Source organism: Homo sapiens, chromosome 8 (assembly GCF_000001405.40).
Source record: "Homo sapiens chromosome 8, GRCh38.p14 Primary Assembly".
NCBI lineage: Eukaryota > Metazoa > Chordata > Mammalia > Primates > Hominidae > Homo > Homo sapiens.
Window position 1 is genome coordinate 9,205,811 of NC_000008.11, and position 220,575 is coordinate 9,426,385.

Sequence of the window (220,575 nt, forward strand, 5' to 3'; positions counted from 1 at the left end):
CTGGACAACAAGAGTGAAACTCTGTCTCAAAAAAAAAAAAAAAATACCTGCAGTTATTAAAATTGAGAAAGGATAGATTGACAATTTTGTCAAAGATTTACTTCCAGATAGTGTTACAGGAGGATACTCTCAAATTTTAAAGGATCTGGTAATTCCCATGGTTTTTTGATGTTGTTTGTTTGTTTGTTTGTTTGTTTTGAGATGGAGTTTCGCTCTTGTTGCCCAGACTGGAGTGCAATGGCGCGATCTCGGCTTGTCGCAACCTCTGCCTCCCAGGTTCAAGCAGTTCTGCCTCAGCCTCCCGCGTAGCTGGGATTACAGGCATGTGCCACTCCACCCGGCTAATTTTTTGTATTTTTAGTAGACACGGGGTTTCTCCATGTTGGTCAGCTGGTCCCGAACTCCTGACCTCAGGCGATCTGCCCGCCTTGGACTCCCAAAGTGCTGGGATTACAGGTGTGAGCCACCATGCCAGGCCAATTCCCATGTTATCAAATTATGTCAGTATAAGAAAAGATGGACACTTGCCAATTCAATTTTTTAGGTTATCATAATCCAGATTTCAAACCCAATAAAACATCAAAAACTGTAGACCTAATACTTCATCAGTATAGATGTAAAGGTCCTAAAGAAAATATTAGCAATTTAATCCATCTGTTCATTAAAAACGTTATGATCAAGGAACTTTTGAGAATTTAAGAATAGTTCAAAATTAAGAACTGTGTTGATTATGTCATTTTTATAGTTGCCTGTAGGAAGCAACCTCTAAGATGGTCCCCAGTGATCTCTGCCTCCTGGTATTCACAACCTTGTGGAGTCTTCTACTCTTGAATAATTTTCTATTCACCAATAGAATTCAGCAACATTGAGGGGATAATATTTCCATGTTTAAATGACAAAAGATTTTGACTTCCATCTTCCCAGCAGACTCTCTTTTGCTGGCTGTGATGAAGCAAGTTGCTGCATCAGGAAGCTCTATTAAGCAAGGACCTAAAGGTAGCCTCTGATCAAGAGCCAGTTAGGAACTGAGAGCATCAGTTCAACAGTCCAAAAGGAACTGAATCTTCCAACAACCACATGAGGGAGCTTAGAAGCAGATCCTTCCCCAGTTGAGCATTCCCATGAGACTCCATCCTGGCCAACACCTTGATTGCAGCCTCATAAGAGATCCCAAAGCAGACAGCCCAGCTAAGCTATGATCAGGCTCCTGACCCACATAAACTGTGAGATAATAAGCATGTGTGAAGTTGCTATGTTGGTGGCAATTTGTTATGTTGTAATAGACATCTCATTCGGATGCCTAACAAGCTTTTGAGAAAACTGACTAGCCATTTATATAAGAAGCCTCTAATTCTGTGGGCCTCATCTTTCCATAAAGGGATTTCTAACAGTAATGTTTCTGTCCTCTCTCTGGATCTTCCTACCAGGGAGTGTCTGGTGAGTATTGGAGAATACACTGAAATTCCTTGGCTCTGCCCCTTGTGAGCTTCCCATTTTAGATGTGCTCGCCTGCAGACAGGGTCTTTTTCTGGAATGCCTTCCTTCGTGTGATATTAATTTTACCAGGGCAGCCATGGCTATGTGGAGGAGGCTTACCGTTTTGCACTTTCATCTAGGTGAGTTTATTTCTAGGGTGAAAAATTAGAAAGCCATCTGAGTCCCCACATCTGTGCCACATTCTTCAATTGTTCTCACCAATTAAGCTGGTGTTTTGATCTGTATCTGTCTGGTTCTTGTGTTCAGAATTGGTTCTAAACTCAAGGTGGGAAAAAGTTATTCATTAGTGCCCTAAAACTCTACCTAATGTTAGTTAAATTCTTAGGAGTCAAAGGAAGCTCCCTTAATATGGCAAAAAGTATATAAAGAAATCAACAGCAACTATCATATTCAATGATTGATTAATAAAGGAATTTCTATAAAAGTCAGAAACAAGGTAAGAATGCCCCATTACTATTAGCATCCAAACTTGCTAATAAGGGAGAAAATGGAATTAATATATACATAGGTTGGAAAGGAAGAGATAAGCATGATTATTTTGATGATATATTCTCATACATGGAAAATCCAAAAATATCAGCTGAAAAGTATTGAAACAAATAAGTATGGTCCGTAAAATATAGAGAAAAAATATGTACAAAAGCCAGTTGCTATTCTTTATACAGCAATTCTTTGTTGGAAAATATAATGGGCAAAAAAGTCCATTCACAATAGCAGCAAAATGATAAAATACTCAGAACATATCTAAAAGAAATGTGAAAAATCTTTCTGAAGAAATACGTAAAACTTCTCTGAAGGAAATAAAAAGAAGAAAGAAAGATCTAAAGAAGTGGAGAGACAACCAGCAGGGTTCAGTGACTTAAGCTATTCTGTTAGGACAATGTGTACTGTATTTCTCATGAGTTAAACATAAAAGCAAATAACAGTACTACAGGGTTCTTTAGGAGATGATCAGAAAATATCATTTACATAGTATCCAAGCTCCATATTAAACAGGTTTTTGAATTATTCAGTACCGTCCAACAACTTTTATAGTTCTGTGATTTGGACAAGGCGTGCAGCACACCTGGCTGCTTGACAATGTTGTCAGTCTTCAACAATCCTTCCTCAACCCTAAATGGTAGAACAGGCTCATCATCATGGAGACCCTAGCACACTGCAAAAATGATCTACTCTGCATTTTCTTCTGTTGGAAAATGGCTGCATAGAATTATATGTGCAGCAAACAGAGGGCTAGCAAAGTTCCGCAAACAGCATTTCACACAGAGCTGAAGAGTGGTTTCCTCATGGAGTCAAAAAGCTGATTAAGCATCTCTCCTCTGAGCTGCATGCCTATGTGAACCAACAGCAGCTTTGAACAGCACCAAATGGCTCCATAGAGCCTGTTCCTGTTACAATGTGAGACTCCAGAAAGATGCAAACAACATATTATTCCTCATTTTGTGGTTCTTTGGGCTCCAAGACCACAATCTCTACTTAATAAATTATCTTTTTTGGGGGAATGGGCAGGCTCTTGTTCTGTCACTCAGGATGGAGTAAAATGGTGGGATCATAGTTCATTGCAGCCTCCAACTCCTGGGCTAAAACAACCCTCCCACCTTAGCCTCCTAAGTAGCTGGAACTACACGTATGCACCACCTCGCCTGGCTAATTTTAAAATTTCTTGTAGATGGGGTCTCGCTATGTTGCCCAGGCTGGTCTCAAACTCCTGGGCCCAAGCCTCCTGGGCTCAAGTGATCTTCCTGCCTTGGCCTCTCAGAGCCCTGGGATTATAGGTGTAAGCCACTGCTGTTATTAAGCAAGGACAAAGGTCGTATGGCTAACAGTTTATTACACCCACAGTACTCTGTGTCTCTCAATTAGTCATGGAGTAAATCATAGTGGCTTTCTTGTGTGTGTCAGGTTGGTCTGAAACAGACAGGCCTCCATGGACCTGTAGGCATCCCCCTGTGGCAGTCCTAGTCTTCTGGCCTGTGAGACAGCCCATTCCAGAAACAGGAAAGATGGGGTTCATCATTATTTGCTTTTTAAATCTCTCATATATTGCCTTTATTTTTCTATTACCCCATTCCAACTTCCCCTCCTTTCTAAACTTCTCTTGCTGAACATTTTTGTAGGAATTGGGGTAAAATTGTCTTGAGAAAAGGCAGCTGTGGACTATACTATAAGTTTCCCAAAGGTGGGACTGTGTTTTATTCATTTTTGAATCCTCAAAACCTATTACACGATACATGCACTCTACATTGTTGAATAAGGTAACATAATTTTGAACTTGAAGCAAATAAGGAATTTCTATGAGAGTACTGACAAGTATACATAAATCATGTATACTTCTGGTGTATGCTGGCCTCAATTTTAAGCAAAGTTGAGAGCTTTGAGTCAGACACAAGAGTAGGAAATAAATGGTAGAATTAGCTACATACAGAGGGAAGTTTTAGAATCTCTTTTCCTATAACAAGTCAAAGGCAGTGGCTCTTTTGGAGTGTTTCTGTTTGTGTTATTGGTCTTGAGGTAGGACAGACCAGCTCATCCTATAAGGTTCTTCTAGATTTCTGTTGCTAACAAATTCGGTAAGAAAGAATGAATGAGACAAGATCCATTGCAAGTGGTCATTCAGTCTCTGCAGCATGTTTTTCTGTCTGAGAGCATGGCCTACATTCAGAAGCCTGATTCTGCTGCTGCTCTTCTTCTGGGAAAGGCCTTGACTGCAGAAAGCAGGGATGGAAGGTTCTCTTACTTACATCAAGTCCTTTTTTTTTTTTTTTTTTTTTTTTTTGCCGGGGACCCCACCTTCCTTTGTGCCCATGTCTGATGACTGGCATTTGCCATTTTTTTCTTTCTCTAAATCATTATGTTTCAAAACCGGGGGTTCTGCAGATTCTTTAGAATTAGGACCCTGTATTTCTCTCATCAGCCCATCCTGTCCTTGATTCAAGGGTTGGTCTGTGCTACATCCTGTGTTGCTTATCTAATGTCAGCTGCCTGCTTGGAACCAGAGAATTGCTACTTTTGAATCCCCCATGACTGGGGAGGGGATACCCATGCCTCCATGTCAATCACAGACAACCCCAGCACCGACATGCTGCTTGCCTGGGTTGGGCCTTGGCCTGGTGTTTTGCCTTCTCTCTACTACATATGCCTGTTTCTCCACACATGTAGCCATTCCCCTCCATTTCTCAGGGTCAAGTGCAGGCTGATTGTGGCCCATTCCAAACTACTCCTATGACCATGGTTCACTGGACTATACTTAACCATGTCTTGAGATGCAGCTGCAGCCAACAAATTCAGGAAACATGACATCAGCAAATTTTAAAAAATCTCAATTGAGAAAACGCACAGTCTACAAAAAAAAAAGGTGATGTGTCTTTGGCATTCACAGTGAGTTCTTACCATCTGCCACCATCTTTAACACCATTTAAATCTTCTCCATTTTTTGCTCAAAATATATTCCTCTTTCATTGTAGGTCTTCCAAAGAACATAAAAGTATAAACAATTTATTTTTTAATTTTACTTTTAATTTATGATTATTAATTTTTATTTTTAATTTTTTAATTTTTTTCAGACAGAGTCTTGCTCTGTCGCCCAGGCTGGAGTGCAGTGGCACGATCTTGGGTCACTGCAACCTCCGCTTCCCGGGTTCAAGCGATTCTCCTGCCTCAGCCTCCCAAGTAGCTGGGATTACAGGCACACACCAGCACGCCTGGCTAATTTTTGTATTTTTAGTAGAGACAGGGTTTTGCCATGTTGGCCAGGCTGGTCATGAACTCCTGACCTCAGGTGATCTGCCTGCTTCGGCCTCCCAAAGTGTTGAGATTATAGGCGTGAGCCACAGCACCTAGCCTATAAGCAATTTAAAATGTGTAAAAGATGCCAAATTTTGGTGAGGCAGAGGGAGATGAATGGCTCAGGCTGGCCTCTATGGTGGAGAAATCTCAAAGTAAGATTAATTGTTCCTAAGCTGGATGAAGCTGGTTCTGTTTGCCTGTGCACCTGTAATTGTTCATGCCCTTCAGCATTAGCAAACAACAAACTCTAGTTATTATAGGCAGAAAGGGAACCTACTGGTAGAATATGGAGTAGCTCAGACAATTAACAGGGAGGACAGAGAAGCAGGAAAATACCAAGAAAAGCTGGCTGTCCAGCACAGGGCAGGGCACCGCACAGTGGATACAGGCTGATTAGGGTGGCTGCCATCACTACTGCTGCATGGGTGCCACTGGACCCTGAATGCTGTCGGTGGTGCCACTAGGATAGGTTCTAAATTATCTCTGCTCCTAGGATTCCCTGCTCCAGACTCAAAGTTCTAGGCAAGAGTGGTTCCTGGCGATATCCTGGTGGCAACCCCATATCCTATCAGCTTCCTATGAAGGCTCACACAAAGGTGGAACTTGAGAAGGGAGTTCAGATGCTGAGCAGCCAAAAGTATGACAAGTGCTTGTTTCTCTCCTTTAACAACTTGCCCAAGAATACGCTTTATTGATTACCCTCCATGAGTGGGGGATAGCGGGATAGACTTACTCTCCCAAGGCAGGGAGCCAAGCTCCTGGGCTTGATCCCTGAGGGACTAATGCAGATTCTTACACTCCTTCTTGGAAGGAAACAGGAAGTAAAAACTCACTATGAGAAAAAGGTTGAGGTCTCGTAGGCTGTAAACACAGCTGTATTAGTCTGTCCTCATGCTGCTAATAAAGACATACTTGAGACTGGGTAATTTATAAAGAAAAAGATGTTTAATGGACTTACAGTTCTGCGTGGCTGGGGAGGCCTCACAATCACGGTGGAAGGCGGAGGAGGGGCAAAGTCACATCTTAGACGGCGGCAGGCAAGAGAGCTTGTGTAGGGAAACTCCCATTTATAAAACCATCAGATCTTATGAGACTTATTCACTACCATGAGAACAGTATGGAGGAAACTGCCCTCCATGATTCAATTATCTCCATCTGGCCCCACCCTTGACACATGGGGATTGTTACAATTCAAGGTGAGATTTGGGTAGGAACACAGAGCCAAACCATATCACCAACTCTGCCATTTAATTCCTTAGACAAGTTCCTTAATATCTCTGGGCCTCCATGTTCTCACCTGTGAAACGGGGAGAATTAAATGAGGCAATATATTTACAGTTCCTAATATGGAGCCCAGCATATACTAAGTGTTCAATCAGTGCACCATTATTATTATCGTTGTGATTTTGATTGCCTGAGTCCATTTCTCTGGGCCACAGTCCGGTCAACTTCACCCTCTCCTCACAGTGGTCTCTCTGCCTTGAGCTTCCAGGTGGCGGGTCAGGCTCAGGGCCTGATTTCTCCTTCCTGGAGGAGCTTCAGAATGTTGGCTTCTTTGTGGAGAAGAGGGATGATGTGTGAAGGGACAGAGTGTCATTGAGTGAACAAGTTTAAATAGAATCTTTCCATGAGAACTCTGGGATAATTTGGGGCTTGTGGTCAGAAAATGGTCAGTTATCGAATGGAGGAGTAAAGGCATTTTCTTCCTTCTCCCTCTTTTGAAACTCATCCAAAACATCAAAAAATAGACACAAAAACTCCATCTTAAATTTAAAAAAGAGAAAAAGAAAAGTCACACAATCTCAAGCCCACCTAGACCAAGTGTAAGTCATATGCTTGTGCAGTTAGTAACATTAATTATTAATACAATGATATTAATATAATAAAATATTAATCTTATATTAATACCAATATTAATATCAATTTTTAAAAACCACTTTATTGAGGTATGATCGACATACAAAAGTATATACATAATGTATGTAAAGTTCTAAATTTTTTTTGTTTTAAACAAAGTGCCAGATACAAGACAAGGTTATGGCTGAGAAAAACAGCTATTTCCACTAATTCCAGATTCTACCTAAATCAGCTGGCCCAAGGAGCGTCTCATTGTATTAAAAAAATTGTCTTTTGGCATACATAAGACTCAAGGTGGGAAACTGTTCATAAAATACACTGGAATCATCCTTCTCCAGATTATCCAAACTGCACCTTCTTCTTAATTTGAGATTTTCAAGGACGTTGTTAGGTTCCATGAACTTTTTAACCCACACAAGGAAGCTGCTTCTCTCTTCACAAGGATCAGAAAGCTAATGGAATAGAGTTGGAGGTGGCAATTCGCTGCAGCAGGGGGCATCCTGTGTGGATGTGTTTGGTGCAGAATGAGTTTAAATGAGGAAATTAATGTTTCACGTCAAGACAGGTGTCCCAAAAGCCGGGGAGATGCAATGAGCAGTCCTTTGGCTGCCTTGACTTGACTTCTTCCAGGGCAGCAGAAGAGCATCTGGGGCTATCAGGGTACTGGTTTGCTAGCTTTCTTTTGCTTTTGGGAATACTACATCAGTTGCCCAATTAACCTGATAGAACAACTCACACATTTACTTTGTTGTTCTTAGAGGATTCCTATGGGGCACAGTCTTGGCTAAGGCCACCTCACAGGGGAATGGCTGTTGGTTCTTTTAGCAGATTGATGGGCCGGGTATGCACACTGTCAAAGACTGCTGCAGTTTAATAAGGCTCTCAAGAGCATTTCCAACACCCGTCTAACCGGAAGACTGTGCCTCAATATGGCCATAGGACAGGGGAGTGAAGCGGTAAAGATGGAGGGATCCGCCTCACACTCACACTAGTGGACTCAGAGTCTGCCTTCTCCTCGATGGTTGGCCCCATGAGTTCAAAGTCCATGACTCTCTCAGTAGCAATATACAACGCAGCCTCACAAGAAGGGTTATGTGTTGAATTTTGTCCCCAAAAATTTATACATTGAAGTCCTAACCTGGGCTGGGCATGGTGGCTCATTCCTGTAGTCCCAGAGCTTTGGGAGGCTGAGGCGGGTGGATCACTTGAGCCTAGGAGTTCGAGACCAGCCTGGGCAATGTGGTGAAACCTTGTCTCTAGAAAAAATACAAAGATTAGCTGGGCTCGGTGGTGAATGCCTGTGATCCCAGTTATTTAGTAGGCTAAGATGGGAGGATCGCTTGAGCCCAGGAGGTTGAGGTTGCAGTGAGCTGAGATTGCGCCACTGCATTCCAGCCTGGGTGACAGAGAGACCCTATCTCAAAAAAAAAAAAAAAAAAAAAGTGCTAACCCCCGTGAATGTCACTTTATTTTGAAAGAGGATTATTGCAGACAGAATTAGTTAAGATGAGGTCATACCAGAGTAGGGTGGACCCCTAATATATTGTGTCCTTATAAATAGGGGAAATTTGGACACACCCACAGACAGGAAGAAAAACACTGTATGAAGATTGGAGGTATGCTGCCAGAAGCCAAGAAACTAGTAGAAACAAGTAGAGAGGCCCAGAACAGGTCCTTCTCTACCACCTTCAGAGGGAGCATGGCTCTGCCAACACCTCGATCTAGGACTTCTAGCCTTCAGAACTCCAGGACAATACATTTCTGTTGTGTAGGTCACCTGGTGTGTGGTACGTCGTTATGGCAGCCCTAGCAAACCAATACAAAGGGCTTGGCACAGGGAATGATGAACAATTGTTTCAATGAAAATCTAAGGAATCGTCGTGTCCCTTACTAAGCTGTGAGATCTCAATGAATGAATTTTGCTCCACAGTATGAGATGGAAGAAATGTCTCACTTATTTCTTTAAGTCAAATTTATTCTGCTCCCTGTGCAACTGGTTTGACAGGAACTTTAATGTTATGATGTTTCCGCTTCTGCCCCCACATCCCTGGGTTTGGGGAAGGTCCCTGCAGCCTCACACCATCTAAAACCTTTGGAGAGGGATTCTTTGGAGAGGCACATGGAGAACCAAGCCTGCACCCAGCTGAGCTTCTCATCGAGGTTGGCATTCTTGGCCTCTCCAGGAACACCTCAGAAGCATGCTTCTGTGAGGTCTGGCCATCCCTTGTGGTATAGCAAGGTTTAGCTGATTCTTGCAACTCTTGTGACATCCCCCACTGAAAAATCCTGTTTGTCTTTTAAGCTTGAGGAATAAAATCTTTCTCCTCTGTTCCTATAGCATTTCCCCTTCTTTTCTCCCCAGGGTACTCACCTCTTTTTTCACCCTCTCCAGAGACATCTCTAACTTAGGCTTTGCAAAACCAAAACCAGAAAACTCTGCCTTTATCTTGGCAACACAAACCCTTCTGAGGCTAGCAATGCAATAGTTGGATACCATCTTCCCTGGGGAAGGCAGAATTCAGTGTGAATGAAACACAAATTAACATCAGTGGTATATGGTGTTATTGTTCCCAATTATTCAATCCCTCTTTCTTCAAGGATTAGACATCCCTGCCCCCAAATTGCTATGTGACTTGCTGTGCTCTCCTGTGGGAGAAATATCTATTCCCTGCCCCAAATGATGTTGGACTTAGCCCTGCGACTTGCTTTGTTGATGGGATATGAGCAGATACAATGTAATGCCCTGTTTGAGCAGAAGCTTTAAAAGCCACCATGTTTCGACCAGTTCCTCTGACTCTTTTTCCTCTGCCATGAGAATAGTGTGTCCAAATAGAGCCTGCTCCTTCAGCCTGGATTCCAGAAGGAAGAGGACTTGTAGAACAGACCCACAGCCAACTTACTGTTGTGCAGAGCTGGCATCTGGAGCCAGTCCACAGCTGACATGTAACCAACACACATGAGAAACAAATCTTTGTTATTGTAAGCTACTGAGAGCTGGGGTCTAGTGTTGTTTGTAATCATAGTATAATCTAGTAAGCGCTTACTAGTAAAATGTCTAAATAATTATCTTTCCACTTAGAAAGATAATTCCCTTCTCTGAAGCTCATTTTTATTGCATGTGAAGTTGGCTTGGTTGGGCCGTGTGATACCTTAAGTCCTTTCCAGTTTGAATCGTCTAGGATTCTAAATCCATGTGCCCAGCTTCCTGCCTTATCCTGGATCCACATTGTTCAGTTGTGAAGCCATCTGCAAATCTCCTGCCCTTTCCTCGCCCTTGCAACCTTTTATTCTAACCCAAGTATCTGTGACAAAACAGGGGCCAATCATAGAGCGGAAAGAACAGTGGCTTAGGACACCTGCAGACTGAGTTCTAATTCTAGAAGCCAATTACTACCTGTTTGACCGCTGGCAATTTTACCTCATCTCCCTGAGCTGCTGTTTTCTTATTTGTAAAACAGGGATGCTAGGATTGTAAGGATGAAATAAGCTAATTCAAGTTTCGAATGCAGAACTTGTCACATACTATATATTTAACAAAAGTTAATTGCCTTCTTCCTTCCAAATGTAGTTTTTAGATTTATTTTTTTTGAAACTTTTAGGCTCGGAGTACATGTGCAGGTTTGTTATATAGGTAAACTAGTGTCTTGGGGGTTTGTTATACAGATTATTTCATCACCCAGGTACTAAGCCTAGCACCCAATAGTTATTTTTTCTGACTGACTCTCTCCTCCCACCCTCCACCCTCAAGTAGGCCCCAGTGTGTGTTGTTCCCCTCTTTGTGTCCATGTGCTCTCATCATTTAGTTCATGCTTATAAGTGAGAACATGCAGTATTTGGTTTTCTGTTCCTGCAATAGTTTGCTAAGCATAATGGCATCCAGCTCCATCCATGTTCCCCACAAAGGACACAATCTTGTTCTTTCTTATGGCTGCACAGTATTCCATGCTGTATATGTGCCACATTTTCTTCATCCAGTCTATCACAGATGGGCAGTTAGATTGATTCCATGTCTTTGTTATTGTGAATAGTGCTGCAGTGAACATCTGCATGACTGTATGTTTAAGGTAGAAAGATATATATTCCTATGGGTACATACCAGTAATGAGATTGCTAGGTCAAATGGTAGTTCTGTTTTTGGCTCTTTGAGGAATTGCCATATTGCTTTCCACAATGGGTGAACTAATTTACACTCCCACCAACAGTGTATAAGCATTTTCTTTTCTCTGCAACCTCGCCATCATCTGCTATATTTTGATATTTTTATAATAGCCATTCTGACTAGTGTGAGATGGTATCTCACTGTGGTTTTGATCTGCATTTCTGTAATGGTCAGTGATGTTGAGATTTTTTTCTTGTGCTTTTTGGTCGCATGTATGTCTTCTGAAAAGTGTCTCTTCATGTCCTTCTAAATGTCTTTAAGAGTTTCTGTATCCAAGAAGATTTTCAACCTAATGGGAACCAGTATCATAAGATAAAAGGAAAAAATTAAAACTTCCTTTCTGGTATCAGTGGTAGATGAGGAGGAGAATGTCAGGAATCTTGAGTCCTGTAAATTAAAACCATGGAGAGTTGCCTCTCTTTCTTGTTTGGAGGGATGTTTGGTCTTGTGTAGTGGTGCTTTGGAGTAGGGATTAGGCTTCTCAGAAAACTTCACCTTATTGACTTTTCTAATTACCCCCTGGATTCAGACTTTCCTTTCTAACAAAAGGCTACTATCCTGGTTGCCACACTGCTTTGCCCCACCCAGCTTACGTCTCACTTTGCTCCAAATAGAAGGAGTGTTTTCTTTGTCCATCAAAGCCACGTCCAGATTCTGGGGCTTCCATATCTTTTTCATAGCTCAAGCAACATCAGTACATCAATTGTCTAGGCCATAGAGACATGTAACTGGAATCTTGAAATGCAACTTCTAGGTTCTGAGATGGCTCCTCCAATGACAATGCCAGCTCTGATAGCTAAAGCAAAAGTGGACTGAGACCTGAATATCTGGGCCAGAAAAGGAAAGAAGTGTTGAAGAATGTTCTGTTTTACTTCACCAGTTTCAAATTTGTTGCAGAGGCAGCGAAGGACTCTCTGAAGATAGAACATATGAAGCAAGCCCTAATGCCATGAAGAAGCAGCCGAGTGAATGTCTAGGGGGGACTAATCCAGACAGAAGGAAAGAGCAAAGTCCCTGACCTGGGCACAGTCTTGGTGTGTTTGAGGGATGGAAAGTGGACCAGAGAGGCTCTAGGGTAGAGAATAGGTGGTGCATGCTAGGAGGTTTGGGTGGAGAGGCGGGGTGCCATGGGAAAACGGGAAGCCACTGAAGGTCATTTAGCAGCAAGTCATGGGGTCTCAGAGTCATCTCTGACAAATCAAGCTACTGTCATAAATAAGAATAAACGGGGTGGGGGAGCAGGAGCCCAAGTGAATCTTGTGGTTCCAGACAAGAGATGATGGCAGCCTGGACCAGGATTTTAAAGACCTTGAAAACTCAGACAGAGAAAGAGTGAGTTCAGTAAAGAACACTCACTCTTTCTCTGTCTTCCTCTCTAGCTCATCTCTCTGCCTGCATGAGCTCATGACTAGTCCTGGGATTTTAGGTCAATCTCTGTGCCCAAATGCATATTTCAATCCCTGCTTTTTCCACCAAGCTCCAAATTAGTGTTTGACAAACTACAGCCCAACTGTGGCCTGGCATCCATTTCCGTATGGCCCAAAAGCTAAGAAAGGTCTTTATACTTTTAAAAGATAGGGAAAAAATCAAAGAAGAGTGTATAACAGGGACTCTATGATCCCAAAAGAAAAAGTTTGATTACTTCTAGTCTAGACTCATATATAGCTCAAGTATAATGTGTCCCAACCAAAACTTTTGATGTCCCCCTGCCAAAATTTTTTCCTGCCTCACTCTTCTCCATTTCAGTAAATGGCATTTCTATGTGCCAGCTGCCTAAATTTAAAAATCTAGAAGTCAGACATTGATCCTATCTTGTATATTTTTTACTCAACCTATCAGCCCATTCTCTGGTTCCCCTCTGACATACGCTCTGCATCAGGTCACTGCTCACCACTTCCACTGTTAAAAGAACACTGAAGTTAGAGAATACTGGGGAGGGGGTGTGCATTATTCAAATTTTATTATGCAAGGCAACAAACAGTCCCTGTAGCTCAGTGCCTTCTGAGAAAAAAGGTCTATTTCTCACTCAAGTTACATGGTGGCTGCAGTCCTACTGTCAGTCTATTCTACATCTTCCTTCCAGACCCAGACTGAAAGATACACGCCCATCAGAGCAGCCTGCAGGGGAGGCCAAAGAGAGATGGTAGAACCAGGCAAGGACCCTAAAATATTCTCCCGGAATGCAGCATCTGTCACTTGCATTCACTTTCCATGATCAATCTGGTGGTTGAGGGGATGGGTAATTCTCTCACAGGGATACACCGTGAATCTTTGGGAACAAGAATACAACTATCACAAAGAATGTGGTGTTAAGGAAATCTACAGCACCTAATAATTCAAGAAATGGGATGTGGTCAGCTAGATCAAATGCCATTTAGAAGTTGAGTAAGATGAGATCAGAGCAGTGACAACTAGGGTTGGAAATATAGAGGTCTTTTGTTTAGTCAATAAGTCATTCTTCTAGGCTAGCCATATTAATGTGTACTTTCTGTGCTGGATGCCAATAGTAACAATACTGTTGTCAGCCTGCCTCTGTAAGAACAATCTCACCACTTCTGTACTCTGAAAATGGAGCTGATTCAGGATTGGTGACTTGTGGGCCCAATAATCCAATGTATTTAGCAACAAATTTAGAAGGAAACCTGATTTTTTATTTTTCCAATTGTAATTATGTGCATTCTTGGAGAGGAATCTGTGGCTACACAAACAGCAATGATTATAGCTTCTGACCAAATTAATTTAAAGGGTTTTCCAAAGAGGCATTGAACAGTAAGTTTGCACTTTGAGGAAGATTCTCTACACACCTTTTTTTTTTCCTATTAGTCAGATTTTCTGGGTCAACCCTAACACTTCCCCCAGATCTACCTCTTTCTTTGAGAGGAATGCGTGCACAAGTTTGCAAAGTCGGGTGTGGGGACTGTGCTGGTGAAGCAATAGCAATGGTGTTGAGCCGAAATGTGGATTCCCTGGGTGTTTTTCTCCTCTGTCTGCCCGGGGACGACTGCAGAAGTCATTTTGATATTTGGCAAGATACCTGAAAAACGTGAAATTTCTCCATGTGATCTGTATTTACTTTGACATTTTAAAAGAATTGTTCTTTTAAAATATAAATCCTAAATCTTTGATTTTTCTTTTTAAGTTTAGAATATCGAAGTTGGTAAGTTGGTTTCTAAACATTTTTTTTATGTTTTGAGATAGGGTCTCATTCTGTTGCCCAGGGTGAGTGTAGTGGTGCGATCTTGGCTCACTGCAGCCTCAACCTCCCAGGCTCAAGCAACTCTCCCACCTCTGTCTCCCAGGTAGCTGGGACTACAGGCATGCACAACCATGCCTGGCTGATTTTTGTATTTTTTGTAGAGACGAGTTTTTGCCATGTTGCCCAAGGTGGTCTTGAACTCCTGGGCTCAAACAGTCCACCTGCCTTGGCCTCCCAAAGTGCTAAGTTTACAGGCATGAGCCACCATACGCAGCTGGTAAAATCTTAAAGGTATTTGGATTCAACTTTTTTTTTTTTTTTTTTAAATGAGAATCTCTACAACCCTAATAAGCTTAGCCTCCCTCTGCTGTATCTGGAGAGCAGGGTGCTCATTGTCTTAGTACCCAGGGGACAACACCAACCTTCAACTGATGGGACTCTCTAATTTTGAGGGAATCCTTTCTCATGTTTAATTAAAACTTGCCTTCTTGTAACTTCCACTAGTAATCCATGCTAGGGATAATACAGATGTGGCATAATAAGAAATATATCTAGTCTTTGTCCCTAGTTCCTAGCACAGAGCTTCTAAAAACAAAACAAAACAAAACAAAAACCCTTGGAACTTCTTCCTGAGTGATAGGAGTGTCTTTTGTTATTTGTAATGAGAGCCCCTTTCTATCACACCTGAGTTCAGGCTAATGAGATGAACCCCCAGAGTGGGACTCCCAGATAGCTTCAGGATGGGGGCTGGTCAAACATGACGCCATTATTTGAGGGTTAGAAATTTCAGCTCTTGTCCCCAACCTATGGGGAGGAAAGAGGCAGTGGAGATTGAATTCAATCACCAATGGCCAATGAGTTAATCCATCAAGCCAACGTAATGAAACCTTCGTAAAATCTGAATGAGAGCTTCTGTGTTGGTGAACACATCCATGTGCCGGGAGGGAGGCATACCTCAACTCCAAAGAGGCAGAGGCTCTTGTGCTCAGGACATTTTTGGACCTCATCTTATGTACCTCTTCATCTGGCTGTTCATTCCCATCCTTTATAATAAAATATAGTTCCAAGTATGGCATTTTCCTGAGTTCTGAGTTGTTCTAGCAAATTAAGGAAATGTGGCGTGGGGCGAGGGCAGGTGGCGGGTGGCATGCTGCAAACCCTGGAACTTGTAGCAAAGTCAGACAAATTCAGGTGACCTGGGAACCCAGTACCTATAACTGATGTCTTAAGGGAGAGCAGTGTGTGGGACTGAGCCCCTTTAACTTGTGGGATCTGAGGCTAACTCCAGGTAGTGTCAGAATTAAACTGAATTGTTGGATACCCAGTTGATGTCCAGAGAATCAGAGATTAGGATAAATCTGCTCCACCATTTACATGAGAATCTTCTGAATATTCTTAGTCTTCTCTCTTAGGTTGCACGTCTGTAGTTCTTCAAACTCACATGGGAGGCAATTGACCATATACTCATCACTGCAATGAGCATATCAGGAGGTACCACATTGAACCAAGAATTCTGGTAAATGACATTTTCTCCCTCTCCTTACACATCCAGTGATATTGAACATCTTATAGTTTGGATCCCTGGACACCTTCATGGCAGACTCACTCCTTACTCCAGCTCTGGATCTCAACAGTTCCCTCATCCCTCTCAGCCTTCTCCCTCACTCCTCAGAAGCTAACATTTGCCAAAGTCAATCTTGAAATGTTATGTTTAAAATTCAGCTCACTTCTCTAGATATAGCCTGATGAGGACACTACGGGTACCCTAGGCAGTTAATAAATAATAGTCATTAGTTAATAATTTTAGGTTCCTTCAAATGGATATGCTCTCAATATTTGTCTAACTGTGACTTGGGGTCAAGCAAGGAAGACTGGCTCGCAGCAGCTCTGGTCCTCTTCTCTACTGCTCTAATCAGTTCAGCTCTGGCCCAGTCCTGCACACCCTACTAGCAAACGTTAGTCCTACTATAGATAACTGCACCCACCTCCTTGTAAGCCATTTAATGACTCTCAATTATAACTCAAACTGTCCTCAGAGAGCTCAGCCTTCACTGCAATGAGCGTATCACAAAGTATCACATTCAACCAAGAATTCAAGAAAATGACATTCTTTTTCCTCTCTTTACACATCCAATGACATGGAGCATCTTATAGTTTGGATTTCTGGACACTTGCATGGTAGAGACACCCCTAAATCCCGCTCTGGCTCTGACCGATTATTTCCTGTGTTCTGAGTTGCTACATCAATTGCATCTGTTTAAAAAAATCCTATCACAGTGCAGCTCTTAGAAGAGTGTGCTTAACTTAAAAACAGATTTTTTTCCCCCCGACAGGAACTCCCAAGCCAGTCTTCCTCATTCTGTATTTACGTGATTGACTTTTGTGAGTCTAAATATAGAATTTTTCATTTAGCCTAGTTGCCTTTGACTCTGTAAGAGTCAACGGACCATTTTAATTTGTTAAAAACATTTTTAATTTTTATTCAAATATGTAAGTATAGGATAGTCTAGGCACTATTGCATTATATGATTGACAAAGACCTGGAGGTGGGAATTTATTTTTCATTTTGTTTTTGCTTTTGTTTTTTTGAGACAGAGTCTCACTCTGTCACCCAGGCTGGAGTGCAATGGTGCAAACTCGGCTTACTGCAACCTCCACCTCCTGGGTTCAAGCGATTCTCCTACCTCAGTCTCCCGAGTAGCTGGGACTACAGGCACCCACCACCATGTCTGGCTAATTTTTCACATTTTTAGTAGAGATGGGATTTCACCATGTTGACCAAACTGGTCTCTAACTCATGACCTCAAGTGAACCACCCACCTCGGCCTCCCAAAGAGATGAGATTACAGGCATGAGCCACCATGCCCGGCCAGGAGGTGGGAATTTAATCACTATCCCACATTAAGGAAGTGTCTGTGCAATCCAAATAATAGTCACTAGCCACTTAACGACTGTGATCACCTTAAGTGTAGCTAGTTCAAATAGAGATGTGCCGTAAGTATAAAGTACACATTGGATTTTAAAGACTGAGTGCAAAGAAAAAAGAATGTAAAATATCACATTAATAATTTTTGAAAAATACCGATGGTGTATTGAAATGATAATATGTTGGGTATATTGAGTTAAATAAAATCTATTATTAAAAATAATTTTACTTTTTCTTTTTACTTATGAAATGTAACTAGTAGAAAATTTAAAATTACACCTGTAGCTTACATTTCTGGTTCACATAATGTTTCTATTGGACAGCATTTCTCTAGAAGTTGAAGTGAGCCCTACCTTCCCTCTATTGCAATTGGATAATTAGAGCAAGCTTGCATTGGGCCAGAGGCAGTGGAAATTTTGACACAGGCCGAGGGTATTGGTATGTGGATGAATGTGGGAGGAGAAGGTAGTCTTGGGCAGCCAGAGAGCAGCATGATGCCAAGTGTGTAGGAGGCTTGAAAAAAGGGCAGGAGACTGGAGAAAATGTCTAGCAAAGCAGAGAGAGAACACTGAAATGGAACAGTTTTCTATAATTCCCATGTAATATGTTATCCCTGCTGATGTCTGGGTTGAATGTGGGTTTTTCCATAAGGCTCACACCACACCTTACTCCCGAGTCTTCCCCATTAGGAAAAGCTAGCCTGGTACCTCATTAACTAAGCCTGCCCATCCTTCACCAGCAGACGGAGGAAAGAGGGGATGGAGATGTCTGCCCTGTCCTCCTTTTAGCTCTTCTCCACTGAGACCCTACTCTTCTTTCAGCATTAATAAAATATTTACCAGAAAGTCCTTTGCTGTGGTACTGCCAGTTCCACAATTCCTGGTCCTCAAATATCATTTATTATGCAAACACAAAAGTAACATTTTTTCAAGATTGTTTTTCTGCCTTAACAGTATCTTTGGCTTTGATTTTGGAGGAGAGACCTTTTCATTGGGAGGCAGCTGGAGTCAGTCCCAGGCAGAGTCACCATTCAGTATTTGTGTGATGAATGCGCGTCTGAGCATGCTGTCCTTCTTACAAACAAAGACAGCAAAAAACGTAGCTAACGACTGGGAATGGTGGCTTACACCTGCAATCCCAGCACTTTGGGAGGCCAAGGGAGGAGGATCACTTGAGGCCAGGAGTATGAGACTAGCCTGGGCAGCATAGCAAGACCCCATCTCTTCAAAAAATAAAAATAAAAGAGGTTTTACATTGGGAGCATGAGGATAACGGTGGCTTTCAGACATTGTTTGTTAGTTGGGTGTGGTGGCACATAGCTGTAGTCCTAGCTACTAGGGATGCTGAGGAGTGGGGATTGCTTGATCCCAGAAGGCCGAGGCTGCAGTGAGCTACAGTTGCACCACTGCACCCCAGCGTGGGTGACAGAGCAAGATCCTATTTCTAAAACAAAATGAAGCAAAACAAAACACATAGCTAGCCACCAGTATCCGTAACTCTGTATTGCAGTGTTTTTTAACTAGACACCAGGAAGAAGATATGTATTGCATTTTTAATGTATGAAAGCAACCAGGTAGGCATTCACATTCAATGGCATGTTAATTCCCATGCAAACAGGAGGTGTTAGTCCCTTTCAAGATGGCAGCCATGAGAGTGGCAGAGGTTTTACACTGGCAGCCTAAGGATAAAGGTGGCTTTCAGACATAGTTTGTTTGGCTCTTGCAATGTTTTAAGAAATTAAGCCAGCCTTGGAAAATCAGAACATCTCACATAAACCTTCAGAGTTTGAGCTTCCCTTGAAATCTCACAAGATAACCCTGGGTCTGTGTTCCCCAGGGAAACAGGCTGGTGTGGAATAACAATAGCTGCATTATACTGGGCCTACCATCTCTGCTGCCAGATCCCTTGGCATGTGCACAGATACCACTAAATTCACATATTGAAGTTGTCTAGCCAGTTGATGAGTCATCTGTTGCCACTACCCCTTGATCTTCCTGACTGGAAAGCCAGTATAGAGTATACCCTCAAAAATGTGGCACAACGCAGGTTTTTTCATGATGGTTTTATTGCCAGGGAGGTAAAACAGTTGGGTGAAGGTGGAGATTCTGGAAGGGAATATTCATTAGGGTCCTGGATGCTGCATCCAGCTGGATATGTTTCCAAGAGGAGGAACGGAAAGAGGAGGAGGACAAAGCATGGAGCTGGGTGAGGAGAAGTCTCACTCACATTTCGAGTTCACTGTCATTTCCTTCCACTGCCTACCCAGGAGAGCTATGAACAAGGAAAGCTAGTTAGCGACTCGCCCAAAGCCATGCAATTATCTCAGCTTACTTACAATAGTAGACTTAACCATTTACAAGGATGTATTTTCCCTCTTACTAACAACAACAACAACAACAACAACAACAAGACAGGGTAGTGACAGCCTGAGGTCTGTGTGAGAGCAAATGGGTTGCACAAAGGCTCGCTGGCCTACCAGGTAGATGAAGGGGCACGTGGGTCTCAGAGTGATAAAGGGAAATCAGATCATGTGATCACACATTCCCAGGCCCAAAGAGCAGGTTAGTATTGCGCCATGTGTATTGCAGCCTGGGGCAGGAGAGTGAGAAAAGTCTTCCTCGCTTAAGAAGTCATCTCCTATGGCATCCCATATTCTTGGCTTTTATTTTAAAGTGACTAAATTTTTAAAAAAATAGTAGAAAAGGGACAGTAACCCAAACATGACAGCAAATTCTTTTTCAAAAGCAAATTGGATAAAAAGATACTGCTTGAGAAAAGACTTAATGGCCGGGGACGGTGGCTCACCCTTGTAATCCCAGCACTTTGGGAGGCTAAGGCAGGTGGATCACTTGAGTCCAGGAGTTCGAGATCAGCCTGGCCAATATGGTGAAACTCCATCTCTAGAAAAGACACAAAAATTATCTGTGCATAGGTTGTGCTTGTCTGTGGTCCCGATTACTCAGGAGGCTGAGGTGGGAGGATCACCTGAGCCCAGGTGGTCAAGGTTGCAGTGAGTCAAGATCATGCCACTGTACTCAAGCCTGGGTGACAGAATGAGACCCTGTCTAGAAAAAAAAAAAAAAAAAAAAAAGAAAGAAAAAGAAAAGACCTAAGTTTCCTTCACATTCCTGTGGTAGAATCTAGATAGCTTTTATAAACTTGAGTCCACTCTGGTTGCTGTTTTTGGCCTAGTTTCCTTTTGGACCAAGAAAAGAGTTTTGAAAGTCCCTCAGCCCATGGTGTGTTTTCTCTCCTGAGCAATTTCTAATTCAGGAGGCCAATTTTAGCCACACTGGGCAGTTTCGTGAAGGAGGGTCAGGTCTCACATGTTCTGTAATGACCAGTTTTTATTGAGGGCCAAATTGAACCCTTTTAAATTTCCATGCCCCTAGCCAAGATCTAGTTTCCCACTGACAGTAATCATAGTGTGAGCTGGTCATGAAGTCATATGTTTGTTTGCCTTTTTGTTTAGAGTAGGAATGGGACTGAAAGAAAGACCTGTTCAAAACTGAGAGATTGACTCAAATTTGACTTACATTTTATTACAAATGTGTTCAGTGCTTTTCTCCTGAATTTGAAATCTGATAAGTGCAAATCAGTGAAAAACAAACAAATGAAAATGGTGGTGCCTGACTCATTATGAGAACTATCCCAGTCCTTTCATTCTCGAAGTTTCTCTTCCCTGTTTTCCTTGTCCTAAGTCCAGTCCACAGGGATGGCTCCGAATTCACATCTCTCACTGAAGCCTTTGGTTCTGAAAGGATTGAATTTTTTTCTTTTGGGGCACTACACGGGCATTTGTATACCATAACCCCATGATAGCCTTTGCATTGCTCTGTAAGTTTCACGGTGTTGTGTATCTTTGGACTTGTGTATTGACAAAGACTCTCTCTTTGACCACACCCTAACCAGGCTCTTCTGAGCCTTCTTCTCTACTAGGCCTCAACTTTGGCCTATAGACTTGAACAAGCACTAACATAATTTTTGACAGTTCAAAGCCTCGTCCCTAGGATGACCCCAGCTCCCTTAGTGTGACTACCTGAGAAAACTCAAGGCTGTCAAAAGAATTTACTGTTGGTTGCAGCCATCACTTGAAGGTAGGGCCCCTGTTTCCCAGGCTCTATGGGAGGATGAAAGCCTAACTTCAATCAGAGTCAGTGAGCAAACCCAGCTGGGTTCATGTCCCCTCTTCCACTTTTCGTAATTTTTCACTTCCTTGACTCTATTGAGAAACCCCCTTGTCTCCTTCCCCAGTCCTTCATTCTCTTTTTAAAATGTCTGGTTAACTTTGCACAAATCAAAATTGAGGTCACTTCATGCTGGACTCTTTTCCCTATTGCAATAGTATACGACTGCTAAAAGCTGTCCTTGCCACTTTCGTTAGTGTCCGGCTTTATCTCCGACAGTATACATTGTCTGTCCAACTAAACTCCAAGCTCACTGAGTATATCATGCACCTTTTTGTGTTGGCCATGGCTCTCTGCACAGTGCTATGCACATGTAAGGTTCTCAGAAACAATCTACTCTGCTAGAGGAATGGCACAGCGATTGATATGGGGCATAGAATCTGCACAAATGGTGATTATCTTTGTTCTTGTTGTAGGATAAGTCAAGGAACTGGGAGATTCATTCAAACTAACTCACACTCATGACAGGTCTAAATCCACAACCAGGTCAGATCACATCCTCCCTGAGCTTGTATTTTGCGTTTTCTGGTCCTATGCTCCCTTAACTGTGCACCCCATACATACACACACTCAACACATCCATGCACATACACACTTGTGTGCACACACATGTGCACACATACACAGGCACATACTCATACACACATGAACAATACACATACATGCATACACATATGTATGTGTGGACATACACATAATACATGCACTTGCACATGTGTATATGCACATGCACACATGTGCACATATATACACACATACACACGTGTATACACAGATACATGCTCACACATGCACATGCACACACATGTACACACATGCACACATGATACATATACATGTGTGCACACATGAACATACGCACATACACACATGAACATACGCACACACACAGATATTGTAATTTCTCCTTCTGTTTTGTTTCTATATTTGCTCTCATTCTCATTTCTGGAAATATGCAATGTTATAAAAGCTAAACTCAGCACTAAAGTTCAAACGCACTGAGGCGATATTTCCCAGGAACCACAATTTTAGGGAGTGGATTATTAAGGTGAAAAAAATTATTTTTCAGTGTTTTAACTAAACAGATGTCTACAATTCAAGAGCACCAAGACTTCACACATTGTACAGACTGCTTTACCTTTTCAATGAATATAAAATTTGCAAGCATTTGAGGAGCCAAGAAAGGAGAGATCTTTTGGGAAGGGAAGGCCTATTACGCCATGCTCTTAGAGCATCCTAGGCTGTCTGGTGCATTCTGAACAATGGAGGCAATTGAAGAATTCAAATGAGTAGGTGATTCTTTACGTCTTTACAAGGCATCTCCTGGAAACCCGCAGCACTAGAGTTTCAGTGGGTCCTAAGACTTCCTTCCTCTGGCACAATCTTCCCATCATGATGGGCCGTGGTTCAAGATCTTTACACATGCCCAGGCAACTTTTGAATCTATTCTCAGTGTCTTTTTTTAAAAAAATAAATTTGATTTAAAGAGGAATTTTCACCTTCCCAGCACCACCACCTGTATCAGGGTTCTCTAGAGGGCCAGAATAGGATAGATGTGTATATATGAAGGGGAGTTTATTAAGGAGCATTGACTCACACCATCACAAGTTGACGTCCCACAATAGTCTGTCTGCAAGCTGAGGAGCAAGGAAGCCATTCTGAGTCCCAAAACCTCAAAAGTAGGGAAGCCGATAGTGCAGCCTTCGGTCTGTGGCCAACGCCCCGAGAGGCTCTAGCAAACCACTGGTGTAAATCCAAGAGTCCAAAAGCTGAAGAATTTGGAGTCTGATGTTCGAGGGCAGGAAGCATCCAGCACAGGAGAAAGATGAAGCCTGGAAGACTCAGCACGTCGGCTCCTTCCACCTTCTTCTGCCTGCTTTATTCTAGCTGTGCTGGCAGCTGATTAGATGCTGCCCACCCAGATTGAGGGTGGGTGTGCCTCTCCCAGTCCACTGACTCAAATGTTAATCTCCTTTGGCAACACCCTCACAGACACACCCAGAAATAATACTTTGCACCCTTCCATCCAATCTAGTTGGCACTCAATCTTAACTGTCACTCTACCGCATCCACACACACACACACACACACACACACACACACACACACATAACATCCACTATCACTTCAAAATGCCTTTTATGTACTGAATTGTGCCCCCCACCTCCAAATTCATACGTTGGCATCTTAACTCTCAGTACTTCAGAATGTGACTGTTTGGTGATAGGGCCTTTATAAAGGTAATTAATGTAAAGTGAGGTCATAAGTGTGGATCAAATCCAAACATGACTGATATCCTTGAGACGAGATTGGGACACAGACACACACAGAAGAAAGAATCCGTGAAGAAGCAATAAGACATGGCCATCTACATGCCGAGGAGAGAGGCTTCAGAGAAAACAACCCTGCAAGCACCTTGACCTTGGACTTCTAGCCTTCAGAAGGGAGAAAATCAGTTTCTGTTGTTCAAACCACCTAGTCTATGGTACTCTGGTATAACTGCCCCAGCAAACTGATACAGCTCCTCATCATTTTCTCGACACCTCTGAGAAAAATATTAATTTTGCAGGTAAAACCTACTCCATGAATGAGTATCCAAAGCTATAAGGCTAAATAGGGATTGTAAATGATCAGGTTTTAAAATACCTTACACAACACTTTTTTTTTTCCCATTCTACATTTGTAAAAATCATTTGAAACAATAAACTTTATTCCTGTGGAACTGCAGTTCTCAATCCCACCTTCATATTGCAGTCAGCTAGGGAGACTGGGGAAAGGCAGGCACTGATGTCTGGGCTCCATCTTCAGAGTTTCTGAATGATTGGCCTCTGTTGGGCACCACTACCCGAACCCAGCTGATTCTCATATGCAGCTACGGGTGAGAAAAATGGCTCTAAACAATCAGTTGATTAGAAAAACCCTGACAATTTAAAGTTTGCAAAGAGCATCATTCTGTATTATCATTTAAAAGACCTGGATTTGATAAAGCATGGTCTATTGCCCCACTGATACGAAATATATTTCTTACTCCAATGAGCTCTTTACCCTGTTCAGTCCTGCCGTTGTTAGGGAGTGGGTATAGCGTTATGTAGTGAGAACAGATACTGCTTAGCAATTTCATCACCGCTAACTGATGCAAGTTACAAAATGGCAGGGAGAGTTTTAGGGGGCATTTAAATCTCCTGGAGTTTCAGGGAAGCATCTATGCTGAGAAGAAACTGCATTCGGTTAGGGGTGTTCTGTATCCCACGTTATCCTAATTAGCAACTTAGCAACACAAGCCCTGTAGAGAACTGGCCTTATTTGGTGGCGCAGCATTGAGAGCCAGTTCTCCGGAATTTGGCAGCAAGTGAAAGCGCTATGGCTGCCAATTAGTTGGAGTTGCCTTCAACCCCTTGCTACTTAGCGGTGGCTTTTTAATTTGTGTTGGGTTTTCATTAAAGATTGATCTGACTCTGTGGATTTCTAATGTCCTTTTATTTGGTAAGTCAATCCTAGCCTGGCAGTATCACTTAACACAAAATGTTAATTAAAAAAAAAAAGGCTTCGCTGAAACTGACTTTCAAAACTCAGCTCTCTAGTTCCAGAAGAGAAAGAAAAAAAAAAATCCAAAAAATAAAAATAAAAAAGAAGATGGTGGAGTGAGATGCAAGACCCTCCCTCCAGGCTGTGAAAGATCCGAGGAGAGGAGAGGCGTGGCCAGAGGAGGAAGAGAATGAAAGGGCAAAAATCTTTAATGCTATCTTTTTTTCTACAATAGCTTTGGGGTTACTTTCTTGGGTCTTTTAGAAAAGCCACGTAAGCAAGAGGATAGTCTGGCTGGTGAAAAAGAAAAGAGATGTTACAATAGTACATTCAGGCTCCATTTTAATCTTCCAGGGTGGACGAAATTGCTTAACTGGCCTCTTGAATATTCTGATTGGCTAGGTATATGACCTTCCCAGCCAATCAGGTGGAGCCTCTCTGGGGCCACTGCAGATGACTTGGAAACAGATGCTCTTGATTGGCAAGGTTCCTACCGCCGCTATTCCAAGTCACGAGGCATCCCGACTGTAATTTCTGGCAGAAGCTAATAAGGAAAGTTCCTGCTAACAACCTCATTGATAACTTGCCTCGAGTGGGACCGTTGTTCCATCTGTTAGGGCCAAGGTTGTTTCGGCTGTGGCAAACTGGACGGCTTGGGGTTGATGATTTAAGAGGAGTTGTACCACCTGCCAACGTGGCAAAAGGCACACAGAAGTCAAAGACCCACAGCCTAATCCTCTAAGGGCTGGGTAGTGTTTTGTTTAATGTGGCTTATGTGCTTAGAACTTGAAAAGTCCTGCTCCCAGTGGTTCTATAGTGTGTGTTAATGCCAGCCTTACTATGAATGTTATATATGTAATATATGTGTGAGATTATTTATATATGTGTATTATATCACACAAATATATTATATTATATATGTGTATATACTCTCCCAGCCACCTGAAGGAGAGTATTACAGTATTGTGGAAAAATCAACAATATCGTCTTTTAATGACAGCCTCACTATATAATATATGCTCAAGATTATGTATGTGTATTTGATCACAGTAATATATATATGTTTTTGAAAAATCAGCAATAGTGTCTGTTAATGCCAGCCTTATTACTTGTGTGCCTGTGTGTGTGTATATACATATATACAACTTTTCAAATATATATATATATATATATATATATATAAAACAACTTGAAAAGTCTTGTTCCCATGGGTTCAACAATAGTGTCTAGTAAATACCAGGACAACTGGGATTCTGGGGAGAGGGGGTTAAAGGTGTCATGGTTACATTTCCTGGCTAACTCTTAATTTACTAGAAAATGCCTGTTAATGTCATCCTTCCTATGTATATATTTACGTAATATATATTTTATGTATACAACTCTATCTGTATATCTGTATCTATCTATCTATCTATCTATCTATCTATCTATCTATCTATCTATCATCTACCTATCTACCTACCTACTACCTCCGCCTTCTAAAGCATAGCTCAGTGAATGAAACTGAACCTTTGTTTGCTTAGCCAAGACCTTGTGGCTTTTTAGGTTAACTCTACTCATCGGCTCTTAGAACAGGAATAAAGACTGTCAAAAGTTGAAGGATAGAGACTGGAAGTTACTTTTTGTCCTAAAATACTGATGAAACTTTGTTTTCTAGTTATTTTTCTCTTCCTTCCAAAATGAGAATGCCACAAAACAAACAAAATATAAAGCTCAACCACAACCACAGGCAGTTGAGCAGCACAGCTGGGTGAGCTGTAGTAACTGGAGGATTTGCTGCATTTGTTTCTCTCCATGGGTTCTGTCATTTAGCTGCTGGATTGTCTTCTCATTTCTCATTTCTGCATGCTCCAAAGTGTGGACTCACACATGCTTATCTTAAAACAGAATCAAATTCTTGAAGAATTAATTTTGCCACCAGCCTATGACTTTTTTTCCCCCTAAAACAGTTGGGGAAAGAGGAAGTAGGAGTCCTTGTATCTCTTTTCATCTCTATGAACACTCACCCCACTGGTGACCTTACACACACTCACGGTTTTAAATACCATCTCCATGAATGCTGATGCAAGATGGCAGCCACTGCAGGCTCAGGAATAAAAGTGCCTTGAAATCTCTGACTGTTGCAAGAACTCAAAGAAGACCAGAAAGGAAGAAGTGATGGCACAGTTAGCTTGGGGTCTAGAAGATAATGAGGATATAATACAAGATGGACAAGGATAATCATTGGGCCTCCAAGTACAATTTATAAAAACCGAATATACAACCTTAAAATGGAATGTGAACCTAAATCCCCAGAAGCACCCCCAGTTTGTAAGATTTGTAACAAAATCAATATGAATATAATAGTGCTAATAGAATAGTGGGCCCAAGAGCCACATATCAGTGCTAGCAAAGTGGTAGAATTCATATTGCATTAGAGTTGTTCTGTAAGAGCTTTGGTGCCTAATGATATCTAAAGAAAATATGAAACTCTCTCAGTCACCTGAACGACAATATTACAGAAATTAAAAAGAAAAAAATATAGGTCTTCCCCTTCCCTCATTTGATTTCATCGGTCTTTGTTCTCCACAGTAGTAAGTTTTCTAGCTATGTCTTGTAGACCTCAAACTATAGAGAAGAAAGCTCTCATTCAAAGGCAATTTATCTTAAGATACTGTAAATGATATTAATTTTTGTCTATTTGAAATATATAAATTATACTATAACAAAAATTAAAATATATACATATGTGCATACATATATACCATTATAAAATTACTTTAGACAAATTACATTTATTTTATTTATTTTTTATTTTTTTGAGAGATGGGGATTTGCTCTGTTGCCCAGGCTAGAATGCAGTGGTATGATCATAGCTCACTGCATCCTCTACTTCCTGGGCTCAAGCAGTCCTCCTGCTTTGGCCTCCCAAAGTGCTGGTATTATAAGCATGAGCCACCATGTCTTGTCACAGATTAAATTTAATAGAGTTTACTTCAGCAGAGAACAATTCATGTATTGTTCTGTCTATACAATATAGCTGTATTTGAGTATTATATAATGAGTTATTTGCATTATTTGGATATGGTCCTATGGGAGGTCCCTAATTGTATCTCCAATAACCTGGTTGGCTGTTTGTGATTGGCTGAGGCTTTCATTATTAAATTTTAATTGTGTGAGTCATGTGCCAGGTACAATAATATAAAGCTCATTCGTTTGTTAAAAAATCTGGATTTGAGCTGTATTTCTGGCCCGTGGAACAACATTACCGATCTAGATGGCTAAAGTTTTCAATGAGTATTTGTGGAAAAAATACTTAAAAGTTCTCATTTGCCTTTTGTAAAGAGTCTTTTGGAAAGGCAGTCTTTGATTCGTTTAGTTTTTTAGAAGCCTCAGCATGCCAATTAAAAATCCATCCCATTGTTTTTGAGGCACTTTGGAATCTGCTTTTTTCTTCTAATGTGCCTTGCCAGTTTAAACTTCCCTGTTGTTAACACTGTAATTATGTTATCTTTAGTAAGGTTAACCTATTTATCCAAAAATACACAGGTTTTTGAACCATAAGTTTTGTACATAAATGTAGCTAGTGTCTCACAAAATGAAGTCCCAGACTCCTGGAATCTTAAAAGAACCTGTTTTCAGAAGCCACCTACCCAAGGCTCCTAACTGGATTCAGTAAAGTTAATTATCAGATCCAATCTGATTTTGAATCCAATCTGGCTAAATAATTATTCAAATAGAGTTACAGAGAGAGCTCAAAATGTAAACTTGCAGAGTTGGAAGCTAAGAAGGAACTCACCCATGACCTTCAGTTGTAATGAAAGAGCAGTGGGCACAGTGAGCCTGGTGTGTACCTTTGCTTCATCACTCACTGCTCCTGAGAGTTGCATAAGGGTTCCTTCAGATCTCACTTATGACACCAAATTGTTAAAAGAAAAACTTTAGACAAATTTAACAGATTTTATTTGAGCAAAGAATGATTCATAAGTTGGGCAGTGATCAGAACTTAAAGAGATTCAGGGAGCTTCACTCCAGCAGCATGAGCAGCAAGCTTTTATAGACTGAACACAGAGGCAAAATTACCTGATTGGCTATAGATAAGTGTTTGCCTTATTTGAGTATGGTCTGATGTGAGGTCTCTAGTTATATAACCAATTGGCTAGTTGGCTGCTTGCAATTGGCTGAGGCTCATTTTGTTTTAAAGTCAATTACAAGAAATGTTTTCAAGTTAAGTTCTGGTTTGCTTATATAAGAGCTCTGGTTACCAAGACAACCTCCAGCTAATGGCTTCCTTCTTATTTGTTTTAACAATACATACACAACAAAATAAAACAGTTATGACAAGTGCCAAGTGAGTAATTTAGATAATCATATGAGCAGACTTAAGAAGGGGAAGACCAGGAAGGGCCAATGTGGTCATAAATGGCACTGTAAGATACAGCTTGAACTCAACCTTAAAAGAAGAGGAAGGTGTCAGATAAGTACAGAAAGAGTGGAAGAGCATATTAGGTGAGAGCTTTGCCTCCTTCACTAACTTTGCAGATAAGACTTCCAGCTCTGCAGATGCAGAAGCCACAGGCATGCTCTGACTCGTGCCTCAGCCTCTGCCTTTGGCTTATAGCCTTCACCTACCCTCAAGAAAAATGTTCCTCCATCTTCCAAGAGTCCTGGTCACCTCCAGACTATGGATTGTTTCTGTTGTCAACTTATAACCACAAGGAATGCTGACGTTTTCCTAGTGCTGGCCTCTTGGCATGAGTGTACATGAGGAAATGGGGAGTCTAATTTACACAACGAGTGTGCACAACACAGAACTATTAATCCAGAGGTTTTTATCTCTATAATGAGGTAACGATAGCTTGCTTATTTATTTATTTATTAATTTATTTATTTTGAGACAGGGTCTCGTTCTGTCATCCAGGCTAGAGTGCAGTGGCGCAATCACAGCTCATTACAACCTCCACCTCCGGGGCTCAGGCTGTCTTCCCACCTCAGCCTCCCAAGTAACTGGACTACAGGCGCATGCCACGACACTTGGCTAATTTTTGTATTTTCATAGAGATGGAGTTCCACCATGTTGCCCAGGCTGGCCTTGAACTCCTGAGCTCAAGCAGTCCACCTGCCTTGGCCTCCTAAAGTGCCTGGATTACAGGCGTGAGCCACTGCACCAGCATGATAGCTCATTTAAAGGCATTTCTGAATAGTGAGTACTTCAATTATATATTAAAATTTACAGACTGATGAAAGTCCAGTGTTTTTAAACACCAAAGCTCAAAAACCTATTGGGTGCATCACTTGTAAAACTGTGTTATAATACAGATGTATCCTCAGGGTAACTGAGGCTAGTCAGACAGTGAGTTGTTCACTCAATGCTCTGTGAGCCTTATGGGTTTCTTAGTTGTGTCTGTTTTAATATCTCTTTCTTTCTTTCTTTCTTTCTTTCTTTCTTTCTTTCTTTCTTTCTTTCTTTCTTTTCTTTCTTTCTTTTTCTCTCTTTCTTTCTTTCTTTCTTTCTTTCTCTCTCTCTCTTTCTTTCTTTCCTTTCTTCCTTTTTTTTTTTGTCTGCAACATCACTTTCAGCCAATGGGGTTTCATTTTTCATTCTCAGCTTTTGTTTCTGACTCTCTGTGGACTGGGAATCCAGATGAAGTTAACTTATTCTAATTGTTATTTTTAAAAAACAAAGGCTTCAATATACGGTCTTAGGAACTCTCCTCTGGGTTTTCCACTTTTCATCTTTGTTTTCCACTCTCCTCATGTATGCTAGCCACTTGGAGACCCTTTTTGTTACTTCCTGATATTTACCTGTATTCAAGATGAGTCAGGTTGTCAGGCTGCTAATTTCTGGACATGTGAGTTATTTCTGTAGTTTTGCTCCAATATACCACCAAAAATAAGATAGATCCTTTACTCTGCCAGTGCCATCTTCAGTGGCAGGTGTCAACTGACAGATTTGAATAGACAATTTATATGTGTATTATTTGAAACCTAGAGCATTTCCTGTAGTTAGCTCTCTCCTCTACAATGTTTTGCAAACATTACAAGAAGAACGGACCCATCTCAAAAGGTAACCGGAAGGTAACTTGAAGCTGTTATTTGCTTGTGGGGAGATGGGGCTGTGGTCAGGCAATGGAAGTGGTGGATAGCTGGATAGATGGATAGCTGGATGCTCAGGGCTTTCTGCAGCAGCACTGGGAGAAGCTCTAGCATTGAGGACGGAGTGGAGCCCAAGAGGGACATTGGAAAGCCCTCCATCAAAGGTAGATGAGACCTCCATGATAACAGGACATTAGTATAGAGACTGGTTTGGTGGAAGAAGTTGCCACTGCTGAGGTGCCAATTAAAAGAGGCTGTTGTGTCCTGGAGAAAGGACGAACAAGGGTACGCTTGTGCCCACTGTTGATTTTCTGTGGCACCCCAGCACAGAGAACAGCTGAGCTTAATGCCAGATTTCCCTCCTGCTGAATTCAGCCAGCTTTGAAAATGAGCAGGGGAGACAAAGAAGTGCAGACCTGCATCATAGAGATTCATGCTAGTCGTCTTCACCATTGTCACTATGGAGTATTACCTCCCAGTGATTTTTGGCCTTGCACACAGAAGCACTGTTTCTGTGCAAAGGGTAAGTAAGGGGGAGGCATGGTTTCTGCCTGCGTAGGGCTCACGTAAGGGGACAGTCACACTGCCATGGATTCTCTGCCAATACAGCAATCATAAGGTCGTTGACAAAAAGTCTATTGTTCATATGCTTTGTGATTTAATTGCTAAAGACCAACACCTAAATTATCAGTTAGCATCACAATAAACTATTGTAATGAGAAGACCCCAAAAATGCAATGACTCAGGTAAGATAGAAGTTGATTCCTTTCTTACCTAACAGTCCTGGGTGGTGCGCCTGATCAGCAGGAGGGTTTGTCCACGCAGTGACTCAGGGACCCAGGTTGCTTCCTGCTTGTTTATTCTCTATTCTCTAAACCATTTGTCTTGCCTGTCTAGGTGTCATGCCCAGATAGCCAGCCAGCAGGAAAAAAAAGGGAAGAACGTGAGGGGCATGCTTGCAAAGTGTGACAGACTTGTCTAGAAGTAGCACCCTTCTCATCCATTGGCCAGAATGTGGTCACGTGACCACCATCCACTCCATGGGGTCCTGGAGATGTGGTGCCTGCCTGGGCTGCACATCAGCCACACTTCTCTCACTGTGGAAGGTCAGTAGGTTTTGGTGAACTGGCATCATATGGGGCTTCACTTTACATTTTGATCTGGTGTCTTCTTCAGTTTTCCAGTTTTTTTAAAAAAATCTAACAATAAGTTTGTAGAATTCAATAATTTCCAATCCCTTTTTAGTAGTTGCATTGTTAACTTTGTTTAGTCTTCTGAAACCTCTTTTATTTGCTTCTTTAAGCCCCTCCCTCTGCCTCTAGTTTTTGAAAGAGAAAACATACTTTCTTCCTTTAGTTGGAATGAATGAGGATTCTTGGAAGAATTTTCCACCATTTCTTAAGAATGGTAGGTGTTGCAAATTCAGGTTTGAAAACTTGGATAAGAAAAGAGTAACCTATGGAAAGGGCAAGCATTTTAGAGGCTGGGGAGGAGGGAGATTGGGAGGGGAGAGGAGAGGACAGTGAAAATACACAAACCCTCCACAAAACAGGAGCGCTACAGGAATATGAGTTTTTAAATTCTTCATTGTTTCTTTTCGTCACATTGTAGCTGACTCTTCTTTTGCCCCAAAGACAGGGCACTGGCTGGTTAATTATAAAAAGTGGTTCCCAACACAAATCCAGCAGAAGGGCTGTGGGAAAAAACTGCTTTAGTTGAGGGTTAGACCCACCAGCTTCCACTAAACATCCATTAACATCATGACAGATGTTTAACAAGGATAAGATGAACCTGGGAGACTCCTTCCCTACAATCCAAATCTCCCCCAGCTTTGGAATTTCAGTCAGAGAAAATAGACTTAAAAAGACAGTTAACCAAAAATGTTTAAATTCTGAGGTGACAGAGGCTTTCTTACTCTTTTCCTTTTTTCTGAGCTCTGACCTTATGGGATGAAAGATATCACATTTGGAAACAATAAGTCCTGCATCCCTAAAGATTCTCTTTCTTCTCTGGTGGCTCTTAGAAACCTTTGGGCTATTTGAATCTTACAATTTCTCTCTCTCTCTCTCTCTCTCTCTCTCTCTCTCTCTCTCTCTCAGTCAGGGTCTTGCTCTGCCACCAGGTGAATTCCAAGGGATCCTCCCACCTAAGCCTCCTGAGTAGCTGGGACTACAGGCGCTTACCACCATGCCAGGCTTTCTTTTTTAAAAAAAAAAAAAAAAAAATGCTTCATAGAGACAGAGTCTTGTCATGTTGCCCAGATTGGTCTCGAACTCCTGGGTCAAGCAATCCACTTGCCTTGGCCTCCCAAATTGCTGGGATTACAGACATGAGGCACTGCACCTGGCCAACTGAATCTTCCAATTAACCCCTGTTAATTGTACTACTAATTAATTGTATAATTGTACAATTAAGAAATGTAGTTCTTCAGTTTAGGGATAGACCCACCAGCTTCCACGAAACATCCATTGTACAATTGTACAATTAAGAAATGGTGGAATATTAATGGGTTAATTGAACAATTAACAAGGGTTAATTGTAAGATCCAAAATGTAATCAACCAGGGAGATTTTTCAATGGAAATGTACAGTTTCATGGGAACTGATTTTCACTCATTTTCCTTTTTAATATAATACAATTGAATAGTGCCATTCACACCTCTCATAACATACACTCCCTTGAATAGATCCAAATAGCCATTTGCCATTTAGCAAATGTTTTCCCTGATCCTGTGCTTTGCTTTTGTTACATTTAAAGTACACTCCCCACTTGCTGCAAAAAGTGTGACTGCGATTCAAACTCAGCCCTCTTGGCTCATTTATGAGGGAAGCTTTGCCATAAAAGATGAATTGCAAAGTAATAGCTGAGGGGAGCCATAACAGTCAATGCAGTTACCCTTTGGTACATTTTTGGGCTAATGATATTTAAATCAATGTGACTGAAAAAGAAAAATAAAGGTCAAACCAAATACCAAAGAATGAATAGCCTACTGCAAGATTACTAGACTCATAAACAGTTCCTTGTTCTCTAAGATTGCTCTGAGAACCATGTCAATACACCAGTCTCGTGGTAATTAAAGAATTTAAAAAGCCAATACTTATTTTGTCAAGGGCACTAATGCAAGTTCAACTTGGTCTATGAACAAATTAACACAAAGTTCTGATTGTGTGCAAACTGGGGCAGTTAGCAATTATTCTTAGTATTTCTATAACAAACTTTCTTCTGAAAAACTCAAAATGCTAGAGAATCATAAAACTTCGAAGGCATCTGAGAAACTACTGATACCTTTGTTTTACAAATTCGGAAGCTGTAGCCCACAAAAGTGACTTGTTCATGGTCACACTGCTAGCCTGTGCATCTTGAGTAGCCCAGTGATCTTTAATAGTGTATCTTGATGTTCTCGTCTTAGGTATCACCCCAGTTCTTTCCTCTCCATTCTATTGTAAAGCAGCTCCTCCTCAAAAATACTATGAAGTTTGAAGAACAAAAAAGTCTTACATGTTCTATATTATAATGTAAGTAAATGTTGACTAGAAATCCCCTTGTCTTTTTTTTGAGACAGTGTCTCACTCTGTCACCCAGGCTGGAGTGCAGTGGCTCAGTCACGGCTGCCTGCACCCTCAACATCCTGGGCTCAGGTCATCCCCCTGCTTCAGCTTCCTGACTGGCTGGGACTACAGGCACATGTCACTATGCCCAGCTAAATTTTTTTTTTTTTTTTTTTTGTAGAGATGGGGTTTCCTGAGGTTGCCAAGTCTCGTCTTGAACTTCTGAGCTCAAGTGATCCTCCCACTTTGGCATCCCAAAGTGCTAGAATTACAGGTGGGAGCCGCTGTGCCCAACCTCCTCTTGGCTTTATCGTATAAAGCCTGTATAGAACCAAACAGGGTATATGATCAGGCCTTTCAGTGAGGCCAGATTGGAGCAGTAGCAGCTTGATAAGGTCCCAAAAGGTACTAAATGAAAAAGAGACAATCTAACATTAGTGGCCTCAGAATGCAGGGACACCTATAGCCTAGACAAGAATAAAATAAACCAAGAAAAAACACAACTGGAATTCCTTTTAATAAGAAAGCCAGTCCCATATCAGAAGCCAGACAATAGAGATGGAAGAAATTGAATTCCAAAGACAGACAAATGGAGAAAGACACAAATAAAATGGGGAGGGGTTGACCTCAAAGATGACTAACTAGAGTTATAAGGCTGGGGGTTGCAGGTAGACACAGGATTGCAAGCAGGTTGGATAAATGGGGTGGGCCAGCTGGTCTACCTTCTAACCCCAGGGCGATGTAGCGCCTAGTGGAAAAATCTTGGTCACAAAGTCAAGTCCCAACTGTAACCATGATTTGCCTCATTCATTCATTCATTCACTCATTGACTCACTCACTCATCTAATATTTATGAACAACCACTGTGCACCAGGCACTGTACTGGAAGATAAGCCATGGAATGAGGTAGATGTAGCTCCTGGCTGGGTGCAGGGGATATAGCTCCTGGCTGGGCACAGGGGTCACGCCTGTAATCCCAGCACTTTGGGAGGCCAAGGCAGGTGGATCACTGAGGTCAGGAGTTCTCGACCAGCCTGGCCAACATGGTGAAACCCCGTCTCCACTAAAAATACAAAAATTAGCCAGGCATGATGGCACATGCCTGTAATCCCAGCTACTCAGGAGGCTAAGGCAGGAGAATTGCTTGAACCTGGGAGGCAGGGGTTGCAGTGAGCTGAGATCGTGCCATTGAACTCTGCACTCCAGCTTCGGTGACAGAATGACACTCCATTTGAAAAAAAAAAAAAAGAAAGAAAGATGTAGCTCCTGTCTTCACAGGCCTCACAGTCTATTAGGGAGATAGACATCGAACAAGTCATTATACACATCTTTCTTTATCTTTGTAGCCAAAGTTAAGAAAGGAAAGCATAGCATACAATGAGAATTCAAAAAAGAATTCTAATTAGCATCTAACTTAGGTTGGAGACAAAGGAGGAACTGTGATATTGGTTTTTAAAATGGAAACAAATACCAAATGGAAGGTGATTAACTTGCATTTAACATCCATAGATACACAAACTGTTATTAATTAACAGCAGACAAAAATGTGCCCCCGAACTGGTCATCTCTCTAGAAATCCAGTGATGGAGGTAAGAGAAAGGGATTCCACTGGGGAAGCCAGGAACACAGGAGAACCAGAACCCCATGCTGCTGGACAATGAACAAAGACAAGGTTCTGTCTCGCTTTCACTTACTCTGGAGCTGAGACCATGTCCTAGAATAAAATAGGTTGCTGAACACTAGAAAGGCTGCAGTGCAGCATGAAGCAGTGTCTGTCTGACCTCAGCACCCTGTTCTGATTCCTGATCTGCGTTTGGTTCCTATGTTACTGAGGACCACTGTGTACCCTACTTTCTTAATACTCAGCCCCAGGGACCCAGTCTCTCTGTACCTCTCCCAGACTTCCAGGTGTTTCTCCCCTATGTGCTGGGATCTTTGCTGGTAAATATCTGGACTGAAGAAAGTCTGGGATCTTACTCATAACAAACACACAGACTGATGCTGTGGTTTTTGACTTATCTTTGGACTTGTGCACCCATGGTCAAATCTTAAAGCTTAGCAGAATTCCCAAGGATCCCTGCACTTGTTGGGTCAGAGGCAAGAACAGCAGGCCCTACACTAAACTGGATTCCTTAGAGTCTATGACTCAGGGCCAGGCACAGTGGCTCATACCTGTAATCCCAGCACTTTGAGGGGCCGAGGCATGTGGATCATGTGAGGTCAGGAGTTTGAGAGTAGCCTGGCCAACGTGGTGAAATGCCATCTCTACTAAAAAAATACAAAAAAAAAAAAATAGTTGGGCATGGTGACATGCACCTGTAATCCCAGCTACTCAGGAGGCTGAGCCAGGAGAATTGCTTGAACCTGGGAGGCGGAGGTTGCAGTGAGCTGAGATCATGCCACTGCACTGCAGCATGGGCGACAGAGTGCAGAATCTGTCTTTAAAAAAAAAAAAAAAAAATCTATGACTCTGTGTGCCTTGGGCCACTGTCACCAAGCCCTGACCCTAGAACAAGGTCTTGATGTGGTCTCAGCTACTAGCTAATGTTGCAACATCAGAACTTGATGTATGTGGAGCCAACTCTGTGGCACCAAAACCTCCCAAAATATTCCCTGACTCTGACATACCCATGCATGAAAGGGAAGGCTGGAGGCCGATGTCGAAAAACAACTGCGGAATTTCATTTGACAGTAAACACTGCAAAAGGTATCTATGTCACATGGTTGCCCAATGCCTTGAGTTAAATAGAGAATGGAGAGGTTATAACCCCACACTGTCTGTTGTGATAGCGATCCCCACACTATCAGATCATATCTGGAGTACTGCATGTCATTCTGAGCACAGCATTTTAAAAAGGATTTAGACAAACTAGAAAGAGTAACCAGATGAGTGATAGGGCTGGAGATCATTCCCGTGAGAGCTGACGCTGAAGGAAATAGGAAGACTGACAGCTGCTTCCCAATGTGGAAAGGGCTACGGCTGGACCATTAGACTCGCTCTAAATTGTCACAAGGGCCAACAATAAGCAAAAGGGAGATAGATTTTTTTTAAATTAGTGTAAGTGGGCTTTTTCTAATAGTCTAATTCTAGTGGACTTGTGCAGACACCATAGGCCACGGCAGGTGTTTGAGAAGGGGAAGATGGTATTGAAATCAAGCCAGAGTTAGCAGCTATGAGTACCACTGGGGCTTGGGTGGTGATTCTGAAAAAGAAAAAGACTAGTTCTCATTTTTCTCAAGCTAGATATGGACAAGGTTCCTGGGCCCCTTCCCTCAAGTCTACCCAAAGAGGCATATAGTCAGCTCCTGCTCAGTTGAAGCCTTGGCTGAAAGGAGAAGTAACTGGTCATTTAGGGGGACCCTCTGACCCACCACTGGTAGAGTCAAGACTTAGTGTGGCTTTGCAGATAACTGTGAATGTGCAAATTTTGTCCTGGTGATACTGATAGCAATGATGCTACTATTTATGAAGGGCCTACTGTGCACCAGGTACCTTGCTAAATATAGTATGTATAATAGCTCATGAAATCCTTATACCTGTCCTATGGAACAGCTACTATAGTCTTCATTTTCCACTGGAGGAAGCAGAAATTTAGAGAACTTAAGTTTCTTGCAAGGCCACTGAGCTGCTGCATGGGGGTCGCCTGAGCCTGAGCTCTCAGCATGCTGGCTTTCAGCGCACCTCCACTGGGGATCCCATCCACCTCTCCTAGCTGAAGTGCTTCCCAGGCCAGCTCCATCCTGTTCTTGGGCTCCCAACGCCCAAGAAGGCATTGTGGCATGGTAGAAAGAACCTGAGAATTAGAATCGGACAGGCCTGGGTTTAAAGCCCAACTCACCACTTACAGCCGTGTGATCTTGGGCAAATCACATGGTCTCTTTAGCCGTCCATTTCTTCATCTATAAAATACCTACTTCTTTTCTATAGCAGATTCACATATTTTTTCCCTGGGGCAAGTTCTGAAGTAACCAAGTAAGCAAAAAACAAAGATAAGTAAGCGTGTCCTTAATAAATCCATTTGAGGGGTACACTTGGAACCCCCATATATGTCAGGCAACTTTCTCTACTGGGGTGGCAGATGTGATTGAGGCAGGCAAGGTCCCTGCTCTTATAGAGCCTGGCATCTGGTGCAGGGTTCCAGTCAGCACACATCAGTGGGTATTAAGCACTATTCAAAGACCTACATGGTAATAGGAAATGACAAGGAAAGTCTTCTCCCAGGAGGTGACATTTCAGCCGAGATCTGAGTGACAAGAAGGAGCCTCAGGCAAAGATGGAAGGAAAAAAGATCATCCAGGCAGAGGGAAGAGCTAGGATAAGCTCCTGCGGAGAGAATAAGCCAGGACAAAGCAGCCCCAGGGAGACTGGCCCGGGATGGAGCCAAGCAGGCAGGGAATTATAGATGCTTTGGGGTTTGTTTTCCAAGTGTGTTGGGAGAGTTCTGAGCAAGGACACTTCATGATCTGAATTCCCTTTTCGAGTTCTCTCATTCTCTTTTCGTGTTCTATGGGGAGCATGGATTGCAGGCTGGTAGTGGGGGAAGCAGGGAGGCCAGCTAGGAGGTTTTGCAGCAGTGCAGGCCGGAGATGCTGGAAGCTTGGCCTCCTTTGTGGTGGGGTTGAGGTTGGGAAGTTGCAGCAGATTCAGTTCATGCTTTGTAGGGGGCATTGACAGGGACAGCTGGTGGGTTGGACACAGGTTGTGGGGAAAATAAGAATCAATAATAACTCAAGGATAACCATTATTTGCAACTAGTTCAACATAGCTAGTCTTGTTTTGTTTTGTTTTCTCCAGTGCTGGTAATGTTTCTTTAGTTGAACATCAAATGAAATAGCGGTCTTCCATTTGAGGGCTGTATTGCATAGGGGAAAATGTGTATCTCTAAACACTGGACTCATTCTCAGCCTGGAAAGATACTCATACGATGAGAGACATGCAGAACATAAGGCCAGTGAGTTCGTGCTTCCCTTGTTTCACTCACTGGGGGGCATACACTCATTTGGTGGGATAGTAGGGATAGTAGATAAATTTAAGACTGTGCTCATCTTTTTCTTCCATATCGAATTCAGATCAGTTAATTGTGTCCATACAGTGACTTCACAATAATAGGACCATACATTATGTTAGATCATCTTTGCATTAGAATTTCTAGTTTGCGTTTTGTTAAGATGTGCTGTCTGTTCATCTCATATGCGCAGTGAGGATAACACCTTCATCCTAGTGTGTTTCTTAGGAGATGACATAAGGGTTCACACAGTGCTGGCCTCTTGGGAAAATCCAGCAAAATGTGGGTTCCTGCCCCCTCACCAAAGAACCTGCAAGTAGTTTCTAATTCTTTGTTCATTCAATGACTGTTTATTGGACGGCTACTATGTGCCAGATGCTATTCTGGGTGCTATACGGGTATCAGTGAATCACGTAGAGTTCCTGCTCTGTGGGGTAGACCCCTTCCTCCATCTTCACAGCCAGCATGACGTCTTCAAATCTCTCTCTCCCTGTCTATAACCCTTGTTCCCATAGTCACTCTGATCTCCTATCCACCTCTTCGTTTCATTTAAACGTATTTTGAATTTTTAAACTTTTATTTATTTATTTATTTTGAGATGGAGTCTCCCTCTGTCACTCAGGCTGGAGGGCAGTGGTGCAATCTCAGCTCACTGCAACCTGCACCTTCTGGGTTCAAGCGATTCTCCTGCCTCAGCCTCCCAAGCAGCTGGGATTACAGGCATGCGCCATGATGCCCAGCTAATTTTTGCATTTTTAGTAGAGATGAGGTTTCACCATGTTGGCCAGGCTGGTCACGAACTCCTGACCTCAAGTGATCCACCCACCTTGGCCTGGGATTACAGGCATGAGCCACCACGCCCGGCCTAAATTTTTAATTTTTTGAGATGAGGTCTTGCTCTGTTGCCCGGGCTGGAGTGCAGTGGTGCAATCTCGGTTCGCTGCAACCTCTGCCTCTAGGGTTCAAGAGATTCTCATGACTCAGCCTCCAGAGTAGCTGGGATTACAGGTGTGCACCACGATGCCTGGCTATCATTTAAAATTTTTAAAAAGTTGATTGAAACATAATAGATGTACATGTTTTCAGGAGGCATTTGAGAATTTGCTACATTCATGTAATCAAAGTGTAATTGGGATATCCATCCCATTAAATATGTGGCTTTTCTTTTTGCTAGGAAAGCCTAGCCATTTTGAAATGAACAATTGATTAATGTTAACCATAGTCGCCCTATTGATCTATCAGCCACCGGGTCTTATTTCTTCTAAGTGTGTATTTATAGCCATTAATCAACCTCTTTCTCCCTTTCTCCCTGCCACCCTTCTCAGCTCCTGGTAACCACCAATTTACTCTCCATCTTCATGAGATCCACCTTTTCAGCTCTCAGATATAATTGAGAACATGGGTTATTTGTCTTTCTGTGCCTGGCTTATTTCACTTAACATAATGACCTCCAGTTCCATTCATGTTGCTGTGAATGATAGGCTTTCGTTCTTTTCTTTCTGCCCACCTCCTTCTTACAACCTCGTTCGTTGTAATACTGGGCCCACCTGGGTAATCTGGATTCACCATCTCATTTCAAGATCCTTAATTTAATCACCTTTGCCAAGTCCCTTTTGCCATTTGAGGTAGCATATTCACAGGTACAATGGATTAAGCTGTGGGCATCTTTGGTGGGGCTGGGGTTGGGGGTGTTATTCTGTCTACCCCAAGTGTTATCCATTCAAGGAAGATTTGTTAACAGAAGACCTAGTCAGGATTCACATACGCATCTGTCCATGCTAAACCAGTATCTAAAACCAACGTACTAGAGTTTCCTGTAAGTGATCAAAGTGACAAACACAGTGTTTAGTACTCTGGGACCCACCCATTACCAGTCTACATTCCAGACCATAGGTCCTGGTTTGAGTTTGGAAACCTTAGTCTTTGGATCCAAGTTGTATTTTCATGTCAAGCTTATCAGAAGGTCCAGGTGTAACTTGCAATCTCAGTAGACCCTGAGGTCCCCACAGGGACACATGAGGTTCAACGCAGATCCTGGCAGGGTGAAGGTGTTCTTGGGTAGCCAGCAGGGCTCTTTGCAGAGTTTTACGCAGGAAACCAGAAGCTAAACTTATGTCTTTGATCCTTTGGATCCTTAGAGCCTTGAAGACAACTTTGTATAGACAAAGCTAAAACCAGAATTGTGACCGAATTACAACCGGGAGCTGTGTGTGGCAGTTGAAATGCTGAATAGTCTTTTTTTTTTTTTTTTGTCTTTTTAGTAGAGATGGGGTTTCTCCGTGTTAGCCAGGATGGTCTTGATCTCCTGACCTTGTGATCTGCCTGCCTTGGCCTCCCAAAGTGCTGGAATTACAGACGTGAGCCATCACGCCTGGCCGAAATGCTGAATAATCTTAAATGTTGAATGTCTGAAGATGTTGAACCAAGATCGATTTGCTTTTCAGTTCCTGGGAAGCCTGGATTTTCTCTGCATCTAGGCCAGGCTGTCAGCTCCACATTCCCAGGCCAAGGATTTGGAAAAATGGGGCCGCATGCCACGCTGGCATATTTTATGTGTGTGTATGTGAGTCAGCCTTATTTTAGGAATGAAAAAGTACCCCTCTGTACACTTTAGATAAGGATGACCCACAGTTTGTTACTCAGGGCAAAGTCTCTCTTCTTTTTCTTATATAATCAAATCAAATACAGTTTAATCCTGAAACTAGGCAAGAGGCAATTAGCTGAAAACTTCTTTGGCCAGCCCTCAACTTTGGGATGAACTTACAAAAAACAAACAACAACAACAAGAAAAAAACAAAAAACAATATTCTAGTCTTTTCTTTTATACAGAAGTCTCAAGTTACCTACCTGAATTGCAGCTTTTCTAAGATTATAGCATATTGATTCTTTGAAAAGATCTACTTCTTGTCCCTTATCCCAATGTAATCATTCACAGATTTTTAAACATTTATTAACCGACTCCTGTATGTTTGTAATTGAGGTTGCAGAGCACAGTTCCTGGTTTTACTGGGTTTAGGAATTAGAAGAGGAGACCAAAACCATTTTGAGTTAGAGAAGCATGGGCAATTGAAGTTGTACTCTTTGATGTTTCTGCCACAAAGGGAAAACCTTGTGAGAGAGGACACTACCTCGGAGAGTAGACACTCCAACATTGGTTGGCTGAAAGAATAAGAGCATTGTCTGGGCCTCAGAAGGGAAGACACAAGCCCAGCTAGCTCTCCCGGGGATGAGTTTACAGTACTGTGCTAGGAAGGAAAGAACAGCTCCTGGATAGAGTCCTGGATCTGGATCTGCCCCGTGTGGTGTGTGACAGGGCACAGTCACACAGTATGCTCAGTACCTCAGCTTCCCACCTAAAGCTGAGGCTTAGAAAGAAAGCCCAATTCATCCATTCTCAAGCCACTCCTGCATTTTGATTCCCATTCCTCTGTGGATGGAGAGACTCAGATAATGAGCAAGGCCTTTGTGCTCTTTAGCGGTGCTCATTGGTGGCGCCACAGGACTAACTCAGAACTCACTTTCATAAGCGCACCACAAGCCACCACTGGGGGAAATGAGTCATTCTAATCTAGAAAATGCTATGATTGATTGAGTGCTACTGAGGAGAGAAGCCATTTCTCTTACTGTCTCCTGTCTCTGAAGAGGAGGAGGAAGTAAAAGTTGAAAAACAACAGGAATGAAGTCAGTGGCAAGACCAGCCGGTGCCACTGATGACCCGGCCTGAGGTTAAAAGATTAACCCCCCAACTCTAACCACATGTGCTCTCAATCCATCACGACCCTTTCACGTGGAACCCCTTAGAGTTGTAAGCCCTTAAAAGGGCCAGGAACTCTGTCTTCGGGGAGCTCTGCTCTTAAGACGCGTGTCTGCCGACGCTCCTGGCCGAATAAAAAACCTCTTCCTTCTTTAATCCGGTGTCCGAGGAGTTTTGTGTGCGACTCGTCCTGCTACATTTCTTGGTTACAAAAACCTCTTCCTTCTTTAATCCGGTGTCCGAGGAGTTTTGTCTGCGACTCGTCCTGCTACATTTCTTGGTTACAAAAACCTCTTCCTTCTTTAATCCGGTGTCTGAGGAGTTTTGTTTGCGACTCGTCCTGCTACATTTCTTGGTTCCGTGACCGGGAAGCGAGGTGATTGAAGGACGGTCGAGGCAGCCCCTTAGGCTGCTTAGGCCTGCCCTGTGGAGCGTCCCTGCAAGGGACTCTGGCCAGCTTGAGCGACGGGCATCCTGAGAGCGCTCCCGGGTAGGCAATTGCCCTGGTGGAACACCTCGTCAGAGCAGTGTGTGGCAGGCCCCCGCGGAGGATCAACGTGGTGGCTGAACACCGGGAAGGAACTGGCACTAGAAGTCTGGACGTCTGAAACTTGGTAAGACTGGTGTTTGGAACTTGCCCACTCCATCTGAGTGGAAGCGTGGCCTGATCACCCACGGCGTGCCTCTACCAGCACTTTGGTTCTTGTTTTTGACTTGACTTGAATTGCTTGATACTTTGGTTTTGGTTTTGACCTGGCTTGGATTTCTGGATACTCCGATTTTAGTTTTGATTCTGGTCTGGTGTAAAATGAAAAAGAGTGTGTGTGCCCTTTTTACCCGTTCTTTGTTCTGTGGTGTGCGTGTGGTGTGAGCGTGGTGTTTTGTCTCCAGGAAACATGGGTCAGATACAAAGTAAGCCTACTCCGCTAGGAGCTATGTTGAAAAATTTCAAGGAAGGATTTAGTGGAGACTATGGGGTTACTATGACAGCAGGGAAACTTAGAGCTTTGTGTGAAATCGATTGGCCAACATTAGAAGTGGGTTGGCCATCAGAAGGAAGCCTGGACAGGCCCCTTACTTCTAAGGAGTGGCACAAGGTAACTGGTAAAGGATACTTAGACTAGTTCCCATACATAGACTCTTCGTTACAGCTGGTGCTAGACCCCCCACAGTGGCTAAGAGGGCAGGGAGCAGCAATGCTAGTAGCAAAGGGACAGATAGCTAAGGAAGGATCCTGCTCCACTCGCCCAGGGAAATCAACTCCTGAAGTTCTGTTCAACCCAACATCAGAAGATCCATTGCAGGAGATGGCACCAGTGATCCCACTGGTGCTCTCCCCTTACCAGGGAAAGAGGCTCCCCACTCTTGAGCCCACAGTGCTCGCGCCTCCACAAGACAAGCGTATCCCTAGGCCACCCAGAGCAGACAAGCGAGGAGGTGAGGACTCGGGAAAAACCCCTCCCTTGGCAGCTCATTTACGACCCAAAACTCTGTGGCTCACATCTGTAATCCCAGCACTTTGGGAGGCCGAGGCAGGAAAATGGCTTGAGCCAAGGAGTTCAAGACCAGCATGAGCAACATGGCAAAATCCCGTATCTAAAAAATACCAAAATTTTAGCTGGGCATTGTGGCCTGCACCTGTAGCCCCAGGTACTCCAGAGGCTGAGATGGGAGCCTGGGGACGTCAAGGCTGCAGTGAGCCAAGATCGTACCACTGCACTCCATCCCGGGTGACAGAGTGAGACCCTGTCTCAAAATGTATATATGTAAAATAAAAAACTGTAAGAAAGGAATATAATACTTTGATTCGTGAAGCATTACAGGGCCTAATAGTTGCTCTGGTCTGCTTATGAATGAAGGTTCAGCAGCAATTTCTTCTCTTAGTTAAGCCTTTTCCTCTGCTAGTTATAGAACTTAGACCTTGAAGGAGTCTCCATTATTATCTAAGTCTAGGCGAGGAGAAAAACTAAAGCAGGGTTTCCAAGTGGATACTGCTAGTTAATGGAGAGCCAGGAAGAAGACCCAATTCATCTGTTCTTCAGCCCCTCCTGTGTTCTGATCCCACTCACAGTATTCACCCAAGAAATATGTTAGGCTTGGCTGTGGCCTAGTACTGTTCTGAGTGCTGAAGATAGAGCCCTGGACAGTCAGCCCAGCCCCTTCTTTCTCCCATCTTTGTAGAGAAGATAGAAAATAAATGCACAAAACCATTCCAGGTGGCCACAGGTGCTATTAAGAAAGCAAATCATAGCAGCTTGATGGAAAATGATGAGGTGAGGTTGGTTCTTTAGGCTGAAGGACAGAGAAGGCCCGTCTGAGTAGAGGCTCAGCTGTGGTCATTGGTGGAGTCACAAGCTAAGTCAGAACTCACCTGAGGAATCATATCCAACACTGATGGGGACCCACTGCATCATCTCTCACCTTCACTGGAGGAAGAGGAGGGCGATGAGTCATTACACAGCATGCAGAAAATATAAAAACAGGCTGGGGCTGGGCACGGTGGCTCACACCTGTTAATCCTAGCACTTTGGGAGGCTGAGGCAGGTGGATCATTTGAGGTCAGGACTTTGAGACCAAACTGGCCAACACTGTGAAACCCCACAATCACAGCTACTTGGGATTGCATGAACCTGGGAAGCAGAGGTTGCAGTGAGCCAAGATTGTGCCACTGCACTACCTCCTGGGTGACAGAGCAAGACCCTGTTGGCAAAGAGAGGGAGGGGGAGGGGGAAGGGGGAGAGGGGGGAAGGGGGAGAGGGAGGAAGGAAGGAGCATGATGTCTGATTCTGCCTCCTAAAAGCATTGCTAAGTAATTCACCACAACTGAGACATACACAGATGGTAAGATCTCCTGAAACATCACTGTGAAGTATCTCGAAGCTTTTTAGACTAATGGCATTTGAAAAATCCTACTTTCTGGCCGGGCGTTGTGGCTCACGCCCGTAATTGCAGCACTTGGGGAGGTGGGCAGATCACAAGGTCAGGAGATCGAGACCATCCTGGCTAATACGGTGAAACCCGGTCTCTACTAAAAAAGTACAAAAAAATTAGCCGGGTATGGTGGTGGGCGCCTGTAGTCCCAACTACTTGGGAGGCTGGAGCAGGAGAGGCGAGAGGTGGGAGGCAGAGCTTGCAGTGAGCGGAGATCGCGCCACTGCACTCCAGCCTGGGCGACAGAGCGAGGCTCCGTTTCAAAAAACCAAAAACAAACAAAAATCCTGCATTCTAAAAATCCAATGCCTGACCTTTGCCACTATCTCCTTCAGTTTACCATTTCTGTCCTGAGGTAACAAACTTTAAAACATTGTTTTAAAGTATAATAGGATGAATTATGAATCCATTAAAGAAAACACACCCTCTCTAATTAGCAACTGTTCACAGGAAAATTGCTCACTGCTCCAGGGCTAGATAAGTGTCAGCCCAAAGTTAGAGAAATTGCACGTGCAACACGTTCCAATTCAATTATTTTGTCCTCACTCAGCCAAGTAATTGATGTCTGATCATTGTGCCTGGTGGTTGTTGATAGAACGGGACTGATTTCCCCCTGGACTGGACCAAGATCACAAGCAGCTTCTGGATTGTGATTCAAGGGACAAAAGAGTTAACAAGGCAGGTTCATTAGCAAACGTGTCCCCAGACCAATCCCCCTGAGCAAAGGGAGACAGGGCAGCCATCCCCATGGGACCAGAGCAGTGACTGTCCTGGTCACCTGCCAGCCTTCTGGCCGGGAGTTGGTACCCCCAAGCAGCCTCTTTGACTTAGTAAAACTCTCCACTTCTAGATCCAGAACCCACAGGAGCAACTTTGTGTTTGGCAAAAGGAAACCAGGTGGGGTTTCTCCCCTTCCTGTTAGAGATGTAATTATGACAGGGACAGTGGTCACTGCTTAAAAAGCCTATCTTTAGATAATTGACTGAGTGCTTCATTTCATGCTGTTTCATGACCTTGATAGCTAAATGGTGATTGAATGAAAGATGTTTAAATGTTGTTACTTCATATTCAAGAAGCATGGGGAAACGTATCCTTCAGATGCCCATCTCCACGAGGAAGTGGGGAGAATTTCTGAACAGCCGTCTGAATGACTAGGGAGTCTAATCACAGCCCAGGGATGTCACATTTCAGCACTGACTGAACAAAGAGCTAGATTATACAGCTCATTGGCATCACACATCCAAATAGGTCCCAGCCGTCCAAATCTGCTTTCGTTCAAAATTGCTGTTTGTGTAACTTAAATAATACCATAGGACTTAGTGATAGAAACATCTTATTTGGTAGAAAAACATTCATAGAAACAAAAGCCCAATGCTGAGACTGAGAAACATCAAAGAAACACCTTGCCGTATTTGGATGCTCTCATGGACCCTTGCTGGACAGCTGACAACTGCTGGGCATTGTCTTTGCATGAGTAGGCTGGAGAGGAGGAAGAAGAGGGGTTGCTTCTGCTGTGCCAGGGGTGACAGCAGTGGAAGAGTTGGAGGAAGTGGAAGGGGAGGCAGGAGAGACAGGCACACTCCGTGTTGTAACTTTTACTGAAAAAATATTGTGGTTGCAGCAGTTCAACCCCGTGTTGTTCAAGGTTAAGTGTAATTAATCAGGAATCCTGTCTCCTTTCATCTTGTGACGCTGGCCTCTATCTACATTGGGTGAAGAGAGGACTGGAGGCTCATTTGAGATATTTTAAAAGGCCAATCCTGGAAGATGGTTACAATCACTTCTACCCCATCACATCAGTCAGAACCCAAACACACAGCCTCCAACTAACCTCGAGGAAGACTAGGAAGTGATGTCTCCCTGTGTGTCCAGGAAGAGGAAACCAGATTGCTGGAGATATAGCTGGTTTCCATCCTAGGAAGCTCTTCATTTAGTGGCCCAGAAAGATCAGCAGATGCAAAAGTATGTTTATTATTAGGAGGACCAACTGTAAAAAATTGTTAGAGAGGCAGAAACAAAGATGGGAGCCCGCAGAGATGAGATTGATTAATTCTGATTAATCAATAGGGGATAGCAGACACAGGGAGGTTGCTAGAGGAACTGGGTTTGATCAGGGTGTTAATGCATTAATAGATATTTAAATGGTGGACATAAAGTACTGCAGTTAGACAAAGGCACAGATGTCAGCAGTTCATACCAGGCAGAAATAGTGAAGGACTTGGTAAGACTGGAGGAAACAGGAATGGAGGACAAAGAGGGGTCAGATTCCCAACCAAGGGAATCTTGAGTGTTTTTAAAAACAGCTTGGATTCCCTCCTGCAGGCAATGTGACACCATGAAAGCTTTTTGAATAGGTAGTGACATCATCAGATTTATGTTTTAAAAAGAGATTTTCTTTTCCATGCATTTGATTGTTGGCTGAGGTTGGTGGGAAGCTTAATGGCTGATAATTGGGGATGTTGCTGTTTCATAACAGGCAAATCTTGTCTTCCAAGAATTTAAAACACTTTGCATGCATTGCAGAAACTCATTAATCTTCAAAGGCTTCAAGAGTGGCACAGATGAATCCAATATTCCTATATGACCTACTTTACTGAACTGGAAAAACTGCATGCTGACAGCACAAATGATCTGTAAGAAGAGATGCAGGTTGTATATGTCAGCCTCGCAGAGAACTCTTTCCAAATACCACTGGGAGAACCAGAGCAACATGACAACTCCACAGTATAGCCCAAAATACTGAAATTAGATTGCAGGGATGTGCAGAAACCCCTTGTGAATGTTGTCATTGGCACCTTTGAATTCTAACCTTAGCTTGTTACTGATCAGCTAATAATAGCCTGTATCTTAAACTATAACCAAAAGGTAAATATCCATTTATTCATGGATTCTCAATCCTTCTGCTGCTTTATAGTATTGAGAGTTAAATGCATTTGTTACAGTATTTGTCTAAATACATGGAAATTTAGCTTAAGTCCTAACATAGATGAAGCTATTTTAGTTTCTTCTGTGCCTCCTCAACTAAGGTCCCAAACCAATGCTTTTCTTCCCCACACCCCCAGTCCGGAGGACAGTAGAAAATACGGCAACATGAGAATCCAGATTTTATATGATCTTTTTTCAGAGAAGTTTTCACACTTCACTTGGATGAAGTTACACTTGGTTCTCCACCCAGTGGCCACTTCTTTCCTTCCTCCTTACAGTCAAGAGTCCTCATTTTGTCCAGATGTTCACTTTTTTCTAACCTGACTCAGGAGCAAACGCAAATTAGTCTAATCTTATCATGACCACCCCGTGCCCCTTGTCAGCAATGAGTTTGGGGTGATCTCATCCTGGTCACTTGGGCGTGAGTAGCCCAACTCTGGGTCTGATCCTGCAAATGACGTTCTGGTGTAGCCCAACTCTGGGTCTGGTTACATCAGTGACTTCACAATGTCATCGGGACCCTGGGCTCCTGTCTTCCTGCCCTGTCACCTTCAAGGTACTAGCATTGCTTCCACTGGGCCCTCCAGGGCTGCAAGGTGGCCACTATGGTTCTAGGCACCATATCCTGACACAATAACAACCAATGGAAAAAGAGGAACAAATGTTTGCATTACTGCTCTTCAAAATCAAGGTAACATTTCCAAGATGGTCCCCAACAGGCCACTGCTCACGCAGTGATCTGGGCTACACCAGAACCTCCTGGCACTCCAGCCTGGGCAACAGAGTAAGATCCTGTCTCAAAAAATAAAAAATAAAAAAGGACTAAAGGCTGCCAACGAATATCAGAAACAACCATTTGTTATAAACTGCCACTGACTGGAAGCCTTACTGATAATATAAACAGTTGATGAACACACACTTTGTATGTTACTGTATTATATACTATATTCTTACAATAAAGTAAGCTAGAGAAAAGAAAATGTTTAGGAAATCATAAGGAAGAGACAATGGATTTACTATTTATTAAGTGGAAATGGATTATCATAAAGGTCTTCATCCTCATTGTCTCTCTTTCTCTTTCTCTCTCTCTCTTTTTCTTTCTCTTTCTCTTTCTCTCTTTCTTTCTTTCTCTTTGTTTCTCTTTCTCTTTCTCTCTTTTTCTCCCTCTCTGTCTCTCTTTCTCTCTTTCTTTCTTTCTCTCTCTCTCTTTCTCTCTCTTTTTCTTTTTCTTTCTCTCTTTTTCTCCATTTTTCTCTCTTTCTCTCTCTTTCTCTCTTTCTCTCTCTTTCTCTCTCTTTCTCTCTCTTTCTCTCTCTTTCTCTCTCTTTCTCTCTCTTTCTCTCTCTCTTGCTCTCTCTTTCTCTCTCTCTCTCTTGCTCTCTTTTTCTCTCTCTCTTGCTCTCTTTCTCTTTCTCTCTCTTTCTCTTTCTCTCTCTTTCTCTTTCTCTCTCTTTCTCTTTCTCTCTCTTTCTCTCTCTTTCTCTCTCTTTCTCTCTCTCTCTTTCTCTCTCTCCTTTTATAAACTGTCCAGTTGGGAGTTTCGTTACTTGAAACAGAAACATCATAACCAACCACAATGGTAATTTTCACCATTTTTTTGCATCCCAATGAGAAAAGCAGATGGTGAAAGCAGAGCTCTCGCATTATAAAACTCTAGGATAGATCATCACCGGTGCCCCCCGGAGTTTCACAAAGCAGGTTCCAGAAAGCAGTGAGCAAATGGCTTGCTGCAGGCTGCAAAATGGATCAGCGCCAAAGCCAGAATCAAGCTGAGACAGTGTTTTCTCTAGAGGGCCAGCTAGAGTTTGGAGCTCGCCACACCAGGCTCGGGTTCTTTTTGGTTATGACTTTGACCTCTGAGCATCTTTAAGCTTTAGCTTTTCTCATCTGTAAAATATACACCTCGCGGGTTGTGAAAATACTAAATAATGCACGCTGAATTATCTAGCATAATGCTTACTGGTCCTTTCAGGAAAGGGCAGCTTTTATTTTATTTTATTTTATTTATGTATTTTTCTTTGTTTTTTGAGACAGGGTCTCACTTTGTCACCCAGGCTGGAGTGTAGTGGCGTGATCTGCAGCCTCAACCTCCCGGGCTGAATTGATTCTCCGGCCTCGGCCCCCAGAAGTAGCTGAGACTACAGGCACACACCACCAAAACCGGCTAATTTTTGTATTTTTTTTGCAGAGATGGGGTTTTACCCTCTTGCCCAGGCTGGTCTCTAAGTCCTGAACTCTAGTGATCTGCCAGCCTCAGCCTTCCAAGGTGCTGGAATTACAGGCGTGAGCCACTGCACCTGGCCAGCAGCTTTTATTTTAATGACTACAGTGATTCGTAGACTTTTTCTCCCTCAGACCCTTGATGGCAGCAAAGAACCTCTGGTCCATTTACCCTCTTATTGTCACTTGATACCATGAATTCACAGGACAGAAGGGAAGGATATGACTCCTTGGATGAGACTCAATTGAAAGCTATTGTTAGTAAGTCATTAATTCGTGCTTAAACACCCAAGTTTATACACCACCATATCATATCTGGGAAAGCTCAGATGATCAGAAAAGTTCCTGCAACCATACCTGAGAATATATTCTCTCAAGTTATACTGTCACTTACAAACTTAGAGGAAAAACTAGCTTTGTTAGTCATTTCGAGTACTGTGCTCCTTTCCACACATACCCCCTGTTAATTTTTTTCCTAACTACTTGTTAGCCTCCAGTTTGAGAGGAGGATAAAAAAAACCTGGAGTGTTCTTGCTTTGAATGGTAATTGTTAATTAGAACCCCATTTTATTATAATTGTACAATTCATTATGCTGGGCACTTCATTAGAAGCATTGTAAAAATTCTGACAACTTGATTATGTTACACTGAATATAGAAATGAATCCGATTTAGAGCTCCACTGTTTCTTGAGGGTACTTTCTAATTAATATACATCTGAGAAGTCAGAAAAGGGAGAGTCTCCATATTTTATTCTGGGGGTCATGACTGGGGATGTGCTGTTTTTTTTTTTTAAAGAAAATTATTTTGAAATAGGAAGCTTTCTTTAGAACAGAAAGAAAAAACATGACCCATAAACCTGAAATAGTCACAATGAGGCCACATCTGTCTTTACAAACACAAGCAGCTCAGCATTATCAGCAACTAGTACTCAACCAAATCTTTTTAGAGGACTTTTGGGTAAAATCCTGTGAAGGACTTTGGGTAAAGACAAGATTGACTACTTTCATTTATCTCCTTTTCCTCTTGAAAGCCAACAAAAATAACAGCAATGGGGCTTAAACAGAGCATACGCCCACAAGGACAAAGAAAATGATGGAGGAGACAAGAACAACACAGTCCTGGAAGCTGGAGGGAGGAGGACACATTCAGCTGACTTTGCAGATCCAAAAATGCAGACTTCTTCTCAGCTGGTAGAGTGGGAGGTGAAAAGCAAACTTATTACACTGCAGAACACCCCAAATACTCAGGAATTGATGGTTCCAGGAATTGCAGCAAAGGTGGGGCTATAAAAACTCAGCTGGGAGTCTGCTTAGGAAGCATTTGTCTTCCGTTTTCTCCTTCATCCTGCACAGCTGAGGCCCTGCCCATCATCCACACTGACATGAGTTGAGAGGTTTCTAGTCTCTGGAGAGGTTGAAGCAGAGTTTCTCTGGACTGGGGAGACTGTAGAATTAGCTGATGGCAAAGATACCATAACAGGGTGATCAAATGGACATTTACATATTTAATGATAAGACCTACAAGCCCTCTTAGTTTACCAAAATACTGGCAGCCAGGCCTAGACCCTAAGCATGAGATTGCGAGAGCGGCCTTTGAGGAATCTGACCAGCCCAAGGAGAAGTACCGGAAGATATTGTTCTCAGGAAGTCCTTAAGAATTCCGCTGGTCAGAGCAATGGTTCTGGTTGAGTGGTTTTCTGATCTTTAGTATTATCATCACCTGGGACCTTGTTAAACATGAACGTTCTTGCCCCCTGCTCCAGACTGACTGAATCTGAAACACTGAGGGTGGCAGCCTGAGATTTAGTTTGGCAAGACCCCCAAGTACACACTGTAGTTTGAGAACCACTGCTCATCAGCAAAGCTTACTATGAATGCAAAGTTTCCTTGAAGTGTATGTCTTACATATATTGATTGATGTCTTATGTCTCCTTAAGTTGTATAAAACCAAGTTGTGGGGCCAGGTGCTGTGGCTCATGCCTGTAATCCCAGTACTTTGGGAGGCCGAGACTGGTGGATCACCTGAAGTTTGGAGTTTGAGACTAGCCTGGCCAACGTGGCAAAACTCTGCCTCTACTAAAAATACAAAAATTAGCCAGGTGTAGTGGCAGGCACCTGTAATCCCAGCTACTCGGGAGGCTGAGGCAGCAGAATAGCTTGAACCTGGGAGGTGGAGGCTACAGTGAGCTGAGATCACACCATTGCTCTCCAACCCAGGTGACAGAGCAAGACTCCATCTCAAAAAAAAAAAAAGTTGTGGCCCGGCCACTTTTGGCACACGTTCTCAGGATCTCCTGAGGGCTGTGTCACAGGCCATTGGTCACTCATATTGGTCTCAGAATAAATTTCTTCAGATATTTTACAGAGTTTGGCTCTTTTTGTTGACACATCCAATGTGGAGATGGAATAAACATAATCAAAGGTGAGGGTAAAATAAAGACATTTGGAAACATGCTGGGGTTTCAGAGCTCTTGGGTTGAGGGGCTAAATGTTGTCAAAAGACTTGGACAGTGCTCACTGCCATGGTATCAAGTGCCAGTTCACAGGGGCGCTGATCAAAGAAGTGCATGAAGCAAAGACTTTGACCCTTTAGTCACTATTTTGTCCCTCTTGTCTATTCTCACCTCGCTTGCATCCATGCTCCATCTTGTAACCAGAGAGTTCTTTCTAAACCACAGATTCAGTGAGGCCTGGGCCTTGCTTAAAGCCCTTTCACAGCTCTCCATTGCATTCAAGGTAAAGTTCAAGATGGTGCACAAGGGCTTTCCTAATCCACCCCTTCAGTGTTATCTCCTGGTAGTCTCCTCTAGGCAACCTTCACACCCACTTGTGACAGGCTGGTAGCTCCTAACAGTGTGCTGTGGTTTCATGAGGCCACACCTTCACATATGCAGTTCTCTGTGCTCGGAACTTTCTCTTGTGCCCTAACCCAGCTGATGTAACAATAAGTCATTGTTATGTTGTAACTGCGTTTCCCACTCAGCTCTGGAGTCATCTCCCTTCTAGAGGCCTTTTTCTGCCTTTCAGTCAGATTGAGCTGCTGTTCCTGTGTCCCCCATGCATCCAGGGCTCTACCACAACACACCGTTTGTAGCACAGCAATCATTAGCTATTTGTCTTCTCGACTCACATGTGAGATTCTTGAGGATAAGAAATGTTTTACGTTTCTTATGTAGACATCCTGAGGAATAGCATCCTTGGGATATGCCAGTGTCCCTGGGAAAGAGTAGGTGCCCAGTCTAAGTCTGTTGAATGAATGCCTATCAATACCCTTCTCTAATGGAGACACTGGGAACAATTCCTATGTCATGTCATTGTTAGAATTTAACTCATCAGTGCCCTGGGCTTAAGGGCAAATGGGGCAATTACACAGGGTATGTTGGGCTTACTATGAAGAGTGCCTATTGCCCTGTACTGTGTATGGCAGCAGGACACCAAGGAGAACCAGCAAGGCAGATAGAAGCAGGGATCTGATATTTTTTCAGTGCCAACAGCACAATGTGGGATGTACAGAAGATGGCACTAAACATCAGCTCTGGAAAGCATGTCTCCACAATGAAAAAGGTTGAGGCCGGGTGCCGTGGCTCACGCCTGTAATCCCAGCATTTTGGGAAGCTGAGGCAGGCCGATCATGAGGTCAAGAGATCAAGACCATCAGCCAACATGATGAAACCCCATCTTTACTAAAAATACAAAAATTAGCTGGACATGGTGGTGTGCACCTGTAGTCCCAGCTACTCAGGAGACTGAGTCAGGAGAGTCGCTTGAACCCGGGAGGCAGAGGTTGCAGTGAGCCAAGATTGCACCACTGCACTCCAGCCTGGTGACAGAGCGAGACTCTGTCTCCAAAAAATAAAAATAAAAAAATAAAAAAAATAAAAAAAAAAAGGTTGCAGATCCAATCCAATAAACCCAGTTTATTAATTAGGAGTATTCTCATTCCGTTGAATAAAGAAGTTTCCAAAACTGACACACCTTCATTGAGTTTGCCAAATTTGGTTAGTGCCACTCTTGATTACCAGGGCTACTCTTTTTCTAGAGTTTATTAGTCCCTGATTTCTGTTGGCCTACTGTAATATTAAGGAACATTAGTGTTGGTGACTGGAGGTCCCCATAACCTCACATTATTTTCTTCACTGGATGAAGACATTCCTATAAGAGCCAAATCCGTAGTCATTATGAATCACAGCCACGGACGTCAATATATCATGGAGCACAGCACGCTGGTCTCTGTTTAGAGAAACACTTGCATATTGTGCATTGCAGCAGATTCTCCCAACTCTTAAAGTTATAAGCCAGTCTTTCTTTTAGTGTCTTACCTTGTTTCCAAGGATCTTCTGAACGCCTTTAATGGCCTCATTTAGATTTCTGGAATTAAAAGACTTATAGATAATCTATTGCCCTGTAGTATTTACACTTCTCCCGTTGAAAGAGATGAGTTACCAACCTGTAAGACCTGAATGCAGGCTCTGATCACTGGGATCTCCTCCCCTGAGCACCGGGTCTGTAGACAAGTTATATGTCTCCTGGTTCTCACTCGTCCTGCCTTGGGCTGTGCCACTCATGGCTGACTCTCCCCTTGGATTCAACAAGAGCCATACCTAGGTAAGGTCAATTCAGAGATTATCCTCTCCCTCCACATGAGAAGGGAGAGGGGAGAGAACACAGCAGAGTCAAACATCCATATAAAAGACTAGAAGTGCAATCTAGAAAATACACTGGCGTCAGCACACAGGGCCTTATTTCTAACTCCATATCCATGTACATCCTTCCCAAACATTTTTCTTAATGTTCTGTTCATCCAGTTCTTGTCTTTATTTTTAAAAGGCTGGTCTGGAGAACTGAAGAAAATCAACCCTTCAACCCGGCAGGGTCCCTGGAGAGTGGCTAGAGAGAGGTTAACCCTAAGATAAGACATCATGGGGGAACCTACTGGAAGCACAGAGCATCCAGAGCAAACACTGTCACTTCAAGATGTCTTTTCAATATTTACACTGAGTTGCTGCCAGGCTCTTATTTCCCCTAGTTTGCATTGCAGACCATATCTCTGCTTGGGTGCCCGGTGTGCCATATATATATATATATATATATATATATATATATATATATATATATTTTTTTTTTTTTTTTTTTTTTTTTTTTTTTTTGATATGGAGTCTTGCTCTGTCACCCAGGCTGGAGTGCAATGGCTTGATCTCAGCTCACTGCAACCTCCACCTCCCAGGTTCAAGCCATTCTCCTGCTCCTGCCTCAGCCTCCTGAGTAGTTGGTATTAGAGGGACATGCCAACACACCCAGCTAATTTTTGTACTTTTAGTAGAGATGGAGTTTCACCATGTTGGTCAGCCTGGTCAGGAACTCCTGACCTCTTGATCCATCTGCCTCAGCATCCCAAATTGCTGGGATTACAGGTGTGACCCACCACTCCTGGCTGCCCCATATTCTTAAGACACCAAGCAAAGCTTTCTGTTCTTCACGTTTTTCATCTTGTCTCAGTTCTAGGATTTCTATATAGCATTGACTTGGGGGATGGGCCAGGGGTCTGTCTTAAAGCTGAGTTTGCAAAGCAAGCAGCCTCTTAAAAACTTGTATAGCAAAGTTATGGAATCAGCCTAGGTGCCCATCAGTGGTGGATTGGATACAGAAAATATATATACACACTGTGGAATACTATGCAGTCATGAAAAAGAATGAAATTATATCCTCTGCTGGAATGTGGATGCAGCTGGGGGCCATTATCCTAAGTGCATTAATGCAGGAACAGAAAACCTAATACTACATGTTCTCACTTATAAGTGGGAGCTAAACATTGAGCACATATAGGAACAATAGACACTGGTGACTACTAGAGAGGGGAGGGAGGGAGAGAGGCAAGGGCTGAAAAACTACCTACTGGGTACCATGCTCAGTACCTGGGTGACAGGATCATTCCTACCCCAAACCTCAGAATCACACAATATACCCATGTAACACACCTGCACATAAACCCTCTGAATCTAAAAGGAACATTGAAATAAAAAACCTAATGTTTGATACCATTTTCAATAATATTTTTCAAGACTTATTTACTCTAAATGTAAGATTAAATATTACTTGCTCCTATAAAATGTTATTTTTATCATTTTTATTTGGAGTGATTTGAAGGATTGAGGGAGATCAGGGCTGTGGGCCGCGGTTGGCCCTACATGCTGGGGAGATGACAGGACAGAGGCATTCTTGGCAATGGGTAACCTTGGAGGCTACGTATAAGCCATTTCAGCTGCCTCTCAGTGAGTCCCCCGTTAGAAACTGCTCCCAGAAACTACCCAGTTGGGCCCGTTAGAGCAATTGTGTTGCAACGCTACTTTATCAAAGCCCTGCTCTTAAAGAGATTTATCAGAGATTACCCAGTCCTTCTGACCTCCTTTAGAGATCCCTAAATTTGCCAGAGTAGGTATTCTGAAAATAACACAATGATGCACTCCTATTTTCTTTCTCAGTTTCATTGGGCTGAGCCTTAAGACAGGACATAGATCCACTGGCTTTTTTGTAAACATGTATAGCGTGGTGGTTGGGAGCCTGGGCCTTGGGGTGAGATAAAAATAGGCTCAGAGCCTGTCTGTGCTACATGCCAAGTAAGTGATCTTGGGAAAGCCATCCAGAGAATGGGACAAACTAATCTATCTCAACTAACAGTTGTGAGGATTGGATGAGATAATGTACACAGTGATTAAGCACATTAAATTCTCAATCAATGACTGATTATTGATAAAACTAACCAGGGACTTTCTAAGAGTTTCCTCCTAGAATAAGGCAGTGAAGATTTTTTTCCCTCTGAGTTTATGTATCTGGGAAACAAGGCAAAAATTCCTCGATTCCTTTGTTTATATTTTCCCATTCGCTACCTCCCATATTGGTCTGGAGACACATCTACAAACAGTTCAGTTTCAACAAAAGCCTTAAATACTCATGGCATGAATTGGAAGAAAACGGACACTGATAGATGGTTAAAGAAAATTTAAAAGACCAATCAAAATGCAAATATAAAGCATTTTTATGCAGAAATGGTCCCTAATCTGTCTCTTTCACCAGCCATAGAGTGATAAGAATGACAATAGGCATTATTTAGTTGAGTGCTAACCTCTGCTAGGGCCTTTTCTCAGCAGATTACTAAGGCTTTCTTATTTAATCCTCATGGGAATCCTAGGAGTTAGGTACATTTGATATTCTCCCTTTGAAGATAAGAAAATTGGAGCCTAGAGATAGTAACTAAGCTATGAGGGCAGACAGCAGCTCCATGTATGGGAGAACAGACCAACAGTTTGGGTTCTTGAAAATATCAGCCTCATATATTAGAGACTTTCCACCTTTTTCGTCCTCTACGGCTTCTAGAAAAAGGTTGGGAAATGGTTAGTTGCCTTCTTAGTCCCAGGTAGCTAATAGAAATCTATATCACAGGGATATTTCTCTACATAGCAGTAGTTGGACCATGAGTACACTGAGCCAGAGAACACGGGAGGCCAGTAGAACGCTCTGATTTGGCTCTAGTGTTTGTCTTCCACCCTTCAAACCTTTAAAGCCAAGGACTTCACTTCAGGTTCTCTTATTTTTCCCAAAAGGGCTGCAGAGCAAAGCAACTATTCTAGGCCTGCCACTCACATTTATTCACTTCTTAAAAAAAAAAGAACTTTCAGTTCCCTCTTTATGAAATTATTCCCAACAGATACATCAGGAAGAAGCCTGAATTAGATGATGTGCAAAGTCCTAACCAACTCTGAAATTCTGGGATTCTGTGATTATGTAAGTTATTGTTATATAAAAGATAAATGCATCACAGATTTTAAGGGAATCCAGAAATGTCATTGACTATTAGTACCTTCCTGAAATCCCTTTTAGGAATTGACAGTTGGAGTTGCATTTCCATTAAGCTGAGGGGACATTAGAAGGGAATGATGCTGAACTGGCTCCTTTGGGTGGCCCCATGGTTGGCCCCAGCACTCTTCTTTGACTGCTGCCATTGGACCCACAGGGAGTGCCTAGAGAGAGGGTTCACCTGAGAGAAGACATCGTGGGGAAAGCAGGAGCTTGGAAAAGAAACCTGCCAGGGGTCAGTTGTCAGCTCTGTGACTGACTCATACCACCACCCTAACCTCTCAGTTTTCTCATCTGCAAAGTGGAGAAAACACCATCCTATTCACAGGGCTGCTGTGGGAATGAGGGGATCCACTTAGGTGCCAGCACACACACAATGCCCATCTCGTGGTAAGCACTGTGTCATCGGTAGCTGTTAATAGTAGCATTGCTCACAAAGTCAAATTGCCCTGCCTGTTGGAAAGGCGCGCAGTGTATAAAGGAGGGTTGGTGGTGACTTTCATAGCCATGGGATTTCACTTTTATAAGCAGTGACTTCCATGGATTTGCAGGAACCAAACTAGGGTGTAGTTAGGGCTATCCCTACTGTCATTTCACAAATCATATTTAATTTTTTTAATTGAATTTATTATCAATTGGAGTTATTGGTTATTGCCAATTATAAAGAATTTTCTGAGAGGTAAAGTTAACCCAGGATGGACTGGTCATCTCAGTGGTGTCGGTTCGTTCCTAAGGCAAGTAGCTTAAGGATAAGATGCTGGAACATTGCAGAAAAGACAGAAGGACTGGACATCGATGATGCACATCAGTGACTTTAAGTTTCCTGAGATTCCAAACAGGGACAGATCTGGGATCCCAAATATGAATCACAGATCTCTAAGCAGCCCTGGAAGTTTATAATTTTTGCTTTAAATTTCTCTGATCTTACAGATTATCCATTGAGTAATTGATAATCTACAAACAAATATTAGAAATAAGCCCCCTCTAATTTATTAACCTACAAGTTTTCCTTGGTGAGTTTTCTTAAAACTTGGTTCCTGTAATTTTACTCATGCAGCTCCCTGGGAAAGACCTAGGCCCTGGTCTTTGCGAGGAAAGCAAATGCTTCCTAACTCATCCCTGTGGCTGCAAATTCTAGGCAAGGAGGCAGCAGTGCTACTTATAGATAAGAGTCAACATTTGCAAAGTTAATGTGTCAAACCCACAAAATTCAAAAAATTTCCATGCAAGGAAGAAGGAGGAGGACAAATGCCTGCCAGGCCATTGCATTCATGGAATCGATGCCAACTCTGGACCTCAGAGTACTGGACACTCATACACTTCATTGGGATTGCTCAAGTGTTGACATAGCCTTGTAAGCTGAGATCCTTCAAAGGAGCGAAAAGAAAAAAGAAGTTGAGAGGAACGTTTGCAGGGAGGTTTCCCTTGGGTCCCAGTTGCCCAGCCGAATTAGCATCAAAACCTTGCCCTGGAAGAGGGTTGTGAGAGTTGAGTTGCTCAGCCTCACACAATGATTGCAGTCAATATGGAGACTGCCTGGCTTTCATTTGGAAGAAATTTACATTTGATCTCACCCTTAACCCTGAACTTCCACCCTCCAACCAACTTAACTGTTATCATGCTGAGGCCCATGTATTCACAAAAAGGCCTTCACTGTTCTTTACCCTGGTAACTTGACAATAAAATTTCTCCCTCAATCTTTCTCCCATCCCAAGCAAAACCCTCCCTCTTGAGTTAAGGCTGGTATCAATAAGGGGTTTGGAGGAGAAGGCCGAGGAAATTAATTCACACTGAAAAGCAAGCAGCTGATAGATCTCTGAAGCAGTTTTAATACTTTTTAGAAACTCAAGCGTCCCAGTTTCACAGTTTCAGGGTTGAAAATGTAATGTCTTGAAGGATGGCATTGACTTCACAAAGATCAAGGACAAAATAGAAATTTTCCATTGTGGTAGTTACCTCCATTTCCTGTGCTCCTTAAGCTGTACTTGGAAGGGGACTGTTTGATGGTAAGGAAATGTTGCATCTGGGAATAGCAGATCATACTGTTAATCCCCAAATATTCAGAGCTCCACAATCAGAATGGACAAGAATTCTGGAAGCCTCAGGATGGAAATGCAAGAAAGAGATTGTGAGCCCACTCAGGGCCCTTTCTTTCCCAGGGCCTGTCCTGGGACCTCCTGGACATCCCTTCCCAGGTTCTCAGGGATGGGCCTCCTGCTCCTATCCATTCTACATTTCCCCCCCCTCCCTACTCTCAGCACCAACTTGGGAGCTTCTTTTATCCTTTGTGAGTGTGAGGGAGAGGAGTACCCCTTGATGATAGAATTTTGACATTGGAATAGTAAATGTTAAAATTTATTGAAGGCTTACCATGTATTGCTACTGCTGTAAATGCTTTATTTCATTCATTCAACAAGTATTTCTAGAGTGCTTCCCATGTGCCTGCCACTTCTAAGTGGTATTTATTCATTCATTCATCTAGTGCTTGACCTCTTATGTGTGAAGTCTTGCTATAAATACTTTTCATTTGTTAATTCACCCAGCAAGAATCAGTTGAGTCTTTCCTATGTTTTTTTGTTTTGTTTTTTGAGACTGGGTCTCGCTCTGTCACCCAGGCTGGAGTGCAGTGGCGCGATCTCGGCTCACTGCAAGCTCTGCCTCCTGGGTTCACGCCATTCTCTTGCCTCAGCCTCCCAAATAGCTGGGACTACAGGCTCCCACCACCACACCCAGCTAATTTTTTTGAATTTTTTAGTAGAGACGGGATTTCACCGTGTTAGCCAGGATGGTCTCAATCTCCTGACCTCATGATCTGCCTGCCTCGGCCTCCCAAAGTGCTAGGATTATAGGTGTGAGCCACCGCACCCAGCCCCTATGTTTTAAATACTATTTTTTCATTCATTCATTCATTCATTCATTCATTCATTCATTCATTCATGTATTTTTCTGAAAGCCTTCTGTATGCCAAGCACAGATTTAGGCTCTGGGGATATAGGGATGACCCACACAGAACCTCTGTCTTTGTGGAGATGGTGCTTTACTGGGGGTTGCCAGGCAAAGCACAAATAAACAAGAAAACAGGTAGAACATCAGGTAGTATTGAGTCATATGGAGAAAAAGAAAGCAGATGAGGGGAACAGATGATGCAGGTGGTAGATATTGCTGTAATTAGGCCTCATTGATGAGGTGGCATTTGAGCAGGGGCCTGAAGGAAGTGAACAACCCAGGACAAAATCAGCCAGAGGAAACCAAGACCCCAAGGTGTGAGCAGCTTCGCATACTTGAGAAAAAGGAAGGAAAGGAAGGAAGGAAGGGGGGAAGGAGGGAAGGGGGGAAGGAGGGGGGGAGGGGAGGGGTGGGGAGGAAGGAGAGTGGTGTATGAGACCAGAGGTAGCTGGGAGAGAAAGTTCGTGTGGGAACTTGCAGGGCTCTAGGAGGGCATAGGCTTTTACCCTGAGTTGGACAGGCAGCACAGCAGAGAATTGTGAGCATAGGCATGGCGTGTTTTAAAAGCCTCCTCTAGTGATGGTTATGGTAATTAGCTCAATTTAATCATTCCACGATGTCTACATATATTAAAACATCACATTGTACCCCACAAATAGATGCAATTATTTGTCAATAAAAATAAAATGAAAGCATCCTCTGGCTGCTGGGTTGAAAATAGACTGGGACATCAGGGTGAACATAAGGGGGCCAATTAAATGGCTACTGCAATTATCCAGGCAGGAGGTGATTGTGGCTCTCGCCTTGTGGTATTAACAGTGGAAGTGGTGAGAAGGGGTCGGTACCTGGTTACATTTTGAAGGTAGATCCCACAGGATCTGCTGATGGATTGGATGTGGTACACAAGAGGAAGACAGAAGTCAGTGACGTTTCCAAGGACTTTTTCCTGAGCAACTAGAGTAATAGAGTTGATTTTTACTGAAATGGGAGAAATTGCCCAAGAAGCTATTTAGAGAAGAGGTGAAATGGGAGTTTGGGTTTGCATATTATTAAGTTTGAGATGCTTATGACAGATCTAACTTGAGAACTTGAGGGAAGCATTGGGTTAGTCTGCAGTCCATGGGAGAGTGCAGCCTAGGAATACAAAGGTGGGCTTAGATGGCATTTAACATCACAAGACCAGAAAGATGAACTGAGTGTTGAGTGAGGTTGGAAGAGAAGTCCCAGCACTGAGCTCTGGGGCATGCTGATGGCAAGAAAATGAGGAGGAATCATAAAGAAAAAGAGATCAAGATACAACTAGTGAGGCAGAAGGAAAACCAGAATACACTGTTATTCTGAGAGCCAAGGAAAGCAGTGCTCCATAAAAGGGACAATCAACTATGTCAAGTGCTGTGGATAGGCCAAATAAGATGAGGCCTAACAAATTTCCGTTGGGATATTACAGCAGCCTTAATAAGAGCTGTTCAGATGAGTGATTATCGGGGAAACCCACCCCCGATAATTCAATGGTATTTCACGTAGGTTCTTTTCTATTTCCCTAAGTGTCGGCCGGTCTGAGAAATAAAGGGACAGAGTACAAAAGAGAGAAATTTTAAAGCTGGGTATCCAGGGGAGACATCACATGTCGGCAGGTTCCGTGATGCCCCCTGAGCCGTAAAACCAGCATGTTTTTATTAGCAATTTTCAAAGGGGAGGGAGTGTATGAATAGGGTGTGGGTCACAGAGATCACATGCTTCAAGGGTAACAAAAGATCACAAGGCAGGAGGTCAGGGCGAAACTAGAATCACTAATGAACTTCCACGTCCCACTGTGCATGCATTGTCAGGGTTCAAGAGCAGAGAACTGGTCTAACTAGAATTTGCCAGGATGGAATTTCCTAATCCTAGCAAGCCTGGGGGTGCTGCAGGAGACTAGGGCGTGTTTCATCACTATCTACATCTGCATAAGGCAGACATTCCTAGGGCAGCCATTTTAGAGTCCCCCCCGGGAGTGCATTCTTTTCCCAGCGCTGTTAATTATTAATATTTCTTACTGGGGAAATAATTAAGCGATACTTCTCTTACCTGTTTTCAGTAATAAGAGAAATATGGCTCTGTCCTGCCCAGCCCGCAGGCAGCCAGACTTTAAGGTTATCTCCCTTGTTCCTGAACATCGGTGTCATCCTGTTCTTTTTTCAAGGTGCCCACATTTCATATTGTTTAAACAATTTGTGCAGTTGACTCAATCATCACAGGGTCCTGAGGCAACATACATCCTCAGCTTATGAAGATGACGGGATTAAGAGATTAAAGACAGGCGTAGGAAATCACAAGAGTATTGATTGGGGAAGTGATAAATGTCCATGAAATCTTCACAATTTATGTTCAGACACTGCAGTAAAGACAGGCATAAGAAATTATAAAAACATTAATTTGGGGAACTAATAAATGTCCATGAAGTCTTCACAGTTTATGTTCTTCTGCCATGGCTTCAGCTGGTCCCTCCGTTCGGTGTCCGTGACTTCCCGCAACAAGTGATGAGAAGACAAGATTGATGAGGGCATGGCAGGAAATAATGATATTTATGTGTTTAATTCCATGAGGGATGTTGTGTTGTTATTACTGTTTTACAGTTGAGAGAACTGAGGCACACGAAGGGTTGAACTCGGCTGGGACTGGAAGCCAGATAGTCTGGCTCCAGCTGGCATGCCCATCAAAATGCTATGAGCTTTGAACCTGAACACTCTCCGACTCGCCAGTGGTAGTGGAGAGAAGGCCCTGGCATCTTAGGACAACTATAGTTAGTTAGAGGGAACAAGGGAAGGAGAGAGAATGTGGCTCCCCCATTCGTCCTTGCTTCTGTAGAGGGATGCTGGTTAAGAAAGCCACAGGAGCTAGAGATGAAACATACACTTGGCTTTCTCCATAGCATTTTATAATTCTAGACGTTAATTCAGAATCTTTGTAATACGCTGAATGTTCTTCCAAAAAGGCATGGCATTAAATTGTCATTGATAAAGATGATGCCAGTGAGTCACGTTTGGCACTTATGGGGAGGTGTCTTGTGAACTCTGTGCTCACAAAATGTATCCTTGACCTTGTGCAGTCTCTGTGTGATGAGCAGCAGCACACTCACAGTTTGGGTTTTTTTGTTTGTTTGTTTGCTTAATGAACTTGCTTGGAAGTTGTGTTTCCACGTACTTGAACAGAATTTCAAATTGTGCCCTGTTTTGGAGGAGAGAATGGAGAGGGCTGGTCACCCCACGGCAGGCCAGCTGGACTGGAAGTTTGGCGCGTCACGATGACCTTGCAGTCTTTTTTGGGGCAGGGCAGAGAGAGAGGGGGCCAAGGGAAATCTTCCTCTCTTTTGCCTTTTGCTCCAACTTCATAGCTTCCTTCCTTCGAAGCTGAAAGGGTGCTCCCTGGCAGCTACTCTCTAAACTCTTACCAGATAACCTTGAGTTCCCATTCACTTGGGGTTGGTATGTAGCAGGAGGAATCTAAATTCTCGTCCATATGTTAGGAAGACAATTAGGTGGCTAATGGGGAAAGTGGTAGGGGGTGTTAAGAGTCAGCGGGAGGAGCCCCAAAGATGAGCTTCCCTAGTTCACAGTTTCTTTCCAGGCTGGTCTTTCCAGCCAGGCAGATGGCAGAGCTGGACTCCTGACTGAAATGTACAGTGACTGCAGTGACCCCCCTTCTCAGAGGGGGACGTATCTCCTGCCAGAGCCCCAAAGAGCTCTTGTTCTTCTGGTCCTTTGGAAGGCTTTCCCATCTGGCCTCCCTGGGAGCCAGGGTAAGGCAGGATTGCCCAGCATACAAGTGGTTATTTGTACTTTCCAGGCTTGAAAGAGAGGAATCAGCTGGACAGAAAACCTAGGTCCCCAGCTCTAGTGAGCTGACATCCTGGAATCAGCGAGCTCTCTTTGGTGTTGAACTTTCAGTCTGGGCATTTTGAGCAATTTAAAAAAGGTCTCATAATGGTGGATACATGTCATATATCCAAATCTATAGAATGTACAACACCAGCCAGGCGCAGTGGCTCACACCAGTTATCTCAGCACTTTGGGAGGCCGAGGTGGGCAAATCCGGATCACTTGAGGTCAGGAGTACGAGACCAGCCTGACCAGCAGGACGAAACCCCATCTCTATTACAAATACAAAAATTAACTGGCGTTGTGGCAGGCACCTGTAATCCCAGCTACTTGGGAGGCTAAGGCAAGAGAATCACTTGAACCCAGGAGGCGGAGGTTGCATTGAGCCGAGATCACATCACTGCACTCCAGCCTGGGCAACAGAGTGAGACTCTGTCTCAAAAAAAAAAAAAAAAAAAAAAAAAGAAAAAGAGAATGTACAACACCAGGAGTGAACCCTAATGAGCACGCTGGACTTCATGTGATAATGATGTCAATATAGGTTCATCGATTTTAACAAATGTGCCACCTGGTGGGAGATTTTGATAATCCAGGAAGTTGTGGGATTAGGGGGTGAGGGATTAGGGGTACACAGATATGGTATCTGTGTACCTTATGCTCAATTTTCCTGTGAATCTAAAACTACTCTAAGGTAGGTGTGGTAGCTCATGCCTGTAATCCCAACACTTTGGAAGGCCAAAGTAGAAAGATCGCTTGAGGCTGGGAGTTTGAGACCAGTCTGGGCAACATAGCAAGACCCCATCTCTACAAAAAATAAAAAACAAATAAGCCAGGCATGATGCCATGTGCCTGTAGTTCCAGCTACTTGGGAGGCTGAGGAAGAAGGATCCTTGGGCCTAAAAGTTCAAGGTTATGGTGAACCATAATCATGCCACTGTACTCCGACCTGGGTGACAGAGCAAGACCCCATCTCTATTAAATGAATGAATGAATAAATAAATAAAAGTACTCTAAAACTAAATTCTATTTTAAAAGGGATCTCCCAGTGGTTATACAAATGTTCTCTGTATAACTGTGTGTTCAACTTTAATAATTTTTCTCTGTGTGGATTACACACACACCTACACACTTGAAGTATCTCTCCTTCTTTCTTGCCCTATCTCCTTCAAAAGAAAACTTTTCTGAAAGGGGCCACAGTTTTCAAAATTAATGATTCAAAGCTGAGTATACAGACCATTTTTGCGGGGTTCAGAGTCAGTCTAAAGCCAGAACTTCATTGTAGCCAGCAGAACTCTTCTACCAAGCTTTCTCTTACCTGTCCTTATCTGCAAACCCAAGCATTTTCATTGTCACAAGGAGGGTCCTCTACAGAGGCATCCCAAACCAGTGCACTGTAACGCCCTAGCACACAGGACGAGTCAATGATTCTGTTAAGCCTGTCATCATGACACTCTGTTGACAAAGAACGAAGCCGAGGCTTGGAGAAGTAGCATGACTGGCTTTCTCTCACACAGATGTTTTTAGGAAAAACCAGTTCTCCTCATTCTGAGAAATTTACTCTTGCTACCGTGCCCCCAAATGAATACCCGACTGTTTCCTATGTAGAAGTGATGAATTCATGGAAGAGGGAAAAGTTCAAGCCACCAACATCAAAGGGATGAGAGTTGACATGTAAATCCAGGGAATCTTATAGGACTGAAAACATTTGAAGATATAATTTCTGGGGGTAAAGAGAAATGAAGAGCTTGTTTAGACTGTGAAGAAAATGTGAATCTAATCACATCTGAAGCAAGCAGAATTGGGAGCTGAACTGGCCGAGGGCCAGGGGAAGCTCCATTGCCTTCCCTGATGAACTGATGCTGTCAGAGAAACCTGTCGCAGGTATGGAATAGCTTCCAGCTATTTAGAATTCCTTGGTTATTTCTTCTAAAATATATTGGTTCTATGGTGGATTATAAATATTTGAACCTCATATCTTAAAGATTTATTGCTTATGACATACCCAGTGTATTTTAGGTACTCAAGATTTTGTTGAATGAATGAAGATGACTTGTGCTAAACTAATACATCAATGATACATTTAAGTTAAAAAAATGTGGCCGGGCGCGGTGGCTCACGCCTGTAATCCCAGCACTTTGGGAGTCCGAGGCGGGTGGATCACGAGGTCAGGAGATCGAGACCATCCTGGCTAACATGGTGAAACCCTGTCTCTACTAAAAATACAAAAAATTAGCCAGGCGTGGTGGCGGGCACCTGTAGTCCCAGCTACTCAGGAGGCTGAGGCAGGAGAATGGCGTGAACCCGGGAGGCAGAGCTTGCAGTGAGCCAAGATTGTGCCACTGCACTCCAGCCTGGGTAACAGAAAAAGACTCTGTCCCCCCCAAAAAAAAATTAGCTGATGTGTTAAGCTAAAATTAAGAAGTGAAATGCAACAGAAATTAATTTCTAGCCATTTATTCTATTCCTAGGAATTCAATAGGGACAAGATGAAGAACACTTGTTTCAATAGCAGTTCAAATGAAAAATACTGGAGAGCTTCAGCTTACAAACTCAGTCAGTGCCAGACGTATGAAGCCCATACTACAGAAATGGTACAATTTCCGTCTGTTTTAATAGAGGAAGAGTTTCTAGATCAAGGCTGGTCATCATTATCTTGTGCTTTTAAGTGATTACACCTTACCTGGAGAATTGGAGTTGATAATTAGCTGTCAAATCTTAAGGGCAACACTAGTAAACTAGGCCATGTTCATGGATAGACAGAAGGTTAAAGGTCTAAGTGCCATAACATATTATGGCTTGAAAGAACCCGGTATGTTTAGCTAGAAGGGATAATTGATTGTGACATGGAGAATGATTGACACCTTGAATATCATCAGAATTTTATGACTATGAAGCAATATCCGTAATATACCACCAGAAGAGCTGGAAGAGTAAAAGGTAGTATCTGCAGCATGAAACTCCCTGCTCTCATCACCTAAGAGGACTTAAGGTTTAAATAAAAATGTTCTACAAACCACTGTTCTCCATAAACAAGGAACCAAGTTACTCTTACCCACAAATAAAGGTCATACACGTTACTAACCCAAATAACCATGGTCTTGGTAAAAATGTTAGATAATTCCACCAGGATTTTTTTTTCTATTGTTTTGAATCATTAATAAGAATTTTAATGGCAGTAAAAGCAATAAATAGAGAAATAAATAAATGTTCCTTTCCTTTGGACAATGATTTATTAATATTCATTCACAGTACAGCTTATTCTCTTTGGGTATGAGTTTTTAATCGCTTAGGAATTTTCCAAACCGTATTTCATTCAACTTGTGTATTTCTACCTGTTTTTAAGGAACTTTTTCAAATTTGTTTTGTTCCGTGAATTCCCTTAACATGCTAGGATACTAACACTATGAAGAAAATGAGATTAGTATTGCACCCATAAAAAAATGAATATTTGTTTTTGTGGACTCTCAGATTCTTTTCTTTTGTTTTTTTTTTTAATTTTAGAGATGGGGTCTTTCTCTGTTGCCCAGGCTACGGTGCCATGGCACATTCATGGCTCACGGCAGTCTCCAACTTCTGAGGTTAACCATCCTCCTGCCTCAGCCTCCCAAAGAGTTGAGATTACAGGTCTGAGCCACCACCCCCAGCCTAGATGTTTTCTTACTATTTTTTTTAACCATCTGAAGTGGTATTTTCTTTCTAAGCATCTTTCTTTTACCCCTTTCATTATGGACACTTTTTTTCTCATTAGGGGAGAACATGGAAGAAAAATTGAAGTTGATTAATTCTGTTGTTTACTAGTCATGTAACCTCGGACACACTGCTTACCCCTATTTCATAGGATTCAATTTTCTCATGTATAAAATCCTTCCTTTGTCTAAGTTTATGTAGTTGTGACTATATCATCTTAGTCCCCTTAACAGCTCTCTTCCTCTCCATGAATTCAACTGAAGGCAGTTACCCTTCCCTTCCTACTTCCCTCCCTCCCTCCCTTCCTTCCTTTTTCCCTCACTTCCTACCTTCCTTCCCTTGCATCTTTCTTTAAAAATCTCTCGTGGCTCACTCACTTTCATATTCTATATGGCCAACCTTGTACTTTAGATTATATTCTTGGTCCTACCTCATCACTGGAACTCAAAATCTTGGGTAATCTTGTGCTTCCTGGACATCCTTGGCCAATAACTTGGGTGCGAGTACCCTGTGCTTTGTACCCTACAACCTCAGGCCATCCCTGCTCACTCCTATTCTGGCTTTTCCTACGCAGGCTGGACAAGAACAAGGAAGGACAGAGAGTGACATTCAACCTGTGATAGTGCCAGCGAGAGCACTTGAAGAAACATAAAGCCTGTCATCAGCTCTGTCATTACAAACTAATCTCCATCCTAAGATGTGATGTATTTTAAGACAGCATAAATTTTAAAAATGTCTTTGGAGGAAAAATAATAAATGTGAACTTAGATTTATAGGGCATTGAATTTCAGAAACGTCAAAATGTTCTCTTTAAAGAAAATTGTGCCTTAGAACTGGGGAAATGCAGTTACCTGTTAGCATTCTGCTACCCACCCACCTGCCTGCTGCTTCCTTGTGCACCTGGTGACAGAAAAGGCTGGTTTGCTCGGCAACATCAGGAAATAGCCTTGAGTTTCTCCATCATGGCCTCTCGACAGCTGATTGAGCTGTCCCTTCACTACAGCTTGGTTACATCTTGGGCAGATCTTAAAGAGGTCTGGTCGACTTTCAGATATTAGCAAGTGCAGTGTAATCCAAACCAAAACTTCACTCTCTCATCCAATAGAAGTTTTTCCCTTCTCTCCCCGCACCACATTTCCTGCCTCTAACCTACTCTCTGCAGCTCCTGGTTTGGTCCAGGGACCTGTGGTTCAGCTGTGGTTTGCTCTGAGCTGTGTAATGCTTTCTCTCATTGCCTATGTACACATATTGGAAATTTCCCATTGGACCCTTTTGTGGATTCTTTAGGGACACCTCCCCACCTCCTGACAAACAACTCTCTCAGATCCATGTGGCGGTGCATAAGGACACCATCCTCGACAGGGGCCATGGGCTTTTAGATTATTTCTTAGGGTGCCCCTGAGCTCTCCCTGCCTGTAGTCTGCTTCCAGGCTCCTTCCCCTCTGGCAGGCATCCCGCTTGGCTCTGGTTTTTTTCAAACTGGGGGATTGCAGGGCACTCCATTGGCTGCCCACTCTTCTCTCCCTGCCTAGTGGGGGCTTCAGCCACCTCTCTGCCATTGGGCTGCTTCAGTCCCCAGTTTCAGGACCCTCAAACCCAAGGGCCATGTTTCAAGCTCTCCCGGGGACCCTCCTGTGCCCTGTGCAGCCACAGCCTGGGGGACGCTCAGCCCACACTTGGCCAGCGAGTGAGTGCCAGCTTCCCCTTCCAGAAAACAGCCCCCATCTGGTGGTTCTCCAAGGCCCTTGTTCACTTACCTTTAGTGGGGTTGGAGGCAGGGAGGAGGAGAAAGGCAACACTGCTCTCTGTAGTTCTATACATTCTCTTCAAAGACCTCTTTCTTCTCTTCCAAGAGCCACTAGCCTCATCAGAGGCATAGGTGGTTGCTGGACCCACATGTTCCAGACCCTTGTGTTGCACTCTGTGTAGATTTAAGCTGACCATGGCTGACCCTTCTCTTCAGAATATGGAGGGCACTTATCATCCACGAACCTCAGTTTGGAGGCTTTGGCAAAAATAAGACACAGGAGGAGTCTCATTCCACCAGACCCGCTTGTTCAGCTCCACAAACTTGAAGCATTTGCCACACACCAGGCATGGAGCTACATGCTGGGATTACAGAGATGAGCAAAGCATAAGCCATGCTCTCAGAGTCTCAGAGACCTGGTAGAGACCAGAATGGACCAATGCACAGAAAAGCAGCAAGGCAATAGTTAAGGGCAGTTTCTGAGGCCTGAGGTCCCCGGTTTGAATTCTGGCTTAGCCTCTTCCCAGCTGCCCAACTTTGGACAAGATATTTTAATTCTCTGCGCCTCCATTTCTTTCTTTTTTTTTTTTTTTTTTTTGAGACAGAGTCTTGCTCTGTCACCCAGGCTGGAGTGCAATGGTGCGATCTCGGATCACTGCAACCTCCACTTTCCGGGTTCAAGCGATTCTCCTGCCTCAGCCTCCTGAGTAGGTGGGATGACGGGTGCCTGCCACCAATGCCAAGCTAATTATTGTATTTTTTTTTTTTTTTTTTTAGTAGAGATGGGGTTTCACCATGTTGGTCAGGCTGGTCTTGAACTCCTGACCTCAGGCGATCTACCTTCCTCGGCCTCCCAACGTCCTGGGATTACAGACGTGAGCCACTGCGCCCCGCCTGTGCCTCCATTTCTTCACCTGTAAAATAAGGATAATAATATCATCGAGGTATTGTGATGATCAAACAAGTTCAAATGGAAGGCTCAGGGCAGAGCCCGGTACAGAGCGTAGTTCTTTCACTGAACACCAGCCACTGTGCCGTCTGTCCTGTCTTGCAGGCTTCAGCTCTTCCTGGGCCCGGGCTTTCCTTCCGCCTTCCTTCCAGGCTCTGGCTGCCCCTTCGCTTGTGTCTCTGGCTGTGCTCTGCTTTTTCTAGCTCATGCGCATGGGCTGAGAGCACCCAACTCAACAGCACATACAACCGCGTGGCTTTTCCCGAAGACCTGCTCCTTTTCCTTTTTTAGTAGAATATTTGTTGTAATTCTGCATTTATGAGCGCCTCATACCCCATCTTCCCTTTTAGTTTCTCCCTGTGGGTGCATTTGAAATGCACCCTTCACCCTTTGATATCTCCTTTCTTAAAATATGAGATGCACATCTGATTATGCCTTCTGTTCCCTTCAAAGTACTTATATTAGGTTCAGAGCAGCATCTTTTGTGTCACTTCCTCTCTCTCCCGAGAAATAAATTTAGGAGTAAAATGAGTCAAAATTTAGCGTGATTATATTTTAGAAGCTCTCCATCCAAAAGTGACTTTTCAACACTATAGAGGTTGTTTAGGAAACAGTAACTGCAATGGGATATTAAGATGATACTCTTCTGTGTTGAAATTTGGGTGACGCCCCCAAAGCCGAAAACTACCTCAAAGGGGATTCTAGATCATCTTTGTGGGGGTAGCCCAAAACTTGTTCTGGTCACCTCCTTCAATAATGCAAAAGAGAAGACTAGGAATTTAGGAGGAGGTTGAAGCAACCAGTGGCAAGGATTGGTTTGAAGAGCATTGGCAGAAGCTGGGCATTCCCACCACCTGCACCCCAGCCCCTGGAGTGGAGGAAGGGGCGTGGGTATTTTCTTCTCACTCTAGACGAAGCAAGAGAGGCCTCAGAGACCACTCAGAAAGATTTACCTGTGTGGCTCAGAACTGGTGGGTACAGAGTCTGGTATCTGCCTTCCAGTTGTAAAGCCCAAAGAGAAGATTGTGATTGGAGCCTCCCTTGCCAGGGACCAGAGAAGAGACAGGGCTTGAGAGATGAAGGCATCCCCACGGACAGAGGGGAGTACCAGGGGCTGCAGGGGTTGGCAGGCGAGTGGGCAGATAGATACTTTACCTGTTTTATTTATTTATTTTAAAACATTTATTTATTTATTTTTTAGAGACAGGGTCTCACTCTGTCACCCAGGCTGGAGTGCACGGGTGCAATCATAGCTCACTGGGGCCTCCAACTCCTGGTTTCAAGTGATCCTCCCACCTCAGCCTCCCGAGTAGCTGAGACTACAGGTGCTCACCGCCATGCCTGGGTAATTTATAAATTTTTTTTTTAGAAACAAGGTCTCTCTACCATCCTGGCTAATATGGTGAAACCCTGTCTCTACTAAAAATACAAAAAAAAATTAGCCGGGTGTGGTGGCGGGCGCCTGTAGTCCCAGCTCCTCAGGAGGCTGAGGCAGGAGAATGGCGTGAACCAGGGAGGTGGAGCTTGCAGTGAGCTGAGATAGCGCCACTGCACTCCAGCCTGGGCGACTGAGAAGACTCCATCTCAAAAAAAAAAAAAAAAAAGAAAGAAAAGACACAGGGTCTCACTATATTGCCCAGGTTGGTCTCAAACTCTTGGGCTCAAGTGATCCTCCACCTCAGCCTCTCAAAGTGCTGGGATTACAAGCACGAGCCACAGTGCCCAGCCATTGCCTGCTTTAGAATTGCAGGTTGGAGATTCCCATGATGTTTAGTGAGATGTCAAAGGAAGACTCCAACGAACACAGAAGAGTGCTGTGCAGGAGAAAGAAACAGCCTAACACCAAACTCATGGTGACAACCAGGGGAGCCCTTTCTTGTGTCTTTCCTTTCTTCTTTCCATCCTTCTACAGTTCTGGGGGAGCAGAATGAGGGAGGAGGGGTGGAAATAGTGATCTAGCCAACCACGATGCTACCCCACTCTTGGCTCCCAATCTTGTATCAGGTCCAACTTGGTGGGAAGAAAAGAGTTTAAATTGTATGACAAATTTCAATTTTGAATTAAACTGGACATTTTTATTATCTGAGAAATGAGGCTATTTGGTAATTCTATAAGACCTGCCTGGGATTTCATCCAGGAGCAAAGCTGAAGCGTGCAACTTAACACACAAAAAAGTAATTGCTTTCTGCTTGTACTCTATTGAGTCCAACTCATTTAATGAAACAGTGACTTGGTAATAAGAAAGCAGAGCCCATGGCCTGTGTCTGGAGGGCCTGCAGACACACAGGAAGATTTAGTTGTGGTATTGCAAACATGATTTTCACATTAAGAAGTTCCTTTACGGTAGCAACCCACCCGCAGAGTGATGGCTTTTTAATTCTCTTTACTTTTAGTTTCAGCCCAATGCTTTGGTCATCCACCATTATGAATAAAAGATGCTGTTGGGCCAAGGTAAATTCCTCTTGGCACACTCAGCAAAGGGCCAAGCACATGGACATGACAGACATAGGAGAAATTGCCACAAGGGTAAACTTCGGCTAAGAGGAAAGCTGAGCTATCCAAGGCTAGAGACGGGACTCTACAGTGGGGAGTATCCTGCCTATAAATTCAGCACTTCAAGATGGGGGTTGGGGAGAGGCACAGAAGCAAGCACGTGAACAACAGCTCAGGGGAGACCAGTAGGGGGGCCCTGTGGGATCTGAAAGGCTGGAGCAAGTAGAAGGGGGATAATGGGAGGAGAGAGAGGGTGGAAGTGGAGGCCGGTATAGACAGGAGGTCTGAGAATGTTCGAAGGGCTCTGCTGTAGGATTGTCAGACCTAGCAAATAAAAAAAGAAACACCCAGTCCTCTCTTCTACCTGGCCACCCTACTCTAGAGGGTCTGTTGGACCACAGGAGTGAGAAGCAGTATCTGTAGCATTTGCTATTGTGGCCAGAGTCTCCAAAAATTAAATAGAGTGAAACTGTGTGGAAACAGATCATTCTTCATACGAATCTGAAAGTCCAAACTTTAGCAATATTAAGATGGATCAACTGTTATTACTAGGAAAGAAAGTTATACTGAAGAAATATTGTGTGCTTTGGTAATGTCAAGGACACTAGAGATAGCAAATGTATATGACTCGCTTTAAAGAAATATGGCTTGGATAGAAATGACTAAGGGACATCCCACAACAATGTAAAAAGCCTATTACAAAGTAAGTGCATCCAGTCTTTAATTTAATTTTGACTCAAATAATAGGGTAAATTTTTTCTTCATGCAACACATAATTTTAAACTTTTATTACACAAAGCTGACAATTCAATTTAAATTGTGAGAGTATGTTTGCTTGGCACAGTTAATTCTGGTGATATTTACTGTTGGCAAGATCTCCCAAAAGGCAGAACATCTTGAAAAATGTGTTCCGGTGATTTCAAACCACTTTCAGATCCTTGCTAGTAAGCAAGAGTCGGCCTCCCATCATCCAGAGGTTTTTGAAACACTGACAGACACAAGTCCTGATTTGGTGGCAGTATCAGAAGCGTGATTTTCATATGAACAAACCCATGTGCAAAAGAAAGTTCTTGCTGCCACCTCGAGGGTCCCCATCATGGGCACTTCCCAGCTTTAGTCATGTGATGCCAGCACTAGACATGACTCTAGCCTGTTTGAAGGCCTAAAGCACTGGATGATTTAGAACAAAGCGCCTTAGTTACTCCGCCTTCCCCCATACCACCCCTGGCTCAGACGAGCCATCAGCATCCTGAGGAATGATGCTCTGCATACTCTAGGATAACAGGTGACAGGACATCTATGAATAAATCAAGAAGCATTTCAGAATGCAAATGCACACTGCTGGAATGAAGGCAAGAATTGAAATGTATCGTGGGGATCTAAAGGGAAAACTCAACGTCCAGATGGATGAAGTCATTTACTCAGGATCAACCCGACAGTACCAGAGAGGTGTTCCCGAAACCCAGACTGTAAACATTACATTTGTGTTCAGTATACTCTTCACATCTAGCTCCACAGTCCAGGTTTTGTTTTTTTTTTTTTTTAGTTGGGTTTACTTAAACTGAAATGCATCTTTTATTTGTGTTGTCTCAGTGCCTTAAATTATAACTTTTCCTGCATGGAAAAAAAAAAAAGTGATTTCTTTAGAAGTTTCTCTCATTAGGAGTCCAAAACTGTTAGCTATTCATAATCCCAAAGCCATCATTTTGGGATCTGAGGTAGGTCGCGGTGCTGATTTGCTTTCTCCCTCAGTGCCTGACTTTGGGCTTCTCATGTGCCTGGAGCGCTTTCTTTTTAGGATTGCAGACGTCCAAAAAGCAGAGGGGCAGCTTGGGAGGTCAAATAGCTAATCTCTGTCTCTCCATTTGCGCTCCAAAGTGCTCTTCTGAGGAGCGGACCAAGCCCTTCTCCTCCCTCCTGCCTGGGCTCACTGAGAGGGAGCTGGTCTCAGCACAAAGCATCAGCAAAGTGAGCAGGGCCAGGGCCAGGAGAGCTGGGCGCCCACTGAGTGCACCACACATGAAGCCAAGAGAGGAAGAGCCATCTCTTCCAGCAGAAGACTAAGAGCCCTCTCTTCCAGGACAACTAAGGATGGATTTGCCTTTTTGAAAATTTGAGGTTGGACTTGCAATAAAAAATAAGATAATTTGTTATTGAATTAGGAACTTATGTATGGGAAGGAAAAAAGCAGCCCCCGAGCTCAAGGCTGCACACAGTGGGCTTGGCTCTCCAGAAAGGAGAGCTCTAAGTGGGCAAAGGTAACCGCTCGCCTGCACTGCTCACAGGCTCCCAGCCAGACCTCCCTACCAGACTTTCGGGAGTAAGTCACTCATTCATACTGCAGTACGCAATTCCTTTCCTTTCCTTTCCTTTCCTTTCCTTTCCTTTCCTTTCCTTTCCTTTCCTTTCCTTTCCTTTCCTTTCCTTTCCTTTCCTTTCCTTTCCTTTCCTTTCCTTCCCCTCCCTTCCTTCCTTCCTTCCTTCTTTCATTCCTCATTTTTACAATCAGTTTAAATTGTGTGTTCTTTTAGAAAATATAATACAAACATATGAGAAAAATACAAACAGGGCAAAAGGAATACAGCAAAAATTATCTTCCTTCCATCCCTGTCTTCCTACAAAAGTTCCCTTTGGTAGAGCTAACCACTGCTACCAGTTTCTACAGTATCTTTCCAGAGATACTACAGGTGAAAGTGTCTATTTATCTATGTCCTGCATAAATGCAAGCATATATGCATCTTCTGCACCTTGCTGTTTAAAAAACACTTTTTAAAACACTACCCACTTAAAATACTTTAATAGATCCTGGTTCTCTGCAAAATAAAGTCCAAACTTTTTCTGGTATGAAACATCCTTTATAACTCCCCAAATGAGTATCTCCTTCCAGTTCAGTGACCCCCTCCTTCCTTCCAGCTTCTTCCTCTCCCTCCCACCCCACCCCAGGTTTCAACAGCATAGAGCTCCAGGCCTGGGAGCCTCACTCCTGTTGGTCCTTTGGTCTGGAGACTCTTGCTTTTTCTCCTCTGCTTGTCAAAATTATTCTCATCATTTAAAACCCAGCACATCTGTCGCTTCTGCTGTGAAGGTTTCTCCAAATTTCTCAGTCATATTGACCATTTCCTCTAAGTACCCTTCTTAGCAAGTTCTGTATTCCTCAGTGGGTGCTTTACTTATTTTCTGAACACTCTTGAAATACCATGTTGGACAAGAGAGACCATAAGAAACAACACGGTCTCTGCCCTCAAGGAACTTAAGGTCTAGCAGGGAAAAGTCAACAAGCCATGGCAGTAGTGAGTGATCATTGCTGGTGTTGGGAACACGGGAAAGAGGATGCACATGCAGACTGGGAAGGCCAGTTGGAGAAGTTCTTGGGGGAGGCGGAACATAAGCTGCTAGCTGAGATCTAGAAGGGACTCACAATAAAAAATAAGAGAATTTGCCATTTAATTGGGAACTTGTGTAGGGGAAGGGGAAAAGGAGCCCCCAAGCTCAAGGGTGCACACAGTGGGCTTGGCTCTCCGGAAGGGAGAGCTCTAGGTGGGCAAAGGTAACCACTCACCTGCACTGCTCATGGGATCCTAGCCAGACCTCCCTAGCAGACTTTAGGGAGTAAGTCACTCATTCACACTGCAGCATGCAATTCCTTTATTTCTTTCCTTCCTTCCTTTCTTTCATTCCTCATTTTTACAGTTTATAGTCGGTTAGATTTTTACAGTTTCTAATCGGCTAGAGCCACGTGAAGAGTTATGGAAAATGGAAAAGGTCAAAATGTTCCCAGGTGGCCATGCTACACAAAGAGAAAGGCATATGCAAAAGTTGAGAGAGCACCAGAATTCATGAGACCTTAGAGATGAATCAATATGGCACGAGGCTAGAGCTTTGCCAGGGTAGAGTCATCAGAGAAAGTCTTCTGTAAATTATAAAGTCATCTTCAAATGACAAGTGTGGAGGTAAATGACTCAAAACTTTGACAACTGGAGATTTGTAATCTTTAACCTCCAAGTTGCTGCAGTCTCTAAAGATTTAAGAGGATTTGGGGAAGGCCAAGGGATGTCACTCAACATAATTGCTTTTGAGTATTAAAGCCGTGGATTTTGACAAGCACTGCCAGGGAATGTCTGAGGGTTTGCATTTTAGTGAATTACTCTGTAAATCAAGATATATATTAGTAATACTAAGAGTGGTAGTAATTAACCTATACTGAGCTCTTACCCAACTTCCAGCACTATTTTTAGGACTTTGCATATTAGAATCTATTTAATCCCAACTACTTACAGGGTGAGTATGCTATTATTATCTCCATTTTTTAGATGAGGAAACCAGGTATTGAGAAGTTAAGAGGCTTTCTCAGTGTCACAGAACTTGCTTGTGGTGGAGTTAGGATTGAAACCCCAGTGGTCTGGTTTAGAGCCCGTGTTCCTAACCACAAGGCTCCACTGCCTCTCCTCAGCTTCAGTGGGCAGTGTTTGGGTGAGAACACTGCCCGGCCTGGAAACCCAACATTTGCTGTTCCAGAGAAGCATTCTGCAAATCCAGGGCACATGGTCAGTAGGTGGAGTCTGCTTAACCCACTCTTGGCATCTCAAGGCAGTCACTGCCTGGAAATAACAATTCGGGGAGTTTAATTAACAGCACACTGCAGGAATGCCAAGAAAAATGGGAAATCCATGAGTGGATGCCTTGGGGTTGAAAATCAGAATTGAAGGGCCTTCCCTGCCGTCTTTCAAGCTGCCATGGATTGCAACAGGCAGAGCTGCACTTGCTTGGTTTAGGCAGAGGAGTCTAGATTAATTACACAGATGCATGACTTTGCTCAGAAAAAGCCGGTGGATGGTTTGATGTAGTGACTTCTGCAACCATAAAATTGGGAGATATATGGTTATCTCTGTGCTAAATGGGGCCCTGAAGAGATTAACCTCACATACAAAGTGAAAATTATATGAATGAATTTCACCAGGTGGGGAAGACTCCTCGTCATACTTGCAAATAGCAGTTTCATGCCAAGGATGCTGGCTTCAAATGTGAAACTATGGAAAAGTTTTCTTGAGAGAGTGCCATGGGGCTGTGAGAGAAGTACTGGTTTTGAACATGCAGAAGATTAAAATTTGAGGTCAATGCCTTAAAAAGATCCCTGAATACATAAAGCTTTAAGCGGGGAGTGGTGGGGGTTCTGTTTATTTTATGGTCAAGATGTATTTTTGAAGGGAATGCATTTCATGCTGTCAACCCAACTGTAGACTTTATCACCCTCCCCAGGAAGGGGAGGGTGAGAGTAAGGCCAGGTGTGGGGTGCAGGCTGTCTTGTCCTTGGGGCCAGCACACATCGCCGGCTCACTAGCCTTTCTCTCTGGTACTAGGAATGAGCTTCATTTCTGCAATCTGCATGGTAACCACTGTAGGAAGGTGACTGTGCAGAAACTGAAAAAGCACAGTATTTTGAGTGTAGAGAAATGTGTTCAAGTCACAGCTCTGCTACTGACTAGTGATAAGGCGTTGGGTGAGTCAACATCTCTGAGCCTCACTTAGTCATTTGTGAATAGGCTTATAATCCCATGCCTGAGAGATGCTTTAAGGATAGAGACAGTGGTATACCAGGGCACCTGGAAGCTACAAAGCAACATGAAATGCTGGCTAATGGAGTTAGCAGAATTTTAAGGCATCATTTACTTACCTGATATTTGTCTCCTATCTTCAGCCTCTCAAATATTGCATTTGCTTTTGTGTTTGGTTTTACTATTTTATTATGCTAAAATATACATAACAACATTTTACCCCAATAACCATTTTTTAAATTATATTTGTAAATTGTATTTAACTGCCCTAGATTGTATACTTAAAAATGGATACAACTTATATGTTAGTGCTGAGTATTTTATTCAGAGTTTCGATAAAGACATTTCTCAGAATTCTTTTTTTTAAGGGTGCAGAAAAAAAATTTTGTAAAAATAGATTCAGGGTGTACGTGTGCAGGTTTGTTGCATGGATATATTGTGTAATGGTGAGATTTGGACTTCTAGTTTGCCCATCAACTTGAATAATGAAGACTGTACCGAGTAGATCATTTTTCAACCCTCAGTTCCCTCCATCTTCCCTCTCCTTGGAGTCCCTAGTGTCTAATTTCCCTCCGTATGTCCACATGTACCCATTGTACCCATTGTTTAGTCCCTACTTATAAGTGAGAACTTGCAGTATTTGATTTTCTGTTTTTTTTTTTTTTTTTTTTTTTTTTTTTTGAGACGGAGTCTCGCTCTGTCGCCCAGGCCGGACTGCGGACTGCAGTGGCGCAATCTCGGCTCACTGCAAGCTCCGCTTCCCGGGTTCACGCCATTCTCCTGCCTCAGCCTCCCGAGTAGCTGGGACTACAGGCATATGCCACCACGCCTGCCTAATTTTTATATTTTTAATAGAGACAGGGTTTCACCATGTTGACCAGGCTGGTCTCAAACTCCTGGCCTCAAGTTATCCACCCGCCTCAGCCTCCCAGAGTGCTAGGATTACAGGCATGAGCCAGTGTGCCCAGCTGATTTAATTTTTTTTTTTTAATATAGCATGCTTCACGAATGTGCATGTCATCCTGGCACAGGGGCCATGCTAATTTTCTCCGTATCATTCCAATTTTAGTATATGTGCTGCTGAAGTAAGAACTGGAACCATTCTTAAATGTACATCCAGAGGCATTAATTGCATTAACAATGTCATACGACCATTGCAATGATCCCTCTCCAGTACTTTTTCATCATCCCAAATTGAGACTGTACCCATAAAACAATAAGTCACCATCCCCCTGTTCCCCTACCTCTGGTAACCTATGGTATACTTTCTGTCTCTAAGAATTTGCCTGTGAGGGACCTCACATTGGTGGAGTGAAACAGTACATATTAGTCCTTTTATGTTTAGTTTATTTCACATAATACAATATTTTCAAGATTTATGCATGTTGTAGCAGGTATCAGAAGTCTTCTTAAGGCGAGATAGTATTTTATTGCATACATATATACTCATTTTGTGTATCTATTCATCCGTTGATGAATATTTCGGTCGTTTCTATATTTTGGCTATTGTGGATGATACTGCTATGAACATGGTGTACAAATATCTATTTGAGTTCTACTTTTATTATTATTATTTTTTGAGACAGGGTCTGATTCTGTTGCCCAGGCTGGAGTGTAATAGTGCAATCTCCGCTCGCTGCAACCTCCATCTCCCAGGCTCAAACCATCTTCCTACCTCAGCCTCCAGAGTAGCTGCAACTTACAGATGTGTACCGCCACGCCCAGCTATTTTTTTTTTTTTTTTTTTTTTTTACAGAGTTTCACTCTATCGCCCAGGCTGGGGTGTAGCGATGCAGTCTTGGCTCGCTGCAACCTCTGCTGCCAGGCTTCAAGCGATTCTCCTACCTCAGCCTCCCAAAGTGCTGGGATTACAGGCATGAGCCACCATGCCTGTCCCATTTTTTTGTAGTTTTGCTAGAAATGATGTTTTGACATGTTGCCCAGGCTGGTCTCAAGCTCCTGAACTCAAGCGATCCTCCTGCCTCGGCCTCCCAAAGTGCTGGAATTACAGGTGTGAGCCACTGCAGCCGGCCTGAGTTCTGCTTTTAATTCTTTTGGGAATATCCCTAGAAGTGGAGTTGCTGAATCACATGTTTATTGTTTATTGCTAGATTCTTTTTTTTTTTTTAACTTTTTTATTTCCATAGGTTTTTGGGGAACTGGTGGTATTTGCTTACATGAGTAAGTTCTTTAGTGGTGATTTGTGAGATTTTGGTGAACCCACCACCCAAGCAGTATACACTAAACCAATTTTGTAGTCTTTTATACCTCACTCCCTTCCCAAGCTTTCTTCCCAAGTACCCAAAGTCCATTGTGTCATTCTTATGCCTTTGCATCCTCAGAGTCTAACTCCCGCTTACGAGTGAGAGTATACGATGTTTGGTTTTCCATTCCTGAGGTATTTCACTTAGAATAATAGTCTCCAATGCCATTCAGGTTGCTGTGAATGCCATTAATTCATTCATTTTTGTGGCTAAGTAGTGAGTATACACACACACACACACACACACACACACACACACACACACATCACAATTCCTTTATCCACTCATTGACTGATGGACATTTGGGCTGGTTCCATATTGTTGCAATTGTGAATCGTGTTGCTATAAAGAGGCATGTACAGGGGTCTTTTTCGTATAATGACTTTTTTCCCGCTGGATAGATACCCAGTAGTGGGATTGCTGGATCAAATGGCAGTTCTACTTTTAGTTCTTTAAAAAATCTCCACACTGTTTTCCACAGTGATTGTACTTGTTTACATTCCCACCAGCAGTGTAGAAGTGTTCCCTTTTCACCGCATCCATGCCAACATCTATTATTTTTTTATTATGGCCATTCTTGAAGGAGTAAAGTGGTATCACATTGTGGTTTTGATTTGCATTTCCCTGATCATTAGTGATGTTGAGCATTTTTTCATGTTTGTTGGCCATTTGTTTATCTTCTTTTGAGAACTATTTATGTACTTAGCCCTCTTTTTGGTGAGATTATTTTTTTTCTTGCTAATTTGTTTGAGTTCATTGTAGATGCTGGACATTAGTCCTTTGTCAGATGTATAGATTGTGAAGATTTTCTGCCACTCTGTGGGTTGTCTACTCTGCTGACTGTTCCTTTTGCCATGCAAAAGCTCTTTAGTTTAATTAAGTCCCAGCTATTTATCTTTGTTTTTATTGCATTTGCTTTTGGGTCCTTGGTCATGAAATCCTTGCTTAAGCCAATGTCTAGAAGAGTTTTTCCAATGTTATCCTCTAGAATTTTTATAGTTTCAGGTCTTAGATTTCAGTCCTTGATCGATCTTGAATTGATTTTTGTCTAAGGTGAGAGATGAGGATCCAGTTTCATTCTCCTACATGTGGCTTGCCAATTATCCCGGCACCATTTGTTGAAAAGGGTGTCTTTCCCCACATAGTTTTTTTGTTTTCCTTGTTGAAGATCAGTTGGCTGTAAGTATTTGGGTTTACTTCTGGGTTCTCTATTCTGTTCCATTGGTCTATGTGCCTATTTTTATGCCAGTACCATACTGTTTTGGTGACTATAGCCTTATAATATAATTTGAAATCAGGCAATGTGATGCCTCTAGATTTGTTCTTTTTGCTTAGTCTTTTATTTTTGGCTATGTGGGCTCTTTTTTGGTTCCATATGAATTTTAGGATTGTTTTTCTAGTTCTGTGAAGAATGATTGTGGTATTTTGATGGGAATTGCGTTGAATTTGTAGATTGATTTTGGCAGTATGGTCATTTTCACAATATTGATTCTACCCATCCATGAGTATGGGATGTGTTTCCATTTGTTTGTGTCATTTATCATTTCTTTCAGCAGTGTTTTATAGTTTTCCTTGTAGAGGTCTTTCACTTCCTTGCTTAGGTACATTCCTAAGTATTGTATTGTTTGGCAGTTATTATAAAAGGAGTTGAGTTCTTGGTTTTATTCTCAGCTTGGTCGCTGTTGGTGTATGGAGAGCTACTGATTTGTGTACATTAATTTTGTATCCTGAAACTTTGCTGAATTCTTTTATCAGTTCTAGGAGCTTTTGGAGCAGTCTTTGGGATTTTCTAGATATACAATCATATCATCAGCAAATAGCAACAGTTTGACTTCCTCTTTATCAACATGGACGCCCTTTATTTCATTCTCTTGTCTGATTGCTATGGGTAGGACTTCCAGTACTATGGTGAATAGAAATGGTGAGAGTGGGCATCCTTGTCATGTTCCAGTTCTCAGAGGGAATGTTTTCAACTTTTCCCTGTTCAGTATTATGTTGGCTGTGGGTTTGTCATGGATGGCTTTTAGTACATTCAGGTATGTCCCTTCTATGCTGATTTTGCTGAGAGTTTTAATCATAAAGTGTTGTTGGATTTTGTCAAATGCTTTTTCTGCATCTGTTGAGATGATCATGTGACTTTTGTTCTTAATTCTGTTTATGTGGTGTCTCACATTTATTGACTTGTGTATGTTAAACCATCCCTGCATCCTTGGTATGAAACCCACTTGATCATGGTGGGTTATCTTTTTGATATGTTGTTGGATTTGGTTAGCTAGCATTTAGTTAAGAGTTTCTGCATCTATGTTCATCAGGGATAATGGTCTGTAGTTTTCTTTTTTGGTTATGTCCTTTCCTGGTTATTGCTGGATTCTATGTGTAACTTTTTGAGGAAGCAACACTGTTTTTCATAGCAACTGCACCATTTTGCATTCCCACCAACAATCGTAATAGTTCCAACGTATCCACATTCTCATGAACACTTGTCCATTTCCATTTTTGATAACAGCCATCCTAATGAGTGTGAAGTGGTAACCCCATTGTTTTGAAGGATGTCAGTTACATCTCCATGTGGCAAGAAACCCAAGAGTATATAAGGTTGGCTTCCTACCACTGGAGCTCTGGCATATCAAAGAGCATATCTGGCACCAGGAGTCTTTTTTTTTTTTTTTTTTTTTTTTTTTTGCAAGAGTTTTTATCCAAAGCAAAATGGCTTACCAGGACAGAACTGGGAAGAGGACTTGATGTCCTCAGAGTTACCTGATGATTCTATTTATTCATTTATTCACTCACTCACTCATTCATTTATTCCATAATTAAATACTTATTTTGGTGATAAGGAGCAGGAAGGAATTGTGCTAGATGCTGCAGCAATTATATTTTAGTGTCTACAAAGGGACCTTAAGAATCATCTTATCCAAAAACCTATCCCATTCAGGAATAGTTTCTAAAACTAGAGAGATAAGACTAAGGCCCAGGTTTCCAAGGTAGTGATCAGTCAGGCTGGATGAGGCAAGACTCCTCTAACTTGTGGGAGAATGGGTTTAAAACAAGGACAGGCATTTGCAAGGAAGCTCTCCTTCCTTACAGCTCACTAAACAGTCCAGTCACTTGATCAGCCTGTGAGTACTGAGCACAATAAAACAAGTGTCAAGAAAACCTGATTAGATAAGCTCTGAGTACTCAGACAGTCCTTATATTGTGATAACCTCCCGCAAAAGTGTCACATACAGGCTGTGTGCAATGAGAGATACTGCTGATTTGGAACTTGAGAGCCAGGTAGGAGTGTGAGTATTTGATTTCAATCTGGGAAAATTCCAGAGGACTAAATTTGGAAGATTTATGAACCTGGTAATGTCCATGCAATTGGATTTCATTGAGAAACACAGACTTTTCTTCTAGCTCATACTGGGACATTTCAACTATATTAAAGGGCAAAGAACAAGAGATGGAAATACTGGCTACAATGCAATTCAGAGATAGAATATCTACATGTATGTTTATTCTACTCTGGTTGATGCTGAAGCCGCCGGGGTTCAGAAGTAAACAAGACTTAGAGAGAACATCATTTCCTAAAGTCACGTTCACTTCTGTTGCCTGGGTACCCTCCAATGTCACACCAAGAGGCAAGACCAAACTCATCTCATTAATCAGGGAGAGTAGCATTTTCTAGATCTGGGTAAAGACTTGCAAAAAGAGCTTCCCAGTCTTTGTATATGTCATCATAACATGGGCAGAAAATAAGATTAAATATGATTGCACTAAACTCTCCCTAACTTGGTTGCCAATAACCTTATATTCCCTTCCATGTATATTAAATGACGTAGTGCACTCCATTTAATATCTTACTTCCATTTTTATGCACATAGAAGTACTTTGCAGAATAATATCTGAAATATACATAAGGGCTTTTTGCGTAAGAATTGTAATGTTCAGAATTATTGTGTTAGGTGTTGCAAGGCCTTTGGCTGTGTCCAGGTTCCCCTGCTAATATAGCAGGATGCCAGGATCTTGAAGGGAGGTAGAGGTTAGAGACTAACAACCACCCTGCAACCCCTGTACATGAAGAGGGGTCAGTTGGTGCTTGAAACATCTCTGTTCTCTATTGGCCCCTGACTGTCTTCTATTTTTGACCCTGAGCCATAAGAAAAATCACTGCCAACTCTGACATCTTCTCTTCTTTCCCATGGCTTAGCAAGCTGGACCTGTTCTTCCATGTTCTGGATCTGGCTTCCGGCTGCAACCCCCACCATCATCTGAATATTCAACCTCATCTCATTAGCCTAGTCCCATCTCAGATTAATCCGACTGCCATTCTCAGCAGGGAGAGCCTAAACTTCTTTTAATACACATATAGAGCTCACATACTTTAGAAAGATTTTTTTAATATCACAGGCATTTTAAAAGAATGAGTAAGGCACCGGTGAAGCTTAAGATTAAATTAAACATAATCCTGCCACAAAGCATCTAGCTAATTGAGATGATGGTCTCAAAAAAATTCAGGATTCAGTAGGGCAGTTACTAAAGGAGTTTGTGGAGGACAGAAGCTATGTAAGTTACTATCTAAAGGGATTGTTGAGGGAATTTTTCAGGGGTAGGAGATTGGACAAGGTGACCTTCCAACTGTGCATTTAATGGTTGCAATAGCCGTCAAGGTCAGAGTTGATAGGAACAATCCAAGTTAATATCTAGATCTGCCAGTTTTCAGTCCCATGTGGATGGAGAAAAAAATCATGGAACCATTGCTGAGCCACACCGAAGATGAACAGGGCCAATTCTGAGAAAGATCATACACGTGCCCTCCTCTCAAGGCACTTGCATTTCTATCTGGACAGAAGTACGTCAAAAACTCGGGGAATGTAAGAAGCCCAGGGAGTTTTTGGGGGTGCCCTCTTGACCTATAGGCACATCTCCTCTTCTGACCCCATTCTCATACATCATCACTGTGACATATAAGCCTCTCTGGGTCCGTAAACTAAGCCTTGCAACAGCAATACCTGTGCACATCTTGGAAGTCTATGGGATATTCATAGAGACACCTGATTTCTCGTCAGTTTACATCAATCACAAATGAGGAAAACCTTATAGTGCAATATAGATTCTAGTTGTTCCTTCATGTTGGCATAGAACTTCTTAAGGGTTAGGAGAACTTCTTCCCCATGGGTGTGTGCTTCCATGAGGAGGAACCTCTTTTAACGTACTTTCCCCTACCTTAGCCTCCATTCACCCCCACACTCTCAGGAGAGAGAAAGTCATCAGGATGGTGACTGGGAGAAGAATCTGGGCCTGGGTGACACAGCTTTTCTTCGTTCATTCTTGCTCCAGATCTGTCTGCAGGCAACACCGATCCATCCTGGTGCCTCCATCCTTGCAGAGGGACCCAGCTCTGTGGGGAAGGCCTGGTAAGCTCTGGCCTCACCTGGAACTGGGAGGGTCCATAGGGATAAAGTGCTGGCACAATGCTTAGGCTGCAGGTATAAGACCACACCTGCTCACCAGCGTGTTAGTAACACAGCTGACCTGCTGATCTCCAACAGTGGACCGCCTGCACCTTCCTCTCTCTGGATTGGGAATTCAGGTGGAGAAAATTGGTGTTATGTGTGAACTTCCTAAATCCAAAACAACTTCAATATTCAGAGGAAACCCTTCACCCCTCTTTATTCTAAGTATCCTCCAACATGTGCACACACACACACTTTCCTCCCTGTTTGAAATTTCCCAACCTCTGCTCTCTTCCTCTAGAGATCTTGGACCCCTACTGTGTCAAGCTGGACTGTCCAGCCTGGGAGGGCACCTGGCTTCCTTCCACTGAGAGAAAACATCACTAATGAGGCTGCCATGGACTCACCTGGTATATTAGTCCATTTTCACACTGCTGATAAAGGCATACCAAAGACTGGGCAATTTACAAAAGAAAGAGGTTTAATGGACTCACGATTCCACATGGCTGGGGAGGCCTCACAATTATGGCGGAAAGTGAAAGGAAGGTCTCACATGGCGGCAGACAAGAGAAGAGTGAGAGCCAAGAGAAAGGGGTTTCCTCTTATGAAACCGTCAGATATCGTGAGACTGATTCACCATCACGAGAGCAGTATGGGGGAAACTGCCCCCATGATTCAATTATCTCCCACTGGGTCCCTCCCATAACATGAGGGAATTATGGGAGCTATAATTCAAGATGAGATTTGGGTAGGGACAAAACCAAACCATATTACCTGGAGAGAGAGATTTCACGGAACCTCATCTTCTGCAGAAACCCCAGAGCTCTCAGTACTCACTTGCTCTTAGTCAGGTGCCTGTCCTCATTTCCATTCAAGATTTCTGGGGCTGTGCCTCAAGCCTTGACACTAGGAGCCCCCATCTGCCCAGGAGGATTGGCCACTTATTTACAAAACAGGAGAATTTTCTGGCATGAAACTCACCACCAAGGAAATAAGACTGTCTTCAAAATCAGGTCAATGTTGGGTCAGAAAAACCACAGCCTGGAGTTTTAAATTATCTCCGGTAGCTGGTTCCACAATCTTGTCCATTTCGTGTGCTAGGCTGGGGAGGCTGATGATATTCTGATAGCTGCCAGAACCTGGAGCTGTGTGAAAGATAGCGTGGGAATGCCAACTATGCCGCCCCATGATGGTAGTGAAGGGGAATCACTCCCCCTCTATGTGTGGTTCCTGAGGCCAGGGGCTACACTCTTGCAGCTGCTGGAGCCCAGGAGGGGCCAAAAGTAGACCCTGATTTAACTCTCCTTGCTCCCTAGCACTAGGAATGGCTGAGGACCTTTGGAATATATTCATTGATGCTTAAATGGGAACTCAGTGAAGAGGCTGCATAGGTTGCCAGTGCATTTGTGCAGGGGGTGCTAGGTGATGACCCCCAGAGTATGCAGTGCATAACCAGTGAGGGACGTGCAACAGCCCAGGGGGAAGCCAGCGGCTGACAAACACATGTCCATGGAGTGGCTGTATTGGGTGGTTTTGCCACAGCCTGGGCCTGAACATCAGTTTTGGAGGTTTAGCCACCTCATTTGTGAGGGGAATAGAGGCCTCTATCAGGGAAGAACCCACCTTAGTGGTACTCACAGAGGCTGGTATGATTAGAAGCAAGACATAGACCAGCCACTCGGAATGGACAACTAGGTTGGGATCCATTCTTCCTGGATAGTGCTGAGATGAGCATAGTCAATGTTCACCCCATGAGGTTCCTAGTTTGGGAGCTGACTATCTCTTTTTCTGATGGCCATATTCTTTCTTTAGAGATGGAGAAATGACACTTCTAATTTTTTGTAAGGCTGGAGGCATTTCCCATTCGATGATTTGGCCTCTCTTGCTTTTATCCACCCTATGCATGTTTTATAGTTTAACTCATAGGATAGCAACCTTAATTCCAAATTATTTGGGTAGCTTTAAGGGACTTAGTTTACCCCAGCCCCCAAATATGGAAGATGTCTCTGAGGTTTGCCACCATCCCTGATGGCTCCACTGCTCACCAGCCCGTGAGCACCCACGTTCTCTCCCTGTTCTGTGAATTTACTGACTGTATATCCTCCATGTCACTGTTGCATCTTCCAAGGCATGTCTCAAGTCGTTCCTCCTGCAGGAAGCCCTTCCTGACCACCCTACCCCTTACTGACCTCTGAAACTCCGCTGTACTCAGAGAGAATAGAACCTAACTTAGCCATTAACTGGATACTGGCTAGTATTTGTCATCACCATCTCCTGTAGGTCCTATTTCACTGACTACACTACCAGCCATTTACAACTAGAAAATGAATTTCCTATTTCTTTAGCCTCCCCCATCATGTTTAGCACCTTGCAAACATTTGCAGGTAATGGAGAAAAAGATGCATATTAAATAATCCTTTGCTTCCTCAAATATCACCCATATTTTCTATGCATCTCAAATCCTATTTCTCCAGGAAACCTTCCCCAACCACTGACTCACGTTGATTTTTTTCTGCCCCTCCTGACCACCCATTGTTGCCTCAGCCATGCATTTTGTCATTCAATTATGTTGTCTGAATTTGTACTTTGGCTTAAGGTATGAGAGTCCTGTCTGCATAACTGCATCCAGGGTTTGGGTTGATGTTAGCTCCAGTCTGAGGTGGCACCAGGCAAGATCCTATATCAGGGTCTGAATCAAACAGTCTTCAGCCAGTGTTTATTGTTGCCTTGAAGATTAACAACTCTCCAACAACTAAAGGTCTTCCCCAGCCAGGCCACTGTTCTCTGCATTAGGTAGACCTGGGCGTGAATCTTAGTGTTATCACTTCAGAGGCGTCACTGTAGGAAACACCTCCTAAGCTCTCTAGGCCTCCATTTTATTTCCTTATCTTTAAGAAGGGGGATGGAGCTGTTGTGAGCCTGAAGTACCATCAAGCACTGAAAACATCAGGCATGTAGAGGAGGGGTTAAAAGCGGCTCCTCTGTAATCACATCACATGACCTTGACCAAGTGACATAATTCCCTAATCTACCTTCTCCTTATCTGTACAGTAAGCCTGTGAACCTCATGGGCTTCTTGTGGGGATTATGTGAGATGATGTGTCTAGGTACTTACTTGTTGGTAATAGTAGTGATGACAGTGGTAGTAGTAGTAGTAAGAAACTGTTATCACAGGCTGGGAGTGGTGGCTCACGCCTGTAATCCCAGCACTGTGGAAGGTCAAGTCCAGAGGATTGCTTGAGCCCAGTGGTTGGAGACAAGCCTGGGTAACAAAGCAAGACCTTGTCTCTACAGAAAATCAAAAAATTACTCAGGTGTAATGTCGTGCACCCGTAGTCCCCACTACTCAGGAGGCTGATGGGGGAGGATCGCTTGAGTCTTACAGGTCAAGGCTGCACTAAGCTGTGATCATGCCACTGCATGCCTGGGCAACACAGCAAGATCCTGAGAAAGAAGGAAAGAAGGAAAGAGAAAATGAGAGACAGAAGGAAAGAAGGAAAGAAGAAAGAAAGGAAGAGAGAGAGGGAGGAAGGGAGGGAGGGAGGGAGGGAAAGGAACGGAAAGGAAAGGAAACTGATCACAGTAATCGGCACTTGGAAAGTGCTCAGTGAATGTGGGCTTCTACCATGCTGGGGACTGGTGGTCTCCATTGCCCTCCCAGGTACCGGAGTAGATCCACTGGCCCCTTTTCCAGCTCTGCTGTTTACACAGCTCAAAGCAGGGCTTGCAGCCTTGTCACATTTTTGTGATATCTGCCAAAGCAGGCCTAGGGAAGCAGGGGCCTTGGTATCCCTAGCTACACAGCTTTCTCTCAGCCCCCACCACAAGAGTTATCATGCACCTGTATCCCCTTATCCTACAAAAGAGTCGAGATAAATTCTTTCTCGAGGTGACATGCAACAATTTATAGCATAATAAAATCTACAAGATTCTTCCTTGAGCAGAGATTTTGACAACAGCTCTTTTCCCTAAGGACAGCACAGAGGACGTCTATGCTAGGGAAAAATTAAACTCTCCGGGAGAAAAATCGCTGTCAACCCCACAAAGCACTGGCCAATCAGAACTTTCAGGAGCTTGGCTGAGTGTTTTGAACCCTGTGGCCATCAGCTGTTTCATGTCCCAGCTGTCAGCCTACCACATTTGTGCAGGATTATCCAGGTAATTCCTCAGAAGATGGCTACCTTCTCCTCTCTGGTCCTGAACTGATGCTAAAAAGCTCTCCAACCTCCCAGTTGCTTATTCTGTATGGCTAACACTGGAGTCTACAAATTAGGGCACTGTGCTTGAAGCCCGGGCCAAGTTGAGTTCTTGAGCATGTTTAACTTCTGACTTCTCCCTTCACTTTCTGTCTCTTCTGGCATATTACTTAACTACCACCTAAATCTTTTAAGTCATGATTTTAATGTAACTAAGCAGGTGCCATAATTACCCCTCAAGGGGCCTGATTTTCTGTAATGATAAAGAGATTCACTGTATTCCCAGTTAATCCTATCAGCTTAAATGTGTGTGGGGCCTCCAGGTGAGAAAAGAGGATAAATATGTAGCATTGCTATTGTTCATTTTTACTGTAGCTCATTCTCTCCCATTAACTACTGGATTTCAGAAAATCAAGACCATTCAGTTATGATAAGAGCACAGCAGGAAAACTGCAAAGAGGCTATAATTGACTTGGGGGGAAGAAGTAAGTTCAGATATAACAAGGGATGGTTCTAAGACGCTTCACCATTGCTGAATATAATGCACTACAAATCTGGGAGGAAGAACTAAAAATGCAACCCAGACTGAATTAAAGGCATGATTAGCTGATGGGTCAGGGGAGGGGTCAAGATAAGACTAAAGCCACTGGTAACTTAAAAACACATTTACACTTGCCTATGAAATACAGCCATGCCCGGAAACACATGCCTGGGTCCTCAGAGCTACAGAGTAACATATGCATATTCAAAAGGCTCCCTGTCAACCAGTCATACATCATTGACCCAGAATCAGTCTTGGTGGGGGTATGGAGAAGATCGATTCAGAATGTCTGGAGTGGGGCCCCCATTCTGAATTTTAGCAGATACCCCAGGAGGTTCTGATGCAGGTGGTTGGTGGACCACACTTTGAGAAGTTCTGGAATAGATGACTCCAGGATTTTTCAGCTGTATAATATATATACAACCTGGAAACATTCCATTCTTTGTATATTTTATGCATTCATAGCCTGTGTGTATACATGCAGGGAGAAACTGTACACCCTCTGTCTCTCTCCACTGTGTATGAATTCCACATGTGCCTCTTTTATAATAGAACAACTGAATTTTATAAGTTTTCAGCAAAATCAAATAAACAGTGTGTGGATTTGAGTATTTTCTTTCCTTATTTGACCCAGAAGAGGAATTTAATTTATAAAAGAAGACTAGAATCACAAACATGGCTCCACATAAACATAGACATGTCTATGTGGCTTCAGTGGTTCAGGGACGATTTCAAATAAATGTGGGGATCTCATCTTTGCTATCCTGATGGCTTCTCACTCTTTTCAGTCTTAAACCTGGGTCTTGAGCTCCAAAATTTGATGCCTTATAGAGGCCTCCAGAGACAGGAAATTAGTCAATTTGCCCTGCCCTGCCCTGCCCTGCCTTGACCAAGTGAAAATAATTTTTTTCCCCTCTGTTAATCACTCACCTTTAGAGATGGCAAATAGGTTTCAACTCATGATCATTTTGCAGAGGCTGAACAAAAGAGTGGGCAGAGAAGGACTCAGAGGCTTTATATGGACCCCAAGCAAATGAGTGTAATCTACAGCCTTTTGGGGATAGGGTGGGGTCCCTTTTTAAATCACTATTTGCCAGTCCAGCCCTGGCTTTCTCTTGCAATACCTACTCTTTTTATACATAATTTTAGAACTTTTAAATTTGATAGCTAAGGGTTAGAACTTCTGTCTCCTGACTCCAAATTCCATGTTCTTCCCAATAACCTAGTTCATAATAAATCATCCACATTAGTGGAGGACACTAATCCAGACAAGTTTTGCTCTCAGTAGTGAGAGGTAGTTAGCAAAAAATCTGACCTCAGTCTTCTCTTGAATGGGTAGGTTGTAGCTGTTTTTGCCTTTCTGTTTATCAGCTTTGAACTGAGCAGAAGGTACAAACTCATTGGCCCACAAAAAAATATGAGGTGGTAGTGAATCTGTTCTTTGTGTATGGGTTTACCAGCTAGAAAAAAATTTGAGAACTGCTGCAGTCTTCATTAGTTAACCTTAAACCTTTACCTCAAAGAAAGGTATCACTTGAAGACCAACTGTATTAGACTGTTTTCATGCTGCTGATAGACATAACCAAAGCTAGGAACAAAAAGTGGTTTAAGGGCGGGAGCAGTGGTTCATGCCTGTAATCTCAGCACTTTGGAAGGCCAAGGTGGGCGGATCACAAGGTCAGGAGATCGAGACCATCCTGGCTAGCACGGTGAAACCCCGTCTCTACTACAAATACAAAAAATTAGCCGGGCCTGGTGGCTGGTGCCTGTAGTCCCAGCTGATGGGGAGGCTGAGGCAGGAGAATGGCGTGAGCCGAGATCGCGCCACTGCACTCCAGCCTGGATGACAGAGCGAGACTCCGTCTCAAAAAAAAGAAAGTGGTTTAATTGGACTTACAGTTCCGCATGGCTGGGGAGGAATGAGAATCGTGGCGGGAAGTGAAAGGCACTTCTTTCATGGCAGTGGCAAGAGAAAATGAGGAGGAAGCAAAAGCAGAAACCCCTGATAAACCGATCAGATCTAGTGAGACTTACCATCACGAGAATAGCTTGGGAAAGACTGACCCCCATGATTCAATTACCTCCCCCTGGGTCCATCCCACAGCACATGGGAGTTCTGGGGTATACAATTAAAGTAGAGATTTGGGTGAGGATACAGCCAAACCATATCACCAACATAGAAAATCCAGGCAAGTTTCACTAACAGGAATGATTTGGGGCTGAATGTGAGGAAAGTGTAATCCCATGCTGGGTTGCTGGGGGCTCTTGAGGGAGGGCAGATCTTGCCTATTTCAGTGTTTCTTCCTCTTTCTGAGTGGCATTCTCAAGCCTCTGGTAGTTAATAGAGGTGCCCTGCATTGGTTGGTTTCCTCTACCTCCTAAGTCAATCTACTGATTTGTCAAATTTGCTGATTCTACGGCTATATAATGCTCATGAACACACAAACAACAAATCGCTTTTACTCACCGTGAAGTGTATGATCTTTCTACAGCTGGGAGGAAGCTTATTGGGAAAGGTTTTCCGTAGAGCTCTTGCTGTACACGATTGGGATCCATTGGATTTATTTCGGCAGAGGGAGAGAGAGACATTGAATAGAACGTAAATAAATATTACCCACACCCAGCGTTTAACTTCTTTGATATTAAGGCTGATTTAGCGGTCAGAATCCAGGTGACGGGGTGGAAAGTAGCATGAAAGACAAGAAGGAGGAGAAGCAAGCTAGAATTGAATGAAGCTGAGAGAAGCAGTGAGTTACTGGGTAGCAATCCTATTCCCATTGCATTTCTGTTGCATTGTTTCGTTGTAAAGAAGAATCAATAGAAAGAGGATGCTCGAGTTTTAATTTAGTGAATCTCATCTGGGACATGGTACATCTGACAGTAGCCTTTTTAAAATGCAACCACTGTTCTCAGATTTATTAATTTTTATGTTATGAATATTTAAATATGCCCATCTCAATGGAATCATTTCATGGGAAGCTAATGCACTTACATTTTTAATGAAATGAGTAGTCAACCATTAAAAATAAAATATGGATATGAATTGTTAGACTAATTGATTGGGGGAAGAAAGTTATTGTGCAAGCAATCAGAGAATTTAGAAAAATGAGGAGAAATCAAATGACCCAATTATCGTCAGCCTTTGACATTCAGAAAGATGCTGTCCAATATATCTCTTTCTTTCTTTTTTTTTTTTAATGAACAGTCACTTTTTAAAATGTCTAAAGAAAATTATCACTGTAAATCAATCCTCAGGTAGGAAGAGAGCCAGAAAGGGATGTGATGTTCAGGAGCTAGTACTTAACTGCTAGTTCCTGCTACAATAAAGAGAGTGAGGAATCAGAGAATTTTCTGTATAATTCAGGTCGCAACCCTGCTTTTTCCTGGATTCCCCATAGAATATGGCAACTGAAACTAAGGATAAGTCTCCCCTCTCCCCTGAATTTCAAGATACCTGTGCGGTTATCAATATGTAAATAAATGTAATTTGAAAGTCACTTTAAAGATTACTAGTTTAAAGTCCCTTTGAAGTTTTGTTTTTTTTTTTTTAAGTGGAAGAATTATTGTTTAAAGCAAACCCTAGCGTTCCTTTTTCTAAGTATGATTTTCTCTGTTGGTCTTCAAGTGATTATCTTTTTTTGAGTTAAAGGTTTAATCTTAACTAATGAAGACTGCTATAGTTCTCAAATTGTTTTTTAGCTGGTAAATGTATAAGCAGAGAATAGATTCATTGCCACCTTTTTTGTTGGCCAATTAATCCCTACTGTTCAGTTAGAAGTGTGTTGATAAACAGAAATACTAAAAGAGCTATAACCCTTTCAAGAGAAAACTGAGGTCAGATTTCTTGCTAACCACCTCTTACAGGGCAATTTGATGAGCAAGGTGTGTATTGATTCAACAGCACAGGAGGCCTTGCTGTGTATTGGTAGCACTGCAAGTGCCAAAGGCTCAAGGAAGAACAAGGAAAGAGCTGAGAAGGTAAATCGCTGGCATTTTGTAGGCAGGGATAGAGAGACTAGAAGAGTGGGAGGATTGAGGATACTGGAAAAAAATGGCTAAAGTGGTGCACTAGGGAGAGAAAAGGAAGGAAAAGGCGGGTAAGAGCCAGGTATAGGGGAAGCAAAATCCGTGGGCCATGTGAGGAAGAAAGATAAAGAATTTGGCAATCAAAGTCACTTAGTGCAGTGCTTCTCTAACTTCAGTGTGCACACGAATCATCTGGGGATCTTGTGAAAATTCAGGTTCTGATTTAGCAGGTCTAGGGCCAGGCCTGCAATTCTGTATTCCTCCCAAGCTCCCAGAAGATGCCCGAGCAGGTGCTGGTCCAGCCCACCCATGAGTAGCAAGACCAGAGGATCCCAGTTTCATCTGATGGAATGTGAAGAATGTCAGTACCAATGAGTGAATTCCTTATTGTCAGTTGTGTACTTTGCACTCTGCTAAGTACCCTGAAGAGTTTTTAAAAAGAGGAGATAAGACATGCAAACATGAAACCACTAGAGTAAAACAGAAGAGTGTGTGCGTTACGGAGCCTACGTGGGGCTGGAAGTCTTCGGGAACAGAGAGGATCTGTCTAAGCATGTTGGAGCTTACACAGGCAGAAAGGAGGGGGAGTGGCGTCAAGCTGAAATGAACATAGAGGGGTAGAGTATGGAATGCCAGTGCCGAAGAACTGCGGAGACCTCTGTGGGGTCTTAAAGCTCCACTGCAACCCCAGAAAGTGACCATCTCTAGAGTTGAAAGGCTAAGTGTTGTGGTGGCTGGCTGAGTTTAGCTGAAAAGGCAGGTGTGTCTCCTTTAGTCTTTTCTTTCTTTTCTTTTTTTAGAGACAGGGTCTTGTTCTGTCACCCAGGCTGGAGTACAGTGGTGCAGTCATAGCTCACTGCAGCTTTGAACTCCTGGACTCAAGCAATCCTCTCACCCCAGCCTCCCGAGTAGCTGGGACCACAGGCACACTTCCACCATGCCCAGCTAAGTTTTTTATTTTTTGTAGCCATGGGGGGGGTCTCATTATGTTGCCCAGGCTGGTCTCGAACTCCTGGCCTCAAGTAATCCTCCTGCCTCAGCCTCCTGAAATGCTGGGATTAGAGGCATTAGCTATCACACTCAGCCTCATTCAGTCTCCAGAGCACCTGGCACATTGCTGGACACATTAATGGCCACTGAGGAAGTGGCTGACTCATGCCAGGGCCATTCAATGAATCACGGAGCAGCCAGCATGCATAGTAACTAATACACCTTAACATCGAGGTTCAAAGGTGAAAAACAAAAATGGATTCTCATTATAATAGCGGAAGAAAAACATAAATAATGATTGTTGCATGACAGTCTATTTAAGATATTCATTTCTTATTTGCTTTTGCTGCTAAATGGAACGCAAAAAAATAAAGATAACATTTTCCTTCTCACTTTCTACTTAGAAGAACGACCACACTTTTACGTTAAGGTTAAGACTCTCTGAGTTTCTGAAGCCTTGCAGAAGTAATCTTTGCCTAGCTTTGGGAAGATCTGACCCACTACAGATTATGTTAGAAGTGCCAGAGGAGGAAGACTTCCTGTACCCGTCTGTTATGGAGCTAAATCACATCAGTCACACTGTGACATGTGATGAAAAACATGGGCGCCATAGTAAGTCAGCCAGAACCCAGAGCAATGAGTATGTCTGGAAGGAGGAGACTGCACCAAAGCTAACATGTGGGCTGTGCGTTGAAGGATGAGGAGGAAGCTGCCAGTGACATGGGGGAAGGTCTTCTAGAAGGAGGCTGCAGCTCTGGCAGGGCCATGGTGAAGTCCCTGCAGGAGGAGAACAATGCACTGTGGATTGAGTGGAAGCCTGGAGTCCATGAGGGGCTATGACAGCAGGTAAGCACAGGCAGGGAGGCTGAGGCTGAGCTCAGAGACCTCTTGAATACCAGGTAGGGGGTTTAGACTTTGTCCTACACACGGTGCTGCCTATTTATGACTTTCTCACCTTACTTGGATAAAATAAGCTTATACATACATAATACTGGCAGTTGACTTTGGACCACAGTTAGGAAAACAATTACATCTTTGCCTAAGCTTCCATTTGAAATATTTGTCTTCACTCAGCTAGTTCTTTATTTTTTACTTTTTTATTTTTTTGAGATGGAGTCTCATTCTGTCGACCAGGATGGAGTGCAGTAACGGATCTCGGCTCACTGCAATCTCCACCTCTTGGTTTCAAGCAATTCTCATGCCTCAGCCTCCTGAGTAGCCGGGATTATAGGTGTGCACCACCACACTGGGCTAATTTTTGTATTTTTAGTAGAGACAGGGTTTCACCATGTTGGCTAGGCTGGCCTTGAACTCAAGTGATCTGGCTGCCTTGGCCTCCCAAAGCACTGGGAACTAGCTTCATTCAGCTAGTTCTTCAATGATATACAATGGAGGGGTGAACCAGACAAGTAAGGCAGAGGGGATTTGTTTCATTACTAATCTACTGTGTAATTTTTGTCAAGGGGCAAATTCCTTGAGCCTCAGTTTCCCTTTCTGGACTATGAATAATGAACATTTTGGCACACCAAACTTAGCAGTTCTCACAATGCTAGTTCCTGGGGACTTCCTGTGTGCCTGTTATATACATTATCTTTTTAATCCTCCAACTACAGCATAGGATAGGCTCTTCTGTCAGCCTTTTTACAGATGAAGAAACTAAGGCTCAAGGAATTTGAATAATTGGCCCAAGGACACATATGGCTAACAATTAGCAAAGCTGGATTTGATCTGATCCCAAACTCAGCCTAATCTCATTTATGCAGCACTCCTTACCCCAAAGATGGTTATTTTAACTATCACCATTTTGAAGAATACCTCAAACTCAAAAATTGTTTCAAAGTACCTGTAGCATGTGACTTCATTATCCTCACACTGCTGGGAAGAAATATAGAATCATCCAATACTGGACTGAAAAGACCTGAAAAACCACTCTAGCTTTTGCTTCTGTTTTTGCAGAAGAGGAGATTGGTGTGCAGCAAAGCTGTGGAATGACTCAAAGTCACATAGAACATTCTAGTAATAGCTGTTTCTTTTATATTTTAGTGTGTTTAAAGTACGGTGGGGGCTCTGACAAATACAGTTTCGGATTTTTTCTGCACTCACCGATTTTCTCTTCCTTATACTAAAGAGCCATTCTCTCTGCTTCCTTTATAATTCCACGTTTCCCAGTGATGTTGAAAATAAGTATCATAGGGGCCTGGCAGAGGCCTAGGGTCAGGCAGGTGTTCACTAAATTGATTGATAGCTCAGGACAAACATGTGGATTCTAATGTTTCTTGGGTGGAGGTTTTGGAATAAGTTGTTTCAGGAAAAGTGTTAGAAAACTTGAAGTTTTCTCATGATTAAAATGAATATGATATTCTTTAAGGGAAAAGGTGGTGATTTTAAGTCACAAAATGTGGTTGAAAAATTAAGACCAAGATGGTATCAAAAATTAAATGGTATCAAGAATCTTAAAATTATTCAGGCTCTTAAATTTAGTAATTCACTTCTAGGAATGTACTTTAAGGAAATAATCTGAAATTTCCAGAGATATATACACACAAATGTTCATCTCAGCATTGCTAATAATATTTTTAAAAAAATAAAACTAGAAACAACCTATCTGTTCAACCTTAGGACAAAACCCACAAAATAAAATATTATGGTGCTATTAAAATATTACTTATCAGTGACTTCAGTGACATGAGGAAATGCTTATCATACAATTTTCAGTGGGAAGAAAGGATGAAATAGTATAAATAGCATGATTTCAACAATGTAAAAAACTGCAGAGGAAATTGAGAATACACCAAAATACTAACAAAATTTCTCCATGGTAGAATTATGGGATTAAGAATGATTTTACCCTCTTCTCTAAACTTAACTTAGCTTTCCAAATTTTATACAAAAGAATGAGTCCCTTTTGTAATTGAAAAACAAACTTAAAACAGAAGCATAGAAAATCTTTCATAAATAGCCAAGATGTTCTCTTATGCAACACCTATTTTTTTTTCTCACGGGGAGCTGTCATCCTACCTTGACTGAGAATGGACAAGATCAGCTCAGCAACATCAGGAACTGGCTGTGAAGACCTTTCCCAGAGTTGTGGCTTCGAAAAGGAAATCTAGCTTCTAAGATGAATGATCAAGGGTTTGGCCAAAATCCAGGTTCATGAAACTGAAGAAGTAGCTTCACAATATCCGGGACAGAATGGGAGAGAGGGGCAGGAGACAGGCAGGTATCTTGCCTGAAGATTGAAGTGATTCTCACTGGAGAAATAAAAGAAATTCCAAGAACCATCACTTTTGCTTTAAGAGGAGCCTTTAGAGCTGAGTGAGGACAACAGCCCCATTTTAGACAAGAAGAAACTGAGTCCAAGGAGGTCGAGTGACTCTGTTAATATCACACAGTGAGTGACCAAGACTCCCATCTTGCAGTCCAGTTGTTTTCTACTGTCTTTACTTTGAAATAAATGTTGGGATGCTCTAAATAGTCGTCTGCAGCTTATCATTATCACGGAAACTGTGAGTCGCCTCTGTTCTTCTACCAGGGATTTCGTGCGTGATCCCAGCAACAAGCCTAGGATACCAAATGCAATCAGCGCCAGTTTGAAATAATACCCCTCCCACTCTCTGCTAATTTTCTCGGAAATGGTTAGATCCCCGATGGCCCCGGACCAGAATGGCAATGACTCCAGAGGTTGTCCAGGGTCTTTGGAGGAAATATCCATTTCTGGAATTGATGAACATTAAAGAGAGAATATTAATAACATCCGACTTGTGCCACTTTCAGAAACTTGGTTCAGTGCCCTGGGATAGTGAGAATGTTCTTAGCCTACTTTGTGTAAATTGCTCAACTCCTTTCTGGCCTTGGGATGAGATCGATGAGATGATTGCACTTGGAAATGCAACAGTGAAGAGTTGGGAGTGAGGGTGCTAACAAGGAGCGCAAATAAACAGAAAAACAGATCTATGGAAACCATGCAGGAAATCCTATTAGGGTGGAAACGTTAAATGTAGTATGCAGTGGGGAGATGGGTGGGGGGTTGAAGGCAGACGGGAACTCCCTCAGATTGGCAGAGATGGGGACCCACCTTACTCCTCCAGGAAAGTGGGAAAAAGTGCCTGAAGCTTTCTCAGCTGAGCACAGTCTCCACATCAGACGCTTTTTGCCCTGTACCCTGCCCTGCCCTGTCTTGCCCCTGGATGTGCCTACTTCATTACAGTTCTGTTGATTCCTGGAATCCCAAAGCAGCAGTAGCAATGCCTAGAAGAGATGCCATGTTGGTGGAGACAGCAACACTGAGATGGAAATGGAGACCGAAAGAACAGATGATCAGAGAGCAGGGAAGGAGTTTCTTCCACGGATCGAGGTATGGAGTAATCTAATGGTGACATTAGAGGTGACAAATGGTGATGTTAGGGGTTACCAATGTTTTCAGCTACCACAGGGAGAATTTGCGAGTTTCCTTTACGTTCTACCTGAGCATCAAAAAGGAAGAGAGACAGCCAGGATTGCAATAATAATTATACTGGAGAATACTTGGAACAGCACCTACCAGCAATCTGCTGGGACTCATGAAAGTCATGAAGATGAATTCAGCATGTGTTCCATGGCACGTGTGATATGGGCTGCATGCTGAAGGATTCAGCATCATGCAAGAAAAGACATTTGTATTCTCATGGGACTTAAAAATCCAAGAGAAGACAGAGAGGGAACAATTATTTATAAGTGTGACAGGTATCACAGTGAAGAAGTAAAGGACACTTTAATATCATATCACACCTATCACTTCTCGGCCTTTTGGCTAAGATCAAGTGAAGATTATTTCACATCTATGTGAACTTATGGGAGGAATCCAGATTAAATGAGATACTATGCATGAAGTGTGCAGCATGGTACCTAGCACATGAGTGCCCAGTAAACGGTAGCTGCTATTACTAAAGGTCTAAAGAACATGCTTCAAGGAGGCAAATCTTTTTTTTTATTTCAATAGTTTTGGGGGTACAATTGGTTTTTGGTTACATGGTTAATTCCTTAGTAGTGAATTCTGAGATTTTAGTGCACCCATTACCAAGCAGTGTACGCTGTACCCAATATGGTTTTTTGGGGGGGGTTTTGTTTTTTTTGTTTTTGAGACGGAGTCTCGCTTTGTCGCCCAGGCTGGAGGGCAGTGGCACGATCTCGGCTCACTCCATTCTCTTGCCTCAGCCTCCCGAGTAGCTGGGACTACAGGCGCCCGCCACCACGCCTGGCTAAATTTTTTGTATTTTTTTTTAGTAGAGACTGGGTTTCACCGTGTTAGCCAAGATGGTCTCGATCTCCTGACCTTGTGATCCGCCCACCTTGGCCTCCCAAAGTGCTGGGATTACAGGTGTGAGCCACTGCGCCTGGCCCCCAATATATTGTTTTTTATCCCTCACTCCCCTCCCAACCTCTCCCCTAGCAGAGTCCCCACAGTCCACTAAATCTCTCTGTATGGTTTTGCATCTTCATAGCTTAGCTCCCACTTATAATTGAGAACATACAGTATTTAGTTTTCTATTCCTGACTTACTTCACCTAGAATAATGTGAGGCAAAATTTTTTTTGTGGACATATGTATTGGGAAGAAAAGCCTATGATCCGTACGTCATTTAATCATTCATTTTCTCACTTCATAGACCATTTTTTACCTTATAGGTGTAAGGTGCTGTACTCAATGATAGAGCACAAAAACAGGTAAAGGTCTCTACTCTCAATGGGGTTCAAATTATAATAGGCAAGAAAGACATAGGCCAGGCGTGGTGGCTCACGCCTGTAATCCCAGCACTTTGGGAGGCCAAGGCGGGCGGATCACGAAGTCAGGAGTTTGAGACCAGCCTGGCCAAAATGGTGAAACCCGGTCTCTACTAAAAATACACAAAAAATTTGCTGGGCGTGGTGACACGCACCTGTAATCCCAGCTACTCAGGAAGTTGAGAGGCAGGAGAATTGCTTGAACCCTGGAGGTGGAGGTTGCAGTGAGCCGAGATCGCCCCACTGCACTCCAGCCTGGGTGACAAAGTGAGACTCCATCTCAAAACAACAACAACAACAACCAGAAAAGAAAAAAGACACAAACAAATCACTGCAAAATGGTGCAATAAGAAATATATTATGTCACACAGAGGCCAGCAGTCTCAATCCTGCCTTACAGGGTCCAAGAAGCCTATGCTGAACAGGGAAGGTGAGTTCAGTCTAGAAGGAGATGTAGTTGTATAGGGCCCTTGTTTTATTGACAGTTTTTTTGTTTTTTTGTTTTTTTCTGGGTGTGGTGAGCTTGGCAAGGTGTGACTTTTATATTTTCCTGTTCCTATCTCCATGTTTTATCTCTCAGTTCAGTCTCCTGATGCATTGCGAAACAAAAAACACAACAAAAAGGTGCTGGGAGGGGTTCATTGCCATGCTATAGCGACATTTTTGGCCAGGAGAACAAACTCAGAACATGTGCTTTTTATATAGAGGAAATCACTTCCAAAATATCCATAAAATGGCCTATCTCCACCAGAACCACTACTGGAAAAAAATGTGTGGTTTGATCAAAGTCTCAGAGAGTGCTCTGATTATCTGTGTGTCCGAGAAAGTGAGAGATTTTGTCTCCTCGTCCCTCGGATAGTCAGCAAATGATGGTAAGAGTAGGGGGCCTGGCCCTGCAAAGTTCCATTTTTCAAGCTGTCACTCACAGGCAGAATCCTTCTGCCCCCTCTCTGCACCCTCCCTACCTGGGACCCACAAACTCAGTATCTTGGTGGCAGAGTTTGTCTAAAATGTCTTACGTGGGGATGAAGGAGAGAAGCATAAACATTTAAGAAAAAGTCCAAAGTCTTCCTCAGGAAAGCAGTGTGATGGTTTTCTTTCTTTCAACCTGTGCATGGCTGGGAGATTGAGGCCTTCCCCTCTCTTCAGCCTCTTTGCTGCCAGGAGCTTGGGCCAAGTCAAAAGCAAAGCACACACTTGGAGAGTTGACTGATGGCCCAGAAAAGCACGGGGTCATCTGATGCCTTCACACAGGCCCCTCACATGGACGGAGAAACTGGGTCTGCCAGGTGCACGCCTTCGGAGAGTTCTCTTGTCTCTGACCCTGTGGGTCACCCCACACAGTAGAAGGCAAAGTTAGCTCCTGCTAACTCTCCCTGGCTCAGCAGTCAACTGAAAAAGAGATAAACTCGTCTCTTTTCTAATTCACGTCCAAACAAGCCAACGAATGCAACTGTTGCAAAATGGAAAAATGAAAAAGTGCTTGTTCCTAAAGGGAAGAAGGGTGGGAGGACAGAAATTCCATGAGTGCCGTCTCTCAGCTTTGCATATCTGTCCTCTGCCCTCTCTTTCCAACCCAGGAGCTGTATATTCCATGAAGAGCCCTTCTCCCATAAAAGGAGACTAGATGGGTAGTGTCTTACTTGGGAGGCTGTCCCGACTGTGAAATGTCCATTTCATAAACTAGTAAATCTGACTTTCCATATTCCCACACTCTAATCCAGAGAGAGAAAAGATTCCAGAAGAATCTGCAGTAGAGGGCCCTTCTCTGCAAAGGGACTCAGGATGCTGCCTTATGGATGAAGCCTTAGGGATGTACCTCCACCATAAGATGCTCTAGAAGCCAGGAGCAGGAAAAGTAGAGCAGCAAGGGGCAATGCTGAGTAAAACTATTTACCCAGACTAATTTCTCTTTCACTAAAGCCCTGGTTGGGGCTGCAACAGAAAGGGATGAATATTGCCCTTTAACTTGATTGCCTACCTTTGGCATAATGGCTCCCAGAGGAGTGAAGACTCCAAGATAAAAGCACAGGCGAACCCCCTCTGGGAATTCCACACGGAGCAGGAAGAGTTGGTTGACTTGGGAAGAATTTCCATCAGCATGTTAACAGTGAGTACCTCTGAGACACAAGATTTTATGAAGTTTTCCTTTCCTTTTTATATTTTTCTTGATTGCTTGTATTTTTTGTTTATAATAAACCTAAACTATGTTATAATCAAGAAAGAAATAAAATACACATATGACCATGGTTTACTCCTCCTTCCAGAGACATAAGATAAAAACATGGGAATAAACTCATAACAGTCGAGGTAATGGGAGGAAACAGTGGAGGAGAGATCCCCGTACAATTTCAAGAGAGGTAAAGAGAATAGAAACCAGCTGACAAGTTGGAGAATCAGAACATGGAAGCCATATTCCAGCATGGTGGAGGAGGCGGAGCGGTGGGGTTGCAGAAAAGATAATTCATTATCTGGGGAAGAACTGGCCACTTGGTGGGGAGGCATCTTCTCACACATCCCTGAGTTTGGAGGTGTGGCAGCCATCTCCAGGCAAAAACGGAGCTCCCTTCCGTAGAGACAAACATTCTTTCTGAGAATTGGGGCTTCTAGATCCCTGTGTAAGTGGTGTCCTGGCCAGATTCCTCTGTCTGCTTAAGCCAAAGTGAAGCGCTGCCAGATGGTGACATGCTGCCGGGACACTGCCGGAATGTGATGAAGAGAAGCCGCTGCACCTAGGGCACATGACTCCTGCCTCATGACCCCTGTCTGGTAATCCAAGCTCAGCACCTGCCTCAATATCTATGAAAAGGACTCATATATCAATGACTTCAGATTTATAATAACAGAAATAGTGTCTATTGGTTTTTAACCTTGAGAATCAGTCTCGTAGGACACAGAAGATTAAATACGGTTATAGAAGAAAATGTGATATGATCAGCTTCCCAGTGTAAAAGCAAATTCCAGCTGTCAGAAAGTGAGAAAGGTATGGGAGGAAGAAGAGGGGCCCTCATGTCTTCATCTAATTGAGGTGAAAATCAAGACATACTTTCTAAAATGGATGTAATATAAAATATATGCTTACATTATTATTCAGAGGTAATACACAGTAGGACAAAAGTGTCAAAAATTAGGAAGAAGAAAAGAGGGAGGTTAAGGTGAGTTAATTCGTTAGCTTTCTGTAGGTATGAGTGACTTCATAATGTCTTAAGTTAATAAGTCAGGAAATAGCATATACATTAGTTATCGTCAAGGAGGGAACTTCCAGAATTAAGAGCAGAAACCATTTGCCTTGGGGAACAGAAACTACATGGGGAAGAATGGGGTGGGTGGTGACTATAGGTTTTCATTGTAATTTCTTCTGTTGATTTCTTTTCTTTTTTTTTTTTTTCTTTTTTCTTTTTCTTTCTTTTTTTTTTTTTTTTTTTTTTAGACAGGGTCTTGCTCTGTCACCCAGGGTGGAGTGCAGTGGTGCAATCTCAGCTTACTGCAGCTTCAACCTCCCGGGCACAAGCAATCCTCCTACCTTCACCTCTTGAGTCACTGGTACCACAGGCATGCACCACCACACCCAGCTAATCTTTGTATTTTTTGTAGAGATGGGAGTCTCACCATGTTGCCCAGGCTGGTCCTGAACTCCTGAGCTGAAGGGATCCTCCTGCCTTGGCCTCCCAAAGTTGTGAGATTACAGGTGTGAGCCACCACACCCAGCCCCTTTTCTTGTCTTTCTTTTCATTATTATTTTTTTTTCTTCTTACAATGCTCATGATAAACATTAGGGGGAAATGACTGGAGAAAGGAGACAGAGAGAGCATGCCATCAGGAGAGTACTTCTAGCCACAGATGTTCTGTTAATACCAGCCAGCACAAGGTGTTACATCTAACAGTATAAAATCAGTCTAATTGGTTGGTTGGTTTTTCCATCTCCTCTGAAAAAGACTTGACTCTCTGGCAGTCAGTGCTTTTGGGTTGGACTATGGCCTGCAACAGCCCCTAAGCACATTCAGGTTGTGTGACCTGGGCCTGTTCCCTGCCTCTCCTGGCCATTGCCTCTCAGCTTCCACCTGCTCCTGCCTCTTACAGGCTCACCCAGCTTGGACCCAGGGCTCCGGCTGGACCTTCAGCTCCTGGGTCTTGTTGATCTTCACACCAGGCTCTGCATCCTGGCCTTGTCTCTCCTCATTTTGGCCTTCAACCTGGTCAACCCAAGATTGAGCCAGGGCTTCTGGGCCCAAGGGGCATAAGAGAATAAAGCATTCTTGTTTAGCATGGACAGCCTGGGAGATGGGCAACCCAAGAAAACCCACTGGCAAGGAAGACTGCCCAGGAACGAAGAATCACACAGTGTATAGTGGATACACCATGGGCTTTGCGGTCAAGCCAAATTGGTCAGATCCTAGATCTGCTGCTAATTGTGTCATCTTGGCCAGAATATTGAAAGCCTCTGAGCTTCTTTTCCTTATCTGTAACGTGAGGACAACATAATCTCCCACATGGATTTATTGGGAGGATTAAATGAGAGCTTGTATATAAAAGTCCTTGCATACACCTGATTTGTGGTAGGTACGTAATGTTAGGCCCCCTCTCACCTCATCTATCCTTTCTTCTCCCTTTTATCTTATGTATATGTAGGCATAAAGTGAAAAGCAATGAAATGCTTTGCATATAATCACATGTAAGGTTAAGTAGTGCTAGGATGAATAATACTGCTGCTTTGCTGTGAGTGTCTGTTATAGCTTGGGGTACAGACTCATTTTCCTTAGGAAAAAGTCCCTCTTCCAGGCAGCTTGCCTCTGGGATAGAGGAGGAACCTGGGATCCATTAGGACTTCAGGCCATAAAATTTAAACATATTAGAATGCATAGGACGTTAGAGGGTTAGTCAGCAGCCAGCCATCATTTTTGCAGAGGAGACCCAGAACTTGACACCTAGAGAAGTTAAGTTGCCTGGTTTAATGTCACAGATCAGATCTACTGAACTCCCACCTGCTGCTTCTCTGAAATGAAAGATACCTCGAGAAGGTTGTTGTGTTTCTGTGTCAAAAGAATATAAGGGATGCAACAAAACATGGTCATACCTATGACCAGTATGAAAAAATATGCATGATAAAAAACACTAAACCAAAAAGAGGACAGGTATTTTAAAAGGCTTTTAAAAAAAACTGAATCTGTTAAAGTGATGCTGTAGTTAAATGCCACTATATCTTAAGAGAAAATTCTGCGTGGGCGTCAATACCACTGACAGATGGTGAGTTTACACAAGAGTGTCTATTGAATGCAACAGACATTACGTATCCCAAACAGAAACAACCAGAAATTCTGTTGCAGTGTGTGTTGAAGGTATGGCTAAGAATCCATAGCACGACTTACGTAAGAAAGGTAAATAATTACTAGTGTTTTCTTGCTGTAGCTGGTAAGTTAGTATATTTGTTCATGGAGTTGATTAGGATTGATGGGCTAAGAGGTCATTTGGATATATCAGTATGACAGACATAATATCAGGAAATGAACTATTTAGGGGTGCCAGGAGAGTCTTGATGGTTTGAGCAGACAGTAGACCAGTCAATATCAGACAGCGTGGTTACAGGCTGTGACAGGTGACCTGTTAGTGTTAATTTCAGACTTATTAGAAAATGTAGCAAGGCAACATTTGTAAGGACAGAGAACTTCAGCCCATTCATTACATTATTCACCAGCAATTGCTTAGCACTAAAAGGTTAGAATTGGAAAATGTCAGGGACATTGCAATTAGCACTGAGTACGGAATATGATTCTGTGCCTTGAACTGCTGAAAGTACAATGATTTTCATGACCCTCTTGAAACAGAACACCATATTCAGCTGTATTTCATGGAGTCTGGGGAGATCCATCGAGGGGGTTTAAAATTGGAAAGATATTTTGTTTTGTTTTGTTTTGTTGAGACAGAGTCTTGCTCTGTCACCTATGCTGGAGTGCAGTGGTGCTATCTCGGCTCACTGCAACCTCTGCCTCCCGGGTTCAAGCGATTCTCCTGCCTCAGCCTCCCAAGTAGCTGGGATCACAAGTGTGTGCCACCACGCCCGGCTCATTTTTGTATTCTGAGTAGAGACAAAATTTCACCATGTTGGCCAGGCTGATCTCAAACTCCTGACCTCAAGTGATCTGCCCACCTCGGCCTCCCAAAGTGCTGGGATTACAGACATGAACCACCGCGCCTGGCCAGAAAGAGTTTTTTTGAATTGTTGAAATAAATTGACTTGCTCATTGATCCAAGGAAAAATTTCCATGCCTTCTCACCAAAGACTAGGCCATCAGAAACAAAATCTGGAATATTTGTTTTGAAGGGTGTCTGTGCGTGAGATACCTAGACACTGTAGTTAAGAAATATAAGATGCAATGCACTCATTTCTAAAGAAATTACATCTGAGAAACTCATTTCATGGAAAATTATCTGACCCACTTAACTACACTGGAATGAGTTTCCAGAAATGAAAGTGATAGACGGAACTATATTCTTAAAATTGTCCATTTGTAGACCAGACTCCAAAAAATTGTATTTCAAACGTAATGAAAATGAAATAACATTGTTGAGTTTGCTTTCCTCAATTAATCTTGATAGGATAAAGGAAGCACTATAAATTGATATGCTTGAACTGTAGGGAAAAATAGTACTAAAAATTTACCATAACTATACTGAAGTCCCAGAAATCTAAAGGTGTAACTTTTCTAGGAATCCATGTCCAGAAAACAAAACAGAAGAGACATTGACATTTTGATCTAGAAACAGCAGTGCCTGGTTTCCAGAGTTATATTAAAGAAGAAATGAATTATTTAAAAAGTGTATTTATTAAGCATTCCTTATTCTCTACTTGCATTATATACATAGAAAATCTAGTCAATATTACATATATTTACATATAACCTGCTAACATTCAAGTTTAATAAAAAATAAATCTGGCTGGGTGTGGTGGCCCATGACTATAATCCCAGCACTTTCGGCGGTTAAGGCAGGAGGATTGCTTGAGCCCAAGAGTTTGAGACTAGCCTGGACAACATGACAAGGCCCCATCTCTACAAAATATTTAAAAAATGAGTTGACCCTGGTGGTACATGCCTGTGGTCCCAGCTACTTGGGAGGCTGAGGTGGGAGGATTGCTTGAGCCTAGGAGTTGGAGGCTGCAGTGAGCTATGATTGTGCCACTGCATTCCAGCCTGGGTGACAGAGTGAGATTCTGTCTGAAAATAATAATGATAATAATAATAATAATAAAATAAGAATAAAGTGTATATGCCAACTTTTCTTAAATTTTGTCCACTCATTTCTGTTACCTGCCTGCTGTATAGGCATGTGACTTTCAATCCCTGGCCTGAGAGTCCCTGAACTTGAGGGAGGATTTGTTTCTGCACATCATGTGGCTGCTGCTGGCGGCTGCGTATCTGAGCTCAGGAGCGGAACACCACTTGGCCTGGGCAGAAACCCAGAGTATTGCCACAGAGAGGGCAAGCATCCAGGGACTGATCACATGAAGCTCCATCCACAATACTGTGTGGCACAGCCATGCAAGAGATACAGTTAACTACTAACAGTTTTCAGTTTCCAGATGCCTGGCCTTGACACCAGAAGTGATCATCAGCCCCTTTGTGCTGAGCCAGACTGGAATGGAAGAGTATTTTCTTGAATGAGAAGTGGAGGTCCCTAGAGGGAGATACTTGACTTCCTGGGACAAGTAGGGGCCTATGTGATTGATTAAAACAATAAAAGATAGAGTCATTCATATTTTTGTTTTTAATTGACCTCACGTGGATAGAATTAGATTAATTAGAACTCGATTTGTAACACACTCTCATCATGGCCTTCTTTGAGCGTGTGAGTGACTGCATTTGTTTAATTATTCAAAGAGATGAATGCATTCAAAGTCCAAATTTTATACTGAAGAATACTGTGCACCACGGTGAACTCTACTCATATGAGATCTAAAAGAAGCCCACAGAATGGACAACCAGTATTTATTGAGCATCTATTTGACTCAAAGTCCTATGCCGGGCCCTTTGCAAACATTTTCTATTTAATTCTCCCCAAATTGTCCCTGGGTAACTGCTTCTTATCCTCCCTGCCTCACTCCCTCCTGCTACTGTAAACTGGCTGGTCAGAAATAGAATTGCTGTGAGCGACAAGAACATTGCAGTGCAATATTCTCAGGTGGTTGGGTGGTTTGCTATTGGGTGACTTTCAATTTTCACAGCCGAACTTTAAAGTCTCATTAAAACAGTTTTTTGTTGCTGTTTGCTGAGTTTACGTCAGCAGCAATTCAGCAAATAAGCAGACACAGCAGATTGCCTGTTTTGGCAGGTCTAATAAGAGACCTACAAAAAATGTGATTGCGAAGGAAAAACGTGATTTCAGAACTAAAGCCTAGTGAGCCCCTTGGTAAGAATTGTCTTCTATAAATCCTAATTGATCTTTACATGTGAATGACTTTGAAAGAAAATGAAGTCTCTTTCTTCTCCCCCGTCATTGGACATGTTTGTATTGGCAGAAGTTTTGAATGGGTGATTGCTAAGGAGTTTGGAAATCTCTATTAGTGTCTGATGCAACCTGATGTCCTGAATAACATTAAATTTTTTTAAATCCTGAGCATGAAAAGAATCCCTCTTAGATTAGAGCAGCTATAAAGATCCCAGCTGGCCCTTCCCTAGGGTTTTAAAAGTTTTTCTAAGCATCTGGCTGGAAGAATCATGAGGAAATACTAAAATGGCTTGATATTTATTGCAGCTTCACCTGTGGGCAAAGGACTGTGCTTGGTGCTGGCTGAATCAGACAGGCCTCTCCCTCAAGTTGCCCACAGTCTCATGATGGAAGTAAGACAAGTCTCCAAAAATTGGAATTCAAGGTAGAAAGAAATAAGGGCCGTAAAAAGTACAAGGCAGGGCCAAGACTTGCATAAGGAGCTGCAGATCCGTGTGATCTTTAAGATGAGAGTTGCTAGTGTGGAACCGGGTTGTGCAAAAGGTTCTCTGGGACAGCGAAAGACAGAGGATGGGGAAGCCACGGTGGGTGGAGATGAGAAGATGGCAGTGAGAACCCAGCGAGAAGGCTTCCTTATGTTTGAGCTGCTGTGAGAAGAGTGAAGATGAGGCAGAATTACAAAGGCAGCAAGGCCTAATACTGCTGTGCCCTCACCCTCACTGAGCCCCTTTGTTGACACCTGCTGCCCAGATTCTCAGTACTCCCGCGCTATGGCTTGGTGTGCAGGGGCTCTGCCTCTGAGGGGCCCCACTCTTTCCTGTCTTCCTCCTTTTCCCCTCTCTGTTGTTCCTCCCTAGGGTCCAGGTCTCTACCTAGTAAGGGCTAAATTACTAACTTACTGATAGGATGAAATTAGTAATGACTCTGTATTTGTTTCTTAGAGGTCGATCTCTAAGAATGGCAATCTCCCTCCACACTGAGTCAAAAGGAAGGTATTTGAGGACTTGGATTTGTAAGTTGTTAGAAGAGCCTCTAAAGTCACCCTGCCCAGCCTCCTACTATTCTATCAAAGCTCCCTAAATCATCTCTGACAGGCAGATAGGCCTGGGTCTTGGCAGCCCCCAGTCCTGCCTGCCTGGGGAAGACTTAGGCACCATCCCCATGCACATCTTTATTCCAGGTCTCTGCTTGGTATCAGTCAAGCGCGTTAGGCAGAAGCTGGTCTGAATTACGGGCACAAAGCCCCTCTTCAGCTCCAGGGCAGCAGGGAGGCCTGGGTTCGGGGAGACCTTGCTTAGGGCGGGGATAAGAACAAGCTGCTACTCAGCTGTGGGCTGTTTATGTCAGGGACATAGCAGTCCACGCCAGGTGCCCGCGGTCCGCCCGGGTCTGTGGCCGGCAAGCTGCCGACAGGCCGGGGCGTCAGATAATGTGGGCATTCATTCACTCCGGCAGCTCCCTGCAGCACTCACTGGAGGAGAGGGGGTTGAATTCTGAACTAGGAGTACAGACAGCCCAGGGGTGCAAGCAGCCCTTTGCCACAAGTGCATTGCCACTGTCTTCGGGGGTTCCTCTGCAGGGTAGGGGGCGGGGGGCACTGTCAGCTTGGAGAGTTGAGACATCAGTTCAGGGTAATATGTGAACTTTTGTTGCCTGCCTTGCCTAAGTCTGTAATAAGACTAGTTAAAAATTGCTAGAATTTCCAAATCCTCTTTGTGACTTTTTCCCCCAGTAGGCTGCCTGCTAAGAAAGAGTAGACAGACCCAATGTCCTCCGATCAGTCTGGACTCAGTTCATCCTTCCCCTGGTACAGAAGAGCTGCGTCAGTCATTCTCTCTGTGATCTACTGATAAGAGTCCTGGACGGGGAATTCCAAGGCCATGGGTCTATTCCCAGCCTTGCCACTATGAATGTGACCTCCAGCAGTTAGGTAACTGTTTTGGCCTTCTGTTTCCTCACCTTTAAAATGGACATAATAGCAACTGTCCTACCTCCCTTCCGGGATGGCTGTAAGGATGAAATGAGAAAGCAATCACAAATCATGTCATACACAAGAGGCCAGTAAGTCCTCAAGGCTAGATGTTGGCAAACTTTTATGCAAAGGGCCAGGTAGTAAATATTTTAGACTTTTTGTACTGTATCAGGCCTCTGTTGCCTATTCCTGTGTGTGTTTTACAACCCTTGAAAAATGTAAAACTAATTCTCAGCTCCTGGGTCACAGAAAAACAGGCCACAGGCTGGATCTGGCACACAGGTTGTAGTTTGCCAATCTCTGCTCAGAGCGAATCAGAGGTGAGGACTGGAGGTAGGGTCAGCAGTTGTGATAAGTCTGAATCTAAATAAACATTAAAAATACGTAATATATGAATCATATATAAATAGAAAGGAATTTACATATACACGTTTTTTCTGACTTGTGGCCCGCACTCATGTAATTATTTGAACCCCAGCCCATAGGCCATCTTGTCTGAGTACTCCTAGACCATTTTGCCATTCACTGAATTCTTCATTGCCTAGCCTAACCAAATGAAACAATCAATCATCCAGAGGTGGCTCAGGGTCTGTCTGGCATCCCTCCTGGGCAAAACAGCATCTACTCTGAATTGCTTAGCAGTCATACAACTAGAGGGCAGCCTTCAGCCTCAGCTTGGCTGGTTGTCACTCCTAAGAGGTTCATTGGGGCCTTACAGAAATGAAACCGCTGGCAGACCATCTTGCCTACCTGGGCAGTGCTGCCTGGGCATAGCTCCTGCATGGCCTCCTTCTCAGGGAGAGTGGGACAAGGATCTTCATTTGGGGATCGCTACTGCCCATGTAAAAACCAATTCGTGTTACCGGTGACAATGAGCATTCTGACAGTACTTTGTTGACTGTGTGTTTAAGCTGTTATTATTTCTCCCATAACACCCTAATGAGATAAGCTGGCATTATCACTGTCATTTGCAAACAAGGGAATTGTGATGACAGATATTTAAACAACGTTCTCAAGACACAAAAGTCAACTTTCCTGATGAGGTGGACCAATGTTTCTGGTTTCTCATCTCTCCCATGAGATCCCTTTTCCCCTTTGCATGTCTCTTTCTCCTTTTCCCAGCCTCACTCTTCATTAGAAGATATCAGAGGAGCCACAGAATGAACCCCTTAATGAGAACAGCTGATAACAAAGAATCTTTATTTCCTTCTCTTCCCTTCCAAAGGATTTCCAAAGAAAAATGGCATGTCAGTAACACTTATCTACAGTAACGAAAGCAGCTAGATTTCAGATATACGCATACAAGAGGAAGTGCCGACCTAATCCATCTTACTTTTGTTGACAAGTGTGGAAATATGAAATAAATGCAACACTTTAGAATCAAGGTCTTAGCTAGCAACACCTAGTATCCTCCCTTGACAGAAGGGTGTATGGAGAGACAGAAAGGGTATGAGCGTTTCAAGGAGATGGCTGGTGTTCCGAGCTGAGGCTGGTGCTCCTGTCTCTGACTTTGAGTCCAGTCCATCTTATGTATTTATATTTTTTGAAACGGAGTCTTGCTCTGTTACCCAGGCTGGAGTGCAGTGGCATGATCTCATCTCACTGCAACCTCTGCCTCCTGGGTTCCAGCGATTCTCCTGCCTCAGCCTCCTGAGTAGCTGGGATTACAGGTGCGCACCACCATGCCCGGCTAGTTTTTGTATTTTTAGTAGAGACGGAGTTTCGTCGTGTTGGTCTGGATGGTCTGGAACTCCTGACCTCCTGATCCGCCCGCTTCAGCCTCCCAAAGTGCTGGGACTACAGGAATGAGCCACCGTGCCTGGCTGTCCAGTCCATCTTCTATGACACCCTGCTCTTGCCCAGGTTGTCACTACCTTGCTGGTCACATGCCTACACAGCTGCACCTCAGGCCTGTCGTTTCATTCTTATAATCTCTAACAGTCTTGTCCCTGTCCAGATGAGGATCTCTATCATTTCTAATTCCGTCCAACATTTTCCCTCTGGACGATTATTTCATTTTGTTAGCACATTAGGCTAAAAGCTCAAGGCTGCTGTTTCAGCACAGCACAGAGGACAACTCTATTCCACAAGAGAAGGTGCCAGTCCTCCAACACAGACGACACCTCCAAACGTGACCCAAGGAGCTTACAAATGCCTGGCCCTGTTCACAGGAGGGACAGAGCAGATAGCTCAGGGTCTGTCTAGCATCCCTTCTGGGCAAAACTGAAAGTCCCCATCATGAGGACAGTGGCCATCTGCACTCTTTTCACAGATGAAGGGAAATACTTTAGAAGCAAAAACTTAGCCAAGAGCAGCGCGTGGCAACCATTAGGCACATAATAAAGGTTGACTAAATGAACGAAAACCCTTCTACAAAGATTTTTGAGGTGAAGCTTTTTAGAAGAGGAATTGCACATGCTAATGAACTTAAAAGATAAATGGCTTCTCTGGGAACACTGTTTAAACATCAATTTCTTAATAAAAGTGTGATAAACGTAGAAGATGGATAGCGGTGTCTCCCACCCTGAAACTATGGCGAGCCAGAGATGAAAAATTCTTATCGTCCAATCTTGGTTTCATTAAACTACATGCATCTGTCATTGTGTTATATTTTACAACTTTGTTCTTTTACTAGAGTTTGGGTTGATTTATTCCTGACAATGTGCAAGAGATACGTCTTCATCTCATCACAAAGTCAAATTCTAGTGACCCCTGAAAAGCTTTTCCAATGACCACTAGTCCCAGTCATGCAGTGCAAGTTTTCCTTAGTTTTAGTTCAAACACTGGATGCTCTTGACCTTGCATTTAGACTTTGGAGAGGGGCATGTCCTACTGTCTTGGGGCTGTGGCCCTTGGTGCGGGGCCTCCTGAGCAGCCCAGACTATCAGCTTCATGAGAGCCCTGGGGAAAATGCTGATTTTATTCTTCCTACTTTATAGTCTGTTACTCCTGCAGAGAGGTCAGGAAAAATCAGATTTAGGAGAAAATGTAGTTTGTCACAACATCCTTGAATCCCACTAACTTCAGGATACCAGCCAGTCTTATTGGTATGGCCAGATAAGGTCCTCCATGATTTGTTCTCAACCTCCCTTTATAGTCCTCATCTTCCATCCCTCTCCTCCAGGCCCCATCAGCTTCTGTGAACAGCTTCTCCCTTCCCCGGTGTACCAAGCTCTTCTTTTACCTTTGTGCCTTTGCCTGTGCCCAGAAGGCCCTTTGTCCTTTTTGTGACTTGGTGAAATACTCATCCTTCAAGACCCTGCTCAAATAGTCGTCCATGAAGCCTTTCTGGATTCACATAGGCTGTCATTTCTTTCCACTGTTCTTTCTTAATGCCTTGTGCAAACGTTTCTGATGATACATAGGACTCTCCAAAAGTTACCTGTTTATGAGTTTATCTCCTCTACCAGTCTGTGAGCTCCTGATAGGCAGGGATGGTAACTACTCATTGTTGCCTCCTGAGCCTAGCCTTGTGCCTGGCCATAGTCATCTCTAAGAAATGTTGAGACAATGGAGAAATGACCTGAAACTAGATCTTGGAAGCCTTTGATATCCCAGCAAAATGATTCAATGCTATCTTCAGTGATATCCATTGTAGGGTATTCACAGTGATCCACTGGCGGTCAGGGAGAAAGTATTAGAACTACTATTTATGGTTTGTCAAAAATTAACAATGAAAGTAAACTTTTCTAATATTTTCTATAAAATGACAGTAGCACACATATTTGATTTATAAATAAATACAAACATTGGCCAGGCATGGTGGCTCACACCTGTGATCGCAGCACTTTGGGAGGCCAAGGCGGGTGGATCATGAGGTCAGGAGTTAAAGGTCAGCCTGGCCAATACGGTGAAACCCTGTCTCTACTAAAAAATACAAAAATTAGCCAGGCATGGTGGCGTACACCTGTAGTCCCAGCTACTTGAGAGGCTGAGGCAGCAGAATCACCGGAACCCAGGAGGCGGAGGTTGCAGCGAGCCGAGATCGCCTCCACTGTGCTCCAGCCTGAGCAACAGAGCAAGACTCTGTCTCAAACAAACAAACAAAACACATACATTAAGAATAGGAGGTGCCTTTGAGAATTGTAGGCTGCTGTTGTAAGTAAGTGGAAGCCACTGAAAGACTCTGAACCGGGGGAAAACATGAAAAAAACAAGTGTTCAGAAGAATTGGTCTTATAGACTAGATGGAGATAGAGTCACCAATCAATGGGCAAGGCACTGAAAGGGCCATACACAAGAGACAAAAGACGAGACAAGAATAGGAGTGATAGGAGCGGGTGGAAAAGAAGATCTACTAAAGAATGATCATCATTATCTTTGTTAGCATCGTTCCATCAGTGGAACTGGGTCACGTATTGTCACAGTAAGGAGAAGGAGAAAGAGCCGCATGGAGACTCCAAATGCAGTTACAGAATGAGACCACAGGCTAAACTCAAAGGAGAACATGGAATACTTTGCCCCAGGCTTAGAGTCTATAAGTGAGACTTTCAAAAACCGTTTTTCCCCACTGGTTTGAAGGGGCAACAAATAAAGGCCACTCCTCGGGCCTGTCCAATCCCAGATTGGGGCTTCTCAGTAAAGACTATTTATAGCTCTGATTATTGCAGCAAGGTTATGCAACTGCTGCGTGGGGCAGGCAGGACAGCTGTCCCGAGCCCTTGCCGGGTGAGTGACCGTCTGACCGTCTTCTGGCTGCTTCCTGTTGGCTTAGGAGACAACAGAAGAAGGTGGATTTGTTTGTCCATTGAGCAACCTGCCATTGCCCTGCCTGTGCCCGCCTGTCTCCCTTTAAACATTAACAATCTCTTAAAACATTTGGGTTTTGTGCCCAAGGCCGAGGGGATCCCAAGAGAAAGAGGAACAGAAAAGGGGAGGAGGAGGAAAAGAAGGGAGCGGGGAGGAAGGGAGAGAGAGTGTTCCCTGCGTCAACAATTTATTCATTCCACAAACATTTCTAAGTGTCCATGGTGACCCAGACATCATGGGAACTTCAGGGTTCCAGAGCTGAGTAGAACACAACTCCCATCCTTAGGGATTCACCATCCAGTAGAGGAGAAAGACGTCGAGACAGAAGACAGAAGGGAAAGGAAAAGCTCAATGCTGTGCCTTCAACTTAGCTTCTCCATTTTTTGGAGAAGGGTTAATAGGGGAAGCAGAGAGAGAGAGATGAGAGACCAAAGTTTCTAGGGCCTTTATCTCCAGAGCAGAGGGTCTGAAACCTTAGTGAGCAAAAACTGATCCGGAAGACTTGTTGGAGGCATACCTTCCAGTTCAGCGAGCCATTTCAGCAGATTGGAGGTGGGCCCAGGGCTCTGCATTTTCCCAGCTCTCTGGGGGATCTAGATGCAGGTAGTCTGTCATCACAAGGGGATGCTGCTCTTCCACAGTGGGCCTGGAGAACCAGAACTGGCAACTGCCTGGCCCCAGAGCTGCCAGCCATGAGGCGGGTCCACCAGAGACTGATGGAGGAAAGAGGAAAGGGAACAGGGAACCTCAGAGAGGATTAGGGTGGGAAATGGAAAAAGAGAAAATCCAAGGAGTGCAAAAGAGAAAAGGGAGGCCTCTCTAAGGAGGACAGCGAGTATTAGCGGAGGTGCTAGGGCCACTCAGGGTGACTGATGTCCATGTGTTAGCCACGGACATTGAAAGATTTTTGGTCTTTCAAACTCGAGGACTTGCCTAACCAAGCACAGAGCAAAGAACAGAAAGCTGACTTTGCTAGATGCTTGGGCATCAATATCACGTGGAACCAGCCTTTTCTTTGATACCTCTTGCGTTTCTTGCAGATCCCCTGCCTGCAGCACGTGCTGATCTCCAAGGGTGAGGCTGGATGAAGCCAGGGGCTATGGAAAGGGAGACTGTTTCAGAGGACTTGACACCATCTTCAGTAATTTCTCTGGTTCTTGGCAGCTCCATTTGGCTGCGTCCCTACCCTGCATAACCCTCCCAGCTAGTCTACTCCAGGGCAGCATCCAGCTGGTGACCTGAGAGGGCAGTGGCGCACCAGTCTCCATGAAGGTTGAGCTCCGATGGCCAACAGCCATTTCCACCTTGTGGTCTACAACTCTTCATCCCGACTGCATGGAGGTTGGTCTCTCTCTTCAGCTGGATTTAGGCCACCATCTGAGCCCCCGGGGTACGTTTTGTCTGACCCTGGCGCCATTCGAACGGTTCTTCTACAGCATCAGGTACGATGTTCCTATTTAGTTCAACCCCATTCCTAAGGCGCGTTTCCACTCCTCCACTCCTTTCCAAATGGACATCTCCTCCCTCATTCTCTCTCTTTTTTTTTTAAATTTTATAATATAAATATGTATTAAAAATAGAGACGGAGTCTTGCTATGTTACCCAGGCTGGTCTCGATCCCCTTGGCTCACGTAATCCTCTCACCTCAGACTCCGTAAGTGTTAGGATTACAGGCATGAGCCACCTCACCTGGTCTCCTCCCTCATTCTTCAAGCGTCTGCTCTAGCGTTACCTTCCCTGTGAATTCTTTCTTTCCTTTTTGCCATTTGGAATCCTTTTTCTTTTATTTATTTAATTGACAAATAATAATTGTACAAATTTATGGGGTGCATAGCGATCTTTTGATACATAGAAGGTATGGTGATCAGATCGGGATAATTAGCATATCTGTCACATCAAACATTATCATTTCTTTGTGTTAGAAATTTTCAAGATCCTCCTTCTAGCTCTTTGAAACTATATGTTTCTATTAACTACAGTCATCCTACAGTGCTATAGAACACTAGACCTTCCGCCTCCTATCCAGCTGTAATTTTGTATCATATAGCAAATCTCCCTGTTCTTTATCCCATCTTCCCTTGTCCCATTTGAAGTTCTTATCACGTGGTACTGGCACTCCGTTTGGGTATGCGCCACCCATTTTACTGCAGGTTCCAGAGATCTAGTCTCATGGAGGTCACTGGGGCAGAATGATTAGGAACTCAGGCTAAACTAATTCAGAATCTCAGCACTGTCACCTGTCAGCTGTGTGACCTCAGGCACGCTACTTCATCAACCTACTCTCAGTTTCCTTACCTATAAAATGGACAAACAATTGTATTTACTATTAAGGTTAAGTGTAGTTACTATTAAGGATATAACTTGGTCCAGCCCCTGGAACATTGTAGCTCTCAATAAATGTTTGTTCTTCTCATTATACATATGCATATCCTTACTTTAATCTCTGTGGATTTAATACAGAGTGGATGCTCAATCACGTTTATGGGATTAGCAGTTAAGATATGTACCTGTATCGCTGCGTCTGTCCACTAGTATATTTTAAGAAGGAATGGGTAATTCGATATATCTGTTCATGGATCAATATTTTATGGTCTTTCCTCTATGCCAGGATTGGTTCAGAGTGGAATTATCTACCCAAGCTCGGGCAGGTCCATCAATCGCTCTTCTTTTGTGTCCGTTGCTTCGGAGTGCCTTTCTCACTTCTGTTCCTATCCTTATATTTGCTGCCCTGTTTCTGAAGGAGCAGATCAGAAAATGGGGGCTTTTTAAAAGGATCTTAAACTGAGCCTGAGCTGTCTAGAGGAAAACAGCAAAAGAATTCTATCAAGTCTGTTGTAATTTGAATTCCCCCTTTCCCCTATCAATTTCCACCCTGTGAAATGAGGTGGGAGGAACTAAATACACTCTGCAGTCCCTGTCAATCGCAGTGGTCTGTGATCTTTTTTGTCCATGGGGGCACTTTTAGCTCAGCAAGGTAAAGCAACGTTAGCAAACAAACACAATTTAATGACTAGTTCTGGCTCTCTGATAAGGATACTCTCAAAAAGAAAACAGGTGCAATCTCTACTGTTTGCCCAATTTGCTGCTTGTCTTTGCACTTGCCTGGAATTACTAGAGGCTGTTTGCCTGGCTGAGCTGAATGTCTAGAAACCTGGTTTCTGCCCCTTTGAGTTCAGAAATTTTGAGAAAAGATAACAAGAGTGGACTGAGCTCAGAAGGAACTAAGCTTTTCTTAGAGACTTTAGTCAAATAACAGAAGGTTAAACATGAAGAGGAAATGATTGGTAAAATAGGTGAAAAACCAGTAGCAAATCGTGTACTGCCTTTACCTCTCTTCCAGGAGAACCTGGCTACAAGTCCCAGCCTTTACCATGGAGGCTGAAGGTGTGGGGAGGGACTTCAGCCTTCTCCTCAGCCCTGCCCTTACTCTGAGACAAGGAGCACCCCTGGCACCGCAGTGAGATCTCTGCCCTGCCAGCAGGCAGAGCCCTGGCACAGTCCTTTGCCCCATCTCTTCTTCCCTCTACTATTCAAGGTGGCTTACTTTGAATCCATTCTTCCTGTCAGGCCATTGTTCCTTATCCTCATTAAATCTATGTTTCTTTAGAAAAGCATTTTTAAAAAATTTACATGTATGCCTTGTATTAGTCCATTTTGCATTGCTAAAAAGAAATACCCAGGACTAGGTAGTTCATACAGAAAAGAGGCTTATTTTGGCTCATGGTTCTTCAGACTGTGCAAGAAGCGTGGTGCCAGCATCTGTTTTGGGGGAGGCCTCCGGAAGCTTTTACTAATGGCAGAAAGTGAAGGGGGAGCAGATGTGTCACACAGTGAGAGTGAGAGAGAGAGGGAGGTGTCAGGTTCTTGTTAACCATCAGATATCAATAACTAATAGAGTGAGAACTCACTCATCACCAAGGGAACCAAGCCATTCATGAGGGGTCCACCCCCATGATCCAAACACCTCCTGCTAGGCCCCACCTCCAACACTGGGGTCACATGTCAACATCAGATTTGAAGGGGACAAACCTCCAAACCATATCATATCTCTTCCCCTAAAGAGATTATACTTGGCAGCCACTTACCTAGGCCTGTCCCAACCACCCCCAGCCAGCCAGCACCAGCTCTGGCCCCTACCTCTTCCCACTGATCCTGATTGACTGCTGGCAGTTGGTGGCATGCTTTCCTGTGTCTTAACGTCAAATTCAGAGACACTACAGTAAAAGTCAGTCCCTAAATGAACCATCCCCTCAATGAATGTTCCCTGGACATCATTTACAAGCCATTAGGCACTACGGGAGGCCCATAGGTAGGAAGGGCCATGGGATCCAAGGGAAGAAGCAACTAGCTCTGCCTTGGGGAGCTGGGGAGGGTTTTGCAGGTAGAGAAAGGAAAGAAGGACAGCCAGGAACAGAATGCAGGGTGGGTATGTTGAGGGGTGAGAAGCGGAGGAAGTGTGACCTATTCAGGAAATGGGAGGTCGTTCCGAGGAGCTGGAACACAGCGTGCAGGGAAAGTGATGGGAGATGACATCGTGAAGGGACGTAAAGGCATTTGGACTTGCCCCTGTTGGCGATGGGATAATCATCAGGTACCTCGGCAAGGAGCTGAAAAACAAGAGTTTTAGGTCTTCCCATTTAAATTAACCTGTTCAGTCAGCACGCTAGGGGTATTCAAGTAATTAGAAATGAACCTTGAGAAGGGATGGTGGGGAAAACGCCCCCAGGGCAAGCAGTAGGTATGCTTTCAACTCGTGGAAACTGCTGTAGACAGTGGGATCTAATTATCCCACATCTTCACCTTGCTGGAACCAACTGACATACACCTTGCAGGAACCAAGCTTGTCTTATTGCACTCCTAGAATACAATTAACTCAGCTACCTCCAACTCCTGTCATATTCCACATTTACTTTATGCACATAGATTTACTATATTTACATATTCACCATATTTATCATACTATGATAGATAGTAGTAAAGTTCTTTGTAACACACAGAGTGTTCTACAAATAGATTGATAATTTGTATTGTAGCTTTCCATGGGTGTGCCGAGAGGATCTAGCCAGAATGCATATTGCGCAGATACCCGCCTCTGAGAAAGTTTCTCCCTTCAACTTTACTATAAAGCAGAAATATGGAAGTAAGAAGAGATGGGCACAGCCAATCCCATCAGCCAACTCCAATTTGGTGACCAATATTGTGATTGTTCCAAATTATAACCCTAAGGCAGTGAAGATAAAGTGTGTTTTGTGGAAGCAGGACTTTTGCCTGGGCGTGGTGGCTCACACCTGTAATCCCAGCATTTTGGAAGGCCGATTGTGGGCGGATCACTTGAGGTCAGGAGTTCAAGACCAGAATGGCAAACATAGTGAAACCCCATCTCTACTAAAAATACAAAAATTAGCCAGGTGTGCTGGTGTCTGTAATCCCAGCTACATGGGAGGCTGAGGCAGAAGACACACTTGAACCCAAGAAGCAGAGGCTGCAGTGAGCCGAGATCGCGCCACTGTACTCCAACCTGGGTGACAGAGCAAGATTCTGTCTCAAATAAATAAATAAATAAATAAATAAATAAATAAATAAATAAATAAATCAAAGCAGGACTTTGGAGAGCCCTTCATATACTGAGAATTCAATGGTCACTGAGAATTCAAAGAAGGTTATTTGAATCCAGCATTTCTCAAGGTTGATTTGACAACCAAATCTCCTGTTTCCGGGTCCACATTGCCTGGAGGCCCTCCAAGATACTCAAGAAATAGTAGAGTCTGTGTCCTATATTTCAAAAGGAAAATGTTCATTTCTGGGGGAAGCTGTAGGTAACCTGTAATGTGGGAACTAGTCCAAGAGGCAGCACCAGGAGCTGCAGCCGCGGAAAGCCAGCAGCTCCCCGTCTCTGCGGTCGATCCTTACCCTGTAGCCTTGGGTGTGGTCTGAGAAGCTTCCTCTGATGTTCTTAGCTAAGACCCGCCCTACTTCCCACCTGCCTCACCCCACATGACCATCTTTTTATTACCACCCCTGACTCGTAGTCTTATCCCTGGACCTCCTTAGTATTCCCTTTGCTTGATGTCTGTAACCCTGACCTGGGGCTTATTGTAAGAGCTCAGGGAGAAGGACCAAGGCTAAATTGATAATATTCTCTCATTAATGTAACACCGCCTTATGAAATATCTCTATTCTATTCTATTCTATTCTGTTCTGTTCTGTTCTGTTCTGTTCTGTTCTGTTCTGTTCTATTCTATTCATTTTATTTTTGAGACAGAGTCTCACTCTGTTGCCTAGGCTGGAGTGCAGTGGCGTGATCTCGGCTCACTGCAAACTCCATCTCCTGGGTTCAAGCGATTCTCCTGCCTCAGCCTCCTGAGTAGCTGGGATTACAGGCATCCGCCACCACACCAGGCTAACTTTGTATTTTTGATAGAGATGTTGCCCAGGCTGGTCTCAAACTCCTGAGCTCAAGTGATCCGCCTGCCTCAGCCTTCCAAAGTGCTGGGATTATAGGAATGAGCCACTGCGTCCGGCCCACTTTCTTCATGTTTTTAAGTTGTTGTTTGTTTCTATTGTGGGTGGGAGGTTCTTTTAGGAGTCCTTTTGCTCTGTGATCTACGTCTCATAGTCAGTAATTATTTTCTTAATTTTATGCGTGCTCCCTAGGGTATAATCTGGTTTTCAATCTTCATGTCGTGTCTGTCTTGTTTTCACCTCTGATGCTTTTGGTTGTCTTCATTCGAAGGCAAGGAGAAACCTTCGTTTGTTTTTGCTTTCGCTTTTATGATTAATAACATGTAATTCTTTTTTTAGTGTGACGTTTTCAGAATTACTCGCACAAAGTGCTCTTCACAAGCGGTTGTGGTGCAGAAAGCAGCAGTGAACGGGAGCGCTTTCCCCTTTGTACTGGGGAGAGCTAGGTTTTCCTGGTCTGGCCCCTTTGGGGTTTTGGTTCCTAGGCTTCTGACTCTAAAGACACTCCTGAGTTCTCTTTGTAAAGCAAAAAGACAGCTGATTTCTGAAATCACATGATACATTTTAAGTAATTCAATCCCAAACTGCGTTTGAATAAGAAACCATCCTCCAGCTTCAAGCTTTCCCTCCATCAGCATTACTTTTTATTCAAGATAAAAATGTCCTCCTGGCTTCCCCTCCCTCTACTAGAATTCTCGGTCACTTTCAAAAGCCCCATTTTACTTTGTTTGTTTGTTTGCTTGTTTTATTTTGTTTTGTTTAGAGACAGAGTCTCGCTCTGTTGCTCACACTGGAGTGCAGTGGTACCATCTTGGCTCACTGCAACCGCCACCTCCCTAGTTCAAGTGATTCTGCTGCCTTGGCCTCTGGAGTAGCTGGGATTACAGGCACGCCACACCCGGCTAATTTTTGTATTTTTAGTAGAGATACGGGTCTCCCCATGTTGTCCAGGCTGGTCTTGAACTCCTGATCTCAAGTGATCCGCCCACCTTGGCTTCCCAAAGTGCTGGGATTACAGGCATAAGCCACCACGCCTGGCCCATTTTACTTTAAATAATATAATTTCTTCTATTCTTCCAGGCGTTCACCTGGCTCCTAGGGCTTTTGTGCTGTAGGCCTATATTTCCAGCTACTTTTGGAAAAAATCTCTCTGGAGGCTCAATGAGCTTGTCACATCAGCCTGCCCAGAGGTAAAGCACATTTCTCTGCCCTCACACGCCTCTCCCTTGCTGTCTTTAACTTAATCAATGCCCGTAACACCCTCTACAATGCTGAGCAAGCTCAGATCCTCCTAGTCTTCATGGCATCCTTCTTTTTCTTTTTCCATTGGTCTAATCTGATTGAATTTAAATTTTGCACATTTTGCATGAGTAATTCTCTTGCATGAATCTCTTTCTCTTCCTCCCTTCTGCCATCACTGGCTCTTGTCCTCTCTTTACTGGACTGTAGAATAATCTCTTTGGTGGTCTTCCTGTGGTCTTCCCTTCCCCTCCACTAAATCTACTCTCTATTCAGTATCAAGAAAGACTTAATCAGCAGTGAATACTCTCCACCAAGCCCTTGACCCATTGTCAGTCTCTGGCATCAGATCCTTTCCAGTAGGGCAAAGTGCAACTGCAGCCAGCTCATGCCTTCAAGAGAAGGACTGAAGATCATTGTGTGCCTAAACCAAGTAAGTCTAACTGCTCCTTCACCAGCTCACCCAAAACTATAGGGGCCTTCTACAGTCACGTTCCCATAGCTCTGGGAATTCCTCCAGACTTGAACTCTGGTTTGGCTTCCCCAGTTTATATCCTATGCTTCATACCAAGGTCTTCCCACTTTGCCTATCCTACAAGAAGTAGTGGCCAGGTTGGACTTTCTGATAAGTTTGGAGATTGCTTCTTGGCTGACCCTTGGTACCTTGTTCTACTAGCCACAGCTAAGCTCCACAAAGCCTAGGTGAGTGGGACACTGCAACCCAGCCCAGACCCAACACTATGACCTTCTACCAGTTGAGCATGGGATCAAGATGAGACTTCTAGTGCCAATACTAAAGACTATGAGGTTTGCAAGGTGAAGTTCACTGTCAACCTCTTATAGTCCATAACAAATATTTCTAGTTTGTTCACTCATTGAGTCATCCAACAAGTATTTATAGAGCAACCGTCAAGTGCCATATACATTCCATGGTGTTAGGGATATAGCAGGGAAAATGTCAGACAAGGTTTCTACTCATAGAATCCATATTCTACTATTGGAGGAAAAGAGATAGCACATATAGCATCAGTCATTGTCAATGATCTTAAATGTCTGAAGACAATTAGCTTTATAAGATGTAAGTGACTGAGAGGGAAGGGCTATTTTAGACAAAATGCTCAAGGAATTAGCTCTGGGAATATGATGTTTAAACAGAGATCTGAATGACAAGAAGAAGCCAGCATGCCAATGTTGGTGGGCAGAGTATACTGGGTAGAGAGACCAGCACAAGTACAAAACTCTAAAGTGGGAATGAACCTGGATGAGTCTGAAGGATGGGAAAAAGAATCATGTGGCTGGATTTGATGAGCAAAGAGGTGAATAAGAGGAAAAATTAAGTCAAACAGGAAGACACAGACTAGATCATGTAAGGCCTTGGTAAGTGATATGGTTTGGCTGTGTCCCCACCCAAATCTCATCTTGAATTGTAGTTCCCATAATTCCCACTGTTGTGGGAGGGACCCAGTGGGAGATAATTGAATCATGGGGGTGATTACCCCATGCTGCTGTTCTCATGACAGTGAGCGAGTTTTCACGAGATCTGATGGTTTTATAAGTTTTATAAGGGGTTTTCCCCCCTTTTGCTCGGCACTTCTCTCTTGCCTGCCACCATGTAAGACATACCTTTGCTTCTCCTTCTCCTTCTGCCATGATTGTGAGGCCTCCCACCCATGTAGAACTGTGAGTCCATTAAACCTCTTTTCCCTTATAAATTACCCAGTCTCAGATATGTCTTTCTTAGCAGCATGAGAACAAACTAATACAGTAAATTTGCATAAGACATTTGCCCTTCCCTTTGAAAGCAATGGGAAGCCATGCTCTGCATACTCAGAATAAGAGTGAGATTGGAAACCATGGTGATTGAAGACCTATTGGGAGTGAAGACTTGAGCCTTGAAGGAGAGAGTGACTGCAAAGTTTCTCAGATATCTGCAACTGGGGATGATATCTGGATGGGATGCCTGGGCCCTGGGGTTAGTGAGGAGTTCAAAGAAGAAGGAGCAGAAATGGATTCAGGAGAGAGTGAGCAGAGACTCAATGTTCTGTAAGTAAGTGCTCCTACAGGGGAAGGGTTAGAGAGGTCGGTAGAGGGGCCCAGGATTCCGGGAAGCTGGAGATTCCAGCTCTAAGACATGCTATTGTAGCCTCAAGACAGATGCACAATTATAGGTTGCAACAGTGGAGTGATTTTGAAGAAGCAAAAATACTCAGTGCAATGGACTGAATGTTAGTGTCCTTCCAAAATTCATATGTTGAAACCCTAATCTACTATGTGTTAGGATTAGGAGGTAAAGCCATTGGGAGGTAATGAGGGTGGAGTTCTCAGGAATAGGATTGGTGCTCTTATCAACAGAACCCCAGATAGCTCTCTCGCCCTCACTCCACCACATGAGGATACAAGAAGTCTGCAGTGTGCAATCTGGAAAGGGCCCTCAACAGAACCCGACCATGCTGACACTTTGATCTTGGACTTCCAGGCTCCAGAACTGGGAGAAATAAACTTCTGTTGTTTGCATGTCACCCAGTCTATGGGGTACTTTGTTGTGGCAGCCCAAATGGGCCAAAACACCCACATTCATCACTAGCAGGCCCTGGACATATTATCCTATTGATTCTCAGCTCCGCTCTCTTGCACCGTGGGCACCCTAAAACAAGACACATATGTAAAAATACATGTAAACATGGCACCCTGATATGTACGCAGGGTGGGCCCCAGATGTGCCTAGCATGCTAACAGTATAAATCCTGGCCTCAGGCAAACGGCCTTCTTGACCTTCCAAAGGACTAATAAGCAGCCCTCCCTTGAGAAGGCCTTTCTCCTTTCATGATTGTTCCTTTTCTTGCATGGTAGATTTTACCTTTGCTAATATGCAGTGGTTAAAAAAAAGAAAAAAAGGAAAGGAAAAAAAGCAACCCTACCAAATAGAAGGGACTTTGAAAGTGTGAAGACTGCTCAGTTCTCTGACAAGCCCTGCTGCCTGAGTCCCCAGTGGGGCACTGGAATAAAATTAGGACTGTATGAAGGATGAATGGGTCGTCTGTCTCCTGCAGAGCCCTGCCGTGTGGACAGGGCCAGAGTCATCACTTGGTGCATAAGCTGGAATAGAGCGCCTTTCATTCAGAGTTCCCAGGACACTTCACAGCTGCTAAAATGATCCTAAGCAAATATTTGTAGCCACACAATACAGGTGGGAATATGGAGGTACCAAGAAGAAAAAGGATTGGCCAAAACCCCCAGAGTCAACTCCAGAGGTAGGACCAGAAGCCAGGACCTGAGCCAGTTCAGGGCTCTGTCGGCAGGATCAGGCCTGGGAAAGGAGGGTGGGATTTCGTGACTAAGAAGAGTGGTGATCAAACAAATTTGGGGGGTCCACAGTAACAGCTGGCTGTGAGCCCACTGCTTCCTAATCCAGTGCCACTCAGGCAAGTGTGTTCGGTGCCTTGGTGACCTGCAGCTCTAAGTGGCTAGAGAGCTTTAATAATTCAAGGCCTCTGATTAGACTGACAGTGTCTGTCCGAGGGAGATGTGCTGTTGAGTGTTTTCTGTGTTCCAGACAAATTCACTTACAGTTTCAATTAAGCCCATTTCTTGTATACTGGGGCCCAAAAGGCAAACGCACAAAACGGGCATGTGATTGTGCTGCCAAGACAAGGGTGAGCACAAGATAGTCTGCCTACCAGAGGCTGTAGGCTGGAGTCCAGGTTGAGACTTGAAGTCAAGATAAAAAAGCGTGCTTGAATATGGTCTTTCAGGGTGGAGACTGCCACATTCTTGTCACTATTGATCTTCAAATAAACAAAACTCCAATAAAATGTTATCATTTGGAATCAATTGGAATTGATTTGCTGGATGGCAGGCAAGGCAGAAAGGATTTGGGAGGGAGGAAAAGAAAGAGAGAAAATAAGCTGGGCTTCAGGACCCATGACAGGCTGCCACCAACACAGCGCTGTCACCCCATGTGGTCCTCCCAAGGGCTTCTCCCAAGGCTTGGATGTAAACAGAGGCCTCCCCCAGATGCCAGAAACTCCACAGAGCTTCAGGGCTCATCGAAAACCTCCCACATGGCCTTGGAGAGGTCAGCGGCCATTCTGGCAGTACAGACTATACAAATTCAAATGCCAATGCCTCCATTGCTAGCTGTGGGATCTTGGGCAAATCATATCATCTCTTAGCGTCTCATTTCTCTGGGCACGAATAGCCTGTACCTGACAGGATTGTGAAGTAAGAAGCTGACAGAGTGAAGAAGCACTTAGCACACAGCTGGCCTGCAGCAAGAGCTCAAAGCATCAGTCTTTATTCTTATGATTATGCGCCAAGCTTAGGGCACCCCAGAACTTACTTATTTCCACTCCCTCTTCAATGCAGATCCAAATTCACTCTTGGGTCCAATTTAACTTGGCAGTTACACATAAGACCTAATTCCCAAATTAAAGAGCTTTGGACAAAAGTCCACCTTTGATGGCAAGTGAGGAAGGAAGCCAGGCAGTGTTGACAAGTCCTTCATCACTGACACTTTGCTCAGCCTCAGTCAAGGCTAGCCCCGGGTAAAAACGAGAGACAGGCCAAATTTGCTGTCATTGAGGTGCACCTCTCTAGCGCCTACCATCCCAGGATTTATGAGCCCCACAAGGGCTGGGGCGTTGGCACAGCCTGTCACCCTGAATCAGTAGACAGTCTTCCAGTGAAGTCGCCCAGCAAGGAAGCATGTCTGCAAAAGGGAGTGAGAACCAGCTCCGCTGGGGACACGCGCAGTCTGGAGCTGGCAAGGTGGAGCCAGGGAGAAGCAGAGCAGAGGGGGCCGATCTCCAAGCTGGGCCGGGCCCCAGCAATGGAAAGGCATCTTGTATACTGTAGAGGGACACACAGATGTTAAGGGTGTTATCCTATGATTGTTACTACTTTTCATTGGAAAGCCAGTTGTTTAATATCAACAAAGTAGTCAACAAAACAAAGGAAACCAGAGAGATCTGGGTCTGTGGCTGACACATGTGAGTTCCATCACCCTTCAGAGCCCACTACAGAGCACACTACAGACGAATTCCATCACTCTTCAGAGCCCAGCTTCCCCGTCTGTGAAGTCCTCAGAGAGCAGGGTTGCTAAATGGACTGAAAGTGATAAGATAGATCTTGTGCCTGCCACAGAGAATCAGTCAAGGTTCCTTCTCCCTTCTCTCTGGTGAAGACACAGGGTACCTTTTTTTAAAAAAACATAAAAAATGTAACTTCAGAAACTAGAAAGCAAGATTAGCACCAGGGAAAGCTTCAGTGGTGAATTGTTTTCATAGCATCTCTACTCCCTTCAAAGACCATGCAGACAGGGAGTATCTACTTTGGTGTGGTCCAGCCTTTAGCAGCCATTGCTTGCAAAAGAAGTGGTGTTTGGGAATGCTTTCAATATGCAGAGATGTTTTGTTGGCCCGGGTCCTATCTCTATGGATTCCAACAGCAGGAGCTTGCAGATGTGTGTGGAAAGGGCAGAAAAGCTTGCCCAGGAGGCTGAGCTGGAGGAGCCTCAGCGCCAGGCTTTGTGTGTTGGCTGGAATGCTTCTTGCAGCCCTCAGTGGGCGGCAAAGAAAACCACCTACAGGCCGGAGAATGTGAGGGGTGTCCAAGTGCCATGAGAACATTCTACTCAAGTCCACTTGATAGAGCTGTTGCTCCTGATGGTTTATCCTGTGTCCCCTCTGCCTGGACTGCTTCCAAGCCTCCAGGCCAGCTGGTCTAGGAGCTGCTGAGAAGCTACGTGTGCGAATTTCCTACACCGTGGCAGCCAGTAGCCAGGCACCTGTCAGGCTTCGGGGTGGGAGTTCACGGAGGGGCATGGATTTATCCTTCCACCATCAATCCAACAGAGGGCCTCTTTCTGCCCTGACCTTATTCCCTTCTGCTTCCATTATACTAACACCACCACCTCATGGACAGACCTGCTCACTACAGGTAGTATTCATTTTATTTCATTTTTTTTCAGTTACTACTGTCCTCTGGGAAAATGAATCCTCCTCCTGACAAGCGCTTCAAACTTCTAGGCTGTGGGCATGCAAAGGAAAACACAGCCCAGGAAAAATATCCCTAGGGAATATGAGCATATTAGACCCAGCGTAGCAGACATTATGTGTATTCATAGACATATACAGGTTATTTATGTATGTATGTATTTACATATATGATATATGCATGCAATATGAGACATATGTACATATATCTACACTCATCTCATGAATATCTCATATATATGAAATCTCATATATATGAGATTATATAACTACCTATCATAGACATGAGAGATCTACATATATCTACAGAGATCTATGATAGCTCTCATATCATAGATACGAGATCTACATATACTTACACACATATAGATATGAGAGATCTACATATATCTACACACATATCCCATAGATACCTCATATATCTATATTTTCTTTATTACATAAAGAAAACAATAGCATAAATATACCTATGAGACATCTATGGGATATATGTGTAGATATATGTATGAGATATTTATGAGATATGTATGTTTCTATGTGTGCATGAGCTCCAGCTAATCTACATTCAACCTATCTTTTTATTTAAATGTAAAAATATATTACACAGTATATATGAAGCATATGTAAATATGTACAATGTAAATGTTGCATAGATTTTCCTGGGCCACCTTGAGGTCAACCTTGAAATAGCCTGTTCTGCCTTCCATGTGCTTCTCAGGCTACAGACCTTATGATTTCTTTTCCACCCCGAATGGTTCAGCCTCTGGCCTCAGGCTGCATATCAGGAAAAAGAGCCAGTGCTAAGCATTAATAACAGATGCAAAGGGCCAAGCTCAGGCTGGGCACAGGCGGGTATAGGTGAGGGTGGAGGTGGTGGGGATGGTGGGTGAAGTTGCCTCTGTGGAGCTATGGTCTTGGAGAAGACAGTGCCAATCTCCCTCAGGAAGACCCCATAGCCCTTGCCCTCCAGAAGCCACGTAGTTAACACCCCTGACCTCATTTAGTTGAATGAATGAACTAATTAGAACCTGGGAACTTGATTCTGCTGCTGATGGTTCTTTGGCATTGTAAACACACACAGAAGATGGAGAGGCAACATCAAGTTGGAAGTCTGGTTATTTTGCAAAGAATGAAGTGAAACTGGACGTGACGGGGGCCTCCGCATGTCTGGATGTCTAGACAGAATTCACTCCCTTGCACAGGTCCCTTGTACCAGGGATCGGGGGCAGACCGCTACCTTAAGTAACGATTTTATTACATAAAGAAAACAATAATGAGAACTCCCACTTCATGTACTCTCCTTCCCAGTCTACACCAGCGAGCTCTGAGAAGAGTTTAGAGGCTAGAATATAAAGAAGCTACTCCACCCTTCCAGAAACTTTCATTCACTGTCCAGTCCCCTCTGCTTGGTTAGAAATTGAGAAGTGACCAGGCCAAACACGTTATGCAATCTACTAACCAGCCCCGTGTAACACAAATTAGTACAGTGTGGTATAGAAAATGCTCACACCTGGAGTCCAAATTGTAGATTCTTGTCCCTACTGGAAACTCCCAGGACTGGTGAACTCGTCTGAGGCTATTAGTAGACCATAACTCGGTTTCCTCATCTGTCAAGTAAGGAGGTTAATCTCAATGAACTTTAAGTTCCCTTTCAAGGTTAACATTTTCTGATCTTCAATTTTAAAACTATCAAAAGTTCCAGTTAACTGATGATCATGATAATCCTGCGAGAATTATTAGAATCATGACACAGGGAATCCCAGACAGCAGGAAAAAAAAAACCAAAAAAGCATTTATGTTTGATCTAGAAATTCAGATTCACCATCCTGTGTGTCATATCTGAATATTGTTTGTTCTGCAGAGAACTGAGTGGGTCTAGTGATATTAATAATTAATGCTAATAGTAGTCTACATTCTATGACCACTAATAGTAGTCAGCCACTGGAGGACAGAATAAGTCCCTGAGAGATAAGAGAGAGGCATTCACCAGCTTGACAATTGCTTTTGAGGGCCTGAACTCAGCCCTAACTCTGAGAGATACTGTGTGGCACTTCTATAATTCAGCATCCATTTCACTCACAGGGCATCTTGAGATAGAGAATTTGCTTCAGTAAGCCTGAGGTGGAGCCGAAGATTCAGCATTTCTAGCATGTTCCCAGGAGAAATCAGACATAAATGTGCAGAAAAATTGGTGTCCTACAAGATTTCCTGCTGGGTGTTGACTGAGGGGTCCAAATTTTAAATACAGTTGCAGTTTAGAGGAAGGGATGGCCCCAAGTGGCAGAGGAGGAGTCACAGCTCTTGTAGAAGAGGAGGGTCAAGCCAGGCTGAGAGTAGAATGTTGCTGTGGTTAAAATGCTCATGGATAATGGAGAATTGTCGGTTTGGGGAAGGGGAGGGAGAAAGGAGAGTTTTATGGGTGCAAGGGACAGAGTGTCGTGATGACTATAGTGCTATAAAAGGCAGTGATGGTTCTGTAAGGCAGAGACCCTCATCTCAAGGTGCTGGACTTTTTGTCCTCCAAATTGAGGTTTGCCTTTGACTTAATGGAAAAACTTTCTTCTGGTGCCACAATAGCCATTTCATTCCAAGATGGATTGCAATGTGAAGCGGTCTTTTTCCATTTCATGTCCCAAACCTCAGCACAATTAGTTTTGAAACAAATGTCAATAGCTTCTGAGGGAGGCTGTGGGTGTGAGGCTGGAGTATCAGCGGCCAGCCACAGAGAAGGACTCAGAGGTTCTGATTGTGCCCATCGTGCTAAGACGTCCTGTGATTCCTGAGAGGCATTAATTCTGGTGCATGTTCATTGAGCATTTTTGATGCAAAGTAGTTTAAAAGACAGAAAGAAGATGGAGTTTGTTTTAAAGGTTTTAAGATAAACACAGATCAGCACTGTCTCAAAAACGCTGTGCATGTTTCCATGAACTCATGATCTTTCTGTCTTGACAGTCTCCAATCACGTGTGGAGATGACCTTGCCATCCCACCCACCCTTCAATCAGAGTGGGGACAGATGTTATCCATTGAATTATATCCCCCCACTGAGAATTCCTGTCTTAAAGTCCTAACCCCATTGTATCTCAGAATGTGGCTTTGTTTGGAAATAGGGTCATTGCAGATGTAATTAATTAAGATGAGGTCTTAACTTACTGGAATAGGGTGGGAACTTAATCTAATCTGACTGGTGTCCTTACGAAAAGAGGAAATTTGGACATAGACACTCTCACACAGGGAAGATACCATATGAAGATGAAAGCAGACATTACAGTGGTGCATCATCTGCAAGCCAAGGAACACCAAAGATTCCCACCAAGTCACCAGAAGCCAGGGACAGGCATGGAACAGACTCTTTCTCACAGCCTTCAGAAGGAGCCAACCCTGCCGACACCTTGATCTCAGACTTCCAGCCTCTAGAACTGTGAGACGATCCACTTCTGCTGTTCAAGCCAACCACCTGTCGTGTTTTGTTATGGCAGCCCTAGCCAGCTAAGACAACAGATCAATAATAAACTTAGGTACATCAATAAAATTAAGTTGTTGTGTGTATGGCCTTGGGGAAAATCTTTTAACCTCTGTAAAATGAAGACTTTGGAGCAAGTGGTTAGTGAAATCCCTTGCAGGTAAAGCATTCTGTGATTTTATAAAATTCTGACATATTGATCCATTTAATGCCGTTTCTTGGATTATACCTGGGAAGTGAGAGCTGAGAAACAGCAGCTGTATCCGAGAGGGGCAGGGCTCACCTGGAAGAGAGAGAGCCTGCTTTGAGGAGCCATAAAATCAAATCACCAAGGAACCAGAGGGGATCTTGGCCCAGTGGGGACCCTCAATACTAAATGGAGACTGGAGCATGCCTGGGCCAGCAGCAGACAGCCTTGGCACAGCCAAGCAGGGAGCCTGGGCTCCTCCTCCTGCACGAGGCAGCAGCACCAACGGGAGAGAGCCCAGCACACAGAACAGTCGGGAAGCAGTCAATGGTTTATAAGTCAGCCTAAGAGGGCTGGCCTGAGTTTCTGTCCTCCCAATTCAGCCATAAGCAGAGGGCAAGGGGACCAACTTAGCAACCTTGTGGCTATTTAGGAACATTTGTTGAAGGAAACTCTTGCTAAGGTGGCAGGTGGGAGCCCAGAGTCACTGTAATTTGGGTATGAAAGGAAATGTGACTTCAGGATGTAGTCACTGGCAGGTAGCACGTGGGCATTTGAGTTGCATGTTCACCTCTGAGCTGGACACAGCAGGGGCCAGGTCGGGCTGCCATCAACACTGTCTATAATCCATGCCTCGCACTTTGGAAAAGCTCAATTTCTTGCACAAAAGGAGGATAATGAAGTAGGAATTTGTTCCAGGAATAGGGAAAACAATTCGCCAATGTAGTAATTAGGGCCATGTTACCCTTCTAGACTCAATTTTAATTAGCTGTTTATTAGAATTAATTTTTGTCATCATTACATTGATTATATTATTTAGTGCCAGTTGGTGAGGGATAATGTCTGCGCCCGCAAAGTTTAGCTTAGCAATTCGAGAATTTGAATGGAGAAGGCAGAGTTACACTTTTGCTTTTTCTTAGTATCAGTCAACAAATATTAACCAGCTCTGTGGTGTGTGCAAGGTGCCGTGCTAGACACTTGTAATCAAGTTGCCTAGCCACATATAAAGTAGCCAATACTTATTATTCAGAATAATACAATAATAGAATCCTATGATTCCCGAACAGCCCTGCTATTCTCTCTGTTTTTGTACTCATATTTTTTCCTCTTCCAGGAATGCCCTGTCCTGTAAAACGTCTCCCATCCTTCAAGACCTACCTTTCAAATGACCTTATCCATCCATTTCCCCCAAATCTGATGAATGGGAACATCACTTCCTTTATATACCCAGAACTCATTGCAGGTCTCTCATGGAATTTCTGTGCTACTGTGTATTGTAGGTAATGGCCATTTGTCTCACTAAAGTACATGTTCCCCAATATAGTGGGGTGAAGAGTGTTCCTCAAAATTTGTGTCTACCTGGAACCTCAGAATAGGTGACCTTATTTGGAAATAAGGTTTTTGCAGATATAATTGGTTAAAGAGCTTGAGATGATATCATCCTGGATTTAGGGTGGGCCCTAGATCTAGTGACTGATGTCTTTACAAGAGAAAGGAGAGAGAGATTTGGACACAGAGAGACACACAGGGAAGAAGTCCATATGAAGATGGAGGCAGAAATGGGACTTCTGCAGCCACAACCCAAGAAACAGCAGGAACTGCCAGAAACTGAAGTGACCGGAGGCAAAGGAGAAGTATCTGTTGCTTCCTGCAAGTGAAGTCCTAGCTGACACCTTGATTTCAGATTTCTGGCCTTCAGAACGGTGAAAGAATGAATTTCCATTGTTTTAAGCTACCCAGTTTGTGGTAATTCATTATGGTAGCTCTGGGGAACTAATATGCCTGAGTATAATCTATGATTTACCTTCCTATCTCCGCAAATTTGCTCATAAGCATTTGTGAAAATACTGTATTTGCTACATTGCAAGGCATTGATCTCAGCTCTTCTTTAGCCATAATGGCTAAAGAAGCACTTATAAAAAAAATCAAGGACCAAGCAAAGTCAAAGTATATTAATTAGTTGCTTTCTCTTATGTGTGTGCTGGGAGGGTACACATGACTTGTGTGTGCAAAGGAACCAAGCAAGACTCCTTGGATCTGGGTATGAACAATGGTCCTGCTGATGCAAATGTCTGAATGAAGCCTTGACTGCCAGGAGGAAGCCCCATACTCATAGTGAGAGGGACTTCTGGAAGAATTGAGATCCACTCTCTGTGGACCTGAGTGACACATAAAAACTGGAGTTTCTAGGCCGGGTGCAGTGGCTCATGCCTATAATCACAACTCTTCGGGAGCCTGAGATGGGAGGACCACTTGAGGCCAGGAATTTGAGATCAGTGTGGAAAACATAGCAAGACCCCATCTCTGCAAAATATTGAAGAATTAGCCAGGCTGATGCTCACCTGTAGTCTCAGCTACTCAGGAGGGTGAGATGGGAGGATCACTTGAACCCAGGAGTTTGAGGCACACAGTGAGTCCTGATCACACCACTGCATTCCAGCCCGGATGACAGAGAGAGACTCTGTTTCAACAGAAAGAAAGAAAGACGGAAGGAAGGAAGGAAGGAAGGGAGTGAGGGAGGGAGGGAGGGAGGGAAAGAAGAAAGGAAGGAAGGGAAGGGGAGGGGCGGGGAAGGGAAGGGAAGGGGAAGAAGGAAGGAAGGAAGGAGGAAAGGAAAGGAAAGGAAAGAAAGGAAAGGAAGAAATTGAAGTTTCTAGATCACTAGCTGGCCTGGGTGACAGAGAGAGAGAGACCCTGTTTCTAAGAAAAGAAAGAAAGAAAGAAAAGAAAAGAAAGAAAGACAAGAAAAGAGAAGTTTTTACATCACTAGTTAGCCAGTTGAAAGGCACGCGCTCACCAAATGCCACACTAACCATACCCCGGAATTTGGAGCCAAGATGACCTTAGTTTCAGGCAGAATAGTCTGTTATAATTTGGGGTTACCTGCCTGAGAGGTCTCCCCAGTGGGCAGAAGGGTTGGGTTGGAAGGTCAGAATTGAATATTCATTTCTTCTTGTTAAGCATTCACTCTTCACCCTACCTATTTTTCATGCCTCAGCACCTTTGGGAGATCTGCTTAGAAACCAACTAATTTTTTAGTGGTTCTTGATTTATCAGATAATACTTGTAATAGCTAACATACATGGAGTGCCCACCCAATGCCCGGAATTTTATGCATTAAACAGTTTGCATGTATTAGATCATGAAATTCTCATAGCAACCCTACAAAGTAGATATTGAAATCTCCATTTTACAGAAGAGAAAATTTGAGCCTCCAGAGGTGAAATAACTTTGTTGGGGGTCACATAACCAGTCAGTATGCTGGGTCTCCAGCCCAGTCATCCTGTCTCAAAAGCCCAGACCGCCGGTTCAAGTGAATATTGCTTTTCTCAGGGTCTCTCTGACTCATTGAAGGCATGCGTGATTATGAGGGTCGTATTAACAGGAGGGAAAAGAGCAGCCAAAAGGGGGCTGCTGCCCAAAACCAGCTGCACAATTTTTTCCACATCTGCTCATTCTGGGATGCACAAGGTCTGTTGAAAGCGGGGTCGTGTAGAAATTGAGTGATAGTTGAATGCATCCACCAAGCAACCAACTAGGCACCTGCAGCCCCGTTTTCTGCACTGAGAACACATTGCACATCCCCTTAGATTTTTTTGCATCAGAACCGAACATGACTCCCAGGGCTCCCTCTACGCTATTTCACCTTGCTGAGCCCTTCCCAGATGTACTGGTCAACGAGTCAAATTCTCAGCTGGGGGAGAGCAGATAAGACTCCATATTTGGGGAGAACATAGAGGCCTTTCCAGAGCCTGCTGCTCCTGCTGTCATTTTGTTCATTCTGATTGAAACACTCTGTCTTTGTTGTCAAGCTCTTTCCCACTCATACATATTTGTGTGATGAGTACAATGACATTATTCTATTAGTCGCAAAGCAGGGGCAGATCGCTATTTAAATTGATATTGCTTTTTAAGTTATTACAGTCACTGTTCTACAGTTCCATAGTCACACCATTTCCCAGATCTCCCAAGAATAATAATCAAAGGAAAAAAAATAAAACCCCGGCAAGATTTCCATCCAGAACCTGCCAGCACGGGGCTGTTCTTTTTACTTCTTGCCTCAATGGCACTTCCTGGAGTAGCAAGTTATTTAATGCTTACATAGTGATATCTGATCTGTATTTCTGTTGTCCCCCAGTGGCCACTGGAGCTCTCTCATTCAAACACAAGTGAAACCAAAGAGAAGGCAGTCACCCTGCAGGGTACCACACAGCTGTGCTTTTTAGTATTTCCCCAAAAGGCTTCTTATGGTGGCAACAATCACCTCCCTCTCTATTTTAAGTAAGCAAACACTATTTTAACTACCTGTGACTCTGAGTGCTGTGGCCCTATAAGCTATTTTATTTATTGTTATTTTTTAAATTTATTATTATTTTTTACAGACAGGGTCTGACTCTTGCCCAGGCTGGGGTGCAGTGGTGCAGTCATAGCTCACTGCAACCTGGAACTCTTGGGCTCAAGTGATCCTCCTGCCTCAGTCTCCTGAGTAGTTGGGACTGCAGGTGCAAGCCATCATGGCTGGCTAATTACATTTTTTTTTTAAGAGAAGAATTTTCACTGTGTTGTGTAGGCTGCTCTCAAATTCCTGGCCTCAAGTGATCCTCCTGCCTCAGCCTCCCAAGGTGCTGAGCCACAATGCCCAGCTCCTATCACCTATTTTAGAATAGTACTGAGGCACTTCTTTTTCAGTCTGGACATTCCAGCCCATTCATTGACATGGATTACTGGTGATTTTGTTGGTGAGGCTGAGGCAGCTGTCCCCAGGAATGGAAGTGCTGTCTGCAGTGCCATTTGGAAAGCAGCCCTCAGCTCTCCAGTCAGACAGGAACATGTGTCATTTCCTTGTGGACTGGACTCTACAGGTCGATTGGGGCCTCTTGCTACTACCACACTGTCTTTGGTCTAGAGGGCAGCAGTTTGCTCTGTCATGGGCATTAGTGGATCTTTAGTGCCACTAGCTTAAGAATCTTGTGATTTGGGGTTTCAGGGAAGAGCAGCAGTCATCTATCCCCTATAGATACACGATCTCAGAGGCTCTGTGGGCACATATCCATATTAATGTATACAGCCTGCCTGGCTCCACCTCCACTTAACTTCTCACTGCAGAGAAATATGGGGGCGGGCGGGGGAAAGAGACTTAGGAAGGAACCAGGCCTCCTGTATCAAGTTCCTGGGTTCTTGTGTGTCTATTGCTTGAAAGGGAAGAACTGTTTTTTGTGTGTTTTTTGTGAGAGAAAGAAAGGAAGGAAGGAAGGGGAAGGGGAAGGGAAGGGAGGAGGGAGGGAGGGAGGAAGGAAGGAAGGAAGGAAGGAAGGAAGGAAGGAAGGAAGGAAGGAAGGAAGGAAAAACAGGGCTGAAGGTGAAAGAAAGCCAATCCCCTCTAGGTATGTCAATGCTCCTAAAGCCTACCCCTGTCCCTGTTATCTTGGGGTACGGTGGGGTTGGCACTAGGTTGTGGTAGCTGATGGAAGGCCAATGGAGTATGCTTGGCTCTTACTCCAGCAAACACCAGGCTTGGTGAGTCACCTAGTGCCTCCCACTCCTCCAGGGCCATGTGTTGAGTAGCAGGTCTCCCTGGGTGGTAAGATTTATGCCAACTGATGATATCAGGACCCATGGGTTGTTAACAGACTGTGACGTCAAGTGGCCATATTCCCTTCATCCAATCCAGTTAAAGGCTTTCCTCACATATGGAAACTCAGGAGTGCCCACAGGAGTGATTCTCATAGAATGACTCATGGACAAGCAGGGGTCTGTAAGGCTTCTCCAGGTGGCCACTGATTTCTCATAGGATAGTGAGAATTGCTCATCATTCTGCACCTTCAATATCTTTCTTACTCCCACATCATCCCCATTGGCAAATACATCTAACTTGGAATAGCTCATCTTAAAAACAAAACAAAAACATTCCCTTGACCTTATAGGCCCATCCAACCATGGCCGAGCTCTCTGCTTCCCTTTATAGCAAAAGTTCTGAAAAGTCATGGATTAGTACCATCTCTGTTTGTCACTGCCCATTCTCTCCCAACAAGCTCACTCACCTGTTCAATTCTATTCATGTGCTACCATTGGGCCCCACTTGTTTTATCCAGGGGTCAACTCTCTGCTCCATCTTACAGGCCTTCCTAGCAGCTATCGTCACTGTTGACGCCTCCTTCTTTTCTGGAGCTTTTTATTCTCTGGGGTCCCAGAAACCAAGAAATTTTCTTGGTTTTCCTCCTACCATATTATCAGCTTGACTTTTCTGCCTGAGTTAGAACCCCCAAAAATAAATCTCCAGATCTCTTCTCTTGTTTTGTCTTCTTTTCCCTTCCCTTTCCCTTCTCTTCCCTTCCTTTTCTTTTCCTTCTCTTCATTTCCCTTCCCTCCCTTTCTCTTATCTTCCCTTTGTTCCTCTTCTCTCTCCCTTTTCCTTCTCTTCTGCACTCCCTCTCCTGGTAATCTGTTTCAGTCTCAAATCGTCTATACATTCATGACTCTCGAATCTATCTTCCCAGTCCTTATCACCCCACGAAGGTCCAGATTCCTAAATCCAACTGCCTCTATGACACCTCTGCTAAGATGCCTAACAGATGTCTCAAACTTGAATATCCAAAGTGAAACTCTTGATATCCCTCCAAGGCTTATTTCTCCCCCATTCTTTATTTGCCCAACAAATAATTCCATCAGCTGCTACCCAGTTGCTCAGATCTAAAACTTAAGAATCATGTATTTTTGACTCTTCTTTTTCTGTCATACCCCACATTCAACTGACCAGTCCTACTTTTTCTAACTTTAGAATATATCCAGAATCTAATTATATCTCACCACATCGACTGTTATATCCCTAATCCAAGCCATTGTCATTTTCTGCCTAGGCCATAGCAGGAATTCCTATCTCTGGTTTTCCACACTTGCCCTACTATAATGCATTCTCTACCCAACAGGCAAAATAATCTCTTAAGCGTGTAAATCTACCATATCGCTCCCTTGCATAAATCCTGCTAATGGCTTATAATCACATTACAGAATAAAATTTAGGTAACTTGCCATGCCGATAAGACCCTGCATGATCTGACCCCTGTCCCTTGTGCCTCCATTCTCTGCTTGTTCACACTGGCTGTCTTCTAGCCTGTGGGCAGCCCTGGCTTGTTCCTGTTTCAGGACCTCTGTGCTTGCTGTGCCCTCTGCCTGGAACGCTTTCCCCCAGGACCTCAGCACAATTCACTGTGCACCATGCAAGTCTCGGCATCAGTGTCATCTCCTAAGAGAGGACTTCCCTGACTACGCAGCTTAAAGTAGCTCCCAACCCAGTCTTTATCTCATCACAAATGTTTTTCTCCATGTCAATTAATACTCTCTGCCTCAACTTATCTTTTTATTTATTTATGGTTTATTTTTGTCTCCCCGTACTAGACCCCATGAAAGCAATCTTGTCTGTCTTTTTCACTGCTATTTCCCTAACTTATATGAATGCCCACCTCATATCAGATGCTCAGTAATATCTGCCGTGTGAGTAAATGGTCTCATCACAGTGAGTTCTGTATTGTGTTTCTATTTGCAGTATGAAGCCACATGGCTTCCAAGTCTGGCAGCTCAGGAGAATTACCTAGACACATTTTAAATCATGCAGGTTTTTGAGCCTCATCCCATCTTTATTGGTGTGTCACTGATGGTGTCCTAATCTTTCCATTCACTCTGATGAAAAGTTTTGAAGTCGCCAAGGCAGGGGAAAAGGGGATTAGCCTTCAGGCTAATGGAGGTCAATTTAAGAGGCTTTGTGAGTTCCTTGTTCCATGGGAATAAAAACATGTTAGAAGCCACTATATTGAAGCTGGGGGTGGGAGAGGAGAGAAGAGGGAGGATGAACCCTGTGGCATGGGCCCATCTGGCTGTTGAAGGTCAAGGTCTGGTTTTACCCACTTTGGTAGCTACATAATTCTGTGAATTACCAGGGGACCCACCTATTCGCTCAAGGAGGACTCTTTATTTCACCCTGTCCTTCAGCTTCAGGATCTAGAACTCTGCTGTCTAATATAGTAGCCATGGTTTTAAGACTGAATTCATTAAAATTAAGGTGTTCGAATTTGAATTAAATGCATTAAAATTAAATACAATTAAGAATTCCTTTCTTCAGTCTCACTAGCCATGTCTCAAGTGCTCACTAGCTGCATTAGCTGGTGGCTACAGTATGTGTGCCTTTCCATCACTGCAGAAAGTTCCATTGAACAGAGCTGGTCTAGAAAATGGGCTCCTGGGACTGCTAGAAAATGGGACTCCACACTGCTGTTGTTAGTGCTTTAAACGCCAGGCTTGTCGATTGTACATGGAAATACAGCTCTACCCTGGTTAAGCAATTGGTCTCTTGAGCCCTGGGAATTTCAGTGGAGCAGGCGAAGGGCTGGTGAAAACAGCTTGTAAAAGTATTTGCCAGCAGAGCTGCCCACACACAGAGATGATGTACATTTTCAGAGACATACCACTGTTGCTCCAGAGGACAGGGAGAAAGCACAGCTATAGGCCAGGACGAGTTTTTCTTTTAGTTTGTGCTCCTCGAGCTCTGAATCCAAGGTCACTCCTGGGAATTTTGCCGGGATTCGTTTAGCAGGTTTACATTCTGTACCTCAAGTAAGATGATCGGCCACTTAAAGTCAGGGGAAATGACTTATGTTCTTATAATATCTCCTCCTCGACACTTCACATATAGATGATAAATAAACACTAGCACTCGATCTAAGTTGCATTACAGTTAGCTCTGTGCATGTATCTCCTTATTTGCTCATGAAATCCTCAAGGGCAAAGATTATTTTTATTCCCTTCCCTGCAGCACCTAGTACTCTGCATGATGAATAATTGTTCCTATAGAAATACTCATGGGTGGGAGGATAGCTGGACCCCAGGAGTTCAAGGCTGCAGTGAGCCATGATTGGGCTACTGGACTCCAGCCAGACCTCGTCTCTAAATAAATAAATCAAATGAATAAAAAGTAAACAACGAAGTATTCATTTTGTGTTTTAACAAGCACTAGAGGAAAAATTCATTTTAAAATTTTTTAAAATGAAATATTTATTGGATGGTTGGAGGGAGGGAGGGAGAGATCAACTCAGACCCACACTGGTAGAAGATTTCCTGTTTCAGTGAGAGCTCACCGTTTTAGTGATACATCACTTCCCGTCTTAGAAATTCAGAAAAATTCAGCATTATTCTCTCATTTGAAGGTGAAGAGGCTATTTTCCAAGTCACCAGTGGGTGGATGAATGAAAGAAAGCTTTTCCAGTGTCATCAGAGCATTCTCATGGGACTTTATCAGAAAAACCATCTTCTTTGCCTTTTTTCTGGTAGAAAGCTTCACTGGAAAAAGCAAACCTAATTCAAGAGAAAAACATGGCAATAGGACAATTTCAACAAAAATTGTCTACGTGTTACATGAAACATTCAGGTTCTAGAGCATTTTGTGTCACTCTTTTAAGACCCCAATCTTAAATGCTTGTTATCAACTATAGAATCTTCTCTCACCACATCTGGAAATTAAGCTAAAGTCAAGAACACAAAAATGTTTGTCTTCTCATTACTCTCTTCTGTCAGATACTTTGCAGCGTAGTTTCTAGTGATCATCATTTTCTTACTGTAGATTCAAGTTTGTATCTTCTACTATTTCCCTTCATTCTGAAGAATACCCTGAGGAATTTCCTGCAGTTCTGCCTGTAACAAATTCTATCAGCTTTTGTTTATCTCAAAGTGTCTTAATTTTACCATTTTTTTAAGTTTATTTTCACTCTATATAGAATTCTAGACTGGTGAGATTTTTTTCAGCATTTTAAAGGTGTTATTCCCTGGTCTTTTGGCCTGCATTATCTCTAATAAGAAATCAGAAATTATTTTTGTTTTCCTATATATAATGTGTCTTTTGTTTTATGGATAATTTCCGTATTTTCTGTTTTTTTGGTTTTTGGTTTCCTTTTTTTTTTTTTTTTTTTACACAGAGTCTCTCTCTGTTGCCAGGCTGGAATGCAGTGGTGTGCAATGTTGGCTTACTGCAACCTCCACCTCCTGGGTTCAAGTGATTCTCGTGCCTCTGCCTCCGGACCAGCTGGGATTAGAGGCATGTGCCACCACACCCTGCTAATTTTTGTATCTTCAGTAGAGATGGGGTTTCACCGTGTTGGCCAGGCCTGACCTCAAGTGCTCCACCCGCCTCGGCCTCTCAAAGTGCTGGGATTACAGGCATGAGCCACCGCGCCTGGCCGATTTCCGTATTTTCTATCATTTTTTGGTTTTCAGCAGTTTGACTGTGATGTGCCTAGATGTGGTTTTCTTTATGTGTATTCTGCTTGGGGTTCACTGAGTTTCTTAAACCTAAAAGTTGGTGTTTTTCAACAACTTTTGGGAAGTCTGGGGCCATTATTCTTTCAAATGTCTTTTTCCTCCATCCTCATTCTCTTCTCGTTCAGAATCCGTATTGCAGGTGAGTTCGGCCATTTATTACTGTCCTATCAATCCCTGAGGCTTTGATCGTTTTTTTCAATTAATTTTCTATTTATCAGATTGATTTAATTTTATTGATCTGTCTTCAAGTTTACCAAGTTTTTCTTCTGTCATCCCTAGTAAGCCCATTCAGGGAATTTTTCATTTCAGGTATTATACACTTGAGTTTTAGAGTTTCCATAGGGTTTAAAAAATAGTTTCCATTTTCCAAGTGAGATTTCATAGTCACTAATTCATTAAATCCATATTTTTCTTTAATTCTTTGAACATCTTCCATTAACTATTTGACTGTGTGTGTGTGTGTGTGTGTGTGTGTGTGTGTGTGTGTGTGTGTGATGGAGTCTCGATCTTTCACCCAGGCTGGAGTGCAGTGGCGTGATCTCGGCTCACTGCAACCTCCGCCTCCCAGGTTCAAGCGATTCTCCTGCCTCAGCCTCCCAAGTAGCTGGGATTACAGGCACCCACCACTATGCCCAGCTAATTTTTGTATCTTTATTGGAGATGGGGTTTCTACTACTTTAGGAGTGTTGGCCAGGCTGGTCTCGAGCTCCTGGACTCAAGAGATCCACTTGCCTTGGCATCCCAAAGTGCTGGGATTACAGACGTGAGCCGCCGTGCCCCAGCCTTTGACAATAGTTTTAATAACTCATTTAAAGTCTTTTGCTGCCAAGTCTAATACTTGGGCCATCTCAGTTTGTTTTGAGTACTTTTTGCTTTGATTATCAATTATGTTTTCCTGTTTCTTTGAAAGCCTAGTGATTTTTTAACTGAATACTGGACATTGTAGATAATATATTGTAGAGTCCTGGATTCTACTATCTTCCTCAGAAAAATGTTGATTCTCATTTTAGCAAGCAGTTTGATTATTATCTGATCACCTTGGAATGTCCATCTTGGTTTTAGGCTCTCATATTATAGATAAGGAAAAAGTCAGAAGTGTTTCCTGAGTGCTAACTTAGAAGACTCATTCTCCAAACTGTCTCCCATGACCATCCTATTAGGGCTCAGGTTTAGGCTTTTTAAGAGTGAGTGTGGTGTATGTTGTACTACAGTGACTATTCAAATTTAAGTGAATTAGGCCAGGCACAGTAGCTCATGCCTATCATCCCAGCACTTCAGGGTGGGATGCCAAGGCAAGTGGATCTTTTGAGCCCAGGAGTTCAAGACCCGCCTGGGCAACGTGGCAAAACCCCGTCTCTAGAAAAGATACAAAAATTAGCCAGGCATAGTGGCTTGTGCCTGTAGTCTCAGCTACTTGGGAGGCTTAGGTGGGAGGATCACCTGAGCCTGCAAGGTCAAGGCTGCAGTGAGCGATGATCACGCCACTGCACTCCAGCCTGGGTGACAGAGTGAGACCCTGCCTCAAATAAATACATAAATAAATTAATTTAAATTTAAACATGTACTTATTCAGTTGCCATAGTTACATTTCAAGTGTTTCGTAGTCATATGGGTCAATGACTACCAGATTAAAATTGTGCAACTACAGAACATGTCTGTTACAGAAAATTCTATTGATAGGCACAGTTCTATGTCAGAGATCAGCAGCTTTTTCTGTAAAAGGCAAAATAATATTTTAAATTTTAGGGCCATACGATCCTGTCATGTCTACTCACCTCTGCATTGTAGCATGCAAGCGGCCACAGACAGTAAGTACACAGATGAACATGGCTGTGTTCTAATAAAATTTTATTACAAAAACAAGCAACAGCTGAATTTGGCCTAAGAGTCGTATTTTTAGAGCAAAGGTCAGCAAACTATGACCTATGAGCCAAATTTGGCCCACTGTCTATTTTGCTTATTTTTAAAATAGCTTTATTGAAATATAATTCACATATCATATAATTTGCCCATATAGCTCAGTGGTTTTCAGTATAGTCACACAGTTGTGCCAACATCACCACGTTTAACAAACACCTTTTTATTTTTTTTTTTGCAAAAAAAGTTTTACAGGAAAGCAGGTTTACTCATTTATTTATGTCTTGACCTATGCCTGCTTTCATACCTCAATGGCAGAGTTGGGTATTTGCAACAGAGACTATATGGACTTCAAAGGCTAAAACATTTAGCGTCTGACTCTTTAGAGAAAATATTTGCTCTAGAATGTCGTCTGTACCCATAAGGCACAAGCTTGCTGTGTTTGACCTGGATTTCAGGAGTGTTCATGAGGTGTTATCTCTGCTCTCTGTCAGGGTCGGAACTCTAATGTCCACAGCACTGCTTGCTTGATCTCTCATCCCATTGTTTCTCCCTCAACCCTACAGCAGCTGCTACTTGGTGAGCCTCAGGTGTTGCTGCCCGTTGTATATACAGCATAACCCTCAGCTACAGACCTTCAAGGACTCCAGTACAAATTTTTGGAACCTATTTCTTTTTTTTTTTTTCTTTTTCTTTTTTCTTGTTCTTTTTTTTTTTTTTTTTGAGACGGAATCTCACTCTGTCGCTCAGGCTGGAGTCCAGTGGCGCGATCTCGGCTCACTGCAAGGACCGCCTCCCGGGTTCACGCCATTCTCCTGCCTCAGCCTCCCAAGTAGCTGGGACTACAGGCACCCGCCACCACGCCCAGCCAATTTTTTGTATTTTTAGTAGAGACAGCGTTTCACCGTGTTAGCCAGGATGGTCTCAATCTCCTGGCCTCGTGATCCGCCCGCCTCGGCCTCCCAAAGTGCTGGGATTACAGGCGTGAGCTGCCGCGCCCGGCTTTGGAACCTATTTCTGCGTGGCTTGTCTGATGCATCATTCCCGTGTGGTATATTTTCCTTGATTTAAAAAAATGTATTTGTCCAGTCATTATGAGAATTATTTGAGTCTCTTACTGTAGTGTCTATTTCTCCTTATCCAGTGTCTTTAATTTTGTTTTATGTATTTTGAGACTACGTTTTTAGGTACCAGTTAGTTTAGGCTTGTATTTTTCTGTTGAACTAAAACGTCTACCAATACATTGGGAGCCTCTTGATCTCTAGAACCGTTTTCGCCCTAAAGTCTAAAAACAGAGTGACACTGTTTTCTTTCATTTAGATTTGTCCGTTGTGTAATTTGAGCCTTTTGATCTTTGTGTTTTACATGTGATCTCTCATAAAAGTGCATTTAAATTCAGTCTGACAAGCTTTGATTTTTAACTGAGGCATTTAATCTATGTTCATTTGAATGTAATCACTGAAATATTTTATTTCTAGAGTTTTAAAAAATTTTCTTTTTTAATGAGACAGAGTCTTGCTGTGTTGCCCAGGCTGGAGTGCAGTGGCACAATCTCGGGTCACTGCAACCTCTTTGTCCAGGGTGCAAGCGATTTTCAGGTCTCAGCCTCCTGAGTAGCTGGGATTACAGGCGTGCACTACCACTCCCAGCTAAATTTTGTGTTTTTAGTAGAGATGGGGTTTTGACCATGTTGACCAGGCTGGTCTTAAACTCCTGGCCTCAAGTGATCCACCTGCGTTGGCCTCCCAAGGTGCTGGGATTACAGGTGTGAGCCGTTGTGCCTGGCCTTTTTTCATATCTTATTTTTTCTTTCATAACTATCCTGCATTTACTATATATCTATACTATATCTATATATCTATATATATAAAATCATATATATACACATATACATGTATATGTATATTATATATCTCTTCTTCCTTCCCCTGCTCTTTCTTTTTGCCTTCCTTTGAACTGATTATTTTTTGTTTCTCTCTACTACTTGGAAAGTTATTGTGATGGTTAATACTAGGTGTCAACTTGATTGGTTTGAGGGATGCCTAGATGGTTGGTGAAGTATTGTTTCTGGGTGTGTCTGTGAAGGTGTTGTGTTGCCAGAGGAGATTGACATGTGAGTGGTGGACTGGAGAGGAAGACCCGTCTTCAATGTGGGTGGGCACCATCCAATTGGCAGCCAGTGCAGCTGGAACAAAGCAGATGGAAGAAGGTGGGATAAGTTTGCTTGCTGAGTCTTCTGGCTTTTTTTCTTCTTCCCATGAGAGACGTTTGCTTCTGTTCCTCCTGCCCTTGGACATCAACTCCATCTCTTTCAGCCGTAGACTGAGGGAGGCACTGTGGCCTTCCCTAGTTTTCAGGCATTTGGACTTGGACTTGAGCCACTTCCGTCTTCTCTCTTTCCCCAGCTTGCAGATGGCCCATCGTGGGACTTCACTTTGTAATCCTGTGAGCCAATTCTCGCTAATAAACTCCCTTTTATATGCACCTACATCCTATTGGTTCTGTCCCTCTGGAGAACTCTAACTAATACAGTTATATCAAATTCCCTTCTTCTAGAACTCATCCTAGAATGTTAACAAGCATATTGAACTTCTCATATTCTAAATTTAATTAATAGGTTTACTCTCCTTCTTTACATTACATGAACTTAGAACACTTTAATCCTCTTACATCTCACAATTTGTATGCTATTGTTGCTTTGTATTTCATGTCTATCCCTCTACTTACAGAAGTTTATTGCCATTGTTTTATGCAGTCAATTTTTTAAAGATTTGCTTATGTATTTGCCACTTTCTTAGCTCATCATGTTTTCATCTCAATATCCCTAACTTGAATTGTCTTCCCTCTGCTTAAGACAAGCCCTCAGCATTTCCTTTAATCACTGTCTGTTTTTCCTTACTTCAAATTTTTTAACTTCACTCTTATTTTTGAAAACTATCTTTACTGCATATACAGTTTTAGGTTGATGGTTATTTTCTCTCAGCATATTTAAAATATTGTTTCACGAAGAAAACAACAGACTTGAGTGTGGAGAGTGGGAGGAGGGAGAGGAGCAGAAAAGATAATGATTGGGTACTGGGTTTCATTTATGGGTGATGAAATAATCTATACAACAAACCCCCATGACATGAGTTTGTCTGTGAAACAATCCTTCAGGTGAACCCCAAACCTAACATAAAAGTTAAAAAAAATTAAACGGCGACAACAACAACAACAAATATTGTTCCACTATTACCTATAGTTTCTATGGATGCTATCAAGAAGTCAATTTCATTGTCATTCCTTTGTAAGCAATCTGTCTCTTTGAAGTATCATTAGGCTGTATCTGGGTGAACACTTCTTTCTTTGTAAAAAATCTTGCTTGGGTTCCTTAGGATTTCTGAACCTGAGGATTGGAGTCCATTAATTCTGAGCATTTTTTTGTGTCCCTTTTTCTCTCTGGACAGTGGAGTGGTCTGTCTTTCGGTTCTTTAATTCTTCCTTCACCCATGCTAATCTTCTCTCAAACCACTCATTGAGGTTTATAAAAACTTTGTTACAATATTTTTCATTTCTAGAAGTTCTAGTTGAATTTTTTCTTTTATGTCCTTAAAAACCTTTAATTTTGGCCAGTTGCGGTGGCTCATGCCTGTGATCCCAGCACTTTGGGAGGCCAAGGCAGGTGGATCACGAGGTCAGGAGTTCGAGACCAGCCTGGACAACACAGTGAAACCCCGTCTCTACTAAAAATACAAAAATTAGCTGGGCATGGTGGTGGTCACCTGTAATCCCAGCTACTCAGGAGGCTGAGGCAGGAGAATCACTTAAACCCAGGAGGTGGAGGTTGCAGTCAGCCGAGATCGTGCCACTGCACTCCAGCCTGGGCAACAGAACTAGACTCCGTCTAAAAAAAACAAAACAAAACAAAGAAAAGTTCTTTTTCTTTATTTATATTTTCTATTATAAATTGTGTTTACTCCCAAAATTCATAGTACCTTAGAATATGACTTTATATGGAGATAGGGCCTTCAAAGAAGTCATTAAGTTTCATTGGGATTATTAGGGTAGGTTCTAGTCCAATATGATGGTCTTCCTGTAAGAAAAGGAGATTAGGACACAAAACACAGAGAGGAAAGAGCATATGAAGACGGTGAAGGCAGCCATCTATAAGCCAAGGGGAGAGGTCTCAGAAGAAATTAACCCTGCTGACACCTTGAGCTCAGACTTCCAGTCTCCAGAACTATGGGAAGTGAATCTCTGTTGTTTCAGCCACCCAGTCTGTGATACTTTCTTATGGCAGTCCTAGCAAACTAATACAGACCTCTCTATTTTCTTCTTGAAACATAATTTAAAATACTTGTTTCATATTCTTTGTCTGATAAGCCAATATGTGAAACGTTTTGGAAGCTAAATCTGCTGTTTGTTTTTTCAGGTGTGTGGTGCTTCTAGGGCATGGTATTTTTGTGAGTTTTGTGATCTGTGCTGGTGAGCTCATATGTTTTGAAAGTTCTATCAGTGAGAATTCTTTGAACAAATCGGAAAGAATTTGCTTTTCTTAGTACCATGAGCCTAAAGCCACTTCCAAGTCAGCAGCATTCTACACTAATTCTCAGCATGAGTTTTTTGGGACTAACCAGGTAGTGTGAATTGAAGCTGGAAAATTGTACAATGGCCTTGTGTTTATGAATAATCAAGGCAGATATTTTGTTCTCTTACCGAAGTACTAAGTCTGGAGAAAGGCATTTTTCCTTGATGTCCAGGGTAAGAGCAGTGGTTGGGGTTAGTAGTAGTAGTTGTGGGGGAGGATAAGCTTCTATCTAATTTGTGATCATACTAAAGATATAAACCCTTGGGGCCCAGTTTTCTGTGTGGTCTTCTATTAGATTCTATACTTTGCGAAGTTCCTAGGCTTTTTCTCCTGTGGCCTGGCCACTGGAGTTTAGCAAATGCCCTCAGGATGAAAATCAGATTTAGTGTTTCAAAGATAGTTCTAGAAGGAGAGGTAATTTTTAACCCAGAGCCTCTGTCACTTGTCAGGAAGGGCCAGGCTGGTGTACCCTGGGAAAAACTTTAATGTTGCTTTTATTGATATCTTTATCAGCTACCGTCCTGATTAGCTAGACAAATCTTCCCTTTCAACAGAGTGAGGTCCAGAAGGGAAGCATTTTGTGGAAGTCATTTCTAGATCCCCCAGTAATTTATGTAGAGGAAAGCCCTTCCCCATGTCCAGGCTGTCCCGCACCTGAGCTCTCACCCTCACACAAGCATTGGGGGCTTCAGAGACCACGGATCCCCCATCTTCATCTCTCCAATCCCTCTGTCTCCATTTCTCACACGCTCCTGTGAAAAAATAAACAGAAGAACTGTCTGCCTTGGAACTATCCTGGTTATGCTTTTCTTTTTCAGAAAGTGCTTGAAATAGAGGCCAAATTCAAAAACCCTGCATCACCTAAAGCTGTATGGAGACAAGGCCAGGGTCCTTGCCTCTGCCCCATCCCTGAAATAGAACCTGCCAATGCTTGTTTCAGGCGGGTGTTTTATTTCAAAAGCCTAAGCCAGCCTATGAAGTGGATCTCTGGCTTGGAAGCATTTCGCGGGATCGTCACACGGGGCAGGTGGCTGGAAAGTGTGTCCAAACTCACCTGGCACTGCCTTCGGCCTCCCTGAATGCAGAGTTGGCCTCAGTCCCCAAGCTGCTCTCTAGAAGCCTGCAGCATCCAGCACAGGGTGAAAGAGGCCATCACATTGATATGTTAGTGGGCCCCAAGCAAATGTCTGACTGAGAGATGCTCGACTCCATCTGATTATTTTCCAGTTTTATGTAAAGCCTCCAGTGTGACTTATGATTAGGTTTTGATTCTGTTTCTTTGGAGTTAGTCTTGTCCAGGGGTGAGAACAGAAACTGCATGACCCAAAGACAGAGGGCCCCTTTCAGTCGGGGTCTCTGCTGACCAAAGCAATTTTGCAGGTGGGAAAAAAAAAAAGAGTCTGGGCAGGGGTTTATTGACACACTTATTGACCTTCCACATCAGCTGTTGTTGCCAGCTTCCCTTAGACAGCCTTAGGCAAGAATAAAAGAAGCTGAGCACATTTTCAGATTCAGAGTCAGGTCTGCAAAGGGCTGAGAGTCTGGGCATTCTCCTTAGACAAGGGCAGAAGGCTGCCCCTTGTCTTTGTTTCCAGCCTGTCCATGCCCATGTTTTCAACAGAGTAATTCTGACCAATAAACTCTACCTGCTTGATGGAAGGTAAAAGGCATAAAGGCTGAATAGTATTTAGGAGATGAAAGATCAGTTAAGGCTTAGGTAAATGGTTAAATCAAGAGAATTCTTTCTCTGTTGATGGTCACTTGGAAACCAAGCTTCAGTTTCACATGAGCTCCATGCGTCTAAAACACTTTTCAAATAGTCTTCAAAAAATTAACTACTGACACATCCAATAACAGATGGTGGGATAAATTGCTATCTGTCACTTTCCTTTTCTGAAACACACAGAAAATCATATCTATAGCTCTGCAAACCATCCTGAGGAATATTTGGATCTGACTGAGTGAGAATTAACAAGGGCAAGAAATACCTAGTCAGACCAGCACTTGACACTCAGTAACTGTTGGTGAATGAATGAATGAATGAATGAAACATGTGCTCACCACATCTACTGCAGGATGTTAACATCTCTGAAAGTAGGTGAAAGGATTCTATGAAATCCAACCCAAAGTGTTATGCTTGGAACAATTAGGTTTATATTCCCAGAAGAAACAGGAGGGGGAAACAGCAACAACAACAAAAACAAAACATTGCTATCGTGGTATTCTTAAGTTTGTGATATGGTTTGGCTGTGTCCCCACCCAAATCTCATCTTGAATTGTAGTTCCCATAATTCCCACTTGTCATGGGAGGAACCCAGTGGGAGGTAATTGAATCATGGGGGCGGTTACCTCCATGCTGTTCTCGTGATAGTAAGTGAGTTCTCATGAGATTTGATGGTTTTATAAGGTGATTTCCCCCTTTTGCTCTGCAGTTCTCTTTCCTGCCACCATGTGAAGAAGGACATGTTTGCTTCCCCTTCTGCCATGAATGTAAGTTTCCTGAGGTCTCCCCAGTTCTGCAGAACTGTGAGTCAATTAAACCTCTTTCCTTTATAAATTACCCAGTCTTGGGTATGTCTTTATTAGCAGTATGAGAACAGACTAATACAGCTTGTCATTTCAGAATGTTAGGATATGTAGATGTCATAGGAAGAAACCCTTGGACAGCCCATCTGTGTGTTCAAAAACAACCCCTCTATCAGCCCTGCTCACCACAAAAGAGGGGAAAGTCAAAAAATGAAAGTAGGTAGGTCTTCAGGGCAAAGAGCACAGCACATTTATGCAGAAAATCTAGACAATAGGCCAGGCGCAGTGGCTCATGCCTGTAATCCCAGCACTTTGGGAGTCTGAGGCGGGTGGATCGCCTGAGGTCAGGAGTTTGAGACCAGCCTGGCCAACATAGTGAAACCTCATCTCTACTAAAAATACAAAAAATTAGCTGGGCGTGGTGGTGGGCACCTGTAATCCCAGCTACTCGGGAGGCTGAGGCAGGAGAATAGCTTGAATCTGGAAAGTGGAGCTTGCAGTGAGCCGAGATCACGCCATTGCACTCCAGCCTGGGCAACAAGAGCGAAACTCCATCTCAAAAAAAAAAAAAAAAAAAAACTATGACACAATAATAATTGTGAATAAATTTGCCAGCTGTACTTCATAACCTGAGGACATGATTAAAGCAATGTTTTGAGGAAAATTATTAGGCGTAAGCAGTTAGCATTAATAAATACAAAGAATCAAAATAATGCATTAGTGATTCAACTTAAGTTTGAAAAAGAACATAATTATGAAAAAACAAAATGAAGAAATAAAAATTGGGAGTTGAAGTGAATAAATTAAAAAATGGATATTTGGCAGAAAAATAAATGAATCCAAGTCCTGGTGCTTTTAAATAAAACAGATAAACCATTAATATCCTAAAAAAAAGAGGGGCAAAATACAAACGCATACAATTAGAAAGGAGGGTGGGAAATAACAGAAAGACAGAGAAAACACTTTTTAACTATGCAAATAAATTAGAAAACCTAAGGAATGAATATACATGAAGTGAATAATTTATCCAAATGCCAGACACAGGTCATTTCACAAATGAAATTTTAAATTTAAAAATTTTAAGAAAGAGATTATTCTAGTACTTTTAAAACTTTTCTAAGGAAAATCAACATGTCTAATGTTGTTTATAAAGCCAACATAACAGTAATGCCAAAACTGGACAGTGCACACACAGGACTCACAAAACAGTAGACGACTTTTAGGAATAAGCCTAGTGCCAAAATATTTTTTAAAATATTGACACTGTAATTACCATTTTTTTCTTTCTTTTTTTTTTTTTTTGCAAGTGACACACACTCTAACAGCTCCTTGACCAGAGAGTAAAGGTAGCTCTATTATAAAAGAAAAATAATTTAAAGATTTCAAAAATACAAAAGGGCACCATGAGAAAACTGAGTTTTGATCATGGTCTTTGGATCTAGCTGAATGTTAGAAACACTGGGCAAAAGAAGTTAAATCAGCATCAAGAGGTGAACTGCAGGTAAACAGGTTTTCCAAGTCATAGACAACTGGGGCCAGAAATTGCTCATAAATATTTTCTCTGCTTCCTCCAATCAAATGCAGGTTTCTTTTTTTTTTTTTAAGTTTTTTTTTTTTTTACTTTTTAGAGACAGGGCCTCACTCTGTCATCCAGGCTGGAGTGCATTGGTACAATCATAGCTCACTACAGCCTCAAACTCCTGGGCTCAAGTGATTCTCCTGCCTCAGCCTCCTGAGTAGCTGGAACTAATCTGTTCCAGGTGCGCGTCACCACATCTGGCTAATTTTTAAATTTTTTGCAGGGACAGGGTCCTGCTGTGTTGCCCAGGCTGGCCTTGAACTCCTGGCTTCAAACAGTCTTCCCACTTGGGCTCCCAAAGTGCTGGGATTAAAGGGGCGAGTTACAGCACCAGGACCTGAAATGTAAGTTTCCTTTTGTGAGTGAATGTTCCATTTAGTTAAGTTATTCCAAAATGATGAGGTAAGCCTGTGAATGAGGTTCTACTTTCTGTCCAGAATTCTTGGAGAAGGTCAAACTGGTGAGATGAGCGAGGCAGGTTGAGAGGTATGAGGAGTTGGGGGCAGGGGGGTTACATTATTCAAAAGAGTACAAGTGGAGCCTGCGAAGGGGGAGTAAAAGCGACAACAAAGAGAGGGGCTCTGGCGGCCTTGGAGTGGAACAGATTAGTGACATCCGTCTTAAAAAAGCCCAGTCATGACTGGTGGTGGCTGATGAGGCCTAGGAAGCGATTAGAGCTGAAGTCATTAAAACGTCTCTGTGGAAGTTTAGCTGGCTGCCCTCCACTTAATCCTCTTAGGCAAACAGGCCATTCTCACTAGGCCGTAGATGGAGGCTCCGGCGGATCCTGGCCTGAAATGCCAGCCGACTTCGAGAATTAGAAATTCTCGGTATTCATGAGGATTGGGAGTAAGCGTGTGAGTTGGTTTGTGAGGTGTGGAAAGCCAATTTGCTGATGGTATAAGTCTTCCATTTAATCACCGTCAAGCACAAAGTGATGTAGAAAAAGAAAGTCTTCAGGATCAATATTAACTACGGCTTCGACACAGCTAAGAATCAACAATGGCTGGAACTGTGACCTACAACTCAGGCTCTGCTGGGCTGACCAGGGCCCTGGGGGAACACAGGGAGAAGGCGTTCTAGCACATGACCTGTGTAGTCTGAGATTGAAACTGACCTTTTGAGGGAACAGGGCCAGAAGCTAGAAGCACCCAGAGACTGTGTCTATTCTTTCCAGAAGGATCCCTGTCTCAGCTAGACGATCCCCGGCAGGCTGCAGTTAGATGCTCAAATTTCAGCGAATGGATTGAATGAAAGTCAGTCTGGGTCTGAGACAAGATTTTCATTTGATAGAAATTGTTAAGATTTTCCTCTGAGTAATTTCTTTTTTTTTTTTTTTTTTTAATTTATTTTTTATTGATCATTCTTGGGTGTTTCTCACAGAGGGGGATTTGGCAGGGTCATAGGACAATAGTGGAGGGAAGGTCAGCAGATAAACAAGTGAACAAAGGTCTCTGGCTTTCCTAGGCAGAGGACCCTGCGGCCTTCCGCAGTGTTTGTGTCCCTGGGTACTTGAGATTAGGGAGTGGCGACGACTCTTAACGAGCATGCTGCCTTCAAGCATCTGTTTAACAAAGCACGTCTTGCACCGCCCTTAATCCATTTAACCCTGAGTGGACACAGCACATGTTTCAGAGAGCACAGGGCTGGGGGCAAGGTCACAGATCAACAGGATCCCAAGGCAGAAGAATTTTTCTTAGTACAGAACAAAATGAAAAGTCTCCCATGTCTACCTCTTTCTACACAGACACGGCAACCATCCGATTTCTCAATCTTTTCCCCACCTTTCCTCCCTTTCTATTCCACAAAACCGCCATTGTCATCCTGGCCCATTCTCAATGAGCTGTTGGGCACACCTCCCAGACGGGGTGGTGGCCGGGCAGAGGGGCTCCCCACTTCCCAGTAGAGGCGGCCGGGCAGAGGCGCCCCTCACCTCCCGGACGGGGCGGCTGGCCGGGCGGGGGTCTGACCCCCCACCTCCCTCCCGGACGGGGCGGCTGGCCGGGCAGAGGGGCTCCTCACTTCCCAGGAGGGGCGGCTGGGCAGAGGCGCCCCTCACCTCCCGGATGGGGCGGCTGGCCGGGCGGGGGGCTGACCCCCCCACCTCACTTCCCAGACGGGGTGGCTGCCGGGCGGAGAGGCTCCTCACTTCTCAGACGGGGTGGCTGCTGGGCGGAGGGGCTCCTCACTTCTCAGACGGGGTGGCTGCTGGGCAGAGGGTCTCCTCACTTCTCAGACGGGGTGGCCGGGCAGAGACGCTCCTCACCTCCCAGACGGGGTCGCGGCCGGGCAGAGGCGCTCCTCACATCCCAGATGGGGCGGCGGGGCAGAGGCGCTCCCCACATCTCAGACGATGGGCGGCCGGGCCTCTGAGTAATTTCTTTCCTAACTGGCTGTGAAAAGAAGGAAGAAAGGCCAGTGTTTAATTGGGTTGGGATCTCGGCGGCTCTGCGATCAGTTTCTTTCTTTTATCAGTGTGGGCTCACTGGTGACTGAAGGGGGTTTATTATCCAAATTATATAAGATCTGTGTTTTGGATTTGCCACCAGAGAAGGTATTAAACAGTGCTACCTATCAGAAGATTCATGCCTCGTATGGAGTTTTAAATTTTTGAGTAGCCACATTAAAAAAAGTAAACGGAAACTGAAGAAATTACTTTTAATAATATGTTTCCCTTAACCAAAATATTATTCCAACATAATTAATGTAAGAACATGCTGATAAGATGTTTTGCATTATTTTTTCCATGTTGAGTCTTCAAAATTCAGCACATCTCAATTCAGGGTAGCTCTTTCTGAAGGGGTTAGAGGCTACCATATTAGACAGTATCTAACACTGGATATAAAGGATTACATCACATGGTCCCTGCCCTCTGGGAGCCTATAAATGTGTACCTTTATTCTGTATTCAAGGAGGTGGAGTAGGGGGGATGGAGAGATGTACCTAATAAGACTCCACTTGAGAGAAATGGGAACCTCTCTAGGGTTTAATGCCAACTACTAGTGCTAGGCAGGTTGTACATGGCTCCCTCCTCTTCTCAGGTCTGGTTAACTAACAACTCTGTCACCCAACCACACCCAACAGAACAAATTCTTGACAGCCCAACCAAACAGAAACCACAAAACCAATTGGGCTAACCCAAATTCACATACCTCTTTTTACAGTATTTGAGAGGTCTCTATTCTGCAAAGCGTTAGGGGGATTGTGTGGGGTAAGGAGGGAATGAAGCCAACACTCCGGATGACCTCTGTAGATTGGTTTAACTTAAGAGCACACGTGAACACGTTGTCAGGATCACGGCCAGTACTAGGACTGGTTCAGACACACAGCTCTTGCCACTCCTGAAAGGAGCTTTGGCCAATATCTCCACAGTTTAGGGGTGTAACATTTTGCAGTGCCTCAGTCCTTTAAATGCAGCCAGCTTCCCCTGAGCCCTGAGCTGGGCTGCAGCCAGCACACCTAGGCCATCACTGGCTCCAATGCCTGGTCTGTGTAGTTGGCCAGCACTGCCCTCTCACCCTCCAGACACTCTGAGCCCAGGCCGTAATCTCTGGTTTGACACCATGGCTTTCCACATCAACTCCTAGATTCCCTTCCGACTCTCTTTGCTGATTCGTTGACCTAGCATCTCACTTACCTGTGCATGCTTTCCTGACACATCAGTCTCCCAAGTGTGGGTAGAGTCATCTCTGTCACAAGGACTCTGGGAGCCCTCCCCAGCCAGGCTTGTTCAGGCCTTCTCTGCCTTCCTCTCTTCTCTCCCTAACGGTGGAGAGACATTTGGATACAGTGAGGTCTGGAGCTAATCCCATCCCCTAGGCCCTAGGAGGTCCCTGTTAAAAGGACCAAGTGGGCCAGGTGCGGTGGCTCAAGCCTGTAATCCCAGCACTTTGGGGGGCCGAGGTGGGTGGATCACGAGGTCAGGAGATAAGAGACCATCCTGGCCAACAGGGTGAAATCCCGTCCCTACTAAAAATAGAAAAAGTAGTTGGGTGTGGTGGCGCATGCCTGTAGTCCTAGCTACTCGGGAGGCTGAGGTTGCAGTGAGCCAAGATCGCGCCACGGCACTCCAGCCTGGCAACAGAGCGAGACTCCATCTCAAAAAAAAAGCACCAAGTGTGGGTCTCACAGTCCTGGCCCTGCTCCAGGCCTTTCTTCTTGCCTCATCCTACTCTGTCTCCAGCTCCATGCAGCTATTATATTTCCTTAAGCGAGTTGACTCCTTCCCCATTCACAATGTACTAATTTCAGAACACTCAACTTCTACATATACAAATTCTCAAAAATCAATGCCTAAAAACTAGTGACGTAATCGTTCATTATTTCTTTCTTTCAAGAAATATTTATATTGCACAAATCCATGCAACACAATCGATTTTCTTTCTATGGCAGCTGGATACTGTGTGATGACTTTCTTTGTAGGTTATACACCCCATCTTGATGACAATGCATTAATGGGGATAAATACTCCCCAGAAGAGCTTCGGCCTGTCCTGAGATCTGCAACACAAGGAGTTTTTAACCTGGAAAGTGTGCTTAATTCTTCTACTGCCTCTTCTTGAGGGCTGCCTAAGTACAGAATGTTTGGTGTCCTGGAGGGTGCCCAGGCTAACAGTGAGAATTGGATAGCTCCATCAGGGCCTTGGGCACTGGGCCTATGGAGTAGCCTGTACTTCTTGCTCTTTTCAACACTTGAAGGGAGAGGGGGCCGAGTTCTCTCGCAGAGTTGCTCTATGGCAGTGGCAGCAGCCAGCTGGATATCACGGGAAAATGCCCGCTCCGTGAAACGGTCATATATGCAAAGTAGCCCCCAAAGGCCAAAAGAGCCAAGAAACCAAAGAACAAGCCACACAACTCCAGTTTGTTGATAAAGGATGTTTTACTGGGGAAACTTACAGATGGAAGCATGGTCTTTAGCGGCAGCAATACAGGTAGATCTCTGCACCTGTTACCCCCAGAACCAGGGCTTATATAGCATAGGGAAAGGGTATGTGTGCCCTGTGCAAGACAATGAAAGACTACCCTCCAGAAGAGGCAAGAATGCTGCATGCATCAAAGCCTATAATTTGTGCAACAGCATCGAGGTTGACATGTTCTTACATTAGGGACAGTAAATTAAGTAATAATCAGAAGGCATTCCCGAGACAACGGCTAATCAGAAGTGAAAACAGCAAATTAGCCTCCAACATGGCGTCACTTGTGTCCCCACTTCCTCTTGGTAATAGTCACATGCTCAACCTTCTACTGTGACTTGGAGCAAGTGGCTTCCTTACTCTTGGTTAAGGTTGTTGACCTGTTAATAAAATAAGATTAAAGGGCACATAAAAATGTCACTGGACAGATCTTGTCAGCAGCCCTTTGAGTGCACACAAAGGCTATCAGTAAAGCAGAAAGCAAAGCAGATGTGAAGCTGGGGTTCTACCCAACTAAGTCAGGTGTCAGCAGCATTAGAAGGGCCCTTCCAAGGCCGGGCGTGGTGGCTCACGCCTGTAATCCCAGCACTTTGGGAGGCCGAGGCGGGCGGATCACGAGGTCAGGAGATCGAGATCATCCTGGCTAACACGGTGAAACACCGTCTCTACTAAAAATACAAAAATTAGCCGGGCGTGGTGGCGGGCGCCTGTAGTCCCAGCTACTCGGGAGGCTGAGGCAGGAGGATGGAGTGAACCCGGGAGGCAGAGCTTGCAGTGAGCCGAGATTGCGCCACTGCACTCCAGCTTGGGAAACAGAGAGCAAGACTCCGTCTCAAAAAAAAAAAAAAAAAAAGGAAGGGACCTTCCGATTATGCGCACCACATACGGTGTTTGCGACAACCTAGGATACATTTTATTGTTGGTTCCTATTGGAGATAAGGGATTGAGAGAGACTGATGTGTGCATAGGCATGAACGGGATTGTTCAGACATCCCTGCACTTACAGGGTGTGTCCTTTTAGGATTTCCTGAGCATAAACACGAGGGGAGGGTGAAAAGTCCCACTGTTACCTGCATGCCATGAAAATCCACTGGTTTTGGCTCCAGTTTTTGCTCACTGTCCAACTAAAGCAGCATTTAAAAAAAATGGAAACCTTGAGACATTTCTATTGTTCTGAATCAGCTGAGCATGGATGCTGAAATGTCCCTGCTTCCCACTAGGGGGAGCTTGTCATGCAGCACCAGAAACAGGATCGCGGGAGCGGGTATCGGTGAGGCTGAGCTGGAACGCGATTAGATTTTGTGCGTATGGATCTTCTCACGAGAAGCACACCTGTATTCTGTATTTTGGCTTTGATATGATTTGGTGGCTAGATTTAATTTTTGTGCCACCAGAGTGGATGTTATAGCTCCCGTTATGTAATCTAAAAAGCTTAAACACTTTTTCTACAGCACAGGGCTTTTTTCCTTCTTTCTACTATCAGATTGTATACATAATGATCCCTTATTTAAGGCACTGAGCCGGGCCCCACGCAAAGTCTCACGAGCAGGTGGGCTTCTTCCCCATCAGTGTTAACTGGCTTGGGGTCCATTTCACAGAACCCACTGTCTATCGCGGCTGTCAACAAACTGTGCCCTTCTAATTCAGTTTGACCAGCCTCGTCTAGCTAATGCCAAATCTACTGTGTTCTCTTATCACTGTCCCTGTATTAAATATAGTTAAGAGGAAATGGGGTCATCTTTGCTTTTTGAATATTTTTATTTCCTGGTTGAAAAACAATTGAGTAAAATGTTTTTGTTTCTAGAGGGGGTGACATGGAAATGCTCTATTTCAGTGGTAGAAGGTGCTGCGGAGCAGCGGGAAAACTGTCGCTCTGAAGTCAGAAGTTGGGTTTCAATCCCTGCAATGGCCCTTACTTGCTGACTAAAGGCTCTCAGTCTACTGTAACCCACCGGGCTTCCATTTCTGTCAATTAAGTAGGGATAACAATATGCATTTCGTGTGTGTGTGTGTGTGTTTTTAATGAGAATGGATAAAGAAAGGCAGTTGAAAAGACACAGCACAGTCCGGGTGCGGTGGCTCACGCCTGTAATCCCAGCACTTTGGGAGGCCGAGGCGGGTGGATCACGAGGTCAGGAGATCGAGATCATCCTGGCTAACAGGGTGAAACCCATCTCTACTAAAAATACATAAAATTAGCCGTGTGTGGTGGCGGGCGCCTGTAGTCCCAGCTACTCAGGAGGCTGAGGCAGGAGAATGGCGTGAACCCGGGAGGCGGAGCTTGAGATCGCGCCACCGCACTCCAGCCTGGGCGACAGAGCGAGACTCCGTCTCAAAAAAAAAAAAAAAAAAAAAAACAAGAAAAAAAGAAAAGAAAAAAAGACACAGCACAGTGACTGGCACATAGCAGGTGTCACTCCATTCCTCTTTCGCTTTGGTCAGGAATCCCCTTTGCCGTTTGATCACTTTTAAAGACAATCCCTCATGTTTTCTTCCTTGTATTATTTAATAGCCTGTTCGCCTGTTCAGTGTAAGATAAGGAAACATTAGTACAGAAAAATGGGGAATAGACAAATGGCGAAGGGACGGCTATCCTTTCGGAACAGAAAACACAACTTAATTACATTCACAATGGATCAAAACGGCTTCCTGAATCAGGTACCTACAGTTTGCGGCCTCTCTTATGTCCCGCCTGCGTCTCTCTGTCTACTACTCATCACCAGATGCCAGGGCCACCTCCAACAGCGGTGCCTGCATTCCTTCTTGATTTAGTATCTTTTTGTAATTGATACATAATATTTTCACATATTCATGGTGTATATGTGATGTTTTGTTACATGCATGGAATGTGTTATGATCAAGACAGGGTATCAGGGTATCCAGCTGGAGTATTTATTTCCAGGTGCTGGGAACATTTCAAGTCCTATCTTCTAGCTATTTTCAAAATATGTAATGCAGTCGCCCTATTCTACCATCTAACGTTAGAACTTATTCTTTCTAACTATATGTTTGTACCCCTAACCAACCTTTCTTCATTCCCCCACCTTCATGTCCTTCTTAACTGCTAGTAAACGTTCTACTCTCTACCTCTGTAAGATCACCTTCTTTTAGCTCCCACATATGATGGAGTAAATGCAATAAAAATATGGAAAGCTTCACAAATTTGCACGGCATCTTTGTGCAGGGCCGTGCTAATCTTCTCTATATCATTCCAATGTGCCAATTACTAATGAACTAAACACTAATACTTTCTGCCAAAGTAAGCATGGATTTAGGATCTTTGACATGATCCCAAAAAGATAGACATTGCAGTGCTTTTGTGGATGATATCCAATTGAGGTTCTACTTCTGCAGAATTAAATTATAATTTTACACAGTCTTTTGGAAGATCCCAGGATTTGATAAAGAATTTCATGAGAATCTAAATCCAAGATTTCTCCACTCACTGGGGCCTGGTTAACTGATATCTGGCTATAAAATTCCAACACAGGATAGATTTCAGTTCAGTTCTGAACTGCCTTCTTGGCTTCCCAGTTGATATAAGACATGCATTCTAATGGAAACACATTGCTGAATGTGGCTAGGCCATAGAGCTGAATTAACTCAGGTTAGCTTTATTTTGGATAAGTAGGCTTTTTGTGGGCTGCCCTGGGAACTTTTTCATTATGTATAATTTCATACCTATGGAATATGAGGCTCAAATTCTAAATGACTGGCTTGCCAACTTTTAGAATTTACCTGCTTTAAAATTGGGAGCAATCTGTTCCTTTGTAAATGTTCTGAACTGGAACTATAATTCAGATAAATAAGGGCATTTCTAAATGACAGAGCCCAAAGGAAATCTGTTTGCAAGAGGGACAGATGCCCCTCAGGAAGACAAGCAGGGGAGCACTTGTTCTCAGATCATGAGTCAAGGTCAGAGAGTGAGATGACTCTGGGTAATGGAGACTACACTTCAGGCCATCCCCGTAGACAAATGCTCATGTCTTAAAGAAAAGGAGAGGCAAAAACACAGTGAGAAAATCCTGAAAGCTGCAATGCATTGGAATTGCTGTCTGCATCGGAAGTGGGGTTATAGCAGGGACATCAGTCTCCTTGGTGTAAGCAGAGTAAGAACCAGAAACAGCAGCAGCGCAGCATCCGTGACAAAAGCATTCATGTTGGAAGTCCCAGGTGTGACCAGTGTGAGCTGGAATAGGAAAGAGTAAAGGGGTCATTCCTCAGGTCACTGGGAAGAGGCATGGAGCACAGGCAACACATAGACACTTCCATCATGATTTCACAGGGTGTGGGGCAGCTGGAAATGCCAGAGACATGTATTGTGAGTATTGCTGTGACCATATGTTTTTGCTTCCAAACTAGTATGGACAAGGAAGCCTCCTTGCATTAAAAAAAATTTTTTTTAATGTGTGTGTGTGTGTATATAAACCTAACTGGTTCCTGCCAGACACTAACATTGCATTGCCCAGCAAATAAAAAGGAAAGAAAAAGGCCCTCAGATCTTTAAAAACTGGACTAGGCACTGACCATCAAAGCCCATCAGACATGTCTGATCCCTGGCACTCTCCCTCCAGCTCCCGAGCCCTCTTCCTCTGTCTGCCTTCCTGGCTTTTGACTGCAGATTGCTAACAGATCCTGACTCTTGCCTGTGTACCATTCTGATTTTGCATCTCTCTTTGCTTCCACTGATACCTGACAGTCTCTTTGTTTGTCTGCTGCCTTGAGCAGAATTTCCTAAAGAATTCTGAAACCAACTCAATCCTCCCATAGGTAGTTTTTTGGATAAACACAGAGATTGACCCTTCTGGTCTTAAAACTTGAAACTACATTTGCTTTATCGGAGTTCCTTCCTCAGGAAATGACCTTCAACCTCCCCAAAAAAGTATCAAAGAACTGAAACTCACCAGATCGCCACATCCAGACAATGAAATGCCTGACCCTTCATTCATCAGGATCGCTTCCTTGCCCCTTCCTAGTTCCTGTCTTCTTCCCTGCTATATAAATCCTTAGCTTTAGTTGGTCAGGGAGATGGATTTGAGGCTGAGCTCTCATCTTTTCAGCTGCAGCACCCGATTAAAGCCTTCTTCCTTGGCAATACTCATAGTCTCAGTCATTGGCTCTCGGTCTCTGGCTTTCTGTGTAGCAAGCTGCAGAATCTAGACCAAATCCTTGGTATTTCAGTAATATTTGCACAAAACACAGTTCCAAGGGTGTTGTGTAAACAAATAGTATATGTATGGAAATGAATAAAAATAAACCAGTTCATAGAGGACAGAGGTTCTGCCCATTTTCTCAATATCCAACCCTGTACCTTGTATACAGAAATTGCCCTATACATACTGGCTGCATGAATAGGTGGCCAAGTTTCAGAAATGGGTTAAACTTAAAAATACATTTCTTTGACTTTGGAATGTTAATTAGCCCTTAATATATGAAAAAGCATTGAGAATAAATCTTGACCTAAGTCTCACAGCTTATGTAGAAATTAACTCAAAGTGATCTAAGATGGATCATGGATTTAAATGTAAAACTGGGACTATATATTGTATTTAAACAGATTTAAATGTAAAACTATAAAACTTTTAGAAGAAATCTTAAGAGAAAATCTTCAGGACCAAGGGTTAGGTGAAGGATTATTAGACATGACAACAAAATGCAGTCCATAAAAACAAAGTAAATCAGAGTTCATCAAAATGAAAAACTTTTGTGCTGTGGAAAATGTGGTTAAGCAAATAAAAGACATCCTACCCCCTGGGAGGATATACATGAAACTGAAAAAGGACTAGAATCTAGAATCTATAAATAACCTTCAAAACTCAACAATTAAAACAACCCCCAAATCCAGTTATCAAATGGGCAAAAACATGAGCAGACATTTCACCAAAGAGGAGATACAGATGAAATAAGAACATGCAAAGATATTTGTAATCATTAACTATTAGGAAAATGCAAACTACAATTACAATGAGATATCCCGACACACCTGTTAGAACAACTACAAAACAGCAACAATGCTGGAGAAGAAGAAGAGAAACTGAATTTCTCATGCGTGCCTGGTGGGAATTTGAAACAGTGCATTGGCTGTTTCTTATTAAGTTAAATGTGTAACTACCATTCAACCAAGCAATTATATTCTTGGACATTTATTCTGGAAAAATGAAAACGTATGTCCATATAAAAACTTGTACCTGAATGTTCATATCTTTACTTATAATCACCCCAAACTGGGAACAATCCAAGTGTCCTTCAATGATGAATGATTAAACTAACCATGGTAGAGTCACGCCAGGGAATACTACTCAACAACATAAAGGAACAAACTATTGATGCATGCAACAACCTGGACCTATCTTAAAGGGCATTGTGCTTAGTGGAAAAAGCCCATCTCAAAATTTTACATACCTGTGTGAGTCCATATATAACTCCATATATACAATGTTCTTGAAATGACAAAACTGTAAAGATTAGAGCAGATTAGAGTTGCCAGGGGACAGGGATGGAAAGAGCGGATGAATACAAAGGGATAGTACAAGGGAGCCACTTTGTGATGATGTGGTTCCACAAATCTACACACAGCATAAAAGTGCAGCAAACTATACACATACACACACAGCTGAATGCATGTAAAAATTGTTGAAAACGGAATAAGGCCTGTAGTTAATGACACTGTATCATATCAATTTCCTGGGTGACATTGTACAACAGCTATATAAAATGTCCCTCTGGGGGAAGTTGGACGAAGGATACACAAGACTATTTTGCAACTTCTTTTGAGTCTGTAATTATTTCAAAATGGAAAGTTAAAAAAAAAAAAGACTTGAGAATATCCAAGAGAGGGTTTTAACCATGAAACCCTTTCGTCCTGGAACATCGGGTAAGATTGGTGTTCTATAGAACACACGCTGGGAAATGCATGTCAAAGAAACTGGTTTTGAACCAACAATCACTGTCCCCATTGTTCATCCCAGCCCCGGGCCCATCACCTGCATCAGTGGCCAAGCTTGCCCCACAATTCTGTCTCAATTTGCAGCTGAGAGGACACTCCACAGAGTTGCTTTTGTTCAGTAGGGTTTTCCACAGAGGTTGTATCTTGGTTCATTTCTGTTTTTCGCTTTGGGTTAGGCTGCTCTGCCAAGTTTGCCCAAACTTGTGTCAGTCTGTGCCAAGCACCATGCCTCATCCACAGAACCTAATGGGATGTGACACAGGTGGTAGGTCAGGATAGTGACAGCCAAGAATCTGGAGGAAACAGAGGCATTGTTGTCATAATGGCCTACTCTCAGAAGGTATTATGCCATAAACAGAAGCTGTGAATGAACGTAGAATAAATAAGTCATTTCCAGTACAGCAGACTGCAGTGTGTACACGCTTGAGTTGATACCTTTATTGACACACAGCCTAGACCAAATGGTGCTCAAACTCCATTGTTCCTAAGAATCGCCTGAAAAATCCGTGTTGTTGCTATGTCAGTATCCTGGAGGAGGAACCTGAGAATAGGCAGATTCAGAACAATCTCAACAAGTAACACTGGTACAGGAAGTCTGGGACCACACCTTTTTCTACAATATCACTTTTTAATCATTTCAGCTGGGAGCCTTGTTACTTGCACTCCATACTATATGAAGTGTTTAAAACTAATAACTTCTACCCATTTACACTAGCATATGTATTTACCAAAGGATTTTTTTAATTCCCTTACACATCGCTCAGAAACAAACCAATGTAGGAGTGTGTGTGTGTGTGTGTGTGTGTGTGTGTGTGTTGAAAAATAAAGGGTAATGACAATTTCCAAACGTGGTTCTTCTTTTATCAAAGGACAAAACTCGTAACCTTAATAGCATTTGTGATAAACCCAGGACTCTGGGAAATAGGAAGATTTTTGTTTTGTGTTATTTGTTTTGCTTAATCATGGTCAAAGAACCATTAGAGACAATTTGAACATTACCTTAATGAGTCCTACAAAGTAGTGCTTTTGACAGCTATTTTTTAATTGGCCAAAAAAGAAATCCTAACAAATCACCCTGGCCAACTTGACAGCTTGTTTGCTATGGGATATTCTGTCTTATCTTTGGAAGCCCCACTGTAGCCAGTCTAAAAGAACAACACAGCCTTAAGAAAATGGGGCAAAGACTCACTTAGTGATTAGAGGTAATAAAACAGAGATGGCCCCAGTAGTCCACAATCTTGGAAGTGACCAGGGTGCCTTCCTGTGAGTTTCTTTGACTGTACAATGGTGATCCATCCATATCGCCCCTGTGTTTCCCAAAGCTATAGTAAGCAATATGGCAGAATCTAATAAAAAGTATCAAAGGATTTATGCGAAGTAATGCATATGTTAATTAGCTTGACTTTCCCATTCCACAAGGTAGACATATTTGAAAACATCATGTTATCTGTCAATTTTTTAAATTAAATAATTTTTTAAGTATTAAAGAATTTCACAGCCCTTCCAACAGCCCTTGATCTAGATCAGTGGTCTCCCAAACAGAATGTCCAGCGCTGATCCATTGGAGTGCTGGAGAAAATGCTAAAACTTCCACTTACATTTAGTTTTATCAAAAATTAAGACGTTTAACTTGACTAATATTAATAGATGCATTAAATTGGCGGTCTCATTTAGTCTGCAAGTCCCAAACATCATCATGGGACCCATGTAGTGTTCCCAGGATCTTAAGAGAAGAGTGGAGATTATTTGATCAAGAATGTAAATGGGCTGAGCACAGTGGCTCACACCTGTGATTCTAGAGCTTTGGGAGGACTAGACAGGTGGATCGCTTGAGCCCAGGAGTTCAAGACCTGGGCAACGTGGCAAAACACCATCTCTACAAAAACACAGAAATTAGCTGGGTGTGGTGGCACGTGCCTGTAGTCCCAGCTCCTAGAGAGGCTGAAGTGGGAGGCTCACTTGAGCTTGGGAAGTGGAGGTTGCAGTAAGCCAAGATTGTTCCACTGCACTCCCGCCTGAGTGACAGAGCAAGACCCTGTCTCAAAAAAAAAAAAAAAAAAAAAAAAGAATAATGATGGCAGCCCCTCACTTAGCCATGAGCTATCAGGCTATCAGGTTATTGGACAATGTTGCACTGGACATGCTCCCAGTTAAATGCACTTACAGGTATTGTTATCTAGATTAAACTAATCCTCACAAAATGAACAAGTGGCTTAAAACAGTTTCTTCAAGGAATTGCCTATGTCATCACTGCAGAAAACTCTGACCCAGAAAATGTCCAAACAACCTGAGTAGTCCATTGAAGATAATAATAATGCAAGCACAAGAGAATATCAAGAAAAAGGAAGACCTGACATTTATTCTACTTGCCAAGTGGGCTCTGTATCTGCCCACATGATGAGTTATTTTAAAAATCAGAGATGATCTATCAGATTTTAAAAGAAGATGGCCAATCTGTGAGAAGATGCTTTTTGAAGAAATGCATGCTATGAAAAGAATAATTTGAAAGTGAATATTTGGAAACATTTTCAAGTTTATGTGTTCTTTTTTTTAATTTAAAAATTCTGTGTGTCACATATAAAAACTCTCATATTATTACACTTAAACTATCAAAAATCTGTAAACGGGCCAGGCGTGGTGTCTCACGCCGGTAGTCCCAGCACTTTGGGAGGCCGAGGCAGGTAGATTGTGAGGACAGGAGATCGAGACCATCTTGGCTAACATGGTGAAACCCCGTCTCTACTAAAAATACAAAAAAATTAGCCAGGTGTGGTGGTGGACGCCTGTAGTCCCAGCTACTTGGGAGGCTTAGGCAGGAGAATGGCTTGAACCCAGGAGGTGGAGCTTGCAGTGAGCCGAGATCGCACCACTGCACTCCAGCCTGGGCGACAGAGCAAGACTCTGTCTCAAAAAAAAATCTGTTAAAAATTCTTCCAAAAAAAGTTTTAATGAGTTTTTAACCTATTTGTTAAAAACACCAAAATGAAATCCAGTAGTCCCCCCACCATCTGTGGTTTTACTTCCTGTGGTTCTAGTTACCCGCAGTACAGTACAGTGAGACGTTTTGAGAAAAAGAGGACCATATTCATGTAACTTTTAGTACACCGTATTGTTATAAATGTTCTATTTTATTATTGTTGTTGTTATTCTCTTACTGTGCATAACTGATAGATTTTATCATAGATATAAATGTACAGGAAAAAACATACTCTATATAGGGTTCGGTACTATCCGAGGTTTCAGGCAACCACTGGAGGTCTTGGAAAGCATCTCCCATGGATAAGGGAGAGCTACTGCACCTTGTGATCAGTTAGGAAGAGAAACTTCTTGATATCAGAGAAAACAAAAATTACCAGCACAATTTAAACAAAAACCTTTACACAATCGATGGAGTGGAATGAAAATGAGCATCTAAAGAGGTTTTTGTTCCATCTGGCTCTGTGCATCTTTGTGAGAGAACATTTTCAGCTGCAATAAGCAATAAAGTCAAGAAAGAAAGAAAAAGTAGAAAGAAAAGAAGGAAGGCAGGCAGGCAGGAAGGCAGGAAGGCAGGCAGGTAAGAAGGCAGGAAGTTAGGAAGGAAGGCAGGAAGGCAGGCAGGAAGGCAGAAGGAAGGAAGCAAGGAAGGAAGGAAGGAAGGAAGGAAGGAAGGAAGGAAGGAATCTAAGAAAGGAAGTCTTTGGAAATATTTTTAAGGGCTAAGAATAGGAATTCCAAACATAAGGAATCAGGAATAGAGAAAGACTCTATGAATTATATACAAATCTACATGTGTGCATGAGGAGTGTGTATGAGCAATAGAATAGAAATCAAGATAGTAAGAAATATTTCTAGTCATAATGCTTTGAAAATAAAATTGTACTTTTAGGTATTGCAGCTTCTACGACTTTGCAAAAACAATACACTGAAATAAATGCTTTCAGTTTGACCACTGTGTTAGTTTTCTAGGGCTACCGTTACAAAAAACCAGAAGCTGGGTAGTTTACACAACAGAAATGTATTTTCTCACAGTTCAAGAGGGTAGAAGTCCAAGATCAAGGTGTCAAGAGGGCTGGTTCCTTCCGAGGGCTGTGAGGGAAGATCAGTTTCATGCCTCTCTCCTTACTTCTGGTGGCTTTCTGGGAATCTTTGGTGTTCCTTGTAGATGGCATCTTCTTGTGTCTTCACAAGGTCTTCTCTCTGTCTCTGTATCCAAATTCCCCTTTTTTTTAATAAGGGCACCACTGATACTGGATTAGGGGCCTACCCTATTCCAGTATCATCTATCAATTACATTTACAATCACCTTTTTCCAAATAAGGTTGCGTTGTGAAGTACTGGGGGTTAGGACTTTAACATTCAAACTTTGGGGAAACACAATTCTACCTATCCCAACGATGACTTTGCAAAAATGAAAATCCACCTTCCTCATTTCTTTTAAAAGTGTGTCTTTGGGCCAGGCGTGGTGGCTTACGCCTGTAATCTCAGCAGTTTAGGAGGCCGAGGCAGGTGGATCACGAGGTCAGGAGATCAAGACCATCCTGGCTAACACGGTGAAACCCCGTCTCTACTAAAAATACAAAAGAAAATTAGCTGGGCATGGTGGTGGGTGCCTGTAGTCCCAGCTACTCGGGAGGCTGAGGCAGGAGAATGGCGTGAACCCGGGAGGCGCAGCTTGCAGTGAGCCGAGATCGCACCACTGCACTCCAGCCTGGGCGACACAGCGAGACGCCGTCTCAAAAAAAAAAAAAAAAAGTGTGTCTTTGATAAAAGGCAAGGACTTGCAAAGCTCGCAGTTCTGTGTTGGTGTCAAGAAATCACAGGGCCCTTAATCACCCCATATGCAGTCTCTACCCTGCACCCAGAGATGGCCCTCGGTGGGTAGAAACTGACCAGAAATATTTTGAGACAAGAATCATAATTTGCATTCCTGTCCCTGTCCTTAGCTGTGCCGTCTACTGCTGGTTTCTCCTTTCCATATGTTTTACCCTTTGTTCTTCTAAAGCTGCAGATAAAAGATTTCAGACCGGGCAACATTTCAGGGTGTTCATACCGTCTGTGAAATACCTTCCCAAATGAACAGTGAAAGGAAGCACTTGAAAGGTCTTATTTTAATAAGATTTTTATTCTGCACATAGAAAAAGAGGGATTTTTCTTCGTTATTGTTAAATTTTTGCCTTTTCCCTGCTATCATTCTCCATGTGAATAAAGAAGTTGTCCTTGCTTCAGGGCAGGAGTTTTTGATTCAGACTACAGTCACTAGGAATACAACACTTAGGCCATTGTAAATCGTTAGTGTAGGTGATAAACAACCAGTATTCCAGTGGAGACGCATTTCATGACCTGTGAGGATGGAAATCTTCCACAACCGTCAAGTGTTGCTTTGGGTATGCATGTGAATGAGTCTGCATAATGAGCAAGGTCTCGGTGACAGCCAGCTCGGGCTCCAGGAGAAACGGAGGTGACTCAGCTTCCATACGTGATTTCGAGCTAGAAACTGCAAGTAGAAAACGTGAATTGATCTGAAATTTCTGAACCTACAAACATCTTCCTGGAAGATTAAAATAACCCAATCTAAAGCCAGTAGAGATACAGAGATTGGTGGAAGATACTTAAAAAATCTATTGGTGTCTGAAACCTAATTTATGTCTGAGTTCTTATTTATGTCGGCAGGCTCTCTGAGGATGTAGGATGAGTAATAGTTACAGGGTGTGACTTTTCTCAAAGAGAAAGCCAGGCCAGAGGTGTCTGACCAAAGACCGTGACCATTTGACAGGCATTGCACGGGGTTTCATAGAGGTGGACACTTCAGGCCTCTTTCAGTCTTTACATTTTATCTGTCTCTGGATGGTGAAGACATTCAGAGGCCTAAATATGGCAGAGGTGATAAAAGAAAAACTTTAGACAAATTACATTTAACAGAGTTTTAGTTGGGCAAATCAATGCATGAACTGGGCAGTCCCCTGAACCTCAGTAGGTTCAGAGAGACTCTGCTGTGGTTGCAGAGGATGTATGGAGAGAAAAAGGAAAGTGATGTGCAGAAGATGGAAGTGAGGTACAGAAACAGCTGGATTGGTTAGAGCTCAGCGTTTGCCTTATTTGAACATGGTTTGAATAGCTGGCTATCTTTGATTGGCCAAAACTTGGTGACTGGCAAAAGAGTAGTACCTGACTGGTCACACGTCCAGTTAGGTAATAGTTCACAATGTGTGGAGAAACCTTTAGGCTGACGTTAAAATATGTAAGGAGGCAGCTTTAGGCTAAACTTAATTTAACAGAGGGATGTGAATCTGGGCCAGAAATTCAAAAGTCCTTTCCTAGTCCAGCACTCTATTGAAGTATTCAGTTCTGGAAGAGAAAGACAAATGGCGAGTTGGCGTAGAAACAATATATTATCTATACTAACTAGGATGAATTGTTTATTATTTCCATAGGAAAAATAGGATGGTCTACGCCAGGGACAAATGCTTTTTTATCTATCTTTCAGAGGATAAAAGTGACACTAGTAGTCTGGGGGAGGTCCCCAAATGCTGTTGGAACCTCAACCCCAACCAGTGTCCAGGATCTTGACACCATTTTAAGAATGAATTCAAAGATGAATTGGGAAATATTAGTGAAAGTACAGAGATTTATTGCAAAGAGAATAGCACACACTCATAAAAAGGGGATGCAGGTGTACTCAAGAGAGAGATCCACCAAGGGGGTTTGGGGCTGTTGCCTTTATAGTTTTCTTTAACCAAGGGGTAGAAGATTCATGAAAATTCCTAGAAAAACATGGAGATTTCTCGGAATTGTGGTGCTGCCCATTTTTACACCAAATATGGTTGTTCCTGAAACTGTTATGGCACTGGTGAATGTGTGATTTAGGATGTTAATGAGCAGAAGGTGAGGTCCTAGGTGAAACCTGGCTCAAGTCCAGCACCACATTTGGTCCAGTCAGTCTTAGCCAGCTTGGTGCACACGCTGGTTTTTCAGGGTCTTAGCCGTTCCTAGCTTCTGCAGCTATTTTAATAGTTTCCTTTTGCTAGTCATGTAAAACTGTTGCCTGGAATTTTCTATTGTCCTGCAACTATGCTGTATTACTCCTGTCTTAAAAAGGGTTCAAGCCTTTCTCTCTCTCTCTGTCTCTCTCATTTAAGGTAGAGTCTGTCTCTGTCGCCCAGGCTGGAGTGCAGTGGCCCCATCTTGGCCCACTGCAATCTCTGCCTCCCAGATTCAAGCAATTCTCTTGCCTCAGCCTCCCGAGTACCTGGGATTACAGACGCACACCATCACACCTGGCCAATTTTTGTATTTTTAGTAGAGATGGGGTTTCACCATGTTGGCCAGGCTGATCTCAAACTCCTGACCTCAGATGATCCGCCTGCCTCAGCCTCCCTAAGTTTTGGGATTACAGGCATGAGCCACCGCACCCAGCCAGGGTTCAAGCCTTTCTGAAAATTACTCAAGTGTTTGGAGAAGCCCCCTTTGCTCTCAAATGCCCCATAATTAGAATCAGCAAAAGCACATGTATGGTCCCTACAATAAGAGGCAGCTTTTGTCACTGTTCCCAAGATAAGTCAACTCTACCAAGAGGTCAGAGGGTTATGTGTTCAGTGTGACATTTAAAATCAAGAAGGAACATAGTGGCAAGTGTTTAGCTACCTTCAACCTTGTCTATGAATGAGCTGACCCACTTTCTTTTTTGAAAAAAATTGTGATAAAACACATATAACTTAAAAGTTACCCAGAAAACTTTTAACCGTTTTTAAGTATACAGTTCAGTGGTGTTAAGTATATTGAACAATGCTGGGCAACCATCACCAACATCCATTTCCAGAACTTTTCTATCATCCCAAACAGAAACCCTCCACTTCCTCTTTAACCCAAAAGAAATCAGTGTGCAAATTGTCTTATTTTCTCCTCTCTGACTCCAAGTACTGCTTCAGCTCAGCAGTGCCTTCTACCAAGGAGCAATGGGGCTGAGAATGCATAGTGCCCATTTTAACAGTACAATTGTCTTAGCTAAGGTTCCCAGCTGTTCTCAGCACCTGCGTGGGACCTGGGCCCGGGCTGTACCACGCTGACAGTGAACATACACTCGGGGCCTCTGCCAGTATTTTTCCAGGAACACTGCCTCCTCAACACGGTCTGCTCGTTATGTGCTGAGATGAGTGCTCTATTAATTTTAACGATGCCATAAAGTGGGTGATCAGAAAATGTAATGGAGCAGCCTGCTTTCACTCTCAGAGGTTAATGACAGTGGGCACAAGATCAACAAATAGCGTTAAGGCTGAGAAATGATTCCTTCCTCCTGGTCATCTGTCTGGACTGGGCTCTTCCAATGGCTTTGTTAATGTAGGTGCCAGCGGTAAATCTCTGAAATCAGGATGGACAGTGTGACAGGGGCAGAGCCTTGTGACCCATGGCCTTGGCTCTCCCCACCACTTCCACTGCTTCCACCGCAGGCGGTGGGAATGGCTCTGCCTCTGGGGTGAAGGAAGGGTTATGGGCAATGTAACTGCTTTGAATCATTCAGATCTCCTTCTAGAATATAGGATCAACTCAGACAAGGTACCAGTTCTACCCGCGCCACGGTCACTTGAGGATCTTATCACCACCACACACACAAGACTACTGGTAACACTGAGGTATTTTTGTCTTTGGTGGCTCCTCTGCTGTCATAATAGTCTAGGCCTGTTTCATTCCTCTCTTTGAAATCAGTCACGTGGCTGGAGCTTGTGAATTACAGCCCACATTCCTGATGGAGGAACTGAGGCTTAGTGCATTAAGTGACTGCTATAGTTTGGATTTGTGTCTCCCAAACCTCATGTTGAAATGCGATCCTCAGTGTTAGAGGTGGGGCCTAATGGGAGGTGTTACAGTCACAGGGGTGGGTCCCTCCCGAATTGATTAATGCCCCTCAGGAGACAGGGGTAGAGGGGAACGAATGAGTTCTTGCCCAACTAGTCCCCTGTAGAGCTGATTGTTAAAAAGAACCTGGCGTCTCCACTCACGTTCTCTTTTGCTTCCTCCTCCTCCGTGTGATCTCTGCACATGCAGCCTCCCTTTTTCCTTCCAACTTGAGTGGAAGCAGCCTGAGGCATCATCAGAAGCAGATGCTGATACCATGCTTCTTGTAGAGCCTGCAGAACAGTGAGCCACATAAACCTCTTTTCTTTATAAATTACCCAGTCTCTGGTATTCCTTTATAGCAACACAAATGGACTAAGACAGTGACTAACCAAAAAATAACCAGTTAGTTGAAACCCCAGACCTTCCCTGCTAGCCAATTGATTTGTTGCTCCGTTTGTTTCTCAGTAGGTACAGCATCAAAGACCAACACTTGGGATTGATTTTGATGAGACCCAGCACAGGCAATAATCAGGGAGCTTGAGACTCTGGAACCAGAAACTGGACACAATATTCTGAATAATAGAGTCCCATCATTGAAAACAACCTGAGTTTTTGTTTAGACCAGTGAGCCTCCAATAATTTGTACTGGTTAAAATACAAATTCCTAGGCTTTCTCCCAACCAACGAATTCAGAATTTCTTGGAGGTGGAATGCAGAAGTCTGCATTTTTTTTTGTTTGTTTATCTTTTGTTTTTTATTTTTCGAGATGGAATCTCGCTCTGTTGCCCAGGCTGGAGTGCAGTGGCGCAATCTTGGCTGACTGCAACCTCTGCCTCCCAGGTTCAAGTGATTCTCCTGCCTCAGCCTTCCGAGTAGCTGGGATTACAGGCATATGCCACTGTGCCTGGCTAATTTTGTATTTTTAGTAGAGATGGGGTTCTCCATGTTGGTCAGGCTGGTCTCGAACTCCCGACCTCAGGTGATCCACCCGCCTCAGCCTCCCAAAGTGCTGGGATTACAGGCATGAGCCACTGCACCCAGCCAGAAGTCTGTATTTTTTTTTAACAGCTTCACAGGTTATTCTGAGGCTCTACCAGGTCTGAAAAACACAGTGACCACATTGATCAGATCTCCCACAGAAGATGCATCTGAAAGAACCATGAGGCAATGTCCTCTTCGTTCTGGACTTGCACTCTTGTAAGTGCAGCCTGAGATGGTATTAGCGTTTTCAACAACGGAATCACAGTGGGAAATCACTGTTGACTTTGCGGTCAGCTCATATTCTCCAGTTCTTTCCTCATGAACTGCCATCACATTTATTCTTGCATCTCTAAAGACGCAATAAATGAAGGATTAGGTTTGAAAAACCAGAATCATAATTTAAGCCTACTTTACTTGGCCATTTCTAATGACCATCTTTTGTTGTTAAAATCAATTATGTTTATACAACTATTATACACTCAGAATAATTAAAATAAAAAAAAATTTTTGGGCCGGGCGCAGTGGCTCACGCCTGTAATCCCAGCACTTTGGGAGGCCGAGGTGGGCAGATTACAAGGTCAGGAGATCGAGACCATCCTCGCTAACATGGTGAAACCCCATCTCTACTAAAAGTACAAAAAATTAGCCACGCGTGGTGGCAGGCACCTGTAATCCCAGCTACTCGGGAGGCTGAGGCAGGAGAATGGCATGAACCCAGGAGGCGGAGCTTGCAGTGAGCCAAGATCGTGCCACTGCACTCCAGCCTGGGTGACAGAGCGAGACTCCTTCAAAAAAAAAAATAAATAAATAAAAATAAATTGTTAAATCAATGGTGATTCCATCTTACCATATCAAAGTAGAACACAAGGAGGAAGGAGGCCTTCTTCTCTACATAGCATAGTTCACATTTCAATTCAATTCAGCAAATATTTAATAAACAAATAATTCAGCAAATTGTTTAAGTGCTAGGCACATAATACGTAAATGTATAACTCAAACACAAGATGGAATTGATATTTGCCAGGAAAGAGATGCAAAGTGTTATGCATGTTCACTGAAGGCAAAAATAACATCCTGTTGGGTGTGGGTGGAGGACAAAGAGGGACCTTAATAGGAAGAGATCTCATTTGAGCTGGAGCTTCAAGCCATCTGCAGAGAAGGGCTAAGGGCTAAGGAAACCATTTCATAGACAGAAAATTTTGTGAGCCAGCAATGAATGTACAAAGCGCATTTGGAGAGTGTTGTGGTCATAGAACAAAAAGCTGATTTTAAGGCTAGAAAAGTGGGTTGGGGCTGGTTGTGGAGGGTCTTTGAGCTAAAGAGTTTGGATTTCACTTTCCAGCAGTAGGGGAATCATTACAGGCCCTGGAGCAGAGGAGTGGCTGCTTAGGACAGACTGAAGCCATGGGAAATTGGAGTCACGGGTTCCTACCAAGATTTAGAAGATAATAAAATATTTATAATTCTGAAAAGTTGTAAACAACCTGTATTAGTTTCCTGTGGCTGCTGTAACAAATTACCACAAAGGTGGTGACTTAAAACAGCATACATTTATTCTCTCACAGTTCTGGAGTAAGAAGTCCAAAACCAGTTTCACTGGTCCAAAATCAAGATGGCTCCAGGGGAGAACTTGCTTTCATGTCTTTTCCAGCTTCTAGAACTTCACTCCTTCCATTCCTTGGCTCTTGGCCCCTTCTGAAACAAGCATGTGCTATTTTTGTAATTAAAATAAAGATGAGGAGTAGTAAATGCGGACCATAAACAGGGCAGTGGTACAAGGAAACGACTGATGTGAATTGAATTGCAGAGAGCAAGTCTCTAAGATTTGCCAACTGGTTGGCTATCAGGAATGATGGAGCACTCATTGTCCTCCATTGAGAATGGAGACTCAGCCTGCAGGGCAGAGAATCGCTAGGCTGCTAGCAGCCATGCAGGCAGGGGCAGCTAGTTTAAGAAAGAGGATGGCTTTCTTCCAGTTGTATTTATCCTTTCAGGCAAGCTCCCTGCTAGTATTTGGCTTTTATGCTATATGACATGAAACTTCCAGAGTTTTCATCTAACCAGTCTCTAAGAGGAATCTGCCTTTAAAGAGCCAAGGCCCTTCAGCAGTTCTGAATTTGCACTTCAAAGGCTCCCTGATCTCTGCAATCTCAGAGCCCTTACCTTGCAGCCTGGCTCTAATGAGACGTGGCAATGCCTTTGCTCTGGGCTCTTATCAGCCTTGGCAGCCTGGGATTCTGTGGGGAGGCTGTGAACCAGCTCCCTTGGGAAGGTCTGTTGCAGAACTGCTTAGAGATGGAGGGGGAAGGAATAGTTGGCAGTGGTCTCTGGACCATCCTTGGACCAGACCGAGGATCTTCCCTATGCCAGAGGGACAGTGTCCACTCTCTGCCCTCTTTCAGTCCCCAACCAGGCTGTGACCTCCTGCTCACCTCTTCTGCCCACCCTCCATCTCCTCTGCCCTCACATCAGCACCCTAGTAGCAGCCTTTGGAGAGAGTCCCAGGAGGCGAGTGAGTGCAGAGGGGAGGGGCTCATATATGTAAAGAGTGCATATTCCGGATCTCAGTGGAAAACTTTGTTACTGAAGCAAACTCGGGTCTGCCCACCTGGTGCAGCAAGGCCAAACATTGACATCAGGATTTGCAATGAGAAAAGGTGAGGCATTTATTACAGGTCACTAAGCAAGGAGAATCAGGCAGCTACTGCTTAAGACCGGAACTCCTCAATGGCTTCCACTAAAGGTGGGGAGGCAGAAATAACAGGCAAAGTCATAAATCAATACAGTGGTTGACCTATAAAGGTGGGACATCTCAAAGTGAGGCCGCAGGTGGATGGTGAATTCAGAGATTCTCTGATTTGCAATTGGTTAAGGAAGGGAAGCTTTATCTAAAAACTTGGGGTTAGCAGAAAGGAACGTTAAATTCTGACCTGTGGGTGTGGCTCCCTCCAGGCCCCTCAGGAAGAAATTTAGAATAAAGAATCATAGTCAGACTTCAGTCCTTTGTTCCCCCTCATCTGAGGTCTGTGCACCAGTGGGTCCATTTGGTAGAGGTCTGGGTTTCTAAGTTGTTTCTAAGAAACAACTCAGGGAGACATATTAAGATGTTATTGGCCGGGCACCGTGGCTCACTCCTGTAATCCCAGCACTTTGGGAGGCCAAGGCAGGCAGATCACCTGAGGTCAGGAGTTCAAGACCAGCCTGAGTAACGTGGTGAAACCCTGTCTCTATTTAAAAAAAAAAAAAAAAAAATTAACCGGGCGTAGAGGCAGGCACCTGTAATCCCAGCTACTAGGGAGGCTGAGGCAGGAGAATCACGTGAACCCGGGAGGTGGAGGTTGCAGTGAGCCAAGATTGTGCCATTGCACTCCAGCCTGGGCGACAGAGCGAGACTCAGTCTAAAAAAAAAAAAAAAAAGATATTATCTTTAGTTTCTATAAAGGAACCAGACATTCTGTGTCTCTAACTTCCTTGGCTATTGTTTTAGGCTATTATTGCTTTCTTGCTTATCAGTTGCTCCCTTACTTTTCAAAGCTGGCTCGGTGCCTGAAGTTTCCTTTGAAGGAACTCAAAATTTCTCTTTATTTCCATGCTTGGGGATTGCCCAGCAGGCCCCCAACAGGGGTCCCTGCCCTGTCTCAACTTCTTTGCAAAACAGCACAAGACTGGAAAACTGGAAACTAGGAGGCCAGATCCTTTTGTGACCATTAACTTGGCACAAGTAACCTGTGAAAGGCCCTTCCCTCTCCTGACTTGTGTTGGACTGGATTTTTCATGCTTCTTTCTAGAGCCCGCGTTCTGGCCTCTGCATGGAGCACATTTGGAGATGAAAAGATAAACGCTTATCACTGCTTCTCAAAGTGTGCTTTGGTTTGCAGGAGTGTAGTAAGCTGAATAATAGTCACAAATGATCCCTGGAACTTGTAAATGTTATCTTATTTGGAAAAAGAGCCTTTGATTATCCAGGTGGGCCCTGCATACCATCAGAAATATCTTTATAAGAGAGAGCAGAGGGAAATTTTACAGACACACACGGTGAAGTGAATATGGAACAGGAAAAATTTCTACAATGTTGGCTTGAAAGACTGGAGCCATGTGGCCACAACCCAAGGAATGCCAGCAGCCACCAGAAGCCAGATGAGGCAGAGGACAGACTCTGTCTGAGAGCCTCTGGGGAAAGTGCAACCCTGCTGAAGGTCTCTGCTGAAACCTTGATTTCAGTCCAGTGATACTGATTTCAGACTTCTGGCCTCCAGAGCTGGGAAAGACCAAATTTTTGTTGTTTTAAACCGTCAAGTTTGTGGTCATTTTATTTTTATTTTTTTATTTTATTTTTTTACAATAATAGCCACAGGAAGCTAAAACAACGGGAAAGCCACCTGGGGTCTGTGCACCCCAGAGAGGCACTCACTATGTCCTGCACAGGTCCCCTTGGCACACCTCACACTTTGTCAGCCTAACCCCGAAACTTTTCTAATGAAAGGCTCCTGCTCCTAGCACCGTGTAGCAGAAAAAGCACTAGGTAAAGAGTCGGAAGATCTGCTTGGCTTTGAGCAGGTGTCAATCCATTTATCTGAACTATGGTTTCCCAATCTGATGAGAGCAAGGACCACATTTTGTTCCTGTTTGTCTCTCGGTAGCTAGAATTGTGCTAAGCACATCCACAGTAAGCACTTGTTGTTTGTTGAATAAAAAATAAGGAAATTATTATTACATTTTCCTGCCTGTCTCACAGCGTTGTTCATTGTGGAGCCTAACTTAGAAATGTAAAGTATTTTGAAAGTAGTAATGCAATAAACAAAAGTTAGGTATTATTATCACTAATTTTTTTTTTTTTTTTTGAGATGGAGTCTTGCCCTGTCCTCCAGGCTGGAGTGCAGTGGCCCAATCTCGGCTCACTGCAAGCTCCGCCTCCTGGGTTCATGCCATTCTCCTGCCTCAGCCTCCCAAGTAGCTGGGACTACAGGCGCCCACCACCATGCCTGACTAATTTTTTTTTCTTTCTATTTTTAGTAGAGACAGGGTTTCACCGTGTTAGCCAGGATGGTCTCCATCTTCTGACCTCGTGATCCGCCTGCCTCGGCCTCCCAAAGTGCTGGGATTACCGGCGTGAGCCAGCATCACCCCCCAGCAAAAGTTAGTATTATTAACCAAGATGCAGAGCTCTCTGAACTGTGTTACTTGGAATGAGCAAGTTACAGGTGGGACCTGGCCTGCCAGAAGCCAAATCCCTTATGCACATGTAGAGAGAAAATGCTGCTCAAGGGGCTAAGCAGAACTGGAACCCAGAGGCTGTTTCTGTGTAGGCAAAGAGAATTTTTTTTTTTTGAGCTGAGCAGCTGTTCAATCTGCATTTGAATCTGCTCTACTCCCTGTAAATGGTGAGGGACAGGAAGATGAGAATCTAAGAAGCTGTGTTCCAAGGGAGGCTGAGATTGGGAGGATGCAGGTGCATGTGATATCATAAAAAATATATCTGGTCTTTGTCCCCAGTTCCTGGACAGACCTTCGAAAATACTTGGAATTTCCCAACAGGAGTGTCTTTTGTTATTTACAACAAGACCCTTCTGACTACGTTTGAACTTACGTTAATGTGACTGGTGGTGGGCCCTTAGAGAGTTGAAAGGGAGGGGCTGGTCATGCTATTAATAGAAAGACCAAGCATGTGATTGGAGGGTTGGAAGCTCCAGCCTTTCCCCCAACCTCGGTGGAGGAGACAGCAATCAGAAATTAAGTTTAATTACATGGCCAATAATTTAATCAATCATGACAACACAGTGAAAGCCATATAAAAACTCTGGACACTGCAGTGCAACAGAGCTTCCTGGCTGGTGAATGTATCAATGTACCAGGAGGATGGTGCACCCCAGCTCCATGAACACCAAAGCTCCTAGGCTGGGGACCCTTCCAGACCTTGCCCTGTGTATCTCTTCATCTGGCTATTCATTTGTGCCCTTTATAATAAAACAGTAATCCAAAGTATAGTGCTTTCCTGAGTTCTGTGTCATTCTAACAAGTTATCAAACTTGAGGGGTTGTATACTGGGAAGATGCAAATTTGTAGTCAAATCTGAGAGAAGCGTGGGTATCCTGGGGACCACATTTGTGACTGGCATCTGAGGTAAAGGCGGTCTTGCTGGAGACTTTGCCCTTTAACTTGTGGGATCTGACACTAACTCAGAGTAGTCAATGTTAGAATTGAATTGTGAGACTTCCAGTTGGTGTCAGAGAGCTAGTGTTGGATCTTGGTGTAATATCCAATTCCTTGGACTTCTCCATTTGAAAGTCAACGGCAGAGGAAACAGCCACTGTCTCTGACTGACCAGACTATAACCATAATAGGTTCATCGCCCAGGGCACAAGGCAAGTCAATACACCAAGACACTGGGTTACAGCAAAGAAAGAGGCTTAATCATAGGGTCACTGAAAGAGGAAATGAGAGGGAGCCTTAAATCCATTTCCTCAAGGATTTTGAAGTTAGGGTTTTTAAGAGTTTTGGAGTGGGCTGAAGTGTGCTCACTGTTTAGTCGAAGAGGGCAGAGCAAAATCTTGGGACAGGGAAATGAAGAAACTGTATTCTCATGCTGGTCCCATTCCTCTGTTGGGGTCTTTAAACGGGTTGCTGGAATTCAGGATCTGAAAAACATCTTAAGCAATCCTTAAACAAAAGCCTTAGGAGTCTAATGTCAGAGGTCTTGTCTATATGAACAACGGGGATGCAAATGGGTTAATCTAGTGCTGCATGACTTAGCAAGAAGGAAGTGGATCGGAGTGAAGCCTGAATGATGATTTATTATAACTCTGTTTCTGTCTAGAACCTGGCATGCAGTTTTCAGCAACCCTGTGGGGACAGTTTCAAGACAAGAAGGAATATGGTAGTGTGGACTGAGCACAGGGATTTAGGCCATGTGGGTCCTAGCTCTGCTTCTGCCAGTAGCTCCGAGCAATGCCTTACCCTCCCTAGGGTCCTCATCTACAAAATGAGAGAACTTAGTTACACATCAGAGTCATCTGAGAAGCTTTAAAAATGCAGTCTCTTCCAGCTCCATTCTTCAGAATTAGAGTCTTGGGACTAGGTCCCAGGGATCAGCATTTCAGAGTTTTGAAATCTCCCCAAGTGACTCTAATGCAATTAATGGGTAGTTGATTGACTCAGGGTTTCCTCATGGCCCCTGATGATAAGAACAGCCTGGGCCACACTGTAAATCTACTAAATCAGACTCTCCCTGCTAAATCAGGAGGGACCTGGGAATTGGTGTTTTTAACAAATGTTCCAGGTGATTCTTAACAACTGATATAGTTTGAATAAGTACCCCCTCCAAATCTCAGGTTGAAATGTGACTCCAATGGTGGAGCTGAGCCTAGTGGGAGGTGTTTGGATACCTCATGAATGGCTTGGTGCCCTCCCCTTGGTAATGAGTGAGTTGTTGCTCTATTACTTTACACAAGAGCTGGCTGTTTAAAAGGACCTGGCACCTCCTCCCTTCTAACTCTTGCTTCATCTCTCACCAGGTGACACCCCTGCTCCCCATTCACCCTCCGCTATCAGTAAAAGCTTCCTCAGACCTCACCAGAAGCTGGACAGATAGATGCTGGTGCCAAGCTTGTACAGACTGCAGAACCATGGGCCAAATAAACCTCTTTTCTTTATAAATTGCTCAGCCTCAGGGGTCCCTTTATAGCAATGCGAGAATAGACTAACACAGCAACCCAGAAGTTTGTGGAGTGAAATCTAAAGCAGTGCTTTTAAAAGTGAGATCCTAGGACCAGCACCACCTGTACCACATGCATCACCTGGGAACCTGTTAGAAAAGCAAAGCCTCAGGCTCCATCCCAGACCACCTCAGGCAGAAGCTCTGGGGGTGGGGTCCAGGAATCTGAGATTTAACAAGCTCTCCAGGTGATGCTGATGCATGTTCAGTTTGAAAACAATGGACCCAGAGAGCCTCTAAAGTGCAACCTGCCCTGACAATTTTAGTCCAAAATCTTGCATGGGTAATTTAATCTCTACATCCTGTGGATTCAGTAAAGTCCCTTTCTGGCAACCAGAAAGCTCAGTCTCTCTGGAGGCTCTGATGTGGTCTCATTTTGAGCCTAAGATCAATCGTGAGACCTTACTCTCCATCAAGACTGATTGGGAGACTCATGTATGCTGTTCTCAAGCCAAAAGTCAGGGTAGAACTGCTTTCCATTATTGATTACAAAAGAATCAGCCTTCCAGAAGATAAATCTACTCCCTTCATGGAACCTCCTCATTGCAGCAGCTGCTTGGGCACTATTTTCTCCTGTAGGCAGGTAAAAATATGTGCAGGCTTTTCTGGCTTGGATCGTACAGTCTCTTTAAAGCTTATAGACTCTGATTATTATTATTATTATTATTATTATTATTTTGAGACGGAGTCTTTCTCTGTCGCCCAGGCTGGAGTGAAGTGGTGCAATCTCGGCTTACTGCAAGCTCCGCCTCCCGGGTTCACGCCATTCCCCTGCCTCAGCCTCCTGAGTAGCTGGGACTACAGGTGCCCGCCACCACGCCCGGCTAATTTTTTTTGTATTTTTAGTAGAGACGGGGTTTCACCATGTTAGCCAGGATGATCTCTGTCTCCTGACCTCCTGATCCGTCTGCCTCGGCCTCCCAAAGTGTTGGGACCACAGGCGTGACAGACTCTGATTATTAAAAGAAAATTGGGAGATCATCTAGTCGAATCCTATTTTACCAATTAAGACACAGTGGGGATGGGAGTTAGTTAATAATTTTTCCATAGTAACAGACATAGTAACACAGTACGTTTGTAGGGAAGCTGAACTCAGACCTTCAGGCTTATTTCACTGAGCCACGCTACTTCAGGTGTTCTCAGCAAAGCATGGGAAGTAACAAGTGTTCGAAACCCTAAGACACTGCAACCTTAGTGTAGCTTTGGGTGCCATCCATCCACATTCAGAGAATTCAGGGTCTACAGAAACAGTGTGGATTTGGATTCCTGTTGGCACAAGGAGGCAACTAAGAGGAACAGGGGAGAACATGGTTTTTCCAGGAAGAGTTAATGCTACATAAATAGCAGATCTTGCTGTAAAGGTCCTGTCACATGCCAGGTGCTTTTTTCCTTCAAAATAACCCTGTAAGGTGGGCATAATTATCCCATTTTTACCAATGAGGAAATGATGCACAAAGAGGCTGTGTGCACTGATCGAGCCCAGTGAACAAAGACAGGATTAAAACATCGGGCTCTGATTCTCATGCTCTTCCTGGGACACCATACTGCTTCCTGATGAGTTGGTTTTAAACCCACGATTGATCTATTTCAGTCTCTAAATCAGTGACTCTTAACCTTGACTGCAGGTTAAAATTGTGCAGATCTTTAAAAAAAAACACTAATAGCTACTGCCCTCCCTTCCATCCCTATTAAAAAAGAAAGAAGCTCTGGGAGTGAAACCAGGATATTGGTATTTTTTTTAAAAGCTCCCCCAGGTAAAGTGAATGTGCAAACAGAAATGCAAGCCACTTTTACATGATCAATTTGCCTCAAAGTAATTTAGCTAACCAGGGATAGATACTGTTTTTGAAGATAGTGGTGGTAATTTAATTAAGTTACTCAAACTATGATTGAATTATATTTAGACACTAGGTAAGAGGGGAAATGGGGAGGACAAGGAAGAGTTGACTTTTGTTAACTGGTTTGTTGGGGAACATGCATGCGAGATTTGCTGATTATCTGCAATGCAGCTCATCTGAGGACCAAGCCCCCTGCCTCCACCCGACCCCCAGGATTCCCTGGAGCACAGTGTTATTTTGGTGTTTGAGAACTTATGCATGTTTAAAAGTAATTAAAGAAAATTAAAAGTTAATTGTTCTGAACATTATTTTACTGAGAGAAGAATTCTCTTTAAAAACCTAACAAGTTTTCTATTTAAAGGATTTTGAATCGTGTTCCTAGGCTAAAGACAGAAGAAAGGACCTCATGGTAAAATTTTGGGTCTTGTCCAAAGGGCTTTTGAAGTAATAGCATATTCATTAATGTCACAAATAGATCTTTAACAGAGGTCTTTCTTTAAGGAAATCGGTACCTCCCCCACTTTAATTAAAGCTTCCTGGTATGAGACATGCTTTTAGGAATTCTAGTCTTTTTGGCTTGATTCTCTCACTCTCTCTCTTTTTTTTTTTTTTTTTTTGGTTGCGATGGGGTCTCATTCTGAGGCCCAGACTGGAATGCAGTGGCAAAGTATAGCTCACTGCAGCCTCAACCTCCCAGGATGAAGTGATCCTCCCATCTCAGCCTCCCAAGTAGCAGGGACTACAAGTGTGCCCCAACGGCCTGCTAATTTAAAAAAAAAAATGTCCAGACAAGGTCTCACCATATTGCCCAATCTAGTCTGGAACTTCTGGCCTCAATGCTCCTTCCACCTTGGCCTCCTAAAGTGCAGGGATTACAAGCATGAGCCACCAAGCCCAGATTTTGGCTTGATTCCCGAAATGCTTATTTCTACAGAACCTGGGAGGAACCAAGCCTCTACTTATGAGCTTTGAAGAGCCCCAAAGAGCCGTGAGGAGCCTCAAGCAGTGAGGAGCCCCATAGAGCCCCCCCTCCTACACATCAAAGGCCCCCTTACCTCCTTCTTCACACAACAACACATTGATAAGATGGCAAAACCCAACCACTAACTGCATCCCCACAAAACTGCCATCTGCTCTTAAACTATTTCGAACTGAACCAAAAAAAAGGTTATAGATACACATATTTGTATTTTTTTCTGCCTGAAATTTTTTGTGCCTTATTTACTTCAATGGCATTTACTTAGTCTTACTTGATTTCAGTAATAGAATTTTTATGTTTTTTTCAATAAAGACCTATGCCAATTTTGGGGGGCTTCCTTTACGTTTCCAGATCAAAAGAGAAGGTTCAAAAGTCTACAGTTCAGAGACAAGCATTCTAAAAAATTATCTTTGAGAAGGACTCAATTTATTATACTAGAATTCTCGGCCTGGAGGAAACTAGCTTTGGGGTAACCTATTAACTGTTGACAATTGTCTTCCCTGGAGGATTCAAAGATTACTCTTTGGAAGATGGTAACCACCTATTTTGCACACTGGCTGAAGAAAAGAACAAAGGAATTGTAGTTACATTGCCACAGAAGGAATTTAGGGAGATCTGTAGAAGGAGGAGCTTCCCTGTTGAAACAGGTGGAACAGCAAGAAACTTTCCTCTTCTTTGAAGCTTTATGGAGAAAGACAACACACCCTCTCATATTAATATTAGTTATTCTTGAGGGTAGGAGAATTAGTGGAGACCTTTTCACTTTACAATGATAGAAACACAACTAGCTCTATTTTATTTTATTTTTTGAGACAGGGTCTAGTTCTGTCACCAAGGCTGGAGTGCAATGGCAGAATCTTGGCTCACTGCAGCCTCGACCTCCCTGGGCTTAGGTGATCTTCCCACCTCAAGCTCCTGAGTAGCTGAGATTACAAGCATGCCACCATGCCCAGATATCTATATATATCTATATATATCTATATATCTATATCTATCTATCTATATATATCTATATATCTATATATCTATATATCTATATATCTATATCTATATATATCTATCTATATCTATATCTATATATATCTATATCTATATATATCTATATCTATATATATCTATCTATATATATCTATATCTATATCTATCTATATCTATATATCTACATATATCTATATGCACACACACACATACATAGGTATATATATGTACGTGTGTGTGTGTGTGTGTATATATATATATATATATATATATATATATAAACTTTTTGTAGAGACAGGATTTCATCAATATTGGCCAGGCTACATTTTTTTTTTAGAGAGGGGGTCTTGCTATGTTGCCCAGGCTGGTCTTGAACTCCTGAGCTCAAGTAATCCTCCTGCCTCAGCCTCCCAAAGTGCTGGGATTACGAGTGTGAGCCACTGCACCTGGCCACTTAATTTTAAATGGGGAAATAGTTGGCTCACATGAATGAATGTCCCAGGGTCAGGCTACAGGCATCACTGGTTTCAGGGGGTCTAATAACAGCCAAGGGCACTCTTCTCATTCCATCTCTCACTCTGTTTGGCTTTATTATCTGAAAGACTTTCTCTTTGTGAGGCAAGATGGCTGGGGCAGCTTCCAGCCTTCTCGACTCTTAAAGCTCCTTTCCCAAGATCTACATTAATGCAGGATTCTGACTGGCCTCAGGTCTGTCCCTAGAGCATGCACAGTTCCAGAGCAATCCTGTCAGTCAGACTGGGTTGTGAACCTGCCCTCATGGCAGAGGAAGTAAGAACTCTTGACTGACAGGACCCACAAATCATATGAAGTGTGGGAGAGTTCCAAAGGAAAAGAGGCAGAGCAGGCAGAAAAAGAGCATGTCTACTGCAGAGGATACATCAGGACAGAATTCCTCCTGTTCTTCTGCAATCACATGCTGACAATTGTGAACAAAAGTTGTAGCAGACTGCACTGATGCCCCAAACCCCAAAGATGACAACTAAATATATACATATATGTTTGGTTGAACCTTAAATTTGGAGTATCATCTCTTTCAGTATTTTTGTTTTCTGGTTTTGTAAGGTTTTTTGGGGGGGCGTGGCAGGGTGGGGTGCCAAAATCATAAGTTCCCACTGAACTAGTTAAAAATGAGGTCAGGCACAGTGGCTAACATCTGTAATCCCAGCACTTTGGGAGGCCAAGCAGGTGGATCACCCGAGGTCAGCAGTTCAAGACCAGCGTGGCCAACATGGTGAAACCCTGTCTCTACTAAAAACACAAAAGATTACAGGCATCCGTAATCCCAACTACTTGGGAGGTCGAGGCAGGAGAATCACTTGAACCCAAGAGACGGAGGTTGCAGTGAGCCGAGATCACGCCATTGCACTCCAGCCTGAGTAACAGAGTGAGACTCTATCTCAAAAAAAAAAAAAAAAAAAAGGAAAAGTGTGTGTTTTTTCCCTATCTTTGAGCCACTGTTAACTAATCTGAGCCTGATTTGGTGTGAGTCCATGGAGCATGACTTTCCATGAGGAATTTCCTGCTGGCCTAGTATCTCTGTCCACCTATCACCATGTTGCAGGGGCCAGATGACTGCCCACCAAAGAGACCTTGGCTCTCTTTCTTCCAGTCCAGACCTCAAACTTCCCTGGCTCCAGAGAGGAGGAAGTCCAAGACTCCCATCCTCTGAAGTACCAAGCTGATTGACAGTGACCTTGCTCCCAAGCCCAAGGAATACAGTAACAATTGTTAACAGTGCTTTTGCCAAAGTCTGGCTCATTTGACTTAACTAAAACCATGTGTATCCTTCAGGGTTCTGAGAGGACACAGAATTCATCACAGGTGAATGAAGACTCTCTTCATTCCTCAAATGGAGAGATTTTATGAAGAACTATTTACAGATGTGTGAGCAGGATTATGGAAACACATCAGAGATTAAAGATATGCAGAGATTAGCAACGTTGGAAGTTATTAGCACCCCAAAATTCGAAAGACAAGGAACAAATAGAGTTACCAGAGCTGGGTGAGAGCTGGAAGGCAAAGGCGAGGCCACCTGGCAGATGCTGAAGTCATGAAAAGAGGTTTCCATTTGTCCTCTCCCTCCAACCTCTGATGCCCTGCCACTGTCTCCTGGGATCAAATCGACCTGGCAGTCAGCCAGCAAGAGGTTGTAGAGTTGCAGGCTACAGGGATCAGTGTCCCATGGCATAGAACAGAGTGGAGATGGGCAGAGAATGGATTGGGGAAGGGAGTGGGGCAGAGAGAGAATAACCTGCACATCAGTGGAACCTCTGGCACACCCATGAAATTGCAACATCCGAACTTAGTCTTAGGTACTTCTAGAATCTTTCCTCCATGATCAGCAAAGGGAAGACTAAATCTGCATCTCTCTCCTGGCCCATGTGCACACATGTGTATGAGTACATGTGAGCAGGGCACACTGGTTAAAGATTCTGAAATCAGACTGATCTTGGATCTTAGCCCTGTGACTCACTAGTTCTATGATCTTGGATAAGTTACTTAATTTCACTAAGCTTTATTTTGCTCATCTATAAAATGAGGATAATAATAATACTCAGCTTAAATGGGTTTTATGCCAATTAAATGAAATAGTCCCTGTAAAGTGCTCAACACAGTGCATGACACGGAGTAAAGACACCGAGCAGCCCTCAGTAGAGGCTGATCCTTTCTGAGTCCCTCTTCCACAGAGGATCACCCATCTTCCCAAAGCCAACAATTTTTAGGACCAATCTACTCTAAATTCAAATTAGAGGCAAGACAGACGATCATTTTTCAAGTCTGCAAAGACTCAGTCCTGCTAAGAATGCACTGAACCCATATCTTACATGAAACATCTGCATTGCAGCCAATAGGGTGACATCAGGGCCCCCTCAAACAGGGGGCAGTGATTGCTTCACATCTATCTGACCAAGGGCCCGTTGGTGATTTTCCCCAAATGAAGAAAGTGGTCCATAAATAATAGAAAATTACTAGCAATGTGAAAATCATACTTTTCCATCACCCATGATAAGAGAAATACAAATCAATAGCCCTGGCACGGTGGCTCACGCCTGTAATCCCAGCACTTTGGGAGACCGAAGTGGGCAGATCACCTGAGGTCAGCAGTTTGAGACCAGGCTGGCCAACGTGGTGAAACCCCATCTCTACTAAAAATACAAAAAAAATTAGCCAGGCATAGCTGTGCGCGCCTGTAATCCCAGCTACCTGGGAGGCTGAGGCAGGAGAATCACTTGAACGCAGGAGATGGAGGTTGCAGTGAGCCGAGATCGGGCCGTAGCACTCCAGCCTAGGTGACAGAGCAAGTAGACTCCATCTAAAAAAAAAAAAAAAAAGAAAAAGAGAAAAATACAAATCAAAACTACAGTAAGATACAACCTACTCCTTACCATTAAGATGATTACTCTTAAAAAACAAACCAAACAAAACAAAAAAAAACAGAAAATGAGTGTTGGCAAGGATGTGGAGGAATTGGAACCTTTGTGCACTGTTGGTGGGAATGTAAAATGGTTATAGCCACTGTGGAAAATAGTATGGAGGTTCTTTAAAAAATTAAAAATAGAATCACCATATGATGCAGCAATTCTACTTAGGACTATGCACTCCGAAAGAATTGAAAAGAGGGTCTCAAAGAGATAGTTGTATACGTATGTTTATGGCAGCATTATTTACAATAACTAAGATATGGAAGCAACCCAAGTGTCTATTGACAGAGGAATGAATAAGCAAAATGTGGTCTATACATGCAATGGAATATTATTCAGCCTTAAAAGGGAAAGAAATTCCAACATGTTCTACAACATGGATGAACTATGAGGACATTATGCTAAGTGCAATAAGCCAGACACAAAAGGATAAAATATTGTATGATTCTACCTAAATGAGGTGATTAGAGTAATCAAAATCATACAGACAGGCAGTGTAACGGTTGTTGTCAGAATGAAGGGAGGGGGAATGAGGAGTTACTATTTAATGGGTGTTGAGTTTCTGTTTTACCAGGTAAAGAGTTATGTAGATGAATGGAGGTGATGGTTGAACAACATTATGAGTGTATTTAATACTATTAAACTATATACTTAAAAATGGTTAAGATGAATTAGTTGGGCACGAGGCGGGTGCCTGTAATCCCACCTACTCGAGGGGCTCAGGCAGGGGAATTGCTTGAACCTGGGAGGCAGAGGTTGCAGTGAGCCGAGATCGTGCCACTGCACTCCAGCCTGGCAAAAGAGCAAGCCTCTGTCTCAAATAAAATAAAATAAAAAATAAAAAAATAAAATGGTTAAGATGGCAAATTTTGTTGTGTGTATTTTACCACAAAAAATTTAATAATATTTAAATATGGTCTCACTCTATTGCCTAGGTTGGAGTGCAGTGCTGCAGTCACAACTCACCGCAGCCTTGACCTGCTGGGCTCAACTGATCCTCCCACCTCAGCCGCCTAAGTATTATTGATAGGTTGAATAAAAGATACCAGTTTTACACAGACATACTTGCTATTTTTAACACAGTTGCAGATTTAGGCCCTACAAACAGAGGAATTCTGATCAGTTCTATTTCATGTAATTCCCATGAGGTACCACCACACCTGGTGAATTTTTTCTTTGTAGAGACAGGGTCTTGCTCTGTCACCCATTCTGGTCTGGTCTTGAACTCCTGGGCTCAAGTAATCCTCCCGCCTCAGCCTCCCATAGTGCTGGAACTACAGGTGTGAACCACTATGCCTAGCCCATAATTTTTTTAAAAAAGGTACTTTTCCAACTTCAAAAAACAAAACAGAACAAAATGTCAGTGTGTTCAGGCTGCCGTATCAGGCTAGCTGACTTAAACAACAGAAATTTATTTTCTCACAGTTCTGAGGACTAGAAGTTCCAGATCAAGGTCTGGCTGGGTCACGTTCTGGTGAGGGCTCTCTTCCTGGCTTGCAGAAGGCCACCTTCTTGTTGTGTGCTCACAGGGCTTTGTCCTGGTGTGTGCATGTTGAGAAAGCAAACTCTCTCCTCCTCCTCCTCTTAAAAGGCTACCAATTCTGCCACATTAAGACCCCATCTTTTTTACTTCACTTACCCTTAATTACCTCCTAAAAGGCCTATCTCCAAACAGTCATATTGGGGTTTGAGCTTCAACATATGAATTTGGGGGGACACAATTCAGTCCATAGCACAAAACAAACCTGTAATTTTACAAGTCACTTAATTACCAAAGTTCTTCGGACCTCCTCAAAATACCCCTGTCATCAAAACAGTCTCATGAAAAGCCGTCAAGTCTACTTATGAGGCAACAGCATAACTTTTAAGCACATATCCAACAGAAATGTATCCATGTACTCACCAAAAGACACATGAAAGAAGGTTCGTAGCCCTAAACAGAAAGCACCCCGAAAACCCATTTCAGGCAGAATGGATAAACGAACTCCAAGATACCCACGCAACAGGAGATAGCACAGAGGTGAGAGGAGCAGCAGGATGGATAAACCTTACAAACAAAATAGAAGCAGCGGCACGGTAAAGTACATATTGTATTATTCTATTAGGTCAAGATCACTATTAGGCAAAATTACGGTCTAAGAGTCAGAAAAGTGGTTACCCTTGGGAGAGGGAAGTGATGACTTTCTAGCAAAGTCCTACTGTTCTACTTCTTTTCTTTTTTCTTTTCCTTTTATTTATTTATTTATTTATTTATTTATTTATTTATTTATTGAGACAGCCTCGCTGTTGCCCAGGCTGGAGTGCAGTGGCACGATCCCTGCTCACTGCAACCTCTGACTCCCAGGTTCAAGTGATTCTCCTGCATCAGCCTCCCGAGTAGCTGGGATTACAGGTGCGTGCCACCAAGCCCAGCTAATATTTTTTTGTATTTTTAGTAGAAATGGGTTTCGCCATGTTGGCCAGGCTGGTCTTGAACACCTGACCTCAGGTGATTTGCCCGCCTCAGCCTCCCTAAGTGTTGGGATTACAGGCGTGAGCCACCAGGTCCAGCCCTAATGTTTCTTTTCTTGGTATGGGCGCTGGTTACACAGGTGAGCTCACGTTGCCAAAATTCATCCAGACTCATGGTTTATGCACTTTTCTCTATGTATATGAGACATCAATAAAACTTGCTTTAACGGAGGCTTGAATCCCTCAAGGTCTGGCATCTGATTCTAGGCATATCCAGCTTTCCTGGTCCTCCACATGTGTCCACTATCGGCTGCCTCTCACGTGCTTTTTGTAGAACTTGGGCAAGAGGTCACGGTGGGAAAAAAAATGCAAGAGAACAGCTGCAAAATCCCACAGGAGAAGGAAAAGCACCGAGCGAGCTGGGAAACAGAATGAAGCCAGAGTGGATGGCTGGGCTGGCGGGAGCACAGCACAAGGGAATTTTGGCAAAATGAGGGCAAAATTAAACAATATAGTGAAAGAATGGGGTTTAGGGGGATTATTTGCAAAACCAGATAAAAAGGACAGAGTGGAAAAGGCAAAACGTTATTTTGGCCCCATCAGTGCAGTATCGTATCTGCACATAACGTAAATTTGAGAGGGAAAAACCAGGTTTCCGGAGAGCGAATGCAAATCAGTGGAGGCTGGCTCGGTGCTCATTTGCATTTGAATGCTTGGAACATTCCCTGCGAGACGAGATGTGCAGAACATTCCGCCGCCGCCTCACCCAGCAGACAATGCTGATGTTTGTGCTGTCACCAGTGGGCTTGTTCGTAATAATATCAACCTCTTTTAAAATTAAGGGAAGGCAAATGAATATTTATTCTCTGTAGTCAGGCTGTGTGGCACTTCGTGGCTGAACCGACAGAATTGTGTTCACCAGACCCCAAAAACTTTTACAGCCCCATCTATAGATATGATCAATACACACAGGGCCAGAGAAGTATGTTATACTCTTCACAAAAAAGAAAAGCAGGCAGGCTAGGCGCGGTGGCTCACGCCTGTAATCCCAGCACTTTGGGAGTTCAAGGTGAGTGGATCACCTGAGGTCAGGAGTTCGAGACCAGCCTGACCAACATGGAGAAACCTCCTCTCTACTAAAAATACAAAAATTAGCTGGGCGTGGTGGCAGGCACCTGTAGTCCCAGCTACTCAGGAGGCTGAGGCATGAGAATCGCTTGAACCTGGGAGGCAGAGGTTACAGTGAGCCGAGATCGTGCCACTGCACTAGAGTCTGGGCAACAGACCAAGAAACCATCTCAAAAAACAAGCAAACAAAAAGGCCGGGCGCGGTGGCTCACGCCTGTAATCCCAGCACTTAGGGAGGCCGAGGCGGACGGATCACGAGGTTAGAAGATCGAGACCATCCTGGCTAACACGGTGAAACCCGGTCTCTACTAAAAAATACAAAAAATTAGCCGAGCGTGGTGTCCTGAGCCTCTAGTCCCAGCTACTCGGGAGGCTGAGGCAGGAGAATGGCGTGAACCCGGGATGCGGAGCTTGCAGTGAGCCGACATCACGCCACTGCACTCCAGCCTGGGCACAGAGCGAGACTCCATGTCAAAAAAAAAAAAAAAAAAATGCAGAGGTGGACCGTGTTGGGGTCTGAGGTTTTACCTCTGAAAGCTACCTGCAAAAAGGGACTACCTAGAAAAGTATCACCCTGGAATTTTAGCATAACCTTTTCAAAACCAACTACTAACCACCAAGCACTGTTTTATGAAATTTGCAGGCATCATGTGTCATTCTCACAGCTGTTAGGACTTCAATGATGTTATAAGGAAGTTGGGGCTCAGAGAAGCTACAGAACTTACCCAAGGACACACAGCCATCACGTGAGTGACTGAAGTGTTCGGCTCCATTTGACTCCTATGTTATGTTCTTTGCGTTCTGCCCTATGGTCTCCGAGAATGACTGAAATTTTAAAGAGATCGGTAAGATGAGAATGAGTGTAAAGACAGCAGAATCTGGGGGAAAAGATTTTTCTCTTAAGGCAAGAAAGCAGATACAGGAGCAAGGTTTAGAATATTCTACTCCAAGTTCTCTCAGCTCTTGCTGCCTGGTAAGGAGGCTGAGAAGACCTAGAGAGAAATTTGTGTTTTTTCCTGAATACCCTTTCTAGTTACAACTACCAGAGAGGGAGAGGCAGGCTTAAAGGAGCCCTCTAGGAGCCCCACACCAGGCACCCCAACAGCATGTGCTGTAGCAATTCCTTGGGATCAAACGAGAGGGCTTTTGAGCTAGGCTGGTAGGGGAGAAACCCTGGACGAACATGCAGGTGACCAGCAGGCAGAGTCTGTGTCGTGTGTCACCCACCTGAGATATCCACAAATCATGGAAGCAGTGGATTTCAGTGACAAATATCAGCTTCTGGAAAAGGTAAAAAATTTGAGGGACACTTTGGAATGTTCTAGATAATTAGAGAGAATGAGAGGTTTGTAGACAAGAGAAGTAATCCAATAGAAAAGTCAAAAAGAAATGAGCTCAAGCAGGCAGAGATGTAATTTGGTGCTCAAAATTTGACAAGTAGGGTTAGGTGCCTGCAGCAGAAGGAAGACGGGAAACCACTAGACACCATGGAGAAATAGAAATAGAGGCAGAGAGACTGTCAAAGTGAAGTTTGAAAGTCATTCCCAAAGGCCCCTTTCCAGGGCTTATAAAAAAAAGGTGCTAACAATGTATCCAGATGATCATAGGAAGAACAAAATTGGAGGGGGGATGTTTTAATTGGAGGGGAGGTCAATGGCTTTTCATTACAACTTCCCTTCTCTCCTGCTTCCCCATCTAGCAGGTGGCTCTGCAATGGTCGTGGGCTGGATAAGGGGAATTTGAGTTGGGGATACATTTAGTCTGGGTTTAAGGGGATACACACACACACACACACACACACACACACATATGTAGTTTTTTTGTTTGGTTTTACTTTTTAATTGAGACAGAGTCTCACTCTGTTGCCCAGGCTGGAGTGCAGTGTCTTAATCTCGGCTCACTGAAACCTCTGCCTCCCGGGTTCAAGTGATCCTTTCACCTCAGCCTCCCGTGTAGCTGGTATTACAGGCACCCACCACCACACCAAGCTTATTTTAGTATTTTTAGTAGAGATGGGGGTTGCACCGTGTTGGCCAGGTTGGTCTCGAACTCCTGACCTCAAGTGATCTGCCCACCTTTGCTTCCCAAAGTGCTGGGATTACAGGTGTGAGCCACCACACCCAGCCTGTATATGATTTTAATCACTTCCATGTGTAGTCATTTCAGTGGAGGAATAATTCCAGAAATATACCTAACACTGACTGTGCTGACTTACTTAGCATCATAACTTAAGATACAAGGCCAGAAGTTGCATCAGAATATAAATGAATTCACCACAACTGGCAGGAAAGTATCTGGATAGTGGAGAAGAAATAAGCTTTGAGATGTTTGGAGCCAAGCTAGTCTAGGAAAGTTCTAATCATCACATGAGTAAAATTGAAGTAGAGAATGACTTGGTTCGCATCAATGCCTAGTCAAAATTGAAGCTCTCTCTTGTCAGGGAGATACTCGATAATGCAACATATACAACTATAAACTCACCTTAAATATACATTTTTTTCTTTTTTGATGGAAATTACATGAAATCGAATTGATCAGAATTCCTCTTTTTGTAGGGCCTAAATCTGAAACTGTATTAAAAATAGCAAGTATGGCTGTGTAAAGTTGGTATCTTTTATTCAACCTAGCAATAGTAAGAAACAAATTTTGATGATCTATGGTAAAGATAAAATTATCTTCCTATTCTCTCTATAGAAAATGGTATTACAAAATTGCTGTCATACAAAGACGCGACCAAAGAGTAGGCAGTCAGAAAATTAGGAAAAATGTATTATAAAGGCATGTCAGGAAATTAAAAAATAAAATAGTGTCATTTTATGGCTTCAGTGATGTTTACAGTGTTAGCTTTTTAAAATTCATGACTGTGGTTTATTTTCACATTCTAAGTACATATTCATTTTGCATCTAATTTTAAATTTATATTTTTCTATTCTTCTTTTTTTTTTTTTTTTTTGAGATGGAGTCTCGCTCTGTCACCCAGGCTGGAGTGCAGTGGCGCAATCTCAGCTCACTGCAAGCTCTGCCTCCTGGGTTCACGCCATTCTCTTACCTCAGCCTCCCGAGTAGCTGGGACCACAGGCGCCCGCCACCACGCCCGGCTAATTTTTTTGTATTTTTAGTAGAGATGGGGTTTCACCATGTTAGCCAGGATGGTCTCGATCTCCCGACCTTGTGATCCGCCTGCCTCAGCCTCCCAAAGTGCTGGGATTACAGGCGTGAGCCACCGCGCCCAGCCCCTCTTTTTCTTAAAGAAGGCCTGAAAAATTGAATAAGCTTCAAGTGTACATCACCCGGCCCCACCTCTGACTAAGGAGGATGAACCAGAGGGGAAGATCCTCCAAGCCAGCTTGCAATGAGGGATCTTCTATCAACCCAGGCTGGTGGCTGACACCCTTGGATGGATGACTGATCAGTGGGTGTGCTCAGGCGTAAGGTGTGGCAACAGACAGTTGAAGCTATGACAACATCTGATAAGGTCTCCTCCGGCCTGTAATTTTTGGAAAGTGGGTGAAGTTTTTTTGTTGGGAGCAGCAGGACTGCCCCAGAATCCTTGAAACCAAACCATGCCTGGCTTCCCAATAAAGGAAGTGGCACTTAAGAAAACTCAAGGAAGCAGAAGACGTGTCAGTAAAACCTATCTCCTAAAATTCCGGACAAAGTGTGATTCCAATCCTATGATGTGCTGGGCTCTTCGATGGCCCGAAGGAACTTTTGTTCTCAAAACTTTGAGATTTGTTTCTTCCAAATTTAATCACAGGCAGGCACACAGTGACCTCCATAATAGGGTACTCCAACCCATTACACCTTGGCTTTCCTGAGAGTTAGTGCTTGGAAGCGAATTCAAATTAATTATCTGGCTACATGATGGCAGGATTAACCTTTAAAGTGGTTGCAATGACCATGATTTACATAATCTATTTAACCATTTTTCAATAGAATTAATATTTAGAAGGCAAGTGGGGAGAAATAAATTACATCTTACGGCTTTTTGTGAACACCAGGCTTAGCGCACAGAAGAATAAAATTAACATTACCTAAGGTAAAGAACGTATCAGGTGCACAGAGCAGTAAATTAGATTACAGGGATAACAACCATTCCAGAGGCTTCTCGTAATCTGAATTCATCTGGAAAGTAAATAAACAATGCCACACACAAGGAACAGGTCTCATCCATCACTCTCCTCATGGCATGCAAACAGTGATATCTGGATTGGCTAGGATCACATGCGATTTTGACAGGTGTGGGTAATGCACATTGAGACCATTTGTTTAAGGATCTGCCAGGACTATATGTAGAAGGAACAGGCTGAAAACAAGATTGTTTAGCTTGTTTAAACTTAATTTGAATCTGGGTGCATTTCTTATCTGATCATTTTCTCCATTTAGGTTCTATTATGGGGAGGACATGTGGGTTTTCTTCTGCTTCCTAAAGAGACAAAGCCCTAGCAACTGATCAACTGGAGTGGACAGTTCTCTTGTCCCAGGGGAATCTGGTGCCTGAGAGCTGTCATTTGAGGATTCCAGGAGAGTTCTTGTGGATTTCAAGTGAACTTTCTGAACCTAAAAATTTGGGAAATGTAGACTTCCCCAAGAGAATATGACTTAAGGAGCAGGAATGAAAAAAACAGGAGCTGTGCCATTGTCAAAAGTAATTTACATAAAAATTTAATTTTCAATTACATGAGAGTATTCACTGTGAATTTTGCAAACATGAGAAGGAAAAGGAGAGCTTCACAAAGATACAGGAGCCCCACCTCTCATGCTGAGAGGCAGAATGAGGTATACAATGGAAAGATCAGGGACCTTAGAGTCCAGAAAACTGGGTTCCAGCCCTGATGGCCACTAACTAATTGGGTGGCTCTGAGCAAACTCACACACCTCTTTGGGACTCTAAGGATCCTCTTCTGAAACATAAAAACCATATGGTACCTAGCTCATAGCCTAGTGGCTTAGTGTAGGTTTGCATTTCAGCCCTGGTAGCTATATGACTCTGAACAAGCCATTTAGCCATCTTAGCCTTGGTTTCCTCATCTATGAAATGGAAAGTTTGGTAGGACCTACCTCATAGGACTATTAGGATGGTTACTTGAAATGAGTATGGAAAGCATTTAACACAGTGCCTGACACATAGTAAGGGTTTCATAAAAGTTGGCTTTTATGAGATATAATATAGCTATCTATCTAGCTTTATCATTCAATAATTCTAGTTTTATGACATGTAGGAAATCTCACAGCTGAGGAATATTACAAATGATGAATGCGTAAGCTCTGCCAATTTGTGAAAACATATATACACCATAATATTAGGTAGAAGAATGAGGTTGGAAATAGCCGTATGCTGTGTAGACATGCTGAGTAAAAATAAGGAATAAGCAATGGAAGGAAGTCATCATAAAAACCATTGAAACGTTCTATTATCTTTTTTTCTAAAGTTTGGGAGCTCTCTATAGATCTAGTAAGAAACTGAGACTCTGTGAAAAGTGGTTTTGCTTCTCCTCTTTTTCTATGAAATTGTCCCACATAAGTAGAGATTGCCATTTAGGGCTACGGTTAGGGCTGGAGGGTCCTTGCAAAACCATCCTGCCCAAATGATGGATCTTGCTGTTTTGTGGCTCATCTGGAGCTGCTCACAAAAAGCCTTTTAAAAGAGAAAGATGGTCCATCTTCTTCCAGTGAAGCTTGTAGAACACTTTTCCTCAGAAAATGTTCCTATTAGCTTTTCTCCAACTCAGCCCCAAGCATTTTAAGAAAAAAAAAAGGTCATAAAGGTAGCCTACTCCATAAATTAAATGGAAACACTCTTTGTCAAACTTTGACTTTTCCCCGTTATTTCTCACGTCTTAGTGGGGAGAGAGAATGTGTGTAACACCACTGCCATTTAAATTGCATTGGGGAATGGGACATCATACGTGAAATCAGTAATAGGCACAGCTACCTTTTGAATGATACTTTAAATGCGGGTTCCCCAGTTTCTGGCTCCTAAGCCAGTGATCTTTCTACCCCACCAGAAGGCCTCTGGGTTACTGTAATAATTATCAGAGTATTATAATAATTATAAGAGCTCAATTATAGAGTGTTTTTCATATGCCTGGCTCTGTGCTATACACGCTATACATGCTTGTATCATCCAATTCTCACAACAGCTCTCCAAGCTAAGCAATAATATTGTTCCTATTTTACAGATGAGGACATGGAGGCTCAGAAAATTTAAGCAAGGTTAATTTAACCTCGTTCAAGGTTACAGTGTTGGTCCTCAGAGATAAAACTAGCATTGCCTTCTGCTTAAGATGGAGTTCTTCTGTCTGTTGATTGAGCTGTAATCCTCAACAGTCTTTCCCAAATCACTATAGTAGTGCCTCTCTTTTAAGAGTAAGGCTTCCTATTGCTCACGGCTTAGGAAAGGAAGAGTTTCCCCAGGCAGGGGCCTCCATTCACTAACAGTATGAGTGCCTGTTTTATGCCCAGCATTGAGCTGAAACAAAAAAAGCCTTTGTATTTCCAGCCTTGCCGTTGTCTAAAAAGAATGCACTTGAGGAAAGTTAATAGACAGGTAAGGCTTTAAAAAAGTGAAAGCCGGCCGGGCACGGTGGCTCACGCCTGTAATCCCAGCATTTTGGGAGGCCAAGGCAGACGGATCACGAGATCAAGACCATCCTGGCCAACATGGTGAAACCCCATCTCTACTAAAAACACAGAAATTAGCTGGGCGTGATGACCTGTGCCTGTAATCCCAGCTACTCGGGAGGTTGAGGCAGGAGAATCACTTGAACCTGGGAGGAAGAGGTTGCAGTGAGCCGAGATCGGGCCACTGCACTCCAGCCTGGTGACAGAGAGAGACTCGGTCTCAAAAAAAAAAATAAATAAATAAGCAAATAAATAAATAAAATAAAAGCCTGGCCCAGTGTGGTGGCTCATGCCTTTAATCTCAGTACTTTGGTAGCCTGAGGCAGAAGGATCACTTGAGCCCAGCAGTTTGAGAACAGCCCGGGCAACATAGCGAAACCCAGTCTCTAAAAAATTTTTAAAAAGTAGCCGGACATGGTGGTGTGCACCTGTAGCCCCACCTACCCAGGAGGCTGAGGTAGAAGGATCTGCTTAAGCCTGAGGAGGTAGAGACTTCAGTGATCCTGTCACTGTACTCCAGCCTGGGCAACAGAGTGAGACCCTGTCTGAAAAAAAAAAAAAATTTAAGCCCATCCTTAGGTAAGAGCCTCCTTAAAAAGTAGGCTAGAGGGCAAAAAATTCTAAACAGAGAGAGAGTGAGAGTGTGTGTCTGTGTGTATGTGTGTGTGTGTGTATGCGTGTGTGTGGTTCGTGTCTGCATGCGGGAAGTTGAAATGTTGCCCGTTGATTCCACACAATGCCATCAGAAAAGATGAGCAACATCGAAGCAGAAGAGACTATAGCTATTTATTCCCCAAAAAAGAGCACTTGAAGAGATTCATTGGCATGACATTAGCAATCTTCTAAAACATTTATACATGAATTCTTGAAGACAAGAAAAGGACAGATCAATCAGGTACACAGCATTGGAAACCATCACATTATTCATTTCGGGAGTAAGTCATCATCTGTGAATACAGAGCCCCTCACTTCCTCTCCGCTTGGCTTCCTCATCTTCCACCTACAAGTATGAAAATGCCGCTGGGACCCAGCCAAATCAAGCTGCTACGTGTGTGCCCCTTAGAGCCAATGTGCGGAAATGAAACTGACAAAGCCCACCAAAACTCAACATATTCGTTGTTTAAAGAGATAGCTCCATCTCTTCCTGTATACAGATGACACACCCCTCACAGAAGGACCAGGAGTTGGTTTTTTTTTTCCTCTTTTCAATGGTTGATTCTCCTGTTGTTGTTCACAGAACAGAACATAATTAACAAATTGGAGGAGACGTCCTTTTGTTCCTCTATGTCAGTAATAGATGTTTCTTTCAGATCAGGGAGCCAGAACGGGGAAATGAATGCTCCAATTAAGCATGAGGGAGGAATAAATTTAGTCTCATGCAACCTTCAAATGAGCTACCCAGCGCCCCAGCTTTGAGTCTTTGCCAGATTCTTCAGGAATATTCCTGACCCTAAGATTAGCTCTGTTGGTGCAAGGAAAGAGTTTCTTGTCTGTATAAAAAATGACTTGTGCACATAAATCTGGGATGCACGGGTTCTCAGGCTAACCATCTTGTACCCCACGGCACAGGAGGAGGCAACAGAGTTTGGCCATATAATCCTGAATTCTGAAGACATGCAGACCTCAATTCAAGACTTCCATTTTTTGTGGACTTCAAGATTTACTGTGATTCAGGGAGAGAGAATAGAAGTATCAAGTTGATAATTACTGACTTATGTGATAAAATATAGATCTTTGGGGACTGTTGTTAAGGTTTGAGGGAAGATTCTCACAACAGTTATTTAAAGGCTTTTTTTTTTTTTTTTTTTTTTGAGACGGAGTCTCACTCACTCTTTCACCCAGGCTAGAGTGCAGTGGCACGATCTTGGCTTACTGCAACCTCCACCTCCCAGGTTCAAGTGATTCTCCTGCCTCAGCCTCCCAAGTAGCTGGGATTACAGGCGCCCACCACCATGCCTAATTTTTTTTTCTTTTTAGTAGAGACGGGGTTTCACCATCTTGGCCAGGCTGGTCTCGAACTCCTGACCTCATGATCCACTCGCCTCAGTCTCCCAAAGTGCTGGGATTACAGGTGTGAGCCACCGCGCCCAGCCAAAGGCTTTCTTAATTATTTGAGACGTGACATAGGAAATTCACCAAGTTCGTCTGAAATTTTGTTTCTTCTTTTGTTAAATGGAAATATCTTTTGCTTATTACATAAGAACAATCTACTGGAACAGGAGTTACTTGTATGTAAGCATAGTGTCCCATAAGAGTTTATCACAAACCTTTGAGTAGTGCCTGGCACAGAGAAAATCCTAAAAAATACCGTTTTTGAGAGAATAAGTAAATGAGGGTATAATTACTTCAGTGAATTGATAGTCATAAAATATGAAAATTACATGAATTCCTCTTTACTCATTGTAAACACACTCTTTTCCAGATGTAATAAACGATCAGGCATTTCTTTTGGCACTGTTCAAAGTTTATAAAGTATCTCAACCTTTGATTTGGGGCTTTTAAAATTACCTGGTTTTTAAATGCTGTTTTATCTTTGGCAAGCCAATGCTATTACAACCGTGGCTTTTCCTCTGAAGACTGACTCATCAAATAGTCTTCACCTGAGCTCTAATCTAATAGCCTTACTGGTCCCCAGGGAACTGGAGATATTTTCATTTGGCTTTGTGGCAGCTCAGTGGGAGACTTATGAAGTCATTCCCCCTTTGTGGTAACACCTTCAGCCCTGCCCTGAGCTGCACTTCTAGAGATCAATTACCCTCCAAATACTAATGGGAAATGGTGCTTTTAATAGAAAACATTAATGAAATTCGAGTTCCCAGTCTCAGCTGTAATTTTGCCAGACGTTAGGCAAGCAGGGGGTCTTTGGGGCTAGTTGGGTTCCACCAAGCAGACTGAGTCTTCATGTTTGGTGCATGCCAGTCTGACTCACGTTCCTTGTCACAACCCTAGGGGAGCTGTCAGTCACCAACTGATACTGACAATGGCTCTGTGGGTAAAAAAAAATCAAGGCATGTTGTATCCGACATGCTCAGGAGAGACAGATATGAACACATCATAGTCACCAAGTAGTCCAAGGCAGCCCATCATAAGGTGGGGCCACTGGGACAGGTTCAAGTTGCGGGGACTTAGAGAGGGCCAGAGTGTTCAGGGAAGGTTTTATGGAGTAAGTGGGACTTGAATTTGGAGTTGAGGAGAGAGGGTCAGGTGCACTGGCTCACACCTGTAATCCCAGCGCTTTGGGAGACCGAGGCAGGAGGATCAGGATCACTTCAGGCCAGGAGTTTGAGACCAGCCTGGGCAACAGAGCAAGATCCCATCTCCACAAAAAATAAAAAAATAAAAATTAGCTGAGTGTGGTGACATGTGCCTGTAGTCCCAGCTACTTAGGAGACTGAGAAGGGAGGCTCACTTGAGCCCAGGAGTTTGAGGCTGCAGTGTGCCGTGATCATGCCATTGCACTCCAGCCTAGGTGACAGAGTAGGGCCCTGTCTCTAACTAAAAATCAAGGAGTTAAGGAAGGATTCACCCAGCTGTGCATTCTGAGTGGTGACAATGATGCAGAATGAGTGAATGAGGTGTGTACGGAGACCAGCGCTTTGGGGGAGAGCCCCAGACAAGACCTAGAAGAGGTGGCCTCTGGCAGGGCTTCATACTGACCTCAACAAGGTCAACAGGCTGCCATGCCCCGGATTTTTCCTGCTGGACAACTCCTACTCCTTGATACATACAGTCATCAGCAGGATCAAATTAAGAGTGAATGCGAAAGTTATGTGAAAATTCTAATTGTGTTATTATTATTATTTAGGAAAAACATGGCCAGCAAAGCAGGTGAGGCAAAGATCAGGAAGGACATTAAACGCCAAACTAAGGAGCGGAACTGAATGAGCAGTGAAGGGGAACAATGGCTTCAGCAGGTCCACTGGGCTCCTCTTTTCTGTCAGCCTCCCCCTACCCCTCACCTCTGTACTACTCATGTTACTATCTACGTCTCTTCACCAATGTCATTGTGGAAATAAAAGCTTATCTGTAAGAGTACTGATGAAGTATTAACTCACCCCCTTTAAGTTCCACCCTCCATAAAGCTAAAAGTCAGCAAACCAATTTAAGTGATCTATTTTAGAATTTCAGCAAACTTTGAAAATCTGAGGCAGTGCTGCCTAGCAACGAGAGTGAGGATGTAGAGGTGGTCTCAGCTGAGATTCGAGATGTGCTGTGGATTCACTGCTTCCCTTGATTTTCCTGATCTGAGCCTTGGTTTCCTCATCTGGGCAATGGGGCTTCCATATTCTCTAAGGACATCGAATCCCCTATGGGGTGGCTTCTGTATCTGAGGACAGAGGAGAACAGGAGTCCCAGGGAGGGTGCTAAGTGCCCCGGAAGGGCAGATGAAGCCTACGGAGGTCACAGTGACAACCACATATCCTGTCTAGAGCCAAGTGGATACTTGGTCTCTTCATCCAAGAGACACAGGGGATATGTTGATGAACGACGCAGGCTTCTGCCATCATAGATCTCACAATATGGGCAAAGTCAGACACATAAACAGACCATTGCTATGAAGCATGCCAGGTGTTGGGATAGGTCATGCTGGGAATTACAGGAGACAGGCAGGGGACATCTATGCCAGACTGGTGTTTCCCCATATTTTAATCTCATGCTCACTGGAATGCTTTCTTTATTTCCTGAATGTCTTTACCAATCAAGTGGATTGAACACCTTTGATCTTCTGTTTTTAGGAACATTACCTACATGAGTATATTAAATATGCCTAACCCTCCTGGCCTGGAGTCACACTCAAGCGGGATCTGCTCCACCCTCTCTGGTGAATTCTAGATCACCTAAGGCTCTTTCCCTGTGCTGTCACCCATGACTCTCTGTCATGGTCTGTGCTCGCTGTTTCTGTGTGGGTGTTTATTGAGCTCACTTCCAGAACACCTTCTTTTTCTCGCTCTGTACACCTGCTCACTTGTCTGTGTTCCACCTTTCACCAGGTGTCCAAATGTCGTTGGGCAAATCACCTATATTCTAGGGCACATACCAACATTAAGATCCACCCATGACAGAAAAACAAATTATCAACTACCTGCTTGAATCTAGTTAGGAGAGTTCATGCCCAAAGCCAGTGAGAATCTCTTGAGTAGTGAATTAGTGGTGTTTAGAGCATCCATTGACCAGTCAGTCAATCAATGATTATTTACGGAATTCCCAAAATGCATCAGTCACCATGTTGTATGCTGTTGAACACATAAAGACCCAAAGGCTTGGACCCTGTCCTCAATGAGTGAACAGTCTGAAAGGAGAGAGACTAGTCATTGTAGACTTGTGCAGTCATAAGATATGAGAGTTGAAAGTCTCTTTAAAGGTCATCTATCCTAATTTCTATCCCAATCAAGTTTCTCAAATGTGTTATTTTTTGAGAAACAGCAGTAAATCCTGATAACAATTTCATAACAGCTAATAGCTACATTATAAGTCACTCACAGTAGGCCGGGCGCAGTGGCTCACGCCTGTAATCCCAGCACTGTGGCGGGCCGAGGCGGGCGGATCACGAGGTCAGGAGACCGAGACCATCCTGGCTAACACGGTGAAGCACCATCTCTACTAAAAATACAAAAAATTAGCCAGGCGTGGTGTCAGGCGCCTGTAGTCCCAGCTACTCAGGAGGCTGAGGCAGGAGAATGGTGCGAACCCGGGAGGCGGAGCTTGCAGTGAGCCAAGATCGCGCCACTGCACTCCAGCCTGGGCAACAAAGCTAGACTCCGTCTCAAAAAAAGAAAGAAAGAAAGAAAGAAAGTCACTCACAGTAAATATAAGAAAGTTCAGAGAGGAAGTTAGTAAGGATTAAACGTCAGAGAAACAGTTATGAAGAGACCCGGGCTGCATCTTGGGGATTGACGGGGTAGAAAGTGTCTAGGAAGGAAAGGACAGTATGAGAAATTAATGAGGCAAGAATGAATGAGTCACGTGCAAGGACGCTGACTGAAGCAGAAGATGTTTGCTGGGAACAAAAGAAAATAACTATTGTCACCTACCTCACAAGGACTTCTGCCTTCTGTTATGTTGTCAGAATTCTGATTTCTGTTCTTCTGTTCACTGGTCCCCTTGTCGAGTCATATATATTTCAGTTGGTCTAAAAATAACAGTTATCCCACCTTTCTTACCAGTGATTGGTTTAGCATGGCCATGTGACCGAATCCTGACCAATGAGATGTGAGGAAAAATCTGCTAGGGTCTTTGAGAAATATTTCTTCATTATTTAAGGGAAACGCACAAGAAAGGAGCCATGTTTGTTTTCTCTGAAACTAGGATTTAAGGATGTGATGTCCAGAGCTGCTGCAGCCATCTTGTGAGCCTGAGGGGAGCTAGCCAACAAGCAAAGGATGGTAGAAGAGAAAGATAGAAAGAGCCTTGTCATTGATGCTGAGTCATTAGCTAGAAAAACATTGGATTTTCTTTACCTCTAAGCTTCTTGTTATGTGAAGGAAAAAAATCTCATCATCTTTATTTAAATTATTTTAGTTTGTTTTCTATGGACTTTACTGAAAGCACCCTAAATGACACTTAGGAGCTTCACAACCAGTCACAGAAGCTTGATGACATAGAAAAGGGTAGGGATGATTGGAGAGAATGGGAATGAATAGAAAAGGAAAACAAGTGGAGGAGAGAGGTCAGAGTTGCTGGGAGTCAGCATAGAGCTAAAGTATAGAGTTAAAGCTTGGGCTCAGGAGTTGGACTGACTGGAGCTCCAATCCTAGCTGTTCATTAATCTTTCTCAATTTGACTTTCTCCTCTGTGAGATGGAATTAAAAATAGTTGCTGCCTTATTGAGCTATGAGAATTAAATGTGCTATGTGATGTAAGGTAAGCACTTAGCAGAGTTCCCAGCCTACAGTAGGTGTCATGAAGAGTTAACTCTTAGGAGGGTTAAGCCTTGCCCTGTCCCAGGTACTGAGGATGCTCTTGTTTATGTCTTGGGATTGTCTGAGGTATAGCTGTTTCAGGAAAAGGTTTGATAAAACTGGTATCTGAGGGAGAGTGGTCTGTCAACACCTTGCAGGATTGCGTGGGGAAAAAAAAGAAATAGCAATAGGATAGAGTTGGCTGCCCTTGGGTTAGGTGCCCCCGCCTAGTCCAGTTGGTCGTGGGGCCCGGGAAGGGCAAACTGAAGCCAAGCTAGTTAGGCAGGAGAAGCCTAGAAAGGACCATCCCCTTAGCAAGGGATGTGAATAGATGAAACCAGCCTTGTGCACTGTAGAGAGATTTGTCTACACCCTTCCTGCCTGTATTAATATTTTCAACATTTATCATTTCTAATCATGTTGATTGAGTTTGTCTAAAACTTTCCCAAGTTTACTGTTCACCATAAAAATCCACGCTTTATTTATTTATTTTTCTAAAATGACCTTTCTAAACCTTCAAGGGTTTGATATCCAGGAATCTCGTGACCAAGCCCATGCACTCCACCCTTTCCCTTCCTTTGTTTCAGAGATCTGTCCTCTCCATCCTCATCCTCTGCCACTCTGGACTGAAGATCCTAATGCTTCCCATCTTCCCCGATCTCCACGCCCTTGACTGTTGCATTGGCCCTTCCCTAGGCCTTCTGCAGCTCAGTTTGTCCTTTTTGATGTGCAGGGAGAAGTACGCACAGCATTTTTCAAGTGAAAGCAAGTTTCTGTTTACAAAGCTCTTCCTGGAGACCCCAGCCTCCTGCTGGCCCTTCAGCCACATCACCCCATGTCACCTGTCAAGCCAAATGATTACCTCTTGGCTTCCTTCACCTTCTGCATTCCCTCAGGGACAGACAGCCTCTCCAAGACTCTCTGAAAATAACTCTTAGCCAGACAATAGCAATTTCTCCTTGCTGTGCTGCCATTCTCTGCCAAAGGTAAGAAATCAGTAAGAAGCAAAACGATTTTGCAGCCAGGAGAATTCTAATCCCAGGCTAAGCATCTGCACATCCCAAATGCCGCATTCAGGGCACGAGTCTGACAAACAGACGACACTGCCACAGTTGTGAGAACAGAGCTGTTCACAATCTGCCGGCTTCCTCCCAGAGCGGTGGGGAGAAGCTTTCCATCAGTGCCAGCCCCTCCGATCACACCCCTAAAGCATAGCTGCAGTGAGCAATTTCCTTCCAAACAGCGTGAGCTTAGATCTACATGAAACGAACTGGACTGTGTTCATCAAAACAGCTTCAGCAACTGTGTGAGCTGTTCCATTTCCTATGTTCCAATACAAGCCTTTCCAAGGTTTTGACTATAAATTCTAACCTTGGACTTACCTTTCTTTTTCCCAGAGACATGCTCATGTGTGTGCACGCTCATGTGTGTACATCTAACTATTCATGTATGTCTCTCCTTCTCGGTGTCTGTCCACATCTTTCTGTTTGCTTCTCTGTTTATGTTATCATGCTTTCTCTGTCTCTGTCTCTCTTTTCCCTCCTCCTCCTCTGTTTCCCCCCTTTCTTTTCCTCACTCCTTTCCCCCCTCTGTCTCTCGGTCTTCCTTCCTTCTCTTTGTCTTCTCTTGCTCTGTCTCTGTTTGCCTCTCTCCTCAAATCTCTGCTCATTCCCCTGATGCCTAAAGCTGCACAAACAAGCCAGCTCAGCCCACCTCTCAGAAATGATAAAATACTGGCTTTGAAACAGTAGTCATCTGCTCATGCCCTCTCCGTCTGTCCCGATATCCCACCCTAAAGATTTCCACTAATTCACACTTGATAAGCCCCAACATAAGAAATACAGTAGAAAAAAAATCCTAAAAAACAAACTACACCCAACTTAACTCTTCCGTGTTCATGGAAACTTGTCGATACCACAGATTAGATTAAGCTGACCTTTCCCAGCTGCAGTGATCTTTATTGTGACACTGCAGTGCTTTCTAAAACATGGCAGATAAAACCATCAGAGTTTTGGTGGGGGTTGGGGTATTTTGTTACTCTTTGATTTTTAGAAAATTGGTCATTTGTGTATGGTACAATTTGTGAGTGCAATGGTGCGATCTCGGCTCACTGCAACCTCCTATTCCTGAGTTCAAGCAATTCTCCTGCCTTAGCCTCCGGAGTAGCTGGGGTTACAGGCATGCGCCACCACGCCCAGCTAATTGTTTGTATTTTTAATAGAGATGGGGCTTCTCCATGTTGGTCAGGCTGGTCTCCAACTCCTGACCTCAGGTGATCCACCCGCCTAGGCCTCCCAAAGTGCTGGGATTACAGGTGTGAGCCACCGCACCCAGTCGTTTATGGTATAATTTATATACTAATTTATAATTAACTAGAACATTAGATTACCCTAAATACCCTTTTCCCTAATTGTGCCACATGGCAGAGGCACCAAGGAGATGGCTGTACAGATTGTTTGTGTCACGTATGGGAGATAATACAGAAATGTGTGTAAATGTCTAAGAGTATCACACTGAATATGACCCAGAAGCATGTGTAAAAGTCAGTAGACCTCAAATAACACCTTGGGGGTTCTGATGGCAATAGCAGCTGCCTCTGATCAACACTGATTGCGAATCTGCCCCTCCTGACCCATGCTTTCTGGGGCCTCTGCCCTAGAAGGGTCACTTCCTCCTATTAGCTTGATCTGCCTGGCCCCTAAGCCTCACGTGCCATCGGGTCTCAGCCTCTGAGGTGTGGATGCTGCCCATCTCAGCCCTCCTGAGTGTAGATGACGCCTCAACAGCTCTGTCTTGCTTGCACTTAGAATGAGACTCTGTCCTGCATGGACTTGTCCCAGTTGTCATAAATTACACAATCATCAGTCTGAAAGGGACCTCAGAGTTCTCTACTTCAATCTCGCATTTGACTAATGAGTACGGTGACTGGTGTGTCCACACGGCCTCAATGTATGCATCTTGTCCTGACACGATTATTAATAGCTCCCTCTTTTCCTTTCAAATATGTCCTAATGTGGATGATGTATTATATGGTCTCCTGACTAATGAGAGAAAACAACTTAGCCAGGCCCCGGGCCTACACCTAATCATCCAGAGTTTTTATTTTTTAATAATCATTATACTGTGTTGCCTCTTTCACATTAGGTATTTCTTTAGAACAGTGCTTCTTAACCAAAATCACCAAGAGAGCTGTTTTCATTTTTCTTTTCTTTTCTTTCCTTTTCTTTTCTTTTCTTTTCTTTTCTTTTCTTTTCTTTTCTTTTCTTTTGAGGCAGAGTCTCATTCTGTTGCCTAGGCTGGAGTGCAGTGGTGCGATCTTGGCTCACTGCAAGGTTCATGCCATTCTCCTGCCTCAGCCTCCCAAGTAGCTGGGACTACAGGCGCCCGCCACCACGCCCGGCTAATTTTTTTTTTTTTGTATTTTTAGTAGAGACGGGGTTTCAACGTGTTAGCTAGGATGGTCTCGATCTCCTGACCTCATGATCCGCCCACTTCGGCCTCCCAAAGTGCTGGGATTATAGGCATGAACCACCGTGCCTGGCCAAGAGCTGTTTTCAAAACACAAATGCCTTGCCTTGAATAACCTCCCGGGGTAGAGTCTGGACATATGTCTTATGTCAAAGTTTCCAGGGCGATCCTTATGTACAACACATTTCTGTTTCAGAACCCCTGCTTAGAGAAAACAGGTGATTAGGAGAGCCTGCTAAATCCCCAAAATCATGTGGCAAGATGGATTACTTCCATGCTAACAAATGTGGCCAGCCATATGCCAGACTCCAATGCTTCATTATTCATAACCCCATTTTGGTTTGGGATGTGCCCTGTAACTTAAAATCAGGCTGAACAGGGAGCTAAACCCCAGAGGTGATTTCTGTCATGGGTCCAGCTCCAGAAGACAGACAGAAAGATTTATTTGACCTATGGAGGTTTCCTTTCATTTGACTTTCTGCTTCCTGTTTGCTCCATCATGCAATCGGAGGTCAAGGAAACAGACGAGGGCGGATTTGTTTTATTCCGTCACAGATGAAAGTTATTGCCACATAGTAGCTTTGAGATAAGCCAAAAAGCAATGCTGATCACCAGCAATGTGGAGCTGGTGACTGGAAGAGACTTAGTAAAAGACAGGACTGCTCCTGACATTTTGCTGGGAAGCAAAGAAACCAGAAGACATGCCTCCGTGCCAGGAAGGAGAAAGTAAACCACAGCTGGAAACCTAAGCGGAGGAAGAATGGTAATTAATCAGTGCCTGCAAGCCATCTGCTTTCTTTGGTTGGGAGGTCTGTATCGGCAGCGCTAGCTACAGATGCTTGAGAGCAGGCTGGGTGCTGGAAAAGGGATGGAACTTTCCTGTTCAGGGAAGGTATAAAAATCCATCTTGCAGAATACAGGGGCTGTAAGAGCCAGCCTCACTTGGGCAACATTAGTAGGTTTTTGCTCCCTATCTGGAGTGGTTATAGGTCGACTTTCTTTGGTTTGAGTTTTTGTGTTACGTTGTTGTTTCACAAATTGAAAACCATTACCTGTACTTACAGTGATGCATAAAGAAATGATCACACATGTTTTTTTTCTTTTCTTTTGTTCCAAAATGCCAATTTAAAACACAGCAGCCAGGCGCAGTGGCTCATGTCTGTAATCCTAGCACTTTGGGAAACTGAGGCAGGAGGATCACTTCAGCCCAGGGGTTTGAGACCAGCCTTGGCTGTACTGCAAGACCCTGTTTTGACAAAATTTCTTTTTTAAAACATCAGCTAGGCATAGTTGCACACGCCTGTAATCCCAGCTACTCAGGAGGCTGAGGTGGGAGGATCGCCTAAGCCCCAAAGGTCAAGGCTGCAGTGAGTTGTGATCATACCATTGCACTCCAGCCTGGGTGACAGAAGGAGATCCTATTTCAAAATAAATAAACAGTAAATCAATTTTTTGAAAGGTATTTACCCACGGTCAAAGAGAATGACCCTGGAAAAGTGAAAAAAACAGAAGCTAAGATATTTATATAAAGGGGTGGGATGAGGATACAGAAAGCAGGTGGGGGATTGATTTAGCTCTGACTGGAAAGGTAGATTGTAAAGGAGTTCAGATGGAGGTGGGTGATGATAAACAGGTGAGGCCTTTGGAAGGCTCCATGCTGAGCTGCTGAACCAGCAGGATCCAGCCCACTCTGAAGAGTCAGGTAACCACCCCTCAGCTCACTCTCCCATAAGCAATGGGAAATATTTGTTTTGTTTTCTGGAGAAATTGAACTGAAGATTAGGGGAGCAGCTGAAGACACAGGAGGCCTCATGCCGCAGTTCAGGGTGTTACAAGGCCTGCCTGCTGCTGAACTGTGAGGCCCCCAGCCCTCCACCTCGGCCCTGCTCCTGGAAGGCAGCAGTCACGGGCACATCCCTCCCACCCCAGGGAAGAGAATGAAAGATTCTTCTTTGGAGAAACTAATCGGCTCCAGAGGAATGATCTCTGCACAATGAAAATTGAGAGTTTACCAATGGAAAAACAAAAATAAAACCCATATGCTCCTTGATACCTTACAGAGGAGACTACAGTTTGACAAACTGCACCCGGTACGAGTGCGAAGACAGCCAAGGAACAAGTGAGGGTGGAATAAGACATTTCAAACACAGAACTCACAAACTTCTTCTCCCACATACTGTTCTTCAAACTCCGGGTAGCCTGTGCTTTGGCAAAAATAAACAAGAAAACCAACAAAGAGGAAAATGTGGGATCCAGTAAACAAGAGTTGTAATACAGAATTGCAGTGAAGGGAAGTCCTGGGATCGCAACTGTGCATCAAGCTTAGGAAGGAATGAGCCTGGACGGAGCAGAAAGATGGAGAAATACGGCTGGGCATGGTGGCTCATGCCTGTAATCCCAGCACTTTGGGAGGCCGAGGCCGGGGGACCGCTTGAGGTCAAGAGTTCCAGACCAGCCTGGCCACCATGGTGAAACTCCATCTCTGTTAAAAATACAAAAGTTAGCCAAGGCATGGTGGCGGGTGCCTGTAGTCCCAGCTACTCAGGAGGCTGCAGTGGGAGAATCACTTGAACCCAGGAGGTGGAGGCTGCAGTGGGTCAGGATGGCACCACTGCACTCCAGCCTGGGCAGCGGAGTGAGACTCCATCCCCCACCGTCCACCAAAAAAAAAAAAAAAAAAAAAGATGGAGGACATGAAGGATAATGTTCATAAGAAAACAATGGAAGCAGAAATAATCTAATACATTTCAAGCTGTGCAAAAATAATTCCCAGGTATTTGAAAGATGATGAAGCCTTAGAGAAAAAATAAAGATTAAGACATGTAAAGCTAATCAGATAAACAAATCAGGTAATTATTAATTATAGGAAAAAATAATGAGAAAAGATACTAACAGCCAGCTTCTGAGATAGTCCCTGATGATCCTGCATCCTGGTTTTCATATCCTTGTATAATCTCCTCCCATATTCAGTAGGGCTGACCATGTAACAACTAGGATTTTGCAGAAATGGTGGCATGTGAGTTTTAAAGCTAGGTTATAAAGAGAAATTGGGGCTTTCAGCTTGCTCTCTTAAATCAATTGCCCTGGAAGAAGCCAGCTCTCATGATACAATTAACAATAACACTCAAGCATCCTTAGGGCCAGGACCCAGCCAACACCAGCATACCTTGCCAACCATTGGACTGAGCCACCTTGGAAGATACTCTACACAGTCAAGCCTTCAAGTGACTTCAGTCCCCAGTCAACACCTTGACAGTAAGTTCATGAGAGACCCCCAAACCAGAACCACCAGCTTACATCACTCCTGAATTCCTGACACACAGAAACTATGTACAATGTGTAATATTGTTTTAAGGTGCTAAGTTTTGGAGTTCATTTTGAGTATGAAGGCTTCGGTACCTGGAAGTTGAGCAAGTCATGACAAAAAACTAAAAATGTGGGTGTAAATCTAGACTGAGTATTGGTTAAGAGCTGGAAGGACTTTGAGGGTAGTGTTAATGAAAGCCTAAAGAATATTACAGATATTGTTAGTAGAAGCCTGATGGCCTTTGAGAACAAAAAAAAAAAGTAGGGGAAATGTTATTTTAAAATGGAGAAACGAGAATCCTTGTTATAAAACAGCAGAAAGTTTAGCAATACTTTTGCCTGTCCTAACATGGAAAAATTAAAAACTACCTAATGAGGTAGGTAATCTAGCTGAGGAGGTTTCCTGGCAGAATGTGGATGGTACCACATGGTTTCCTTTTTCTGATAAAAATAAAATGTGAGCATAGAGAGGCCACAGAAAGACTCTTAAGCAAAACAAAGATGGAACTTGATAGTTTGAAAATTCCCAGCATCTCTAGGTGGCAAATGATCCTAAAATTAAGAAATGGCATCTATACAAAGATAAAATCCACTGAAGTGTCAGGAAAACATGATATAAAGATGAAGCTGAGGGTCTGGTTGTAACAAAAACAACTGTTAGAACTTCAAATATATCTAAAGCAATGTCTCAGGCCACTGTTTTTATTTTTATTGTTGTTGTTTTTTGAGACACAGTCTCACTCTGTCGCCTAGGCTGGAGTGTAGTGGCACGATCTCGGCTCACTGCAACCTCTGTCTCCTGGGCTCAAGCAATTCTCCTGCCTCAGCCTCCCAAGTAACTGAGATTACAGGCGTGTGCCACCACACCCAGCTAATTTTTTATTTTTAGTAGAGACGAGGTTTCACCATGTTGGCCAGGCTGGTCTCGAACTCCTGACCTCAGGTAATCTGCCTGCCTCAGCCTCCCAAGGTGCTGGGATTACAGGTGTGAGCCACCGTGCCCAGCCCTCAAGCCACTGTTAGTCAGACAAGGCTTCTAAGAAGGCTAAGGGCATTGTCCTTTCCTCATCTCAGCAAAAGCCCAAAGTAGAGAAGGTTTATATCAAAGAAATTCCTGGATATGGCTTTTGTCTAATGGCATAAACCCCAATAAGATTCATGGGAGATATATAACGATTTTATAAGAATTGTGTTGGCTAAAATACCTCCAGCTTGAACTAAAAGGAATAGAAAGAGAACAAATTATAAAGAGGACTTAGGGTCCCCAAACTTCTACAGGCAGAAAGCAGGCTGAGAAAACATCTCAGCTGTATACATGGGCTACCTTTGATGGAAATGAAAGAATGATTCTGAAAGTGGAAACAAATGTTCAGTGGGCATAGCCAAGAGCCATTAAAAGTCCTGCCCAGGTCTTGAGTCTTAACTAAGAAACTGTCAACTGCATCGTGCTTGATTTAAGAATTGCTATGGCCCACTGTCTCCTGTATGTTTTCTCATTTCTTCCTTTTTACTGGGAGGGTTCTAGCAGTTTTCATATTCCTGTTTCACCAATGTGTGTTGGGTGTGTGGCTGCAGACAAATTCTCTCTTTAATTCACAGGTCTTCCAATTAAGAGGAACTGTGTTTGAAGAGCTATTATTAAAGAACCACCCCTGAGAAGCTTTATTTTCCCCTGGACCCAATTTAGAGAATGACATACTGGACTTCTGGCTGATGCTGTAATGGGGTAAGACTTTGGGGGACCTTAGGAGGCAGGTGAGTGAACTTTGCATGTGTGAGAGATATAAATTATTGGGATTGATATTTTTTCTTTTTAAAATAGTTCATTTGTAATTGCTGTAGATGCACAAGTTATACATATTTATAGGGTACTTGTGACATTGATACAAGCCTACGACATGTAATGATCAAACTGGGGTGATTAGGGTATCCATCACCTCAAGCACTTATCATTTCTTTGTGCTAGGAACATCCCAATCTCACTCTTTTAATTAATTTGAAATACAAAATAAATCTTTCTTAACTATAGTTGCCCTATTGTGCTACTGAAAACTAGATCTTATTCTTTCTGTCTGATTGTATTTTTTGTACCCATCAATCATCCCCTGTTTAGCCCTCCTCTCCACTACCTTTCCCAGCCTCTGGTAACCAACCCTTCCCAGCCTCTGGTAACCATCATTCTATTCTCTGTTTCCATTAGTTCAATTTTTTTTTTATAGCTTCCACATATTAGTGAGAACACATGATATTTGTCTTTCTGTGCCTGGCTCATTTCACTTGACATAATGTCCTCCAATTCCATCTATGTTGTTGCAAATTACCAGATTATTTTTTATGGCTAATATGTCATTGTGTATATATGCCACATCTTCTTTAGCCATTCATCTGCTGATAGACACTTAGGTTGATTCCACCTCTTGGTGTGGGATTGACATCTTGACTGAAATCTCCTGAGAGACTCCCAAACCAGAACTACACAACTAAGCTATTCTCAAATTCAAGACCCACAGACTGTGTGAGATAATAAAGGTTAATTATTGTTTTAAGTTGCTAAGTTTTGATGTAATTAGTTTTGCAGCAATAAATAACTAATACAAAAATGAATCACAATATTTGGATCAGCAATAAATTTTATATAATGTAAAAACATCAATAATTTAAATTAATTAAAATAAATTAATATTTAAAAGTTGGATGGCCAGGCACAGTGGCTCACGCCTGTAATCCCAGCACTTTGGGAGGCCACATCATGAGGTTGGTAGATCATGAGGTTAGGAGATCGAGACCTCACTGGCTAACACGGTGAAACCCTGTCTCTACTAAAAATACAGAAAATTAGCTGGGCGTGGTGGTGAGGACCTGCAGTTCC

At 43.3% G+C, this 220,575-nt stretch overlaps 6 long non-coding RNA genes and 3 pseudogenes across 12 annotated transcripts, besides 15 other annotated features; 4 read left to right on the top strand and 5 right to left on the bottom strand.

Moving 5' to 3' along the window:
- The first annotated feature begins 27,093 nt into the window (after positions 1-27,093).
- Positions 27,094-27,765, top strand: LOC107986914 (ubiquitin-conjugating enzyme E2 variant 1-like; annotated as a pseudogene).
- Positions 43,506-44,006: an enhancer, noted in NCBI's record as "H3K4me1 hESC enhancer chr8:9106826-9107326 (GRCh37/hg19 assembly coordinates)". NCBI's record gives its function as "activates a minimal SCP1, AML or CMV promoter by ChIP-STARR-seq in naive H9 embryonic stem cells {active_cell/tissue: H9 hESC(naive)}" and the evidence as "EXISTENCE:reporter gene assay evidence [ECO:0000049][PMID:30033119]".
- Positions 50,695-51,195: an enhancer, noted in NCBI's record as "H3K27ac hESC enhancer chr8:9114015-9114515 (GRCh37/hg19 assembly coordinates)". NCBI's record gives its function as "activates a minimal SCP1, AML or CMV promoter by ChIP-STARR-seq in naive H9 embryonic stem cells {active_cell/tissue: H9 hESC(naive)}" and the evidence as "EXISTENCE:reporter gene assay evidence [ECO:0000049][PMID:30033119]".
- Positions 57,335-58,062: an enhancer, noted in NCBI's record as "NANOG-H3K27ac hESC enhancer chr8:9120655-9121382 (GRCh37/hg19 assembly coordinates)". NCBI's record gives its function as "activates a minimal SCP1, AML or CMV promoter by ChIP-STARR-seq in naive H9 embryonic stem cells {active_cell/tissue: H9 hESC(naive)}" and the evidence as "EXISTENCE:reporter gene assay evidence [ECO:0000049][PMID:30033119]".
- Positions 58,063-58,789: an enhancer, noted in NCBI's record as "OCT4-NANOG-H3K27ac hESC enhancer chr8:9121383-9122109 (GRCh37/hg19 assembly coordinates)". NCBI's record gives its function as "activates a minimal SCP1, AML or CMV promoter by ChIP-STARR-seq in naive and primed H9 embryonic stem cells {active_cell/tissue: H9 hESC(naive and primed)}" and the evidence as "EXISTENCE:reporter gene assay evidence [ECO:0000049][PMID:30033119]".
- Positions 58,063-58,843: a biological region, named in NCBI's record as "Sharpr-MPRA regulatory region 719".
- Positions 58,549-58,843: a silencer, noted in NCBI's record as "tiled region #719; K562 Repressive non-DNase unmatched - State 23:Low". NCBI's record gives its function as "represses a minimal TATA promoter and a strong SV40 promoter by Sharpr-MPRA in K562 cells {active_cell/tissue: K562}" and the evidence as "EXISTENCE:reporter gene assay evidence [ECO:0000049][PMID:27701403]".
- Positions 63,951-64,479: an enhancer, noted in NCBI's record as "OCT4-NANOG hESC enhancer chr8:9127271-9127799 (GRCh37/hg19 assembly coordinates)". NCBI's record gives its function as "activates a minimal SCP1, AML or CMV promoter by ChIP-STARR-seq in naive and primed H9 embryonic stem cells {active_cell/tissue: H9 hESC(naive and primed)}" and the evidence as "EXISTENCE:reporter gene assay evidence [ECO:0000049][PMID:30033119]".
- Positions 70,911-71,412: an enhancer, noted in NCBI's record as "H3K27ac hESC enhancer chr8:9134231-9134732 (GRCh37/hg19 assembly coordinates)". NCBI's record gives its function as "activates a minimal SCP1, AML or CMV promoter by ChIP-STARR-seq in primed H9 embryonic stem cells {active_cell/tissue: H9 hESC(primed)}" and the evidence as "EXISTENCE:reporter gene assay evidence [ECO:0000049][PMID:30033119]".
- On the bottom strand, positions 81,662-81,768 carry RNU6-1151P (RNA, U6 small nuclear 1151, pseudogene; annotated as a pseudogene).
- LOC124901883 (uncharacterized) lies at positions 98,187-101,602 on the top strand. The gene is made up of 2 exons (XR_007060811.1): positions 98,187-98,976; positions 101,137-101,602. It is a non-coding gene; the product is annotated as an uncharacterized LOC124901883 (long non-coding RNA).
- Positions 113,165-113,666: an enhancer, noted in NCBI's record as "H3K4me1 hESC enhancer chr8:9176485-9176986 (GRCh37/hg19 assembly coordinates)". NCBI's record gives its function as "activates a minimal SCP1, AML or CMV promoter by ChIP-STARR-seq in naive H9 embryonic stem cells {active_cell/tissue: H9 hESC(naive)}" and the evidence as "EXISTENCE:reporter gene assay evidence [ECO:0000049][PMID:30033119]".
- Positions 113,667-114,166: an enhancer, noted in NCBI's record as "H3K4me1 hESC enhancer chr8:9176987-9177486 (GRCh37/hg19 assembly coordinates)". NCBI's record gives its function as "activates a minimal SCP1, AML or CMV promoter by ChIP-STARR-seq in naive H9 embryonic stem cells {active_cell/tissue: H9 hESC(naive)}" and the evidence as "EXISTENCE:reporter gene assay evidence [ECO:0000049][PMID:30033119]".
- Positions 119,241-129,270, top strand: LOC157273 (uncharacterized). The gene is made up of 3 exons (NR_040039.1): positions 119,241-119,603; positions 120,092-120,493; positions 126,594-129,270. It is a non-coding gene; the product is annotated as an uncharacterized LOC157273 (long non-coding RNA).
- Positions 131,911-132,844: an enhancer, noted in NCBI's record as "H3K4me1 hESC enhancer chr8:9195231-9196164 (GRCh37/hg19 assembly coordinates)". NCBI's record gives its function as "activates a minimal SCP1, AML or CMV promoter by ChIP-STARR-seq in primed H9 embryonic stem cells {active_cell/tissue: H9 hESC(primed)}" and the evidence as "EXISTENCE:reporter gene assay evidence [ECO:0000049][PMID:30033119]".
- LOC105379228 (uncharacterized) lies at positions 145,652-153,872 on the bottom strand. Of its 2 annotated transcripts, none has more exons than XR_948934.3 (3): positions 153,790-153,872; positions 152,531-152,628; positions 145,652-145,739 (listed from the first exon to the last, which is right to left on the bottom strand). It is a non-coding gene; the product is annotated as an uncharacterized LOC105379228 (long non-coding RNA). The 2 variants fall into 2 exon arrangements; XR_948935.3 differs by having other exon boundaries at positions 153,778-153,855.
- Positions 153,873-157,474: 3,602 nt separating this feature from the next.
- Positions 157,475-219,830, top strand: LOC105379231 (uncharacterized). 4 transcript variants are annotated; one of them, XR_002956685.1, is made up of 3 exons: positions 157,475-157,572; positions 198,053-198,155; positions 219,306-219,830. It is a non-coding gene; the product is annotated as an uncharacterized LOC105379231 (long non-coding RNA). The 4 variants fall into 4 exon arrangements; XR_948940.3 differs by lacking the exon at positions 219,306-219,830 and adding an exon at positions 207,839-208,065; XR_948941.3 differs by lacking the exons at positions 198,053-198,155; positions 219,306-219,830 and adding an exon at positions 207,839-208,065.
- Positions 157,729-158,023: an enhancer, noted in NCBI's record as "tiled region #4717; K562 Activating DNase matched - State 5:Enh". NCBI's record gives its function as "activates a minimal TATA promoter and a strong SV40 promoter by Sharpr-MPRA in K562 cells {active_cell/tissue: K562}" and the evidence as "EXISTENCE:reporter gene assay evidence [ECO:0000049][PMID:27701403]".
- Positions 159,299-159,803: an enhancer, noted in NCBI's record as "H3K27ac hESC enhancer chr8:9222619-9223123 (GRCh37/hg19 assembly coordinates)". NCBI's record gives its function as "activates a minimal SCP1, AML or CMV promoter by ChIP-STARR-seq in primed H9 embryonic stem cells {active_cell/tissue: H9 hESC(primed)}" and the evidence as "EXISTENCE:reporter gene assay evidence [ECO:0000049][PMID:30033119]".
- Positions 163,431-163,480: an enhancer, noted in NCBI's record as "active region_26982". NCBI's record gives its function as "activates an Ori minimal core promoter by ATAC-STARR-seq in GM12878 lymphoblastoid cells {active_cell/tissue: GM12878}" and the evidence as "EXISTENCE:reporter gene assay evidence [ECO:0000049][PMID:35858748]".
- Positions 165,280-165,385, bottom strand: RNU6-526P (RNA, U6 small nuclear 526, pseudogene; annotated as a pseudogene).
- Positions 165,735-169,510, bottom strand: LOC105379230 (uncharacterized). Of its 3 annotated transcripts, NR_188126.1 has the most exons (4): positions 169,124-169,510; positions 168,543-168,595; positions 167,045-167,296; positions 165,735-166,329 (listed from the first exon to the last, which is right to left on the bottom strand). It is a non-coding gene; the product is annotated as an uncharacterized LOC105379230 (long non-coding RNA). The 3 variants fall into 3 exon arrangements; NR_188127.1 differs by lacking the exon at positions 168,543-168,595 and having other exon boundaries at positions 167,045-167,287; NR_188125.1 differs by lacking the exon at positions 168,543-168,595.
- LOC124901884 (uncharacterized) lies at positions 174,172-180,521 on the bottom strand. The gene is made up of 3 exons (XR_007060813.1): positions 180,445-180,521; positions 178,062-178,190; positions 174,172-174,562 (listed from the first exon to the last, which is right to left on the bottom strand). It is a non-coding gene; the product is annotated as an uncharacterized LOC124901884 (long non-coding RNA).
- Positions 177,286-178,485: an enhancer, noted in NCBI's record as "BRD4-independent group 4 enhancer chr8:9240606-9241805 (GRCh37/hg19 assembly coordinates)". NCBI's record gives its function as "activates an origin of replication core promoter dependent on BRD2, P300/CBP, MED14 and CDK7 cofactors, and independent of BRD4, by STARR-seq in HCT116 cells {active_cell/tissue: HCT116}" and the evidence as "EXISTENCE:reporter gene assay evidence [ECO:0000049][PMID:35650434]".
- Positions 219,831-220,575: the final 745 nt, after the last annotated feature.